General features: G+C 43.5%; 8 protein-coding genes and 2 long non-coding RNA genes across 18 annotated transcripts; 3 read left to right on the top strand and 7 right to left on the bottom strand.

Moving 5' to 3' along the window:
• Positions 1-24,097: 24,097 nt before the first annotated feature.
• Positions 24,098-81,690, bottom strand: LOC100696787 (transmembrane protease serine 9). 3 transcript variants are annotated; one of them, XM_019357584.2, is made up of 10 exons: positions 81,542-81,690; positions 79,440-79,460; positions 79,089-79,251; positions 78,688-78,956; positions 77,119-77,264; positions 76,765-77,035; positions 75,424-75,595; positions 26,348-26,601; positions 26,112-26,209; positions 24,098-25,781 (listed from the first exon to the last, which is right to left on the bottom strand). In XM_019357584.2, the coding sequence occupies exons 1-10, from the start codon at positions 81,669-81,671 to the stop codon at positions 25,404-25,406; spliced, it is 1,902 nt and encodes a 633-aa protein (XP_019213129.1). In that variant the 5' UTR covers positions 81,672-81,690; the 3' UTR covers positions 24,098-25,403. The 3 variants fall into 3 exon arrangements, with proteins under 3 accessions (XP_019213129.1, XP_019213130.1, XP_019213131.1); XM_019357585.2 differs by having other exon boundaries at positions 78,688-78,953; positions 81,542-81,689; XM_019357586.2 differs by lacking the exons at positions 24,098-25,781; positions 26,112-26,209; positions 26,348-26,601 and adding exons at positions 67,921-69,228; positions 71,331-71,428; positions 71,567-71,820 and having other exon boundaries at positions 81,542-81,688.
• On the bottom strand, positions 29,391-33,715 carry LOC109201869 (serine protease 27). Of its 2 annotated transcripts, none has more exons than XM_019357589.2 (6): positions 33,583-33,715; positions 31,976-31,996; positions 31,622-31,784; positions 31,033-31,301; positions 30,272-30,417; positions 29,391-30,186 (listed from the first exon to the last, which is right to left on the bottom strand). In XM_019357589.2, exons 1-6 carry the CDS (start codon positions 33,650-33,652, stop codon positions 29,443-29,445), a joined length of 1,413 nt encoding a protein of 470 aa, XP_019213134.1. In that variant the 5' UTR covers positions 33,653-33,715; the 3' UTR covers positions 29,391-29,442. The 2 variants fall into 2 exon arrangements, with proteins under 2 accessions (XP_019213134.1, XP_019213135.1); XM_019357590.2 differs by having other exon boundaries at positions 29,392-30,186; positions 31,033-31,298.
• Positions 81,691-92,640: 10,950 nt separating the features above from the next.
• LOC109201867 (transmembrane protease serine 9) lies at positions 92,641-115,677 on the bottom strand. The gene is made up of 10 exons (XM_019357587.2): positions 115,558-115,677; positions 107,602-107,622; positions 102,512-102,674; positions 102,056-102,324; positions 101,523-101,668; positions 101,141-101,438; positions 100,010-100,181; positions 97,731-97,984; positions 97,503-97,600; positions 92,641-93,727 (listed from the first exon to the last, which is right to left on the bottom strand). Exons 1-10 carry the CDS (start codon positions 115,610-115,612, stop codon positions 93,410-93,412), a joined length of 1,794 nt encoding a protein of 597 aa, XP_019213132.1. The 5' UTR covers positions 115,613-115,677; the 3' UTR covers positions 92,641-93,409.
• A 14,058-nt stretch (positions 115,678-129,735) lies between these two features.
• LOC112846634 (uncharacterized) lies at positions 129,736-138,128 on the top strand. Its single transcript, XR_003219727.1, has 4 exons — positions 129,736-129,833; positions 137,147-137,257; positions 137,529-137,570; positions 137,721-138,128. It is a non-coding gene; the product is annotated as an uncharacterized LOC112846634 (long non-coding RNA).
• LOC109201873 (transmembrane protease serine 9-like) lies at positions 131,226-154,695 on the bottom strand. The gene is made up of 11 exons (XM_019357595.2): positions 154,580-154,695; positions 151,367-151,387; positions 150,555-150,714; positions 150,099-150,367; positions 149,374-149,513; positions 148,987-149,287; positions 147,146-147,317; positions 138,457-138,710; positions 138,229-138,326; positions 131,621-132,022; positions 131,226-131,543 (listed from the first exon to the last, which is right to left on the bottom strand). The coding sequence occupies exons 1-10, from the start codon at positions 154,632-154,634 to the stop codon at positions 131,672-131,674; spliced, it is 1,821 nt and encodes a 606-aa protein (XP_019213140.1). The 5' UTR covers positions 154,635-154,695; the 3' UTR covers positions 131,226-131,543; positions 131,621-131,671.
• A 10,818-nt stretch (positions 154,696-165,513) lies between these two features.
• LOC109201875 (uncharacterized) lies at positions 165,514-169,315 on the top strand. Its single transcript, XR_002061794.2, has 6 exons — positions 165,514-165,555; positions 166,641-166,697; positions 167,475-167,712; positions 167,842-168,008; positions 168,233-168,328; positions 168,777-169,315. It is a non-coding gene; the product is annotated as an uncharacterized LOC109201875 (long non-coding RNA).
• Positions 169,316-172,566: 3,251 nt separating this feature from the next.
• On the bottom strand, positions 172,567-215,314 carry LOC100697589 (transmembrane protease serine 9). 3 transcript variants are annotated; one of them, XM_019357581.2, is made up of 10 exons: positions 215,182-215,314; positions 212,015-212,035; positions 211,663-211,825; positions 211,262-211,530; positions 210,523-210,668; positions 209,907-210,438; positions 209,568-209,739; positions 204,674-204,927; positions 204,438-204,535; positions 202,797-204,035 (listed from the first exon to the last, which is right to left on the bottom strand). In XM_019357581.2, the coding sequence occupies exons 1-10, from the start codon at positions 215,249-215,251 to the stop codon at positions 203,679-203,681; spliced, it is 2,082 nt and encodes a 693-aa protein (XP_019213126.1). In that variant the 5' UTR covers positions 215,252-215,314; the 3' UTR covers positions 202,797-203,678. The 3 variants fall into 3 exon arrangements, with proteins under 3 accessions (XP_019213128.1, XP_019213126.1, XP_019213127.1); XM_019357582.2 differs by having other exon boundaries at positions 211,262-211,527; XM_019357583.2 differs by lacking the exons at positions 202,797-204,035; positions 204,438-204,535; positions 204,674-204,927; positions 209,568-209,739 and adding exons at positions 172,567-172,952; positions 184,377-184,548.
• Positions 215,315-221,996: 6,682 nt separating this feature from the next.
• On the bottom strand, positions 221,997-242,623 carry fus (FUS RNA binding protein). The gene is made up of 15 exons (XM_025906662.1): positions 242,611-242,623; positions 240,523-240,547; positions 240,155-240,318; positions 239,893-240,076; positions 238,579-238,706; positions 238,301-238,499; positions 233,240-233,274; positions 229,211-229,237; positions 228,566-228,675; positions 228,086-228,215; positions 227,733-227,831; positions 227,373-227,511; positions 227,076-227,173; positions 223,491-223,635; positions 221,997-222,736 (listed from the first exon to the last, which is right to left on the bottom strand). The coding sequence occupies exons 1-15, from the start codon at positions 242,621-242,623 to the stop codon at positions 222,697-222,699; spliced, it is 1,536 nt and encodes a 511-aa protein (XP_025762447.1). The 3' UTR covers positions 221,997-222,696.
• A 3,607-nt stretch (positions 242,624-246,230) lies between these two features.
• Positions 246,231-250,659, top strand: LOC100698127 (uncharacterized). 4 transcript variants are annotated; one of them, XM_003442469.4, is made up of 6 exons: positions 246,231-246,310; positions 246,389-246,526; positions 247,461-247,610; positions 247,863-248,033; positions 248,116-248,314; positions 248,959-250,659. In XM_003442469.4, exons 2-6 carry the CDS (start codon positions 246,494-246,496, stop codon positions 249,069-249,071), a joined length of 666 nt encoding a protein of 221 aa, XP_003442517.2. In that variant the 5' UTR covers positions 246,231-246,310; positions 246,389-246,493; the 3' UTR covers positions 249,072-250,659. The 4 variants fall into 4 exon arrangements, with proteins under 4 accessions (XP_003442517.2, XP_013125292.1, XP_013125293.1 ...); XM_013269838.3 differs by lacking the exons at positions 246,231-246,310; positions 246,389-246,526 and adding an exon at positions 246,537-246,627 and having other exon boundaries at positions 247,391-247,610; XM_013269839.3 differs by lacking the exons at positions 246,231-246,310; positions 246,389-246,526 and adding an exon at positions 246,538-246,627.
• arl6ip1 (ARL6 interacting reticulophagy regulator 1) lies at positions 249,987-260,560 on the bottom strand. Its single transcript, XM_003442571.5, has 6 exons — positions 260,395-260,560; positions 259,485-259,618; positions 257,688-257,807; positions 254,247-254,364; positions 253,466-253,550; positions 249,987-250,902 (listed from the first exon to the last, which is right to left on the bottom strand). The coding sequence occupies exons 1-6, from the start codon at positions 260,428-260,430 to the stop codon at positions 250,784-250,786; spliced, it is 612 nt and encodes a 203-aa protein (XP_003442619.1). The 5' UTR covers positions 260,431-260,560; the 3' UTR covers positions 249,987-250,783.
• Positions 260,561-261,147: the final 587 nt, after the last annotated feature.

The following is a 261,147-nucleotide window of genomic DNA, read 5'->3' as shown; positions in this document are numbered from 1 at the left end:
GTCATTCTCTAGTCAAAAAGCCAATTAGTCAATTATAATTAAAAAGGATCTTTTGCATTGTAAATGGGTGTGTGTTATATTGTTTTACCCTGAATGATTAACTCCTCGCTAACTTCACTTTAAAGGTGCAGCGATGTGGTCCCTTGAGAAATAAACGCTATCTTTCGGATTATTTTCTCCCCAAATTCCCAAATTAGTCTTCAAAATGATTTTTCCCTCATTTTTTCATTTCATTTTACCCACATCAGACTCCTTCCTTTTTTATTCAAACCATCCATTTAACCCTGCTTACAGACACTGAGGGGTGTTATCACAGTAAAACAGCTTTTTATTTCCTGGCTGGAAAAAAAATCTGCCCTGGCATATTTGGTCCAGGCGCCCTCCATGATCACTCCAAAAACTAAAACAAATTAATATATAGATAAACAGAGAGACAGAGGCCTGGTCACCAGTTGTTGCTGCAACCACTGTTCAAAGTACCGGCAACTAACATTTATTGTTTTCTCTCAGAGTTTCAGCTCCACCTTCTCCATGCTAAACGTTTTCTACAGGCTGCGTGAGCGCAAAGCGAGGGGAGGGGCCAGTTGCATTAAGAGGTTTTATTGGGCAATCCAGTGTCAGTAATGAAAATTATCCAATGGGCTGCTCTCAGCGCTTGTAGGGATCTTCAGTCCGGTCCATCGAGCCAGAAGTGCGTCGGGACAGCGGGAAAAAGCCCGCTATGTGAGATTACCCTTCCAGCCTGGTTAGCCACAACACACAAACAATCTGTCACATTTGTCCAACTCTCCAATCATAACAAAAGAAAAGTTTTTAAATAAAGCTGTGAACACACGAGTTCGAGCTGCCCTGTAAGCTGACGGTTTGTTTTCATGCTCGCCCGTTTGTCCCTGATGGGCTCCCCTGTGTCTCCATGGTAACATAGCTGCCGCCATAGCGTGACCGTCATCTTGTTTTTGAGCAACAGCAGCTGTCAATTATTTTCTCCCCTCCTCTCCCCATGAAAACCAACCAAGTGTAAGTCAGCTTATGCTGGTTGTGGCTGTGGTTTCCCTACTGTGTTGTTTTCTTTTCGCTTGTTTATTTTCCTTTCCCTCTCCTTCTGTTAAGTCTCTTTCCAACTTCTCTTTTCTTCTTCTTTCTCTTTCCCGTCCCCTGGTCCTGTCCGTTCTGATTGTAATAGAGCATCTGTGTGTTCACCTGAGAAGCTGTGTTGGTCTTTCTCGTATCACACTAAGCCGACTGAAAGGGCAGGTTGTTACTTCCTGCCTAATCAGAGTCGTAAACTTTGGTGGATTGTCATAATGTCGACTGTAGGTCTCTAAAACAGGGCCATTATCTCTGAGCAGCTGATCTTGGATCAAAGGCATCAAGGCCAAAAGAGACTTTGTGCCAAACGGCCTTATGAAACGGCCCGAGGTCACGCTGAGTTGCTGTTCATGTTGTTGATGTTTGCTGCTTTTGATGAATTTTTATTATTATAACCTTTATTTAACCAGGAAAAATAATCCCATTGAGATTAAGAACCTCTTTTTCAAGGGAGTCCTGGCCAAGAGGCGACAACACGTTAAAAATTACAAAGTTACATAGATATTGTAAAATAGCAATTACATTTTAAACAACAATTTTCTTTGGCTCTCTCAATCTAGACTTAAAAGTATTCAATGAAATAAGATCTGCTATCTTCCAATCTTTTTGCATCTTGTTGAATGGTTCGTTAAGAAGAAGAATGCTTCTTTTTGTTCCTCCTCACACTAAAACCTCCCTTCTCAGGACATAGTTACAAACCTGCAGCTGGTTTGTGTCACTTGAATCCAGATACAGACTCTTTAGCACATCAGAGCATCATCAGTGAAAACACAATGGAGGAAGAAACTGAGATATAACACTGATAAAAACAGCAACACGATTTAAGATGAGCAAACAGCCTTCAGTCAGCTAGTGTTTCTGTTTTGGGCCCTTTGTTGAATTTATTCCTGAGTAAAGTTACAGTTGAATTTGCACACACCCATGTGTCTGTGAATAGCTGTGAGGAGGGATGTTAGACCCCTTATGTCAAATGAGTGATTTATGGTCCCAATAAAATTATTTATGACCTAGAAAGTAATAAAGTTTATGCTAGTCATAAAATATGATATTGATAAAATAATGTTTTTTCATAACTCAGTAATTTTCAATTATGCCCAAAAAATATGATCAGGGAAAATTTGTGATTTGTTATCATCAATAGGATTTTTCTTTTTCTTACTTGTTATGGCCAAAACTGCAATCTTTTTTATGGGCCTGTGTGTGTGTGTGTGTGTGTGTGTGTGTGTGTGTGTGTGTGTGTGTGAAAGTAAAGTGCTTAATTAAACTTGTACTTGTGTAACAGTCAACATGGCGAGACATCAAGGCTGCATGCCCCGATGGAAAAGTTTATTACATTTTATTTGCATTGTTTTTAATCCAGGGGTGTCCAAATTTTTTGCAAAGAGAGCCAGATTTGGGAAGGTGAGAATGTGTGGGGGCCGACCATTCAGCCTGAAATATTTTGAACCATTAATATTAAATACAAATCAACGAATTTACAATTGTTTTCCTTTTTTCACACACAAATTTTATTATGAATTTTTTATTATGAATTATTTATTATTAAAGTTTTTATCAAAATCGTCTATTTGAAGAACACATAAAATGAAGAAAAATTAAACATTGTAAGGAGTAGGAGGATATTTTGCTGCTATTTGTCACGTCCGGTGTGGCAGACGTGTGGAGTGTGTAGAAAGGACCCAAAAGGCGGCAGCTCTGGTGCAGGTGAGTATTTATTTACAGGAGTGGGCACAAACAGCGATGGTGGGTGAACATGAAACTGGAAAACCTAAACTGGGTAAAACTAACAAAACAAACCAGAAACGAAGATGCAGGGAGGTCCGGGGAAATACACATGGAGATACGCAGGGAGACCGAGGGGAAACAACACAGAATGACGGAGGGGACTAACGCAGACGAACCAGCAACCACTAAGACAGAAGACACAACTTAAAAACACTCAGAGAACACATGGAGATTACACACAGGTGGGGGACACAGCTGGGAGTGATTAACGTGACGAGACTAGGGAGGCAAACTGAAAACACTCACATAAGACGCAGACCTTCACAATAAAACAGGAACTACATACACATAATGACACAGACTCAAAAACGCAGACTAAACACAGGGATAGATGGGCAGAACAGAATGAACACTAACCGAGGAGGAACAGAATCAATATTACAATAATAGAAAACACAAAACGCTGGGTCAAAAGGACCCAGGATCATGACACTATTATTTGCTGCTATTTTTATAATCATCATTCACCTGACCTCTCGGCGAAGAGGGTTAGTCCAGTTTGGCGATCTGTGGGGTACGGGGCATCCCAGAATAGCTAGTGGTTGGACCACTTGACCGTTTGGAACGGTATTTGCGCTTTTTTGGGTAGCAAAGGTTGGACCTTGGATGTTGGACACTTTTAAATTGAGTTAGGGATTTTAGGAATCAGGCCAGAGACAGGTTGGACCTGATACTGGTTAACATCTCCCACGCTGCGTGTGTTTCATTAAAATCATCGTTTGACTCCACCTAACAGGATAAGTGTGTTGTTTTTAATTTCCTTGTGCTCCCTCCTTAATAAAATGAACCTTAACAACATCTAAATTCATAACACGTGAACAGGAATATAACATTAAGAGTTAACTTATTCAAAAGTACAAAACATTGTGGGCCATATAAATCGGTACATCACTCTTTCAGTAGTTTTTCAATTGACCATAAAAAAACACCCTACAATATGTTATTTGATTTTGAATCAGAAATAAAAAAAAAAAAACATGGATGTGTTTTCAATTTTAAAATCAGATCAAAAATACGGAATTGAAAAACTGGTTACCGGACTGAATTTGTTTTTATTATTTAATTTGTAGAGTTTAGGAGACCCGGTTTCATTATGAATTGGAAAAAAGAAAACACAAAAAAAAAACAACAAGAAGGTAAAAACAGTTAAAAACTAAACAAATAACTTGCCTGCACTAAAGTAAAAGGTGATACTGAGACCTTGACTGAAGTAAATGGCCCAGGTCTGGCTCAGAAACAATGGTTCTGATGCTCGTCCTCACACAGTTCTTGGTCATGTTCTTGACCGAGAATGTCTTGGTCAAGCCAAACAAGCTTGGCATTTTGTTAGCAAATGTTCAAATGTCTTGGAACCGGACTTTATCCAGCTGGCAGTAACAGTCAACAAAAGGGAGCTGACTATGATACTCGGTGTCATACTGCAGCTCAGTGAGTTCCAGCTGCAGATGGTCAGGAGCGTGTTGTGGAAATTTTAATTACCAAAGCCTGCAGATGGGATGACTTGTAACAACACCTTTATTTCAGCTATTTCATGCATAAGGAGGGACGTCAGTCAGGGGGCACTGAAAGTCGTCTCTGACAATGAACAATTCAGGTCCCTTTTATACACAGTCACAGAACAAAAGGCTTTTACAGTTGCAGTTCGCACCTTGGCTCTAAACAGGCAGACTCTCTATCACCTGTGTGAATCTCCCCCACTGTGGGGTCAAGTCTTCCTGTGTGAGCTTCCGTCTCCTGGGAGACATTTACCAGTTTCTCACCGTCTGTTTCCCGGCGTGAATGAGGTGTGAGCAAAACATACTAAACTAAATAACATGAAAGCATTTCATCAAGACAATGCATTAAAGAGAAATACACTAAAGAGAAATCCCACATCAGTTCCCACCCTCTTGATTGCATCTCAATCACTAGTACCAAGGATTTCTCTTCCTAACATTCTGTTAATTACATCAGCAATATTGCACACTCAAAAAGGTTTCACAATATGCATCATTCTTACAGTGTCAGGAAAATAATTTCACTCATCGCAATCATCCTCGTTCTCGCTATCGTCAATGTAATCCCCAGCCTGCAATAGGGGAAGCTGCAATTTGGGAGACTCGCTTTCTTTTGTCAGTGCTACTGTGATTAATCTACTCAATAGGGTACGGAGGCATGGGATCAGACAGCAACCGCAGCATGTGAGAATAGCAATAAAAGTGGCTATGGACATTAGCAACGACATCACTATGGCCTTATACTTCCCAAACTGTCTGTTGAACCACCCGTCTAAGGGGTTAGTAATGCTGGAGTCCTCTGTCATTTGGGATGACAGTGTTCGCAAACCTTCCAAGGCTCTGGTTACAGTGCCATCCGGGGCTGTGTTGTTTGGAATGAAAGTACAGCACAGAGGACTTACCATAGTGCAGACCCCCCCTTTTTCAGCCAAGAGCATGTCCAGAGCCATTCGATTCTGCCAGGCCATCAAGGATGCGGCAGCCAGCTGTTCGGATAGGCCCGCCACTGCATCCCGTGTCAGATTGGCCAGTCGTTGGACATTGTAATGTACATGATTGATTCTGTCCACATTCTTATTTGGAGTTACCCATAAGAAGATGGACTCAAACCCCCCTGCAACCTGGTTGGCCAATTTAAACTCATCAAGGATACCTCTGGGGACACCTATAGCATCTATATAAGTTGGGGAGTTTTTAGTCAAATCAAAATCTTCCGTTGTGGTCCTACGGGCCCTTCCTACATGGGCCTCTGCAGAGGCGTGGGACCCTGCTAACACTATAGGGAGTGCCAACCTCACAATGGTGCAGGTTCCTGACGAGCTGCTGGGCAGAGTGTCTCTTAACACCTTGTCACCGCACCACCAGAACAGATCGGCTCGAGCCACATTAATGCTGCTCATATTCTCCCATTTTGTGACATTTATTATTTTAGCACACCATGAATCTTCAGGAGCTCCTACGGGGGTGGCATTTACCCTAGTTAGGCACGTATAATTCCCGGCCTTTGGGGAGAACATAGGGGGGGTGACACTTTTCCTTACCACTGGGAAAGGAGTACTCAATACAGCGCAATCATGGTCCACCCTCTCCCTCATGTGGAGTTGAAGCATGCAATCAAAGCCTGGCCTGTCCTCCCAAAACAATAAAGGGGCAGGCACAGTGAACAGTGTGGGGCGGGCTGCAGAGCAGGCCACACAGTCTGTCATGTTGTTTACCCCGGCTGTGTATTTTATCCAGTCAAGCCAAGTATTTTTGTCTATGTAACCCGTCTCTACTTGCACGACATTCTCTGGGGAGGTGATATTCAGATAATTTACAAAGGGGTCCGCAAATGGTCTGAACATTTGCTTGGCTATGGTGGCGGTGACCTCTGTTGCATTAGCAGGGGTCATACTGTGGTTTGGGCTTAATGCATGATGTAGTCTTACCTTTATTATGCCCATTGTGTCTGCACCGGCCTGGTCCACTCCTATGATTAAATAAAAGGAGTCTTCTTTGGAGTCGTGACATTGTCCTGGGAAGTTTGGTCTCCTGGAAAATGGGTTCCAATTCAGGTTCTTAATTGTTAGCAGTAATGGGTTCAGGCCGGTACCAGTCGCCAATTGGGCTCTAAAAAAGGAAAAACTGTTCTTACTTTTCATCTTACCCTCTGTTGATTTTGCCTGTTCTCCCCAGTACCCCGGCCTGGAATGCCACCACACAAAACTCCAATTTGGACACCACTTCTGGTATCCCGGAACGCCATGTCCAAATATGCACAAATAAACATCATAACCTCTCCAGCTCTCATTATAGCCTTTACAGTCTATCACATTGCACAGATCAAAGCTGAAGGTCTGGGCAGTCGCATAGTGTAGCTCAATGTATCCGCCATACTCAGTAAGGCATTTGTCTCTCATCTCGTGGGTTGCTCCTTCTGTTGCATGAACCTCCTTGGATGTTGGCATGGTGCTCAGCTGCTGATCTCTCCAGAGGCTCCACCAGAGGGCAACCATCAGCCCACTGAAGAGCATCAGAGCTACCCCAGTGATGAGGTGCTTTCTGGCTTGTTGCATTGTTGCAGGTAGGGGTAGACTGCCTACTACCTGAACAAGGTGCGGGGATTATTCTGCCCCGTTTGTCTTTTCTAGTTGCTCCTCCGTTCTGGGTGGTTCTCCTCCAAACAGCTTACAGTGGCTAGCGTGGATCCAAGTAACTCGTTCTCCAACCTTTACCGCTGTTTGTGTGGTCAGTAGGACTTGGAACGGGCCCAGCCACCGCTTCGCCTTCCAGTGTCTCCTCCTGAAATCCTTCACTAGCACCAAGTTCCCTGGTTTGAACGGGTGCAGGGGTCCTTCTGCTGGCCTGGGCAGGGCTGCTTTTACTGCTCGGTGTACCTGCGAGAGAGTCCTGGAGAGATTTTGACAGTACACAATCATTTCGCTGTTGCACAACTCTGTGGACATGCCAGTCCATTTGGGGGGATTCTGCTCCCACTTTGGCAGGTCGTCCATACAACACCTCATAAGGGCTGAGGTGTGCTGGAGGTCTGGTTTGCGTGCGCACATACATCAGCACGAAGGGAAGTGCTTTTGGCCACGTGAGGCCAATTTCTTCACAGCACTTTACCAGCTTGGACTTTAAGGAGCCGTTCATTCTCTCCACAGCACCTCCAGATTGTGGGTGATATGCACAGTGTGTTTGCAATTTGAAACCTAGTTGCTTGCTGATCTCCTTCAATGCCTGGTTCACAAAGTGAGTACCATTATCACTTGTGATTTTCCCCGGGATACCCCACCTGGGAATGATTTCTGACAGGAGGGCTTTTGCCACTGCACTGCTGTCTACACTTTTAGTGGGGAATGCTTCTACCCACTTAGAGAACATGTCCACTACTACAAGACAATACTTCTTTCCGTCGGCTGGTGTCAATTCAATGAAATCCATCATTAGATGGTCAAAAGGCATGTCTGGTGGGGGGGTGCTGCAGTGTTTACCTGTACTGGGCGTCCCACATTGTTGGTCACACAAATGAGACACCTTTTACAATACCTCTCAGCTGCTGTGGAAAACCCTTTGGTGAACCATAGCGATGTTACTGCTTGTAGCATCCCCCCTTTGGACACATGGTCTAACCCATGTGTCCATTTTAGAAACCAGGGGAAGAAGTGTTTAGGTAGACATGGGCGGTCGTCAGGAGATCGCCAGACAGATTCGACCAGTGTGCAGCCATGTTTGCGCCAGAGAGTTTTCTCTGGCTGGGAGTCAAATGACTGTACAGCAGGAAGATCAGCGAGGTTAGGTGTGGACAGTGGTACCAAGACAAGTTGGAAGGGTAGGCCTCCTTCGGTGGCTGCTTTGGCTGCTGCATCGGCGGCTGCATTTCCTTGGGAGACAGAATCAGTTTTACCTGTGTGCTGCACACTTTACTACAGCAATGCGAGCAGGCAGGAGGATGGCATCCAGCAGCGCTGCTACCTGGTTAGCATTGAGGATGGGCTTCCCATCAGATTTCAGGAACTTTCTGTGCAGAAAGGTGTGAAGTTTTCTGCTCCAGCAAAATGAGAGAAACTGCATGGGGTACCTGCACTGTCAGAGGAGAGTACCCTACAATGTCACGTGAGGTGAGCACGGCCTTCTCACACGCAGCTACTGCTCGTAGGCATCCAGGCAGTCCTGCAGCTACTGGGTCAAACTTGGAAGAGTAATAACCCACCAGGCAAAGTGAATCACCATGCTGCTGTAAAAGAACAGAAGACATGAAACCATTCTTTTCATCCACCATTTGTGTATATGGTTTGGATGGGTCTGGAAGCGCTAAAACGGGCGCTGTTTGCAGCAGCTTTTCAAGGAAATGAAGGCAGCTTCAGTCTCTGGTGCCCAAGAAATGCGATCATTAGCTGACAGGCTTGTACCAGGTATGAGTGCAGTAAGTGGAGCTTCCACAGAGGAGTAGTGTGGAATGAAATTGCGGCAGTATGATGTGGTTCCTAGGAATGACATCGTCTGTTTTTTCGTGAAAGGTTTTGGAATGGTCATCACAGCTTCCACCCTCTTGGAGGAAATCTGGTGAGAGTTGTAAAAAATCACATGCCCTAAGAATGTGACTTGCTCTTTACAAAACTGTAGTTTTGACTTACTAGCTTTGTGGTCCTTGTGATACAAATGTGTCAGTAAAGTGAGAGAATCTGCCAGACACTGCTCTTGTGTGGGTGCACACAGTAGCAGATCATCGACATATTGAAGTAACACTGTGCCTTGGGAGAGGATCAAGTCTGACAGAGAGTCTGTTAAGGCGGCATTGTAAATCGTGGGGGACTCACAGTAGCCTTGACACAACCGAGTGAATGTGTAAGCCTTTCCCTGGAACTCAAAAGCAAACCAGAACTGGCTATCTGGGTGAACTGGAACAGAGAAGAATGCATTAGTCAGGTCAGCAACAGTAAACCACATAGCGTCAGATGGTATTTGGGACAAAATGGTGTGGGGGGCTCTGGGGATTACAGCTTTGTTCACAGCTTGTAAGTCCTGCACAAACCGCCATTCAACAGGTTCATTTGGTCCTCTGATTTTCTTCACAGGGAATAGTGGAGTGCGAACCGGAGAGGTGGGGCATGGGATAATTACTCCGGCCTTTAACAGGGATTCAAACACAGGAGTAATTCCCTCTATGGCTTCCTGTTTCAGAGGATATTGTCTTTGGCATGGTCTAAAAGAGGACTTTGGAGTGATTACCACTGGCTCACAATCTTTAATTAGGCCTACATCATACCTAGATGAGGCCCACAGGCCGTCAGGCACCTCTGTCAGCAGGGGGTGTGAGGAGTTTAGAGGAGGTGTTGTTTGAAGCAGACAGTGTGAGACAGCTATGTTCACTAGCTCAACTGAGCGGACACAATGGACTGTATACGTCACGGTTTTTCTGTAGGCTTTCATTTCACGAGAAAACAACACTGTGGGATCCTCTGTAGGCTCCCAATCGCAAGCGCGGTAGCACCGGTGCATGAATTCTCCCATGTCTTCCCACTGGCAGCTGTGTGCTTTTGCCAGGGGAACATGTGGGACGGATGCATCCATAGTTAACATGTTTCTTTGCTCCTTAGAGAGAGAAATCGCAAGTGCAGCAAATGTGGAGCTCCAAAACATACATGTCACAGTTAGTAAATCATTCTCGGTTCTGCACCATTCTTCCTCATAACTGTCATCAGGGCCATGCAGGGAAAAGTGAGACGTGCAACTCAACTCTCCAGGAGCCATAAAACAGACATCTGGAGACATACAGTTGCGAGTCGCTTGTATGAATTCTGTAACAAGCGGCCCCTCCTCCAGCTTCCACCCGTAAGCGAAAGCTGGAGTCACGGGGTTATATTTCACCATCATATAATCATAGTCAGATTGCGTGATTGTGATGCCATTATAGCAGGAGATTAAACTTATTTTCAGTTTGCACATCAAATCTCTGGCAAGCAAATTGACCGGGCACAGGTCTGACCACAGAAACTGGTGTGTGAATTTTCTACCCTGTCCGTCTACACAACACAGGGGTATGGTGAAAGTTTCTCTCTGTATGGTTCCTGATGCGGACACAGAATGAGTGAACCTCTCACCCAGCACGGGCTGGGGTGAGAGAGAATCTGAGCGTAGTACAGAGTGGGTGGCCCCGGAATCTACAAGAAATTCTACTTCCTGGTTACAAACTAACATTTTATACAAGGGCAGTGATTTATAAGGCGCGCTATTTAAATGTACATATGTACCAGCTGGTGACAAAGAAACCTGTTCTACATGCTCAAAAGTGTGATGTATTAAAGTGTGTGTGTATGTGTGTGTGATTTTCACTTCCCTGTTCTGATGAGGTGGGCAAACCACAGCCTGAAGCGTACTCTGGCGTCCTTTCCCTCCGGTCTCAGTCCGCTTGCTCCCACCGTGGGCTCAGCCTTTGGTAATTCTGGCATAGTTGCTGTCTATTTCCCCGACGGCCACGGTTAGGCGGTTAGGACAGGTTCCTCGTCAATGTCCATAGTCCCCACAGACAAAACAGGCGTCCCGATCTCGCCTTGACTGCTGTTGTTGTTGATAATGTCCTCGGTCTCGTCTGTTCTCCCCACTTCGGCCACGACAACTGTCTCTGTTGTGGAAACCTCCGTGCGGGTTTGCCACGGCTTTATACAGTGTTAGGGCTGCATTATGGAGGTCGGCATTCTGTTTTTCCTCTCTTTTGCTTTTCTTCTCATCCAGGTGGCTCTGAGCGTGGCGGGCATGGCGTTGTAGCTCCGTTAGCCGCAGTTTGTCTTCTCCCCCCACGTACAAATGCTTTACCTCGGCTGCCACATCTGATCTCAGTCCCCGGAAAATATGGCCGCAGAGATGGTGCTCATATGTGGAGGCGGAGGCGCCCGTCATGTCATCTTTGGGTATTCCACCATTAGCTTCAAACACAGCTGTCATGCGATGTATGAAATCGTCCACAGATTCATCCTTTCTTTGCTTGCAAGCCTGAATCTTTGACATGTCCACCTTATCTGGGAAAACCTCCTTTAGCTTATCCATCAGGTGGGTGACTGCAGTACAATATTCAAGGTTTTCTCCATGCTCATAGGTGAGGTGTCGTATCCTCAGCATAGGATCAGGCAAGTGAGGTGATATTCTCCTCAGGTTGCATGGTTTCAGTTTGCCTGCCACTGCGCGTCTAATTTCTTGACCCGTGGGGTGATATTCTTGGCAGAAAATTAGGAGCTGCTCACCGAACTTTGCACCCAACACGAGGGGGTCAGGTAGATGGCTTGTGGCGTCAGCGATGTCTGACTGTGTCCACGGTCTGTGAACTAAAATAGGTCCCTCGGGTCCCGCCACTTCCACCATCGGGAGCTGCAGGCTTTCTCCTTTTGCCTGTCGCTGTCTCCGCGTTCTCTGCCCGGTCTGGAACTTTTCGACCTCCTCGCTGCTGTCTGCGTTGTCTGTGTCGTCCCGCTCGTCATCAGTGAGAGAATATTCAGGCTGATCCGTGGCAAAAGGCAGGGCGTAATTTTCATGAAAGGAAAAAAGCTTTTACTGAAGGGAATATCTTGAAAGTTAGAGAAATTAGGAAGGAGATCAGATCAGAAATTAAAAAAGCCAAAATAAAATACAAGGATAAGGTAGAGGCGGAGATGGGTAGCAATAACCTAAGGGTGGCCTGGGCAGGCATGAAACACATGACTGGTCACTGTTACAGTGACTGTAATAAGATCACTCTGCCTGGTTTTAGTTCAGACTCTCAGTTAGCCAATGAGCTGAATAGATTTTATTTGAGATTTAATGCTAATCATAATCCAAGGAATACACTTGATTTCTTAATAGAGAGCACCAGGGGCCCGCCAGCTTTGTTCTTTGATGAAAGAAGGGTGGGAAATCTTTTTAAAATGAGTAAGATTAATAAAAGTCCAGGTCCTGATAATATATGTGGCCAGGTGCTTAGAACATGCGCTGAGCAATTATGCAGTATTTTTTATTATATCTTTCTTTTATCTCTTCAGCAACAGAAGGTTCCAGAGGTATGGAAAAAATCAATTATTTCTCCAGTTGCTAAGACCACAAAACCTACGTCATTAAATGATTTTAGGCCTGTCGCTTTAACATCCTTAGTGATGAAATCCTTTGAAAAACTTGTCAGGAAGGAGATCCTGCAGCAAGTAGAGAAGCTTATAGATCCACTACAATTTGCATACAGGCCTTGTAGAGGTGTGGATGATGCAGTGGTCACTCTGTTGAACTACCTTTATCACCATCTTGATGGCGCCAAAGCTCATGCTCGGCTCTTATTTATTGATTTTTCTTCAGCTTTTAATACTATCCAGCCACATCTTTTAGTTGATAAGCTTCTTAACCAGTTTAAACTTGATTTTAATCTCGTTGGTTGGATTTTAGACTTTTTAACTGACAGATCTCAGTGTGTGAGAGTAAACGGCTGTTTTTCCAAACAGCTGAACTCTTCTACTGGCTCACCACAAGGTTGTTGTCTCTCTCCTCTACTGTATATTTTGTACACTAATGACTGTCGCAGTACACAGGCCAACAGGCATTTCATTAAATATGCAGATGACACAGTCATTGTAAGCCTCCTTCATGGTGAAGAGGATTCCCATGGGCCTGTTGTGGATGAGTTTGTTTCGTGGTGTGATCAGTCATTCTTAATGATTAACACCTTAAAAACCAAGGACATGGTTATTGACTTCAGGAAGACATCGCCCCATCCTGCGCTAACAGTGGTAAATGGTGCAGCCATTGAACTGGTGGACAGTTATAAGTATTTGGGGGTTGTTCTTGACAAGGCTCTGTCCTTTGATTCACATCTTGCTGCTACAGTGAAAAAGGTCCAACAAAGATTGTACTTTTTAAGGAGGTTGAGAGGTTTTAATGTTTCATCTGAAATGATGACTCTTTTTTATAAAAGTTTTATTGAATCTGTTTTAACTTTCTGTATCATTGCCTGGTACGGTAATATGTCCCTGAATAATAAGACCAGACTTAACAACCTGGTTAAAGTGGCTGGCAAGATTTCAGGGAGGCCTCAGGTCCAGCTTGTGGACTTTTATAACAGGCAGGTGCTGAGGAAGGCAAACTCTGTCCTGTTGTGTTCAGATCATCCTCTCTTTAATGATTTTCAACTGCTTCCATCAGGTCGTCGTTATAAAGTGCCTGCAGTGAAGACAAAGAGACATAGACTGTCTTTTGTACCTAGTGCTATTATCACAGTTAATAACACTAAACCATGAGTGTTGTTGCCATTGCACATTGCACTTTTTTTGATGAAAAATCTAGGTTGTTTTATCAGGCTTATATTATATTATTTTGGTGAGTGTATGTGATGTGTTGGTTGTCTGTTTGTTTGTTTGTATGGACATACTGCAAATCAATTTCCCGTTAGGGACAATAAAGTTACCATTGACCATTGACCATTGACCATTGTAATATCCATGGCGGCTGTCCTTACTTCAGTTCTTTCCTCTCACAGCTCTCCGTTGCTGTGTTTTTGTCGCTTCAGCTCGCGGCACGTTTTCAGCTCACGACGCACTCCGTGTGTGGCTGAGCGCTATGTCGGATCTGAGTGTCATTCTTTCCGCTTCATCCTGACGGGGCTGTCGCTCCTCAGTTCCGGATTTGGCGCTTGCATCCTCTAGCGGTGAGGCGTGTGGTGCAGAGCGGGATGGGGAGGGAAAGGAGTCCAGGTCCGCATCGGCTTTCAGGCCCTGCAAAACAGCCTGTACTGGGGAAGCACAAACAGTGCATGAACAGGGAAATGATGTTTTGTTCTCCGTGTTATAAGGAAGTGGAAGAGGCGCTGAGGCAGATTCTGCGTCAGCCTCCCTTCCACGCACTTCTCTAGGTAATTCTTTCAGAGATGCTTTGTTTTCTCTTCTTTCTGCTTCCCTCATCCACATTTTCAAACATTCCTTTTCATCGCTTACCCTACGCAGATCTACGGTCCTAACTTTCCCTTTTTCCAAGAATTTTGCTTCTTCCTCCCGCAACTGTTCCTCTATTTTCTTTAACTGGTTAACACTCAGCGATCCCTTTTCAGGAAACCCGTTTACTTTTTGCCACTTGACAACATATTTCATACACCCAATTCCCCATTTCTTAACCATACAGTCAAATATTGAGTTTTGTCCCTGGCCACCTCGTGGAGCGCTTGCCGCAGCCGCCTCTCGAGCCGCTAATCCGGCTCCGCTGGCTGCCTTACTGGATCTAGATCCCATTTTACTACACGAGGCGTCCCTCGTGAGGTTCCTTGCCTTGTACGGACCAAGGAACGAACACCACCACCCCCAGTCTCCTTTGAAGACGTTAGGATCTTTTAGAAGATGCTAGGGATGTCACTCCGCGATTCTACACGAAGACTCCTTCGGAGCTCTTGCCCTGGAAGGTCGTAACACACCTTCTTGGGCTTCCCGAAGGCTGCAACACGCTCACTTCTTCGGCCAGACACAAAACTCTCGTGACTTGTTAAAAAGGTGGATACAGCTCACCGTTCTGCAGGAGTTTCCCCTCAATTCGTCAAGGTGATCTCGGTGGTCGCTGAAACACAGGCTCCGCGACTCTGCCTTTCTCTTCGCTTTAAACAGCTGGCAGGACCGAAGCGTTTTGCTACCTCGGGGTGATCAACCGTCCCGGAGCCGTCCTTCAGCGAGAACACTGGATCACCCTGCTCACAGCGCCAACTGTTGTGGAAATTTTAATTACCAAAGCCTGCAGATGGGATGACTTGTAACAACACCTTTATTTCAGCTATCTCATGCATGAGGAGGGACGTCAGTCAGGGGGCACTGAAAGTCGTCTCTGACAATGAACAATTCAGGTCCCTTTTATACACAGTCACAGAACAAAAGGCTTTTACAGTTGCAGTTCACACCTTGGCTCTAAACAGGCAGACTCTCTATCACCTGTGTGAATCTCCCCCACTGTGGGGTCAAGTCTTCCTGTGTGAGCTTCCGTCTCCTGGGAGACATTTACCAGTTTCTCACCGTCTGTTTCCCGGCGTGAATGAGGTGTGAGCAAAACATACTAAACTAAATAACATGAAAGCATTTCATCAAGACAATGCATTAAAGAGAAATCCCACAACCCACACTAAACTAAGTTACATGAAAGCATTTCATCAAGACAATGCATTAAAGAGAAATCCCACAACAAGCGTCATCAGGGTCCACGGACAAAGGAGAGGAAAAAAGCGTGATCTCCTTTTCAATAGCTGCAAAATCCCAAAAGCGCTGTTGAACCTGCTGAGCCAGAGAAGAGATGTCTGCTGCATACCTCCTCATTTGCGTACTGTGGAAAACTGGTCATTATTTCATGTAGCGATGGGAAATGTGTGGTATTGAGCTGCGTTTGTGACAGGTGTCTTTGGAAAAGCAGCAGTTTAGTCCCAAATGCTTTCATGTGTGAATACAGTTGGCTTACCAAAATCAGCCAGCCAAACATGATCTGATAGTTTTGACATTGGTTGTCCCTTTTCTGCCAAGAAATGTTCGATTGTCTCCCTAAGAGAGTAAGCGCTGCAGTGCAGACCCCCAACTGAGCCATCTCACGTCATTGTGATACACAACATCTTCGTATTCAGCCTGGATGAAATGTTGAAACTGGCGGTGGCACAGGGCTTTGGAGTGAATTCAATTAATAGCCTTCTCACCGGTTTCATAACATGGTCATATTTCAAATGTTTAGCATTGAGTACTTGTTGGTGAATAATACAGAGGAGTTTTATAGCTTTGCCTCCTTCTTTGCTGACTTTTTTACAGACTGGGTTGTTAATCCATGGCAGGTGTGCCATGTGTAATAATGCCACTGACTTTATTCTATGGTAGTTTCATGTCATCTTCGCATACATGCCAACCCTATTGATTTTTCTGCGAGAATCCCGAATGTCAGTGCCCCTCCCGAAAATCTCCCAGAGCCACAGTTCTCCCGAATTTCTCCCGATTTAAACTTAAATTCTTTGCACCACAGTGTTACGAGCCAGGCAAACATTAGCAAACTCTTGCTTCTTCTCAGGACAAATGTTCTCCACCATTTTCATTGCGCAGTCTTTAATGAATTCACCCTCAGAAAAAGGTTTGCAGTGCCTGGCAATCAGCGTTGCCACCTCGTAGCTTGCCTTTTTGGCATTTTCATTTGACTCACGGCCTCTTGTGAAAAAGTGCTGCCATGCCGTTAAACAGCTTCGAGTTTTTCACCACGCTCTTTCCCAGTTAGCTTGCCGTAGTTAGCATGTTTCGTCTGGTAGTGCCTCTTAAAATACAACAATTTCCCCTTATCCTGGAAGTGGCGGCCCTCGCTGTCAACTTTCCTTCTTTTAGTTACACTTGCCATTTTAGAGTTTAAAAAGGATAAGCACAAGGGTCACACCTCCATAGTGCGGCAATAAGTCTACTGCCATCTTCATGTGTAACATAAAATAGTGTTATTGTACGTGTGTATTTTATACTGTGGTCAACAGTGCTGACTGGCCGGGTAATATTAATTTTATGACAGAGGCTGTAGGCCAGTGGAAATTTGAACATGGGCCGCATTTGGCCGCGGGACATGCCTGGTTTAATCCGATCTAGGAATTCAGAATCAAAGTCTGAATCACAAACTCTCAAACCCAAATGATCCGCTCTCAGGACCCCAAAACCCCGCTAGTTTTCAGTCACAGCATATCCAAAAAGCCCCCTAGAATAAGTTCACAGCATATCCAAAAACCCCGATAAGATCCGTTCACAGCCCCCCCCAAAAAAACCCTTAATCTTAGTTTCACAACAGCCAGGATTCAAGATCCCTCTACTAACATCGACCGCTCTGGGTAAAATGACAATCTGTCTTACTCACGGTGTCAGCCCCAACCTGGACCCCACCCCTATACCGGCAATAAGCTGGCCCTAGATTTTACCAATGAGAGAAAATCACTGATAAATGAAGCAGTTTCTGAAAGGCAGGCTTTCTCTGTGACCAATCAGAACACTCAGCAGGCTGGCTTTAACCTGATACCTGTTTTCTCCGTGAGTCACCAGTGTCACTACCTGATCCGTACCGGAAACCCGATCGGTACCACGCATGTGCGAACGGTGTCTACTTCCGGTCGAAGCATTTTACGATAGTTACAGGTCAGAGTATCTGTTAAGATGTTAAGAATAATAAGTATCTCTTAAAATGTTTGCAATAATGAAACATTTCAATATAATGTAGACAAAAACAAAAAATAAAAAGATCGTTACGGATCAGGACTCCCCGATCCATACTGCGCATGTGCAGATTTTTTCTTCTTCTTCTGTTACGTTTAATGGCAGTTTACTCCCCAGTGTACGCGGATACCGCCACCTGCTGACTGACCGAATGAACCGTATTGTAAACTGAATTAGCGTCATTACAAACGTGTGTTAAATTTGATTTAGTGATAGTCGAGTGTGTTTATGCTTGTCTGTGTGGAGAGGATTGTTGGAATAGTGATGATGGTGTCCGCTATCACTGTCAATTGTCAGTAAACACTTCATCTGGCTGATGAATCTTCACGTGACACATTACTAAGTCAGTATTATTAAGTCTGTAATTAGGTGCCATTCTTCTTATTTTACGGCGCTGTTGTTCAATCGGGGGACGCACTCTGTTGAGGAGAAAAGCATGAATTTGTTTGTAAACGGATTATCTGTTGTTTAAATGTCCCCGGCAGTCGAAAAGGAGGCAGAGCTGTTGAGAAATGCTAGGAGCTAACTGGGCGCTAACCGTGTCACTCAAATACATCAACTGTCACATTGTTGGCAAAGAGAGGAAGTGACTTAAGATTTGCGCATGCGAGGTACCGATCGGGTTTCTGGTACGGATCGGGTAGTGACAACCGGATATTGCTTTCGGCCTTAGTTTCCCCGAAATGCTGCGCAGACACAAGCTCCACCTCCAAGGCATGCCTGCCTTAATCCACTACCAATGAGATATCAGGGGCGGGCTCCACACAGCCAATCAGGAACGGCTACGATTTCACTGTCTCTGGCCAGAGTTTCAGAGGAGGGGTCAGACTCAGGATAAATAATCAAAGAATTAAAAATCAAAATTAAAAATCAAAGAATTGAATCAAACTGAGAAATTACTTAACTAACCCAACTGTTTTTACATGCTACTTTTTTCAACTTCAAAAGACTTTCTTTCTTTCTTTCTTCAATAAGATGGATCCGAGAGCTCACCTCAACCTCACCTTGCTCGCCCAGACCCCGGTAACAAGCTACAGGCGTTCAGCGAGCCCATCAGAAGTCACACGCCTGCATGTTTGCAGGGTTCAGCCAGCACCGGCTAATCCGCTGTAGGAGAGATTCTGTTTGAGCTTAGGAGGTTTTTGGGGCTATGCCTTCAACTTCAGAGAGAACGAGCTCTATTTCTACCAACTCAAAGCTGGTGAAAATTTTGGCCCGTTAAGATCAAGCATTACCTTAACATCTGTTTACCTGGCTGTTTTGAGCCTGATTGCGGCACCTGAAGCACAGAGGGAAATGCGGGAGTGCGGGAAATGCACTCGTAACAGTAGTGAGAAATAGCTTTTTTCAGCTGAGGCAGCTCTCTAAAGTCAAATCTTTATTTCTTTCTGTGACTCGGAGAGAGTTTTACATGCATTTGTGACCACTCGCCTTGATTGTTGTAATGCCTTAGATTGGTATTGATCAGGCCTCACTATCGCGCTTGTAAATGGTCCAGAATGCTGCTGCTGGCCTGCTGACAGTGACACGCAACCGTGAGCACATTACCCTTGTTCTTGCCTCTTTACACTGGTTTCCTGTCCATTTTAGAATTCATTTTAAAATTTTATTGTTTGCTTTTAGTTTTAAATGGCCTGGCTCCTACTTATCAGACCTTCTACACCTATAGTCAGTTTTAGTCAGCTTTCGGTCATTTGTAATCTTTTCGTTTTGTAAATTTTATTCATTGTACAGGGTGGGCCATTTATATGGATACACCGTGATAACATGGGAATGGTTGGTGATATTAAAGTCCTGTTTGTGGCACATTAGTATATGTGAGGGGGCAAACTCCTCAAGATGGGTGGTGACCATGGTGGCCAATTAGAAGTCGGCCATCTTGGATACAACTTTTGTTTTTTCAATAGGAAGAGGGCCATGTGACACATCAAACTTATTGGTAATGTCACAAGAAAAACAATGGTGTGCTTGGTTTCAACGTAACGTTATTCTTTCATGAGTTATTTACAAGTTTCTCTTTGTTCACAGCCATTGACATGTCGAAGAGGTTAACACGTGAGGAACGGATCGAAATTGTGTTGATATCTGGTGAACGCAGTAACCGGGTCATTGCAGCAGATTTCAATGCAAGACACCCTACGAGACCACCCATCTCCCATGCTACAGTTAGCAAACTGCTTGCTAAGTTTCGTGAAACTGGTTCAGTGTTGGATTTGCCAAAATGTGGACGCAAGAAAACTGTCACTAATGAAGAAACATCAGTGGCTGTCCTAGCTTCATTCAGCAAGAGCCCACAGTGTAGCACTCACCGCATGTCACTGGAGAGTGGCATTAGTCGAACATCCCTTCGGCGGATATTAGCTACTCACAAATGGCACCCTTACAAACTCCAGCTACTGCAGCATCTCAACGAGGATGACCCAGATCGACGCACAGAATTTGCAGAATGGGCAACACAAATTGGAACAGGACCCTCAGTTCACGCAGAAGATTTTGTTCAGTGATGAGGCAAACTTTTATGTGAATGGTGAAGTTAACAAACAAAACCATCGCTATTGGTCTGACACTAACCCACATTGGATAGATCCCTCCAAGACTGTTGGAACAACAAAAGTGATGGTTTGGTGTGGTATATGGGGTACAACGATAGTGGGTCCATTCTTCATCAATGGAAACCTCAAGGCCACTGGATATTTGAAATTGCTACATGATGATGTGTTTCCCTCTTTATGCACTGAAGCTGGCACGTTCCCTGAGTTTTTCCAGCAAGATGGTGCACCACCACATTATGGGAGCCAGGTCCAAACATTCCTAGATGAACAGTTTCCTGGAAAGTGGATTGGTCGTCGTGGGCCAGTTGAATGGCCCCCAAGGTCTCCCGCTCTGACCCCCTTAGACTTTTATCTTTGGGGTCATTTGAAGGCAGTTGTCTATGGTGTGAAGATACGAGATGTGCAGCACCTGAAACTACGGATACTGGATGCCTGTGCTGGCATTTCTCCTGCGGTGTTGTTATCAGTGTGTGAAGAGTGGGAGAAGAGGGTTGCATTGACAATCCAACACAATGGGCAGCACATTGAACACATTTTATAAGTGGTCAGAAACTTGTAAATAACTCATGAAAGAATAAAGTTAGGTTGAAACCAAGCACACCATTGTTTTTCGTGTGACATTACCAATAAGTTTGATGTGTCACATGGCCCTCTTCCTATTGAAAAAACAAAAGTTGTATCCAAGATGGCCGACTTCTAAATGGCCACCATGGTCACCACCCATCTTGAGGAGTTTTCCCCCTCACATATACTAATGTGCCACAAACAGGACTTTAATATCACCAACCATTCCCATTTTATTACGGTGTATCCATATAAATGGCCCACCCTGTATATTTTATTGTCTATTTTACTCATGTTTTAATATTTAATATATACTGATTATTTTTTATCTTCTTTTTTCATTTATGTATTTATTTTACTGTCATATATATATATTTTTCTTTGTCTGTTTAATGTATGGTTTTTAACAGTCATCTCTGTTTTTTATTACTGGAAAGCACTTTGATCAACTATGTTCATTTTAAAGTGCTCTATAAATAAAGCTGGATTGGATTGGAACAACAAGCATGACCAAGGGATCAGCACACCCAGACTTATCCCTCCTTGAAACAAGAAGAGCAACAGCGGCCTTTAAATCTCATGAAAACCACAAACCACAGGGCAAACCACAGGCACGTTACATTAAGCACCGCCCCCTCATCCGGCCCCTTACCCCCATCCTCTGCAACTCCTTTTAAAAACCATCTCACCAACATGTTTACTCAGGACAGCTTCAGAGCCCTTGCTGCTCATGCCTGATTAGAGCCTTGCACTGAAACTACCCCGAGCCCGCCGGCAAATGTGGCCATGCCGCCTCCAGCGACCCCGCCACCGTCATCCTCTCAAGGATGGAACTCATACCCGGGCCTCGCGAGTCTCCCCGGGGAATCTCCAAACCAGACACCCGGTGAGTCTTCAGGCTCCACCGCCTCACTTAAGCCCATTGAGCATATACATCACGGCTGTAAATACTTGGAGATATGTGGATGTCTTACAAGATTTATTACACAGCTATAACACCAGTAATCATCGTTCGATTAAAAATGTCCCCCAGTCAAGTACATTGAGAGAACACACCGCCAGTATTTAAAAACTTGTATGGCACTTTTCCTATTTGTTCCAGAAATAAGCTCATGAAATTTAAAAAGGGAGATCATGTGAGATTGTCTCAAGTTAGAGGTGTGTTTGATAAACGCTATGAACAGACCTTCACAGATGAAATATTCACTATAGACCAATGCATACCTAGGGATCCTCCAGTTTATAAAATCAAAGATTACGGTGGGGAACCAATTATTGGTAGTTTTTACGAGCATGAACTACAGAAAATCAATGTGGTTGTGGGTAAGCTGTATCATATAGAGAACATTCTGTCAAAACATAAACAGAGGGGGCAAATGTGTTTCCTGTCAAATGGGGAAACTGGCCCGAAAAGTTTAATAGCTGGATTAAAGCCAGTGACCTTAAAAACCTAAAATAAAAAACTTCCACCTCATTTCATGCTGGTAACAGCATGACTCTCAGGTCTCAAGGCTTTTACGTAACACTACCTTCAAACGCTAGCCTAAATGTATTTAAAAGTAACACGAGTAGCCGTTTCCGTGAGGATCTCGCTCAGTATCTCCATCTCGATGGGGACTGGGAGGTGGCTGTCACTAAAATTTCCTATCCCTATACATGGTTCAATCTTCTGAATGATAAGGCATACTTTGAATGGAGGAAAAAGAGTGATGCAGAGCAGAGGCCCGCTGATGTTGATAAGCAAAAAATATTTTTTTTATGGTTTTTATGAGGATCCTAACATGTTGAGATCACAGATTGATGATGCCTGCCTTAGATGTATTGAATTCGATATTTTTCTCAAATATAACCCAATTCAGAAAAAGTCTGAATTCACATCTGGTGGAATATATCATCTCAGAGCTTATCCCCCCCCCCTTGCATGTGTGCTTGGTGTCACACCAGGGGTCTGGTTAAGTTTGCCCCGTATCTCGCGGATATAAAGGCTGGCTGTTACCATTTCTTTTGCTATTCCGACATTGTGATGCCATAGCTTGTTGGTGACATCTATTTGCTTCTGCTGCATGCTGTCAAAATACAGGGTACTTACGGAGATGTCGTTACACTGAGATTTACAAACCAGATTACATACCAGTGTCGGAACCATATCGAAAATATTCATATTAAAATCAAAACGGATGAGAACGAAACTGTGAACTTTACCTACAATAAAACAATAGTTAAGCTACATTTCCGGCATATCAAGGATCTGTCGTAATTCATAAACCAAATGGATAATAATAGATTCATAAAATATTATGAATTTCAGGCTGGTAATGGCATGCCCGGGTTTTCAGGTGCTCCGGTTATTTCTGGGCGTGGGTTAGCATCTATTTTTTCAAAATTCTTCAGATTTGTCACTCCTTTCGTACAGTGGGGTCTCAGTGTCGCAAAACCGCATTTGAAGACCGCTGTCAAGAACATACAGTGGCTTGCAAAAGTATTCGGCCCCCTTGAACTTTCCCACATTTTGTCACATTACAGCCACAAACATGAATCAATTTTATTGGAATTCCACGTGAAAGACCAATACAAAGTGGTGTACACGTGAGAAGTGGAACGAAAATCATACATGATTCCAAACATTTTTTACAAATTCATAACTGCAAAGTTTGGTCTGAGTGCAGTCAGTTGCCCATAGACATTGCCTGATGAGTGCTAATGACTAAATAGAGTGCACCTGTGTGTAATCTAATGTCAGTACAAATACAGCTGCCCTGTGACGGCCTCAGAGGTTGTCTAAGAGAATACTGGGAGCAACAACACCATGAAGTCCAAAGAACACACCAGACAGGTCAGGGATAAAGTCATTGAGAAATTTAAAGCAGGCTTAGGCTACAAAAAGATTTCCCAAGCCTTGAACATCCATGATGGAGTGCCCAGGTTAGCATGTACATGGTCCGTAATTCTGGCTTTGAGAAATGCCCTGAGACGGACTTGACAGCCACTCCTTCTTCCCCACTTCCTGTAGCATTTCTTGTGGAGATTAGGGAGCGGTAGGTAGGAGAAGCCGAAGGACGAATCCAGTTGTGGTAGATTAGCGCTGCCCACACTCCAGCAGGGGTCGGCCCAAAATGAATGGAAAGGATGAAGATTTAAGTGTTTGCCTGTCATATGTAATCAGTGCACAACCACAGGATGAACATACGACTAGAAAAATAAAAATAGAAAACACAGTGCCAAGGTCCATAAGTGAAGGTAAAGGGAGGGTAAAAAAACGGCGAGGCAGACACGACCAAGGACCGCAAGCTAAGCACACCAGTGCCATCTAAGTCCAGTCTGCACAGTGTGAGCCTGGATTCATCACAATGAATGGGTCATAGTGCACACAAAACATTTGCATACTTGAAAAAAATATTTTCATTGTAATCAATAGAAAAAAAAAACAAAAAAGAAAAATATCACCATCGGCTCTTTTATTGGATGTTAGCACTTGTGAAGAGTAGAAAGATATTTTACTGCTATTATTTGTTGCTATTTTTATAATCAGTATTACCATTACATTAATTATTCATAGTGATATTGCATTCAAATGTTCAAATATACTGGTATCATATCAGTCTTTATTACAGGTGCAGTTATAACCACTTTAAACTGTTGAGTTGAATTTATAATCTTAAATGTTGGTATGCAGACGGCATGGTGAAAGAAAAGGCCCCACGCAGAGTAACTCTGTGCCAAAATAAGACAGGAAGTTACATGTTTTTGAAGTTACATGCTTTGCAGGAAATGAAACCAAAACTAGAGTCTGAGTGAAAGTTAGTCTGAGGGGCAGTTTCGATGATGCTATTATTTTTTATACTTTTATATCTTTTGATTAAGCTTTCAGTAGAGGTTCTTGATTAAAACATTTATTCAGTAGAGTACACATACATAGTTTCGGTTCGGTTATTACATACACGAGAGCGGCTTCTGTCTCTCGGTCTGGGGGAGGTCAGGAGATAGTCGGCAGGTGAAATGGGGTGTGATTGTGGTTAGCACATAGACATACATGTAACCACACACACACACACACTTAGTTAGAGGTTCACTTGTAGGTGAAAGTTTAAATTGTTTGGCTAGGGTGCAGTTTCTGTGTGTACGTGACTGTTTGATGGAGAAGCAGGTGCACGAGGCGAGAGCTGAGCGGCCTTGCGGGAAACCACCGGGGAGAAGATGGAAGCCAGTGTCCTTTTAATTGTGTCTCAAGTTGTCAAATAGAACATTTGTGGTTTTGAAGCTGATGTATGTGATGACGCAATGAGGGGGCGTCACTAAATATACTCTGATGCATATAAAACTGTAGTTTGATGTTAGGAGGATGAGATTGTGGGGCTCTCTGCTTACGGAGTCAGCCCACTCTCCCACGCGTGTTTTTTCATTAAAATCATTTTACCCTTTGGACCAGTGTGGTTACTTGCATTCCTCCTGTGTTTCCTTCCCTATATTTTTGAACCTTAACACACTCCAGTGCGCTCTGGGATTTGTAGTCGACCTCTCAATCCTCCTCCTCCTCCAGGTGGTTCAGATGTTTGTGATGATAATTCATCAAGTAGAATTTCACGTCCAATTTGATCCTCCACAGCTTCACCACTTGGATAACCAGTTAAGAATGAAGTCAAAGATTAGCAGGCAAAGCTTTAAGCCTGTAAAGTCTCAAAGTCAAAGCTTGTTCACATTCATCTGTGTCCATCACATCATGTGAATCAAGTTTGAGTTCTCTAAAGGCAGAGTTGGAGACAAAAGGCGAGGCTGAGGAGATGGAAGAAGACAAAGATGAAGGAGTGAGCAGGACAACCCTCGCTGCTGTCGAACACACTATTCGAGCGAGTTGTGGTGGTGACCATGGTGGTGGTGTAGGTACTGCTGGCAGTGGTGGTGACGGAGACATTGGTTGGGTTAGTGATGGTGGTGTTGGAGGCTGGAGACAAGAGTGTCTCCAGCGTCTCCATCAGGAAGGAGTCAAAGGAGCTCACTCTGGTGAAGGTCATAACTGGAGTTTGTCGTCTTCTCCTGGCAGAGGGGCTTGGAGCTGTTAGCACGACCGCCTGGAACCAAGAGCCGTCCTGCTTACACATCAGCGGGCCGCCAGAATCACCCTGAACAAACAGATGGGAATTCAATTTAAAATCGGAAAATCACATCTAATATTATTTGGTTGCCATGTTTTTCCCTCTAACAATTTTTTTAAAGGTTTAAAACAAAGATACAGAGACACTCTTAAATTAAATGTAATTGGCCCAAAATGAAAACTGAAACTTCAAAGCTGGAACTTCTTACATGTTTCTAAAGATTTTAAACCCTCTGGAAACTCAAGATGATGAACTATCCAAATTCAACATGTGACTGTGATAAGCAGCCAAATCCAAGGTCCAGAATAAACATGTCAGCAGACAGTGTGTTATAAGAAGAAGAATCCAGTCATTTACCTGCTGCAGTGCAAACACGTCTGTACAGATGCTCTCACTGGATGATGAGTTCCCACAGTTTACCACCGAGGTGTTAAACTGCTGCATAACTTCCTCAGCTAACATTATGAAAGATAAGAAAATCCTGATGTTTGACTAAAGAAACTGTAAGTGCAGTGGTCCACATGTGTAATCTGAGAGATGGACTGGTGCAGAGTCTGGGCAGAACTCTGTCAGCCTTCATGTTGCTGACTCACCTCCTCCTCTTCCAGGACTCCAACCGGCCGCCCAGCACGCCAAGCCCTCGGCGAAGGTTCTCCCGTTGTCCAAGCAGATGGGCTGGATGTAGTCGGTCAGGGTGGGCTGGGCAGATAGACGGAGGATGGCTATGTTGGTCCCGGTCGTGTTGCTCAGAGTGATATTTGTCACATTCAGCGTCACCTCAAAGGGGTTGGATCCATTTAGCTTCAGACGCCCCAACACGACAGTCCACTCGGACGCTACAGGAGAGCTGTGGGAGGAACGATGCACACAAACATAATCTTCATCAGCTTCAAACAAGATCTACACCTTTACACTCAACTTCATGGGACCCAAGTTTTACGGACTTGAACCTGGTGATATGCAGGCCTGGGTCATATTAAAGAGTTAAATATTTAACTAGACAAACTCCATGGAGAGCAGAGCAGCATCCATGACCACAGGCATGACATTACCTCAGGAACAGGGCTGGGAGGTGTTACAGTGTGGCTTGCCGATCCACCGTAACCACTGGCAAAACACCAGTTAGCTGTAAAGTTTCTCTCCTTTTGTTTGTTTGAGTTTGTTTGAGAAAGAAGTCTCGAGAAAATGCTGCCATGAAATGGACCACAACACGCTGAATCAGTTGTAAGAGTGGGGACATGTTCAGTCTGAAAAAGATTTACGCCATGTCTTACAGTTTCTACGTCAGCAACTGCATGCAGCTCTTTAGTCCTTATACAGTAGCTTGCAAAAGTATTCGGCCCCCTTGAACTTTTCCACATTTTGTCACATTACAGCCACAAACATGAATCAATTTTATTGGAATTCCACATGACAGACCAATACAAAGTGGTGTACACTTGAGAAGTGGAACGGAAATCATACATGATTCCAAACATTTTTTACAAATAAATAACTGCAAAGTGGGGTGTGCGTAATTATTCAGCCCCCTGAGTCAATACTTTGTAGAACCACCTTTTGCTGCAATTACAGCTGCCAGTCTTTTAGGGTATGTCTCTACCAGCTTTGCACATCTACAGACTGAAATCCTTGCCCATTCTTCTTTGCAAAACAGCTCCAGCTCAGTCAGATTAGATGGACAGAGTTTGTGAACAGCAGTTTTCAGATCTTGCCACAGATTCTCGATTGGATTTAGATCTGGACTTTGACTGGGCCATTCTAACACATGGATATGTTTTGTTTTAAACCGTTCCATTGTTGCCCTGGCTTTATGTTTAGGGTCGTTGTCCTGCTGGAAGGTGAACCTCCGCCCCAGTCTAGTCTTTTGCAGACTCCAAGAGGTGTACTTCCTGTATTTGGCTCCATCCATCTTCCCATCAACTCTGACCAGCTTCCCTGTCCCTGCTGAGGAGAAGCACCCCCAGAGCATGATGCTGCCACCACCATATTTGACAGTGGGGATGGTGTGTTCAGAGTGATGTGCAGTGTTAGTTTTCCGCCACACATAGCGTTTTGCATTTTGGCCAAAAAGTTCCATTTTGGTCTCATCTGACCAGAGCACCTTCTTCCACATGTTTGCTGTGTCCCCCACATGGCTTGTGCCAAACTGCAAATGGGACTTCTTATGGTTTTCTGTTAACAATGGCTTTCTTCTTGCCACTCTTCCATAAAGGCCAACTTTGTGCAGTGCACGACTAATAGTTGTCCTATGGACAGATTCGCCCACCTGAGCTGTAGATCTCTGCAGCTCGTCCAGAGTCACCATGGGCCTCTTGGCTGCATTTCTGATCAGCGCTCTCCTTGTTCGGCCTGTGAGTTTAGGTGGACGGCCTTGTCTTGGTAGGTTTACAGTTGTGCCATACTCCTTCCATTTCTGAATGATGGCTTGAACAGTGCTCCGTGGGATGTTCAAGGCTTGGGAAATCTTTTTGTAGCCTAAGCCTGCTTTAAATTTCTCAATAACTTTATCCCTGACCTGTCTGCTGTGTTCTTTGGACTTCATGGTGTTGTTGCTCCCAATATTCTCTTAGACAACCTCTGAGGCCGTCACAGAGCAGCTGTATTTGTACTGACATTAGATTACACACAGGTGCACTTTATTTAGTCATTAGCACTCATCAGGCAATGTCTATGGGCAACTGACTGCACTCAGACCAAAGGGGGCTGAATAATTACGCACACCCCACTTTTCAGTTATTTATTTGTAAAAAATATTTAGAATCATGTATGATTTTCGTTCCAGTCAGTAAAGCCTTAAAACTGCATTTTTTTTTTTTATCAGCAGGGGGCGACTCTTCTGGGTTTAAAATAAAATCTGTTGAAGATTTTGAATTAGTAAATGAGTCTACTGCTCACTATGAGCTCTATCAATCAATAGCATCATGAAAAATGTCTAATCCCCAGCAGATCTTTGAAAAAAATTTTTAACCAACATCCCTGCAAAGTGTGTAATAGACACACGTGCAGAAGCTGCAGTACTACCAGGGGGAGCACTGCGAAAAAGAGAAAAGTTACGAGCAACCAAGGAAGGTATGTAGGTAGGTGGCTAATATGCATTTACATGTGAATGTGTCTGTTTAAATCCTTTCCTGTAATTATTTTCATGCTGGCTTGAAACAGCTTAGTGCAACTTCTGAATGTGTGTCCTATTACACGCTTCACCAAGATACTGGGGTCATCTTTTATAAATGTAGACTATGGTACCTCCAACCTAAACCCTAAACCATCTATGCAGTTTAAAGAATTAAATTAACAGGAAATGAAGTACACCACAGAAAAACTGTGGCCTATTAGGGCCAGAGTGACATCATGACTGAAAAATCTAAACAGCCTTCGGATTTACTGAATACTTCCTAGACTGAATCCACAGAAGATGAACTGTATGATCCTCTAGCCAAACTACACCTCCAACTCACCTTGAGAAACAGCTGGCGTCACTCAGCACAGAGTCCAAGGCTACCAGCGTCCCACCACACACGTGATTTCCATTTTTCTGCAGGCTTGCCATCCACGGCCACGAGCCCACTGACGCAAGCAAGGTTCCCCCGAAAATGTGAGAATTCCTCGGAGCTTGTCCACAGACTACAGCTGAGGAAAAAACCAGAGGCAAACACAAAGAAATCTTAAAAACTTTAACCACATGAACCCATCAGTTCAAGTTCATGTAATGTATAATAGACTCAAGGTTAGAATGTTTTAAAGTAAATAAAGTATTGTCACGATGGGTCCTCACGTTGGGCAGTGGTTGGATGCAGCGTGGTGTTTGTTGGTCTGGTTGGGGTTGTTGGACGGGTGGTGTTAATTGTGTGGTTGGTGTTTGTTGGATGGGTTGTGTTTGTAGGTCTGGTGGGGGTTGTTGGACGGTGGTGTTAATTGTGTGGTTGGTGTTTGTTGGACGGGTTGTGTTTGTAGGTCTGGTGGGGGTTGTTGGAAGGGTGGTGTTAATTGTGTGGTTGGTGTTTGTTGGACGGGTTGTGTTTGTAGGTCTGGTGGGGGTTGTTGGAAGGGTGGTGTTAATTGTGTGGTTGGTGTTTGTTGGACCGTTGGTGGTTGTTGGAAGTGTTGTGTTTGTCGTTCTGGTGAGGATTGCTGGAAGTGTGGTGTTAATTGGATGGTTGGTGGTTGTTGGAAGTGTGGTGGTTGTAGTGGTTGTAGGCACTGGTGGCAGTCCTGTGCAGTTGACACTGAGGTCACTGTTGGTCCCAGTGGACGTGAACGTCATGAAGCCCGGCTGGTTGGAGGAGATCTGGCTGTTGATCCAGGTCTGGTACTGGGATACTCTGGCATAGACTCCTGGAAGATTCGGCTCAGCACAACCTTCCCCAAAACTGACGACTCCCGCCTGAATCCAGCGACCGTTCTGCTTGCTCACCATTGGACCTCCTGAATCCCCCTTTGAGAGCAGAAACATTTACTGTTAGCTGAGGAGAAGAAACTGTAGAAGGTAAAATGTGCCAAACACAGGTAACAACAACCACCTGACAGGAGTCCTTTCCTCCTGCACTTAACCCGGCACAGATCATGTTGTCAGTGATTCTTCCCACTCCATAGTTACAGTTACACTGCCTGTTTCCCACAACAGGAACCTCCACCTCCATCAGGTTTTGTGGAGAAGGAAGCGACACTGAAGGGGTAGCAAAAAATATCTGTTTAATAAACAGCGTGTGACAGATTAAAGGTACAAACCAGAACAGTAAACAAAGGATCGTTCCACTTCGTGGCATTTATTCTGGTAGTGAATAGGTTTTATCTCAAAAGATTTCCCACTTTCAGTGGTCACAAGACAGAAAGCTGTATATATTGAACCACCAGACAAATCTGATTAAAAGTTTAAAAAAATGCTCAAACAGTTCTTTAAAGTGTTTTTGATGTTCTGTTTGTATCTCTGTATTTGATGCTGAAGACATTTCCCAAATATTTCAATCCATGTTTTAGTGTTTATAAAGTCTGTTTCCCCTCCACGTGCACAGGTTTATCATCAAAAACAAAACTAAATGAGGCCAGTTTCTTTTTTACAAACATTTCCTTTGAGGTTGGCTCAGAAATTTGGTGTCTTTTCTATAAATTCATAAATCATAGTTTCTGAAACTTATTTAGGCTTCTCTTCAGCAACAGAATCATGAAATAAGCAGACAAAGGCCTCCTTTATGGATACTTTGGAGAAGCTGTTTGTTTGCTGTCATCCTCAGAGAGAAAGGGATCCTCAGACAATACTAATCTGTTCAAACCAGTGACCCACCTCCACTTCCTATGTTGCCCCAGCCGGTGACCCAGCTGTTAACACCGCTGTAGAAGGTGCTGTCTGAAGCTGCCAGGCAGACGGGAGAAATGTAGCTGGTGAAAGTCACTGGTGAGGAGAGCTGCAGGAGGCAGATGTCGTTGTCATTGGTACCAGAGTTGTAGTTTGGATGGTTGATGATCTGTGTTACTGTCCGAGACACTGCATTGGGATTAGATCCCTGTAGACTCTGAAGGCCCAGATTCACAGTCAGACCGGTTGGAGTACTGCTGAGATCATCAGGAGAGACACAAACAGTGCACAGTTATTGTGATTGTTAGAAACATGAAAACATATATAAAGTTTGACTTCCTGTCCTGTCAAATATTTGAGAATGATAATTTTAGTTTTATACCACATTTCATTACATTAAAACTAAATGTGTTTAACACAGAAAATGAGGACACATTTAAAGAATATGTATATATAAATGTAAATATTTATCCTTTACCCCCCCCCCCCCCCCCCCCCCCCCCCGAGCCCCCCAGAGAAGCACCTTTAGCAGTGTCTTTAGATCATGTTAATGTGCAGCTTCACCCTCATTACTCACGTTTGAAAGCAGTGAGCAGCAGTCAGCACCCACTGACTGTTAATGAGGGATCCTCCACAGAAGTGGAACCCAGATCTTTGCAGACTGACCTGCCAGGGCCAGCTGCCAACAGGGGCCACCTGTCCTCCTACAATCCTGGTGTTGAGCTTTGGCTGACCACAAACTGAAGACAGACATTAAAACACAGAGTGAGCATTACTGTTTGAGCTGTAAACTCTCAGCATTACAAACTGCTGAGTGAGGACACAGTGATCCTGGGAGTCTACAGTTCACTCACAAACTAATATTCATATGAAACTTTAAAGATTTGTTACACATAAAACTAAATCATTACACCAAGAAACTTCATCTTACCATCCAGCTGTGACTCAGACTCTGAAACACAGAAAACAAGCAACGTTTAAACAAAAAATCTCCATTCATTTGTCTGTGATAAGTTCACTGTCTTTAATAATAGTGGGAAAGTTGATGGTCTATGGTTAGCTACAAGTATCCAGCAGAGGCTCCAGCAGTGAGTCAGTCCCCATGTTGGAGAATTTTAATGACATCATCTGATCAATGACGCGGCTGCTGTGAGGTGACTTTACTAACAGACCCTTTAAAATCTTGATTATGTGACCAGCTTTGTTTATACTGCCACCTGTTAATTAATTGAATGTATTTTGGAAACTTTTCAACTTGTATATATATTCATATATATTTATATGTACTGTATGTGTTGTTTATTCATTTAGTTTTACATTGGTGGTATTTCTTCATTAACAGACGGATGACGCCACCCACTGGACTCCATTCCAATAATTCCAGCTAATCATGACCGAGCAAAGCAGCCAATGACGCCAGTGGGCAGCTTCATCCATCTGTTAAACACAATCTTTGTAGGAAGTTTGTGTGTGTGTCTGTGTGTGTATGTGCGCAAGGTTACCTTTTACACTGTTATTGTTTTCATTCCATAGACTGGTTTTATCTCCATTTCTGAGAGGATTGCTATCGTGCTGTTTTTCTCGAAAGAGTTTCCTGATCTGTGTGTGTGTGTGTGTGTGTGTTGGTCTGGGCTGCACACTGTATTTTCATTTTCCACCCTCCATCATTTGATAGAAAAGGTCTTTCCTCATATTTCTGATTTACCCTCTGAATCAGTTTGGGCACAAACGACGCGGCACCTTCTCAGAATCTAACACACTTCCTGCACGGAGCTGTGACGGATGAAACTTATTATCACATCTTCAAATGGCACAACAAACTGATGCGCATCGCCGTCACACTTTTCATTTAAAAAACTTCTCCAAAGCTCAAGAGATCAAACATCTTTTAGAAACATCTCAGCTGGTTAAGGTGCAGCTAATAATGACTGAATTAAAGAAAGACAGCCAGCTTTCCCCTTAAATATATTTCCAATTAAATATTAAGTGACACACATTTTTTAAATTTTAACTAAAGTGATACAACATTCCAGTCCACACTGTGCAGACTGAGATATGATTACGAAAGCAGATCAAAAATATTTACTAAATCTGAAACTCGACACTTAATGTCACTAAATAATAATATGACGTTTATATTATTATATCATGTGATCATGAGCTCTGAAACACGATATATGTACATGTACTGCACCTCAGTTATTGATCTGAAATGTTTAAGCTTTAATAATAAACTTAGATCAGGTTTTGGTGAATATCCTACTTTGTCCTTTGTCACACGTTTAGATCCTCATGAATAAATCTCTGTGAGTCACTCAAAGCTGATTGAATAAACCAACAAAATTTAAGTTGAAATAAAGAAGTTAAAACCTCTCAGCTGCTTCCAAACCAAACAGATCATCACATTTATCTGTGAACCTAAAACACAACATCAGTCCTCCTTTTCCTGCCGTGTTATTTTAAAGTGAAGCCATGTGCTCCTGAGTGTTTTCACCCTCTGAGTCGTACCTGATGCAGGTGTGTGCAGACAGCTCTTACCTTGGGTCAGGAGCATCAGCCCAGCAGCCAAACACATCACTTTGTAGAAAGCCATCGCTGTAAGATCCATACCTCCAGACCTGCTGAGGCATAAATAACCTTCCTCTCTCCTCCTCCTCTCTGTCTGCGGTGCAGCCCACACCAACACCTGTCTGACGACACGCCCAACATTGCAGCTCACTTGATTTTTCTCACATCAGACACAGTGACAAAGCAAAAAAGCCAATATGCGCAACGTGACAGTGGTGACCCGGAATAAGAAGAATCATGATTCCACTTCAACAACAAAACACACAATCTTTTCCATTCCCAGTAACCTGATGAACCTCCTGCGTAGAGTCACACACAGATTTTGTTTTGGGTCAGAAACTATGGTCAGCACCTGAGTTTCTCCAGTGTCTACGTGGCAGCCTTAATGCATTTTATCTGCATCCCCTGATTTCCTGAAGTCATTTTGCTTCAGCTGATCTCAGTAATATTCAGCAGCACAATCAGAAATATGATGTAAGCTAACTGTTCATCAATGTACCAAAATTATTGCTCATTAAATCAGGCTTTTGGCACAACTGAGGCTCTTTCAGGATTTTAAGATAACGCATCAATCTTTGGAAAAGGAGTATTAAAAGTTGTGTTAACTGGACTCTCAACACTGATGCTGTTTTAGACTGACATGTGAATAAAAGCTCTAAGTGGTAACTCTACATTGCCCATAGATGTGAGTGTGAATGGTTGTCTGTCTCTATGTGTTAGTCCTGCAACAGCCTGGCGACCTGTCCAGGTGTACCATGGAGCCCTGGGATAGGCTCCTGTCATCCTGAAAAAGATAACATGGATGGAACATAAGCGCGTCCTATACTTCTAAGAGGGAAAAAAAGAGGTGGCCCAAGATTGGACTCTTGAGGGACCCCGCATGTGAGCAAAGTCACTGGTCATAAACTCATAAACTATAAAACTTGTCGTCTGCTTCCACCTGCTCCCTTTAGAGGTCACCACAGCAGATAATCTGCCTCCACCTCCTCCTGTCCTCCTATCCCAGCATCCTCCTCTGTCACTCCAACTCTCTGCATGTCCTCCTTCACTACATCCAAGATTCTTCGCTCACGTCTATCTCTTCTCCTCCTGCCTGGCAGCTCCATCTTCATCATCCTCTGTCCGGTATATCCCCCCTCCCTCCTCCTCTCAGACCATCTCAGCCTCTCTGACTCTGACTCCCCCCTCCATGAGACATTTCATTTTGGGTCATTTACAGTCCCAGATCACTGTACAGGAAGAACAATGGCAGGACATCATCAGGTGAATCTCACCTGTCAACATTCCTGTGTAATGACATTAGTCTGATACTAATCTGTCACTCAGTGAACACCAACCTCGCAGACATCTTTCACACTCTGTGGAGCGTACAGGGTTTTTTTCCTCATGCTTCAGATAATAAAGGTTCAGATTTCTTTCCAAATTTGCACAGCGGAGGAATTTCAATGACACTCTGTGTGATCTAAAATCAGGTCTGAACACATCCACCCCCACAGTCTTTAACTACGTCACTCACAGAGAGAGTCCAAAAGTCAAAAACATTTCATGGCTGCAACACACACACCTACACACGTAAGCACACACATTCCCCCACACAAACACACACACTACACAAGATTGTTGATTTGTGTGTGTTTTTCATACGTTTGTGTTCCAGGTGCAGTTTTTTTGTGCTCAGCAGTTTGAGACCCACTGTGCTTTTTTTGTGTGTGTTTTATTTTCAGTAGGGACAGTGAAGACTCACAGGTAAGAGAGAGGAAGACACTCTCAGCTGTGTGGCATCCGCACACCTGCTCATTCCAGGGCGCTAAACCGGCACCCACCCACTGTGGTTTTCCACATGAGCTCTTTCCTCTTATCATCTTTTCTTTTTTCCTGCCTCTGGTGGTGTTGGAGAGAAAAGGTAAGGAAGCACTTGAACTCATCCTTTTACCTCATGGAGAAGATTTTGCCCATAGAGCTTTTTCTCAGCAGCTTCTTAGGTTTGTTCTGGATGGAGACAGATCATGTGATAGGTGTAATTGATAACACTGATGCAGGTGAGCTGATCTAGGGTGATGGTGATTTCACAGTTTCTACTGAAGATATGCTACTCAACATGTCAGGGATGAAGAGAGAGAGATGGTTACTTGTGAAGAGGAGTCGGCTTTTGAAGCTGAGCTCTGAGATAGTGATGCAACAGCAGCTATTTTGCCTACAGCTGATGCAGTTCCTCTTTCCTGTGGCAGGTTGTCGAATGTTGAGACAGAACCTGTCAGGGGCTGAGTCTGTGACCCAGCGCTTTCATTTGGTTTTTGATCTCTTTTGTTATATTTTGAACATAATGTTAAGTTCTAGGTTCATTATTTAGTTTAATCTAGTTATGTTTCTCTTATGTCTTCTGGTTAGTCTCATGTATTTCTTGTCTGTCATTTCAGGTTGTCAAGTTTGTATTGTCATGTCTGCGTGTCATGTTTCCTGTTTTATTTTGAAGGTTTGTGTCCTATGTCAGTCTAGTCAGCTTTGCTTCCTTTGTCTTGTTATATCAGATTAGTGTCAGCTGTTTCCCCGTGTGTTTCTACTTCCCCTAATCACCCTTGTGTGTATTTACTCTGTGTGTTTCTGTTCGTTCGTTGTCACGTTGCCCGTTGTTCCACGTCATGTTTCATTCCAGGATTTTCCATGTTTAGGTTTTTTGCCTTTTGTGTTTAACGTTTAGTTTTCCCAGTTTAGTTCTAGCTAGTTTCTTTCCTGTGTGCCGCCGCAAGCTAATGCTAAGTCAGCCATGGAGCTACTCCAGTGCTCCATTAATAAACAGCTAGCAACGCACCCGGACTGCGCTGTGATCGTGGCAGGAGATTTTAACCACGCAAACCTGAAATCTGTCCTGCCTGGATTCTTTAAAAACGTGAGCTTTCCGACGAGGGAAAACAACACACTAGACCAGGTCTACACCAACATCCCAGATGCTCACAAGGCCACCCCCCTGCCTCATCTCGGACTCTCTGATCATCTCTCTCTGTCCCCGATCCCTGCTTATAAACCTCTAATTCAAAGACAAAAACCATCTGAAAAATCAGTAAGAGTGTGGACCGCGGAAGCCACCACGGCCCTACAAGACTGTTTTGATAACACGAATTGGAGTGTATTTGCAGAAGGATCAGACTTGGAGGGCCACACATCTGCCGTACTCTCATACATCAGCTTCTGTACTGAGAGCGTAACAACAACAAAGACTGTTAAAGTGTTCCCGAACCAGAAGCCATGGCTCAACAGTGAGGTGAGAGCCCTACTAAGAGCACGTGACAGCGCCTTCAAATCAGGAGACCAACAAGTCTACAAAGAGGCACGCCAATCTCTGGTTAAAGGTATAAAAGAAGTCAAGCGCAAATACAAACAGCGCATCGAGGAACACTTTAACACAAAGAATTCCAGAAACATGTGGCAGGGGATCAAGACACTCACTGGCTACAAAGACAGTCGCACACAAACCAACTCCCCAGACATCACCTTACCTGACACCCTAAACCATTTCTTCGCCCGCTTTGACCAAGAAAACAGGGACACCATCACCCATCCTGCCATTACAAAGAGGGACGACGCTCCCATCCAGCTGGAGCAGCACCAGGTCAGAGCCACACTGCGCAGAGTCAACGCGAGGAAAGCAGCTGGTCCTGATGGTGTAGCCGGTAGAGTGCTTAAAGCATGTGCAGACCAACTAGCAGAGGTTTTCACCACCATCTTCAACCTCTCACTGCTACAGTCTGTAGTACCATCCTGCCTTAAGTCAGCCACCATCGTTCCAGTGCCCAAGAAGAACACAGTGAGCTGCTTGAATGACTATCGTCCAGTTGCTTTAACACCCATAATTGCCAAATGTTTCGAACAGCTCATCATGTCACACATTAAAGCTGCCATCCCTGCAAACCTCGATCCATACCAGTTTGCATACAGGGCAAACAGGTCGACAGAGGATGCCATAATAACAGCTCTTCACACAGCCCTCACACACCTGGACTGTAGTAACACCTATGTGTAGCCGGAGGGGCTACTCGCTTTTTTCCTTTCTCTCTCGCCCCCATTTGCGCTACTGCTTTCTCTCTCTCCCTCCTGTGCTTGCTCCCGCTGCGCGCTTACGTCAACTAGAAGCACACCTGTATATTGATTACAGGGCGGCGTTCACCTGTATAAAGAGAAGCCAGGTTCTTTCGTTGGATTATTTCCTCCCGAGCTTCTGGTACGCTACAGCGGTAGACGCTGGCTGTTGGTTAAATTACTAAGGCGATCAGGTCGTGCGATTGCTACAGGTAGGTCTCCCCTTCGATTTTTGATTTCTCCCTAATGTCGGTAATTAGTAGTTATATTTCTGCGGCCCGCTACAGTGCGGCTGTTTTTCTGTCCTTTGCTCTAGCCGTGGTGAGGAGATGCGTGAGTGCATCCGCCGTGCAGTACAGCGCCTCCAAGTTCTGCGGTAAGCCGCTTATTTTTATAGCTGCTCGTTTTGTAAATTAAAGAAGACTAAGGTTAGTTTTGCCTTTTTCTTATTTGTAGGGTTTGATTGCTGCCGTGCCCTCTCGGGGACCAACCGCCTGCTTTGGTTACGCAGAGAGTCGGGCACCTGCCCTGCTGCTGTCTTGTCTTGTTGACTTTGTTATATTACAGTTAACCTGTGGCGGCCCAGTTTTCCCTTGTAGCTTGCTTTCCCACGCCCTTTTGGATTATTGTTCGCTCCAGCTTTCGTGGCTGGCCGGGGCGATTCTCGGCCGTATATTGCGCCGGTTATACGAACTGGTACTGCCTTTCCCCTTTCTCCCAGCTGTGGGAAGTTGTGTGAGACCGAGCAGACCAAGGACAATCTGACCCAGCACCAGCTGTGGGCTGGTTCGCCGAGTGAAAGTATTTTTAACCAGTGCTCTGTGGTGTATAACTGGGTGTGTTGTACCACCGACTTTTGTTTTCCTTTAATTGTTTCTTTCTTTTGTTTTCTAGGTTGAGAGCTTGTTTATGTCCCATGTTTTTATCCTTTTTAATGTGTTTATCTTGTGCTTTTATTTCAGCTGAGGATTTACCAGCGGCCGTGGGACCTCAGGTGGTGGGTCGTTTTCCACACTTCTTTTGTTGTACAGCACCAGGTGAATAGACTGTAGTAGGTTTTTTGTGTGGTTCTTTTGGTCCACCGCTGCTGGTAAGTCCCAGTTGTATTTATTTTTATTGTAATTTGGGACACTGTTTTAGCTATTCAGTGCGCTGTTGTTTTGTTTTCCATTTTACATTAATAAATAAAATTGTGTTTATATTTGAGTTGGCCTCAGTGTGCATCCCTGAACCTGTGCGAGCGTTGTTTTAATTACATTTTATTTTTTTCATATTTCCTGGGGGCTAGAATTTCCCCCCAGGTGGCGTTGTCATTTTTATTATTTCTTTTAGAACCCCGCCGACCACTTAGTCACATACTTGGCGTTGTCGACAGGATGCACATTTGAGGTAGATTTTTGGTTTGGTAAAGTGTTTTTTTAGAAAATAGGTTACCTGTTTAAGGGCTCTTTTTTTGTTGTTGTTGTTTAGTTGTGATTGCAGACAAGACAGCAGCATTCAGGTTGAGGAGCAAGGGTAATTAGCCCCCTTACCGATCTAATTTTCCCTGTTTGGTCTTAAAATTAGTATGGAGGAGGAACTGCAGCAACTTAGAGATGTGGTAGCGCAGTTAAGAGCAGACAATGAGCGATTGCGCCGGGATGGAGGCGCTGCACTGGAGTCTGGTGGGGGCGCCGCGGCGGCCTCTTTTGCACCGGCTGGCTGCATACCGAATGCTGGTAGCCAGGCCGCCGTTGTCGAGCGTTTGGTGGTGGTGCCTAGGGACCGTAGATGTCCCATGTTTAATGGCAGAACGGGCATCAATATATCTGAATGGGTCGAAGAGGTTCAAGCGTGCATGCGTGCCCGGCACCTGTCTGTTGCTGATCAAGCATTCTTTATTTTTGACCATTTAGAGGGAGAAGCAAGGGAGGAGATCAAATTTCGCCCTAATTCAGAGCGAGGAGATCCTGCTCGCGTGTTGACCATTCTAAAGGAACTGTATGGTAATGCGCAGTCCTATGTCACTCTGCAGCAGGCTTTCTTTTCGAGGAGACAGCGGGAGGGAGAGACTTTGCAGGAGTTTTCCTTAGCGCTAATGGCTCTGATGGAGCAAGTGAAACAAAGTGCACCTGATGGTATGCGTAATGCAGAGGTGTTGCTCCGAGACCAGTTCGTAGAACATGTTGCTGACAGTGCTCTCCGCAGAGAGCTTAAACAATATGTTCGCCGTGTGCCTACTGCCACCTTGTTAGAGGTGCGCGGGGAAGCGATTAGATGGGAAAGAGAAGGGTTTTCAGGCGGTGTTCACGATTGTGACTATTCTCATCCATCAGCGTACGGTTTCCAGTGTGGGGTGCACACTAGCCCTAGGTTCACTCCTGTTGGTACGCCTGAGTCCGAGTGGCGTGAGTTAAAGGAACTCCTAAAGCGCCAACAAGAGCAGCTAAATCAGCTCACTGAGACAGTGGTTTCTTTACAGAACCCCCGAAGAGGTGTTCGGCCTTCACGGGCTGGCTCGGTGATTTGTCGCCGGTGTCAGCAGCCAGGACACTTTGCTAGGGAGTGCACTGGGGAGCGGGCTTCACGCCGCACCAGAGCAGGTTCTGATTCAGGCCCTTCTTATACCGCAGTTGGCAATCATTTTCCTGCTACCCAGTTGGAAAACTAAAACCCTCTGAGCTGCAGAGCCACAGTTCAGGTGGGGAGTTCACTGGCTCACAGAAAGATAGGATTGGCAGGCTAATTTCATCATGTCCAAAGATGGATGTGCTGATTGGTGGGGTGACTGTCCCTTGTTTGGTGGATACTGGTTCCATGGTTTCCACCATCACGGAGAGCTTCTTTTTGACGCATTTTGCCCCTTGGGGACAAGAACGCCTTCAGTCATGCCATTGGTTACAGCTTCGGGCTGCCAATGGGCTTGCCATTCCTTACATTGGCTATTTGGAGCTCAGTGTACTCCTGTGTGGCAAGGAAATGCCCTCTTGTGGGATCCTTATAGTGAAGGATCCTCCTGGTGCCACGCCCTCTGTTCCTGGTATTTTAGGAATGAATGTCATCCGTCGCTGTTATCAAGAGCTGTTTGGGGCTTTCGGTGGCTCCTTGTTTAATTCTCCTTCTGTGTCACAGGCACCGAGACCAGTTTTGGAGGCCTTACATCAGTGTCACCAGTCTGCAGCCCAAGCCCCAGAGGACCGTGTTGGTACCGTCAAGGTACAGGGCCCGCGGGCCGTGCGGATACCTGGTGGTGTCATGCAGCTGGTGGCCACCACCTGTTCACAGCAGTTGTCAGGCCAATCTGTGCTTTTTGAGCCTCCTGAGTCCGGGCTACCATTTGGGTTGCTGGCCTCACCATGTTTGGTCCAGGTGGATAAGGGCGTTGCCTATATCCCAGTCACTAATGTGGGAACAGCTGAAGCTGTCCTCCACCCACGGACCCATTTAGGAGTGATAAGCCAAGCTACTGTTGTTAGCCTCCCTGCTGGTGTCAGCGAGGAACACTCTTTTTCCATTACAGTTTCCTCCCATACAACCAGCAGCCCTGCTCGAGACATGGTGGATGCAATTGACCTGTCTGCTCTCGCTGAGTCAGAGCAACATGAGGTACGGTTACTTTTGCAGAAGTACCGCTCTGTTCTCTCCACTCATGAGGGAGACTTGGGCTGCACGAACCTTATCTCGCACGATATACCTCTGCTTGATGACGTACCCGTCCGGCAGAGGTATAGGCGGATTCCTCCTTCTGATTATGAGGCCGTCAGGGTCCATATCAACCAGTTATTGGAGGCTCAGGTAATTAGGGAGAGCAGCAGTCCGTATGCCTCCCCCATCGTGTTGGTCCGCAAGAAGGATGGAAGTCTCTGTTTGTGTGTTGACTATCGTTTGCTGAATAGCAAAACGAGGAAGGACGCCTTCCCGCTACCTCGTATTGAGGAGAGTCTGGATGCCCTTGCTGGCGCACGCTGGTTTTCTACCATCGATCTGGCCAGTGGGTATAACCAGGTGCCAGTCTCTGAGCAGGATAAGCCTAAGACCGCTTTTTGCACGCCGTTTGGCTTGTTCGAATGGAATCGAATGCCATTCGGGCTGTGCAATGCTCCTGGTACCTTTCAGCGCCTAATGCAGCGGATGTTCGGGGATCAGCAGTGTCAGTCGCTACTGCTGTACCTGGACGACATCATTGTGTTTTCCTCGTCCGTTTCTCAGCATCTGCAACGGCTAGAGATGGTGATGAAAAGGCTGCAGCAAGAGGGGCTTAAGGCTAAGTTAGAAAAGTGTACCTTTTTCCAGCCAAAGGTCAACTACTTGGGTCATGTCATCTCGTGTGAGGGCGTCTCCACCGATCCAGCTAAGGTTGATGCAGTAGCCAAGTGGCAGTGTCCTCGTTCTGTGTCGGAGCTGCGATCCTTCTTGGGTTTCGCTAGCTATTACCGGCGTTTTGTGGAGGGGTTTGCCACGCTGGCGGCCCCCCTGCATCAAGTGGTGGCTAAATTGGCTGGCACTAAGACAAAGAAGGGCTCGGGGCAGAATTTGAGTGCTATCTGGACACCTCAGTGTGAGGAGAGTTTTGAGGCCCTGAAAGCCAAACTTGTGTCTGCCCCTGTGCTGGCGTATGCTGATTTCACACGTCCATTCATCTTGGAGATTGACGCCAGTCACAGTGGTTTGGGTGCAGTCCTCTCCCAAGAAGTAGAGGGTGTTGTCCGGCCAGTAGCTTATGCCAGTCGAGGTCTCCGGCCCCATGAGCACAATATGGACAATTACAGCTCTATGAAGCTGGAGTTTCTTGCGCTCAAGTGGGCCATGGCCGAGAAGTTCCGGGAGTACTTGTTGGGGCATAAGTGTGTGGTTTACACCGACAACAATCCACTCAGTTATCTCTCTTCAGCTAAGCTGGGTGCCACCGAGCAGAGGTGGGCCTCCCAGCTGGCGGCATTCGATTTTGAGATTAAGTATCGCTCAGGCCGCAGTAATAGGAATGCTGATGCGCTCTCCCGACAGTATGAGACGAGCTCTAGCCTGGTCGAGGGCGTGTCGCTTGGGACTCCCATCCCGGCCTCGCTTCAGCAGGCTCATTGTCCAGAGGTACGGCCAGCCGTTACTCAGTTAAAGATTGGGGCTTTCCCGTCTCATTCTCCGGGGGATATCCGTGCTTTGCAGGAGGCTGACCCCCTCCTGAAAGGGTTCCTGGTATACTGGAGGAGGCAGTCCCCGCCCTCTTCAGAGGAAAGGAGTCAGGTCCCCAAACCAGTCATGGCTCTGGTGCGTCAGTGGGATCGTCTGGTGGAGAAGGATGGCATCTTCTATCGCCGCATTTTGCGTCCGGGTGGAGGTGAGGAGGCCATCCAACTTGTGCTTCCAGAGGCTCTGAAGCCGGAGACCTTGAGGCAGCTGCACCAGGACCATGGGCACCAAGGTATTGAGTGTACCACTGAACTAGTCCGGCAGCGTTGTTATTGGCCCGGGATGTCCTCTGACATCAAACAATGGGTTCAGCGTTGTGAACGCTGTCAGGTCGCAAAGGACTCAGAGTTGGGGTCTCATAGTTATATGGGCCACCTGTTGGCATCCAGGCCGAATGAAATTCTGGCCATAGATTTCACACTGTTGGAACCTTCTCGTAGTGGAGTCGAAAACGTCTTGGTCATGACTGACGTTTTCAGCAAATACACTGTCGCAGTCCCTACCCGGGACCAGCGGGCCTCTACTGTGGCCCAGGTCCTATTGACGGAGTGGTTTTTTAAGTTTGGCGTTCCTAGCCGCCTCCACTCTGACCAGGGTAGAAATTTTGAGAGTCTGGTGATGCAACAATTATGTGAGTTGTATCGGGTAGCTAAGTCCCGTACAACCCCTTACCACCCAGCAGGTAATGGGCAGTGTGAACGATTTAATCGGACCCTCCACAACCTCCTGCGGACCCTGCCGTCATCTCGGAAACGCGACTGGGCTGCATGCTTACCACACTTGCTCTTTTGCTATAATAGCACGCCCCATCAGGGCACGGGAGAGTCGCCCTTTTTCCTGATGTTTGGCAGGGATCCTAGGCTGCCCATTGATTTTCTTCTAGGTCGTGTTCAGGACCCAGTGCCTGGAGAGGTCCACGACTGGGTGGTTGAGCATCAAGCCAGGTTAATGGTGGCTTTTGAGGGAGCTCGGGCACGGTTGCTGCTGGCCGCTGACCGCCGCAAGGCGCGGCATGACCAAAGGGTCCACCCTGTTCCTTTCAAAGTCGGTGAGTTGGTGTATCTTCGTGATCACAGTGCCCGGGGCCGGCACAAGATTCAGGACCTATGGAGCTCAGTCGTCTATCAGGTGTTGAGGGCACCCCAAGAGAACGGGGCTGTTTATACCGTTGCCCCCGTGGGAGACTTGGAGAAGGTTCGCCATGTCCATCGTGACATGTTGAAGGCACAGGTCAGCCTAGGGCCTCCTACACCTGGTCCACAGGTTCCACCTCCACCTGCGCCTGCTGACTCAGAGCTGACCTCTCTGAGTGATGACGAGTTGTGGCTCCTTGTCCCTGAGGTACCCTCACACCCTGTAGTACCTGTGGCGTTACGCTCCAACGCCTCCAGAGTTCCGTCAGTGGAACTTAGGTCTGCCCCTAGTGTGGTTGTAGCACCCTCGACCTCAGCTCCCCCATGTTCTTCCTCGGGCTCTGGTGAACAGTCTGAGGTGGGTAGGCCACCCTTGCGGAGAACAGCACGTTCTACAGCTGGTCAGCATTCGAATGTACATCATTTGCCACGTTCTGTTGAGCCTGTACCGGTTGCCAATGCTCAGCTTGCCATATTCAGGCCATGGTGTTAGCTCCCTCGGGTTATTGTCGGGGCGCCAATACAAAAAGGGGGGGTAGATGTAGCCGGAGGGGCTACTCGCTTTTTTCCTTTCTCTCTCGCCCCCATTTGCGCTACTGCTTTCTCTCTCTCCCTCCTGTGCTTGCTCCCGCTGCGCGCTTACGTCAACTAGGAGCACACCTGTATATTGATTACAGGGCGGCGTTCACCTGTATAAAGAGAAGCCGGGTTCTTTCGTTGGATTATTTCCTCCCGAGCTTCTGGTACGCTACAGCGGTAGACGCTGGCTGTTGGTTAAATTACTAAGGCGATCAGGTCGTGCGATTGCTACAGGTAGGTCTCCCCTTCGATTTTTGATTTCTCCCTAATGTCGGTAATTAGTAGTTATATTTCTGCGGCCCGCTACAGCGCGGCTGTTTTTCTGTCCTTTGCTCTAGCCGTGGTGAGGAGATGCGTGAGTGCATCCGCCGTGCAGTACAGCGCCTCCAAGTTCTGCGGTAAGCCGCTTATTTTTTTTTTTTTTTTTTTTTTTTTTTTTATTAACCTGTCCCGTTTGGTTCTTTTGCCATCAGAATTATTGTCTAAAGGCGAAGAAAGATGCCCAACGGATTTACTTTACCAAATTGACCATCCCAGCCTTGCCGTAATGGTCCATTTGATTCACCTTTTGTTGTTTATTTTATTTTCACTTGCTGAATACGGGACAGACTTAACTGGGGGAAAGAAAGGGGAGAAAGAAAGAGGGAAAGAAAAACAGCGGGGAAGAGGGACGGGGAAAAAGGGCAAAAAACCAAAAACCAACAGAATAAGCAGACAAAAAAATACATATATCGATCATCTGGATCACCTGTTGAGAAAAAGAGAAAGCAAGCAGAAGAAAACGAGAGTAATAAACAACATCACAATGATCTATGGGAATATGACAGTAAATACTAAATATTAAACATTATTGTGCAGCACGTAAGATCGACAGCGCACAGTGTGCTTTGAGGTAAGAGCCAAAAAGGGTGTAGTTTGTGTGTGATCACCTGTGTGTACACCTGTGAGCATGAACGCGCTTGTTTTTAAAAGGTTCCTTCATGTAATGATCTGCTAGAGGGTGTGGGGGGCCACTGCCCCGTCCTCCAGGGCATGAAGCGGGTATGGAGGAGATCAAAACTCCAGACATCCAGAGGCCCCCAGAACACAAGAGACCAAGGAAGACCAACAGAGGGGCAGCCGCGCCACTATCCCCGAAAGAGCTGAGGAGAGTCCCAGATGAGGGGTCACTCAGCAGCCGCGGAGCAGAAGCCAGGGGGGGTTGCAGTGACGTGCCCGTGAGCTCCGCCGGCAGCCAGCTGTGCCTGAGTGACCGAGCCCCGGGCCGAGAGGCCGAGGGCACCCCGCCTCCGAAGTGGCCCGAGCGAGCCCCAGGCTCCAGGCCCTGATAAGCAGCCGCCAAGGAGTGAGCCGGTGTGTACCTGGGCGCCCACCCCCGGACACAGAGAACCACCAACGCACCGATGTCTGAGGGCGTCCACCACCGGCAGGGGAAGTGGTGGGGGAGATAGGCCTCCAAACCTTGGAGGGCCTGAGATGTCCCCAGAGAGGTGGCGTCTGATACCCAACCTGACATATAGACACAGACATACAGGCACACACAGATACAAACATCCATTCCCACCCTCATGCTCTCATAGGCAATTATTCCACACTCAACCAACGCGGAGACAGACATAAAGAGACGCTGTACACACAATCACTCTCCCCAAGCGTACTCTAAGCCCCGGGTCTAGGTACCCTTGCCCCTGGAGGGGGAAACTGCACCCAGACCCAGGTGGTGTTACCCTTTTCCCTGCGGTGGGGAGAAGCAGACCGCCCCGACTCCGCAGCAGCAGGGAGGCCCCACATTCCAGACCCCAGTCGGACGGCCAACTCCTCCTCCTAGCCCCCCCGCTCCAGCAGGCCGCAGAGAACGGGGGTGTGTGAAGACTCCAAACCTCCCTCCACCCGCTCATATGTAGTGTTGATGTAGCTGGAGATGGGGAGGAAAGGAAGGGAGGGGCAAGTGACCCCTCCCTGGGGCCAGCTCCCCCGCTGACCCCAGTAGGCACCCCCATACTCTGCAACCCGCCAGGGAAAGGGGGGCCCAGGCCCATCCGGACCGGGGCCCAGTGCAGCAGCGCCGCCCAGCCCCACAGAGCCCGGGACAGAGCCGCTTATTTTTATAGCTGCTCGTTTTGTAAATTAAAGAAGACTAAGGTTAGTTTTGCCTTTTTCTTATTTGTAGGGTTTGATTGCTGCCGTGCCCTCTCGGGGACCAACCGCCTGCTTTGGTTACGCAGAGAGTCGGGCACCTGCCCTGCTGCTGTCTTGTCTTGTTGACTTTGTTATATTACAGTTAACCTGTGGCGGCCCAGTTTTCCCTTGTAGCTTGCTTTCCCACGCCCTTTTGGATTATTGTTCGCTCCAGCTTTCGTGGCTGGCCGGGGCGATTCTCGGCCGTATATTGCGCCGGTTATACGAACTGGTACTGCCTTTCCCCTTTCTCCCAGCTGTGGGAAGTTGTGTGAGACCGAGCAGACCAAGGACAATCTGACCCAGCACCAGCTGTGGGCTGGTTCGCCGAGTGAAAGTATTTTTAACCAGTGCTCTGTGGTGTATAACTGGGTGTGTTGTACCACCGACTTTTGTTTTCCTTTAATTGTTTCTTTCTTTTGTTTTCTAGGTTGAGAGCTTGTTTATGTCCCATGTTTTTATCCTTTTTAATGTGTTTATCTTGTGCTTTTATTTCAGCTGAGGATTTACCAGCGGCCGTGGGACCTCAGGTGGTGGGTCGTTTTCCACACTTCTTTTGTTGTACAGCACCAGGTGAATAGACTGTAGTAGGTTTTTTGTGTGGTTCTTTTGGTCCACCGCTGCTGGTAAGTCCCAGTTGTATTTATTTTTATTGTAATTTGGGACACTGTTTTAGCTATTCAGTGCGCTGTTGTTTTGTTTTCCATTTTACATTAATAAATAAAATTGTGTTTATATTTGAGTTGGCCTCAGTGTGCATCCCTGAACCTGTGCGAGCGTTGTTTTAATTACATTTTATTTTTTTCATATTTCCTGGGGGCTAGAATTTCCCCCCAGGTGGCGTTGTCATTTTTATTATTTCTTTTAGAACCCCGCCGACCACTTGGTCACATATGTGAGAATGCTGTTTGTGGACTTCAGCTCTGCCTTCAATACAGTTCAACCCCACAAACTGGTTAATAAACTAAGCAACTTAGGACTCAGCAGCTCAGCAGCTGGATACTGGACTTCCTGATGTGGCAAGATCCGAAAACTGCTGTTCAAACGCTGTCCATCTAATCTGACTGAACTGGAGCTGTTTTGCAAAGAAGAATGGGCAAGGATTTCAGTCGGTAGATGTGCAAAGCTGGTAGAGACATACCCTAAAAGACTGGCAGCTGTAACTGCAGCAAAAGGTGGTTCTACAAAGTATTGACTCAGGGGGCTGAATAATTACGCACACCCCACTTTCAGTTATTTATTTGTAAAAACTGTTTGAAATCATGTATGATTTTCGTTCCACTTCTCACGTGTACACCACTTTGTATTGGTCTTTCACCTGGAATTCCAATAACATTGATTCATGTTTGTGGCTGTAATGTGACAAAATGTGGAAAAGTTCAAGGGGGCCGAATACTTTTGCAAGCCACTGTGTCTTTCTTGTGTAAATGTAAATTTGTCTGTTATTGTGTAAATACTTACGCTACTGTGTACTCCACACACATGGAGAGATGTCAAACTGCCTTTCACTGTTCTTGTAACAGTGACAATAAAAAGCTATTCTATTCTATCTGCCTTTTGTTGTTGTACCTCTTTCTTCAGCCTTATTAAACAGTTTGCCTTTTGTTAATATCAAGTTTTGTTCCTGCATTTTGGGTCCACTCATCACAATATATAGTCTGACTCAGCCAGACTATGACACAGTAATGTTGTCGGGACAGAACTGGTCTCCCTTTGGGTGGTGTTGGAGAGGGAGATGTTGTCTAAGATAAGCACAATGCTAGATAGTACCTCCCAACTACTCCATGGCGTGCTGGCCAGTTACAGGAGCATGCTCAGTGAGAGATTTCGATTACCCATAATGCAGCACTTTACAACTCCTCCATCTAATGCACAGTAAAGACTGCATTAGCTACACAACCTGCACATCTACAGTAAAAATAACATAGTACACTATGATAAGAGGAACACCTGAACATCACCATATATGTTCAAATATGTGTGATATACTGGCATATTTATGTATGAGTATCTATTATAGCTACTTTATTATGTTTTGTAACTTTGTGATATATTGTATCATTTATTTAGTTTAACGGTTCTTTTTTTCTTTCTTTCTTTTTTGCATGTCCCATTTGGATCTTTAGCCATCTGTTACGGCTGTGGCCATAAGAAATCTGTGTGGGCTGTTTTGTTCTGTGTCACTTTACTGTGCTTAAGACTCTTTGCAGGTCCCTCCCCTAATGAAGAGTAGTCAGCTCCTGATTGGACCGTGGAACACGTGACCGCGTTCAAAAAGCCGCTCTGACAGCTGCCGCCGGAGGGAGAGAGAGAGAGAAGCGAGCGAGCAGTTTGACAGCCGACGCGGTCCTGGCCCTGGTTTCCAACCTATACTTTTCTGTGTATTTGTGTGAGCGCGCTCTGTGAGAGCCACCACTGTTGTGTTAACTTCGTGCTTAGGCACGCATAGGCTGAAGTGGAAGGGGTGAGCCGCCTTTTTCTTTTGAACAGTTTTCTCCTGTTTTCTGGGTTAGGGAGCGAGGGTTAGTATTGTCATTTGTTTGTTCTGTTTCTTTCTTAGGGTTTAGTTAGTTTTCTCTGGTGGGACTTAGTTGGTTTTGTTTATTATTTTGGCCTGGGTTCACCCTGGAGCTATGCTTCATTACCTTCAATAAAATCACCTTTGTTTTACTCACAACTGGTTCCGGATGTTTGGCTTGGGAATCAGGGCGGGTACTTGTCTCTCTCTCCTCTCAACCTTATGTGCGTCTCTACACGCCTAGACTAAGGGGCGTAACACCATCAGAATTATTGTCTGAAGCCAAGAAAGATGCCAAGCGGATTACTTATCAATTGGATCATCATGGCCTTGCCATATTGGTCCATTTGATTGACCTTTATTATAATTATGTATTTATTTGATTTGATTTTCAGTTGTTACAGACGGGACAGACATGACTGGGGGATAGGACAGGGAGAAAGAATGAAAGAAAGAGAGGGAGAGAAAGAAAGAAAAATAAAGGGGGGAAGAGACGGTGAGAAAGGGGGGAAGAAAAAAAGAAAAACAAACAAAACACCTGGATCACCTGTATGGAGATAAGAAAAATACAAAAAAAACCCTAAATATTGCAGAAATAAGACAGCCAGCTTTCCCCTTAAATATATTTCCAATTAAATATTAAGTGACACACATTTTTTTAAGCTGTAACTAAAGTGATACCACATTCCAGTCCACATTGTGCAGACCTTACAGATCATGAAAGCAGATGTGCTCCTCTGAGTCGTACCTGATGCAGGTGTGTGCAGAGAGCTCTTACCTTGGGTCAGGAGCATCAGCCCAGCAGCCAAACACATCACTTTGTAGAAAGCCATCGCTGTAAGATCCATACCTCCAGACCTGCTGAGGCATAAATAACCTTCCTCTCTCCTCCTCCTCTCTGTCTGCATTAAATACGCCTCTCTCCGACACGCCCACCACTTCACTGCAGCTCACCTGATCCTCCTCACATCAGACACTCCAGATTAAACAAGAATTTCAGCTTTCAGACAGCAATGTTGAAGTTTTTCACCGATGAGTAACTTATTTTTTTTGTTATAATGCATTATTAATTTTACATCAGGAAACCAAAATCCATGCATGCTCCTTCACTATATCCATGAATTTTCTCTGAGGTCTTCCTCTTCTCCTCCTGCCTGGCTCCTCCATCTTTATCTTCCTTTGTCCAGTATATCCGCCTTACCTCCTCTGCACATGTGCAAACCATCTCAGCCTCTCTGAGTCTCTGCTGTCTCTATGATGGACTCATTTCTGATCCCGTTCCTGCTGCTCACTCCCAGTGAACATCTTCATCCTCCTCCTTTCTGTCTCCAAACCATTCATCACAGCAGGTCTCACTACCATCCTGTGAACCTTCCCTTTCAATGTTGCTGCTTTCTTTCTGTCAAAGATCACCTCTGACACTCTTCTCCACCCACTCCACCCTGCCTGCCGTCTCTTCTAGACCTCTCCATCCTCCCGCGTGTCTGTCATCTGCACCAACTTCCTTTCCATTCCTCCTTCACTCTCTTCGTCTGCACTTCCTCTTTCCCTTTTTATTTTTTTCACGCAGACTCAAAGTTCTCCTTCCGTCCTCTCAACAGAAGAAACCACATAAACTGAACTGTGCAGGTCTGCACAGCCCAGAAACATATACACAGTACTTTAACATGTACCAGCGACACACAGGTGAGCAAGTTCATTATGAAAAAAAAAAATCAAGAAGTATGTCAGTCTTACATCTATGAGGTTTCTTATGATACAGAGCAAAACTAATCCAACGATGGATAATATTTGATTCTGCCCACGAGATAAAGTTACACAGATAGTTGGAAACATTTCTGTAACAAAGGAAGGACTGAAATAACTGAATAACGGTTAATGTTAAACTGCAGATCATATTAAGATATTTACATTTAGCATTTAGGTATTGGCTGAAAAATCACCACTTCTATTGGCATCTACTATGTACTAGACCAGCAGTCGGGAACCTGCGACTCCACAGCCACATGCGGCTCTTTAGTCCTAATACTGCGGCTCTGCGTGATTTGGGAAAATAAATGATGAGTATTTAACTGACGTGTATTTTATTTGGGTTAGTTCTTTTTTAACTTGTAGTTCTAAATTGAAGATTATTGTGATCTTTAAATATAAAAATTATTATTTTTCGTTGCTCAAAATAAGCGTCACACTCGCAGAAGCCGGTATACCGGCTGAAACGCCATGCATTTATTGAGACTTTCAACCCCAGGTAGGCCAAGTATGAAGAAATGTAAGAAAAGAAAAAAATCTGAAGAAAATAGAACATTTAATGATACCTGAGCAGATTCATTTGCATTTACTTCTGACGAGAGTGGCCTACCAGTATGGCTAATTTGTTAATTGCCGATCCTCGGATCCACATACATATGTGAGGAGCTATTTTCCACCATGAACTATGTTAAAAACAAACACCGCTCACGCCTCACAGATGACAGCTTACACTCCTGTGCAACGATGAAAGTGACTTCATACAGCCCCGATTTGCTGACGCTGTGCGCAGAGGTTCAGGAGCAGAATTCCCATTGTAAATGTTTTGTAGGAAGTAGAGACGTACAAAGCAGCCGGTATTTGTATCTGTATTTGGATTTGTTGAGGGGGGGGGGGGGAGTACTTGTATTTGTATTCGAGTAAAATTCAAAATAGGCCTAAAAATCAATTTTTTTTTGCATTACACTTTAACGTTAATTAGAAGTGTAAGTATTCTTTATATCCATTATAATAATTATGGACATGCAATATTAGTTGTTGTTTTTCCATAAATCCAGCAATGAACATAACAGCCATTACCTCATCCATGGTTAAACCAACAACTGATAAAATACCATTGTGAACATCATCAACCCCACCACCACCCGTCCTTGTTGGACGACGCTGAACAGACAGTGAAACTGATTTGCAGGGGCAGAACAAGGCTGTGATGATCTATTGGTGCTTGAGGGGGGGGGGGGGGGGGGGGGGGATGCTTTAAGTGCAGGTGATCATGCATAGCAGATGTTGACAGATGTTTGCTATAACTGCCTCTGCTGATTGGACTTTTGCATACATTACATATCACATTGGTTTCATCTGCAGCACTGACTGTAAAATGCTTCCACACAGCAACACTCTTTTCTGTGTGGTTGCCCAAATCCATGTGGGGAGTTTCAGCTCAGTTAATGAATGACGGGAAGCTATGCTAAAGTTAATTAGTCTATAGCCTACATCTTGCTGTCTGCAAAACTAACTTAAACTAACATAAACATACTATATACCTCCCACAAGTGCATAAAATTCGACACAACTACACAAGCATTGTCTTAACCTTTTAAACCGAATGTTAATGTTACTCTGCCAACAGCCTATTTGTAAATTACCGAGTTAACAGAGCTACATAAACAGAGCGAACATGAGAGCACCTGAATGCAGACGTCAATAATGCAGTACATTGGAATAATCTCCCGATCTTCGTGAAAGTTCTAAACAAAAAATCTATTCAACAAAAATAGTGATGCACTTAAGTCTTTTTTGGCTCAGCCGAGCCTCTCTGTTGCTGTGTGCAGCAGCCTGTCAGTCACCTCTTTCACACGTCACTCACTCATCCAGTCATGTATAGATTAGGTCTCATGAGGAAACTCAGCTTTCTGATATAAAGTTTTTCTTGTTCCCAAACACAAATATTTTTTGAAGTATTTGTTCAAAATAAGTATTCGTAAAAAACACGTTATTTGTGCCTTTCCGAATACCGTATTCAGGATCGGCTCCACCCCTAGTAGGAAGGCTCATAGGAGGTTGGAGATAGTTACCATCATGGGCTCATCCGGTCAGGATGACAATGAACAATCACTTACAGGTTTCTTGCTTTATTTGAATAATCTGTAAATAACGGTGATGTTATCTTTGTCCATACTGCCTGGCGTTGCTGCTGTTATGGAGAGTTCCAGAAGGTGTCGCTGTGGTTTTCTCTCGGTTATGTGTACCTCCTGTTATGAGTGTAGGAACGTTCATGTTGGCTGCTAATAGACACCTGGCATACAGTTACAGCAGACTGATTTTTATAAGCAAACCTACATGGTGTCAGAAGTGGGATGTATTACAAAGCCTGCACAGTCCAAGAAGAAAAGGGGAGCCGGTAAGGACGACGGAAAAAGCAATCTCCGCACAACATGGTGGACGGATTCCGGCGCCCAGATCCTCTCATCTTTGACGGCAACGTCGCTGAAAACTGGCGTAAGTTCGAGCGCAAATATGAAATCTTTATCGCCGCTGCCCACAGTGACAAAAATACTAAGACTAAGGCCTATATACTCCTCAATCTGGCAGTACCAGAGGCCATTGAAAGAGTGCGATCATTCACGCATGCCCCCGCAGTCATATCAGCTGAAGGTGTAGTAGAAGTCGTTGCGGAATCGAGGGAAGACCCCGCATGTCTAAAGAGAAAGTTCAGGGAGATCTGCAACCCAGAGACCAATGTCATAATGGAGAGGCATAACTTTAACAAAAGACAACAGAAACCCGGTGAAACCATTGAAGCATATGTGAGCACGTTAAAGAACATGGCCAGAACCTGCAGCTTTGGTGCACTACAAGACGATTTAATCAGAGACAGATTAGTATGTGGTATAACCAGTGACAGCGTCAGACGTTCCCTGCTTAAAGAGACGGAACTCACTCTTGCCAAGGCGGTGTGTATATGCCAAATAAGCGAGCTCACAGATCAACATAGCAAAGCCCTCTCTACACCAAAACATATTACATCTGTGTGGACACTGTACAGATTAAACATGGCAGGTTCAAAAGGAAAACAAATAAACCCCTAACGAACATTCAAAATTGCAGAAACTGTGGCGGTTCGCATCCAGCCAAATGGGAGCAATGTCCTGCTTTCGGACAACAGTGTCACGTCTGCAAAAAATACAATCATTACAAAAAACAATGCAGATCAGCAAAACCACGTCAAAGAGGCAAACAAGTGAACCAAATTTCAGAGGATACTGACCCAGACAGCGATGAGACATTTTGCATTGAGCACCTAACAATGGAGGGCGAGGACAATCACAAAAGAGAAGGATACTGCACAGTCAAAGTTTTTGATAAGGCCCTCAAACTAAAAGTAGACACTGGGGCAAAGTGCAACGTAATCTCACTAGACACTTACAGAAACATCGGTAACAACGAAACCCTACCCAAGTCACAAAAACAGTTAAATCTCGTTGCTTTCGGAGGCACGAAGATCAAGTTGACACAGATCAGGATGAGACACTGGCACAGAAAGTGTTTCACGAGTACGCAGACCTGTTTAAAGATGAAGTCGGTGACTTACCTGTAACCTACTCAATGAAACTCACTCCAAACGTGTCACCTGTCGTCAACCCTCCAAGGCACATTCCTGTTCCCATGCAGAAAAAAGTGAAAGAGGAACTCCAAAGAATGCAGGTCTTGGGAGTAATTGAACCAGCGGAAGAGCCCACAGAATGGGTATCCAACATGGTCACAACACACCAACAGAATACCGATGATGTTCGTATCTGCATTGATCCAAGGGATCTGAACAAGGCACTAATGCGACCTCACCATCCCATGCGAACTGTGGAGGAAGTAGCTGCTCAGATGTCTGGAGCAACCATCTTCTCAGTTCTGGATGCAAAGAGCTCCTTCTGGCAAATCAAACTAGATCCTGCCTCATCTCTTCTTACCCCATTTGCAACACCTTTCGGCGGATTCAAATTCCTGAGGATGCCCTTTGGGCATCAACACCGCTTCTGAAGTCTTCCAGAGAGCCATGGAACAGATATTCATGGGATATGGTAAATGGTAAATGGCCTGTATTTGTATAGCGCTTTTACTACCCCCGCCTAAGGACCCCAGTCATCCACCCATTCACACACACGTGGAGGCAAGCTACAGTTGTAGCCACAGCTGCCCTGGGGCAGACTGACAGAAGCGAGGCTGCCATATCGCGCCATCGGCCCTTCTGGCCAACACCAGTAGGCGGTAGGTGAAGTGTCTTGCCCAAGGACACAACGACCGAGACTGTCCGAGCCGGGGCTCGAACCAGCAACCTTCCGATTACAAGGCGGACTCCAAACTCTTGAGCCACGATCGCCCGATATCCATCTGCAGTGATTGTGGACGACATCCTAGTGGGAGGCAAAGGAATAGAGGAGCATGACAAAAATTTGAATAAAGTTCTGGAGCGGGCCAGACAAGTAAAACTCAAACTAAATCCAAAAAAGTGCAAGTTCAGACTTAAAGAAGTGAGCTACGTGGGACACATATTCACTGACGAAGGACTAAAAGCAGATCCAACTAAAATCTCCGCGATCAATGAAATGCCACCACCAGAGGACAAGACGTCTCTTCAACGTTTCCTGGGAATGATCAATTACCTGGGCAAGTTCATCCCAAACTTAAGTGAACTGTCAGCACCTCTTTGTCAGTTGCTTCACAAGGATGTGGTGTGGAGCTGGACTCAACATCAGCAGGATGCTTTCAACAAACTTAAAGCATGCCTCACCAGCCCACCAGTACTTCAATACTATGACATGCACAAGCCAGTGACTCTCACATGTGATGCTTCCGAGAATGGTCTAGGGGCTGCATGCCTTCAGGACGACAAACCTGTGGCGTATGCATCAAGAACTTTAACTCCAACAGAGAGAAGGTACGCTCAGATAGAGAAGGAGTTACTAGCTGTAGTGTTCGCATGTTACAGGTTTTATGACTACATCTACGGAAAGCCAGTGGTGATTGAAACTGACCACCAGCCTTTGGTCACAATCCAAAACAAACCTTTTCACACAGTTCCAGCACGGCTACAGCGCATGATGCTACGATTACAAAAGTTCAACTTGACTCTTGTATACAAGAAAGGCAAACACCTTTACATCGCAGACACACTCTCTCGCACACCAACGCTGGATGAGCAACCTCTAAAGGAAGAGGGGCGCGACTTTGAGGTAATGTCACTTCAGCTCATCTCGCCAAGACGCCTACAAGAGCTTGCCGAACACACCTCGAAGGACGCTACTCTACAGACACTTGCTTGTTACGTCCAGCAGGGGTGGCCAAAACAAGTGAGTAGTGTACCTATAGAAATCAAACCATTCTTCAGCTACCACGATGAACTAATCATCGACAACAACGTCATTATGAAAGGCAACAGAGCCATCGTTCCAGTCTCACTACATGAAACCTATCTACAGGAACTACACAAGGGACATCCAGGCATGGAGTCTACAAAAAGGAGACCAAGGGACAGCGTGTTCTGGTTGACAATAAACTCTGACATTGAGAACAAAGTCAAATCATGCAGCATTTGCAACAGTCTAAAGCCTCACCAACAAAAACAACCCCTGAAACTACACCAAATTCCTGATCTTCCCTGGTCCATCACAGCCACAGACATATTCGAATGGGACAACCGCCACTACCTTGTGCCCGTGGAATCGTATTCTGGATGGTTTTAAATAGATAAACTTGAAAACCTAACATCTGCCTCAGTCATTAACAAACTCAAATGCCACTTCTCAGTACATGGGATACCACAGAAACTGTACTCGGGCAATGGCACCCAGTTTACCAGCCAGACCTTTAGTGAGTTTGCTACACACTGGGAGTTTGTACATGTCACAAGCAGCTCTGAGTTTCCTCAGTCAAATGGACTCAGTGAAAGAGCTATCCGGAGTGCTAAAAGACTCCTTGAAACATCAAAAAGAGATGGAACTGATTTCTATTTGAACCTGATAAGTTCTTCCATTACAGTGGTGTTGTTGGATTTGTGTTTGCCCAGAGGTTCCCAAAGTGTGGGGTCCGCCCCCTAGGGGGGCGCAGAGCCATTGCAGGGGGGCGCGGTATGAAAGAAAAAAAAAAAAGAATGCTTGGACACTGCTAGCATAATGGACAGGTTTTTGACGGGGCTCCCACACAAACGCAAAGCAGGAGATGAAGCATCGCCAAATATCTTTCCAAACCAACTTCCTTCCAAGTCAAAGACTAGAAAATATGGTGAAACATATCTTCCCTTTGGCTTCACCTGCACAAGTGCCAAGGTAGGTCAAATAGTTTTCCCTGCGTCGGGAGCACGCGCTGGGCTCTCCAAATCACGGCCAAACACTATCCAACAATGTTGATTTTTAGTTCACAAACACTTCTTGTAATAACTACTCCTGAAATTTTGGACATGTTAGCTCTTTATGCAGTAAAGTTACAGTGGGATACAAATAATATCAGGCTGATCCTGCCACGATTTGTTCCCCCGGTTCAAATCACGGACAAACAGTATCCCACAGCTGTTTTTGTGTTTAAACCCATTTTGCAGAGAGAGGCATTTTTTGAAAAATGTACTGACAGCAATGTTGAATATTATTACACAGGAAAAAACTACATGTAAAATAATTACACCATGACGCCTCTGCCTTTCTAAATGGAGGGACAGTAACTGCGTGTGTATATGTAAGCGTGTAAAAACTACAGCTGCGTTTTCAGGTGTGGACGTAGCATAAAAGAGTTAGTAGTATATTTTATTACTACCTGTAATTTATTGCCGTTTACTTGTATTTGCTCAATTGTTTACTAAATGTTTGAGGTGTGAAATAAACCGCAATGGAGTTTGTAAACAAAATATGGGTGTGTGTGGGTGCGAACATTTTTCTGAGAAGTGCAAAACTAAAAGAAAAAAAAACGGAAAAAGGGGGATGTAGATAACAGTAATGTTATCTTTCTCCATACTGCCTGCCGTTGCTGCTGTTACGGAGGGTTCCAGCAGGTGTCACTGTGGTTCTCTCTCGGTTATGTGTACTTCCTGTTATGAGTGTACGAACGTTCATGTTTGCTGCTAATAAACGCCTGGCATACAGTTACAGCGGACTGATTATTACAGGGAGTGCAGAATTATTAGGCAAGTTGTATTTTTGAGGAATAATTTTATTATTGAACAACAACCATGTTCTCAATGAACCCAAAAAACTCATTAATATCAAAGCTGAATGTTTTTGGAAGTAGTTTTTAGTTCATTTTCAGTTTTAGCTATTTTAGGGGGATATCTGTGTGTGCAGGTGACTATTACTGTGCATAATTATTAGGCAACTTAACAAAAAACAAATATATACCCATTTCAATTATTTATTTTTCCCAGTGAAACCAATATAACATCTCCACATTCACAAATATACATTTCTGACATTCAAAAACAAAACAAAAACAAATCAGCGACCAATATAGCCACCTTTCTTTGCAAGGACACTCAAAAGCCTGCCATCCATGGATTCTGTCAGTGTTTTGATCTGTTCACCATCAACATTGCGTGCAGCAGCAACCACAGCCTCCCAGACACTGTTCAGAGAGGTGTACTGTTTTCCCTCCTTGTAAATCTCACATTTGATGATGGACCACAGGTTCTCAATGGGGTTCAGATCAGGTGAACAAGGAGGCCATGTCATTAGTTTTTCTTCTTTTATACCCTTTCTTGCCAGCCACGCTGTGGAGTACTTGGACGCATGTGATGGAGCATTGTCCTGCATGAAAATCATGTTTTTCTTGAAGGATGCAGACTTCTTCCTGTACCACTGCTTGAAGAAGGTGTCTTCCAGAAACTGGCAGTAGGACTGGGAGTTGAGCTTGACTCCATCCTCAACCCGAAAAGGCCCCACAAGCTCATCTTTGATGATACCAGCCCAAACCAGTACTCCACCTCCACCTTGCTGGCGTCTGAGTGGGACTGGAGCTCTCTGCCCTTTACCAATCCAGCCACGGGCCCATCCATCTGGCCCATCAAGACTCACTCTCATTTCATCAGTCCATAAAACCTTAGAAAAATCAGTCTTGAGATATTTCTTGGCCCAGTCTTGACGTTTCAGCTTGTGTGTCTTGTTCAGTGGTGGTCGTCTTTCAGCCTTTCTTACCTTGGCCATGTCTCTGAGTATTGCACACCTTGTGCTTTTGGGCACTCCAGTGATGTTGCAGCTCTGAAATATGGCCAAACTGGTGGCAAGTGGCATCTTGGCAGCTGCACGCTTGACTTTTCTCAGTTCATGGGCAGTTATTTTGCGCCTTGGTTTTTCCACACGCTTCTTGCGACCCTGTTGACTATTTTAAATGAAACGCTTGATTGTTCGATGATCACGCTTCAGAAGCTTTGCAATTTTAAGACTGCTGCATCCCTCTGCAAGATATCTCACTATTTTTGACTTTTCTGAGCCTGTCAAGTCCTTCTTTTGACCCATTTTGCCAAAGGAAAGGAAGTTGCCTAATAATTATGCACACCTGATATAGGGTGTTGATGTCATTAGACCACACCCCTTCTCATTACAGAGATGCACATCACCTAATATGCTTAATCGGTAGTAGGCTTTCGAGCCTATACAGCTTGGAGTAAGACAACATGCATGAAGAGGATGATGTGGACAAAATACTCATTTGCCTAATAATTCTGCACTCCCTGTATAAGCAAACCTACAAATCAGTATTAAAGGAAAGCCACACTCCAGTTAAACAACTCCTTGGTGGCAGAGCCCCTGGTGTTGATGAGGTCCGCCCCGAGTTCCTGAAGGCTCTGGACGTTGTAGGGCTGTCCTGGCTGACACGCCTCTACAATGTTGCGTGGAGATCAGGGGCAGCACCCCTGGACTGGCAGACCAGGGTGGTGGTCCCCATCTTTAAGAAGGGAGACCGGAGGGTGTGTTCCAGCTACAGGGAGATCACACTCCTCAGCCTCCCTGGGAAAGTCTATGCCGGGTGATGGAAAGGAGAGCCTGTCGGCTGGTCAAACCTCAGATACAGGAGGAACAATGAGGTTTTCGTCCTGGTCGTAGAACACTGGACCAGCTCTTTATCCTCTCAAGGATACTTGAGGGTGCAGGGGAGTTTGCCCAACCAGTCTACATGTGTTCTTTGGACTTGGAGAAGGCATTCGATCGTGTCCCTCGGGGTGTCCTGTGGGAGGTGTTGCGGGAGTATGGGGTGTCTGGCCCATTGCTACGGGCCACTCGATCCCTATACAACCGTTGCAAGAGTTTGGTTCGCATTGCCGGCAATAAGTCGGACTCGTTCCCGGTGGGTGATGGGCTCCGCCAGGGCTGCCCTTTGTCACCGGTTCTGTTCATAATTTTTATGGACAGGATTTATAGGTGCAGCCAAGTGGCGGAGGGCTTTCACTTCGGTGGCCTCAGAATCTCATCTCTGCTTTTTGCGGATGATGTGGTTCTGTTGGCTTCATCAGGTGAAGGCCTCCAGCTCGCACTGGAACGGTTCGCAGCCGAGTGTGAAGCAGTGGGAATGAGGATCAGCACCTCCAAATCTGAGGCCATGGTTCTCAGCCAGAAAAGGGTGGGTGCCCACTGCGGGTCGGGGATGAGTTCCTGCCCCAAGTGGAGGAGTTCAAGTATCTCGGGATCTTGTTCACGAGTGATGGGAGAAGGGAGCCGGAGATCGACAGACGGATTGGTGCTGTGGCTGCAGTGATGCAGACGCTGCACCGGTCCGTCGTGGTGAAGAGGGAGCTGAAGCTCAATTTACCGGTCGATCTACGTCCCTACCCTCACCTATGGCCATGAGCTGTGGGTACTGACCGAAAGAACGAGATCGTGAATACAAGTGGCAGAAATTAACTTCCTCCAAAGGGTGGCTGGCCTCTCCCTTAGAGATAGGGTGAGAAGTTCGGCCATCCGGGAGGGGCTCCGAGTAGAGCCGCTGCTCCTCCACATCGAAAGGAGCCAGTTGAGGTGGTTCGGGCATCTGACAAGGATGCCTCCTGGGCGCCTCCTCGGTGAGGTGTTCCGGGCATGTCCCACCGGGAGGAGGCCCTGGGGCAGACCCAGGACACGCTGGAGAGATTATATCTCTCGGCTGGCCTGGGAACGCCTTGGTGTTCCCCCGGATAAGCTGGAGGAGGTGGCTGGGGAGAGGGAGGTCTGGGCTTCTCTGCTTAGGCTGCTGCCCCCGCGACCCGGCCTCGGATAAAGCAGATGAAGATGGATGGATGGATGGATGGATGGATGGATGAAGGAAAGCCACACATGGATAGCTAACTCTGAAAGGAAATAAAGTGTGATTAAAGTCACTCAGTAACTCAAAATAATGGATGAACTCAGGAGACTTGAACAGAAACTCACCTCAGCTGCCTCCCAATGTGGGAGTGAAGAAAGCGTACGCTGTAGGTCAGTGTAGTCCTTATGTAACGGGTAACAGGTGAGTGCAACTTAGGGCAAACACCACAACCAATCAAAGGTGAGGAAACAAGGTGCATCTGGTGAAGTGAGTGTGCTGAAAGGTGAGTCTTTACAACAGTAAACATACCATAAACATGCAGACCCAACGATGTTTGCATGAACACGCTTTTCAGCATCTCTTTATTGACCACTTTTCACACACGGTTGCAGTACACATACAGCCGACTGTAGCTTTTCAGCTCACAGCCCAACACATTGATTGCGGATGCCGCTTAGGTGCATCCGCCTCCCGTGCTCTTGCAGACCATGCCCCGCCACACACGTTATCCAGGTAAAATAAATATTTTGCAAATATTTATTTTCCATTTTTGTAGCATAGTGCTTTTTTAACATTATTTTTTAAATTCAGGTCAAGGCTCACATATAAGCTCACATATATCATCCTTATATCACAATATAAGGATGATGGCTCACAACAGTTTTTGTGTGCTACATGGATAAAAACAATATATATAGAGTTATCTTCATTTTAGATGTCAAAAACGTATTTGCAAATCCCAGTGTTTTCTTTTCCGTGGAAACTGGGTCCAAATGGCTCTTTGGGTGTTCAAGGTTGCTGACCGATGTAATACATACTTTATTTCTCTACTTCCCACTCTGCTGTACATGGAGGAAAGACTGCAGCCTACTGGTGCACTCCAGGGGACAAGTCCAGTAAACACAGCTGAAAGATCGATGTTGAAGTGCATTTTTCTGATGTCACTTAATGTGGTTCAGTTTCATTGTTGTTATTCTATTATTTGCTTATTCACTCAGATGTCAGATCAGCACTAATATCGTACATTTTTACAGTTAGTCCAAACAAACAATAGAGGCGGACAGAACAATTAATTTTGCATCATTTACAGTCCCAGATCATTATGAGACCTTCAGCTGACTTGTACAGGAAGAACAATGGCAGAACATCATCAGGTGAAGCTCACCTGTCAACATTCCTGTGTAAAGAAGTCCAGACGCTTTTCTTTCCAAGCTCCTTAGACTACAATGACCTGGATGACTGAGAGCCTTCACAGACATTCCTGTGTAATGACATTAGTCTGATACTAATCTGTCACTCGGTGAACACCAACCTCGCAGACATCTTTTACACTCTGTGGAGCGTACAGGGGGTTTTCTGATGCTTCAAATAATAAAGGTTCAGATTTCTTTCCAAATTTTCACAGCGGAGGAATTTTAATGACACTCAACACACTTTACTTTACTTTACTCTGTTTTAACTAAAGTCAGGTTGGGTTATGTCCGAAAATCTGAGCACATCCACCTCTACAGTGAGGTATCATCACTCTTTAACTACGTAACTCATGGAGAGAGTTGTTGCTTTCATTGGTCCCTGAAAAATGCCCCATCGCTCAGGTTAATACCGGCTCGCTGTGTGCCTTTCACTCCTGGAGGGCGTCACAATTAGTGTGAGAAACACAGTCAGTGCAGTTTTTTTCTTACAGTGGGGACCCATTGTGCTTTTCTACATGTGTTCTGTTTCTTATTAACTTTTCTTTTTTCCATCTATTCATGGGCTGGAGCCTTTCCCAGCTATCTTAGGGTGAGAGGCTGGGTGCACCCTGGAGAGGTCACCAGCCTGCTGCAGGGCTAATACATGGAGACAGTTGACCATTCACACTCACATTCACACCTATGGGCAATTTAGAGTTACCAATTAACCCATCCCAATCCCATCTTTTCATTTTTCTTTTCTTTTTTTCCCACCTGTCAGCTTTGGGATTGTCAGGCTTTCTGGGTCGTTGACCCAGTATTTTTAGTTCATGTTCACTATTTATCTTCTGCCTGTTTCACTTCCTGTTTTATTGTGTTAGCCTTGGTCTGTGTACATTATGTTCAGTCCTCTTCCCATGTACCATTAGTTCATTATGTTCAGCTGTGTACTCATCGGTTTCTAATCACTCATCACCCAGCCTGTGTATTTATGTTCCTCAGTTCAACCAGTCCAGTGTCGTGTCATTGATGTTAATGTTGATGTTGCCACTGCTGTCCATTCCTTGCGTTTGCCTTTCAGTTCAGATCAGTTATTCATTCAGTCAGTCAGCCAGCCATCTCCTGTTCTTGCCATTTGTCCCTCACAATAAACACCCTGAACCTCCACTCAGCAAACCTGACAGAATGACACGACCCGTGCCACGACGACACGCTGTGGACTCAGTGGACTCAGACCTGTTCGAGCGGCAGGACGCAGTGCTCTCCATTTGGGCGGAGAAGCTCAGGGGGAAACAGCGGCTCTTCTCAGAGAGGGAGCACGTCTTTGAGGGGACCCGTCTGGCTCTGGGCGGGCCTCGGAGACGCCGCAGTCCTCCACCTGCTGCCTCACCTGCATTGGAGCATTCGCCGCGGAGAGTGGGCATCACGGGCCGAGCTTCGGCCGCTCGCTCTCCCGCCGCTCCGCTCCTCGCTCGCCCGCCAGCCGTTTTACTCACCGGCTCTTCCACTTCGCCCCTGCACAGCGGCTACGCCTCCCACCTCGGCTCAACGGAGGCTCCCGTGCCAGACGCTCGGCTGTGTACCCCGCCCGCTTCCTCTTCCCGGAGAAAGCGGCACACACGCCGCCATAACATGGACTATTTTCAGCAACTCCCGGAGGTGAGTCCTAGTGACTGTTTTCCACCCTCATTTGATTCTTCACTTAAAACCACTAATAAACCCATCTCTGATTCATGGGATGTTTCCCTCCTGGAGGATTCTGTGGACTGGGAAGATTTGTTCTGCTCTGCTCCCCCAAAGACTGTAAATGGTGATGGCAGAAAGGCCAGAGCAACCTCTGATAAATCCGTTACCGTCCCTGTGTATGCAAACCCTAGGCCTGGTCACTCTAGCACTGTTTTATCTGAGTCTGCTCCTTCGTCCACCTGTCAGCCTGTTCCGGTTTCATCAGCTCAGGCCACTGTTAAAAATACTCAGTCACCTAAACCTGTCAGTATCACTCTCCCAGTCAGTATTTCCACTCCCATTAGTCAGCCTATACCCACACCTGTGCCAGCTCCCAGGACGAGGGCAGCGGTGACCCAGTATACCTCCACACCCGCTCCTGTTTCTCGGGTGGGGGTGACTGGTGTCCAGCCACCCCCCGTGCCTGTCCCAGCGCCTAGGCTGAGGGCAGCCAGAATCCAACCTGACCATCCCAGAGGCCCAGCCGAGGCTCTTCAGCCAGTGCCCTCATGCTCTGGAGGCTCGGAAGAGCTAGCCTGCTTACCCATCAGTCCACCACTTCATCCACCTCCTGATCCAGCCTTTCACGCCCTCGCACTATCTCTGGTTAGGCTAGCTGAGGTGTCCCCTGCTCAGGCACCAGCTTTACTGGCCCAGGCTGTAGCTTTATCCCCTTCAGTAATTCAGTCTTTAGCTCAGCCATTAGCCACACCAACCCCAGCACAGCAGTTAGCCTCACCAACCTCTGTTCATCCAGTAGCCTCTCCAGCCCAGTCAGTTCCCTCACCTGCTGTTCAGCCTCCAGTCCAGTCAGTTCACTCGCCTGCTGTTCAGCTTCCACTCCAGTCTGCTCCAGCCCAGTCTCCTGTAGCTCAGTCTCCTCCTGTCCTCCAGTCGCCTCCTGTAGCTCAGTCTCCTCCTGCCCTCCAGTCGCCTCCTGTAGCTCAGTCTCCTCCTGCCCTCCAGTCGCCTCCTGTAGCTCAGTCTCCTCCTGCCCTCCAGTCGCCTCCTGTAGCTCAGTCTCCTCCTGTCCTCCAGTCGCCTCCTGTAGCTCAGTCTCCTCCTGTCCTCCAGTCTCCCCCTGTAGCTCAGTCTCCTCCTGTTCTCCAGTCGCCTCCTGCCCAGTCAGCCCAGTCGCCTCCCGTCCGACCGTCTGTAGTCCAGTCTTCTGTAGTTCAGTCACTCATTCACCATCCTGTTCAGTTCCCGGAGCTGCAGCCACAGCATCCAGAGCCAGCTGTGAGCTCTCCCGCTCCTCAGCCAGGGGCTTCCGCGCCCGCTGGCCCTGCAGCTGTTGCTCCGTCACCGCCGGCTCCCATGCCGTCGCCTGGTCCAGCCTTGGCTTCAGCTTCTGCTTTGCCGGCTTCTGCTTTGCCTGGCCCAGCTTCTGCTTTGCACAGTCCAGCTTCTGCCTCTGCGTTAGCCTCACCTGGTCCTGCGGCTGCCACGCCGTCGCCCAGGCCATGTTCTGGACGTCGTCGCCGGCGCGGCCGCCCACCGGACCTTCTCAGTGGCCGCCGCCGTCTGCCTCGCGGCCGCCCACCAGACCTTCTCCAGCGTCACAGTCAGCCACGTGGCCGTCCGCCCGAACTGTCTCGTCTCGGCCACATAGCCGTCCACCTGAACTGTCTTTGTTTTGGACTCCAAGTTCAAGTCTGAACATCTGCAGACATATGTTTGTAATTAATGCAGCTTTGATTTAATTGTCACCGCTGAGTTAACTGAAAATACAAAATCAAATTTGAACACGATAATAAAATACGAGGTACTCCTCTGAGACTGGATTGACACTCATAAAACACCATCATGTAGTGTAAAGGGAATTTTTAGAGATGTTGTTGTAAGATGGGGTATTTTTGTGGAACAACGCTTTCACATAAAGTGACAAACTGGATCTGCCAGTAACAGAGTAAAAGCACAATAGAGTTCAAGAGTTGAATGGGTGTATGCAAAACTGCAAATTCATGTTGGCAGCACTGAAAGTAAGAAAAACATCCTCTGGAGATGATTTGAAAAAATCATGCTAAATGAACCTAGCACGGCAGCTGGCAGGTTATTAAAGCCTCTGCACACGCTCAGTTTGACACAGCTGAAACAAGAAAAAAGTTCTCGTTAAACTTGGTGCATTTTTCTGTTTAATAATTATTTTGGGGGGTTGGTACAAGCTGTGTCTCAGTTTCTGAGGAGAAATGTGAACACAGGTGTCGAGTACATTGAGTACTTCACCGACACATTTGCTTTGTAGCCATGAAAATGCGACACACCTTTGTTATCACAGTACTGTACTTTACAGGCTCCAGCAGATCAGGATAACAGTGTTTATGACACTTTTAGGTACACCTGCTCAGCTGCCTGTTACGACAGACAGTCGCATGGTTGCACTTCAATGCATTTAGGTATGCAGATATATGAAGATGACCTTCTGAGGTTGAAACTGAGCATCAGAATGACGAAGAAAGGTGACTTAAATTTGAAAGTGGCATTGTTGTTGGCGCCAGATGGACTGAGAAACAAGAGTCATCAGACTGGTTCAAGCTGTTGGGAAGGCAGCAGTAACACAAACGAGCACTCGTCAGAACCAAGGCGTGAGGATTGCACAGTACAGCAAACCTTGATGGGTGTCTCATCACCTCCATTGACATCTGACCTCAGCCAAGCCATCACCTTCACTGTTGCAAGTTTCTGGCCTGCCAGTCGTCTGTTTTGCCCTGTGACCTGGCGAGCTCTCTGAACTGACTTGTTTGCTGTTATGCCAATAGCCATCATTTTATCTTTGGAGTCTCTGCTCTGGTCCCTTCTCTCACCCCAACCAATCACAGCAGATGGCCCCGCCCCTCCCTGAGCCTGGTTCTGCTGGAGGTTTCTTCCTGTTAAAAGGGAGTTTTTCCTTCCCACTGTCGCCAAAGTGCTTGCTCATAGGGGGTCATATGATTGGTGGGCTTTTCCCTGTATTTATTATTGTGCGATCTGCTGTACAATATAAAGCACCTTGAGGCGACTTTTGTTGTGATTTGGCGCTATATAAATAAAATTGAATTGAATTGAATTGAATCTCGTTTAGTGTTTTTGGTTTCCTTCTCTGCCTGCCACACAGCCATTCCCTGAAGCTTTTTTTTTTTTTTGTACCTACGGGTCATCGACTCATATTTTGTGTTTTTGGTTCTTTGATTTTGTTTATTTCATTATATTATATCTTTGTGTTATGGGTTATAGGATTATTCTTAGTTTAGGTTCTCTTTGTGGGTTTTGTTAGAGTTTTAGTGTTCTGGTTCTCTGTCTGTGATCCATAGTTGCTGTTTCCCCTGTCCTCTATAGTCCTGTGTCAAGTCCACGTCTCTGTGTTATGTTTCCTGTTTTACTTTGAACGTCTGTGTCTCATGTTAATGTTTCTAAATTTGTGATTTAGAAATAATCTTAGTTTTGAGTCTGTACTTTTGGGTCCTCCTTGCCATCACTACTCCCTACACACAGCCTCTACATCACACTGTCAGGGTTTGTGGTTGATTAATAAGTCGGAGTGGAGTAAAGGCATGTAAGGCTGCAACTGTGCTTCCTGGTCCCAACTCTGGACAATCATGTTTTTGACGGTTTAACAGGTCTGACCAGATTTCTAGAAAGGAGAGCTGCGCCATCCAAAGTGGGATGGATTCCATCTCTGCTAACAGGTTGTCCCCAGAAAAATTCCTCACTGATCAAAAAACAAAAAAAAAGGCCCACAATGAATATATATCTATATATATATATATATATAGATATATATATATTTGCATTTACTGGATATTTATTGATTTTTCCTTCAAATTACACATTTGTTTTCCAGTGCAGTTCAATAGTTTGAGTACTTAGTGTTGTGGCACAGACACGAGGTAGACGAGGAACAGCCTGATCATCATCCTGCTCCTGAGAGCTCCAAAATATGTTTCTTTAAATCAGATTGATTAAGACTGCAGGATATACCATTGGCAGTATTTGTGTTACAATTTTGTTAGAATTACACAATACTCCTGAAAATGAATGAAAGATTTAGAAATTATAAAATAAAGATTGTACACCATTATTACCTCAAATATAGATATGTACGTAACAAGTGCAGATAATGAACTGCTGGGATACATTTTAATGTTCAGTGCAAGTTTAAAGGAATTCTTCATTTTTATACCAAAGTTTAGCTCCGACGCCTGGTGCCACCATCACATTAGAGAAAGAGTAAAGTGCACATAAATAATAAAGACGTGGAGCTGATAATCAGAAGAAAGATCTTTACAGAATAAAAAATTATTAATCAGATTTATTCATCACTCGAGCACATGGGCATTAGTTTGTATAAAAGACGACTTAAATGTGGCGGGAAAGTAAAACTGTTTGCAAAAAAGCAGCTACCTGTGCACGGGTGCGTAGTTATTCATGTTATTCATCTGCAAGTCGTCTGGCAAAAATCTTGTCAAGTCTGGGGTACGTATATAATCATAAACAAGTGTACAGTACACACTATGAGTCAGAATTCATGATAAAAATGCTGCCCCTCAACGATCAAAACGATATGGCACACATTACACAACTAGCTTAGTTTTCTTGGCAGTGGTACACTAAAGTCACCCTTAGTTGGCAGTAAACCCGCCCAAACGTCACCACTGAGCTCTAGATAACCGATTGAGGCAGAATCAAGTCAAAGATTAGCAGGCACAGCTTTAAGCTTCTAAAGTCGGAAGGTTGAGGCTTGTTCACATTCATTTGTGTCCATCACATCATGTCGATCAAGTCAAACTCTCTACAGGAAGAGTTGGAGACAAAAGGCGAGGCTGAGGAGATGGAAGAAGACAAAGATGAAGGAGTGAGCAGGACGACCCCCGCTGCTTTGTGATACGGGGCTTGAGGTAGTTGTGGTGGTGTTGGAGGCTGGAGACAAGAGTGTCCCCAGCGTCTTCGTCAGAAAGGCATCAAAGGTGCTCAGTCTGGTGAAGGTCATGACTGAGCTTCGTCTCCTCCTGGCAGAGGAGCTCGGAGCTGTTAGCACGACCGCCTGGAACCAAGAGCCGCTCTGCTTACACATCAGCGGGCCGCCAGAATCACCCTGAACAGACGGAATGGGTCAGTTATTATATATTTTATATATAGTTATTAATCTTATATTTCATATTAGATTATTATTATTATATTATATTATTCTATGTATGATGGTTAAAATGCCCCAATCGTAACCATTGAGTATAGGTTGCAATGGAAATATTAAGCCGTCTGCACATAATTCACTGTGAGTTTTTGTTTCTCCCACACGCTGTGAATGTATCATTAATATTATCAATTGGTGGTTGTAGCTGAGATTCAGAGGTTTCTGTGGATAAACACATGCCAATATTTATATAAATAAACTTGACTGCACAGAGGTTTAAACTGCAGCTAAGCCCCTTTGCTCACGACACTGGGGAGCTTGGCCTCAAGACATATCACAATATTTATGGTGTATCACAATATAGCCAAAAAATATCACAATATTATATTTCCCTCGTATCGCCCTAGTCGGAGCATTTCAGGATTCATTTTGTTTTGAAGGTGCTCTTCAAATCTGACCACTCAGCTTTCATATTGAAATGGGCACCTAATTTACATATTTTCTAAACTTTAGATCATCAGGACAAAAAATCTGCATGTACACAGTCATCAGTCAGAGCTGCTAAAAACACTTTAAAATCTTCCAGCTAAAGGTTTAAAACATCTTAAAGACACACCCCTGTTCTCTACTAGCCATCGGGGCGGGGGGTTGGGAGGAGGTGTTGGCTGTCCGATTGGCCTCCCTGCTGCTGCGGAGCCTGGGGCAGTCTGCTTGCCTCCACCCCAGGGGAAAGGGTCACATCTCTTGGGTCTGGGTGCCGTTTCCCCCTCTGGGGCCAGGGTACCTGGACCCGGGGCATAGAGTATGTTTGGGGAGTATGATTGTGTGTACATGTCTATGTATGTCTATCCCTACATTGGGTGAGTGCTGAGTATTTGTATATGTGTGCATGAGGGTGGGAAAACATGTTTATGTCTGTGTGTGCCTGTTTGTCTGTGTCTATATGTCAGGTCGGGTCTTAGACTCCACCTCCCTGGGTACTCCCAGGCCCTCCAAGTGTGGAGGCCTATCTCCCCTCACCACACTCCCTGCTGGTAACTGATGCCCTCAGGGGTTGGTGCATTGGTGGTTCTTGGTGTCCGGGGCTGGGCGCTCAGGTATGTACCAGCTCACTCCCGGTGGCTACTTGGCGGGGCCTGGTGCCTGTCGCTCAGTCAGGCCTCTTCCGGGGCAAAGCGGGCCCTCGGGCCTCTGGCCTCGGGGCCTGCAACTCGGTTCACTCTGGCACAGCTGGCTGCCGGCAGATCCGGCGGGCACGCCAGTGCAGCCCCTCTGGCTTCTGCTCCGTGGCTACTGGGTGACCCCCTCGTCTGGGGATCTCCTCAGCCCTTCCCAGGAAGGTGGCACGGATGCCCCTCCGGTGGTACTCCTTGGGCTCTTGCACTCTGGGACCTCTGGATGTCTGGAGCCTGGATCTCCTCCATGCCTGCTTCATGCCCTGGGGGACGGGGCTATGGCCCTCCACACCCTCTAGCAGACCGTTACATGGGGAAACCTTTTGTATACAAGCGTGTTGATCCACACAGGTGTGCACACGGGTGTTCACTGTTCGTAGACATAAACTACACCTTTCTTAGCTGCTACTTCAAAGCACATTGTGCGCTGTCTGTCCCGCTTGTCTTTGTCTTTGTAAGTGCCCTTTCTCACTGTCCCTTTTCCCTTCTGTTTTTCTTTTCCTTCCTCTCTTTCTTTCTCCCTTTCCTATCCCCCGTCATGTCTGTCCCATCTGTAACAACTGAAAATAAAATAAATAATAACAACAAAGTTTGATCAAATGGACCAATACGGCAATGCCATGATGATCCATTTGGCAAAATAAATCCATTTGGTATCCTTGTTGGTCTTCAGACAACAATTCTGACGGCTAAAGAACCAAATGGGACAGACAAAAAAAAGAAAAAAAAAAAGAAAAAAAAACATCTTAAAGACTTTAATTCAGTTTCTGAACATTTGGAGAAATCAGAGAACTTAGTTTAAACCTTCTGAAAAGCATCTAAATCCAAGGTCCAGAATAAACATGTTAGCAGACAGTGTGTTATAAGAAGAAGAATCCAGTCATTTACCTGCTGCAGTGCAAACACGTCTGTACAGATGCTCTCACTCGATGATGAGTTCCCACAGTTTACCACCGAGGTGTTAAACTGCTGCATAACTTCCTCAGCTAACATTATGAAAGATAAGAAAATCCTGATGTTTGACTAAAGAAACTGTAAGTGCAGTGGTCCACATGTGTAATCTGAGAGATGGACTGGTGCAGAGTCTGGGCAGAACTCTGTCAGCCTTCATGTTGCTGACTCACCTCCTCCTCTTCCAGGACTCCAACCGGCCGCCCAGCACGCCAAGCCCTCGGCGAAGGTTCTCCCGTTGTCCAAGCAGATGGGCTGGATGTAGTCGGTCAGGGTGGGCTGGGCCGATAGACGGAGGATGGCTATGTTGGTCCCGGTCGTGTTGCTCAGAGTGATATTTGTCACATTCAGCGTCACCTCAAAGGGGTTGGATCCATTTAGCTTCAGACGCCCCAACACGACAGTCCACTCGGACGCTACAGGGGAGCTGTGGGAGGAACGAAGCACACAAACATAATCTTCATCAGCTTCAAACAAGATCTACACCTTTACACTCAACTTCATGGGACCCAAGTTTTACAGATTTGAACTTGTTACGTCCACCTGTAATGGCTCTGTTGGACCTCCCCACCTTTCTTGAAGCATAATTGACAAACACAAGCTGGGGAGAACATGAGCCCATATAGAAGGGAGCATTCCTGACATCAGTGTCATCCATGCAGAACTGACGTTAAGTCAGCATGAAATACTGACTTAAAGAAAGTGGGGCTGGAGGTGCTTGCTGATTCGTAGCAACTGTGTATAGACTAGTGCTTAATGTATACTTTTGCTCTATTTTGGGCCTAAAATGTAGCCTATGCATGTGGCCCGCATCATTGCTATCATTCATACTCATGTATGGAGGGTCTGAGTGGTTTGGTAATGTTGCTGCTGAAATACTAGCTTTTAATGGAGTTTGTTGATTCTCTTCCACTGGGAAGAAAAAGTAACCGGAAATGCATAGGAGAAAACAAAGGTAGCAAACGAGCCAATCACAGTCATTCCAGTCTGAGTGAAAGCATAATCATATTTCTATGGAAGTGTACATCAGGTTATGCTGTAAAATATGATATACCTACCGACTACATTTAACACAGAAGTATAAGTGGTCCTTAGAGCAGGACATCATAAAACACTACCTGTATAAACGCTAATTTTTCAGGAGACAGACGCTATCTCTACTTTTAAGATTAGGCTTAAAACTTTCATATGATGTCATATGATTGTTGGGTTTTTCTCTATGTCTACTGTACAATATAAAGCGCCTTGAGGCGACTTTTGTTGTGATTTGGCGCTATATAAATAAAATTGAATTGAATTGAATTAATTTATACCATGGATTAATTCAGTGTTTTTTTTGCTAGGCCCCCCACGTGTTTTACAAGAAAAATGTAAAATGTAAAAATGCAAATTCTCATGAACATTGAACAATGGTCGCATTGCATAATTATGACTAAGGAACTGACCTCCCAGCCCAGGGGTCAGCAACCTGCGGCTCTTTAGTCCTTATTAATAAGAAACATTGGTTCTCTCCCCCAGTTTAAATCCCAACTCAAAACTTATCTGTTCAAATCTGCATATTCACTGTGAATCCACTGTTTGTTAATTTTATCTCGTGCTTTCGTTTTATTGTTCTTATTTTGCCATTGTTTTACTATGTGTTTTATCCTATTGTAAAGTGTCCTTGGGTGACTTGAAAAGGCGCTCATAAATAAAATGTATCATTATTATTATTATTATTATTATTATTATTATTATACTGCGGCTCCGTGTGGTTTGTGAAAGTAAATTAGTATTTAGCTGAAGTGTATTTTATTTATGTTAGTTCTTTTTTAACTTGTGGTTCTAAATTGGAAGATTATTGTGATATTGAACTATAAAAATTTAATTATATTTTAATATTTTTTCATCGCTCAGAATAAGCGTACCCGCTGAAAAGCCGTGCACTTATCGAGACTTTCAACCCCAGGTAGGCCAATTATGGATCTTCAGATCTACATTATGTCAGCAGCTGTTCTCCACCGTGAACTTGTCACGGACCCGGCTCTGGAGGACTCAGGGTCCGTGCAGTGTGGACTATTGTAGTATTATTATTATTGTTGTTATTATTATTATTATCATTCTTATTATTATTACTTGGTGTATATGTGTGCACTGTTCCGCTGTCTGGGGTTTTGTTCCATGTGCCTATGTATAGGGAGGTGTGTATATGTGTGTGGGTGTGTGCAGTAGCGGTTTTTGATACGGGCGACACGGGCGGTTGTCCGGGGCGGCATCGTGGTTGGGGGGCGGCATCACGGGCATCGGCAAAAACAAACAAACAAAGTTGCTCGTACCCATGCTGCCCACGTCATGCCAGCGAATATTGGGAATGTCACAGGCACCGATCGGTTTTCTATCGCCCATTTGCTGGGAGTAAGGGCGCCCTCCGTTTGCGAGGTGCGCCTGCTGCTTGCAGTACAGGGAGGAGAGGGCGGGGCGGCGGGGGATTCTCTGGCTGGCTGGAGCAGCATCTAATAACCAACTCGCAAATAAAAACAAACCAACAAACACGAAAAAACCAGACATTATGATACAGACTTATAATTTGCACCGATGTTTTTTCGAAATTCTATACGCGAAAAATGAGCGCGAGAGCCCTCGGTGCGCCTGCGCGCTGCTGAAGTCAAAGTAAACTTTATTGTCATCTCCGCTACATACAGTCCAGTATATAGAGAGACGAGACGACGAGGCTCCAGTTACAGCAGTGCAAGTAAACAAACAATAAATATAAGAAGAGTAAGAAAATAAATATAAACTTTAGGACGAGGGGTAAAGGGATCAATAACAATTTAAAATTTATAATTTACAGTTTGATGATTTAAAGTCTCACACACAACACTTCGAAAGGGGAGGGGCCGGCAGCTTCCAAGTAGAGCACATTTCATCCATAATGTTGTAAATCCAGGCTCATTATGTATTCATGATTTGAATCCTGGGTTGTGCGAAATCCCAGAAATACACCCTAGACAAAGTGAATCTGTGAACTAAGCTAAGGTGGAGGTCTGTTAGGTTAAGTTGTGGTGATCCAAGAGTTGAGGGATGGGTGTTCATACTGGAGTGCAAAATTAAAACCAATGCAAGGTGGACAAGAAAAGTTCAAAGCCATCAGGTGCTCAGTTTAGAAAAAAGAGAAAAGAAGAGGAGGAGAAACGAGCAAAAGATCCAGGTAAGCAGATGTGTCATTGGATAATGGCAGGTCATCCTGAAACAATCAGAGTCAGAATACTTTATTAAATTATGTGGGTTACAGTTGCTCCAAGAAGAAATGGTAAAAATAGTAACAGTAACAGACTAAACTGCAAACAATATATTATGTTACAGATTTTAATATTAATTAGTCATTGTCAATTGTTTGATTCGTTATGATGGCTGTTTGGCAGCCGTTTGCATACTATGCATACTCTCTCTCTTCATATGTGTGTTTCTCTGGTGAAATTCAGTGTGGTTCCAACAACAGTTTTATGTTAATGTGCAATCCTTAATATGTTTTATGTGTGTGTGTGTGTGTGGGGGGGGGGGGGGGGGGGGTGTGCGCCAAAGGGAGTGTTTTCCCAGGGCGCCGAACAGGCTAGGACCACCACTGGGTGTGTGCATGGTTGTGGCTGTAACCAGGAGGCCTGTGGATGACTGGCCACGCCCAAGGAGGATGGTTCCTCTGTCTGATCCACCCTTTTCTCTTCATGTGATTCAAAATGCTTAAAAAGTCTGAAATTGCTCAGTTTGAGACTTCATAACAAGACTCAACTTATTAATGAGTTGTATCATCATCTAACCCATTGGTTCCCAAACATTTTGTGCTGGGCCCCCCTTTGTTTTACAAGAAAAATGTTCGTGGTCTCCCACCATCTAAACATTATTATTTGTATCCCACTGTAACTTTACTGTCTAAAGAGCTAACATGTCAGGAGTAGTCAGGAGTAGTAGTCTTGAACCTGAATCTGTGTCTGGAAACAGAGTCAGGTTCTAGACTCTGGTTAGATAAGAGTCTTCAACCCCAACGGCAACTCACCTTGAGAAACAGTTGGCGTTGCTCAGCACTGAGTCCAAGGCCACCAGAGTCCCACCGCACACATGACTTCCGTTCTTCTGCAGGCTCGCCATCCACGGCCACGAGCCGGCTGTCGCCATTGAGGTTCCTCCCAAAATGCCAGAATTCTTCGGAGCTTGTCCACAGAACACCGCTGAGGAGAAAAACCAGAGGAAGATACAAAGAAATGTTAAAATCTTTAACTATCATTTCAGGTCAGCAAGTTTAGACTTTATCAAAGCACACAAGTTCATCCTAGGATGGTTTTAGAGCTAAAGAAGCCACTTGGGTGTGAGGTGAAACACTTTTAAAAAACAAACCATTTTTATTTAATGTTAAAAAATTGCATTTATCACTTGAAAAAATGTGATTTTTGCCTGTGTATGCTATCAGTTAAAATTCTTTCTTTTTTCTTTTCTTTTTTTTTGCCTGTCCCATTTGGTTCTTTAGCCGTCAGAATTGTTGTCTGAAAACCAACAAGGATACCCAATGGATTTACTTTGCCAAATGGACCATCACGGCCTTGCCGTATTGGTCCATTTGATCAACCTTTGTTGTTATTATTTATTTTATTTTATTTTCAGTTGTTACAGACGGGACAGAGATGACTGAGGGATAGGAAAGGGAGAAAGAAAGATGAAGGAAAAGAAAAACAGAAGGGAAGAGGGACAGTGAGAAAGGGCACTTAAAAAGAGAAAGAAAAATCTCCTGAATCACCTGTTGAGAGAAAAAGAAGGGAATTTTAAAAGTAACCTTCCCAACACTGGAGACTGACTTTATAATGAGCTACAAAGAGAGGTGCTTGGGTGATGTCACAGTGCGTGACTCAGAAGTTGTGAATGATATCAGAGGTCAGGAAAAGGCTGTGAATTAGGGAAGCTGCCTTCTGATCATTAAGCAAAGCAACCCTCTGGTTGGCAAGTACTGAACTCTCCTGTGCTATCGAGAAAGCTAAGCTTCAAGGACCAATGCAAAAAGAAGGGCTTCTCCACTGTGAAGGCCCCCTCGCTTCCTTCCTTCATCTGGTTCTTAAATCGAAAATGCCTTAGGACTGTGCCTTCTCTTTATATTTTGTGATTTTCATTTATTACATTGACTGTGCAAATTTTTATTTCATTCCAGTGTCTCATAATATGACTGTTAAGTAAACTTGTAAACTGAAGTAAACACAACTCGGTATCAGCTGGTTGGAATCAAATAAAATAATGATCAGTACATTTCTGATTTTAGGCGTGGTGGTTGTTGTAAGATTTGTGGTTTTTGTATTGGTATCCGTGGTGGTAGCTACAGAGGTGATGGTTTTAGGGTTGGTGCTTAACATACGTTTGCTGGTGGTGGTAGTAGGGGTGGTGGTTGGCACTGGTGGCAGTCCTGTGCAGGTGACACTGAGGTCACTGTTGGTCCCAGTGGACGTGAACATCATGAAGCCCGGCTGGTTGGAGGAGATCTGGCTGTTGATCCAGGTCTGGTACTGGGATACTCTGGCGTAGACTCCTGGAAAATTCGGCCTGGCACAACCATTCCCAAAACTGACGACTCCCGCCTGAATCCAGCGACCGCTCTGCTTGATCACCATTGGACCTCCTGAATCCCCCTTTGAGAGCAGAAACATTTACTGTTAGCTGAGGAGAAGAAACTGTAGAAGGTGAAATGTGCCAAACAGGTAACAACAATCACCTGACAGGAGTCCTTTCCTCCTGCACTTAACCCGGCACAGATCATGTTGTCAGTGATTTCTCCCACTCCATAGTTACAGTTACACTTCCTGTTTCCTACAACAGGAACCTCCACCTCCATCAGGTTTTTTGGAGAAGGAAGCGACACTGAAGGGACCCCAAAAAAGTCAGGTTAATGAGACGTGATTGATTAAATGCATTCAAAGGAGGGCTCTACCAAACTTGAAAACAAAGTGCAGTCATGTGTGCAAACAAAGACGGGGGAGACATGTTTATCTCCTGTGCTGTTCCACTGGCTGACAGTTGGTGGCATTAAAAAAACAAAGAAATGTGAAAATGTGTCAACAAAGGCTAACATGCAAACTGTATTAAAAAGTGTCACAGTCCCAAGGTTCTTTACCGTAAAGGTGTATTATTAAAGTTTTTTATTGTTTACTGTATTTCTGTTTGTTAATATTATTTTTTTAGTTTGGAGTGTTTCTCTCTGTGTGTTGTGTGTAAATCTGACTATTTGTTAGCTTCATCCTGAAATGGAAAAAGCACTACCAAAATAGTTTCTTTTCTTTTTTTCTTTTTTTCTTTTTTTTTACCTTTTATTGTTTATTTTATTTTTTATTTTCACTTGCTAGATATGGGACAGACTTGAATGAGGAAAAGAAAGGGGAGAAAGAAAGAGTGAGGAAAAACAGCGGGGAAGAGGGACGGGGATAAAGGGCAAAAAACAAAAACCAACAAAATAAGCAGACAAAAAATACATCTATCAATCACCTGGATCACCTGTTGATAAAGAAAAAAGAAAACAAGCAGAAAAAAACGAGAGCAATAGAATAAACAACATCACGATGATCTATGTGAATATAACAGTAAATACTAAATATTAAACATTATTGTGCAGCACGTGAGATCGACAGCGCACAGTGTGCTTTGAGGTAGGAGCCAAAAAGGGTGTAGTTTGTGTGTGTGAGCACCCGTGTGTACACCTGTGAGCATGAACGCACTTGTATTTAAAAGGTTCCTTCATGTAATGATCTGCTTGAGGGTGTGGGGGGGCCACAGCCCTGTCCTCCAGGGCATGAAGCAGGTATGGAGGAGATCAAGACTCCAGACATCCAGAGGCCCCCAGAACACAAGAGACCAAGGAAGACCAACAGAGGGGCAGCCGCGCCACTATCCCAGAAAGAGCTGAGGAGAGTCCCAGATGAGGCGTCACTCAGCAGCCGCGGAGCAGAAGCCGGGGGGGGTTGCAGTTATGTGCTCGGGAGCTCCGCCGGCAGCCAGCTGTGCCAGAGTGACCGAGCCCAAGGACGAGAGGCCGAGGGCACCCCACCCCCGAAGGGGCCCGAGCGAGCCCCAGGCCCCAGGCCCCGACAAGCAGCCACCAAGGAGTGAGCTGGTGTGTACCTGGACGCCCATCCCCAGACACAAAGAACCACCAACGCACCGATGTCTTTTTGATGCATTTCCACAGACCTTGAACTTACATAAGAATTTTATTGCTCGATTTATTTCTAAAATGGTACATTATAGTCATCATTACTTAAAAAAACATTCAGGTGTCTTTATGACCCACCTCCACTTCCTATATTGCCCCAGCCGGTGACCCAGCTGTTAACACCGCTGTAGAAGGTGCTGTCTGAAGCTGCCAGGCAGACGGGAGAAATGTAGCTGGTGAAAGTCACCGGAGAGGAGAGCTGCAGGAGGCAGATGTCGTTGTTGTTGGTAACAGAGTTGTAGTTTGGATGGTTGATGATCTGTGTTACTGTCCGAGACTCTGCATTGGGATTAGATCCCTCTAGACTCTGAAGGCCCAGATTCACAGTCAGACCATTTACAGTACTGCTGAGATCATCAAGAGAGACACAAACAGTGCACAGTTATTGTGATTGTTATAGGCGAGAAAACATAAATAAAGTTTTACTTTGCAGTGTCTTTAAATCTTGTTTAGTGTGCAGCTTCACTCTCATTACTCACGTTTGAAAGCAGTGAGCAGCAGTCAGCACCCACTGACTGTTAATGAGGGATCCTCCACAGAAGTGGAACCCAGATGTTTGCAGACTGACCTGCCAGGGCCAGCTGCCAACAGGGGCCACCTGTCCTCCTACAATCCTGGTGTTGAGCTTTGGCTGACCACAAACTGAAGACAGACATTAAAACACAGAGTGAGCATTACTGTATGAGCTGTAAACTCTCAGCATTACAAACTGCTGAGTGAGGACACAGTGATCCTGGGAGTCTACAGTTCACTCACAAACTAATATTCATATGAAACTAAAGATTATTACATATAACAGTAAATCATTACACAAAGAAACTTTATCTTACCATCCAGCTGTGACTCAGACTCTGAAACACAGAAAAGGAACAATTTTAAAACTAAAAATCTTCATTCATCTGTCTGTGATCAGTTCACTGTCTGTAATAATAGTGGGAAAGTCTGGTTTGCTAGAAGCACATTGTGTTAAAAATTAAGCCAAGACTTGCAGTTCCTAAACATCCACCAGAGTGTGTAATAATGAGTCATGAGAACCAAACCGACCACCATTAATGTTGCTATTGTTGTGTACATCTTTTATATACATACATTTTATATACATGAAGGGGGTTTTATTTGCCTCCAGGGGCGCTAGAGGGATACAGGTTTTTGACTCAGCAAGATGAAAACACTGATGAGCTGCCAATGATGGTCCACACAGAGAAATACTGGACACACACTCTGTGTTGTACGACTAATGCTTCATGCTTGACCCCAACACAGTCCTCGCCCTCCATAGTTACTCCATCGTTCATTAGAAAATGGTTTTCTAAGATATTTACTGAGACAGCCTGTTCTGCTTCTGGAGATTCACCTTCCTCATCAATGTTTTGCAATCATAGTGATATGTGGCGCTATCTCAGGACGTGACCAACTTCCTGCTTGCCGTCACGAAGGAAACCTGTCATCACACCTCAGATTATTTGCATTTATCTACAAAAATTCAGAGTTCAAACATCTTTTCAAAACATCTCCTCAGCCTTAATTAATCTCACAAATAGATAATCAGTAACAATCAGCCACAAGAACCTTTACTCCACCACTTCACTAAAAAATGTCAGATTTATGCTGAAAGCTCTACAAACCCCTCAGCTGTGTTTACACAGCACTGCAGCATGCCGTTCCATTGTTGCACTCTCTCACCTTTAGTCTGTTTGTCCTCTGTCATTCTGCTTTTTTTCCATCTCCTTCCCCGCCCTGCCAAACCACTGCGGTAGGTGACTGCCGCACCCTGACCCTGGTTCTCCTGGAGAGTTTGTCCTCTTAGTTTTTAACTTTAGCAGCGTTTTAAAGACCCTACAGTGATCGTTAGTCTTTTCTTTGCAGTTTAAAGTGCCGTAAGGTGACTGTTGTTATTTGGTGTTCTATCAAGACACCAAATCAATTTCTAAGTGTGAGTTTAATCTCTTCAACACTTCAATCTGTTAAAATCTTACTACAAATTTATACCTAATATAATGACTTCTTCCATTCATGTGTAATAAAAGCATCTTAAGATGATGTCAAGGTGTGAAACTGACAAATTTACTTCCTTCAGTCTGTCTCATGTCTTTGCCTGCAGTTCACATTGAATCTACTTTATTATTGTTGGATCATCTCCAGAAACATGGAGTTTAATTTGTGAGAGTATCTTCCAAACCACAAAGCAGAGAATACTTTCGAAGAAAAATCTTTACTCCAATAAGAAGAAAAGACGTCATGTGACCGCAAGCTGTCTTCTAACTCCATTATCACATCCCGAAACACCCAGTATGTACATGTGCTGGAATCAGATCATTAATGTGAATAATAAGCTGTACAGATAACAAATCTCATGTTATGAGAGGTGATTTATATCCTCAGGCTGTACAGCACAAAGGCATCACAGTTCACTAGAACCACAACTAAAGGTGAAAAAAAAATTATTTCACAGAATGAACAATAAAACTGAAAAATCTTTGAGCCCAAATACTTGGTTGACATCTACAGATGACTCTGAGCAAAGTGTTTGTGCTGGAATACCTGCTCTGAACTTCTTAAATATTACAGCTGATTAATATCACCCATGTCACTGGAATTTTAAACACTAACTGTGATATGAAACAAAGAAAAACCATTAAAATAAAATAAAGGTTAAAAAGTGATTAAAAGTTAAAATAAAATAAAGCAGCTCTAATAACTGTGATACAGACGCTGATTGGTGGAGAGCAGTTCAGCCTCTAAGCTGCTTCCCAAACCAAACTGATCGTCACATTAATCTGTTTCAGCTTTCATAATCAAGATAAAGATGAACCTAAAACACAACACCGGTCCTCCTTTTCCTGCAGTGTCACTTTAAAGTGAAGCGATGTGCTCCTGAGTGTTTTCACCCTCTGAGTCGTACCTGATGCAGGTGTGTGCAGACAGCTCTTACCTTGGGTCAGGAGCATCAGCCCAGCAGCCAAACACATCACTTTGTAGAAAGCCATCGCTGTAAGATCCATACCTCCAGACCTGCTGAGGCATAAATAACCTTCCTCTCTCCTCCTCCTCTCTGTCTGCATTAAGCACACCTCTCTCTGACACGCCCAACACTTCCCTCCAGCTCACCTGATCCACCTCACATCAGACACGCTGTATTAAACAGGAATTTCAGGTTTCAGGCATCAATCTTGAACTTGTTTATTAATGATTCACTTTTTTTGGATTAATTATCCATTTCACATGAGGAAACCAATGTCCTGCTACAGACTGAAGCATTTTCCCTTTACCTGAGGACCTGTTCTCAGATATCATTCGTTTGCAGTTTCATCAGAGAAAAATATCCCCTCAGCAGGATTTCATTTACAAATGTCTGCAGGGAAAGTAGGTCCAATTATAGGAAATCTTGCTTTTGAAAATAGCCTGCACTGAAGGCGCCTTTAGTCAACATCATGGACGTCACAAAAGAGTATTTTACTACATGACATATAATCTCTTTCATTGGCTGCTCTTTACCTCATTGGAAATTGTCTTAGTGGAAAGTTGGCTACCAAGAACCAATCTTACAAGGAAACAAGAAGTAAAGGCTGCGGTATGCCAAACACAATAAGTGGCAACAGATCTGGTGATGACTCATCACTCATCATGTATGTACAGAGGTCAGGAGAAAGGTACAGCAGTGAGTGTTTAAATCCAGAATTCAAACTCCTGCTCCTCACATACAAGGTCTTAAATAATCAGGCCCCATCTCATCTTAATGACCTTGTAGTACCATATCACCCTATTAGAGCACTTCACACTCACACTGCAGGCCTACTTGTTGTTCCTAGAGTATTTAAAAGTAGAATGGGAGGCAGAGCCTTCAGTTTTCAAACTGACCGGTGTCATGGCAGGGTGTATGTCAACCAGATGTGGGCCAGGTCTGGCAATGATGGCACTGTTTATGTTCCTATTTTCCTATTTTAGTTAGAAGACCCAAATGCCATGTTGCAATACTATACTGCTATGGTAGCCAATGTTTCAGATGCAGGTTTGACAGGTTTGTGATTTTGCACTTTATCCAAAACCTAGTGACGGTTTACTCATCTTTGCAATCAGGTGGCTGTAGCTCAGGAGGTAGAGCAGCTCACCAACTGGTCAGACGGTTAGTGGTTCGATCCCTGGCTCCTTCAGTCTACATGTCAAGAGTGTGAATGTGTATGAATGTAGTTAGGAAGCACTCAGTGTGATTGGGTGAATGTGGCATGTTGTATAGAGCACATCGAGTAATCCCGGAGACTAGAAAAGAGAGAAAACTAGAAACCTATATAAGAGTCAGTCCATTCAATGTCTAAACAGAGTTTTGTCATGTTCCAGCATATGTTTTTATTACATCGCTTGATTAAGGTTCACATTTGGCTGACATCTGGGGCCAGAGCCAAAACTGTTCTGGACCAGCAGTGTATCTCCAACTGGCCCGTAGCTGCACACAACTTACACATGGCCCACATACCGCAAAGAATGACGGCCCTTTGGTGGCCCAGACCAGGTTTGCCAGAGGTAATCCACATATGGGCCAGCACAGGACCACCAGTGTGTCTGCAACTGAGCTTGTGCTGGCCCTTTGGTGGTCATTCTTTGCGATATGTGGGCCATGTGTGAGCACATTGTGTGGGCCAGATCTGGACCATACCAATTTTGCTGTGTGGGTAGGCTTTCCTTTTTGCTCTTGCGTATAGTTACGGCTGGATCAGGTGACCCTGAATCCTCCCTTGGTTATTCAATTCAATTCAATTCAGTTTTATTTATATAGCGCCAAATCACAACAAAAGTCGCCTCAAGGCGCTTTATATTGTACAGTAGATAGCACAATAATAAATACAGAGAAAAATCCAACAATCATATGACCCCCTATGAGCAAGCACTTTGGCGACAGTGGGAAGGAAAAACCCCCTTTTAACAGGAAGAAACCTCCGGCAGAACCAGGCTCAGGGAGGGGCGGGGCCATCTGCTGCGACCGGTTGGGGTGAAAGAAGGAAAACAGGATAAAGACATGCTGTGGAAGAGAGACAGAGATTAATAACAGATATGATTCACTGCAGAGAGGTCTGTTAACACATAGTGAGTGAGAAAGGTGACTGGAAAGGAAAAACTCAATGCATCATGGGAATCCCCGGCAGCCTACGTCTATTGCAGCATAACTAAGGGAGGATTCAGGGTCACCTGGTCCAGCCCTAACTATATGCTTTAGCAAAAAGGAAAGTTTGAAGCCTAATCTTGAAAGTAGAGATAGTGTCTGTCTCCCGAATCCAAACTGGAAGCTGGTTCCACAGAAGAGGGGCCTGAAAACTGAAGGCTCTGCCTCCCATTCTACTTTTAAACACTCTAGGAACAACAAGTAAGCCTGCAGTGTGAGAGCGAAGTGCTCTAATAGGGTGATATGGTACTACAAGGTCATTAAGATAAGATGGGGCCTGATTATTTAAGACCTTGTATGTGAGGAGCAGGATTTTGAATTCAATTCTGGATTTAACAGGAAGCCAATGAAGGGAAGCCAAAACAGGAGAAATATGCTCTCTCTTTCTAGTCCCTGTCAGGACTCTTGCTGCAGCATTTTGGATTAACTGAAGGCTTTTCAGCGAGTTTTTAGGACATCCTGCAATAGGTGTAGACTGCTAGGGGATTCCCATGATGCATTGTGTTTATACACTTCTGTGCATTGAAACATTACTTATTATTAATCTCTGGTTCTTCCACCTCATGTCTTTATCCTGTCTTCCAAATTAAATACTATCGGTCATAGATCGGCCTCTCCAGAGTCCGGACCTCAAATTTGCTGAAGCAGTGTGGCATCATCCTGACAGAGAACAGAACAAAAGGCAGAAACATCCAAAGAGCACTGACTGTCCTTCAAGACACCTGGAGAACGGATCCTGAGGGTCCTCACAGAGCTGACAGGGAGCTCAGAAACAACTTGGTCACACCAAATATTCACATTCACATCACAACTGTACAAACTCTGCATATAGTCTATCATTAAATCATCTATAGCATGTATTTGACATTTTCCTCCATTATAAGAATTAAAAGGAGGTGGCTCAGAACTTTTGCACAGTACTGTACCCTTCAGTTTTTCCACAACCAGCTTTGCAAAGCCAGCATACATGTCTGAGGGATCAGTGTGGTAATTGTATTTTTTTGATGACACATTTCAAATACTCAACGCTGCTTCACTTAATGTGGTTTAAGATAAGATGACCTTTATTAGTCCCACAGGTGGGAAATTTGTTTTGTTACAGCAAAAGTGCAAAGTTATGTAGCAGAAATTAGAAAACTCCGGAATGCAATAAAATACAATAAAATAGAATAGAATAATATATACAATAGAATAAAATAGAAATACAAATGCTATATACAACTGAGTAGGAAAATACAAAATACAACTTCGTCAGAAGAAGAATTCCACATATAGCAGTCTTATTGCACATTAGTGGATGTGTGTGTTTGATCAGCTGCAAAAGTCTTTGTTGTGGAGTCTGACAGCAGTGGGGAGGAAAGACCTGTGAAATCTCTCCGTCCCACACCGTGGGTGCCGCAGTCTCCCACTGAAGGAGCTGCTCAGTGCTGTCAGTCTCCTGCATGGGGTGGGAGATGTTGTCCAACAGGGATGACAGCTTAGCCGCCATTCTCCTGTCACTCACCACCTCCACTGGGTCCAGAGGGCATCCTAGAACAGAGCTGGCCCTTCGGATCAGCCTGTTCAGTCTCTTCCTGTCCCCAGCAGAGATGCTGCCGCCCCAGCAGACCACACCACAGAAGATGGCTGAGGCCACCACAGAGTCATAGAAGGTCTTCAGGAGTGGGCCCTCCACTCCAAACGACCTGAGTCTCCGCAGCAGGTACAGCCTGCTCTGCCCTTTCCTGTAGAGGGCGTCTGAGTTATGAGTCCAGTCCAGTTTGTTGTTCAGATGAACACCAAGGTACCTGTAGCTGTCCACAGCCTCGATGTCCATACCTTGGATGTTCAGTGGTTGCAGTGGAGGATGTTTGTGCCTGTGGAAGTCTACCACCAGCTCCTTGGTTTTACTGGCGTTGATCTGGAGGTAGTTCAGCTGGCACCAGTCCACAAAGTCTTGAGTCAGTCCTCTGTACTCCTTGTCGTCCCCATCAGTGATGAGGCCGACTATTGCAGAGTCATCAGAGAACTTCTGCAGGAAGCACTGGGTGGAGTTGTGGGAGAAGTCTGCAGTGTAGATGGTGAAGAGGAACGGAGCCAGAACCGTTCCCTGTGGGGCCCCCGTACTGCAGACGACCCTGTCCGACACACAGCCCTGAGTCCTCACATACTGTGGTCGGTCGGTGAGGTAGTCCAGAATCCAGGTGGTGAGGTGATGGTCCACTCCAGAGTTCTCCAGCTTGTCCTTCAGGACCGTGGGAAGAATGGTGTTGAAGGCACTGGAGAAATCAAAGAACATGATTCTCACAGTGCTCCCAGCGGTCTCCAGGTGCACGAGGGAACGATGTAGGAGGTGAATGATGGCATCATCCACTCCAATGCCAGGCTGGTAGGCAAACTGAAGTGGGTCCAGTGATGAGCTCACCAGGTGCCGAAGCTGAGCCAGGACCAGCCGCTCCAGGGTCTTCATCAGGTGGGATGTCAGAGCCACCGGCCTGTAGCTGTTGAGGTCCTTGGGGCGTGAAGTCTTTGGCACTGGAACAACACAGGAGGTTTTCCAGAGCTGTGGGACTCTTCCCAGCCTCAGGCTCAGGTTGAAGAGGTGCTCCATCACCCCACACAGTTGGTCTGCGCAGGACCTGACGACCCTTGAGCTGATGCCATCTGGGCCCGCTGCCTTCTTGCCATTAATCCTCCTCAGTTCCCTCCTAACCTGTGTGGTTGAGAGAGACAGGCTGGAGCCTTGTGATGAGTGTGTATTGGATGCTGTTGTTGGGGGTGGGGAGGAGTGAGCAGGGTGAATAGAGGAGGTGTGAAGTGTCTGAGGTGTCAGAGGTGCAACAGCAGCAGTGGGGGGTGGGTGAGTCTGCAGCCGATGTTGGAGACTGCCTCATGGATAAATCAAATCTGTTGAAGAAATGATTCAGTTCATTTGCCCACCTCACATCCCTCCCAGGCAGAGAGTTCTGATGTTTGTAGCCTGAGATGGTTCTGAGGCCTCTCCAGACTTCACCAACGTTGTTTTGCTGAAGCTGGTTCTCCATCTTCTGCCTGTAGCTGTCCTTCCCATTCCTTATCAGTCCCCTCAACTCTCTCTGCACCCTTTTCAACTCCTCTTTGTCTTTGGATTTGAAGGCCCTCCTCTTCTGTTTGAGGACGGCTTTAATTTCTCGGGTAATCCAGGGTTTGTTGTTGGAGAAACACCGTACAGTCCTGGTAGGTACGGTGTTATCCACACAGAAATTAACATAGTCAGTAATGCATGTAGTAAGGCTGTCGATGTCCTCTCCGTGGTCGTCACAGATCACCTCCCACACAGTCGACTCAAAACAATCCTTAAGAGCCTCCTCGCTCTCCTCCGACCATCTCTGCACTGTGCGGGTGGCTGGTGGCTCCCTGTGCACTAAGGGCTCATACACAGGGACAAGGTGCACCAGGTTGTGATCAGATCTGCCCAGGGGAGGGAGAGGTGATGAACTGTATGCCTCTTCTGCATTGGCATACAGTAAGTCCAGTGTTTTATTGTCTCTGGTTGGGCAGGTCACATACTGGGTGAAGGTGGGCAGAGAGTCACAGGATGCATCCGCGTTGGCTGACATGAGGACATTTCCAGTTTTAGGTTGAAACCAGCTGAGTTGATTCTTCATCCATTTTTTGTGTATTCACTCAGTGAAACAGTAAATAAACAGTGACGGCTGGCAGAACATTTAAAAATGTCCCAAATACTTCCCGGGCCTTCAGGTGATCTGCACAAAAACAACAACCATTGCTGTGTCACCGGGTGAATCTCACCTGTCCACATTCCTGGAGACTTACATTAGTCTGTCCAGTGTTTGTGATGTCATGATCTCACAGAGCACACAGAGGTGTGGCGTGGATAAATAAAGACGAGGAGGTGAGTACATGACACAAATCGGTGGTGCAGATTGAAAACCTACTTTACCTCAAACATTAAAAAGTGCAAACTGTTGTGAGGTCGTTGTTGTAATTTATACCAGTGCAGGCCAGATCGTTGGAGATTATTTTACCTGATGCTCCCTTTATTTGCACAATAAAGGGAGCTTTTGTATAAAACATTTTAATATAAAACTGTGTTACCAGTTTGTTTGTGCAGGTGTGTGTAGTGCCACTGCCATTTATCTGCTACAAATAGTTGATCAGTGTTGGGTAAGTTACTTTAAAAAAGTAATTAATTACTAATTACTAATTACTTAGTCGATATTGTATTTAAAATACTTATCTAATTACTGTGTCAGAAAAGTAACTTAATTACTAAATAAGTAATTTAACTAAATACTTCTTAAAATCCCTATAAACCTTGAGTGGGCAAACAATAGAAATTAAACTCTTTATACAATTTTTTTTTAAAGACAGAGACTCTACAGTACGCAGCGGTAGCATCACTTCCACAGTGTAGCCTGCAATCATTTTTTAAGCTTACCTTCAGACGCTTTCTGTGCTGCTGAAGTAAAATCAAGTTTTGCCTGCTTAGCAGGAGTTGCCGCAGTGTTATCCATGGATGATGAACAAGGATCACTCAGAAGTGTTTGTCTATGCTCTCGTGTCAGGCGCTTCAGTAGATTACTCGTGCTATTAACAGCAGCCAATAGCTTTGTCTCCCCAGCACATAGCTTACATATTACTGTGATATTCTTGTCTGCTTGTTTCAGAAAAGTGAAGAGACGGGAATATGTCCACTTCATAAAACAGCCACTCGCTTCAGCCGAGTCCGACATCTTCTGCTGTAGGATACGACTATGCAGCAAACTGGCGCGAAATGACGTGCAGCTGCACTACAGCGATGTTAAAGCGGCAGAGTTTACTTCTACGTTTAGAAGATAAATTATTGAAATTAAATAATGATATTCAGCGAGTTTAATTATTTTACAATGTAACGCAAGTACATTGTAAGTAACTGTAATTAAAATACCTAAAAATGAACAGTAATTAGTTACTCTACTTTCAGTGGAAAAGAAATTTAATTACACTAACGTGTTACTTAGTAACGCATTACACCCAACACTGTAGTTGATTAACTTATTTTGGAAAAATATGATATGAAACTTTACCTCATGTTTGATCAGGGTCGACGCTAAAGCTGATGTATTTGAAAAACTGTGGCTAATCATCCTGAATCACTCTGAGACGCTACAATAGGTCATCCAACTGTCTTTGAAGGAAACATTTTAATTTTGAATTTCAGTCAAGCTGCATTTTTCAAAAAAAAGAAGTGTCAAAGGACTGAACTATTTTGCTTGTAGCATAGTAATATTAAATGTAAGGCACTCTATGCATAACATGGGAATTGGGGCCTGAACCCCCCCAAAAGGTTTACTCATAGTGTTCCCGTGGACAGCATTCAGGTTTTCCTGATGCTTCAGAAAATTTGAGAACAGTTATTTATGCAATGGAGGATTGTTTTTTAATTAATAATGTCAAAATTTTAAGTAAGTAACCAAAGGTGTTAATATTCATCTACATTACAAGAACGTCCAAACTGCACAGCTCATACATGTAAAAACTGTTCTACAAACTCAGTGGTTGAAAGTCTGTTGACGCGCTCTTTAAAGCTGACTGACATTTTTACACACATTTTTAATGTGTTTCTCCTTCAGTCGTCTGTGCCTCCATCCTTCCAGTCCACCGCCACCGTGCCCCTCCCTAACCAAAACAACATAACCTGCTGATCACTCTGCTCTTTACTCTTGTTGGCAGGACTGGAAATCAGAGAAGTTTCCCCGTCATACCCTTTTAACAGATGATGTAAATCATTAAGGAAGCAGCTTCTGTTTGTGCTGTATGACTCACCCAGAGATTATAAAGGACAGATATACCACACATCTGCTCTGTGACTGAAGCCAATGCATTTGCATTGTAAATTTATCTGCGCTGGCAGTGGGACGGACACTGTGGGGAGTGTCAACAATAAGCCTGCTGGTTGCTCAGGAATAAACTGGTCAAACTGCATCAGGTTGCTCTGAATGAACTTTTGTCAGAGTCTCAGTACACAGAAGTTTCATAACGAGTGAAACCGGAAAACACTGAAATTTCCACTAAGCACATCTCGAACCACCATCATGTCGAAACTATGTTTCTTTAATTTTCAACCCTGAAGGCAATCCGCTAACAATCTGAAAACAATAGAAACCACAATAGAAAATATTTCAGGGTGAGTCAGCAGAAAAAACAATTAGCTGTTTGCTAAGGGGTTTTCATGTTTAACTAGGCGCTACCATAGCTCAGATGGATTGAAATGGATATTGTTAGCCAAAAACAGATGAAGGAAAGACTTTCTGATCAGAGTCAGTTAACCTTCAGGGATCTCAGTCTTTCCACAAACCATTGAATCCATTTCAGCTCCTTTTACCAGAGTGACAACAAGGAAATAGTTTAGCAGCCTGTTCGGGCTGCTCAGGTAGTCCATCTGCAGAATGAGCCTTCACAATAGTGATGTGTCAGTCGCGAACGAAACGGCTCGTAGAGACGGATCTTTGAAGTGAACAACGTGAGCCGGCTGGGTTTTTTTTTCTTTCTCTCACCCTCTCTCTTGCACTTTTTTCCGTTTCACTGTGCTTTGCGCTGGGCAGAGGGGGGAGGGGCGGTAGTTACACTCGCAGTAGCACAGGAACAGAGCGGGAGGGAGAGAGAGAGAAAGAGAGCGAGGGACAACAGCATCACATTAGAAAGGTATAGTAATCATCCACAACTATTTTCAGTTGCAGATGATAAAGGATTCAGAAAGTTTATTCGTGCAGGCCCATATGACAGAGGATATGCATCTTCTTTTTGTTTTCATATTTTAATTTATATTTAATTGTGTTGTGGTTTGCAGTGTTTTGTGTTGTTTCACTTTAAATTTGTTTAAAAGGAAAAAGCTGAACATTTAAATAGTTAAAAGTTGAAATGTAAATAGTTGGTTTTTGTATTGTATGATTTATTTATTACATTTTATGTGGAGTGAATAAATAAAAGTATATTTACGGTACAAAGCACGTACAAACTCTAAAACGCGCAGTGTTGAGCTTTTGTTACCTAGTGGCTACACAAGCCAGGAAGTACCAACAACCAGATTTGGTGCGTGGTAGTAACAGGTAAATTAACATTTATTTGAATTATTTCAATATATATGAGAGCTTGGTTATAAATACACAAACAATACATGCATGCTTTCAGTTGTGTAATTTAAGTGATCTAGGTAGCTCTGCTTTGGAAGTTCAGTTAACGCTAGAAATGTGTTTTGGAGTTTGTACATGCTTTGTCTCTAGGGGCCACTAAATATATTTATATATAAACATATATAAATAAAACCACTGGGTGTTTTTTACACTAGTAGTTCCTTTTGTGCATAATTTGTTGTTGTTAATAATACATTAATTAAAGCAACAAAACGAGCTGAAGAGCCGGTTGGGAGCCGAAAGAGCCGGTTCTCTAAAAAGAGACGGAAATCCCATCACTGCTTCACAAGCTAAAAATGTCTGGAATAAAAATTAAATCAAGCCATGGGAAACAAGAGCACTACCTAACTTCACTTTGACTTTTATTAGCTCTATGATGATAACCTTTTCCTGGTAGCATCTGGCTTTATACACGCAGTTTTATATTGAATGTGGACCATGAACTCTTTTTGACGTCAAAAATAAATAATCCTCATTGCTTTTGTTTGCACTTTATCTTAACAAACATAAGGCTTTTAAACTGCTACTACAAAGTGAAGTCAACCATGTATTAAGCGATTAGTATGTGGTTAAACCGATGACTCATCCAAGCGTGCCATCAAACGATTTGCTAAAAAGTTCTAGAATAATAAATAGAAAGAGGTAAAACTGTAAGTAACAATAATTTTACTAATGATTTTCACTATTTATCCAAAGCATAAACAACAAAACTACCTGACTGTACTTTGACCATTATTATCCTAACAAACGTTTCTTGAAGTATGCACTACATAAGTGGTTAAAATGTGTAATTACAGCATCAACAGGACTGAATAAACTGATGATGATGGAGGGGAAAGGTGAGGGAGCATTCACTTGGACTCATCCTTTGTCCTCATGGAGTAGATTTTGCTGATAAAGCTTTTCTCAGCAGGTTCTTTGGTTTGTTCTGGCTGGAAACTGATCATGTGATCAATGTAATTGATAACGTTTACAGAGGTGAGCTGCTCCAGGTGGTGCTGCTAGTTTTTTGGCTTCTTTGTTTTCATGATTAAAGTCTGAACATCTGCTTATATTTGTCATTAATACAGCTCAGTTTGGGTTTGATTAGCTTTGATTTGATTTTCAAAGCTGCACTGAAAAAAAAAATCTAATTTAAACATGACAAGAAAATATCCTCTGAGACTGGATTCATTTCATAAAACACCATCATGGTAATGTAGTGTACAGGGAATTTTTACAGATGTTGTTGTAAGATGAGTTTGTTGTGGAACAGTGATTTCACATGCAGTGACAAACTGGATCTGCCAGTAACAGAGTAAAAGCACAAGAGTTCAAGAGTTGAATGGGTGTATGCAAAACTGCAAATTCATGTTGGCAGCACTGAAAGTAAGGAAAACATGCACTGGTTAAATAAGATGATAGATGATTTTTTTTTTAAATGAGGCTAAAAGATCGTAGCATGGCAGCTGGCAGGTTATTTAAGTCTCTGCACACGCTCAGTTTGACACAGCTGGTACTTATATACCACTTTTTACTACATACCTCCTTCACACAGTGCAATGTCTAACATTCACACACAGATGTGTTGTGGCAGCTCTGGGTTCAGTGTCGTGGGCAAAATTGTAACCTTGCAGTTGGTACATCCCCGACATACTCTTGTTCCTCAGCTGCAGTCGCTCCACGCAGGCAGCTGACAAGAAAACAAATAGAAAGCTAATAAGGAAATACAGACGCTCCACCCTACCTGCTTAGCTGTCACCTTTATTTTGAGTAGTTGCGCATTTCACAATGCAATGTTATTCAGTTTTTAACATTTTGTAATATAATGAGTAATGCAATAGCATATAAAGTAATTTATCACACCTTTATCTCATTTCAGTTATTTTTTTGTTGCAAAATGAGATTGTTAAGAAGACCAACACTGTCACTAAAACCTGCCATAAGTGTTGCCATTAGACAAAGTCGGTCTGCGAATAAATGGGCTCATTTTCATGACCACATCACATCAGTCACAGTAAATAGAAGGCAGACATCTCTACAGCTGATATCTCCAAAACTGGGAAAATAATAAAAAATAAAAAACTATTGAGATAAGAAGAAGAAAAACTTTCACATTTTATTTTGCTTCTTGAGGTAAATGCTTGGCAAAAGATTATAACAGTATAACAGTAACACGTACAAGTCTTCTGGCAGAAACTGTCCAATCTAAGCATAATCATAAACAACTAAGAATACACAGCATATGAGTCAGAATTCATAGTAAAAACACTGAAGTCATAGGACACATTGCACAACTAGTTTCATTTTCTTGGCAGAGGTACAATAAAGTCTTCATTGGTTGACAGTAAACCCGCCCAAACGTCACCACTGAGCTCTTTGTAGATAACCGATTAAGGCAGAATCAAGTCAAAGATTAGCAGGCAGAGCTTTAAGCGTGTAAAGTCTGTAAAGTCGAAGCTTGTTCACATTCATTTATGTCCATCACATCATGTCAATCAAGTCAGACTCTCTACAGGAAGAGTTGGAGACAAAAGGTGAGGCTGAGGAGATGGAAGAGGACAAAGATGAAGGAGTGAGCAGGACGACCCCCGCTGCTTTGTGATACGGGGCTTGAGGTAGTTGTGGTGGTGTTGGTGGTTGTGTTGGTGGTGGTGTTGGAGGCTGGAGACAAGAATGTCCCCAGCGTCTTCATCAGAAAGGCATCAAAAGTGCTCAGTCTGGTGAAGGTCATGACTGAGCTTCGTCTCCTCCTGTCAGGAGCTGTTAAAACGACCGCCTGGAACCAAGAGCCGCCCTGCTTACACATCAGCGGGCCGCCAGAATCACCCTGAACAGACGGGAAGCATCAGTTATTATTTTCATGTGACTCAAAGGAAGAGTTTGATGCACCTTTGTTACCAGAAAACTTTGGACTATGATTACTATATTTACCTAAAACTAAACGACCACATTTTAGAGAGTTATAATAAAAAACTGTTTGAGTCGAAGTGTTTCAGGATTCGTTTTGTGCTCTTCAGTTCTTGGAATCAGACCACTCAGCTAATCATCTTTTTTTAAGGGTTTACTAAACTTTAGCTTATCGGGACATCAAATCTGCATGTACAGATTTTATGATAAAACACTTAAAAATTTTCCCCCAAAAGATTTTAGCCTTCTGTTACGTCCCTCTGCAGCCTCTAATCTGCTCAGGGTGTTCAGCTGGTGCTAATTGGATGCAGGGGCATCCATGCTTAAAGATGCCAACTACAATGTGAACACTGTGCTTCTGTTAGCTTTTACTTTTATTTCAGGTTTGTAGGTCAAGGACCTGAAGGCTTCAGAGGGGCTTTTAATAAATTTAGGGGTCCTAGAGGAACCCTTTTAAGGGAGGAGGTGTTACGTCCCTCTGCAGCCTCTAATCTGCTCAGTGTGTTCAGCTGGTGCTAATTGGCCACACCTAGTCAGGTGTGGATAAAAGCATACCTGAGGCAAGCTTCCAGGGAGCTCACTTGCTTTTGCCTTGGTGGCACCAGCCATTTTAGCCAACCTCCTATGCCATTTTAAGATAAAACCTCTTCCTACCTACATTCTGCTATTCGTCTCCTTTTTTTTATGTTGCTGCCTCGAGCCGGGTCGTAACATAAGTGCTCCTGCATGAGGGTTTTGAAGTTGCCACACTGAACACACACAAAAAGTAACATGTGACCAACACAAAGGAGCACAACAGTCACCAACCCAAAACGATTACCTGACCTACAACACAAAACCAAAAGTAGGAACAAATAATCACGTGATCTGTTGTCTCCACCACACAAACAGCCACATACAAGTGGCCCTATACCACAACAAGTTACTTTAATCCAAAAAGTTCAGTAAAGCAAACACTCTAGTGACCAACCACAAATGGAGAGCTATGGCCACACAATGATCACATCAAGGGGGACTCAGCACCCCTCAGTGTTATTGCCATCACTTGGCCAACAACACTCACAAGTGATCTAACAAAAGTAGTCATATTTCCCACAACACTAAAGGTCACAGCACAAAACACTCACCTCATGAGGATCTCATTAGCATCCATCAACACTGACATATTCGATGCGCACACACACTACACATTATGCCAACTTAAAAACAGCCTACCTGCCTCAGCTACAGATCATAATTAATGACTGGTCTCAAACCTCCTGCCAAGTTTAGTGCCACTGGTTCACTTTGAGCAACTCCCATCCTAAAACGCTAAAAAAAACCAATAAAACTTTACCTGTCTAGTCTTCAGTGGTGTACCGGGCTCAAGGCACCTTTAAATGCAAACTCAAGGGTAGGCAGCAGACCAGGGGTACAGTCTCCCACCAAACCCTGAAGCGTACCCCCACCCAGGATAACCACCAAACACAATAAACTAAAACAAAGCAAAACAACAAACAAGTGCTCCGATGGAAGGGCAGCACAGCCACCCAGCTGAAACACACTTACTAAAGGGATGTTACTCAATCACAGTGAACACCTTCGCTCACCCACTTAAAAGTCAAACAAACTGATATTCAGACTCCACTAAAATGTCCAAATAAGAAAAAATCTCTTCTCACTAACACTCTGGTATTCATCTCCTTTTTTATGTTGCGGCCTCGAGCCGGGTCGTAACACCTTCTAAGACACAAACTCTTTCATAGCATGCAGTTTTTATTTCTCTTTCCTATTTGGGCTGATTGGGACCTGATGAGTTTAAACACAAAGAATTACATTATTTTTTTTACCTGATTTTTGTTTCTGAGAAAAATGAGATCCACATATGAGGGCATTTAACGATAGAACAGTGGCAGTATACAGGGAGTGCAGAATTATTAGGCAAGTTGTATTTTTGAGGAATAATTTTATTATTGAACAACAACCATGTTCTCAATGAACCCAAAAAACACATTAATATCAAAGCTGAATGTTTTTGGAAGTAGTTTTTAGTTTGTTTTTACTTTTAGCTATTTTAGGGGGATATCTGTGTGTGCAGGTGACTATTACTGTGCATAATTATTAGGCAACTTAACAAAAAACAAATATATACCCATTTCAATTATTTATTTTTACCAGTGAAACCAATATAACATCTCCGACATTCAAAAACAAAACAAAAACAAATCAGCGACCAATATAGCCACCTTTCTTTGCAAGGACACTCAAAAGCCTGCCATCCATGGATTCTGTCAGTGTTTTGATCTGTTCACCATCAACATTGCGTGCAGCAGCAACCACAGCCTCCCAGACACTGTTCAGAGAGGTGTACTGTTTTCCCTCCTTGTAAATCTCACATTTGATGATGGACCACAGGTTCTCAATGGGGTTCAGATCAGGTGAACAAGGAGGCCATGTCATTAGTTTTTCTTCTTTTATACCCTTTCTTGCCAGCCACGCTGTGGAGTACTTGGACGCGTGTGATGGAGCATTGTCCTGCATGAAAATCATGTTTTTCTTGAAGGATGCAGACTTCTTCCTGTACCACTGCTTGAAGAAGGTGTCTTCCAGAAACTGGCAGTAGGACTGGGAGTTGAGCTTGACTCCATCCTCAACCCGAAAAGGCCCCACAAGCTCATCTTTGATGATACCAGCCCAAACCAGTACTCCACCTCCACCTTGCTGGCGTCTGAGTGGGACTGGAGCTCTCTGTCCTTTACCAATCCAGCCACGGGCCCATCCATCTGGCCCATCAAGACTCACTCTCATTTCATCAGTCCATAAAACCTTAGAAAAATCAGTCTTGAGATATTTCTTGGCCCAGTCTTGACGTTTCAGCTTGTGTGTCTTGTTCAGTGGTGGTCGTCTTTCAGCCTTTCTTACCTTGGCCATGTCTCTGAGTATTGCACACCTTGTGCTTTTGGGCACTCCAGTGATGTTGCAGCTCTGAAATATGGCCAAACTGGTGGCAAGTGGCATCTTGGCAGCTGCACGCTTGACTTTTCTCAGTTCATGGGCAGTTATTTTGCGCCTTGGTTTTTCCACACGCCTCTTGCGACCCTGTTGACTATTTTGAATGAAACGCTTGATTGTTCGATGATCACGCTTCAGAAGCTTTGCAATTTTAAGACTACTGCATCCCTCTGCAAGATATCTCACTACTTTTGACTTTTCTGAGCCTGTCAAGTCCTTCTTTTGACCCATTTTGCCAAAGGAAAGGAAGTTGCCTAATAATTATGCACACCTGATATAGGGTGTTGATGTCATTAGACCACACCCCTTCTCATTACAGAGATGCACATCACCTAATATGCTTAATTGGTAGTGGGCTTTCGAGCCTATACAGCTTGGAGTAAGACAACATGCATGAAGAGGATGATGTGGACAAAATACTCATTTGCCTAATAATTCTGCACTCCCTGTAATTTTCTCGTAAGTGGACATCAAGCCCATGTAGATCAAAATTTAGTGTTTTGCTCTATACAACCCAAAATGTGATGTCACATATATGGACACCAGGTCCTAGGAGGTTAAACCATTTGAAAGAGTTTTATTCAGTTTCTGAACATTTTGAGCAATCAGGAAACTTAAAGCTTCTGATAAGCAGCTTAATCCAAGGTCCAGAATAAACATGTCAGCAGACAGTGTGTTATAAGAAGAAGAATCCAGTCATTTACCTGCTGCAGTGCAAACACGTCTGTACAGATGCTCTCACTCGATGATGAGTTCCCACAGTTTACCACCGAGGTGTTAAACTGCTGCATAACTTCCTCAGCTAACATTATGAAAGATGAGAGAATTTGACTAAAGAAACTGTAAGTGCAGTGGTCCACATGTGTAATCTGAGAGATGGACTGGTGCAGAGTCTGGGCAGAACTCTGTCAGCCTTCATGTTGCTGACTCACCTCCTCCTCTTCCAGGACTCCAACCGGCCGCCCAGCACGCCAAGCCCTCGGCAAAGGTTCTCCCGTTGTCCAAGCAGATGGGCTGGATGTAGTCGGTCAGGGTGGGCTGGGCAGATAGACGGAGGATGGCTATGTTGGTCCCGGTCGTGTTGCTCAGAGTGATATTAGTCACATTCAGCGTCACCTCAAAGGGGTTGGATCCATTTAGCTTCAGACGCCCCAACACGACAGTCCACTCGGACGCTACAGGAGAGCTGTGGGAGGAACAAAGCACACAAACATAATCTTCATCAGCTTCAAACAAGATCTACACCTTTACACTCAACTTCATGGGACCCAAGCCAACAATACTATGAAAATGAGTGGGACTGGAGGTGGGTTTCAAATTGGCTTGCAGAAGCACAACTCTCACTAAAATAGCACTTAATTTATACTTCTGCCCTGAATCTATTTAGAGCAGGGGTGTCCAAACTCTGGCCCGCGGGCCAACTGCAGCCCGTCCATTTTAATTGGCCCGCAAGTAATTTTATGAATAGAATATAAAAGTGCCCGCACTTCAACTTTTGCTTGAGTGTATTGCACTTCTTAGTTTTAACACCAGGGGGAGCTACTGTTGATCAAGGCAGTTGCTCCACCAAAAAGGACAATCACAGAAGAAATTTACCCACAAGTTACCAAACATGGCAGAACCAAAGAAGCGAAAGGTAGAAAGTGAGTGCAGAAAATTTCAGACACGGTGGGAGAGTGAATATTTCTTCAAAGAATTCAAGGGAACATGTGTCTGTTTGATCTGCACTGAAACTGTGGCAGTTATGAAAGAGTATAATGTACAACGTCATTATGAAACCAAACATCAGGCCAATGCATCCTACACTGGTGCTGAGCGAGAGCAGGAATTAAAGCAAATGCTAGCTCTCCTGCGGGGTCAGCAACAGTATTTATTTTCGTGCTCAAATTGTCCAGGAAAAGGCTCCAATAGCAGCTATGAGGTCACCCAACTCATCACAAGACATGGCAAGCCTGTTTCAGATCGAGACCTAATAAAACACGGCCTCGTTAAAGTCACCGAAATAATGTGCCCGAAAAAAGTGCAGGACTTCAATAACGTCAGCATGTCCAGAAATACAGTTGTGCGACACATTGAAGACTCGTCAGCCAACATTAAACTGCAACTGTCTGATAAAGCTGTGCTTTTGATTTTTACTCCATCGCATGCGATGAGAGCACTGATGCCACAGACGCCACACAGCTGCTATTTTTTGCGGGGAGTGGACGAGAGCACGAGCACTTTAGGTGAGTAAAAATATATTCCACAGTACCCGTGTGTTAATATGCATGCATGTGCAGGTACACATGCTTCAAATATCAATAATGCGCATCAATTCTGTCACTACCCTGCATTTGCGCACCACTTTCTTATGTGTTTTTCTTGTTAACACACAGCGTACACACCGCTGTGCACAGCACGTGTGTGCAGATCAACAATGGATAATATATCAGTACGGGAGAGAGTATGAGCGTGCAGCATTTAAAGCGTGGAAGTACTGACCTTACTTTGAGTTTGATTCCATAAAAAGTGACAAAAACATTAGTGTCCGCAGTTCACTCTGCATGGGAAGAAAGCTTCTTTTTACAGCAAAAAATCCCTTAACTTCCAAGCAAGCACTGAGTGTGCTACGACGTAATGGGAAATTACACGGATTCTTCCACTGACCGCTGCAGCATACCTGCACCAGGGTAAACCTCCGCCTACCCCACTCCTGCTTTACAGGTGAAAATAGAGCAACAGGACCGCTAGTCTTTGATTTTATATATTTTCTGCTCTGTTTCACTTGCATCTATTTGAAAGATTGAGTGTAAACACAAAAAAATATTTCATTTTATGTGTGTTTAAATGTTAAACAAATTTCTTCCAGTCAGAGAATGTTGCATATAATTTACAGTTTGCTTGATGCATAAAGTTAAAAGTTAAAAAACTAATAAAACAAGTTTTAAAAAGAGACTTTTCCATTTGATTACATTTTGTATGATGGATTATGCAGAAAAGTAGAATTGGGCTGAAAAATCTGTCGCTTTATCACCTATTCAGGTTGTAAATCATCTTTTTAAAAAGTAACTAAGTTACTAAGTAATTAATTACTTTTGAAAATAAGTAATCAGTAAAGTAACACGATTACTTTTTCTTTTCACTTCTGGATTCAATACATGACCTGAACAGACGTCACTAATCGTTTAACTATGTCATCGTCTGGCCAAACTTCAACCTTGCTCCAACTCACCTTGAGAAACAGTCGGCGTTGCTCAGCACTGAGTCCAAGGCCACCAGAGTCCCACCGCACACATGACTTCCATTCTTCTGCAGACTCGCCATCCACGGCCACGAGCCGGCTGTCGCCATCGAGGTTCCTCCCAAAATGCCAGAATTCTTCGGAGCTTGTCCACAGAACACCGCTGAGGAGAAAAACCAGAGGCAGACGCAAAGAAATGTTAAACCTTTTAACCATCAGTTCAGTTCAGGTGGTTCATCTTAAAGAATCATAACATCACAGATCAGAAAAGTTTAAACAGAAAGGAATTAAAAAGAGAAGCGCACGGGTGATGTCACAATCATCAAAACCATTACGACTTGGCCAATACAGAAGCTGTGAATGATCTCCGAGGTCCGGAGACGACAGAGACCTGAGGAGCTGCCTTCTGTTTGTGGGAGAAAGTGGCCCTCAGGCTGGCCTGTCCTGAGCTATGAAGAAACCTAAGATGGACAGTATTCTGCACTATCAAACTGCATTCAAACTGCTCTTTACTCTGAGACATGACTAAACTGCAAATGTCAGCTTAAAGCAGCTCATCAGGTTTATGATGATACAACATTGTTGGGGTTCATTAACAACAGAGCTGAGACATCTTGCAGAGCAGAAGTGCAACTTTTAGTGAGCTGGTGTAGAGACAACAGCCTGTCCCTTAACATCAACAGGAGGAAAGAGTTGGCTGTGGATTTGAAAAAGGCTGAAACCAAACATCAGTAGAGACGGTCAGCAGCACAAGATTCCCACAAAACTCTACATCACTGAGGAGCTCTCCTGGACTCCTGGAACCTCACACACCTGGCAGAGAAGGCAAAACATAAAGCTTTCAACCTTAGGAGGTTGAAGTGAGTGTGGAACTCTTCCTCATCCTCACCACCTTTTACTGAAGCACTATTCAGAGCATCCTGACAAGCTTGACAAGCCTCACTTCACACCTTATTTTTCACTACAGCTGTAATTACAAAGAAATTGAACTTGAAAATAGAAATGGGCAAAACTCAGTAAGAGTAGATCACACTTAGAAAAAAAGGAAAACAGAATCAACGAAAATGGCAATTAGTCCATTTCTAACTTTTTAGGTGTTTTTTGGGTTGGTGCTTGACTTACGTTTGCTGGTGGTGGTTGTAGGGGTGGTGGTGGTGGTGGTGGTAGTAGGGGTGGTGGTTGGCACTGGTGGCAGTCCTTTGCAGGTAACACTGAGGTCACTGTTGGTCCCAGTGGACGTGAACGTCATGAAGCCCGGCTGGTTGGAGGAGATCTGGCTGTTGATCCAGGTCTGGTACTGGGATACTCTGGCGTAGACTCCTGGAAAATTGGGCCTGGCACAACCTTCCCCAAAACTGACGACTCCCGCCTGAATCCAGCGACCGCTCTGCTTGCTCACCATTGGACCTCCTGAATCCCCCTTTGAGACCAGGAACATTTACTGTTAGCTGAGGAGAAGAAACTGTAGAAGGTGAAAATGTGCCAAACAGGTAACAACAATCACCTGACAGGAGTCCTTTCCTCCTGCACTTAACCCGGCACAGATCATGTTGTCAGTGATTGTTCCCACTCCATTGTCACAGTTACACTGCCTGTTTCCCACAACAGGAACCTCCACCTCCATCAGGTTTTGTGGAAAAGGAAGCGACACTGAAGGGGTAAAAAAATATATATGTATCCGTTTGTAATAAATGACATGTGACTGATTAAATGTACCTTCAAACAAAAGGATGGGTCCACCAAACTTACAAACAAAGTCATGATTAACTTGTGTAGTGTATTGACCTCACTCTGTCATCCTATCCTATGTTTTATGTTATCTGATTATTTTAGATGAAGAGCACTTCATCTAAGGTATCAGCAATATCAGCTGCTGTTTTTAAATGTGCTATAGAAATAAACTTAAACTTCACACATAGAAAGTAGATGGACGTCTTTGTAATAGCTGTCTGATTCTACTTGGGGGGGGGGAGTGTCTTGTTTCCTACATTATAGTCATCATCTCTCTAAAACCAATCAGGTGTCTTTATGACCCACCTCCTTCTCCAGTGTTGCCCCAGCCGCTGACCCAGCTGTTAACACCGCTGTAGAAGGTGCTGTTTGAAGCTGCCAGGCAGACGGGAGAAATGTAGCTGGTGAAAGTCACCGGTGATTCGAGCCGCAGGAGGCAGATGTCGTTGTCGTTGGTTTTAGAGTTGTAGTTTGGATGTATGATGATCTGTGTTACTGTCTGAGACACTGCATTGGGATTAGATCCCTGTAGAGTCTGACGGCCCAGATTCACACTCAGTCCACTCTGGTCGGTGCTGAGCTCATCAAGGAACACAAAACAGCATGCAGTTATTACGATGGCTAAAAAGAAATGATATTATTGACTTCCTGCCCTGTTAGATATTTATCCTGTTACACCCTCAGCCCCCTGATTAAGACCGTTCATAATCTCTTTATGATAATACATCATGTTCAGTGTGCAGCTTCAGCCTCATTACTCACGTTTTAAAGCAGTGAGCAGCAGTCAGCACCCACTGACTGTTAATGAGGGATCCTCCACAGAAGTGGGACCCAGATGTTTGCAGACTGACCTGCCAGGGCCAGCTGCCATCGGGGGCCACCTGTCCTCCTACAATCCTGGTGTTCAGAGCCGCTTGACCACAAACTGAAGACAGACATTAAAACACAGAGTGAGCATTACTGTATGAGCTGTATACTCTCAGCATTACAAACTGCTGAGTGAGGACACCGCCTCCGCGAATCACTGCCTTATCGTGGTGGAGGGGTTTGTGTGTCCTGAGGTCCCAGGGGCTATGTTGTCCGGGGGCTTTTGCCCCCCGATAGGGTCTCCCATGGAAAATTGGTCCTGGGTAAGGGACCAGACAACGAGCGATTCAGAAGACCCTTATGAGGAAAACATCAAGAAAACAGTTTACCCTGTCTGTGGAGCCAGGCCCAGGGAGGGTACCCCAGGGCGAGCGTTTGGTGGCTGGGCCTTAGTCCATGGGCCCCGGCTGGGCACAGACCGAAAAGGGGACATAGGCCCATCCTCCTGCAGGTCCACCACCCGCAGGAGATGCCTTAGTGGTCAGGTGCATTGTGTGCCGGGTGCCAGCCAAGGGCGGAGGCCCTGGCGGACTGATCCCCGGCTACCAAGCCTGGCAATTGGGACATGGAATGTCACCTCTCTGGTGGGGAAGGAGCCTGAGCTAGTGCGTGAGGTTGAGAGGTACCGGCTAGATATAGTCGGGCTCACCTCAACGCATGGCCTGGGCTCTGGAACCAGTCTCCTAGAAAGGGGCTGGACTCTCTCTCAGTTCGGAGTTGCCCCTGTTGAGAGGCTGCGGGCTGGGGTGGGTATTCTAATATCCCCTCGACTCGTTGCCTGTACGTTGGGGTTCTCTCTGGTGAATGAGAGGGTTTGTTCCCTGCACCTTCGGGTCAGGGAATGGGTCCTGTCTGTCATCTGCGCTTATGCGCCGAGCGGCAGCTCAGAGTACCCAGCCTTCTTGGAGTCCATGGATTGGGTGCTGGAAGGTGCTTCGCCTGGAGACTCTGTTGTCCTACTGGGAGACTTCAATGCTCACGTGGGTAATGACAGAGAGACCTGGAGGGGTGTGATTGGGAGGAACGGCCTCCCAGATCTGAACCCGAGTGGTGTTTTTTTATTGGACTTCTGTGCAAATCACAGTTTGGCCATAAAAAACACCATGTTAGAACATTAGAGTGTCCATAAATGCACATGGCACCAGGACGCTGTAGGCCACAGGTCGATGATCGATTTTGTACTCGTATCACCAGACCTGCGACCATATGTTCTGGACACTCGGGTAAAGAGAGGGGCTGAGCTGTCAACTGATCACCAACTGGTGGTGAGTTGGATAAGGTGGTGGGGGAGGTAGCTGTACAGACCCAGTGCACCTAAACGTGTAGTGAGGGTGTGCTTTGAACACCTAGCAGAGGCCTTGGCCCACGAGATCTTCAACAATAACCTCCGGGAGAACTTCAACAGCATTATGAGGGAGACTGGGGACACTGAGTCCGAAAGGACCATGTTCAGCACCTCCATTGCCGAAGCAATGCAATGAGCTGGGGCTGCAAGGTGGTTGGTGCCTGTCATGGTGGTAACCCTCGAACCAAATATTACACACCAGAGGTGAATGGTAAAATGGTAAATGGCCTGTATTTATATAGCACTTTAATAGTCCCTAAGGACCCCAAAGCGTTTTACATATCCAGTCATTCACACACTGGTGATGGCAAGCTACATTGTAGCCACAGCCACCCTGGGGCGCACTGACAGAGGCGAGGCTGCCGGACACTGGCGCCACCGGGCCCTCTGACCAACACCAGTAGGCAACGGGTAAAGTGTCTTGCCCAAGGACACAACGACCGAGACTGTCCAAGCTGGGGCTCAAACCGGCAACCTTCCGATTACAAGGAGAACTCCCAACTCTTGAGCCACGATCGCCCTGAATCGGGAGAAGGGATTCAGGGTGAAGGGAGCCGCCAGGCTGAAGGAGTCCTATTGAACTTGGCTAGCCTATGGGAGCTGACAGGTAGTGACAGGCCAAGCGGGATGCGGCTCAGGTGGTGGTGGAAGCAAAAACTCAGGTGTGGGAGGAGTTCGGAGAGGCCATGGAAAAAGACTTTTGGACTGCCTCGAAGAGATTCTGGCAAACCATCAGGTGACTCAGGAGGGGAAAGCGGTGCTCTAACTGCTAGACGTCAGTGCTGCGTTTGATACTGTTGATCATAATATCCTATTAGAGCGATTAGAACATGCTGTAGGTATTACAGGTACTGTGCTGCAGTGGTTTGTATCATATCTATCTAATAGACTCCAATTTGTTCAAGTAAATGGAGAGTCCTCTTCACCCACTAAGGTCAATTATGGTGTTCCACAGGGTTCAGTGCTAGGACCAATTCTATTTACATTATACATGCTTCCCCTAGGCAGCATCATTAGAAGACATAGCATAAATTTTCACTGCTATGCAGATGACACGCAGCTCTATCTATCCATGAAGCCAGGTAACACACACCAATTAGTTAAACTGCAGGAATGTCTTAAAGACATAAAGACCTGGATGGCCGCTAACTTTCTGCTTCTTAATTCAGATAAAACTGAGGTTATTGTACTCGGCCCTGAAAATCTTGGAAATATGGTATCTAAGCAGATTCTTACTCTGGATGGCATTACCTTGGCCTCCAGTAACACTGTGAGGAACCTTGCAGTCATTTTTGACCAGGACATGTCCTTCAATGCACATATTACACAAATATGTAAGACTGCTTTCTTCCATTTGTGCAACATCTCTAAAGTTAGAAATATCCTGTCTCAGAGTGATGCTGAAAAACTAGTTCATGCATTTATTACTTCCAGGCTGGACTACTGTAATTCACTATTATCAGGATGTCCTAAAAACTCCCTGAAAAGCCTTCAGCTGATCCAAAATGCTGCAGCAAGAGTGCTGACAGGGACTAGAAAGAGAGAGCAGATTTCTTCTGTATTGGCTTCCCTTCATTGGCTTCCTGTTAAATCCAGAATTGAATTCAAAATCCTGCTCCTCACATACAAGGTCTTAAATAATCAGGCCCCATCTTATCTTAATGACCTTGTAGTACCATATCACCCTATTAGAGCACTTCGCTCTCACACTGCAGGCTTACTTGTTGTTCCTAGAGTATTTAAAAGTAGAATGGGAGGCAGAGCCTTCAGTTTTCAGGCCCCTCTTCTGTGGAACCAGCTTCCAGTTTGGATTCGGAGACAGACACTATCTCTACTTTCAAGATTAGGCTTCAAACTTTCCTTTTTGCTAAAGCATATAGTTAGGGCTGGACCAGGTGACCCTGAATCCTCCCTTAGTTATGCTGCAATAGACGTAGGCTGCCGGGGATTCCCATGATGCATTGAGTTTTTCCTTTCCAGTCACCTTTCTCACTCACTATGTGTTAACAGACCTCTCTGCATCGAATCATATCTGTTATTAATCTCTGTCTCTCTTCCACAGCATGTCTTTATCCTGTTTTCCTTCTTTCACCCCAACCAATCACAGCAGATGGCCCCGCCCCTCCCTGAGCCTGGTTCTGCTGGAGGTTTCTTCCTGTTAAAAGGGAGTTTTTCCTTCCCACTGTCGCCAAAGTGCTTGCTCATAGGGGGTCATATGATTGTTGGGTTTTTCTCTGTATTTATTATTGTGCGATCTACTGTACAATATAAAGCGCCTTGAGGCGACTTTTGTTGTGATTTGGCGCTATATAAATAAAATTGAATTGAATTGAATTAACTGTACTGTGTATAGGGCTGGTGGAGCTGCTGACTTTGGCGAGGTCACTGAGCTCCTTGGTGGCAGAGCCCCTGGTGTGGGTGAGGTCTGCCCCGAGTTCCTGAAGGCACTGGATGTTATAGGGCTGTCTTAGCTGACACGTCTTTGCAATGTTGCGTGGAGATCAGGGGCAGTACCCCTGGACTGGCAGACAGGTATGGTGGTCCTCATCTTTAAGAAGGGAGACCGGAGGGTGTGTTCCAGCTACAGGGGGATCACACTCCTCAGCCTCCCTGGGAAAGTCTATGCCGGGTGATGGAAAGGAAAGGAGAGTCTGTCCGCTAGTCAAACCTCAGATACAGGAGGAACAATGAGGTTTTCGTCCTGGTTGCGGAACACTGGACCAGCTCTTTATCCTCTCAAGGATACTTGAGGGTGCATGGGAGTTTGCCCAACCAGTTGTTTTGTGGACTTGTTCCTGGTGGGTGATGGGCTCCGCCAGGACTGCCCTTTGTCACCGATTCTCTTCACAACTTTTATGGACAGGATTTATAGGTGCAGCCAAGTGGTGGACGGCTTTCACTTAGGTGGCCTCAGAATCTTATCTCTACTTCTTGCGGATGATGTGGTCCTGTTGGCTTCATCGGGTGATGGCCTCCAGCTCGCACGCCAACATTTCACAGCCGAGTGTGAAGCAGCACGAATGAGGATCAGCACCTCCAAATCTGAGGCCATGGTTCTCAGCCTGAGAAGAATGCTCACTCCAGGTCGGGGATGAGTTCCTGCCCCAAGTGGAAGAGTTCAAGTATCTCTGGGTCTTGTTCATGAGTGATGGGAGAAGGGAGCCGGAGATCGATAGATGGATTGATGCTGCAGCTGCAGTGATGCGGATGCTGCACCGGTCCATCGTGGTGAAGAGAGAGCTGAGCGTAAAAGCAAAGCTCTCAATTTACCGGTCGATCTACGTCCCTACCCTCGCCTGTGGTCATGAGCTGTGGGTGGTGACCGAAAGAACGAGATAGCGGATTAAAGCGGTGGCCCTGCGGTGGCAGACCCAAGACACGCTGGAGAGATTATATCTCTCGGCTGGCCTGGTATTCCCCCAGACAAGTTAGAGGAGGTGGCTGGGGAGAGGGAGGTCTGGGCTTCTCTGCTTAGGCTGCTGCCCCCGCGACCCGGCCCCGGATAAAGCGGAAGAAAATGGATGGATGGATGAGTGAGGATACAGTGATCCTGGGAGTCTACAGTTCACTCACAAACATATGAAACAAAAGATTTATTACATATAAAAGTAAATCATTACACAAAGAAACTTTATCTTACCATCCAGCTGTGACTCAGACTCTGAAACACAGAAAACAAACTATTTTAAAATGAATAATCTTCATTCATCTGTCTGTGATTAGTTCACTGTCTATAATTACTGTGTGAAGTTACAGTTAATTTAACCTATTTGAGAAAATGTGAGATAAGAAATTCAGAGGTTCCAATCACTACGTCTCCTCATCAGAGGCTCCTGTGTTGTTGGTCCGTCACACACCAGCAGACATGCAGGTGAGCATGCTTCAATGAGACACAGTCTGATGCATGTAACCTGTTATGTTATTGTTTGTATGTGTTTGGGAAAAGAGACGATTTCATCCTGTAGACATCTGCTCTGTGAGCTGATCTGTAGATTCAACCCTTTGAGGAAAACATCAAGCACAAAGGGAACAGTCTCTGACTGCAGCTCATCACTCCAGTGAACCATCCGACTCAAACAGGCTCTGCTGCACATGGTCCTCATTTATAAAGTCCTCTACAAACTTGAACATTACAGCTGGAGGATTTTCATGTTTTAGTACAGCTAGTGTGAGAAAGTATTAGAGCAGGTTGCATGTCTCAGTTCCCCTCTGACGAGCACTGATAAGCAGTAGGTTGTAAAAGAATAGGAAAGCAGGAAACTACAGAGGAACAGTTGGGGTCTGTACCTTTCTATGTGAATGTTAGGGGGTGTGCCCTCAAATGTGCTTGATAAGGAAAAAGCATGTATTCTTTTTATTAATTGTTTTGCTGACTGTAGTTAGCACGAGGGTGGTGCTCACCTGTAGCCCCCTGACTAAGCATGTAATCTTACTGTTGCAGTATGTTTGTGTGACTACTGGGTAACTATAGGGGCAGTCTATGGGCAGAAATCTGTGCCATCAGAAACTGAATTTGAATAAGTTAAATTTGAATTTGAATTGCTCAGATTGAATCTGAATTGTAACTTGAATAAATGCTTTTGAAAACTGAATTTGAATTAGTCTAATTTGAAATTGAATTTATGGTTTGAAAATGATCATCACTAAATTGAAATTGAATTTTATATATTGAAAATGAATTGATTTGCTTTGAAACTGCATTTTATCAGCTCTCGAATAATTTCAGTTTCACTCTCACAATTCAATTTCAGTTCCAAAATTCAGTTTTTTGGAACTTACATCCGGTTCCGGTTCAAGAGTAAACGAGTGCAGATTAATAGAACTAGGTTTTACTAGCGGACCGAAAGTGTTACTGACGGGAATCTACAGCGTCTTGAGCTGAATTAAGACTTCAGAAGTCATTCGTCATGTCGAATGACCAGCGGATAAACTCTCAGGTTGGTAATAAATGTATTACATGTATAAGAACAAGCGTCATGCTAACAATTGATAGCCGTACAGTGACTTTTATGCTTATTGTAGCTGTTAGCTAAAAACGCTAATTTAGCCTAGTTTGCCCTGGATTCAGCTTTGACAAACAAATATGATCGACTGTTTCTAGTAGGATTCCAAAGTTGTCATCTTGTACCCTGTCAGAGCCCTGTATGCTTGCAGAGACCCCTACAGTAAGGAAACATGCAAAACAGTGTCCAAACCTTTGTATTTGAGCTTTATTTATGTCTTACACAGCATCCCAACTCTTTAGCTAACTTAATAACTTTAGCTAAAGTGAATAGTTAGTCTAATTCATTAGACTGTCTGCGAGACAACAGTCGTCCGCTGGCCAAAAAAGTTTTCCAAATACCTCCACGTGATCAAGTCTGGATTTAGGAAAGAATAGCAAAAAAATCTGCACCTCCTGGTTCACATGCAATTTCTGTTTTTGTGTTCAGAGGCGGCAGCGAGAAGGGAGCCCTCGGCTCATCCAGCTGGACAGCCTGACCAGGAGGAGTCTACATTAACTCGGCTCTTCCAGGGCACCCTGCAGACTCGGCTGCTGGTAACACTGGGATGACATGAACGGCAAACTGGAGTCCATCACAGGTCGACTGCAGGTATGCGAGTCAGACCTTCTGAGGAGGGTTTCACTTTTCTCTCTTCTTTATAATTGACCCTTGTTTTCTCTCTCTCAGCTCCTTGTCTCAGAGTGGGAGGGATTTGAAGCACAAAGGGAGGAGCTTGTCGTTGGTTGGCTGATATGGATGTCCACCTGAGTGAGGTTGACCAGCTGACAGGAAACACCTGTGAAAAACTGAAACACCTGCAGGTGTGGGGTTGTTTTGATATGACATATATTTGATATGACACATACGTCAGAGACATTATCCTAAACTGGACTAACAAAGAACCATGAGTCCAACTAGGGCTGCTCAATTAATCGAATTTTAATCTCGATTACGATCTGGGCTTTCAACGATCATTAAAAATGACTGAGCCGATTATTAGCACCTCCCTCGTGCTCTACTCTCGCGCTGCTCCGTGTGGCAAATCGAGCGCACCTCTCTGCGATTCGAACACACGTCATAACAATTAAGAGGACCCGAGGGAAGCTAAGCAGAAGTTATTTGGAGAGGAGAGGATAATGGCTGCTGAAGAAAGAATGCCGCTGGTTGAAAAGAGAGATAAAACGACTTCAGTGGTGTGGAAACATTACGGGTTCGCGGAGTCAGACGTGGATCAAGTAGACATAGTGTGTAAACTTTGCTACGGTGTCATAGCTGCACCACAGAGCAACACTACAAATTTATTCAAATATTTGAAGACCGCTCACAAAGTGACATACGTTTGATGCAATTGTGCATTGTGTGGCTACACAGCTTTCCTTGATGTTTGGTTATTTGTATGCATAAATATTGTGCAGTATTTTGAAGTTAGCGACCTCCCTGAACAGGGTCCAGTAACCATCACAGTGGCAGACATCCAAGAAAGGGTCTCCAGTATGAAGAGTTGGACAGCACCAGGGCCCGACATGGTTCACGCCTACTGGCTGAAGAAGCTGACTGCACTCCACGAGCGTCTGGCAGCACAAATGAACCAGCTGCTAGTTAACGAGAGACACCCGGAATGGCTAACCGAAGGTCGGACGGTCCTGATCCCCAAGGACCCCAAGAAGGGACCGGTCCCATCCAACTACCGACCAATAACCTGCCTCAGTACTACATGGAAGCTCCTGTCAGGCATCATATCGGCTAAGATGAACAGGCACATGGGTCAATACATGAGCGGGGCACAGAAAGGGATTGGCAAGAATACCAGAGGCGCAAAACACCAGCTACTGGTAGACAGAACAGTCAGCCGAGACTGCAAGACCAGAAAACACCAGCTACTGGTAGACAGAACAGTCAGCCGAGACTGCAAGACCAGACTGACCAACCTGTGCACAGCCTGGATTGATTACAAGAAGGCCTATGACTCAATGCCCCACAGCTGGATACTGGAATGCCTAGAATTGTACAAGATCAACAGGACCCTAAGAGCCTTCATCAGGAACTCAATGGGAATGTGGCACACAACACTAGAGGCCAACTCCAAGCCCATAGCACAAGTCACCATCAAGTGCGGGATCTACCAAGGAGATGCTCTGTCCCCACTGCTGTTCTGCATAGGCCTGAACCCCCTCAGTGAGATCATCAACAAGACTGGCTACGGATACCGACTACGGAACGGAGCGGTTGTCAGCCACCTCCTGTACATGGATGACATCAAGCTGTATGCCAAGAGTGAACGAGACATCGATTCACTGATACACACTACCAGGCTATACAGCAATGACATTGGAATGTCATTCGGGCTGGAGAAGTGTAGTCGGATGGTAACAAAGAGAGGGAAGGTAGTCAGAACTGAGGGGATTGAACTACCAGAAGGCAACATTGCAGACATAGAGGACAGTTACAAGTACCTGGGGATCCCACAGGCGAATGGGAACGATGAAGAGGCCGCTAGGAAAGCTGCAACCACCAAGTACCTGCAGAGGGTCAGGCAAGTCCTGAGGAGTCAGCTGAACGGTAAGAACAAGATCCGGGCCATCAACACCTACGCCCTGCCCGTGATCAGGTACCCTGCTGGGGTAATAGGCTGGCCAAAGGAGGAGATAGAAGCCACTGACATCAAGACAAGAAAGCTCCTTACCATGAATGGAGGGTTTCACCCCAAGTCCAGCACCCTGAGGTTGTACGCTAAGCGGAAGGAAGGGGGCCGGGGACTGGTGAGTGTCAGCACCACAGTCCAGGATGAGACAAGAAACATCCACGAATACATCACGAAGATGGCCCCAACTGACAGCGTGCTCAGTGAATACCTCAGGCAGCAGAAACCCAAGAAAGAGGAGGAAGGCGAGGAACCATCATGGAAGGACAGGCCCCTGCACGGTATGTACCACCGGCAGATAGAGGAGGTGGCTGATATACAGAAATCCTACCAGTGGCTGGACAAAGCTGGACTGAAAGACAGCACAGAGGCACTAATCATGGCAGCACAAGAACAAGCTCTGAGTACAAGATCCATAGAGGCTGGGGTCTATCACACCAGGCAAGACCCCAGGTGCAGGCTGTGTAAAGATGCCCCAGAGACAATCCAGCACATAACAGCAGGGTGCAAAATGCTAGCAGGCAAGGCATACATGGAGCGCCATAACCAAGTGGCCGGCATAGTGTACAGGAACATCTGTGCCGAGTATAACCTGGAAGTCCCGAGGTCAAAATGGGAGATGCCCCCAAGGGTGGTGGAGAATGACCGAGCTAAGATCCTGTGGGACTTCCAGATGCAGACGGACAAAATGGTGGTGGCTAACCAACCGGACATAGTGGTGGTAGACAAACAGAAGAAGACGGCTGTAGTGATCGATGTAGCAGTTCCAAATGACAGCAATATCAGGAAGAAGGAACACGAGAAGCTGGAGAAATACCAAGGGCTCAGAGAAGAGCTCGAGAGGATGTGGAGGGTGAAGGTGACGGTGGTCCCCGTGGTAATCGGAGCACTAGGTGCGGTGACTCCCAAGCTAGGCGAGTGGCTCCAGCAGATCCCGGGAACAACATCGGAGATCTCTGTCCAGAAGAGCGCAGTCCTGGGAACAGCTAAGATACTGCGCAGGACCCTCAAGCTCCCAGGCCTCTGGTAGAGGACCCGAGCTTGAAGGATAAACCGCCCGCAGGGGCGCGCTGGGTGTTTTATACTTTAGTAAAAATGTTATTACTGTTTAAGTGACTAATATGTGACATGTATTAGTAGTGATGTGGTGCCTTTTTGTCTTTTGGTATACTGCTAAATGGCAATAAACCATTAATATATGTCTATGCTGTGCTTGTATTTATTTTACCCTACTTAAAATCAATTTATGATACATTTTATTTTGAAAGATTTAAAATGGTTCTTTAAAGAACCATTTCAAAAAAGGTTCTTTAAAATGGTTTTATAAAGAACCATTTTTTAAAAGGTTCTTTGAAAAACCATTAAAGGTGCCCCAAAGAACCATCAAGAAATGGTTCTTTGGGGCACCTTTAAAGGTTCTTCAATGAACCACTGAAAGAAATGGTTCTTCAAAGAACCATTGTTTGAAAGGTTCTTTGTGGCACCAAAAAAGGTTATTCTATGGCATCAGTCTAAAGAACCACTTTTGGTTCCAGTTGGTACCTTTGTTTTTCTGAGTGTGCTATTGGCTGAACCATTTGTTAATGGTGGAGGGGGGGAACACTATGCAATATATTCAGTTTTAGCATTTATGTTCACTGTTGACTGTGGACTACAGCTCAGCCTTTAATACAATCATCCCGGACATCCTCATCACCAAACTGGTCACTCTTGGCCTCCCTCCTCTCACATGTGCCTGGATAAAGGACTTTCTCACAAACCGGCCCCAGACTGTGAGACTCGGCCCTCATCTCTCCTCCACTCGGACATTAAGCACCGCCTCCCCACAGGGCTGTGTGCTGAGCCCCCTCCTGTATTCTCTCTACACCCACGACTGCAGTTCGACCCACAACAACACTCTCATCATCAAGTTTGCTGATGACACCACGGTAGTCGGACTCATCTCGAAGGGAGACGAGGCAGAGTACAGAGAGGAAGTCCTGAAGCTGACAGCATGGTGTTCAGAGAACAGCCTGGCACTGAACACTAAGAAAACCAAAGAGCTCATTGTTGACTTCAGGAGACACAGCACTGACTTGGCCCCCCTTTACATCAACGGGGAGTGTGTGGAGAGGGTCCACACCTTCCAGTTCCTTGGTGTCCTCATCTCTGCTGACATCTCCTGGACAGAAAACATCTCAGCGGTCGTCAAGAAGGCCCAACAGCAGCTGCACTTCCTGAGAGTCCTCAGGAAGTACAAGCTGAACTCCAACCTGCTGCTGACCTTCTACCGCTCGTCCATTGAGAGCCTGCTAACCTACCTACTGCATCATGGTATGGTACGGCAGCTGCACCAAGGCGGATAGAGTGAGGTTTCAGAGTCTGGTCAAGACAGCACAAAAGATCATCGGCTGCCCTCTCCCCTCCCTGACGGACATTTATTCCTCCCGCTGCCTCAGCAGAGCAGCAAACATCACCAAGGACAGCTCCCACCCTGGTTTCAACATGTTCAGCCTGCTTCCCTCAGGGAAGCGCTGCAGGTGCATCAGCATAAAACCCACAGACTCAAAAACAGTTTCTTCCCCAAAGCGATAACCACCCTGAACTCACACATGCACCGATAACACAGGCCCCCACTTCCCACTTCCTCTATGGACCACCACTGTGAAATACCAATTCTATGTGCAATACCTCAACTGTATATACATAACACTATTTATTACATATTACTTTCTTTTTTTTCTTCTTTCTTAAAAATACGGCTTGTATATTGTACATTTTATATATATATATATATATCTTTTCCCCTATGTTATACTGTCCATATGTACATAGCACTGGAGAACTGTACATTTCCTGACAATAAAGACATTCTATTCTATTCTATTCTATTCTATTCTATTCTATTCTATTCTAACTATGCTCAAACTGTTAATGCCATCTTATTTTAATAAACAACACTGTCATATGCAAAACGGCACTTGGGGTGGCACAGGATCATTTTAGGGTGGCACTTGCCACCCTTCTAAATCCACCCCTGGCTAATGCCAAGACTTTAAAATCTGAAGTCCAGTAATCTATGAGTAACCGTGCAGTCTGTGTGGCCATCTTTTATATACAGCCTATGGTTTTAGTAAGCCTCCAGGGGGCGCTAGAGGAACTCCAGATTGTTGGCTTTGTTCCATTTTTCCGGTCTGGTTGTTTATGTGGTCGTTCATCTGTTGTTTTAGCTCTGACATCAGACTGGTTTTACCACCTTTCCAGAAGATCATTTACATACCAAGTTTCTGTAAGAGTTTGTGTGTGTGTGTGTGTGTGTGTGTGTGTGTGTGTGTGTGTGTGTGTACACGTTTATCTCACAAACAGAAACCACACAGAGAAATACAGTACACACACTGCATGTCGTACTAATACTACGCCTGTATTACTGCAGTACCTGACAGGATGTTATAAGAATGCAGTAAGTGTGAGAGCTCACCATCAGACGTGCATTCAGTGCATTTGTGCTCAAACATTCAGCTCAGCACAAGAAAAAACACTAAAGTTCTGGGTTCAGTCTCCGACCCACTTCCTGCTCTGAGCCGTGATGAAGGAAAACCGTCGTCACACCTTCAACCATCAGTTTATTACCGGAGAGACATCAAATTATACTAAAAAATTATTTAGTTCAAACATCTTTTCCTAACATCTCATGAATGAATAACTAATAATAATAATAATAATAATAATAATAATAATAATAATAATCGGCCACGAGAACCTTTGTTTCTCCTCGTCTGTCATCAAAACTTCTTCTTCAAAATATATATTAAAGTTATGTTTACTGAACATTGTGGATTTTAACTGAACACACCAAATTCGTATTAAAATAACGTTTTTTAAAGGTAAAGGTTATTTTCCTGCAGTGTCACTTTAAAGTGAAGCGATGTGCTCCTGAGTGTTTTCGCCCTCTGAGTCGTACCTGATGCAGGTGTGTGCAGACAGCTCTTACCTTGGGTCAGGAGCATCAGCCCAGCAGCCAAACACATCACTTTGTAGAAAGCCATCGCTGTAAAATACCTCCAGACCTGCTCAGGCTTAAATAACCTTCCTCTCTCTCCCTTCCAGTTTGCAGTAAAACACACCTTTCTCAAACACCTGTCTGACAACACGCCCAACACCTCACTGCAGGTTCCCTGACCTGCTTCACATCACAATCATCAGATTAAACACAAAGTTTTTATTAACTTTTCTAGGATTAATCATTAATTTAACAGGAAACAAAAGTCTGCTCTGCTGTGTCAAATAAAAGTTATTTAAAGGTTTCACAGTACTGACTGATGTGTACAGGTGTAAGAATGGGTGAGCTGAGCAGCAGCGTTTGTATTGAAGTGAAATGCATTAACTCGACCAAAAACTACATAAATAAATCCTGTTGCTGACGATCATTGAGATATTTAAAAAGTGGTTTTGTTTTTTTGTTGGAAACATTTAGAGATGTTTGAATCTGTCACAGCAGGCGCCACAGAGTGATGATCTAAACTGGAGGCTTTCACAAACACACTGCCAGTGCAGTGAAAACATACCTGGACTGAAACAACACAGTAGAGCACTATCAGGCATGGATGGGCCTCCCCAGAGCCAGAACCTCAACATCACTGAAGCAGTGTGGGATCATCCTGACAGAGACCAGAACGAAAAGAAGAAACATCCAAAGAAGAGACCTGAATGTCCTTCAAGAAGAAGAAGAAAGTAGAGAAAGCTCAGACTGTGCTGAGAATGAAGGTGCTCACACCAAACAAGCTCGTTAGAGTCATACAAACTCTGTTTGACCCATCAATAAATCGCTGCACATGGTTCACATTTTACTAGAAAAGCAGAAAAAAATGAGGCTCAAAACTTTTGCACATTTCTATACAGTTTTTAAACATTAACGTCATTGTTGCATTTTCATGATGACTTTCTGCAAAATAAAAACTGCTTCTCTTTAATGTGGTGTAATTACATGATGATGTTTCTGTTTTACTATTTCCTCAACTAGATGAAAACGAGTCAGTTCTTCAGTCTGATGAGCGTTTGTTCACTCAGACGTTAGATCAGCAGGAATATCGAGCATTGTCCTCCAATTAGTCCAAATAAACAATGAAGGGTGAACAGAAAGTTTAAATCAGTGTCATTAGTGTCAAGTCCCAAACTGTCGTCAGGCCCTCAGGTGATCTATACACAAAGGACAATGGCAGTCTGTCATCAGGTGAATCTCACCTGTCAACATTCCTGCGTAATTACACGAGTCTGACGCTTGATGAGCGCCAACCAGCCTGCTGTCCCGCCTCTTTGATTTTCTGCAGAGTGTACAGGTTTATTCTGATGATTTAGATAGTTCAGGTACACATTTCCTTCTAAGTCAGCTCAGACTTCACATTTTATACATTTACTCACAAATTTACACAGCAGAGAATTTTTTTAAAATATCATAATGTATAAAACTCTGCAAACCAAAGTCAGGTTAGGTCATGTTACAGTAGCAGAATGTGATTATATCCAAGTTACATAAACACCTAAACTGTATTGTAGTATTTGACCTTTTCAGTATCACGTACGCTTATATTTAGGTTTTGGGGTAGGGTATTACTGTCATGGTACTCGTGTCTGCCTGTCCGGCTCCACAAGGCCACATGTGTTTCTGTTTACTTTCTCCTCTCACCTCCCCCCCGGGGCGGAGCTCATTACGGGCTCCCACCCTTGGCTCACACACCTGCTCTTCATCAGGCTGCAATTATGTGTTGGACATTTAAGGCCGGGATGCAGAAAGTCTCATCACTGGACGATTGTGCGAGACACGTTAGTAAATGTCTAGCTTTGTGAACCTCCTGTGTGTTTTTGCCTCAAAGTAACCGACCTTTCCATGTGTATAATTTTCCTGGACCCATGAGCTACCCACTGTGAGAACATGAGTGAAGAGGAGAGCTAGTGTGAATGAGATTCCCTTCCCGGACTGTTCCCTTGGAACCCCTCAATTCGCCCACTGTATATATCTGCAGTTGGTGATTCTGTAAATCAACGTCATTCCTTGTATTGAACTCTGCTCTGCGCTTGAGTCCCTCCATTCAATTCAATTCAATTCAGTTTTATTTATACAGCACCAAATCACAACAAAAGTCGCCTCAAGGCGCTTTATATTGTACAGTAGATCGCACAATAATAAATACAGAGAAAAACCCAACAATCATATGACCCCCTATGAGCAAGCACTTTGGCGACAGTGGGAAGGAAAAACTCCCTTTTAACAGGAAGAAACCTCCGGCAGAACCAGGCTCAGGAAGGGGCGGGGCCATCTGCTGTGAGAGAAGGAAAACAGGATAAAGACATGCTGTGGAAGAGAGACAGAGATTAATAACAGATATGATTCGATGCAGAGAGGTCTATTAACACATAGTGAGTGAGAAAGGTGACTGGAAAGGAAAAACTCATCATGGGAATCCCCAGCAGCCTACGTCTATTGCAGCATAACTAAGGGAGGATTCAGGGTCACCTGGTCCAGCCCTAACTATATGCTTTAGTAAAAAGGAAAGTTTTAAGCCTAATCTTAAAAGTAGAGATAGTGTCTGTCTCCCGAATCCAAACTGGAAGCTGGTTCCACAGAAGAGGGGCCTGAAAACTGAAGGCTCTGCCTCCCATTCTACTTTTAAATACTCTAGGAACAACAAGTAAGCCTGCAGAGCGAGAGCGAAGTGCTCTAATGTGACAATTACTTCGAAGCTCATGTAATTATTGAATTTCTTGTGAAACAATCAGAAAATTCAGTTTCTGACGTTTCAGCCGGGAACATCGAGTTTCTGAGTTTGACAAGTTTCTGTTTTGTTGACGTCAATAGAATACAGGACTGCTGAAGATCTGCATAAGGACGTCTTTTGGACTGAAGTTTTATTTGAGGATGCAGCTTCACCAAGAGATCATGAAGCACAGATACACCACACATCTGCCCTGTGAATGAAAACAGTACATTTCCATCCTTCATTAATCTGCAATGACAGTGGGACCTGGCACAGTGGGGGCTGTCAACAATGACCTGCTGCCCACTCAGGATGAATTGACATCTGCCATGTCAAAAGTATTTCTTTCAATTCTGGTGTAAAGGAGAGTGACAACAAGAGGCAATAACAAGTCAACCCTCAGAGGGTCCAGCAGACCATCGCCCTCTCACCAGGAATCACAAAAAATAATCTGGGCAAGTATCAAAAAACATTAAATTTAATGGCAATAAAACATGAGGTTATTTTTAGAAACTTATAAGACATAGTTTTAGAAACACTTCTACATTTTTTTCCCCGTGTCTTGGTCCTGATGACAAACTGGATCTGCCAGTAAGAGAATAATAGCTCATCGGGGAAGTGTAATGCACAGTCAGTTTACAGGCACGCAAAAGTGTCAAGTCGTAGTTGGCAGTGTTGCCAGTGCCAGGAAAGGATCTGAAGATAAGATACAAAAATTTCCCTGGTTAAATGAGTTAATAGATGACAAACAAGTGAGAATAAATGATGTGAGATTTCATGGAAGCACGGCCTTATTAAAGGCTCTGCGTTTGACACACCTGAAGCTTACAGAAGTTTTATTCAGATGAAGAAAAACAAACAGTATAAAGACAATAAATCAGGAAATATTCAACCCTATCTGCTTTATTTTTGTTATTCTTACAGTTATTTTCAGTAAGTTCTGGATAAACTTAGTGAGGTGGGGTAAACTTCGTCCCCACCGTTGGCACCTTTGTCGATTCTTTGTCCGGCGGCTCCCCGTGTCTCCGTGTCTCTGAGCAGAGGTGGTGACACATCACTGCTTTGGAGCCATGAAACTGACACAGCTGCAGCATCTGTCCAGCATTCTGTACAGTACTGTACTCTACAGTCTCCAGCAGATCAGGACAATAGTGTTTATGACAACAACAGCCAGTTTGTTAGGTACACCTGTTCAACTGCTTGTTAATACAAATATCTAGTCAGCCAATCACATGGTAATAACAGGTCAAGACCACCTGCTGAAGTTCAATCTGAGCATCAGAATAAGGAAGAAGGCCATTTAAGGGAGTGTAACATGTAACACTGTAACACTGGTGCCAGACAGGCTGGTCAGACTGGTTCAAACTGATAGGAAGGAAGAAAAACTGTGGTCATATGAAGAACTGAGGTGTGCTAGTTTCAATTCAATTTTTAAAAGACACGCTGTGGAAGAGAGCCAAAGATTAACAATAACTAATGATTCAGTGCAGAGCGGTGTATTAACACACAGTGAGTGAAGAAGAAACTATCAGTGCATCATGGGAATCCCCGGCAGCCTACGTCTATTGCAGCATAACTAAGGGAGGATTCAGGGTCACCTGGTCCAGCCCTAACTATATGCTTTAGCAAAAAGGAAAGTTTGAAGCCTAATCTTGAAAGTAGAGATAGTGTCTGTCTCCTGAATCCAAACTGGAAGCTGGTTCCACAGAAGAGGGGCCTGAAAACTGAAGGCTCTGCCTCCCATTCTACTTTTAAATACTCTAGGAACAACAAGTAGGCCTGCAGTGTGAGAGCGAAGTGCTCTAATAGGGTGATATGGTACTACAAGGTCATTAAGATAAGATGGGGCCTGATTATTTAAGACCTTGTATGTGAGGAGCAGGATTTTGAATTCTGGATTTAACAGGGAGCCAATACAGGAGAAATCTGCTCTCTCTTTCTAGTCCCTGTCAGGACTCTTGCTGAAGCATTTTGGATTAACTGAAGACTTTCTGATAATAATGAATCACAGTAGTCCAGCTAGAAGTAATAAATACATGAACTAGTTGGTCACTGTCACTTAGAGATATTGTACAAATGGAAGAAAGCAGTCCGACATATTTTGAAATATCTTTATTGTAATGAGCTCTGAAACCTGACTGAAACTCTTCAAATAAGCCATTCCTCTGCAGATAATCTGTTAGCTGTTTGACAACTACTCTTTCAAGATTTTTTGAGACAAAGGAAGGTTGGAGATTATAATTAGCTAAGACAGCTGGGTCAGGTGATGGCTTTTTAGGTAACGGTTTAACTACTACCAGCTTGAAGGCCTGTGGTACATAGAGTTAGGCTACGAATAAGCTAGGCTTCAGATTGATGGCAGGTCCTGCCATCCAGGAAGTCAGGACGTTTACTGCCACCAACTGTCAGCCAGTGGAACAGCACAGGATGAGCCACAGCAGACAGACATTTCCCATCTTTCTTTACACACATGACTGCACAGAGAAACTTGTCTTTGGATTTAGTCTTCATCCACGTTTCACCTGACCTATGAGTAGCAACATTATTTTGATACTTAGTTTTTAAAGTTGGTCTAACGTCATTTGAGGGTGTATTTAATCAGTCCCACGTCCACTGTCGCTGTTGCCCTGACTCCTGCCATCAGCTGCTGACGCCGCTTTTCAGCCTCCTTTTTAGCTGCTCCAACTCCTCCTCCTTCTCTGGGCTCAAGCTGCTAATGAAACAGGAGCGGCGTCATCAGAATGATCTGTCTCTGCCCCCTGAACTCACTGCACCACCCTCCCCTGCACCACCCTTCCCTCCCCCACCCTGCCCTGCAACCGAGCCACAGAGACACTTGTTGATAGAGTCGTCATTAGGAAGTTCATCACTGACATTAATGAAAGGGGTGGACGCATGCAAGTGATCTTGGACAAGTCAGAGGAATAAGTCTAACAGAGTGGGTTGAATACTGAGGTGCACTGGAAGAAAAAGCTCGAGCTTTTTCCAACTCAGCAGCGAAGGTCTTTGACGACGGCAGGGCTGTTTCCAAGGGGTCTGGTGGAGCAGGTGGAGGAGTCTGAGAAGAGCTGGATTGGCACCAAGGCAACGTAGTACCTTTTCTTGCTCTCCCAGCTGCTCTCCTTGGTTTCCTGAAGACAGCCTGCGTCAGAATCCATGTTTGGCCATTTTCAGCAGAGGACAGAGGAATACTGGCAGAGCTTAGACTGAGCAATCACAGGCAGCACTGTCGTGAAGTCGAGAGGTGTTCTGAATTTTAACATGAGGGCAACGAGACCAGCAGGGAAGCACCTCTGAAACCAGAGCATTGTAATTCCCAATGCATAACACACCAACGATTTGTCACGCCCCAGGGCGTATCATAGTAACATTAAAGACACCCTTCCACATCCTTATGAAATGCTCTGGGTTCTCAGTTCAATCCAATATAAAGCCGCTCGTGGCGATAAGACATGCTTAGAGCAGAGGCGCCAGGTCTCCATTCAAGCCCTAACCCTAACTTTTACATTCACCTAAAAAGGTCCAGGGGATGAGGAAAAGTAACAAAAGGTGTCCATGTTTAAAAATGGAGACAGGGGGAAAAAATGGTGAAGTTAAAGGGTTTTATTAATTTTTATATTCATAACTAAACTAAAGAGACAAAAAAGAGACTAACCGCTCTCACCTTTTAAAGAAAGAAAACAACAAAACTCAGGTGTTGGTCAATAAACTGAAAAGTTAATCAAAAAGGGTTAGTCACCAAAACACACTACTCACCACAGAGCAGGAGCTATCAACCATCATACACACAGCTCACTAACTGCAACCCAACAAGGCTCTCTGGTAGTAGGCTTCTTCTTCTTCTTCTTCAGTCAAGTTTAACGGCAGCTTGCATCCAAAACTGTTGCATTACTGCCATCTCCTGGCTGTTAATCGTCCATCACTCCTGAATCCTTAGATCCTCTTGATGAGACCAGTATTTCTCAAAAAACGAAAAACCACCCCTTTCCCTTCACCATGACTTAACTTATTAACCACTTGTTCAAACGTAAGTTCCCTTCCACCACTCATTTCACCCCACATCACCCTCCTGTGACTTGCATACTTCCTACAACTAAAGAGCACATGCTCAACTGTCTCCATATCAGTGTACACATCACACAACCCAGTCGGATGTTTTCCTATCCTAAAAAGAGTACCATTTAAAAAGCAGTGGCCCGTTCGTATTCTACTGATAACAACCTCCTCTTGTCTCTTTAATCTGCTACTCCTCTTAGCTTCTATTGTTTTTTGCACCCTATATAAATGTCTCCCGTTTGTTTCATTATCCCATGCCATTTGCCAGAAGTTCTTACTTTCTGTCCAAACTACACTTTTCCCTTCAGATTTTGACAATGGTATCTGTACATCTATGTCGAGTCTTTTAACAGCTGCTTTGGCCAGCCTATCTGCGCTTTCATTACCCAAAATACCCACATGAGCCGGAGTCCACATTATTACCACGTTTATTTTGGTCAGACAGTCTATGATGAGCAAAAAGAATGTCATACAGAATTTGCTGATGGATAGTTGTGTATCCTTGTTCAATACTTAATAATGCGGACAATGACTCACTGCATATCAGGACTTTGGAGACTTTGCTGTCTTCCAGCCATTCTAGAGCCAGCAGTATGGCATACAATTCAACTGCATATACACCCAGACGAGTTGATGTTCTTTTCGCAATCTTGATATTTAACTCCGGAATTACCACAGCTACACTAGTTGCTTCAGTCTTAGGATCTTTTGACCCATCTGTATACACCTGTAAAAAGTCACTGTATTTGCTCTCCAATCTGTTATAGAATTTTTGACAAATATCTGTGGTCACTTTCCTCTTTTTAGTGTCCGTTAACGATCTGTCTACGTCAATATATTTCAATGTCCATATGGGTCGTAAAGGCCACAACACTGTCTGATTGAAGTCTTTGTCATACACTTTAAAAGTTCTTGCTCTATCATCCCCAACCCACCCAAAACTATTTTTAAAAACCTTTCCTCTTTCCCAAAAAGTCCCTAACACTTTCTTAACAGGATGGTTTTCGTCATGACCTTTGAAATTTATCCAATAATTAACCAACAGCTGTTGCCTTCTAATATACAGCAGCATTTCTCCCGATTCCACTTGTAGAGCACATATTGGTGTTGTTTTTACTGCCCCTAAGCAAAGTCTCAGTGCTCGAGCTTGAATTACATCCAGCTTCTTCAAGGAAGTCTTAGCCGCTGATCCATATACCACACACCCATAATCCAATCTTGATCGAATCATCGTGAGATAAATACTCTTAAGTGCAGCAAAATTAGCACCCCATGTCAGTCCCGCTAAACACCTCAAAATATTAAGAACCTTTTTACTTTTCCCCACAACGTGCTCTATGTGATGTTTCCAAGTTAATCTCTTGTCAAAAACCACACCCAAAAAATGAAAACAATCCACCCTTTCTAACTCTTTCCCATACAAGTATAACAGTTTATTTCCCCCAATTTTCTTATTTGTGAAAAACATTACTTTAGTTTTCTCAACAGAAAATTTAAAACCCCATTCTACACCCCACTTTTCTACTTTACCAATCCCCTCTTGAAGTTTCCGGACGAGATGGTCAACATTCTTCCCCCTCACCCATAATGCTCCATCGTCAGCAAAAAGTGATTTACCATAACTACCAGACACATCTTTAAAAATATCATTGATCATAAGTGAGAAAACCGTTGGACTAACTACACTTCCCTGAGGAGTTCCATTTTCTGTTACACACGGCTCAGAAACATGCGACCCTATTTTAACTTGAATTGTTCTGTCACATAAAAAGTCTAACATCTAATTAAACATACTTCCTCCTACCCCTGCTTCATGTAGCTTAATCAGTAGACCGTCTCTCCAAAGCATATCATATGCCTTTTCTACATCAAAGAAGACAGCAACCACCACCTCTTTATTAACTTGCGCCTTCCTGATATCATCTTCCAAACATAAGACAGGATCCATCGTCCCTCTTCCTCTACGAAAACCACTCTGATAGGGCGCTAAGACATGTCTTGACTCTAAAAAGTGAACCAATCTCTCATTCACCATCCGTTCCATTAGTTTACACATATTGGAAGTCAGAGCAATGGGCCTATAATTTCCAGGATCGCTATGGTCTTTCCCTGGTTTCTTTATCGGTACAATCAGCGCTTCTTTCCACCGACGTGGGAGACGCCCTACTGTCCATACCTTATTAAACAACATTAGCAATTTATTTAATGCTTCATCACTTAGATGTTTCAGCATAACATAACATATCTCATCCTTCCCTGGAGCACTGTTCCTAGTTCTGCCCAGAGCTCTTTTCAGTTCTCCAATAGAAAAGGGACAACCCATTACATCTGCAGTACTTTCCTTCCTCCCTAAAGCGTCAAGATGTCTTTCTTTAGTTCTCTCTCTTCCTCGTTTACTTTCCTCTGATAAATTTCTCCCACTATGTACATCAACAAAAGTACTTGCCAACAAATCAACTTTTTCCCATCAGTAACAGCTACTCGATTATTCTTTTCAAGAATTGGATAACTCCAGTCTCTTCTGTCTCCCCCCATTTTCCTGATCATCCCCCACACTTCCCCCAATTGAGTATTACTACCAAGTGTACTACAGAAATCTCTCCAGTACGTTCTCTTAGTTCTTCTTATTGTACTTCTGACTCTTGCTTGTGCTTTTTTGCAGTCAATTAAGTGTTGAAAATTATGAGACCGTTTGACCAACTTAAATGCTCTATTTCGTTCTCTAACTACTAACTGACATTCATCAGTCCACCATGGGACTGCTCTCCTTCTAACTCTCCCTGTTGTCTTTGGAATAGCCTCCTCAGCAGCGCTTAGAATACATTGACTGATTTTGTGAGTCATATCTTCGACACTCAAATGATTTTGAACTTGTAAAAGCTTCCTCTCACAAACCCTACTAAACTTCCCCCAATTCGCCTTCCCAAACACCCACTTCCCCCCTAACGTTTCAGGTACCTGCATGTGACCAAACCTTATTTTACTCACAACCAGATAATGATCACTACCAAACGACTTATTGTTTACTCGCCATTCACATAATGGCGCCAAAGAACTACTGTAGAAGCAAAAGTCAAGTCTAATACGGATTCCTTACCAGAGCTAACATCAATTCGTGTCTTCCTCCCATCATTCAAACATACAAGATTTTTACTGTCCAGAAATTCCTCTAACACTCCCCCATTGTAGTCTGTTTTGTCACTCCCCCATAACAAATGGTGTGCATTAAAATCCCCACACCATATAATATTTCCTTTCACATCCATTTCCTCCAGCTTATTTAACTCTAACTTTTTACAAGGATTATAAAAATTAACAACCATAATCACCTTCCCTCCCATCCAAACCTGAATCACTACATAATCCAAATCCCCGTCCCTGTCACCTATCTTGTACTGAATACCTTCCTTAATCAACGTAAGACACCCACCACCAGTCCCTTCTTCCCTATCACATCTAACAGCAATATACCCATACACTCTAAAATCCAAAAAAGGCTTCAACCATGTTTCCTGAATACAAATTACGTCAGGTTTTTCTGTCTGTTCGTATATAAACTGTTTAAATTCTTGACCATTTGACAAGAGACTCCTGGCATTCCACTGTAAGAGTAATATGGTTATAAGAACTAACCACCACATTATCCCTCTTGACTTGCCTGACTAATTAGTTTACCTCTTATATCCTCCCACCTGATATTCTTCATGTCCAAACTATGACATGCTGCCTTCACAATAATCTGGATCCTCTCCGTCTTGGACTTCACATCTGAAGTTGCATTTATTACCCCCGCAACGAATGTCACCATCTTCTTCTTCTCTTCTTCTATTTTCCTTTCAACCATTGCCATAACCTTCTCCATTACTTGTTTCTCCTCTACCCTGTGTTTCCCAATCTGTCTCTCTTGCTCCACCATTTTACATGCCTCTGCATATGTCACTCTCTGCAGTACCCTGGTTTTTTGAATGACTGTCTGCTGCCTCAACACTTCACATCCCCAAAAAGCAACACTGTGCTCCCCTCCAAAATTACAGCATTTAGGTTTTACTCCCACACCACACTTCCCATATTCATGATCACCAGAACATCGAGCACATCTCCTCTTCCCTTTACACACTTTGGCAATATGTCCAAATTCTTGGCAATTGAAACACCTCATTGGTTTAGGCACAAACTCCCTCACACTGAATCTTATTAATCCAAAGAAGACCTCTTTTGGTATCTCTTTCGTGTCAAATTCCACCACCACAGTTTCCGTTTCTACTTTCTCCGGACCTCTCGTCATTCTCCTTGCTCCTTTAACTTCCCCATTTCTCAGTTTCAAATTCTCCATCAGGTCTTTCATATTTACATTCAACGGCACACCCACAATAACTCCTTTATTTCCACTAGTGCTCCTTTCCCCTACTCTTGCAATAGTCTTCACTTAGACTTTGCACACCCCCACAAGTTTCCTAGCTCTTTCCACCTGCACTTCTGTGTTACAACCCACCAGTAAATTTCCATCTCTGAGGATCTTAGCATACTTGATTTCCCCAACTTGTGCCTTAAGTGCTCTTGTCAACTTAAGTGGATCTATTTTCTTCACACCCTCTTCCTCAAACCTGACAATGACATTCATACTCGGATTCGTTCCTTCTTCATTACCTTCACTGTCAGTCCCTTCCATACTACCCTCACTTCTCTTTTTCCTCTTCCTTTCACTAGCTCTGCGCCTCTTCCCCCCCTTTCCCACTTTTTCCCACTCATTCTCGTCATCCTGACCGCCAATCTCTTCCTCTTCACTACCATCCATACTATTCCACTCACTCCTCCCGCTCTCCATCGGGCGCCAACCCTGGTCTATGAGAAGAAGTCTGCAGGAGACCGTTACCGGACCTGTACAGGCCTTCAGCCGACTCTCCTACTTACCTCACTCACACACCAAACCACCAAAAGACAAATCACAAAACACGCCAGTTAACTCAGTGAGGAGCAGACCCTGTACGCCAGTCCAGCCACCCCTGCTCCCTGGTAGTAGACTTCACCTTTCTCTGCCTAAAGTATTCTTAATTGCTAATGGGAGTCAGCTGTACAAAAAGGTGGCACCTAAGGCAGGAGAGATGGCAGGACACACCCACACAAGGTCAATTTCAAAGGAGGCTAGGGCCATAACACTAAACTTAACCCTATGACATAGTGTTTTCCAAAGTGATTCAGGATCAGAAAGTAAACAGTAGGTGGATTTTCATGTCACACAAAAAACACATTTATAGATTCATTCCAACCCCCTCTCATCCCTCCGAACACGTAACATACCGACAGTTTGTCACAGTTGTCAGTATATTACATGTTGGGATGAGAACGTGTCGCTGAAACAGGTAATCAGAGTGACACAGCCACAAACACACAGACAGGTTAGAGAAGGGAGGTATTCTTCAGTCGCACCGAATGTAATGCCAACCCAAACTTTGGAAACGAATACTAGGGCGTCTCCCAGAGGTGACACGCGTCGTGCCCAAAGAAGCTAGTCCAATCACTATGCCTCAGTACCCTGAACATTGTTACACTAACAGGATGAACTGGCAAACTAGCCGACACGCTCAAGAACGTGGATGGACCTACTACTCAACCTTGGCCAGCAACGATGACCACCGATCACTTCCGTAGAGAAGATAAAATGGTGGCGCCTTCACGTGTGCAAAAGCCAGCTAGTGGATGCACTTGGGCACTTCAGAGTCTCCTGGCCGCAATGGACCACTAGACACCATCTGAGATAATATCGCCAGTCAGATACATGACGCAGCAGGCAGCACCCTTGGGAAGATGAAGCCAGGGAGGCACTTCATCAACAAGCAAGTGTGGTGGTGAAACCACAGCGTACAGCAAACAATCACAGAAAAGAAGACAGCATTCAAGATTTGGCTTCAGTTTCACAACGATGGCGACTATCAACACTACAGGGCACTTTGAGCAAAGAAGGCAGTAGGAGCAGAAAAGGCATCACACTATGACCAACTCTACAAAGAACTGGACATGCCCAGGGGGGCAAACAAAGTCTACCGCCTTGCCAAAAATCGCCATCTAGCAACACAGGACATCAGCCAGGTCAAACATATCAAGGATGCCAATCATCAGATCCTCCACGATTCGCCCACCATCCTCAAACGTTGAACCAAGTACTTTTCAGATATCTGCAATGTGGAGTTCCCCCACCAGCCAATCCACAGCACCGACCCGTCCCAGGACCCCCAGTTGCCATCAAGGAAGTAAAAGCCGCTGCCAAGAAAATGAAGAATGGCAAAGCAACTGGACCAGACGACATCCCAGCTGAAGTTTGGAAGCTACTCGGCCACCAGGGCATCTCAATCCTCACCGACCTGTTCAACAACATCGTCAGAGATGGGGCTGTCCCAGCAGCCTGGTCAACCAGCACCACAGTGCCCATCTGGAAAGGCAAAGCCGACGTGGCCAATTGCTGCAATTACGGCCCGATCCGACTCCTGTACCACACCATGAAGGTATTCGAGCGGATCATTGATGCCAGGCTGCGAGAAATTGTCACAATAACACCCAACCAGTGTGGCTTCGTCAAAGGATGTGGCACAACAGATGCCATCCATGCCGCCCGCCTGCTGTTGGAGAAGCACCGAGAGAAGACCAAGACCATCCATATGGCCTTCCTTGACCTAGAAAAGGCTTTCAACCGAGTCCCTCATGACCTGATCTGGTACTCTCTGCGATCACACGGGGTCCCCAAGGCCTACGTTGATTGGATCAAGCCCTTGTACAGAAACGTGGCCAGCACAGTCAGAAGCCCGATTGGGAACATCACCACCTTTCAACATTACCGTGGGTGTGCACCAAGACTCCACGCTGTCCCCGCTTCTCTTCGTCCTCTGCATGGACACCATGACCTCTTACCTCCAAGCAGCCCACCCTTGGACACTCCTCTATGCTGACGATGTCTTCCTCGCAGACTAATCCCAAATGGAGCTGCAACGCCAAATGCGGCAATGGAAGATGTTAGATTTATATTGTTGGATTGTCATTTATGCTTAGAAATATCTACTCATATATGCTTAGAGTTTTATAATCAATATCATGTTGGTAGAGGTTTGATCCTTAGGGGTCTCCAAAGACTTTTGTGTGCATTCCAGAGTGTTCTGGCATTCACACCCACATCCTGGGAGCATAGGAGAGGTCGTACCTTCTCTTATTGTTCTGTGGTAAGATAAACATATCTATATCTGTTTTAGTCTAAGTGCCTTTTGTTTAGATGAACTGCTGGACTTCCAGACTAGCAGGTTTAGGGAAGTCGTTTATGGGGTCACATTCTAATAGGTTTATGCTACAAACCTATCAGAAGAAACACCTGAGTGAGTACGGACTGAGGTTGAACACAACGAAGACTGAGTACTCAGAAGCCAGCCCCCAAACCGATGGCACCATCAGCGTCGATGGAGAAGACCTGGCAAAGGTATCTCACTTCAAGTACCTCGGACTGATGATCAGCAATGATGCAGCAGACCCTGCAGAGCAGGAATAAGGGTAGGAGGAAGAAGTGTGTGCAGAGAATTAAAAAGCGCTTTTTATTGTTGTTTTTATACTTTTACATTTACAAGAAGTTTTTTTATTCATTTACTATTCAATTTAAATAACTGTCACAGTCTGGCTGAGGCAGACTGTATGTGTTTACAAAAGAGGACTCAAACGCAGACCAAAAACTGAACGTGACGTGGATTTAACAAAAAAACAAGCCGTTTATTGAGGCTAGGAAACAAGGTACAAACAAAGGGCATAGGTGAAACTAAACAATAACCAAAACTGGGTGAACTAAAACTAAACATGAAAAAACCTTAAACACGGTGAACTGACATGGATACCTGAAGTTGTGACGTGGATGAGCAGACGACCTGACAAGGAATGACTGAAGACACGGACTAAATACACACAGGAGGATAATGAAGGAAAACGGAAACACATGGGGGAACAGCTGACACACATGAACATAACGACGTTACAAGAGGAGAGTAAAACTAAAAACATTGAACATAGGAACACAGGACCCCTTCAAGATAAAACAGGAAATATGAGACGCAGACATGACAACCTGAACTTGACAACATAAGACACAGACATGAAACACATGAAGGGCAAGGGAGACTTAACAGGGGTTGGAAGACACAAGGGGAATCTAATAACAAATGAATAAGAAAACTTAATGAGCTTAACCATATACTATAAACATCAAAATAAACTAAAACTCAAAACACTGGGTCATAAGACCCAGGATCGTGACAATAACTTTCTTTTTCAGTGCAATTTAACAGTGTTCAAAGCAAATATTGTTTAAGTGCTTAAGTGTTTGTGGCCCAGATGTGAGGTAGGAGAGAGACAGTCTGATCGATGTCCCCTTGTTTCCAGGATCTCTAAATTATGCTTCTTTAAATCTGATAAAGACTGCAAGAATAACTTTGGTCCTGTCTTTAATCAGCAATATGTTTGTGACTGTAAGGTTACAATTAATCTACTCTGTCCTGAAAACGCACAAAAACTGTAAAAATTTAAAAACATGCAGATTTCACATCTTTCATTGTTGCATTGATTAAAATATATAGATATATATGAAACAGTAACAATGATGCAGACACACCAATGATCTGTTTAGCTTAAGAAAACATGAACTTCTAAACATTTGAGCTACAGTTTAATGTTCAGTGCAAGTTTCTTCATTTTTACACCCTTAACCTCCTAAGACCCGAACTCTTCCATGGCATGCATTATTAATTTCTCTTTGATATTTGGTCTGATTGGGACCTGATGAATGCAAAAACAAAGAATTACCAGATTTTTTTTAACCTAATTTTTGTTTCTAAGAAAAATCAGAGCCACATATGAGGATAATCATTTAAAAAGTCGATAGAAGAGTAGCAGTATAGTGTCCTTGTAAGTGGATATCAGGCCCTTGTAGAGCAAGATTTAGTATTTTGGCCTAAATAACCCAAAATGTGATGTCCACATATGTGGACGCCAGGTCCTAGGAGGTTAAACCAGAGTCCAGCTCAAAGCCCCTGTGAGTCAGAGCTCAAGCCACACATTGCACAACCAGCTTCCTTTTCTTGGAACTGGTGCACCTAAGTCGCCGTTAGCCGACAGTAAACTCGCCCAAACGTCACCACTGAGCTCTCTGCAGATAACCAGTTAAGAATCAAGTCAAAGATTAGCATACACAGCTTTAAGCCTGTAAATTCTTAGAGTCGAAGCTTGTTCACATTCATTTGTGTCCATCACATCATGTCGATCAAGTCAAACTCTCTACAGGAAGAGTTGGAGACAGAAGGTGAGGCTGAGGAGATGGAAGAGGACAAAGATGAAGGAGTGAGCAGGACGACCCCCGCTGCTTTGTGATATGGGGTTTGAGGTAGTTGTGGTGGTGTTGGTGGTGGTGTTAGAGGCGTTGGTGGGGTTGGTGGTGGTGGTCGTGGAGGGAGGAGACAAGAGTGTCCCCAGCGTCTTCGTCAGGAAGGTACCAAAGGAGCTCACTCTGGTGAAGTTCATAACTGGAGTCTCTCGTCTTCTCCTGGCAGAGGGGCTTGGAGCTGTTAACACGACCGCCTGGAACCAAGAGCCGCCCTGCTTACACATCAGAGGGCCGCCAGAATCACCCTGAACAGACGGAAAGGGTCAGTTATTATTTTAATCTTATATCTTATATTTTTCTGTGACTCAAAGGAAGAGTTTGATGCACCTTTGTTAAGAGAAAATTTGGACAATGATTATTATATTTTTCTAAAATTAAACGACCAAAGTTTAGACCACATTTTAGAGGGCTGTAATAAAAGACAAAAACAGTTTGAGTCGGAGTGTTTCAGGATTCATTTTGTTTTGAAGGTGCTCTTCAGTTCTTCAAATCAGACCACTCAGCATCCATGTTGAAATGGGCACTTAATTTATCTCGCACTAAACTTTAGCTCAGGTGTCTGCAACCTTTAACACCCAAAGAGCCATTTGGACCCGGTTTCCACGGAAAAGAAAACACTGGGAGCTGCAAATACTTTTTGACATCTGAAATGAAGATAAAATTGTATATATTGGGTTTTTTACCTTTACGCTTTGTATAAACATCTATAGTGTGTTGCTTATGAAATCCATTAAGTGTGACAGAGAAAATTACATTTTATTTATGTAATGAACACATTTTGAACATTTTGAACTCTTAAAATAATAATAACAAAAAGAAACAGCCGAGTTGATGGTCTCTTTCAAATGAATTAAAACTCTGCACACATATTATCCATGTAGCAAACAAGAAATGTTGTGAGCTGTCATCCTTATATTGCCTTTGGGCTTTCAGAGCATGTGGCAGAAGTGAGCAGCAGCACAAGATTTTTAAGGTGGCAGTTGGTACAGTATTGCACGGAATAAGGGTTTCTATTTTTATTTAAATACTAATAAAAATGAAGTGATCAGTGCAGAGTTTAGTATGTACTTGCGAAACTGTAGGACAGCTTCTATGTGCATCTTGTGAAGGTGTGTTGTGTGTGTTCAAGTGTTGTAGTTGAGGTGTCGAATGGCTTGATGATAAAAAACTGCTTTTGAGTCTTGTAGTCCGAGCAGACAGACTCCTGTATCGTCTACCAGATGGTAACAAGGAGAACAGCTGACATGCTGGGTGGCTGTGGTCCTTGATGATGCTGTGTGCTTTACGGAGGTACCGTTGAAGATAGATGTCTTATATGGAAGCCTCATGCCAGCGATGTGCTCTGCTGCCTTCACCACCCTCTGTAGTGATTTCCAGCTGCTTCCAGAGCAGCTTCCGTACCAAACTGTAATGCAGCTTGTCAGCAAGCTCTCGATCACGCACTTGTAGAAATTTGAGGTGATGTTGGCGTTCATGCCAAACCTTCTCAGCCTCCTCAGAAAGCAAGCTGGCGAGCTTTCCTGATTGCAGTGTCTGTGTGAAGGGTCCAGGAGAGATCCTCTGTGATGTTGGCTCCAAGGAATTTGAAGCTGCTGACCCTTTCGACCTTGACACTGTTGATGTGGATGAGCTGGTCTTCCCCAACTGGTCGTTTCTGGTAATCCACTATCATTTCTCTTGTTTTGCTGACGTTGAGAGGTCATTTTCCAGACACCACTTGTACAGCGCCATAACCTCCTCTCTATAGGCCGTCTCATTGTTTTCTGTGATGAGGCCGATGATGATTGTGTCATCCGCAAACTTAATAATGGTGTTGGACCTATGCTTAGTGGTACAGTCGTGTGTGAACAGGGAATATAGTAGGGGGCTAAGGACACATCCCTGTGGTGTTCCTGTTTTTAAGATGAGTGATGAGGAGATGTGCTCACCAATTCTCACCACCTGGGGCCTGTTTGTGAGGAAGTTCAGAATCCATCTGCAGATGGGTGTTCCCAGCCCAAGGTTGATGAGCTTCGAGGCAAGTTATGAGGCGATGATGATGGTGTTAAATGCCGAGCTGTTGTCGATGAAGAGCATTCTTGCATATGTATTCCCTTTTTCCAGGTGAGTGAGGGCAGTGTGCATTGTCAGGGCAATGACATCCTCTGTGGCTCTGTTTGTTTGATAGGCGAACTGAAGAGGGTCCAGCGTGTCAGGGAGGGAGGAGCAGATGTGATCTTTGACCAGCCACTCGAGGCTCTTCATTATGGCGGATGACAGTGCAACTGGACGATAGTCATTCAGACCACAGATTTCTCTGGGACAGGAATGATGATGGATTTTTTGAGGGATGTGGGGACCACTGAATGCCAAAACACTGCCTGTGTTTTCCCTCCTGTAGTCAATGATGCAGCGCAGTCCATTCCATAGCATCAAAGCTGTGGTAATTGGACTCCACTTTGTCCCTGTAGTTCTTTTTGGCCTTTTTATGGACTTTCAGAGGTCGTACCTGGCTGCTTTATAAGGGCGATCGTAAGTTCGGCTTTTAATCGGAAGGTTGCCGGTTCGAGCCCCGGCTTGGACAGTCTCGGTCGTTGTGTCCTTGGGCAAGACACTTCACCCGTTGCCTACTGGTGGTGGTCAGAGGGCCCGGTGGCGCCAGTGTCCGGCAGCCTCACCTCTGTCAGTGCGCCCCAGGGTGGCTGTGGCTACAATGTAGCTGCCATCACCAGTGTGTGAATGTGTGGATGACTGGTTGTGTAAAGCGCTTTGCGGTCCTTAGGGACTAGTAAAGCGCTATACAAATACAGACCAGCGTCCCCTGAGTTAAAGGCAGAGGCCTTCCAAATCAGAAATCCTGGTGGGGATTTCTGAATCTTGCAAATCAGTGGTTTTGGTGATGATATTGTCTATGCATTTTCCAAATATCCAATGACAGTCTGTGAGTTCATTGATGTTGCCATCAGCTGCATCCTCACATATATGCCAGTCAGTTGTTTTAAAGCAGTCCTGTAAGACCCCCTCAGCCTCACTGTCCCATTTGTACATGTCCCTGGAAACGTTTTTTGTTTGTTTGTTTGTTTGTTTGTTTGTTTTTTCCAGTTTAAGCCTTTGTCTGTATGCAGGCAGCAGCAGAATGGAACAATGGTCTGCCTTACAAACGGCTGCACACGGGAGGGGTTTGTAGCAGTCCTTGAATGAAGCAATGATCCAGTGTTTGATCACATCTTGTAGGGAAGGAGATGTGTTGGTAGTATCTGGGAAGAAGTTTCTTCATGTTGGCTATGTTGACGTCTCCCAGCACAATAAAGGCAGATCGGGATTTTTGTTCTCAAGTTCAGTTATGACGTCATACAGTTCGTTCAAAGCCGTAGATTTATCAGCATGTGGGGGGATGTAAACAGCTGAAAGGAGAACTGAACTGAACTCCCTTGGGAGGTAAAACAGTCCAACTTTGATGGTCAGCAGCTTGAGGATCTGAGAGCAGTACATTTTTAATATACACACATCCCTAGCCCACAAAGAGTTAACCATAAAGCACACACCTCCTCCCCTTTTCTTGCCTGAGTCCTTCATTCTGCCTCCCCGGTAAACAGTGAACCCGTCCGGCATGACGGCACAGTTGGGGACGCTGGGCTCCAGCCATGTCTCTGTCAATGCCAAAATACAGCAATTCCTGATGTCTTTTTGATGTTTAATCCATGCACGCAGCTCATCTAGTTTGTTGTCTAGAGACTGAACTTTCCTGAGGAGGATGCTGGGCAGAGGTGGTTTGTTGATTCTCTGTCGGGTTCAGCTCAAAACTCCAGCTTGTTTTGCCCTCGCCCTTGTTTTCCCTTGGCGTTGCGCGAGTACACAAACGATCCCAGGCAACAGTGCATCCATGGTTTTGAAACCTGCTGTATAGTCCGAACTGGCTGACGAACATAACTCCAAAAGTGTTTGTCTGTCATACCGAGTGTATGATTGTGTTGTGGGCACAGAAACAGCAAATAAGACAAAATAAATAATAAAATATTTGCCTAGATGACTCGGAGCTCTTATCGGTGCAGCCATCTCACGGCGCAACCGGAACCTGTAAGTGTCACGATCCTGGGTCTTTTGACCCAGCGTTTTAAGTTTTAGTTTATGTTTGATGTTTATGGTTTATTTTTAAGTTCATTAGATTATCTAAGCTCATTTGTCTATTTCGATTCCCCTTGTGTCTTCTACCCCGGTGTTTTAGTCTCACTTGCCCTTTATGTGTTCAAGCTGCATGTCTTATGTTGTCAAGTTTATATTATCAAGTTTATGTCTGCATCTCATGTTTCCTGTTTTATTGTGAAAGTCTGTGTCCTAGTTCAGTGTAGTCAGCTTTGCTTCCTTTGTCTCGTTATGTCAGATTAGTGTCAGCTGTTTCCCCATGTGTTTCCACTTCCCCTAATCACCCTTGTGTGTATTTAGTCTGTGTGTTTCTGTTCATTCCTTGTCAGGTCGTCTGTTGTTCACACCACGGTTTCCATGCCATGTTTCTAAATTTCATGCCAAGGTTTTTCTTGTTGTTTATTTAGTTCTCCTATTTGAGGTTGATGTTGTTAGGTTTTGTAATGTTGATTTGTCATTTATGCTTAGAAATATTTATGCCATATGCTTAGACGTGTATAATCGATTGTGTAGTGATAGGATGTGTGATCTTCAGTAGGCTGTAAAAGGCTTTGTGTGCATGTTCTAGTCTAAGTGCCTTTTATTTAGATGGACCGCTAGACTCCTGGCACCAGCTCTGGGGAGTCTTCACAGGTTCACATTCTGACACACACACACACACACACACACACACACACACACACACACACACACACACTTACTTACAAAACCACAGGCAAGGTACTCTTTGTGTGTATGTATATGTCATATGTTAATGAACCTATGCATATTCATGTAACCACAATAAAAGAGCAGGAGAGCGGACGAGAGCAACTGGGGTCAAGCGAAGGAACGGCGTTTGTCCAGTTCTCTCCCGTGCACGTGAAACATAAAGAACGTTGCCTACTCGTGTCTTGCTTGCTGTGTAATTACATTGTCTTCAACGTTCCAGCGAATAGGTTCAAGCTACAAACCTATCAGATGTTAGTTTACTTCAGTTTGCCTTGCCCTTTCTTTGTACCTTTTTTACCAGCCTTATTAAACTGCTCGCTTTTTGTTAATATTCAAGTTTTCTTCCACGTTCTTTGTGTCTGCATTTTGGGTCCTCCAAGTCAAATTCCTACAGTCTGCTCCCACAGACTGTGACAGTAAGAACCTGTATGATGTAAAGCTTTTGCCATTATTTTATTGATCATCTGAATGACAACATTCATAACCTCTGTGCGTTCTGAAGGGAAAGTTTGCGTGCACAATGCCTCTTGCTGCAGGTTGCAGTGAAACGTCAGCAGCTTTCTAGCCAGTGACGTCTGCAGCAAGGTCACAAAGCCCCTGTGCGCTCCAGTCATACTTGGTGCCCCATCAGTAGCCACTGACTCTAGGTGGGTTCTTTTTATTTCTTTGGCTCTTAAACAATCAAGCACAGCCTCACAAATGCTGTAAATCTTCAGAACTGACTAGGTTACTTTTAAAAATATAACACTGTCAAAAGTGTTCATTTAACACTCAGAGGAGTGGACACTGTCTAGTGTCAATTTAACACTGGAGATTTTGCTGTGTAGGTGGTCAAAAGTGAATGCAAATGAATCTGCCCAGGTATCATTAAATGTTGTATTTTCTTTTCTTACATTTCTCCATACTTGGGGTTGAAAGTCTCAATAAATGCCTGGTGTTTCGCCCGGTACACCGGCTTCTGTGAGTGTGACACTTGTTTTGAGCACCGAAAAATAATAAAATGTAATTTTATTTTAATATTTCAAGATGACAATAATGTTCCAAGGCAAGTTATGAGGTTTTTCATGCTCTTGCTACTTTTGACGCTTACTTTGATTTCCGGTGCTACAGTTTTCCTGGACCTTCTTTGCCCTTGCCTTCAACCTCAGCTCTCCTCAGATGATCTTTGCATTCTGGAACAATACAAAGAACCTCACCTGCCTGCCCTCCAGCCACCACTCACCACCTCGGACACAGCGGAACTCCGGTCAGCCAACCTTTGCCCCTACTCACCTGGATTCTCACCACCTCTCTCTCGAAGCCAAGTTCACCTTGACTATCAGTAACCATTATCAGTCATAACCACCTCCACTAAATAGCCTGTGCCTGCCGCCTTCTTAACCGTGTTCTCTTTTCTTCCCTGACAAATCCGCTCCATCCCCCTCAATACCTACCAATTCCCTGTTCACCCCACTGATCCAAGGCCACATCATTAGCAACACTTTTTACAGTTTTACAGTTCTCTGCGTTTGAGTCCAGTTTAGCTATCGGCCTGTGGCCATTGTGACACTAAATCCAAGGTCCAGAATAAACATGTCAGCAGACAGTGTGTTATAAGAAGAAGAATCCAGTCATTTACCTGCTGCAGTGTAAACACGTCTGTACAGATGCTCTCACTGGATGATGAGCTCCCACAGTTTACCACCGAGGTGTTGAACTGCTGCATAACTTCCTCAGCTAACATTATGAAAGATAAGAAAAATTAACCAAAGAAACTGTAAGTGCAGTGGTCCACATGTGTAATCTGAGAGATGGACTGGTGCAGAGTCTGGGCAGAACTCTGTCAGCCTTCATGTTGCTGACTCACCTCCTCCTCTTCCAGGACTCCAACCGGCCGCCCAGCACGCCAAGCCCTTGGCGAAGGTTCTCCCGCTGTCCAAGCAGATGGGCTGGATGTAGTCGGTCAGGGTGGGCTGGGCCGATAGACGGAGGATGGCTATGTTGGTCCCGGTCGTGTTGCTCAGAGTGATATTTGTCACATTCAGCGTCACCTCAAAGGGGTTGGATCCATTTAGCTTCAGACGCCCCAACACGACAGTCCACTCGGACGCTACAGGGGAGCTGTGGGAGGAACGACGCACCCAAACATAATCTTCATCAGCTTCAAACAAGATCTATACCTTTACGCCCTAAAGTGTAATTAAACAATGAATAGTAAAAGTCTGGCTGAAAGGATGATCCCAATACATACACTGCTTAGTATGTCTGTGCACTATAGGTTCTTGGTCATGATCATCTAAGGAGAAAAAAAAACAGTTGGACCTCTCTTAAGGGATAACTTCCACTAGGGCTTAAAATTTGGGACTCCATCATTTGGTCAAGAAACTTATCGGATGAGAGGTGAAACATCTTCAAGAAACTTAAAGAAGTCCAGTCGCTTTTCTTTCTGAGCTCCTTAGAATTGCTTATTAATTCAGATCAAACTGAGGTTATTGTACTCGGCCCTGAAAATCTTAGGAATATGGTATCTAAGCAGACTCTTACTCTGGATGGCATTACCTTGGCCTCCAGTAACACTGTGAGGAACCTTGGAGTCATTTTTGACCAGGACATGTCCTTCAACGCACATATTAAACAAATATGTAAGACTGCTTTCTTCCATTTGCGCAACATCTCTAAAATTAGAAATATCCTGTCTCAGAGTGATGCTGAAAAACTAGTTCATGCATTTATTACTTCCAGGCTGGACTACTGTAATTCATTATTATCAGGATGTCCTAAAAACTCCCTGAAAAGCCTTCAGCTAATCCAAAATGCTGCAGCAAGAGTCCTGACAGGGACTAGAAAGAGAGAGCAGATTTCTCCTGTATTGGCTTCCCTTCATTGGCTTCCTATTAAATCCTTCAAAATCCTGCTCCTCACATACAAGGTCTTAAATAATCAGGCCCCATCTTATCTTAATGACCTTGTAGTACCATATCACCCTATTAGAGCACTTCGCTCTCGCTCTGCAGGCTTACTTGTTGTTCCTAGAGTATTTAAAAGTAGAATGGGAGGCAGAGCCTTCAGTTTTCAGGGCCCTCTTCTGTGGAACCAGCTTCCAGGCTTCTTCCTGTTAAAAGGGAGTTTTTCCTTCCCTTGTCGCCAAATTGCTTGCTCATTGGGGGTCATATGATTGTTGGGTTTTTCTCTGTATCTACTGTACAATATAAAGCGCCTTGAGGCGACTTTTGTTGTGATTTGGCGCTATATAAATAAAATTGAATTGAAAAGAATTGCTCAGAAATTACTGCTCAGAAAGATTAAAGATTAGAGTAAAGCATCAACTCAATTAAACTTGGAATATTGATCTTCTCATTTAAGCAGAGAGGGTTGTTAATCAGTTTCAGCCTCTTTGGTGTGAATGAAAGTAACAAGACATTTTCTAGAAGGGCAACACTGGTCACGACGAGCTACGCTGATGTGTTTGCTAAACGTAGTCACTGCAGGAGACAGAACTCAACTTGAACCAAAAACGAGCCTTTATTTAGGCTGATGGCAGAAGCAAACATGAGAACTAAGGCGACAAAAGGTACAATAACTAAGCTGAGAAACTGGCTATGAAAACTGGGATAACTATGGTGTGGCAAAACAGACGACCTGACAATGAGTGAACGGAAACACACTCCTGAACTAGGAAACACTGAGAAAATACAATAATCAAAGAGTAAAACTAAAATATACAAAACACTGGGTGGCAGACCCAGTAGTGTGACACAATGAAAGAATGGTTTTACAGCTGGAGGCCACGGACATATTTTCTCTTGTCCTGACCTGGACCTGAAAAATATTTGGCAGTAGAACAAAAATAGAATAAAAACATGAATCAACATAAACAGTACCTGATGCTGCTGAAGTGAAGCAGAGCAAAGTTGCAGAGGTTTAATTAGAGACACAGCTAAGCATTTTGCAACTTCGCATAATTTTAAAAAGTTTAAATTTCTTCAGTATTGAACAGCAGAAATTAGGCTTTCTTGTCAGTAGGCAGTTAAATAAAAAATTTATAAAAACACAGAAGCCAGAAATAATGCAGAAAACAGAGATTTTTAGATGCGAAACTGTTCAGAGAGAGAGGGAGCTGTGCATGAAGAGTCATTTTACGGCAGTGGAAGCAAAACAGCAGTAAGGTCCCAAGGGTCGTCAGGTCCTGCGCTGACCAACTGTGTGGGGTGATGGAGCACCTCTTCAACCTGAGCCTGAGGCTGGGGAGAGTCCCACAGCTCTGGAAAACCTCCTGTGTTGTACCAGTGCCAAAGACTTCACGCCCCAAGGACCTCAACAGCTACAGGCCGGTGGCTCTGACATCCCACCTGATGAAGACCCTGGAGCGGTTGGTCCTGGCTCAGCTTCGGCACCTGGTGAGCTCATCATTGGACCCACTTCACTTTGCCTACCAGCCTGGCATTGGAGCGGATGATGCCGTCATTCATCTCCTACATCGTTCCCTCGCGCACCTGGAGACCGCTGGGAGCACTGTGAGAATCATGTTCTTTGATTTCTCCAGTGCCTTCAACACCATTCTTCCCTCGGTCCTGAAGGACAAGCTGGAGAACTCTGGAGTGGACCATCACCTCACCACCTGGATTCTGGACTACCTCACCGACCGACCACAGTATGTGAGGACTCAGGGCTGTGTGTCGGACAGGGTCGTCTGCAGTACGGGGGCCCCACAGGGAACGGTTCTGGCTCCGTTCCTCTTCACCATCTACACTGCAGACTTCTCCCACAACTCCACCCAGTGCTTCCTGCAGAAGTTCTCTGATGACTCTGCAATAGTCGGCCTCATCACTGATGGGGATGACAAGGAGTACAGAGGACTGACTCAGGACTTTGTGGACTGGTGCCAGCTGAACTACCTCCAGATCAATGCCAGTAAAACCAAGGAGCTGGTGGTAGACTTCCGCAGGCACAAACATCCTCCACTGCAACCACTGAACATCCAAGGTATGGACATCGAGGCTGTGGACAGCTACAGGTACCTTGGTGTTCATCTGAACAACAAACTGGACTGGACTCATAACTCAGACGCCCTCTACAGGAAAGGGCAGAGCAGGCTGTACCTGCTGCGGAGACTCAGGTCGTTTGGAGTGGAGGGCCCACTCCTGAAGACCTTCTATGACTCTGTGGTGGCCTCAGCCATCTTTTACGGTGTGGTCTGCTGGGGCGGCAACATCTCTGCTGGGGACAGGAAGAGCCTGAACAGGCTGATCCGCAGGGCCAGCTCTGTTCTAGGATGCCCTCTGGACCCAGTGGAGGTGGTGAGTGACAGGAGAATGGTGGCTAAGCTGTCATCCCTGTTGGACAACATCTCCCACCCCATGCAGGAGACTCTGACAGCACTGAGCAGCTCCTTCAGTGGCTGCGGCACCCACGGTGTGGGACGGAGAGATTTCGCAGGTCTTTCCTCCCCACTGCTGTCAGACTCCACAACAAAGACTTCAACTGATCAAACACACACATCCACACATGTGCAATAACACTAATGTGCAATAATCTTTTTCTGAAAAAGTTGTATTTTTTACTCAGTTGTATATAGTATTTGCATTCTATTTTTATCCTATTGTATATTTTATTCTATTTATTCTACTGTATATAGTATTTTATTTTATTTTATTTTATTTTATTCTTTACAGGTGTGTACAGTATTCTTATTTCTATTCTATTCTATTCTTATTGTATTCTAATTTTGCTATATAACTTTTGCACTGTCCACTTCCTGCTGTGTCAAAACAAATTTCCCACGTGTGGGACTAATAAAGGTTATCTTATCTTATCTTAGATGTTTGTGTGAGGCGTAGTTTGGATCTTCTTTTGCTGCTGGTTGAGTCAAATTTGGTTGGAGAGACACAAAATCTGCAACTTCTGAATCTAGCATAAAAAAGGACATTAAGACAAAACGCGGAGCATCAGAATCTGTGAGCTGTCGGCTTTCAGCCCTGATGGCGTGTCTGTGTCGGGTGAGAAAACTCACTGATTCTAATATGTTGGGTCCACGGTTTGTGTTTATGCCTTTGTGCAGAATCCGTGTACCAGCTCCATTTTCACTTTTAGCTGTTCGGTGGGGGTCAAATTTTGTGAGGTTTTAACGGAGATTCTTATTTAAAAATCGATTCAGTAATATAATGAATCAATATTGCGTTATTCAAGCTAGAATTGATTTTAATCAGAAAATCGAATCAAAACCCACCCTTAGTACCCTACCTCATCTGGTAAAAGCATGCAGGCAGTTCACGGAGGATGAAGGATAGATTAGAATTGGATTAGATTAGATTTTCAGGCTGTCTGTGTCACGGTCCTGGGTCGTGTGACCGAGCATTCTGGGTTTTCCTTGTATTTCGATATTCATTTTATTTCATTCTTTTCGTTCGTACATTCTTTACCTTCTAGGTTTCTTTAGTCCCATAGATTAGTCACCCCTGTGTTAAGTGTTCCCTGTTGGTTTGTGTCCCCATGTTTCCTGTTTTATTTTGAAAGGTCTTGTGTTTAGTATTACTCTCCCCCCTTGTTGTCGATATGTTTCATTCTATTCAGCTGTTTTCCTCATGTGTCTCCACGTCACCTGATCACCTCATGTGTGTATTTAAGTCCTCCGTCTTCCCGTGTTCAGCGTCGGGTTGTCTGTGTATCTCCTCTCATGTTACCTCAGGTTTCAGGACTCCGTGCTGCTCATGTTCATGTTGCTTATTGTTAGGAGTTGGGTTCTGGTTATGTGGTGTTTTTGTCTGTATGCGTTTTTTGGTGCCTCCCTTTTTGTATAGGTAGGCGGGGCAGTGAGTCACTGAACCTGGCACACCTGTTACTCATCAGATGCTTTCTTCAGAAGTGTTCTTTAGGAGCTACCTGACAGAAGACTAGTGTCGGAGTACTGGCGTTTTTGGAGAGTTTGAAATTGTGCCCCTGCCTGTTGGAGCCCTTGGATTATTTCTGGTGACTGTAAGGAGTTTTGTTTCCTCCCTAGGATTTTACCTCGACTGGTTTGTTTTCCGTCTGGAGGTTTGGGGCATTAAACAGTACCAAGTAAGCTCTCCAACTCTCTCTAAAGTTTACTTTAAGCTTTTCTCGGTTATCGGGCAAGACCCTCCTAATTCTCGTCCCTCTCCTTTTTTTAGATCGAGTGCACTACCTGTGTGTGTTTTCGTCACCTGCACGTCCTGGCTCCGCGTCCCCATTCATACACTGTTGTATATATTTATATCTAGAGTATTTAAAAGTAGAATGGGAGGCAGAGCCTTCAGTTTTCAGGCCCCTCTTCTGTGGAACCAGCTTCCAGTTTGGATTCGGGAGACAGACACTATCTCTACTTTCAAGATTAGGCTTCAAACTTTCCTTTTTGCTAAAGCATATAGTTAGGGCTGGACCAGGTGACCCTGAATCCTCCCTTAGTTATGCTGCAATAGACGTAGGCTGCCGGGGATTCCCATGATGCATGGAGTTTTTCCTTTCCAGTCACCTTTCTCACTCACTATGTGTTAATAGACCTCTCTGCATCGAATCATATCTGTTATTAATCTCTGTCTCTCTTCCCCAGCATGTCTTTATCCTGTCTTCCTTCTCTCACCCCAACCGGTCACAGCAGATGGCCCCGCCCCTCCCTGAGCCTGGTTCTGCTGGAGGTTTCTTCCTGTTAAAAGGGAGTTTTTCCTTCCCACTGTCGCCAAAGTGCTTGCTCATAGGGGGTCATATGATTGTTGGGTTTTTCTCTGTATTTATTATTGTGCTATCTACTGTACAATATAAAGCACCTTGAGGCGACTTTTGTTGTGATTTGGCGCTGTATAAATTGAATTGAATTGAATATTTTGTCCTTGTAAATACCTCCCCCCTCACTGTAAATAAACTGTCTTCACCGCAACTCTGCCTCCGTGCTTTCTGCTCCCTGGGTCCGTCCTGCTCATAGTCGTCACCAGTGATGGGAATAACGGCGTTACAAGTAATGGCGTTACTAACAGCGTTACTATTTTCAGTAACGAGTAATCTAACTAATTACTATTCTTATCGTTACAACGCCGTTACCGTTACTAACAAGAAAACGCGGTCCGTTACTATTTTTCATCAAACAGACGGTTAAAGCTGTGTTCAGCTTACTGCATCTTATATCAGCTGCAGGAAGTAGCTGTAAGTAATCTGGACGCTACAGCTTTAAGCAGCTGCGCGCTCCCGCGGACGGTAATCACGATCACTGTCTAGCACAACACCTGGAGCTCAGGGGGCAAAACAATCGCATGAGTGCTGCTGGTTGACTGAGGAAGAATAAAGTAGTCGTGGTAAGTCAATCACATGACCACTTAACCCTTTAAGACCTACCATAGAACCAAGTCCGCCAGAGCTTATATTATATTTTTACATGCTGTAGTGCCAATTTTGGGAGTATTTCAAGTTGATATACATCAATACAACCATTATAGCCCAAATTTTAATAATATGTATGCATTAAGTGCATAGTAATTACATAAATTGCAAAAAAGTGCAATAAACTACAAAAAAATTGAAAATCGTTTTTGTTTTTTTAACATATATTTCTAGTTAGAGAAATTTAAGAGGCTTATCCCTCAAAACTGTAAATACAAAAAAGTTGCACAAACTAGTTTCCCACCACAGGAAATTTATTTGAAGTGTCTTCATAGTTTTACTTTTGAAATACACCAATTTTTATATACTGCAGGAAAAACGAAAATAAATATTATAGTGCAAATTTGCAAAAAAGCAGCATATGCATCAAAATAAACTATTTCCAGCAGTGCAATTCGAGTTCTAAGCATCCCAGAAACGACACAGAAAGTCATAAAGTCAAAGATAACTTTTAAAAACACCAGTATAGGCTCATGAGGCCCTGATAGTAAAAAAAAAAACTACATTTCCGCGAAAATGACGTCACTTCCGGTTTCGGGCAGGTAATGGCGGACATGCGAAAGTTCGTGCTGACATCTATTCCAACGTAGGAAGTGTTATGAACAGCTGATCAGATCGGCAAAACGTGTTTCTGGAATATTATGTTTTTGTTGCTGCAAGCGCTTTTTATGCAGTTTTTGCAAAGCTATATGTGGAAGGAAACTGTGACCTAGGACAAGCTGATGGCATAAGATGTAAGTACAACTTCTCCGGTTTCATATGTAAAAAAAATTATTGCTCTAGCTTACGTGGTTGCAGAGCTACCGGGATTTAAAAATAGTTACGCAAAACGGAGCGTGTCCGCTCCGACCGGTTTTAAAGGGTTAAAGACAAAGCAACAAGGTGATATATACCAGTTTTAAATTGTGTCGATAGGCCACGTAAAACCAGAGTCACGATAAACAATATATACGCGGTGTTTTTTCCTCAATAGTTTCATCACGTTTACTGTCTAAGGACAGCGCAGCGAGACCTCTCTGCTTATGAGCAAAAAAAAAAAACAGGGGAGGTTTTAGGAGTGACGGTGAGAGAGAGAGAGAGAGAGAGCGAGTTTTGAGATGTGAGATTTGTGACGTTTAGCGTGTTTGGAGTGTGTAGTTAATGTGTTGTCTTGTGTAGTTAGTGTGTAGTGTTGTGGATAGTTTTGTGTTGTGTGTCAGAACAATGAGGCGACTGCTGTCTCCAGGTAGAAACAGCAGTGATACACCTGCTGCTGTCAGACCTGCAGGTATCAGGCTGTGATGTTCTCCTTTATAGTGGACAGAAATTGTGTTTTTGGAGTGGCACAAATAATTTGTGTGGCATCTTATTGAAGAACAGCTGATTGTTCTGTAAATAGTTTGAAATGGTTATTTTAAAAAAGGGTAAAAGGTAAATGGATGCAAATAACTTTGTTTGCAAAACTTTTGCATAGGATTTTAAAAATGACAATTAATATTTGCATTTAAAGTTATGAAATATGATTCATTAAACATGTTTATGGTTGTTACAGTAAAAAATATCACTTTTTCTACTCTGATTTTATGTTTTTTGTGTGATTTTAGATCAGTTGTGTTAATACAGTATCTCAAAATGAAAACATGACTGTAGATTCAGACACGTGAGGTTGTGCTATAAAGAATGATACCAAACAAGGCAAAGTAAATAATTTTTAAAGGTAAAATGTGGAGGGAAAATGAAAAGTAGTTAAAAATGGCCAATTATACCCTGGACCCCACAGGGTTAAACTTTTTTATAAAGTAACGCAATAGTTACTCTTCAAGTAACTAATTACTTTTAGAATATTGTAACTCAGTTACTAACTCAGTTACTTTTTTGAAGAAGTAACTAGTAATTATAATTAATTACTTTTTCAAAGTAACTTGCCCAACACTGGTCGTCACAGTCACCTTGTAATTTCCTTCCTAGTCTGCTTTAGAATCAGAATCAGAATACTTTACTGATCCCTAGGGGAAATTTAGACTGTAGCTACATTGTGAATGTCAATCCACAACCAATGAGTATGTTGGTGCTTCTGTCAGATCCACCCTTTTCTTTTCACTTCTGGATTCAAACAGGATCTGAAAAGACGTCACTAATCGTTTAACTATGTCATCATCTGGCCAAACTTCAACCTTGCTCCAACTCACCTTGAGAAACAATCGGCATTGCTCAGCACTGAGTCCAAGGCCACCAGAGTCCCACCGCACACATGACTTCCATTCTTCTGCAGACTCGCCATCCACGGCCACGAGCCGGCTGTCGCCATCGAGGTTCCTCCCAAAATGCCAGAATTCTTCGGAGCTTGTCCACAGAACACCGCTGAGGAGAAAAACCAGAGGCAGATGCAAAGAAATGTTAAAATCTTTAACCATCAGTTCTGTTCAGGTGGTTCATCTTAAAGAATCATAAAATCACAGATCAGAAAAGTTTAAACAGAAAGGAATAAAAAAGAGAAGCGCACGGGTGATGTCACAATCATCAAAACCGTTACGACTTGGCCAATACAGAAGCTGTGAATGATCTCCGAGGTCCGGAGACGACAGAGACCTGAGGAGCTGCCTTCTGTTTGTGGCCCTCAGGTTGGCCTGTCCTGAGCTATGAAGAAACCTAAGATGGCTACACGGGACAAAGTGAAAGCAAATTCTGTGATTCCAGGGACACAGCATGTGTAGAAAAAACACTCTGCTCTTAGACTTCAGCCTTTAACACAGTCATCTCACTGTAGCTGATGGTGAAGCTCTCTACTCAGGCTCAACACTTCACTCTGTAACTGAATTTTGGACTTCTTCTAAGGACAGCGACAGATGGTACATGTTAGCAGTATTCTGCACTATCAAACTGCATTCAAACTGCTCTTTACTCTGAGACATGACTAAACTGCAAATGTCAGCTTAAAGCAGCTCATCAGGTTTATGATGATACAACATTGTTGGGGTTCATTAACAACAGAGCTGAGACATCTTGCAGAGCAGAAGTGCAACTTTTAGTGAGCTGGTGTAGAGACAACAGCCTGTCCCTTAACATCAACAGGAGGAAAGAGTTGGCTGTGGATTTGAAAAAGGCTGAAACCAAACATCAGTAGAGACGGTCAGCAGCACAAGATTCCCACAAAACTCTACATCACTGAGGAGCTCTCCTGGACTCCTGGAACCTCACACACCTGGCAGAGAAGGCAAAACATAAAGCTTTCAACCTTAGGAGGTTGAAGTGAGTGTGGAACTCTTCCTCATTCTCACCACCTTTTACTGAAGCACTATTCAGAGCATCCTGACAAGCTTGACAAGCCTCACTTCACACCTTATTTTTCACTACAGCTGTAATTACAAAGAAATTGAACCTGAAAATAGAAATGAGCAAAACTCAGTAACAGTCCATTTTTAACTTTTTAGGTGGTTTTAGTGGGGGTTTGACATACGTTTGCTGGTGGTGGTTGTAGGGATGGTGGTGGTGGTTGTAGGGGTGGTGGTGGTGGTGGTAGTAGGGGTGGTGGCTTTTGCAGAGGAGGTGGTTGTGGTGGTAGAAGTTGTAGTGGTTGTAGGAGTAGTGGTGGTGGTTGTAGGGGTGGTGGTGGTGGTTGTAGGTGTGGGGGTGGTGGTGGTGGTGGTAGTAGGGGAGGTGGTTGTAGTGGTGGTGGTAGTAGGGGTGGTGGGTTTTACAGGGGAGGTGGTTGTGGTAGAAGTTGTAGTGGTTGTAGGCGTAGTGGTGGTGGTTGTAGGGGTGGTGGTGGTGGTAGTAGGGGTGGTGGTTGTAGTGGTGGTGGTTGTAGTGGTGGTGGTGGTGGTAGTAGTGGAGGTGGTTGTAGGGGTGGTGGTGGTGGTAGTAGGGGTGGTGGGTTTTGCAGAGGAGGTGGTTGTGGTGGCGGAAGTTGTAGTGGTTGTAGGAGTAGTGGTGGTGGTTGTAGGAGTAGTGGTGGTGGTTGTAGGGGTGGTGGTTGTAGTGGTGGTGGTTGTAGTGGTGGTGGTGGTGGTAGTAGTGGAGGTGGTTGTAGGGGTGGTGGTTGTAGGGGTGGTGGTTGTAGTGGTGGTGGCGGTGGTGGTAGGGGTGGTGGTTGGCACTGGTGGCAGTCCTGTGCAGGTAACACTGAGGTCACTGTTGGTCCCAGTGGACGTGAACGTCATGAAGCCCGGCTGGTTGGAGGAGATCTGGTTGTTGATCCAGGTCTGGTACTGGGATACTCTGGCGTAGACTCCTGGAAGATTCGGCCTGGCACAACCGGTCCCAAAACTGACGACTCCCGCCTGAATCCAGCGACCGTTCTGCTTGCTCACCATTGGACCTCCTGAATCCCCCTTTGAGAGCAGAAACATTTACTGTTAGCTGAGGAGAAGAAACTGTAGAAGGTAAAAATGTGCCAAACACAGGTAACAACAATCACCTGACAGGAGTCCTTTCCTCCTGCACTTAACCCGGCACAGATCATGTTGTCAGTGATTCTTCCCACTCCATAGTTACAGTTACACTGCCTGTTTCCCACAACAGGAACCTCCACCTCCATCAGGTTTTCTGAAACAGTGCCTGTTGAAGGGGTAAAATAAATATATCAGTTTGCAATAAATGACATGTGACTGATTAACCTTCAAACAAAAGGGCAGCTCCACCAAACTTAAAAACAAAGTGCAGTCATGTGTGCAAACAAAGATGGGAAACATGTTTGTCCGCTGAGGTTAAAGCTCTCTGCAGAACACAGTCACATGACTTTGATGTCACTCTGTCATCTTGTCCTGTTTTATGTTATTTGAGTATTTTAGATGAAGCACAACAGCTGCTGTTTTAAAACGTGATACAGAAATAAACTTGACACACAGACAGTAGATGGTCGTCAATATGTAGTAACTGTCTAATACCACCTGGGGGCAGTGTCAGATACACAGAAAGTATACTTTCTTTTAACCAAGGATCTTTTTGAGCTGACATCATCGTGCAGACTCAGCATGCTTGCTGCACTTCCAGACTGTTTAATTCACATAATCATTCTTTCTTGTTTTGAACTCTGCACAGATTTAACCTCATGTTGCTCTAAATATTTCTGAGACAGCAAACTTGTTTCCTGCATTATTGTCATGATTTCTCTAAAATCAATCAGGTGTCTTCATGACCCACCATTTTCTTTAGTACTGCCCCAGCCGGTGACCCAGCTGTTAACACCGCTGTAGAAGGTGCTGTTTGAAGCTGCCAGGCAGACGGGAGAAATGTAGCTGGTGAAAGTCACCGCAGAGGAGAGCTGCAGGAGGCAGATGTCGTTGTTGCTGGTTTTAGAGTTGTAATTTGGATGTGGAATGATCTTTGTTACTGTCAGAAACACTGCATTGGGATTAGATCCCTGTAGAGTCTGACGGCCCAGAGTCACAGTCACCCCACTCGTGTCATTGCTGAGATCATCAAGGAACACAAAACAGCATGCAGTTATTACGATGGCTAAAAAGAAATGATATTATTGACTTCCTGCCCTGTTAGATATTTATCCTGTTACACCCTCAGCCCCCTGATTAAGACCTTTCATAATCTCTTTATGGTAATACATCATGTTCAGTGTGCAGCTTCAGCCTCATTACTCACGTTTTAAAGCAGTGAGCAGCAGTCAGCACCCACTGACTGTTAATGAGGGATCCTCCACAGAAGGACCCAGATATATGCAGACTGACCTGCCAGGGCCAGCTGCCAACAGGGGCCACCTGTCCTCCTACAATCCTGGTGTTCAGAGGCGCCTGACCACAAACTGAAGACAGACATTAAAACACAGAGTGAGCATTACTGTATGAGCTGTAAACTCTCAGCATTACAAACTGCTGAGTGAGGACACAGTGATCCTGGGAGTCTACAGTTCACTCACAAACATATGAAACTAAAGATTATTACACATAAAAATAAAAGAATCAAATATTTATGACAAATCATGTCTAAGTGAGATCCATTTAAAACAGGAGCTGTTTCTACTGAGGAAAAGCCAAAAAAGCCCAAAGAAAATTAACACATCATGTTCCCTTAGCATTTCTTTTTTCCATTTTTCACTTTAAGAAAGAGTAGAAAGTTAGAAATGGGCGATCGTGGCTCAAGAGTTGGGAGTTCGCCTTGTAATCGGAACGATCCCCGGCTTGGACAGTCTCGGTCGTTGTGTCCTTGGGCAAGACACTTCACCCGTTGCCTACTGGTGGTGGTCAGAGGGCCCGGTGGCGCCAGTGTCTGGCAGCCTCGCCTCTGTCAGTGCGCCCCAGGGTGGCTGTGGCTACAATGTAGCTGCCATCACCTGTGTGTGAATGGGTGACTGATATGACTGGATATGTAAAGCGCTTAGGGACTAGTAAAGCGCTATATAAATACAGGCCATTTACCATAAAACTAAATCATTACACAAAGAAACTTTATCTTACCATCCAGCTGTGACTCAGACTCTGAAACACAGAAAACAAACTATTTTAAAATGAATAATCTTCATTCATCTGTCTGTGATTAGTTCACTGTCCTTAATTACTGTGTGAAGTTACAGTTAATTTAACCTATTTGAGAAAATGTGAGATAAGAAATTCAGAGGTTCCAATCACTACGTCTCCTCATCAGAGGCTCCTGTGTTGTTGGTCCGTCACACACCAGCAGACATGCAGGTGAGCATGCTTCAATGGGAAACAGTGTGATGCGTGTAACCTGTTATGTTATTGTTTGTATGTGTTTGGGAAAACAGATGATTTCATGCAATAAAAAGTGCTGATTTCATCCTGTAGACATCTGCACTGTCAGCTGATCTGTAGATCCGACCCTTTGAGGAAAACATCAAGCACAGAGGGAACAGTCTCTGACTGCAGCTCATCACTCCAGTGAACCACGTGATGCACTGATTCACTAAGTTCTGTCACTAGTTAGCTAACATAAACTAGCATCACCCTTTTCAAGTTCCATGACAAAAGCAGCCGTAGCTCCTAACCGTCTGCTAGGCTTCACCTCAGCTAGTTGGACTTTAAGCTTGCTAGCTAGCATTAGCTGAAAATTTAGCACATCGTGGTGTACTCAGCTAACAAAACAGAAACAGAACAAAACATGGAAGCAAGCAAAATGCTAACGCCAAGACTTTAAAATCTGAAGTCCAGTAATCTATGAGCAGTGTTGGGGAGTAACGGAATACATGTACCGCCGTTACGTATTTAGAATACAAAATATGAGTAACTGTATTCCGTTACAGTTACCGTTTAAAAAGGTGGTATTTAGAATACAGTTACTTCCCTCTTCCCTCCTACCCTCTGGTGGTACTCCTTGGGCTCTCGCACTCTGGGGCCTCTGGATGTCTGGAGCCTGGATCTCCTCCATGCCTGCTTCATGCCCTGGGGGACGGGGCTATGGGCCTCCACACCCTCTAGCAGACCGTTACATGGGGAAACCTTTTGTATACAAGCGCGTTGATCCACACAGGTGTGCACACGGGTGTTCACTGTTCGTAGACATAAACTACACCTTTCTTAGCTGCTACTTCAAAGCACATTGTGCGCTGTCTGTCCTGCGTGCTGCACAACAACTTTCAATATTTAGTATTTACTGCTGTTCACACTCAGCTAGATTAACGTGATGGTGTTGTGTTTAGTATGTTGCTTTGTTTTTGTTTGGTTTTTTTTTGCTTGTCTTCTCTTCTTTTTCTCTCAACAGGTGATCCAGGAGATTTTTTTTTTCTCTTTGTCTTTGTAAGTGCCCTTTCTCACTGTCCCTTTTCCCTTCTGTTTTTCTTTTCCTTCCTCTCTTTCTTTCTCCCTTTCCTATCCCCCCGTCATGTCTGTCCCATCTGTAACAACTGAAAATAAAATAAATAATAACAACAAAGTTTGATCAAATGGACCAATACGGCAATGCCATGATGATCCATTTGGCAAAATAAATCCATTTGGTATCCTTGTTGGTCTTCAGACAACAATTCTGACGGCTTAAGAACCAAATGGGACAGACAAAAAAAAAAAAAAAAAATACAGTTACTTTGTTGAAATTAATGGAATACACGGCGGTACTTTCCTGTTTCATATTGTCGCGGGTCAGGACTGTTTGGGTTTGTTTGACAGCTACGTAATGTTGTTCCAGGCGGCAGTGTTACGGTTGCCATGGTCACAGGGTGACGCTCTCTCTCTGCGTGTTTCCTGGGTGAGAGAGCGCTTTTTTGTTGTTGTTGTTGTTGTTGTGCTAAGCTAAAAGGCAGAATGCTACAGGCATGGCCCTAAAGAATGTAGCCTCATGGGCAGTGTAGTCCGTGCTGCAGCGAGAATGGACTGCCATACACGTTATGTGTCTGTGAGCGAGGGAGGGAGAGAAAGGAAAAGTCCGAGCTGTCACGGAGCAAAAACGGGAGCTGGAAGCATGTAAATATAATAATAACCACAGCAGCCAAGAAGAGTGCCTGAGGAGCCCATTTGTAAGTAAGCTATTAAGACTCAACTGTACACTGTGTTCGTGTTTTCCTCCGGAAAAAATAAGTTCCGTTGGAGCAGCCTTTCAACGCCTCTCTCTGTCTCCCGCAAGCAAAGTTGACCCAGACAACAAAGTAAAGCTAGTTTTCGGCTACCAGCCCGACACGAACCCGACGTATTAGCCAGAGGTCCCTTTACTACGGTTCGGAGCCGCGGACCTTCAGTAACAGTAATAAATCACAGCAATAGTACATTCACGTAGTTGTAAACAGCATGATAATATATTAAGTAATCCAAAGTATTCAGAATACGTTACTCTCATTGAGTAACGTAACGGAATACGTTACAGAATACATTTTGGGGCATGTATTCAGTATTCTGTAGTGGAATACATTTTAAAAGTAACCTTCCCAACACTGTCTATGAGTAACCGTGCAGTCTGTGTGGCCATCTTTTATATACAGCCTATGGTTTTAGTAAGCCTCCAGGGGGCGCTAGAGGAACTCCAGATTGTTGTCTTTGTTCAGTTTTTCCACTCTGGTTGTTTATGTGGTCGTTCATCTGTTGTTTTAGCTCTGACATCAGACTGGTTTTACCACCTTTCCAGAAGAAATACAGTACACACACTGCATGTCGTACTACTAATACTACGCCTGTATTACTGCAGTACCTGACAGGATGTTATAAGTATGCAGTAAGTGTGAGAGCTCACTATCAGACGTGCATTCAGTGCATTTGTGCTCAAACATTCAGCTCAGCACAAGAAGAAAAAAACACTAAAGTTCTGGGTTCAGTCTCCGACCCACTTCCTGCTCTGAGCCGTGATGAAGGAAAACCGTCATCACACCTTCAACCATCAGTTTATTACCGGAGAGACATCAAATTATACTAAATACTTATTTAGTTCAAACATCTTTTCCTAACATCTCATGAATGAATAACTAATAATAATAATAATAATCAGCCACGAGAACCTTTGTTTCTCCTCATCTGTCATCAAAACTTCTTCTTCAAAATACATATTAAAGTTATGTTTACTGAACATTGTGGATTTTATCTGAACACACCAAATTCGTATTAAAATAACGATTTTTTTAATGTAAAGGTTATTTTCCTGCAGTGTCACTTTAAAGTGAAGCAATGTGCTCCTGAGTGTTTTCACCCTCTGAGTCGTACCTGATGCAGGTGTGTGCAGACAGCTCTTACCTTGGGTCAGGAGCATCAGCCCAGCAGCCAAACACATCACTTTGTAGAAAGCCATCGCTGTAAAATACCTCCAGACCTGCTCAGGCTTAAATAACCTTCCTCTCTCTCCCTTTCGGTTTGCAGTAAAACACACCTTTCTCAAACACCTGTCTGACGACACGCCCAACACCTCACTGCAGGTTCCCTGACCTGCTTCACATCACAATCATCAGATTAAACAGGAACTTTTTAATAACTTTTCTAGGATTAATCATTAATTTAACAGGAAACAAAAGTCTGCTCTGCTGTGTCAAATAAAAGTTATTTAAAGGTTTCACAGTACTGACTGATGTGTACAGGTGTAAGAATGGGTGAGCTGAGCAGCAGCGTTTGTATTGAAGTGAAATGCATTAACTCAACCAAAAACTACATAAATAAATCCTGTTGCTGACGATCATTGAGATATTTAAAAAGTGGTTTTGTTTGTTTTGTTTGTTTTGTTTGCACTATCAGGCATGGATGGGCCTCCCCAGAGCCAGAACCTCAACATCACTGAAGCAGTGTGGGATCATCCTGACAGAGACCAGAACGAAAAGAAGAAACATCCAAAGAAGAGACCTGAATGTCCTTCAAGAAGAAGAAGAAAGTAGAGAAAGCTCAGACTGTGCTGAGAATGAAGGTCGTACAAACTACTGATTACTGTTCAGTTTTTAAACATTAACGTCATTATAGAATTTTCATGATGACTTTCCGGAAAATAAAAACTGCTTCTCTTTAATGTGGTGTAATTACATGATGATGTTTCTGTTTTACTATTTCCTCAACTAGATGAAAACGAGTCAGTTCTTCAGTCTGATGAGCGTTTGTTCACTCAGACGTTAGATCAGCAGGAATATCGAGCACAGAACTGTAACAGAACTACATCCATGTAAATCTGTGAAACAGGAAGTTTTATTTAAAGAAGCAGCTTCACCGAGAGATCATGAAGGAGAGATACACCACACATCTGCTCTGTGAATGAAACCAGTACATCTCACAATACATCTCTATCCTTCATTAATCTGCAATGACAGTGGGACTGGCACAGTGGGGGCTGTCCACTCAGGAAAAAACTGGTCAAACTACATCAGGTTTCGCTGAATGAACAAATGAACAGAAAGTGTTTCAGAACGAGTGGAACCACATAACACTGAAGTTTCCACTGAGCACATCACAAACATCTGTCATGTCAGAAGTATTTCTTTCCCTTCTGGTGTAAACGAGAGTTACAAAAAGAGGCCATAACAAGTCAACCCCACAGAGGCAGTGGACCAGCAGACCATCGCCCTCTCACTGTCCTCACTGAGACTTCCCTGGTTTTAGTTTTTCTTAGTGTCTTTGACACTGCAGGTAGCACGAGAGGGTAACTGTTACTACTTTAAATTTACGTTGCATGTAGCACCTTGGCTCTGGAGGAACGTTGTTTCGCTTCACTGTGTACAAACTGTATATGGTTGAAGTGACAATAAAGCCAACTTGACTTGACTTGAGCACTTCATAAGTGGGTAAAATGTGAACTCACTGCACCAACTGGACTGAACAAAGAGGGAAAGTCATCAAGTGTCCCTCGTGATGTTCTACTGACGACTGCCTCCTCTTGTCCACTGACAAAGGACAAGGGGAGGCAGCGACTATATATACTATACTATATACTGTATATACGGGAGGAAGTGGCTTTGACTTCCCAAATGTCTCAGCAGCGTTGGACTCTACAGCAACAGGATGCTGTTGTTGCCTATCCCTAGCCTGGCAGAGGAGTTCAATCAGAATCAGAAAGACTGTCTATCTCCAAGGGGCAATTAACATACAACAGAGCAGCATGATGTTGAAGATAACAATAAGAACAACAATAAGAACAGAATATACAGTTTTAAAATTAAAGTGACTGAAAGGTGAATAAATAACTGTAAGTAAAAGTGAATAAAGTGTCAGTCGTATGAAAGAGTGTAGTTTATGTTTCTGGTGGGGGAAATGTTCTTATCTGCTGGAGTTAAAAAGCAGAGTGGCTTTGGGGACAAAGGTGGCGCTCCTCCTCTCAGTCCTGCAGGAAATGCAGCGGAGGCGTCGCCCAGAGGGGAGCCATTGAAATGCGGGGTGAAGAATGTGAGAGGGGTCGTTGATGATTTTGGCTGAAAACCTGTGCCAGAGTTCTGACAGGCCAATGATTTTAGAGCACACTGATGCCGTGTGCTGCAGTCTGTTCCTGTTCTGAAGGCTGAGGGAGTGGAACCAGCAGCTGATGGAGAAGGTCATGATGCTTTCCAGGAAGGCATAGTGTGCAAAAGTGAGGCTTGAGATGTTATTCATGGACTCCGGGACCCTATAGTGAGAGGTGCTGCTCCCACCTTAGCAACGAAGAGGCAATGGACCCCAACCACATCTGTGCTACAGGCCAAATCTGCTCTTCGCCATCATGACGTGGTGGGTAACAGGGCAGAGGAGGATTTGGTCTTGGAACAGTAACACCTCTCTGGCAACAGGGGTCTGTAACCAACGGTCGAAAAATGGTAGGGGTGGAGATGCGTGGACAGCAGGAAAGAGCCAGACATGCCAGAACCGTAGCGCTGGCAGCGTCGCTGGGTGAATTGGGAGAGTGTTGAAAAGAGGAAACTCCCATGGAAATCTGGGGAATGGAGGCTAATAGGCTACGTTTCATCATCAGAGCCACATATGATGTGCTGCCTTCCCTCATAAATTTGCAGCTGTGGTTTGGAAAGGACCCATCCTGTAGATCATTGGTTAAATGATCACCAAGTAATATTTGTTTATGCAGACCTGCTGTAACTGTGGGGGCCGTCCAACCAGAACAGTACGGTGGGGAGAGTTTTGTTCTTCCGATGCTGCCATTATGTTTTGTCGTGTGCTGGAGTACGCATTAAAGTGTTACAGCGGACTAACCTCCAGAGTGACCATCGGCTCATCGCATCACACGAGAGTACTTCACATCCTGCCCCCTGTGTTCAGTCCCAGCAACACTCAAGCACATCTTGGTTGGTTGTAGGACTAGCCTTACTCAGGGCAGATACACATGGAGACACAACCAGGTTCTATTATATTCGTTCTTTTGAATTCTTTTACTGACCGAGAAAGACTTCAGACTCAGAGTGGTCAAGCTCAAAAAATCATCTTTATTGTACATTTCCGGAAACGGAGAACTGTAGACACGAGCACGCATCCAGAGATGTCGAGCCAAGAAAGTTGAGTGCAAGATGAAATCTATCAACTTTTCACGAACCAAGAGGAGCATCGGTTTTCATCAACATTTATCCGTGAGGGAGACAAGCTGAGGACGAGCCCCTAACCCCGGACGTGGGCCCGCTGAAGGTCACCAGGGATTGGCAGATTCAAGTGGACTTGGACCAGAGGCTAATTTTTCCCACAGGGATCGTAACAACTACTCTGTGACCAGACCTCGTCCTTTGGTGTAACTCCCGAAAACTTGTGTACGTCATTGAGCTGACGGTACCATGGGAGGAAGCAATTAAGAAAACATTTGAGCATGAGAAGCTGCGGCAGAGGAAAGAGGCTGGAAGATGAAAGTGCACCGGTGGAAGTGGGGTGCAGGGGCTTTGTTGCCAGTACAACAGCAAAACTGCTGATTAATCACTGAATCACAAGAAGAAAAGCAAAAGTAACACTGACTCTCAAAGTAAAGCAGCAAATGGGAAAACAGACACACAAGGGAACTGGATACAGGAGACTCAAGAGGATGCAACACAGCTCAGAACTGCGAAAAGGGCTAAATAAAGTAAGCGGAAAATACGTAAAAACCACAAACATTAAGCAAACCGGGAATTACAAAAGAAAGTTAAAGTAGAAAGTCCAAAAACAAACCTCACAAATGCTGAGTAAACTGACCCTGGAACATGATGCTGGACGGAGCTGAGCCACCTGCGAGTTTCCTGATCTTTATTAACACAAACCAGCAGAAGTGTCACGGTCCTGGGTCGGTGACCCAGTGTTTTGAGTTTCTTGTGTCTCTGAGTTTTGTATTATGATCTTAGTTCCCTTTGTTCCCCAGTTTATTCTTTAGTCTAGTGTCTTAGTTTGGCTTTCTTGTATTCTCTTTAGTTCTCTGAGTATTTAATAGCTGCCCTCTGTGTCTCTTTGTTGTTGTTCTGTGTTTCTTAGTTGCTCTGTCTCCCCTAGTCTAGTTTGCCTCTGTGCTACTTCCTGTTTTACTTTGAAGGTCCATGTCTCTTGTGAGTGTATTCTACTTTGCTCCCTCGTCTCGTCAGTTCTGATTTCTCCCAGCTGTGCTCCCCTTCTGTGTCTCATTCCCCTCGTTACTTCCCAGTGTATTTTAGCCCTGTGTTTCCCTGTGTCAGTGTCGCGTTCTCCCTCATGCTGTGTGTGATTCTCCCCGTGTCTCCTGGTATGCGTTATGATTAGTTTTCCCAGTTTAGTTTTGTATTGTTTGTGATCTGTTTTCCAGCAATAAAGCTGTGCTTTTGAGTTCAAGTTCTGTCCCTGTGAGTTTGCATTTGGGTCCAATCCCTGCCTGCCACACAGCGAAACATGACAAGAAGCTCTTGGACTAAACTGGAGATTCAACTCATCTTTGTCTTTCTGAGTCATGTCTGAACAGCTGGCCTGTTTATTACCATTAAATTTAATGGTAATAAAACATGAGACAGTCCTGTGAGGGTGGAGTTATTTTTAGATACTCATAAGACATAGTTTTAGAAACACTTCTACATTTTTTTCCCCGTGTCTTGGTCCTGTTGACAAATTGGATCTGCCAGTAAGAGAATAATAGCTCGTCGGGGAAGTGTAATGCACAGTCAGTTAACAGGCACGCAAAAGTGTCAAGTCGTAGTTGGCAGTGTTGCCAGTGCCAGGAAAGGATCTGAAGATAAGACACAAAAATTTCCCTGGTTAAATGAGTTAATAGATGACAAACAAGTGAGAACAAATGATGTGAGATTTCATGGAAGCACGGCCTTATTAAAGGCTCTGAAGCTTAAACACACCTGAAACTTACAGAAGTTTTATTCAGATGAAGAAAAACAAACAGTATAAAGACAATAAATCAGGAAATATTCAACCCTATCTGCTTTATTTTTGTTATTCTTACAGTTATTTTCAGTAAGTTCTGGATAAACTTAGTGAGGTGGGGTAAACTTCGTCCCCACCGTTGGCACCTTTGTCGATTCTTTGTCCGGCGGCTCCCCGTGTCTCCGTTTCTCTGAGCAGAGGTGGTGACACATCACTGCTTTGGAGCCATGAAACTGACACAGCTGCAGCATCTGTCCAGCATTCTGTACAGTACTGTACTCTACAGTCTCCAGCAGATCAGGACAACAGTGTTTATCACAACAACAGCCGTTTTGTTAGGTACACCTGTTCAACTGCTTGTTAATACAAATATCTAGTCAGCCAATCACAAGGTAATAACAGGTCAAGACCACCTGCTGAAGTTCAATCTGAGCATCAGAATAAGGAAGAAGGCCATTTAAGGGAGTGTAACATGTAACACTGTAACACTGGTGCCGGACAGGCTGGTCAGACTGGTTCAAACTGATAGGAAGGAAGAAAAACTGTGGTCATATGAAGAATTAAGGTGTGCTAGTTTTAATTAAATTTTTAAAAGACACGCTGTGGAAGAGAGCCAAAGATTAACAATAACTAATGATTCAGTGCAGAGAGGTGTATTAACACACAGTGAGTGAAGAAGAAACTATCAGTGCATCATGGGAATCCCCGGCAGCCTACGTCTATTGCAGCATAACTAAGGGAGGATTCAGGGTCACCTGGTCCAGCCCTAACTATATGCTTTAGCAAAAAGGAAAGTTTGAAGCCTAATCTTGAAAGTAGAGATAGTGTCTGTCTCCCGAATCCAAACTGGAAGCTGGTTCCACAGAAGAGGGGCCTGAAAACTGAAGGCTCTGCCTCCCATTCTGCTTTTAAATAGGGATGGACCGATCCGATATTACTTATCGGTATTGGTCCAATACTGACCTAAATATCGGAGAGAAATAAAAAAAATATAATCCGATCCATTAAATATCACAAAAGCATTTCATGTCTGAGAAAGCTATCCCAGAGAAGTAAAGCAAGTGTGTAAGCTCGTCTTTGAATATTTGTAAAGCGTTAAGTAACAACTGGTATATGGTTGCGCCAGAAAGAGGAAACCAGCAGATAAACAACAGCAGCACGTTTAACCTTGATAAGCTGTTGTTAGAATTTATTTAATATTACTTTCTACACCAGGATCCTTTTCTGCATAGCTCAGGGCTGGTAACTGTGCAGAGGCGGGTCTACCATATTCGCAGTCTGCAATTCTGTTGAAGAAAGATGTTGGATCTATTTAATTATTGTAGAAAAATAATAGATTTCTGTGCTTTTGTTTTACACGTGCATTAAATTAAATTTGATTACATTGATTAAGCATCATGAGGCAGAGGGTGGGGGTGGTTCCCTATTTTTCTTTTGCTGGGACATGGCAACCCTATTAGTTCCATCCATCCAAACCACCTCAACTGGCTCCTTTCGATGTGGAAGACCAGCGGCTCTAATCTGAGCCCCTCCCGAATGGCATAACTTCTAACCCTATCTCTAAGGGAGATAGGGTTGGACCCTTCGGAGGAAAACCATTTCTGCCGCTTGTATTCGCGATCTCGTTCTTTCATTCACCACCCACAGCTTGTGACCATAGGTGAGGGTAGGGACGTAGATCGACCGGTAAATTGAGAGCTTTGCTTTTACACTCAGCTCTCTCTTCACCACAACAGACTGGTACAGCGTCCGCATCACTGCAGCCACTGCACCAATCCGTCTGTCGATCTCCCGCTCCCTTCTCCCATCACTCGTGAACAAGACCCCGAAATACTTAAACTCCTCCACTCGGGGTCAGGGTCTCGTCCCTGACCACGAGTGGGCACTCCACCCTTTTTCGGCTAACCCTGTTAGTTAGGTTGTTTAATATTTCTGTAGGAATACCAGAATAGGGAGGATGGTGTAGGTTTAAATTTATTAGATTTATCAGTATTGCTGAACTATGGAATATTTTGGATGCAGTATATGCAGGTATAACAGAATAACTTCAGTGTTTTATTTTTTAAAACTTGAGTATGAACTTATACAAAATGCAGCAAGATATTTTTTTAAAAAAACAGGTTTTATGTATTTTAAAATACACTATATCGGATTCATATCGGTATCAGCAGATATCCAGATTGATGATATCAGTATCTGAAGTAAAAAAGTAGTATCTTGCCATCTCTACTTTTAAATACTCTAGGAACAACAAGTAGGCCTGCAGAGTGAGAGCAAAGTGCTCTAATAGGGTGATATGGTACTACAAGGTCATTAAGATAAGATGATTATTTAAGACCTTGTATGTGAGGAGCAGGATTTTGAATTCTGGATTTAACAGGAAGCCAATGAAGGGAAGCCAAAACAGGAGAAATCTGCTCTCTCTTTCTAGTCCCTGTCAGGACTCTTGCTGCAGCATTTTGGATTAACTGAAGACTTTTCGAGTTTTCTCTACAGCGGTGTTAACAACTGGGTCACCGGCTGGGGCGATACAGGAAGTCAAGATGGGTCAAGACACTGTCGTAGAACTTTCTGTAAATAAAGTCTGCAACTTGGTCAGCTGTGGTCAAGCTATTTTAATTAGTGCAAGCAGTAACAAACACATCAAAACATCACAGGTCTATGAGCGCTGAGCCCTTGGGGCATCGCAGTGTCCCTTTTATACCCTGATACACTCTGTGTCATTTAGTTACAACAGGTTTTTGTCCCATAGGCTGTTGCTGGGCAGAGAGCAACTCCTATCTTTTCCCAGGAAGCTCCAGGCACTGGTCATCTCGGGAGTTTTGTTAGCGGATAACACAGTGAAACATCGCAAAACAAAGCTAAGCAGTTTTCACCAGGTCATATTAACACATACACATACTTCTAAGCATGCAAAGGTTATAAAAGTGTCCTAGAATGAGATCCTAAACACCTACATCTAAATGTATGCCAATGTGAAAACTACAGTTTTTCCTCATTACAACACCTAATCGTTTTTAGAGAAATGATGACTATAATGCAGACTGCTTCTTGTGACTCTCTTCCCCCTTATTCAAGCGTCGACCAAAGACTGTTGACTTTTGCTTAACCGGGTGAAGGGACACTTTCTCTGAGCTGAACACGGAACACACACACACACACACACACACACACACACACACACACACACACTGACACATACCTACACTCCCCCACACGCCTTCAGAGCTTGTGTCTTCTATGTTGTGAGATGTGATGATTCATGTGCTGAGGTTTTTTTTGTTTGTTTGTTCTCAAACTGATCTCCCTGTTGGAGCTCAGTTTGGGGGGAGTTCTTTTTTCTCCTCGTCTTTCCTCATGTTGTGCATTTTCTATGGTTTCGGTTTGAGTCGCTGCTTGTGCGGTTGACCAGCCAGTGCTACCTGCCTGACCTGTCTCCCCAATGTGACGTTTGTGTATTGTACAGTCGTGGCCAAAAGTTTTGAGAATGACATAAATACTGGTTTTCACAAAGTTTGCTGCTTCAGTTTTTATGATAGCAATTTCCATATACTCTAGAATGTGATGGAGAGTGATCAGATGAATTGCAAAATCCTTCTTTGGTATGAAAATTCAATTTCCACTGCATTTCATCATTCAGCATTTCATGCCATAAAAGGACCTGCTGAGATCATTTCAATAATGTTCTCATTAACTCAGCGAGAATGTTGACGAGCACAAGGCTGGAGATTATTATGTTATGCTGACTGAGTTAGAATAGCAGACTGGATGCATTAAAAGGAGGGTAATGCTTGAAATCGTTGTTCTCCTTATTAAACATGGTTACCTGCAAGGAAACACATGCAGCCATCGTTGTGTTGCATAAAAAGGGCTTCACAGGCAAGGATGTTGTAGCCTCCTAAAGATGATTCAGCTGAGGGATCGGAGTGCCACCAGTGCAGAGCTTGCTCAGGAATGGCAGCAGGCAGGTGTGAATGCATCTGCACGCACAGTGAGGCGAAGACTTTTGACAGATGGCCTGGTGTCAAGAAGGGAAGCAAAGAAGCCACTTTTCTCCAAAAGAAACTCATCAGGGACAAACTGATATTCTGCAAAAAGTACAGTGAGTGGACTGCTGAGGAGTGCAGTAAAGTCCTTTTCTCTGATGAAGCCTCTTTCCAATTTTTTGGGGCATCTGGAAAAAGGACTGTCCAGAGAAGAAAAGGTGAGAACAATCATCAGTCCTGTGTCATGCCAACAGTAAAGTATCCTGAGACCATTCATGTGTGGGGTTGCTTCTCATCCAAGGGAATGGGCTCACTCACAATTTTGACAAAAAAAAACAGCCATGAATCAAGAATGGTACCAAAACATCCCCTGAAAGCAACTTCTTCCAACCATCCAAGAACAGTTTGATGAAAAACAATGCCTTTTCCAGCACGATCGAGCACCGTGCCATAATGCCAAAGTGATACCGAAGTAGCTCGGGGAACAAATCATTTTGGGTCCATGGCCAGGGAACTGTCCAGATCTCAGTCTAATTGAGAACTTGTGGTCAATCCTCAAGAGGCAGGTGGACAAACAAAAACCCGCGAATTCTGACGGGTTGATATCAGTCAGGATTTGGCCCAGAAGTTGATTGACAACATGCCAAGGTCAACTGCAGAGGTCTTGAAAAAGAAGGGCCAACACTGCAAATATTGACTCTTTGCATAAATGTGATGTAATTCTCAATAAAAGCATTTGAAACTTATGAGGTGCTTGTAATTATACTAACATACATACAATACATCACAGAAACAACTGACACTTTGTGAAAACGAATATTAGACTGTAACTAGTTGGAAACTATATATTAGTGTTTTTCAATCAAAATCAATCCTTTTATACAGTTTGTGTCTCGGACTTTGTTGGCACATTTCTACATTTACTTTGTTTTACTGCCACCAACTGTCAGCCAGTGGAACAGCACAGGATGACCTAGAGCAGACAGATGTTTCCCATCTTTGGCTGCACCAGTGGTTCCCAAACTTTTTTTGCTAGGCCCCCCTTTGTTTTACAAGAAAAATGTTCCCTCTATTTAGAAAGGCGGAGGCGTCACGGTGTGATTATTTTACGTGTAGTTGTTTTTTCCTGTGTAATAATATTCAACATTGCTATCAATACAGTTTTCAAAAAAAGCCTCTCTGTGCAAAATGGGTTTAAAAACAAAACCAGCTGTGGGATACTGTTTGTCCGTGATTTGAACCGAGGAAACAAATCGTGGCAGGATCAGCCTGATATTATTTGTATCCCACTGTAACTTTACTGTACACTGTAAACCCAAATGTTCAAAGCAATTAAATAGATTAAGTAGTGTATACTCAAAGTCTTTAAAAAGTTCTGTTAACTTAAATATGTCGAGTTCGTGTAACATGTTCTTCTTTTTGAGTAAATGAAACTAATAATTTTTGATTGAATTGAACTATTTCTATATTAAGTAAGCATCACTTAAAATTATAACTTAAGCACAACGTAACACAGGACATTTAAGAATGGTAAAGTCCTGTTATTTTTGTTGTTTCAGGATTTAATAATAAACTTAATTTATGTAGCACATGCTAAAATACAATAAAATCTCAAAGTGTTTCACCAAATAAGTAAAATCAAATTGTCTTAAATGCATTAGTGGAAGAAAAAATGTATTTATTTTAATATTCATTGTCTTATCAATGTATCCTATATATTTTTTTAAATTTTTTTCCGTAAGTGTTAAGCAGCTGCAGGAATCAATTTTTATTCCGAGTTAATCTCTGATTCACCCTCCGAAGGGGAAGGTGGCGCTAATAAGCGTTATACACTGATCGTTTACCGCTATTTTGAAAAAAATACGAAACACAGAAGAAGTAAAGGTATATGGGCGGGAAACAGCACCAAAGAGGCAACACGGATGACTGGAGAAGTTGGACCTAACGGCAGCAACTAGCATCACTGGACTTACAGTAAGTTTTCAATGTTGATATTAGTTTATTGTTAAAATACGAATATTTAGTTGTATTTTGGGTGCGTGTCGAAAAGAATAGCAGAAATGTCGGGTCCGTGTTTTTTATGTGCTTTGCTGCTCTCCCCGAAGGAAACTTTGCGCTTGCAGAGCTAGCATTAAGTTGTTGTAATGAGGGTCGCAGGCTGTTTAAAAAGTTAGATACTACTTGTTCTAGAGGTGGCGCCCGGTCACCTAGTCTGAAACAAAGTGTTTTAATCTCTCTAAATTTTTAAAGCCCCCTCTCATGACTCAGAATAGTTGGGTCCAAACAAGCCCGTTGTCCCTGCAGTTACACAGCGGAGATACCTGTCTGCAGTGAGAGTGCTTTCAAGCCGTTTTCTTGTTCAAAACGCTATATTTTAAACTATATGTGCGAATAAGTGGTGCAGGTGTATTAGGCGTTTGAGCGACGGTCTCGATAGGTGTTTTTTTATATATATCAGTCACTTTATGCCGTAGAATGATCGGGAAACTCATCCTTCAAATACACCTGCTCTGAGGAGCCACGTTGTTCACAAGCCAGAGTTAGAGGGCCAATGAAAGAGCATGGCGCACGCATGGTCTCCTCTCACTTTGCCTAATTAGTGGAATCACTTGTCAATCAACTTCTGCCAACCAATTGGCACTCTTGGATCACTAAGGTCCTAAAAAACAAACCTGTCAATCAAAACAACCAGACTCGTTCGGAGAGAGAAGCAGTGATGAGGAGCCTGACATTTTTGACATTAACTGTGTGTGCACATTAAATAATTTCAAATAACATGTTTGGGGGAACCTCTCATCAGTAAGGCTTTAGTTTGTAGAAATGGCGTTGTTGTTTATTTAACCATGCCGTTAAAGTTCAAGTGCTGCTGCTTGTCTTTAGTATTGTAATATTTGCTCGATGGCTTTAGTATCTTGACTAGAGATGCATTCACACTTTGGGGATTAAATGAAAAGATCATTAACAGGGAAAAATTATAAATGGAAGTATTTATAATTTGTCACCGTTTGGATGCTTTTTAATTGTTCATCAGTTTATGCCTTTGGATCTCTCTGTTCCAGCTTCAAGAATTAAGACAGAGTCAAGGAAGAGAACTGGGGATGTGATAAAGATACCAGGTAATTCATTTTGTTTGTGAATTCTTCTACCAATCACCTCTCTCGCTCTCTCTCGAGTTGTCTTAAAAATATGTTAAACTAACTAGTAAACCAACTTTACTTATGCTATTTTCCACCTATAGATTCTTATATAAAACAAATTGTTTTGAGGAAAACAGGTTGCCATTTTAAAGCAGTGTTAGCTGTAGTCCATGACCATGTCTTTGTGAGCTAATAGTAATTCACTTATTGTTATTATTTATAACTTGTTAATATAACTTAACTGTTATATTAAGTTGTAAGTATAAGGAGTTCTGTTTTGTTTCCAACATGATCTGGCAGTGTAAGTTGTGCGCAGCTTCCTTCACCTCCAGAATACAGTTATTTAGACACTACAGGCTGCAGCACAGCCACTATTCCCGAATCAGCCCTCTTCCATGCCTCTACACTGATTGCATTTGTACATTTCAGACACTTAATGCACTGAGTACTCATTTGTCAAGATATTGACAACTTAGCAGTTGTGCAGAGCAGAGTCAAAGGCCTGTGTTATTTAAATGCCCTTTATGCACATTTCAGCAACCCTTTTCTGAAACAGGCCTTTTCAGTCATCTCAGAAAGCATTTGAAAAATCATGAAACAGTGACATGTCCATATAAGGATTGTAGGTATAGCACAAATGATGGGCAATTATAGGACCAAGATGAGATGGGCTGGATGTCAGGAGGTCACTGTTAATGCTGAAAAAAGAAGTAGTAGTAATCCTGATAATGAACCTTCACATTCCAACATTAACAGACCCAAGTGAGCAGAAGTCAACTTCCTACCAAACTTTCCCCAAGGAAAGGATCCTTCAAGCCTTGACCAGTTGAGGCAAGCAATTGTTGAAGAAGTCAAGAAGGCTGAGAAGAACCTGCCCCTCATTAGAAAGTTGATGGAGACCACATTTCCCCTGCGCAGACAAACCATAGTGATGTCCTGCCCACCAGTGAAGGAGCTCTTGGACCTCTGGCCTGCTCTAAAAATGGAGTCTGAGGTAATATGGATCAGCTCTCTTTAAAATGAAAATTGTAATTCTTACTCATGTGGCAGCTTTTTGCTTTTTGCTGCTTTATAAAGGTGTGCGAGATTCTTCAAATTGAACTGTATTGTCCTTCTGCTGTAGTTGTATGCAGAGTTTCAGCGGATTACAAATCAGAACCTGCCCAATACATTCTACGCTGAACTTGACCGCCATCTTCCTCGACTGATGACCTTATTCAGACAGAAGGCATCAAAACTGGGAAGACAGCAGATGCCCTGGCTGAAATTCTAAGAATTCACGATGAACAGGTAATAATAGATTGTTACACATTTCATAGGTTGAACCAGTGGAACATTGGACAGGTTCAATGATTTAAATGAGCTTTTTGAATTTTGCTATTAGTCCACTTTGTGTTTGCTATTTGTCTGACTGTATTAAAGATGTGAACAGGTTATTTGTGGACATATGTTCTGATTTGACTGTTGTTGTTGTTCAGTAAACTCACCAGTATTCTGTTTTTATCTGGCAATAGGAAATCCATGATATCCACACCAAGCACACTACCGTTCTCCACGCCCTTCCTGTCTATCTGCGTGAGGATGTCTCTGGATTTTTCAGAACCTGCACTGTGAGTGTCCTTAAGTTTCTAACAGATACTACTGTGTATATAAACAGTGCATCAAAGTACAAACATGTATTTTGATGCACTGTTTGGACTTACCTTTGTTTAGTCTACCCATACGGTTTCCATGTATGGTCTTTTCTGTCTCCTCACTACGAATGAACTGAATTGGTGTTTTGTTGAAAGTGATAAGATGTTTAGTAAAACATTTTCCTGTGTATTTCCTTTAGCTTAGTTTCAGTCTATCTCACACCACTTGATTCTCTGGTGAATTAGCTGATTTATGTGTGCAGAACATGGATCTTCTGTTTTTCACCTCTTACAGTGAGACCCAGGTCTCCCTTGTAAAAGAGGTATTGGATCTCAACGGGAGTTGGTAAAATGAGAAATTATATGTCGTCTGTTGTATTTCTTGGGTTAGATTGTGATTAGTATCTCTTTTTCATTCATTCAGGACGAATCTGATGAGTTGGAGCTTGATGGTGTTGAAGTGGCCCTCTTCACTGTCATCAGTGACCATGACACGACAAGTCCAGTTCACTACCAACCTGTGAAAACCTCTGTCGTCATTGAAAGTGATGCCGTGGTCAGTCTCCCCAGATTTGGTGAAGCCTTCCTGGTAATGTTTGGACTGATCTATGCACTTCACCTCAGCTACCCCAAAGCCCTGACCAACACTTTAGAATTTACTCAAAAGATTTTACTTGGTCTAGAAAGTGGTAAACTGTCACCCAGGTTACAGACCCTCAAGAATGACTTGGTTATGTAGGAACTCATCTGAAAGAAGGATGCAGGGTAAAGCATTATAAAAGGCTAGTTCAAAGTTCTCTCCTTTTATCTAAATAATGCCTCAAAACGTTATTGCATTACTCGACAGGTGTTCAGCCAATAGGTCCAAACTATACAACGTGCCTTTGTCCTCATTAACATAATGCAAAGCAACACTAATGTTTTGTATGTTTTAATGTTTTTTGTAATACTATTTCTAAAACATTGTGGGCTGTGCAAGATGACCTAAATTTCACTGTTTGATACTGGTTAATGTAAAACAAATAGCATTGTAATTCACTCAAATTGCTGCCCATGTTGCCTTATTCAGATATTAGCCAGAGAGCCAAAGGCACATTTTGATATTATTTATTATTATTTGGCATTATTTTTTATTACTCTGACAGTTTTCCTGACTAAACAATTTTTACTTATTTTATATATTTATATTTATATATATATAATATATTTATATTTACTTACCTACTTATTTTAATTTATAAATGTTTTTGTTAATTATTTTTTATTTATTTAATTTTTTTTTTTTAAATGTATTTAATTTCAACATAATGTGCTAAAAGGGAGCAGACAAGATACTGTTCAATGGCAGATGTTTATGACTTTTGCATATTAAGTTACTGATAATCATTTTAATTGAGGCAATCAATTGCCTCAAAAATTTTAAGTTTTGAGTCACATGTTTTTAAGTATCAAGTAGTCAACATATTTGACTAACGTGTACTTAAAATAATGACAACACAAACTAATAAACATTTGAGTTTTGTTAACATAAAAATGTTGTGGTTGTGTACTTATTTTTTATAAGTTCTGTGAACTTATTCCTTTGAATTTGTAAACTTGAAACTGTAAGTCATATTAACTGCACATATTTGAGTTGACCGTTCTCAAAAGATACAAGTACCATGTAATCCAAACTTTTATGTTCTGGAAAAATTTGACTTTTAAGTTGATCAACTCAAAAAAATTGAGGCAATCGATTGCCTCAATTTTTTTGAGTTCTGGTAACTTATTCGGGTTTACAGTGTATAAAGAGCTAACATCTCCAACATGTCAGGAGTAGTTAGTTATTACAAGAAGTGTTTGTGAACTAAAAATCAAGAATGTGGGATCCTGTTTGTCCGTGATTTGGAGAGCCCAGCACGTGCGCCCAACGAAGTGGAGACCTACCTCGGCACTTGTGCAGGTGAAGTCAAAGGGCAGACATGCTTCACCATAATTTCTAGTCTTTGGCCTAGAATGAAGTTGGTTTGGAAACATATTTGGCGATGCTTCATCTCCTGCATTGCGTTTGTGTGGGAGCCCCGTCAAAAACCTGTCCATTATGCTAGCAGTGTCCAAGCGCTCTTTTTTTTTCCTTTTCATACCGTGCTAGAAAAGCTGGATTGGCACCAAAGTGACGGAGTACCTGCTCTTGCTCTCCCAGCTGCTCTCCTTGGTTTCCTGAAGACAGCCTGTGTCAGAATCCATGTTTGGCCAGATCGTTCCTTAGCAAAACCAGTGTTAACAGGTTTATTTCCATTTTCAACAGACAGCAGAGCTTTGACTGAGCGACTGCAGGCAGCTCCGTGGGCACAAACACTGTTGTGAAGTCGAGAGGTGTTCTGAATACTGGACAGGTCCCTGCTGATGCAGCGATCTGGTGAGTAATGAGGCATCTCTTCAGCCTTAAACAACACGAAGAGCAGGTGAGATGACCAACAAACCTCCTTCATGTGAGAATTTGACATGAGGGCAGCGAGACCAGCAGGGAAGCACCTCTGAAACAGGTAATCAGAGTGACACGCCCACAAACACACAGACAGGGGAGAGAAGGGAGGCCAGCAAAGGAGGACCAAAAACAACAGAGACGGGAAAATGCATCACAAACTGGAAGCAAATTATTCACATTTTATTTTGTCTCTTTAGTTTGTGCGGAGAGTAAAAAAAAACAAAGCTCTTTGTTGTTGTTTTTGTACTTTTACATTTACACATTTACAAGAAGTTTTTTATTCATTTATTCTTCCATTTAAATAACTTTCTTTTTCAGTGCAATTTAACAGCATTCAAAGCAAATATTGTTTAAGTGCTTAAGTGTTTGTGGCCCAGATGTGAGGTAGGAGAGGGACAGTCTGATCGATGTCCCCTTGTTTCCAGGATCTCTTAATGATGCTTCTTTAAATCTGATAAAGACTGCAAGAATAACTTCAGTCCTGTCTTTAATCAGCAATATGTTTGTGACTGTAAGGTTACAATTAATCTACTCTGTCCTGAAAACAGAGTTCACAATGATATCAGTATCTGATAAAAAAAAAAAAAACCCTGAAAAAAATTATAAAATATGCAGATTTCACATCTTCCATCGTTGCATTAATTCATATATATATATATATATATATATATATATATATGTATGTATATATATATATATATATACATATGAACCAGTAACAGTGCAGACACTGATGATTTGTTTAGCTTAAGAAAACATGAACTTCTAAACACTTGAGCTACAGTTTAATGTTCAGTGCAAGTTTAAAGAACTTCTTCATTTTTACACCCTTAAACCAGAGTCCAGCTCAAAGCCCCTGTGAGTCAGAGCTCAAGCCACACATTGCACAACCAGCTTCCTTTTCTTGGAACTGGTGCACCTAAGTCGCCGTTAGCCGACAGTAAACTCGCCCAAACGTCACCACTGAGCTCTCTGCAGATAACCAGTTAGATAACCAAGAGTCAAGTCAAAATTAGCAGGCAGAGCTTTAAGCCTGTAAAGTCTGTAAAGTCGAAGCTTGTTCACATTTATCTGTGTCCATCACATCATGTCAATCAAGTCAGACTTTCTACAGGAAGAGTTGGAGACAAAGGACGAGGCTGACGAGATGGAAGAAGACAACGATGAAGGAGTGAGCAGGACGACCCCCGCTGCTTTGTGATACGGGGTTTGAGGTAGTTGTGGTGGTGTTGGTGGTGGTGTTGGAGGCGTTGGTGGGGTTGGCGGTGGTGGTCGTGGAGGCCGGAGACAAGAGTGTCCCCAGCGTCTCCGTCAGGAAGGAACCAAAGGAGCTCACTCTGGTGAAGGTCATAACTGGAGTTTGTCGTCTTCTCCTGGCAGAGGGGCTCGGAGCTGTTAACACGACCGCCTGGAACCAAGAGCCGCCCTGCTTACACATCAGCGGGCCGCCAGAATCACCCTGAACAGACGGAAAGGGTCAGTTATTATTTTCATGTGACTCAAAGGAAGAGTTTGATGCACCTTTGGTACCAGAAAACTTTGGACTATGATTACTATATTTACTTTTAAGCAGCTAAATCCAAGGTCCAGAACAAACATGTCAGCAGACAGTGTGTTATAAGAAGAAGAATCCAGTCATTTACCTGCTGCAGTGCAAACACGTCTGTACAGATGCTCTCACTGGATGATGAGCTCCCACAGTTTACCACCGAGGTGTTGAACTGCTGCATAACTTCCTCAGCTAACATTATGAAAGATAAGAAAATCCTGATGTTTGACTAAAGAAACTGTAAGTGCAGTGGTCCACATGTGTAATCTGAGAGATGGACTGGTGCAGAGTCTGGGCAGAACTCTGTCAGCCTTCATGTTGCTGACTCACCTCCTCCTCTTCCAGGACTCCAACCGGCCGCCCAGCACGCCAAGCCCTCGGCGAAGGTTCTCCCGCTGTCCAAGCAGATGGGCTGGATGTAGTCGGTCAGGGTGGGCTGGGCAGATAGACGGAGGATGGCTATGTTGGTCCCAGTCGTGTTGCTCAGAGTGATATTTGTCACATTCAGCGTCACCTCAAAGGGGTTGGATCCATTTAGCTTCAGACGCCCCAACACGACAGTCCACTCAGACGCTACAGGGGAGCTGTGGGAGGAACGAAGCACCCAAACATAATCTTCATCAGCTTCAAACAAGATCTACACCTTTACACTCAACTTCATGGGGCCCAAGTTTCACAGACTTGAACCTGGTGACATTCAGACCTGGTTCTTATTAAAGAGGTGAAGCTACAGCAGCCCTGAGAGGTCAAACAGACTGCAACTGAAGAAAGAACCAGCCAATTGAAAAACCTGCTACAGCACGAAATACAACAGAAGTTAAATAATGTCATGAACTTTCTCAAAGTAAGTGACAAGGAAAGAGTCCACACAAGAAGTTCACCTAAATTCGAGACAATTTATTAAACATAACCAATAGACTGATGCCTATGGAAGAGAGAGGCTGAGCACTTCATCTGAGCCAGCTTTAGCTGACAGTCCTCCCATACTAGCTAAGAAATAACAGCAGGTCATGGCTTTCTTGAGTGGGAGCGTCATAACGCCCCCCTTCTTAAAACAAGGTTCCACTTTGACATTGGAAATTATTCTGGAAAATCAAATCAATGGCAAGAGAAAATGTGAAAACATCCCCATTTATTAAAATGCCTGCAAAGAAGCCAACTCACACCCACTTACCAGATCCAACTGTCCTACCTCAGGAACAAATTAAGGAGTGACAAGAAGTAAAAGTGGATGGTTAACAGGCAAAGTAACACATGGTGAAACTGGTTCCTATTACAGGAGATTTCTAGTTATATGTCTAGTAGTATATCTAGTATACAGAAGAGTGCATCTGGCAAATATGTTGAACAGGAAATCTGATAACCTCAGAAAAGGAAGTAAAAATCAAAACACCAGATATTGCCACAAGTGCCCAACGCCACATAGCCTACAGCTACACACACACACACACAAAATTCTGCTTTGCCAAAACTCCAGCAGCAAACAACCCAAACTTGGATTAAAGTATGAGTGTCAGCCAAACTAGCAAACATCCAGGCTAGCCAAAACATTTAACATGCCAACAAAGAGGGAACCAAGCTACAACAAAGCTCACTCCAATTCAAATCACAGTTCATGTCTTCTGCCAGACCAGTTAAATACCTCACAACACTATCCAAGTTCAACTATTCAATTCTGTATACATTTACCAGTTATACCTTGCCACATATTTACACCACATCCACATTCAAAACTTAATTTCAGTCAGCTCAAATAAACTGGCACATAATATCTTTAATTATGCACGTCTGCAAACATTGAGGGTTCTGACTGTAGATTATAGATTACGTATGTGCAGGTCTGTGTATATTTTATATGTATTGTTGCTGCTGTTGGTCTTTTGTTACGTAACGCTTCCAAACAAAAGTCAGCTATGGAAATAAATTAATCTGCATGAATACTTTTTAGTGCTCCTTAATCAGGCACTTATTACATGCACACTATCATGGTCTTAATATGTACATGTGTTAGTCTGTGATTTGTATTGGAATGAAACAAAAATTAATCAATCGCCCTTTTGAGAAGTCCAGCCATGTGTTCAAAGAGGCCACAAACCTACAAGAGAAACACAATGGTGACACACCAGCCCTAGCTATTCAGTACAGATTAATCTCAACCCAGTCTAAAGACAGATACTTTCCACCAGCACCAAAAAGCAACCAGTAAGTAGTAACTTTCTGTAAACCAGGGAAATCCTCAGAGGAGATAAAGACGACAAGAAAAAATATGGTTGGTCTCCTCCTCTATCAACCATTTAAGCCTACTACAGGGGATTCATGGCTCAGAGACTCATGTTCATATACTCACCCAAAAGAACAAGACAAACCCTAAATTCAAGGGTTTGACAGGCAAGCAAAATACTGTTGCTGCTATCGTCCAAATCAACCAGAGAGTAAATTAATGTAATTAATCCAAAATAATGATTGTTACGGCTGTGGCCATAAGATCTCTGTGTGGGCTGTTTTGTTCTGTCTCTTTACTGTGCTTAAGACTCTTTGCAGGTCCCTCCCCTAATGAAGAGTAGTGAGCAGCTGATTGGACCGTGGAACACGTGACCGCGTTCAAAAAGCCGTTCTGACAGCTCCCGCCGGGAAGAGAGAGAGAAGCGAGCGAGCAAGCAGTTTGACAGCCGATGCGGTCCTGGCCCTGGTTTCCAGCCTATACTTTTGCTGTGTGTTTGTGTGAGCGTGTTCTGTGAGAGCCGCTCCTCGTGTATTAACTTTGTGCTTAGGCACCCACAGACTGAAGCGGAAGGGGTGAGCCGCCTTTTTCTTTGGACCAGTTTTCTCCTGTTTTCTGGGTTAGGGAGCGAGGGTTAGTATTGTCATTTGTTTGTTCTGTTTCTTTCTTAGGGTTTAGTTAGTTTTCTCTGGTGGGACTTAGTTGGTTTTGTTTATTATTTTGGCCTGGGTTCACCCTGGAGCTATGCTTCATTACCTTCAATAAAATCACCTTTTTTTTTTACTCACAACTGGTTTTGGATGTTTGGCTTGGGAATCAGGGCGGGTACTTGTCTCTCTCTCCTCCAACCTTATGTGCGTCTCTACACGCCTAGACTAGGGGCGTAACAATGCTATCCTGTGTGGAACCCCCCAAGACATTGGTCACAATGGCAAAAACCATAACTACGTTAGGCTCTGGCCAAAAAGCAGATCAGCTCAGCTAAGGAGATAGCAAACCACAAGCTTGTTATGTTGGCCCTCAACTCTGACTCAGCTTTAATCCTACCAGTGGATAAAGATCCCGGATGAGACCCCATTTATCGCTGGCTAAACTGGCTAAAAGTAGGTCACAAGGGGGGAGTCACAAGAAGTTTAATTAGATTCTAAATAAATGGCCTGTATTTATATAGCGCTTTACTAGTCCCTAAGGACCCCAAAGCGCTTTACATATCCAGTCATCCACCCATTCACACACACATTCACACACTGGTGATGGCAAGCTACGTTGTAGCCACAGCCACCCTGGGGCGCACTGACAGAGGCGAGGCTGCCGGACACTGGCGCCACCGGGCCCTCTGACCACCACCAGTAGGCAGCGGGTGAAGTGTCTTGCCCAAGGACACAACAACCGAGACTGTCCGAGCCGGGGATCGAACCAGCAACCTTCCGATTGCAAGGCAAACTCCCAACTCTTGAGCCACGATCGCGAATAAGTTATTGAACATAACCTAACCAAGAATCAAAAATAACCAATAGGCTAATGAAAGGTGGAGTGGAAGACAGAGGTGGTGTCCGAATTCATGGGCTGCATCCTCCTGAGCCCGCATTTGTAGGTTGATCACAGCGACGCGACGAAAGCTGTCCAAATTCGTAGACTCCTCCGAATGCGGCCGACAAATGCGTCCTCCTTTTCCCCAAATTTGAAGGATGGGTCGGGTGTATCCTTCATGGCCCACTATATCTCAGAATTCATACCGCGGCCCAGCCAATTCCAGTTTCCAACTGGTGGCCGCTACTAAGTTTTAATATTACTCTTATTACTCTTTCTGGGTCACAAAATAAACTTTTAACATATTTTCAGGTGAGAATGTAGCTGTGTAAACTTCAAATATCTGCTCAGTTTATCAAGACATCACATATTTGCAAAAGTGCTCCGACGTTTCCGGAGAAGTCTGTTACCCAACTGCTCGATAGCTGACCGGGAACTCGAGGGTCAGAAAACTGATTAAACAGAAGTGTGAGATGGTCGAGAATTTATGCCAGTGTCCTGTTATATTTTAGATAGCAAGGAGCAAACGGCCGAGTTTATTAAACTCCACCCAGACAGCGGTGACGCAAAACTGAAGGCTAAACCGTCCAATTTCACAGCAGCTCACTTCTGGCCTACCCGACCTTCGGAGGACCTGGTCCAGGTAGACCGCAAAGGCCGGGTCCTCAGCAGGATGCAGCCTATGAATTTGGACACCCCTAGAGAGACTGATCACTTAATCTGGGCCATTTTTCACAGCCCAGAGAACACAGGTGAGCTGCATTAGCTGACGATCTTCCCATGTCGGTCGATCAAATACAGCAGGCCATGGCTCTCTTGAGCTGAAGGGACATAACACACAATAGAAGTAGAAAAAAACTAAATCTCACACAAGATAAGAAAAGTGTTTCTCGGGGCAGAATAACGTGACAGAAATCAAAATATGAAGGACTGCAACAACACTGTTGAGAGACAGAACAAAATGCAGACAATGTGCGTTTTAATCACACAATTCATATTATCACTATGCTGTTAGCCATTTACTGTCAGATTTTCACTTTCACTGATTTTTCTTTGTTTGTTTATGTTTTTTTAGCTTTTGTGTCTTTGTCTTGCTGGTGTTTTCTTAAGGTGCAGTATGTTTGACCTCTCAGAGTCAGATATAAATGTATTTGAGTGACACGGTTAGCGCCCAGTTAGCTCGTAGCATTTCTCAACAGCTCTGCCTCCTTTTTGACTGCCCTGGACGTTTAAACAATGGATAATCCGTATACAAACAAATTCATGCTTTCTCCTCAACAGAGTGCGTCCCCCGATTGAAGAACAGCGCCGTAAAATAAGAAGAATGGCACCTAATTACAGACTTAATAATACTGACTTAGTAATATGTCACGTGAAGATTCATCAGCCAGATTAAGTGTTTACTGACAACTGACAGTGATAGCGGACATCATCATCAATATTCCAACAATCCTCTCCACACAGACAAGCATAAACACACTCGACTATCAATAAATTGAATTTAACACACGTTTGTAATGACGCTAGTTCATTTTACAATAGTGTTCATTCGCTCAGTCAGCAGGTGGCGGTATCCTCGTACACTGGGGAGTAAACTGCCATTAAACGTAACAGAAGAAGAAGAATACATCTGCACATGCGCAGTATGGATCGAGGAGTCCTGATCCATAACTATCTTTTTATTTTTCGTTTTTGTCTACATTATATTGAAATGTTTCATTATTGCAAACATTTTAAGAGATACTTATTATTCTTAACATCTTAACAGATACTCTGACCCGTAACTGTTGTAAAATGCTTCCACCGGAAGTAGACACTGTTCGCACATGCGTGGTACCGATCGGGTTTCTGGTACCAATCGGCTAGTGACAGGTCGTGTCCAAATTCATGGGCTGCATCCTCCTGAGGACCCGGCCTTCGCGGTCTACGTGGGCCGGGTCCTCAGAAGGTCGGGTAGGCCGGAAGTAAACGGCTGTGAAATTGGACAGTCTAGCCCAGTGGTCCCCAACCCCCAGGCCTCGGACCGATACCGGTCCGTGAGTCGTTTGGTACCAGGCTGCGAGAGTTGAGGCTCAGGTGTGAAATGTATGGTTTTCAGGGTTTTTATCGGTTTTCAGCGTTATTTTGTTATCGTTTTTATCGTTAACTCGGTTTTCCTGGATCTTTTCACATGTGTTATGAATAAATCTTCTTTTTTTCGGTACCGGCACTAGTTTTATTTTGTTGTATTTATCCGCGACACCTTATTTCCGGTCCGTGAAAATATTGTCGGGCATAAACCGGTCCGTGGCGCAAAAAAGGTTGGGGACCGCTGGTCTAGCCTTCTGATTAACGTCACCGCTGTCTCAGTGGAGTTTAATAAACTCGGCCGTCTGCTCCTTGCTATCTAAAATATAACAGGACACTGGCGTAAATTCTCGACCATCTCACACTTATGTTTAATCAGTTTCTGTTTGACGTTTATTCAGCTGTGTGAAAACCAAGGAGGAACCCACCCGGGGGATTAATAAAATTTTATTTTATCTAATCTAATCTAATAACTTTAATCTCAGCCAAACCGATTTACTCACGAACAAATAAAACACTGGAAAAAGCCAAACAATATCATTTTTAGGTTGTCTAAGTGACTTATATATTACGTTTAACCTGAGTAGCGAAAGTCCGCGGTGATCTGAAAATGGTGTGCCGGGAGTTGTGCCGTTCTCGGCGGCTTCAGTGACCCTCGAGCTCTCGGCTAGCTATCGAGCGGGTGGGTAACAGACGTCTCCGAAAACGTCGAAGCACTTTTGCAAATATGCAATACCTTGATAAACCGAGCAGATATTTGAAGTTTACACAGCTACATTATCGCCTGAAAATCTGTTAAAAGTTTATTTTGTGACCCAGAAAGATTAATAAAAGTAATTTTAAAACTTAGTAGCGGCCGCCATTGTTGGCAGCTGAAATTTGGCTGGGCCGCGCTATGAATTCTGGGATATGGTGGGCCACGAAGGACACACCCGACCCATCCTTCAAATTCGGGGAAATGAAGGACGCATTTGTCGGCCGCATTTGAAGGAGTCGACGAATTGGGACAGCCTTCGTCGCCTGGCTGTGACGTAATCGGCCTTCAAATGCGGCCTCCGGAGGATGCAGCCGACGTTTTGGGACACAGCTTGTGTCTGGTGTACGCTTCATGGTCCCATATATCCCACAATTCATAGCACGGCGGTGGGAGTGGATAATTTTGCCGAAAAATACGGCAGACGGCGGAGCGGCCGAAGAGTAAACTTCCAAAAGTAAGTACTGAATATTGTGTCACTTATTTATGTGCAAATGTTTAATAATGAAGAACATTAAAACATTACTGTTGGCCACATGTTGGCAAAGTTATGTGACATTAGTGATGTTTGTACTAACTTGGTTTTAAAGCCTTTACTTTAAAATATACGCCGTTCAATAGTTGACCTTAATCTTACAGAGAATGTGATGATTTTATGGATAATTAAAGTCAGTCATATATCCACAAACACAACAAGCTGAAAGTCAGTGATGCTGCTCGGTTTGCAGTCCTGAATATGACGGCACAAGCAGGATTCACTGCACTGTTAATGTTAGCTATGTTATATTGCTGCCTCTGTTCGGTGGTGTCGAGCCAAACGGACTTTAACGTGTGTTTGAACGAGCTGACGGTTCACTCGTTAAGCTGAAAGAAAGATGCTTTAATCACAGGAGTCACACATGTGTCCACTGGACCATCTGAGATTACCACACTGACACTGGTGAACATCCAGGGAGTGGACATTGAGATAGTGGACTCTTATAGGTACCTGGGTGTTCACCTGAATAATAAACTGGACTGAAGCCACAACACTGATGCTCATTACAGGAAGGGTCAGAGCAGACTCTACCTGCTGAGGCGGCTGAGGTCATTTGGAGTCCAGGGAGCGCTTTTTTTTTTTTCTTTCTTTTTTTTTCTTTCTTTCTTTTATTTTTCAATACCAAACTGTCATAAAACACATACGTACATATAGAAGTAATAATCTTTTCCTTTTTCTTTTTTATAACATACAAAAAAAACATAAATGGGATGAGTACCTGAATACCCCCCACTCCCTCCCAATAATGTAATAATGAATATGTTACAGAGAAAATGAATTGACCCATACAAAAAAACCAGAAACAAACAAAAGAAATTCAACAATAAGATAGTAGTACGTATCCTTATAGTTTAATATTAACATTAACATCTGCTAGCCTCAAAAAACAAGGTCTTAACATTAATCAATATTGATATAAATCTTAACCAATATTAACAATAGTAACAATATTAATATTAATATTAATGATTACTTGCTCCTCGGTCGAAACAAACTAATAATGCTGGAATATCTTTAAATAGAGTATTCTTATAAGGTAGAACAGCCACTGCCGGGAATAGCAGAAAAATTTGTACAATGTCATATGGTGGACTACAGAGAGATTTCTCGTGCTGGTAACTTTTCTAAGTATTTAAGTAATGGTTTCCAGTGAGTAAAAAATCTACCCGATGAGCCTCTGATGGAGAATTTTAGCTTCTCCAGTTTTAAGAGTCCTAAGATATCCTGTAGCCAGACTTTAATTAATGGTGGCTGAGATGATTTCCACAATCACAATATTCTTTTTCTAGCGATGAGAGAAGCAAAGGCAATAAGGTTATTTTGAATAGCTGTAGTATGAAGGTTATTTGGTGGTTTGCCAAATATAGCAATATGTGGAGTCAGAGTCAATTTTGTACCCAATATGTCCAAAATTATTTTGAAGAATTGATGGTAAATGGCCTGTATTTGTATAGCGCTTTTACTAGTCCCTAAGGACCCCAAAGCACTTTACACAACCAGTCATCCACCCATTCACACACTGGTGATGGCAAGCTACATTGTAGCCACAGCCACCCTGGGACGCACTGACAGAGGTGAGGCTGCCGGACACTGGCGCCACCGGGCCCTCTGACCACAACCAGTAGGCAACGGGTGAAGTGTCTTGCCCAAGGACACAACAACCGAGACTGTCCAAGCCGGGGCTCGAACCGGCAACCTTCCGATTACAAGGCGAACTCCCAACTCTTGAGCCACGATCGCCCCAATTGATGCCAAAATTCAGACAACCTAGGGCACGCCCAGAACATATGAGTAAGATTGCAAGGCATCTGTGAGCATCTGTTACATTTATCATCAAATTTATCTTGGTATAATTTTGACAGTAATCTGTGGAAAACTTTAAATTGTATTAATGAGAGTCTGGCACAACTACAAGATGAATTAATGGCCCTTACCGCTCCCTCCCAGAACAACTCAGAAAAACTCATATGGAGTTCTGACTCCCACTTCATCTTGGTCCTGTATAAAAGAGATTCACTAGGTGGAGAAGCTAGTTTATAAAGGTAAGAAATATGACCCTTTACCAAGGTTTTGGCTCTGAGAACCAAATCTATTCCACTGGAAGTTGGGATTTGTGGGAATAAAGTTGAAAGTTGCAAAACTTTGCAAAGTTTTGCAACTGGAAGTACAGAAAAAAATCGGATTTATTGAAATTAAAGCAAATAACTAGTTTGTTAAAACTTGCAAAAACCTCATTAACGTATAGATCACCTAGAGTACCAAGTCCTTTATGTTCTAAAACAGAGAATCTTGAGTCCGTCTTTGCTGGAACAAATAAGTGATTGCTGCAGATTGGGGTTGCAAGAGGGAGGGTGAGCTAACCAAAGTGGCGTCTTTTTTGTGACCAAATTTTTAATGTTTCAGTGACAACTGGGTTGGAAGATCGGCTTAATAGGGATGATTGTGAGGTATCACATGCAAAAGCACGTAATGACGAGGAACAGGAGGCCGCTTCACTCTGGCACCAATTAGTATAGGGAGACGTACGCCACAATAATATATTATACATATTAGATGCCCAATAATACCCAATTAAATTAGGCAGTCCTAATCCTCCAGCTGATCTATCCCTATAAAGAAGCAAGCGACTAGCCCTTGGACGTTTACCGGCCCAAATAAATGATGAAATAGCGTCATTTATAGTTCTGAAAAATGATTTAGGCAGATAAATGGGCAAACTTTGAAATACATATAGATATCTAGGTAATACATTCATTTTAATAATTTGAATCCTACCAGATAAAGACAGCGGTAGGTAGTTCCATCTTTGAAGATCAGACTTAACTTTCATTGTAAGTAAAGTAATATTCTGTTCCTGCATTAATCTCAGAGATCGTGAAATTGCAATTCTGAGATATTTAAACCCCGAATTAGCCATTTTAAAGGGTATAGTTGATGTAGGTATGTCTGCAGCCATTTGATTAACTGGAAAGTATTCGCTTTTGGAGATGTTAAGCTTATATCCCGATAAATATCCGAAAGTATTTAATACTGATAAAATGTGTGGGATATTTACTAGAGGATCATTCACATAAAGAAGCAAATCATCTGCATAGAGCGACACCTGATGTTTTATACCCCATCTATCAATCCCTCCTAATCCTTTCACCATTTTTAAAGCTACTGAGAGTGGTTCAATCACTAATGCAAATAATAACTGGGAGAGTGGGCACCCCTGTCTTGTCCCCCGAAAAAGTGAAAATGGAGTGGAGCACTGATTATTTGTACAGACAGAGGCACAAGGAGAGGAGTAGAGTAATTTGACCCATGAAACAAAATTATTGTTAAAACCAAATTGTCTTAAAGAAAAGAAAAGATAGACCCACTCCACTCTTTCTCTTTCTCTGTGTCAAGAGATATTATGGCTTCTGGAACGTTAGAGGATGATGGAGAAAGAATGACAACAAGAAGTCTTCTTATGTTAGAGTATGAACGTCTTCCTTTTATAAATCCCGTCTGGTCCTCTGAGATAATTGAGGGCATATTCGATTCTAATTGCAGGGCTAGGATTTTTGCAAGAATTTTAACGTCAAGGGAGCGCTTTTAAAGACCTTCTATGACTCTGTGGTGGCATCCGTCATTTTTTACAATGTTGTATGTTGGAGCAGCAGTTTATCGGCAGCTGAGAGGAAGAGGTTGGATAAACTCATCAGGAAGGCCAGCTCTGTTCTGGGATGCACCCTGGACCCAGTGCAGGTGGTGGGAGACAGAAGGACTCTGGCCAAAATAACATTTCTGATGGACAGAGTCTCCCACCCCATGCATGGAAATGTTGCTGAACTGCAGAGCTCCTTCAGTCACAGACTGCTGCATCCTCGATGCATGAAGGAGCATTTCCGCAGGTCCTTCCTCCCTGCAGCTGTCAGACTGTACAATCAGAACTGCTCCCAACAAACACAGATGTTTACATCAGCGCTGTAACTTGCACTATTTTATCAACCGATTCACTCTACAACCTGGGTTTGCCTCTTATCTGTATTTAATTTTATTTAATTTAATAACGGTACAGTACTCTGTTTTTGGTAACCATTGTCCTTAATGTAAATATGTAACAACTGTGTATGTTTCTGTTCTGTGTCTTGCATACTGTTTGTTTGTATATGTGTCTTTCTTACTGCTGTTACACCCAAATTTCCCCTTGTGGGACAATTAAAGGATTATTCGATTCTATTCTATTCAATTCTATTATAACAGAGTTCTGGCTGATTGGGGCTGGCTCAGACCTGGCTTATCAAAGAACAAGAAGCGGCTACAGTTGTTCAAAATCCCACAAGGCTGGCTGACATGATAGATGATGGCAGGGCTGTGAGTACTCAGGCCGTGTTTATTGAATGCAATATGGATAAGATCTTGGAGAAGAACAACAGGAATTGAGAGACCTGGTGACCTGGTGACTGTAAAATTGGAAGCAGTTTGTTCGCACTAACCAAAACAACTACCATCTCCATCTCCTCGTCTTTCCTCATGTTGTGCATTTTCTATGGTTTTGGTTCGGGTCACTGCTCGTGTGGTCGACCAGCCAGTGCTACCTGGCCTGACCTGTCTCCCCAATGTGACGTTTGTGTATTGTATGTACAGTCGGCAAGGTATCTATCTTAATTGCCCCTTGGGGATAAATAAAGTCTCTCTGACTCTGACATCTTCTTCCTCAAAACATGATAGAGACAGAACAGACCAGTGTGTTAGTTCTTCTGTCAGATCCACCCTTTTCTCTTTATATCTGAACTCAAAACTCTTAAAAATTGCTCAGTTTAACACATCAGAAAGAGAATTTACTAATCAGTGGGTAACACACTGACTAACTCACCCATTGAACTGTATTATTATCTGTGCAAACTTCAACTTCAGCTCCAACTCACCTTGAGAAACAGTTGGCGTTGCTCAGCACTGAGTCCAAGGCCACCAGAGTCCCACCGCACACATGACTTCCATTCTTCTGTAAGCTCGCCATCCACGGCCACGAGCCGGCTGTCACATCTGAGGTTCCTCCCAGAATGCCAGAATTTCTTGGAGCTTGTCCACAGACCACCGCTGAGGAGAAAAACCAGAGGCAGACACAAAGAAGCAGTAAAAACTTGGACCACACAAACCCATCACTTCAAGTCCAGGTAGTGAAGAACTCAGAAAGTGTCAGAAAGTAGCAGCTGTGTTATCTAAAAGTTTAAAGTGAACAACGTGTTGAGATGATGGAAACTCACGTTGGGGAGTGGTTGGAGGCAATGTGGTTGTAGGTGTGGTGGTTGTAGGTGTGGTGGCTTTTGCAGAGGAGGTGGTTGTAGTGGTGGAAGTTGTAGTGGTTGTAGGAGTTGTGGTGGTGGTGGTCGTTGTAGTGGTGGTGGTGGTAGTAGTGGTGCAGGAGACACTGAGGTCACTGTTGGTCCCAGTGGACGTGAACGTCATGAAGCCCGGCTGGTTGGAGGAGATCTGGCTGTTGATCCAGGTCTGGTACTGGGATACTCTGGCGTAGACTCCTGGAAGATTCGGCCTGGCACAACCGGTCCCAAAACTGACGACTCCCGCCTGAATCCAACGACCGTTCTGCTTGCTCACCATTGGACCTCCTGAATCCCCCTTTGAGAGCAGAAACATTTACTGTTAGCTGAGGAGAAGAAACTGTAGAAGGTAAAATGTGCCAAACAGGTAACAACAATCACCTGACAGGAGTCCTTTCCTCCTGCACTTAACCCGGCACAGATCATGTTGTCAGTGATTGTTCCCACTCCATAGTTACAGTTACACTGCCTGTTTCCCACAACAGGAACCTCCACCTCCATCAGGTTTTGTGAAACAGTGCCTGTTGAAGGGGTAAAATAAATATATCAGTTTGTAATAAATGACATGTGACTGATTAACCTTTAAACGTGATACAGAAATAAACTTGACACACAGACAGTAGATGGTCGTCAACATGTCTAATGTCTAATACCACCAGGGGGCAGTGTCAGATACACAGAAAGTATACTTTCTTTTAACCAAGGATCTTTTTGACCTGACATCATCATGCAGACTCAGCATGCTTGCTGCACTTCCAGACTGTTTTATTGACATAATCATTCTTTCTTGTTTTGAACTCTGCGCAGATTTAACCTCATGGAAACGTTTAATTACTCTAAATATTTGTGAGACAGCAAACTTGTTTCCTGCATTGTTTTCATCCATCCATCTTCTTCCGCTTATCCGGGGCCGGGTCGCGGGGGCAGCAGCCTAAGCAGAGAAGCCCAGACCTCCCTCTCCCCAGCCACCTCCTCCAGCTTATCCGGGAGGCCAGCCGAGAGATATAATCTCTCCAGCGTGTCCTGGGTCTGCCCCGGGGCCTCCTCCTGGTGGGACATGCCCGGAACACCTCACCCAGGAGGCGCCCAGGAGGCATCCTTGTCAGAGCCCAGACCACCTCAGCTGGCTCCTTTCGATGTGGAGGAGCAGCGGCTCTACTCTGAGCCCTTCCCGGATGGCTGAACTTCTCACCCTATCTCTAAGGGAGAGGCCAGCCACCCTTCAGAGGAAGCTCATTTCCGCCGCTTGTATCGGCAATCTTGTTCTTTCGGTCACTACCCACAGCTCGTGGCCATAGGTGAGGGTAGGGAAGTAAATCGACCAGTAAATTGAGAGCTTCGCTTTTACACTCAGCTCCCTCTTCACCACAACAGACCAGTGCAGCGTCCGCATCACTGCAGCTGCAGCACCAATCCGTCTGTCAATCTCCGGCTCCCTTCTCCCATCACTCGTGAACAAGACCCCGAGATACTTAATTTCCTCCACTTGGGGCAGGAACTCATCCCCGACCCGGAGTGGGCACTCCACCCTTTTCTGGCTGAGAACCATGGCCTCAGATTTGGAGGTGCTGATCCTCATTCCCTCTGCTTCAGATTCGGCTGCGAACCGTTCCAGTGCGAGCTGGAGGCCATCACCCGATGAAGCCAACAGAACCACATCATCCGCGAAAAGCAGAGATGAGATTCTGAGGCCACCGAAGTGAAAGCCCTCCGCCACTTGGCTGCACCTAGAAATCCTGTCCATAAAAACTATGAACAGAATCGGTGACAAAGGGCAGCCCTGGCAGAGCCCATCACCCACCAGGAACGAGTCCAACTTACTGCCGGCAATGCGAACCAAACTCTTGCAACGGTTGTATAGGGATCGAATGGCCCGTAGCAATGGGCCAGACACCCCATACTCCCGCAGCACCTCCCACAGGACACCCCGAGGGACACGGTCGAATGCCTTCTCCAAGTCCACAAAACAACTGGTTGGGCAAACTCCCCTGCACCCTCAAGTATCCTTGAGAGGATAAAGAGCTGATCCAGTGTTCCGCAACCAGGACAAAAACCGCATTGTTCCTCCTGTATGTGAGGACCTTCGACTTTCGGCATTATTTTCATCATTTCTCTAAAAACAATCAGGTGTCTTTATGACCCACCTCCTTCTTCAGTGTTGCCCCAGCCAGTGACCCAGCTGTTAACACCGCTGTAGAAGGTGCTGTTTGAAGCTGCCAGGCAGACGGGAGAAATGTAGTTGTTGAAATTCACAGATGAGGAGAGCTGCAGGAGGCAGATGTCGTTGTCGTTGGTATCAGAGTTGTAGTTTGGATGTGGAATGATCTTTGTTACTGTCTGAGACACTGCATTGGGATTAGATCCCTGTAGAGTCTGACGGCCCAGAGTCACAGTCAGTCCGCTCGGGTCGGTGCTGAGATCATCAAGGAACACAAAACAGCATGCAGTTATTACGATGGCTAAAAAGAAATGATATTATTGACTTCCTGCCCTGTTAGATATTTATCCTGTTACACCCTCAGCTGCCTGATTAAGACCTTTCATAATCTCTTTATGATAATACATCATGTTCAGTGTGCAGCTTCAGCCTCATTACTCACGTTTGAAAGCAGTGAGCAGCAGTCAGCACCCACTGACTGTTAATGAGGGATCCTCCACAGAAGGACCCAGATATTTGCAGACTGACCTGCCAGGGCCAGCTGCCAACAGGGGCCACCTGTCCTCCTACAATCCTGGTGTTCAGAGCCGCCTGACCACAAACTGAAGACAGACATGAAAACACAGAGTGAGCATTACTGTATGAGCTGTAAACTCTCAGCATTGCAAACTGCTGAGTGAGGACACAGTGATCCTGGGAGTCTACAGTTCACTCACAAACTAATATTCATATGAAACAAAAGATTTATTACACATAAAAGTAAATCATTACACAAAGAAACTTTATCTTACCATCCAGCTGTGACTCAGACTCTGAAACACAGAAAACAAACTATTTTAAAATGAATAATCTTCATTCATCGTTCTGTGATTAGTTCACTGTCCTTAATTACTGTGTGAAATTACAGTTAATTTAACCTATTTGAGAAAATGTGAGATAAGAAATTCAGAGGTTCCAATCACTACGTCTCCTCATCAGAGGCTCCTGTGTTGTTGGTCCGTCACACACCAGCAGACATGCAGGTGAGCATGCTTCAATGGGAAACAGTCTGATGCGTGTAACCTGTTATGTTATTGTTTGTATGTGTTTGGGAAAAGAGACTATTTCATGCAATAAAAAGTGCTGATTTCATCCTGTAGACATCTGCTCTGTCAGCTGATCTGTAGATCCGACCCTTTGAGGAAAACATCAAGCACAGAGGGAACAGTCTCTGACTGCAGCTCATCACTCCACTGAACCATCCGACTCAAACAGGCTCTGCTGCACATGGTCCTCATTTATAAAGTCCTCTACAAACTTGAACATTACAGCTGACAGGTGGATTTTCCTGTTTCAGTACAGCTAGCCACCAATGAAGAAGTATTTGCTGCTTGGAGCCAGACAGTGGGAGCGGGCAGCAAAGCCTCAGATTTTAACATAAGCTCATTGTTGCAGCCAGGGGCAGTACAACAGTGACCCCCCTCTAGTTTTAGCTGTTTTCCACTGATTCACTAAGTTCTGTCACTAGTTAGCTAACATAAACTAGCATCGCCCTCTTCAAGTTCCATAACAAAAGCAGCCGTAGCTCCTAACCGTCTGCTAGGTTTCACCTCAGCTAGTTGGACTTTAAGCTTGCTAGCTAGCATTAGCTGATAGCACATCATGGTGTAGTCAGCTAACAAAACAGAAACAGAACAAAACATCTTCGGGAGCAAGGAACATTTTCTGGGACTGGTCTAATCCTGTCTTTGGGACGATATAAATGTTTATTGCAGGAATATTATTTTTCAGTACCCAGATTTTTGTTTTGTCTATATTTTGTTGGTGTTTGAGCAGATCTGAGCATAATCTGTTTTATAAGTTAAACTACAAGGCTGATACTTCTGTTGTCGCTACCACAATACATAATCTAAATAACCTGATCCTGCAATGAGTGATCTAAAGTATGTTTCCCTGAATGTTAAAGGGATAAACAATGTTATTAAACGTAAGAAAATTTTGACCTGGTTTAAAAAGGAGAAAACTAACATTGCACTCCTGCAAGAAACTCACCTCTCAGATGTGGAACACCTAAAACTAAAGAGAGACTGGGTGGGGCAGGGGCACTTTTCTTCCTTTTCATCAAGTAAGAGAGGGGTTGCAATTTTAATTCATAAAAATACCCCATTTGTTCTTACAAAGTGTATTAAAGATGATCAGGGTAGATTTGTTATTATAATAGGACGTTTATATGGGGAATCTGTTCTGATAGGCTGTATTTATGCTCCGAATGTATATCTGGAAAGTTTTTACTCAGAACTTATAAAAGAAATATCTGTCAATTTGACAACATTTAATGTTCTGGCAGGAGATTTTAATTGTAGCATAGACCCAGAAATGGATCAAAATCCACCACCCAACAATTCAGTATCCAAAAAGCGAGAAGCTATTAAGGGACTGTGTTCTGACCTGCAGCTGATAGACGTTTGGAGAACTCTTCATCCAGGTGAAAAAGATTATACTTTTTATTCTAATCCACATAAGAGTTTTTCCCGTATTGATTATTTCCTTGTCTCGAGGGAGGTCCTTGACAGAGTTAGTATTTGTGATATCGCCACGCGTATACTCTCTGATTATGCAGATGTTCATTTAAATATTTCACCTCCTGAAGCTCATCATCACTTTTAAATAATTCTATGTTTCGGAGTTATATAAAAGAACAAGTTGATCTTTTTTTACGGACAAATGATAATGAAAACACAAATCCTTCTGTCCTTTGGGAGACAATGAAGGCATACTTACGTAGCGCTATAATTTCATACAGTATAGCGAAAAAGAAAGAATCTTTAAAACATCAAATGGACCTGGAAAAAAAATTAGCAGATCTAGAACACTCCCTCAAAATACATTTTTCACCTGACGTACTGAAAAAACAGAAGCCACTAGATCAGCTCTGAACCAATTTCTGACTGAAAAAGCAGAGGCCAGTATATTCTATGCTAAGCACAGGCTGTTTGAGTTGGCAGACAAACCAGGGTGGTTATTGGCACGTTTGGCTGCTGGGAAACTAGAATCCCATGCTATAACATCATTAAAAGATGAAAGAGGACAGAATCAATATGAAAATAATAAACTGGTTAAATTAATGGAAAATTTCTATAAACAATTATATACATCTGAAAATACAGCCACATTAAGTGATACCCAAAATTTTTTACATAAACTCAATTTACCAACTTTGTCTGAAGGCGATCGAGCTCGTCTTGGTGAACAAATAACACAAGAAGAGGTGCTGACAGCAATTAAATCTCTTCAAGGAGGGAAAGCCCCGGGCCCAGATGGTTTTGGTCCAAACTTCTATAAAGTTTTCCAGGATCAAGTAGCTATACCCCTCTTAAATGTGTATCTGATGTATCTGCACTCTATTAAAAGGGGAAGTCTTCCCAATACATTATCCTCTGCGAACATATCGCTATTCCATAAGAAGGACAAACCAGCTGATCAATGTGCTTCCTATTGCCCAGTTAGTTTAATAAATGTTGACAGCAAAGTGTTGTCCAAAATATTGTCTAACAGACTAGAGAATTATATACCTAAGCTTATTAAGGCAGATCAGATGGGCTTGATCAAGAATAGAGAATCAATTACAAACATGAGAAAATTACTGAATATTATAGAACACTGCAATGTAACCAAAACACAAGGACTTGTTGTATCACTTGATGTGGAAAAAGCTTTTGACCGCGTTGAGTGGACTTATATGTTTGCTGTGATGGAGAAATTTGGCTTGGGCAGGGTGTTTATAGACATGATCAGACTGTTATATGTCACCCCAAGAGCATGTGTTTTAGTAAATGGTATTAAATCATCAGAATTCTGTTTACAGAGATCAACAAGACAGGGGGACCCGATTTCCCCATTAATTTTCGCTTTAGTAATTGAACCACTGGCAGAGGCCATTAGAAATAATCAAAGTATATCTGGATACCAAATTCAAGGATTTGAATTTAAAATTCTACTATACGCAGACGATGTTCTGCTGTTTGTCACCAATCCCCAGGATGCTATACCCTCTGTATTATCTATTATAGAAACTTTTGGATATCTGTCCGGGTATAAGGTTAATATGAACAAAACTATTGCTATGCCACTGGGAAATTTGCCTATGACATGTAATATCCCATTTACCTGGTCGGGTTCGGGATTTAAGTACTTGGGGATACACATTTCACCTAATATAAGAAGTATATTGAAACAGAATATAGACATCTTTCTAGATGGATGGATCTCACGGTCTTTTGGATGGGAAGAATAAATTTAATTAAAATGAATGTGTTGCCACGGCTTTTATATCCCTTACAAATGCTCCCGATAACACTGACCAAAAAAACTGTAAAAGAAATTGAAAAAGATCTGTCAAGGTTTATTTGGAGGGGTAAGAAACCCAGATTAAGTATGAAAACGTTACAGCTGCCCAAAGATAAAGGGGGTCTTGCCTTTCCTAACATTTTGCTGTATAACTGGTCATGCCATAGTAGAGTTATACATGAATGGATCCACGCATATCTAAAAGACACAGATGATCCCCTTGAAGCCTGGACATGTTCGCCATTTAATCTCCTAAGCGAACTAGTGAGTAAATATATTAAAAAACATAACAAAGTAATGATTGATACTTACTTAAAAACATGGCGTGATATGAATAAATACACTTAAAGTAATCCTATACTTAGTTATCTAACACCTTATATAAATAATCTGCACTTTACACCGGGAATGAAAAGTGTAATATTTCAGAGATGGTGCAGGAATACGTGTGGTGGGTGATCTGTTTGATGGGAATGTTTGTATGTCTGTTGAGCAGCTCCAAAAGAAATATGGTATACATCAAATGGATTTTTTTTGCATTTTTACAGGCTCGTCACTTAATTACTTCAAGTTTTGATACTTTGCACAATACAATGCAACTAGGACCCATGGAAAATTTCTTTTTACACTTGAATGCAGATAATAGTACTATAAGACAGTTTTACAATACACTACAAGGTTATAACAAACATAATATTGGAAAACTGATTAGAAGTTGGGAGGGTGACCTCCAGTGTCATTGTGATGATCATGCCTGGAGTGAGTGCATACAATCTGTGCATTCTTTATTTCTCAGTAACACATTTAAAGAAATACAATATAAAATTTTACATACACAGCATAGAACACCTATTTTTCTGAATAAAATTGATCCAAGCAGGTCTGCACAATGTATTAAATGTAAATCTGCGGCGGGGTCCTACGTGCACTGTCTTTGGACTTGCTCAAAAATCTCAAAATTCTGGCTCTGTGTAACAAAAGAATTAAAAGGTATATTTAAAAGCAGAATACAAAAAGATCCAGCTCAGTATTTATTGGGGCTGCCAACTCAGAACAAATTTCCAGATAAAAACAAATATAAACTACTATGTAAATTATTGTTTTTGGCAAGAAAATGTATTCTTTTCAATTGGATTAATGAAAAACCACCAACAATCACTCAGTGGTATAAAGAAATCTTTAGAGTTTTACCAATGGAAAGACTGAGTGCAAAATTAAGTGGCAATGATGATATTTATTTGGATATATGGCGCCTGCTATTGGATTACTTACCTGATGATCTGAAGAAAACCATAGTGAGAGGGGCAGCCCCACTCCAGTGGCGGGTTGAGTTTGTCAGGACAAATGTGTAAATGAGTGGTAGACCGAATTATATACAGTTAAGCCCATAATTATTCATACCCCTGCCAAATATTGACTTAAAGTTCTTTTTTGAGCAGAAATGACACAGGTGTCTCCCCAAAGATAATAAGACGATGTACAAGAGGCATCATTGTGGAAAAAAATATTTCTCAGGTTTTATTTATATTTTAGCAAAAAGTATCATGCCCAGAATTATTCATACCCTTCTCAATAATCAATAGAAAAGCCTTTATTGGCTATTACAGCAATCAAACGCTTCCTATAATTGCAGACCAGCTTTTTGCATGTCTCCACAGGCATTTTTGCCCATTCATCTTTAGCAATGAGCTCCAAATCTTTCAGGTTGGAGGGTCTTCTTGCCATCACCCTGATCTTTAGCTCCCTCCACAGATTCTCAATTGGATTCAAGTCAGGACTCTGGCTAGGCCAAAGCAAGACGTTACTGGTGTTGTCTGCTAACCATTTCTTCACCACGTTTGCTGTATGTTTTGGGTTATTGTCGTGCTAAAATGTCCACTGGTTCCCAAGGCCAAGTTTTTCTGCAGACTGCCTGATGTTGTTGTTGAGAATCTTCATGTATTGCTCTTTTTTCATGGTGCTGTTTACTGTGATTAGGTTCCCTGGTCCATTGGCTAAAAAACACCCCCAAAGCATTAGGTTCCCACCACCATGTTTGACAGTGGGGATGGTGTTCTTTGGGTTGAAGGCTTCTCCATTTTTATGCCAAATGATCACAATGATGCCAACATCATTGTGACCAAATAATTCAATTTTTGTTTCATCTGACCATAACACTGAAGACCAGAAACCTTCTTCTTTGTCCAGATGAGCATTTGCAAAGGCCAAATGAGCTTTTGCATGCCTTAGAAGTGCCTGGAGAAGTGGCGTTTTCCTTGGTCTGCATCCGTGGAACCCAACAGTGTCCGTTGGACTGTCTGCCTTGAGACATTGCCACCAGCAGAGCCCAGATTCACCAGAATGGCCTTGGTGGTGATCCTTGGATTCTTTTTCACCTCTCTCACTATTCTCCTGGCCAGCACAGGTGTCACTTTTGGCTTCCGACAACGTCCTCTGAGATTTTCCACAGTGCGGAACATCTTGTATTTTTTAATAATACTTTGCACTGTGGCCACTGGAACTTGAAAACATTTGGATATGGCCTTGTAGCCCTTTCCTCACTTGTGAGCAGCCACAATGCACAGCTGCAGGTCCTCACTGAGTTCCTTTGTCTTAGCCATGACTGTCCACAAACCACCTGCAGAGAGCTGCTGTTTTTCACCTGTTGAGTTGATCAAAACAGCTATTTCCAATTAATCAGGGTAATTGGGATGCTTTAGAACAGCTTTGACTATTTGGAATGGTATGGAACTTTGGATTTTCCCAGAGACTGTGACAGTTTGTAAAGGGTATGAATAATTCTGGACATGATACTTTTTGCTCAAATGTAAATAAAAGCTGAGAAATATTTTTTTTCCACAATGATGCGTCATGTACATCATCTTATTATCTTTTGTGAGACGCCTGTGTCATTTCCAGTCAAAAAATAACTTGCTAGTTGAATAAAAGTAACTTTAAGTCAAAATTTGCCAGGGGTATGAATAATTTTGGGCTTAACTGTATACTGTATTAGTTTTCCGTTTACATGTCTCAGACTGCTTATTGTAATTGTTTGTTTTTGTTTTTTTCTCTCTGTTGTTGTTGTGGTAGTTGTTTTTCTTTTTTGCTTGGTTTTTTTGAGGGGGGGGGGGGGGGGGGGTTGGTTTTTTTCACTTTTTTTGTTCTATTTTGTATAAAGGAAAAAGTAAATAAAAATATGATGATAACAAAAAAAAAGAACAAAACATGGAAGCGAGCAAAATGCTAACGCCAAGACTTTAAAATCTGAAGTCCAGTAATCTATGAGTAACCGTGCAGTCTGTGTGGCCATCTTTTATATACAGCCTATGGTTTTAGTAAGCCTCCAGGGGGCGCTAGAGGAACTCCAGATTGTTGCGTTTGTTCCATTTTTCCGGTCTGGTTGTTTATGTGGTCGTTCATCTGTTGCTTTAGCTCTGACATCAGACTGGTTTTACCACCTTTCCAGAAGATCATTTACATACCAAGTTTCTGTAAGAGTTTGTGTGTGTGTGTGTGTGTGTGTGTGTGTGTGTGTGTGTGTGTGTGTGTGTGTGTGTACACGTTTATCTCACAAACAGAAACCGCACAGAGAAATACAGTACACACACTGCATGTCGTACTACTAATACTACGCCTGTATTACTGCAGTACCTGACAGGATGTTATAAGTATGCAGTAAGTGTGAGAGCTCACTATCAGACGTGCATTCAGTGCATTTGTGCTCAAACATTCAGCTCAGCACAAGAAGAAAAAAACACTAAAGTTCTGAGTTCAGTCTCCGACCCACTTCCTGCTCTGAGCCGTGATGAAGGAAAACCGTCATCACACCTTCAACCATCAGTTTATTACCGGAGAGACATCAAATTATACTAAATACTTATTTAGTTCAAACATCTTTTCATAACATCTCATGAATGAATAACTAATAATAATAATAATCAGCCACGAGAACCTTTGTTTCTCCTCATCTGTCATCAAAACTTCTTCTTCAAAATATATATTAAAGTTATGTTTACTGAACATTGTGGATTTTATCTGAACACACCAAATTTGTAGTAAAATAATGATTTCTTTAATGTAAAGGTTATTTTCCTGCAGTGTCACTTTAAAGTGAAGCGATGTGCTCCTGAGTGTTTTCACCCTCTGAGTCGTACCTGATGCAGGTGTGTGCAGACAGCTCTTACCTTGGGTCAGGAGCATCAGCCCAGCAGCCAAACACATCACTTTGTAGAAAGCCATCGCTGTAAAATACCTCCAGACCTGCTCAGGCTTAAATAACCTTCCTCTCTCTCCCTTCCAGTTTGCAGTAAAACACACCTTTCTCAAACACCTGTCTGACAACACGCCCAACACCTCACTGCAGGTTCCCTGACCTGCTTCACATCACAATCATCAGATTAAACAGGAACTTTTTAATAACTTTTCTAGGATTAATCATTAATTTAACAGGAAACAAAAGTCTGCTCTGCTGTGTCAAATAAAAGTTATTTAAAGGTTTCACAGTACTGACTGATGTGTACAGGTGTAAGAATGGGTGAGCTGAGCAGCAGCGTTTGTATTGAAGTGAAATGCATTAACTCAACCAAAAACTACATAAATAAATCCTGTTGCTGACGATCATTGAGATATTTAAAAAGTGGTTTTGTTTTTTTGTTGGAAACATTTAGAGATGTTTGAATCTGTGACAACAGGCGCGACAGAGTGATGATCTAAACTGGAGGCTTTCACAAACACACTGCCAGTGCAGTGAAAACATACCTGGACTGAAACAACACAGTAGAACACTATCAGGCATGGATGGGCCTCCCCAGAGCCAGAACCTCAACATCACTGAAGCAGTGTGGGATCATCCTGACAGAGACCAGAACGAAAAGAAGAAACATCCAAAGAAGAGACCTGAATGTCCTTCAAGAAGAAGAAAGTAGAGAAAGCTCAGACTGTGCTGAGAATAAAGGTGCTCACACCAAACAAGCTCGTTAGAGTCGTACAAACTCTGTTTGACCCATCAATAAATCGCTGCACATGGTTCACATTTTACTAGAAAAGCTGAAAGAAATGAGGCTCAAAATTTTTGCACATTTCTATACAGTTTTTAAACATTAACGTCATTGTTGCATTTTCATGATGACTTTCTGCAAAATAAAAACTGCTTCTCTTTAATGTGGTGTAATTACATGATGATGTTTCTGTTTTACTATTTCCTCAACTAGATGAAAACGAGTCAGTTCTTCAGTCTGATGAGCGTTTGTTCACTCAGACGTTAGATCAGCAGGAACATCGAGCACAGAACTGTAACAGAACTACATCCATGTAAATCTGTGAAACAGGAAGTTTTATTTAAAGAAGCAGCTTCACCGAGAGATCATGAAGGAGAGATACACCACACATCTGCTCTGTGAATGAAACCAGTACATCTCACAATGCATCTCTATCCTTCATTAATATGCAATGACAGTGGGACTGGCACAGTGGGGGCTGTCCACTCAGGAAAAAACTGGTCAAACTACATCAGGTTTCGCTGAATGAACAAATGAACGGGAAGTGTTTCAGAACGAGTGGAACCACATAACACTGAAGTTTCCACTGAGCACATCACAAACATCTGTCATGTCAGAAGTATTTCTTTCCCTTCTGGTGTAAACGAGAGTTACAAAAAGAGGCCATAACAAGTCAACCCCACAGAGGCAGTGGACCAGCAGACCATCGCCCTCTCACTGTCCTCACTGAGACTTCCCTGGTTTTAGTTTTTCTTAGTGTCTTTGACACTGCAGGTAGCACGAGAGGGTAACTGTTACTACTTAGATAATTACATCAGTGGTTGAAGTGAGCACTTCATAAGTGGGTAAAATGTGGAATCACTGCATCAGCTGGACTGAACAAAGTGGGAAAATCATCATCATAATGTTGTACTGACGACTGCCTCCTCTTGTCCACTGACAAAGGACAAGAGGAGGCAGCAACTATATATACTATATACTGTATATACGGGAGGAAGTGGCTTTGACTTCCCAAATGTCTCAGCAGCGTTGGACTCTACAGCAACGGGATGCTGTTGTTGCCTATCCCTAGCCTGGCAGAGGAGTTCAATCAGAATCAGAAAGACTGTCTATCTCCAAGGGGCAATTAACATACAACAGAGCAGCATGATGTTGAAGATAAGGACAGGGCATAAACAGGCAGTAAGACTGAGATAATAAATTCACAGAATAAACAGTATATACACAGTTTTAAAATTACACAGTTTTAACATTAAAGTGACTGAAAGGTGAATAAATAACTGTAAGTAAAAGTGAATAAAGTGTCAGTCGTATGAAAGAGTGTAGTTTATGTTTCTGGTGGGGGAAATGTTCTTATCTGCTGGAGTTGAAAAGCTGAGTGGCTTTGGGGACAAAGGTGGCGCTCCTCCTCTCAGTCCTGCAGGAAATGCAGCGGAGGCGTCGCCCAGAGGGGAGCCATTGAAATGCGGGGTGAAGAATGTGAGAGGGGTCGTTGATGATTTTGGCTGAAAACCTGTGCCAGAGTTCTGACAGGCCAATGATTTTAGAGCACACTGATGCCGTGTGCTGCAGTCTGTTCCTGTTCTGAAGGCTGAGGGAGTGGAACCAGCAGCTGATGGAGAAGGTCATGATGCTTTCCAGGAAGGCATAGTGTGCAAAAGTGAGGCTTGAGATGTTACTCACGGACTCTGGGACCCCATAGTGAGAGGCGCTGCTCCCACCTTAGCAACGGGGAGGCAATGGACCCCAACCACATCTGTGCTACAGGCCAAATCTGCTCTTCGCCATCATGACGTGGTGGGTAACAGGGCAGAGGAGGATTTGGTCTTGGAACAGTAACACCTCTCTGGCAACAGGGGTCTGTAACTGAAAAATGGTGGTGGAGGTGCGTCGACAGGAGGAAACAGCCAGACATGCCAGAGCTGTAGCGCTGGCAAATAGCGTCGCTGGATGAATTGGGAGAGTGTGGAAAAGAGGAAAATCGCATGGAGTGAGGCTAATACGTTACGTTTCATCATCCGAGCGACATGCGATGTGCTGCCTTCCCTCATAAATCTGCAGCTGTGGTTTGGAAAGGACCCATCCTGCCCCCTGTGTACAGTCCCAGCAACACTCAATAATAATGGATTGGATTTATATAGCGCTTTTCAAGGCGCCCAAAGCACTTTACAATTCCACTATTCATTCACATACTGGTGGAGACAAGCTACAGTTGTAGCCACAGCTGCCCTGGGGCAGACTGACAGAAGCAAGGCTGCTATCGGTCTCTCTGGCCATCACCAGTAGGCGGTAGGGTAAAGTGTCTTGCCCAAGCACACAACTACCAGGACAGAGAGCCCGGGGTTCGAACCCGCAAACCTCTGGTTACAGATGCGCTTCCCAACCCCCTGAGCCACTCAAGCACATCTTGGTTGGTTGTAGGACTAGCCTTACTCAGGGCAGATACACATGGAGACACAACCAGGTCCTCAGGTGTCTGGCTGAGAAAGTTGAGTGCAAGAGGAAATCCATCAACGCTCAACCTTTCACGAACCAAGAGGAGCATCAGTTTTCATCACTATTTGTCCGGGAAGGAGACAAGCCGAGGACAAGTTTTTCAACCCAGTCTACTCTGCAACCAGACCTCATCTTTTGGTCCAACTCCTGAAAACTTGCTTACGTCATAGAGCTGACGGTACCATGGGAGGAAGCAATTGAGGAAGCATTTGAGCGTGAGAAGTTGCAGTATGCCAGCTTGGCAGCTGAGGCAGAGGTCAGAAGCTGGAAGATCAAGGTGCGCCCTGTGGACATGGGTGCAGGGGCTTTGCTGCCAGTACAACGTCAAAACTGCTTAGAGAGATCAGACCACAGACCCAACGGCAGGCTATAAGATAGTTAGCTAACACACTGAGAGGAACAGTCACTGGCTGTGGCTAAAGAGGGCTGACATCACTTGGGCAAAAAATAAAATAAATTGTAGAAAACTAAACAGAAGAAAGTAGAAGAGAAATAAACCAGTGACATGCTCCGGGGCTTGATCAAGCCCGGCAGGGCCCCCTTGGATGAGGATGTCTAGTGATAATGGCCAAAACACCCAGTGAATCCAAGGTCCACTACTGACGATCTATTATCTAAATTAGATTTCTAATCCCCAAACCTGTCCAAGGAAGTTAAAAAAAAATTTTTTTTAAAATGGCAGAATAGCTTGTGATAAAAGACCGAAACAGCCTGTGAAGTTGAGGCGCACAATGATGAGTCCCGCTGGTAAAGTTTCCAGGCTGCCTTCCCTCATAGTAGCCATCCCTCAAGACCTTCTCCATCTGAAGCAATGCATTATCAGGAATAGTAACATCTACTCCTTTTATTGAATCAATACATACAGAAGGGCAACCAGGGAAGTGGAGACAGCTGGGGAGAATGAGACATGGCTGAACAAAATCACCGAATCACAAGAAGAAAAGCAAAACTGAAAGCGAAGCACAAGTAACACTGACTCTCAAAATAAAGCAGCAAATGGGAAAACACAGACACACGAGGGAACTGGAAACAGGAGACTCAAGAGGATGCAACACAGCTCAGAACTGCGAAAAGGGCTAAATAAAGTAAGCAGAAAATACGTAAAAACCACAAACATTAAGCAAACCAGGAATTACAAAAGAAAGTTAAAGTAGAAAGTCCAAAAACAAACCTCACAAACGCTGAGTAAACTGACCCTGGAACATGATGCTGGATGGAGCTGAGCCACCAGCGAGTTTCCTGATCTTTATTAACACAAACCAGCAGAAGCTCTTGGACTAAACTGGAGATTCAACTCATCTTTGTCTTTCTGACTCATGTCTGAACAGCTGGCCTGCAAACATATATTTGTCATTAATGTAGCTCAGTTTACATTGGTCTGATTTCTGAGTGTCAAAAAACTGCACAACATTAAATTTAATGGTAATAAAACACAAGACAGTCCTGTGAGGGTGGAGTTATTTTTAGATACTCATAAGACAGTTTTAGAAACACTTCTGCAGCTTTTTCCCCGTGTCTTACTCAACCTGTCCATGTAATGATAAACTGGATCTGCCAGTAAGAGAATAATAGCTCATCGGGGAAGTGTAATGCACAGTCAGTTTACAGGCACGCAAAAGTGTCAAGTCGTAGTTGGCAGTGTTGCCAGTGCCAGGAAAGGATCTGAAGATAAGATACAAAAATTTCCCTGGTTAAATGAGTTAATAGATGATAAACAAGTGAGAATAAATGATGTGAGATTTCATGGAAGCACGGCCTTATTAAAGGCTCTGAAGCTTAAACACACCTGAAGCTTACAGAAGTTTTATTCAAATGAAGAAAAACAAACAGCATAAAGACAATAAACCAGGAAATATTCAACCCTATCTGCTTTATTTTTGTTATTCTTACAGTTATTTTCAGTAAGTTCTGGATAAACTTAGTGAGGTGGGGTAAACTTCGTCCCCACCGTTGGCACCTTTGTCGATTCTTTGTCCGGCGGCTCCCCGTGTCTCCGTTTCTCTGAGCAGAGGTGGTGACACATCACTGCTTTGGAGCATGAAGCTGACACAGCTGCAGCATCTGTCCAGCATTCTGTACAGTACTGTACTCTACAGTCTCCAGCAGATCAGGACAACAGTGTTTATCACAACAACAGCCGTTTTGTTAGGTACACCTGTTCAACTGCTTGTTAATACAAATATCTAGTCAGCCAATCACATGGTAATAACAGGTCAAGACCACCTGCTGAAGTTCAATCTGAGCATCAGAATAAGGAAGAAGGCCATTTAAGGGAGTGTAACATGTAACACTGTAACACTGGTGCCAGACAGGCTGGTCAGACTGGTTCAAACTGATAGGAAGGAAGAAAAACTGTGGTCATATGAAGAACTGAGGTGTGCTAGTTTCAATTCAATTTTTAAAAGACACGCTGTGGAAGAGAGCCAAAGATTAACAATAACTAATGATTCAGTGCAGAGAGGTGTATTAACACACAGTGAGTGAAGAAGAAACACCCAGTGCATCATGGGAATCCCCGGCAGCCTACGTCTATTGCAGCATAACTAAGGGAGGATTCAGGGTCACCTGGTCCAGCCCTAACTATATGCTTTAGCAAAAAGGAAAGTTTGAAGCCTAATCTTGAAAGTAGAGATAGTGTCTGTCTCCTGAATCCAAACTGGAAGCTGGTTCCACAGAAGAGGGGCCTGAAAACTGAAGGCTCTGCCTCCCATTCTACTTTTAAATAGGGATGGACCGATCCGATATTACGTATCAGTATTGGTCCAATACTGACCTAAATATCAGAGAGAAATTTAAAAAGTGTAATCCGATCCATTAAATATCACAAATGCACCTCACTAAACTTGCGACATGGCTCAACCCAGCACGTCAGAGCAGTATGCATCACATGACAGACTGTGGCATGCGAGACCTGTCGGCGGTCTGGTTGAGCATTTTGAGCCTCGCTACCAAACCGGCATTTCATGTGGATGTAGATGATTCTGTTTATCTACGTCCAGATGAACAGAATCAACTTTTGGAGATTTACTTACCTGTATGATTGAGAATGCATCAAGACGTTTTAACCCACTTTGGCAAGGACTGCCTAAAGCTTGTATGTCAGAATGAGCAAACAGCACGTAAGATGGCGGATTACAGGAACCACCTGAGTGTGTCCACACCGAGGATGTGGACAAGTGGGTGAAAAATTTGTCCGACAGACAGCTCACCCAAACAGAGAAAAACATCCTTGCTAAAGGGTTGAATTTTGCTGTCATGCCGAGACAAATTCTGCAACCGAGCCACAGAGACGCTTGAATTTTTTGATAGATTCGTCATTAGAAAGTTCATCATTTACATTAATGAAAGGGGTGGACCCAGTGCCATGCTCTGCCTCTCAGTGTGTCATGCAGGTGATCTTAGACAAGTCAGAGGAATAAGTCTAACAGAGTGGGTTGAATACTGAGGTGCACTGGAATAAAAAGCCCCGAGCTTTTTCCAACTCAGCAGCGAAGGTCTGTGACGACGGCAGGGCTGTTTCCAAGGGGTCTGGAGGAGCAGGTGGAGGAGTCTGAGAAGAGCTGGATTGGTACCAAAGTGACGGAGTACCTGCTCTTGCTCTCCCAGCTGCTCTCCTTGGTTTCCTGAAGACAGCCTGCGTCAGAATCCATGTTTGGCCAGATCGTTCCTTAACACAACCAGTGTTAACAGGTTTATTTCCATTTTCAACAGACAGCAGAACTTTCACTGAGCGACTGCAGGCAGCTCCGTGGACACAAACACTGTTGTGAAGTCGAGAGGTGTTCTGAATACTGGACAGGTCCCTGCTGATGCAGCGATCTGGTGAGTAATGAGGCATCTCTTCAGCCTTAAACAACACGAAGAGCAGGTGAGACAACCAACAAACCTCCTTCACGTGAGAATTTGACATGAGGGCAGCGAGACCAGCAGGGAAGCACCTCTGAAACAGGTAATCAGAGTGACACGCCCACAAACACACAGACAGGGGAGAGAAGGGAGGCCAGCAAAGGAGGACCAAAAACAACAGAGACGGGAAAATGCATCACAAACTGGAAGCAAATTATTCACATTTTATTTTGTCTCTTTAGTTTGTGCGGACAGTAAAACAACCAAAGCTCGTTGTTGTTGTTTTTGTATTTTTATATTTACACATTTACAAGAAGTTTTTTATTCATTTATTCTTCCATTTAAATAACTTTCTTCCATTTTAAATAACTGTTAAATAAACTTTCCGTTTAATTAACAGTTTTCAAGGCAAATATTGTTTAAGTGCTTAAGTGTTTGTGGCCCAGATGTGAGGTAGGAGAGGGACAGTCTGATCGATGTCCCCTTGTTTCCAGGATCTCTAAATGATGCTTCTTTAAATCTGATAAAGACTGCAAGAATAACTTTGGTCCTGTCTTTAATCAGCAATATGTTTGTGACTGTAAGGTTACAATTAATCTACTCTGTCCTGAAAACGCACAAAAACTGTAAAAATTTAAAAATATGCAGATTTCACATCTTTCATTGTTGCATTGATTAAAATATATAGATATATATGAAACAGTAACAATGATGCAGACACACTAATGATCTGTTTAGCTTAAGAAAACTTCTAAACACTTGAGCTACAGTTTAATGTTCAGTGCAAGTTTAAAGAACTTCTTCATTTTTACACCCTTAAACCAGAGTCCAGCTCAAAGCCCCTGTGAGTCAGAGCTCAAGCCACACATTGCACAACCAGCTTCCTTTTCTTGGAACTGGTGCACCTAAGTCGCCGTTAGTCGACAGTAAACTCGCCCAAACGTCACCACTGAGCTCTCTGCAGATAACCAGTTAAGAGTCAAGTCAAAGACTAGCATACACAGCTTTAAGCCTGTAAAGTCTTAGAGTGGAAGCTTGTTCACATTCATCTGTGTCCATCACATCATGTCGATCAAGTCAGACTCTCTACAGGAAGAGTTGGAGACAAAGGACGAGGCTGATGAGATGGAAGAAGACAACGATGAAGGAGTGAGCAGGACGACCCCCGCTGCTTTGTGATACGGGGTTTGAGGTAGTTGTGGTGGTGTTGGTGGTGGTGTTGGAGGCGTTGGTGGGGTTGGTGGTGGTGGTCGTGGAGGCCGGAGACAAGAGTGTCCCCAGCGTCTCCGTCAGGAAGGTACCAAAGGAGCTCACTCTGGTGAAGGTCATAACTGGAGTTTGTCGTCTCCTCCTGGCAGAGGAGCTGTTAGCACGAGCTGTTAGCACGACCGCCTGGAACCAAGAGCCGCCCTGCTTACACATCAGCGGGCCGCCAGAATCACCCTGAACAGACGGGAAGCATCAGTTATTATTTTCCTGTGACTCAAAGGAAGACTTTGATACACCTTTGGTACCAGAAAACTTTTGAATATGATTATTATATTTACTTAAAAACTAAATGACCAAATTCAACTAAATGTTAAAAACTTTTTTGATGGCTATGATAAAAGATAAAAACTGTCTGAGTCAGGGGGCTTCAGGATGTTAAAATGGGCAGTAAATTTAAAGAGTTTAATGATAAAAACAGTCATAAAATTTCCCCTCAAAAGAGTTTTAGTCAGTTTCTGAACATTTGGAGAAATCAGAGAACTTAGTTTAAAGCTTCTGATAAGCAGTTAAATCCAAGGTCCAGAACAAACATGTCAGCAGACAGTGTGTTATAAGAAGAAGAATCCAGTCATTTACCTGCTGCAGTGGAAACACGTCTGTACAGATGCTCTCACTGGATGATGAGCTCCCACAGTTTACCACCGAGGTCTGAAACTGCTGCATAACTTCCTCAGCTAACATTATGAAAGATAAGAAAATCCTGATGTTTGACTAAAGAAACTGTAAGTGCAGTGGTCCACATGTGTAATCTGAGAGATGGACTGGTGCAGAGTCTGGGCAGAACTCTGTCAGCCTTCATGTTGCTGACTCACCTCCTCCTCTTCCAGGACTCCAACCGGCCGCCCAGCACGCCAAGCCCTCGGCGAAGGTTCTCCCGCTGTCCAAGCAGATGGGCTGGATGTAGTCGGTCAGGGTGGGCTGGGCAGATAGACGGAGGATGGCTATGTTGGTCCCGGTCGTGTTGCTCAGAGTGATATTTGTCACATTCAGCGTCACCTCAAAGGGGTTGGATCCATTTAGCTTCAGACGCCCCAACACGACAGTCCACTCGGACGCTACAGGAGAGCTGTGGGAGGAACGACGCACCCAAACATAATCTTCATCAGCTTCAAACAAGATCTACACCTTTACACTCAACTTCATGGGGCCCAAGTTTTACAGACTTGAACCTGGTGACATTCAGACCTGGTTCTTATTAAAGAGGTGAAGCTACAGCAGCCCTGAGAGGTCAAACAGACTCCAACTGAAGAAAGAACCAGCCAATTGAAAAACCTGCTGCAGCACGAAATACAACAGAAGTTAAATGATGTCATGAACTTTCTCAAAGTAAGTGACAACGAAAGAGTCCACACAAGAAGTTCACCTAAATTCGAGACAATTTATTAAACATAACCAATAGACTGATGCCTATGGAAGAGAGAGGCTGAGCACTTCATCTGAGCCAGCTTTAGCTGACAGTCCTCCACTAGCTAAGAAATAACAGCAGGTCATGGCTTTCTTGAGTGGGAGCGTCATAACGCCCCCCTTCTTAAAACAAGGTTCCACTTTGACATTGGAAATTATTCTGGAAAATCAAATCAATGGCAAAAGAAAATGTGAAAACATCCCCATTTATTAAAATGCCTGCAAAGAAGCCAACTCACACCCACTTACCAGATCCAACTGTCCTACCTCAGGAACAAATTAAGGAGTGACGAGAAGTAAAAGTGGATGGTTAACAGGCAAAGTAACACATGGTGAAACTGGTTCCTATTACAGGAGATTTCTAGTTACTAGTATACAGAAGAGTACATCAGCCTCAATTAGCAAATCTGTTCTAGCAAATATGTTGAACAGGAAATCTGATAACCTCAGATAAGGAAGTAAAAATCAAAACACCAGATATTGCCACAAGTGCCCAAAGCCACATAGCCTACAGCTACAAACACACACACACACACACACACACACACACACACACACACAATTCTGCTTTGCCAAAACTCCAGCAGCAAACAACCCAAACTTGGATTAAAGTATGAGTATCAGCCAAACTAGCAAACATCCAGGCTAGCCAAAACATTTAACATGCCAACAAAGAGGGAACCAAGCTACAACAAAGCTCACTCCAATTCAAATCACAGTCCATGTCTTCTGCCAGACCAGTTAAATACCTCACAACACTATCCAAGTTCAACTATTCAATTCTGTATACATTTACCAGTTATACCTTGCCACATATTTACACCACATCCACATTCAAAACTTAATTTCAGTCAGCTCAAATAAACTGGCACATAATATCTTTAATTATGCACGTCTGCAAACATTGAGGGTTCTGACTGTAGATTATAGATTACGTATGTGCAGGTCTGTGTATATTTTATATGTATTGTTGCTGCTGTTGGTCTTTTGTTACGTAACGCTTCCAAACAAAAGTCAGCTATGGAAATAAATTAATCTGCATGAATACTTTTTAGTGCTCCTTAATCAGGCACTTATTACATGCACACTATCATGGTCTTAATATGTACATGTGTTAGTCTGTGATTTGTATTGGAATGAAACAAAAATTAATCAATCGCCCTTTTGAGAAGTCCAGCCATGTGTTCAATGAGGCCACAAACCTACAAGAGAAACACAATGGTGACACACCAGCCCTAGCTATTCAGTACAGATTAATCTCAACCCAGTCTAAAGACAGATACTTTCCACCAGCACCAAAAAGCAACCAGTAAGTAGTAACTTTCTGTAAACCAGGGAAATCCTCAGAGGAGATAAAGACGACAAGAAAAAATATGGTTGGTCTCCTCCTCTATCAACCATTTAAGCCTACTACAGGGGATTCATGGCTCAGAGACTCATGTTCATATACTCACCCAAAAGAACAAGACAAACCCTAAATTCAAGGGTTTGACAGGCAAGCAAAATACTGTTGCTGCTATCGTCCAAATCAACCAGAGAGTAAGTAAATTAATGTAATTAATCCAAAATAATGCTATCCTGTGTGGAACTCCCCAAGACATTGGTCACAATGGCAAAAACCATAACTACGTTAGGCTCTGGCCAAAAAGCAGATCAGCTCAGCTAAGGAGATAGCAAACCACAAGCTTGTTATGTTGGCCCTCAACTCTGACTCAGCTTTAATCCTACCAGTGTATAAAGATCCCGGATGAGACCCCATTTATCGCTGGCTAAACTGGCTAAAAGTAGGTCACAAGGAGGGAGTCCACACAAGAAGTTTAATTAGATTCTAAATAAGTTATTGAACATAACCTAACCAAGAATCAAAAATAACCAATAGGCTAATGAAAGGTAGAGTGGAAGACAGAGGTGGTGTCCGAATTTGTAGACTCCTCTGAATGCGGCCGACAAATGTGTCCTCCTTTCACCTGAGTTTGAAGGATGGTCGGGTGTATCCTTCGTGGCCCACTATATCCCAGAATTCATAGCGCGGCCCAGCCAATTCCAGTTTCCAAAGATTCCAACAATGGCTGCCGCTACTAAGTTTTAATATTACTCTTTCTGGTTCGGCCCACGTAGACCGCGAAGGCCGGATCCTCAGCAGGATGCAGCCTATGATTTTGGACACCCCTAGAGAGACTGATCACTTCATCTCGGCCATTTTTTACAGCCCAGAGAACACAGGTGAGCTGCATTAACTGACGATCTTCCCATGTCAGTCGATCAAATACAGCAGGCCATGGCTCTCTTGAGCTGAAGGGACATAACACACAATAGAAGTAGAAAAAAACTAAATCTCACACAAGATAAGAAAAGTGTTTCTCGGGGCAGAATAACGTGACAGAAATCAAAACATGAAGGACTGCAACAACACTGTTGAGAGACAGAGAACAAAATGCAGACAATGTGCGTTTTAATCACACAATTCATATTATCACTATGCTATTAGCCATTTACTGTCAGATTGTCACTGCCGCAGTTGTCATGTTATTGTCTCCCTGTAAAACTTCTGTTTTATTTCATTGATTTTTCTTTGTTTGTTTATGTTTTTTTAGCTTTTGTGTCTTTGTCTTGCTGGTGTTTTCTTAAGGTGCAGTATGTTTGACCTCTCAGAGTCAGATATAAATGTTTAATAAGAAGACCCCCATGAAGAGCAGAGCAGCATCTATGACAGCAGGTATGACAGGTAAGTCAGGAGCAGCGTGAAAACGAGGAGCACTGGTGGCTGACGTGGGTTCCTGTGACTTGCAGATGCGTAGAAACTGTGGGGAGACTAAAGCTTAGTTTCATTACGGGTGGCTGTAGCTCAGGTGGCAGAGCAGGTCAGCCACTAATCAGAAGGTCGGTGGTTCGATCCCAGGCTGCCTCCTGGCTGCATGCCAAATATCCTTGGGCAAGATACTAACCCCATGTTTGCCTACTGGTGGTGGTCAGAGGGCCCGGTGGCGCCAGTGTCCGGCTGCCTCGCCTCTGTCAGTACGCCCCAGGGCAGCTGTGGCTACAATGTAGCTTGCCATCACCAGTGTGAATGACTGAATGTAGTGTAAAGCGGTTTGGGGTCCTTAGGGACTGAGTAAAGCGCTATACAAATGCAGTCCATTTAATTTAACCTTCAGTTTTGAATCTAAAGCCTATGACATACCGTATTTTTAGCATTTATACTTTGATTTTTTATTTTGCAGCCAAAAACTTGTTAGTGGTAAAGTTTCTCTCTTTGAGTTGATCCATTTTCTTCCAGTTGATTTGAAAAATGCTGGCAAGAGAAGTAGATGGAAATCCCGGGACTGTCATGGTTCTGGGTTTTGGATCTAGCGTTTTGTGGTTTTGGACTCCTAAGTTTTGTTTATGCTAAATAATGTTTAGTTTTAGTCGAAGTCTGTTTACAGTTGAGTTTTTCTCCTTTGTGTTTTTCTTTGTATTTCTTTGTATTTTTTCTTTGGTGTGGATGGTTTTATAGCTGCTTGCAGTTATTATTGTGATCTTACCTCCAGAGTATTTCGAGTTCTTGGATCCTGGGTGTTATGCCTTTTGGTCAAAAGTCAGTAGAGTATTTAACCAAATGTTTTTTTGTTGCATCAAACAGTTTATTTCCTTCTGTCATCCCGTGAGTTTTTCCCCTCTTTCTATTTGGATTTTGTGTTTTGCCTATTGTTGGATTACACCTTTGCCAATAAAGGACATTAGACCAACTGTAAAACTGGATGCAGTTTGTTCGCACTAACCAAAACAACTACCATCTGCATCTCATGCAGCTGTGGGATGTGATGATTCATGTGTTGAGGTGTTTTTTTCTGTTCTCAAACTGATCTTCCTGTTGGAGCTCAGTCCGGGGGGAGTTATTTTTTCTCCTCGTCTTTCCTCATGTTGTGCATTTTCCATTGTTTCGGTTCGGGTCACTGCTCGTGTGGTCGACCGGCCAGTGCTACCTGGCCTGACCTGTCTCCCCAATGTGACGTTTGTGTATTGTATGTACAGTCGGCAAGATATCTATTTTAATTGCCCTTTGGGGATAAATAAAGTCTCTCTGACTCTGACATCTTCTCCTCAAAACATGATAGAGACTGAACAGACCAGTGTGTTAGTTCTTCTGTCAGATCCACCCTTTTCTCTTTATGTCTGAACTCAAAACTCTTAAAAACTCAAAAATTCCTCAGTTTGACACAACATAAAGAGAATTTACTAATCAGTGGGTAACACACTGACTAACTCACCCATTGAACTGTATTATTATCTGTGCAAACTTCAACTTCAGCTCCAACTCACCTTGAGAAACAGTTGGCGTTGCTCAGCACTGAGTCCAAGGCCACCAGAGTCCCACCGCACACGTGACTTCCATTCTTCTGTAAGCTCGCCATCCACGGCCATGAGCCGGCTGTCACATCTGAGGTTCCTCCCACAATCCCAGAATTTCTTGGAGCTTGTCCACAAACCACCGCTGGGGAGAAAAACCAGAGGCAGACACAAAGAAGCAGTAAAAACTTGGACCACACAAACCCATCACTTCAAGTTCAGGTAGTGAAGAGCTCAGAAAGTGTCAGAAAGTAGCAGCTGTGTTATCTAAAAGTTTAAAGTGAACAAAGTGTTGAGATGATGGAAACTCACGTTGGGGAGTGGTTGGAGGTAATGTGGTTGTAGGTGTGGTGGTTGTAGGGGTAGTGCTGGTGGTAGTAGGTGTGGTGGTTGTAGGGGTAGTGGTGGTGGTAGTAGGTGTGGTGATTGTAGGGGTAGTGCTGGTGGTAGTAGGTGTGGTGGTTGTAGGGGTAGTGGTGGTGGTAGTAGGTGTGGTGGTTGTAGGGGTAGTGGTGGTGGTAGTAGGTGTGGTGGTTGTAGGGGTAGTGGTGGTGGTAGTAGGTGTGGTGGTTGTAGGGGTAGTGATGGTAGTTGTAGTGGTGGTTGGCACTGGTGGCAGTCCTGTGCAGTTGACACTGAGGTCACTGTTGGTCCCAGTGGACGTGAACGTCATGAAGCCCGGCTGGTTGGAGGAGATCTGGCTGTTGATCCAGGTCTGGTACTGGGATACTCTGGCGTAGACTCCTGGAAGATTCGGCTCAGCACAACCTTCCCCAAAACTGACGACTCCCGCCTGAATCCAGCGACCGTTCTGCTTGCTCACCATTGGACCTCCTGAATCCCCCTTTGAGAGCAGAAACATTTACTGTTAGCTGAGGAGAAGAAACTGTAGAAGGTGAAAATGTGCCAAACAGGTAACAACAATCACCTGACAGGAGTCCTTTCCTCCTGCACTTAACCCGGCACAGATCATGTTGTCAGTGATTCTTCCCACTCCATAGTTACAGTTACACTGCCTGTTTCCCACAACAGGAACCTCCACCTCCATCAGGTTTTGTGGAGAAGGAAGCGACACTGAAGGGGTAAAATAAATATATCAGTTTGTAATAAATGACATGTGACTGATTAACCTTCAAACAAAAGGGCAGCTCCACCAAACCTAAAAACAAAGTGCAGTCATGTGTGCAAACAAAGATGGGAAACATGTTTGTCCGCTGGGGTTAAAGCTCTCTGCAGAACACAGTCACATGACTTTGATGTCACTCTGTCATCTTGTCCTGTTTTATGTTATTGGAGTATTTTACATGAAGCACAACAGCTGCTGTTTTAAAACGTGATACAGAAATAAACTTCACACACAGACAGTAGATGGTCGTCAACATGTAGTAACTGTCTAACACCACCTGGGGGCAGTGTCAGATACACAGAAAGTATACTTTCTTTTAACCAAGGATCTTTTTGACCTGACATCATCGTGCAAACCCAGTATACTTGCTGCAGGTCCAGACTGTTTAATTCACATAATCATTCTTTCTTGTTTTGAACTTTGCACAGATTTAACCTCATGGAAACGTTTAATTGCTCTAAATATTTCTGAGACAGCAAACTTGTTTCCTGCATTATTTTCATCATTTCTCTAAAAACATTCAGGTGTCTTTATGACCCACCTCCAGTTCCTATATTGCCCCAGCCGGTGACCCAGCTGTTAACACCGCTGTAGAAGCTGCTGTCTGAAGCTGCCAGGCAGACGGGAGAAATGTAGCTGGTGAAATTCACAGATGAGGAGAGCTGCAGGAGGCAGATGTCGTTGTCGTTGGTACCAGAGTTGTAGTTTGGATGGTTGATGATCTGTGTTACTGTCCGAGACACTGCATTGGGATTAGATCCCTGTAGACTCTGAAGGCCCAGAGTCACAGTCAGACCGGCTGGAGTACTGCTGAGATCATCAGGAGAGACACAAACAGTGCACAGTTATTGTGATTGTTATAGACAAGAAAACATATATAAAATTTGACTTTGCAGTGTCTTTAAAACATGTTCAGTGTGCAGGTTCAGCCTCAATACTCACGTTTGAAAGCAGTGAGCAGCAGTCAGCACCCACTGACTGTTAATGAGGGATCCTCCACAGAAGTGGGACCCAGATCTTTGCAGACTGACCTGCCAGGGCCAGCTGCCAACAGGGGCCACCTGTCCTCCTACAATCCTGGTGTTGAGCTTTGGCTGACCACAAACTGAAGACAGACATTAAAACACAGAGTGAGCATTACTGTATGAGCTGTAAACTCTCAGCATTACAAACTGCTGAGTGAGGACACAGTGATCCTGGGAGTCTACAGTTCACTCACAAACTAATATTCATATGAAACTAAAGATTTATTACACATAAAAGTAAATCATTACACAAAGAAACTTTATCTTACCATCCAGCTGTGACTCAGACTCTGAAACACAGAAAACAAACAATTTTAAAACTAAAAATCTTCATTCATCGTTCTGTGATTAGTTCACTGTCTGTAATAGTAATGGAAAATTGACTGTCTGTGGTTAGCTATAAGCAAGGCTCTGAGAAATGAAGCCAACCCCTGCAGTTCCTCTGATGTCCAGTAGAGGCAGCAGCGTGTCAGTCCCCACGGACTGGATAGTTTGCTCCTTCAAAACACCTGTTTTTATAACTCACCTGTTTAAACTGTAATAATAAGTTTTGCATTATTAGGGGCGTGGCCTCTTTGGGTGAAAGGTGGATGGTGACGCAGGCAGCTGTAGCTACTAGCTCTCTGCTAGGCCTCACCTCAGCTAACTGGAGTCCCTGAGCTGGACCTCTGGACTGTGTTTAATAACATCATCTAAACAAACTGTCCAAGAAGGCTGAGCTCCAGTTTAGGTGAAATTCTAGGATTTTAATTGGGTGTTACTGAGCACTGATTATCAGGTGTCAGTGATGCTCCCGTACAGCTAGCTTGCAGTAGCTGATTATCAAATCAAAATTTATTTATATAGCACATTTAAAATCAACAATGTCAATTAAAGTGCTTCACAAATTAGGAAATAAATAAAATAAGACAAATTTACCAAACAGCAACACAAGACAAGACAAACTTAGAAGCCAGCCAAATGATAGTCAAACTAACTTAAGACAGAGCCAGGGTAAAAAGATTAATTCAAGCAAGACTTAAAAGACTTGATAGACTCAGAAGAGCGAATGACAGTAGGGAGATTGTTCCACAGTCTAGGTGCTGCGATAGCAAAGGCATGATCACCTCTGGTTTTCAGCCTAGACTTAGGTTGCATTAAGAGCATCTGGTTTGAAGATCTCAGCGCTTTTTTAGGATTAAACAAATGGAGAAGTTCTGTTAAATAGCTAGGTGCCGTATTATTTAAGATTTTATGAGTAAAAGAATTTTAAAATCGATGCAAAATTTCCCAGGAAGCCAGTGTAAGTTAGCTAAAACCAAAGTAATATGATCATGCATTCTGGCACCTGATAAAAGGCGTGCAGCAGCGTTCTGTACCAGTTGCAAATGGTAGAGAGAGGAGTGAGGGAGGCCTAAATAAAGAGAGTTACAATTGTCCAGTCTAGACGTAATGAATGCATGAATAAGCTTTTCAAGGTCCTTGGGGGAAAGAAAAGGCTTAGCTTTAGAAATTTGACGTAGTTGATAGAAGCTGGATTTAACCACAGTAGATAATTGTTTCTCTAATTTGACTGGGAGATGTAGCTATCAAGGGGGCCAAGGGTATCAGTTAGTTCAGCGGTCCCCAACCTTTTTTATGACCGGTTTATGCCCGACAATATTTTCACGGACCGGCAATAAGGCGTCGCGGATAAATACAACAAAATAAAACTAGTGCCGGTACCGAAAAAAAGAAGATTTATTCATGGGGCGATCGTGGCTCAAGAGTTGGGAGTTCGCCTTGTAATCGGAAGGTTGCCGGTTCGAGCCCCGGCTTGGATAGTCTCGGTCGTTGTGTCCTTGGGCAAGACACTTCACCCGTTGCCTACTGGTGGTGGTCAGAGGGCCCGGTGGCGCCAGTGTCCAGCAGCCTCGCCTCTGTCAGTGCGCCCCAGGGTGGCTGTGGCTACAATGTAGCTTGCCATCACCTGTGTGTGAATGGGTGGATGACTGGATATGTAAAGTGCTTTGGGGTCCTTAGGGACTATTAAAGCGCTATATAAATACAGGCCATTTACCATAACACACATGAAAAGACCCAGGAAAACCGAGTTAACGATAAAAACGATAACAAAATAACACTGAAAACTGATTAAAACCCTGAAAACCATACATTTCACACCTGAGCCTCAACTCTCGCGGCCCGGTACCAAACGACTCACGGACCGGTACCGGTCCAAGGCCCGGGGGTTGGGGACCGCTGAGTTAGTTGATTCAGAGGGATAAGGCTGTCAAAGACCATAACTTCAGTTTTACTGTCATTCAAAGTAAGAGAGTTTGGAGATAGCCAGGTTCTGACATCATGAAGACAGCTAAACAATGTATGCAATGAATCTGCGACATTCAAACTTAAAGGAAAATAAAATTGAATGTTATCGGCATAGCAATGGAAAGAAATATTATGTTTATTAATATATTACTCACTACTCCGCAGTCTAGTCCAAATATGGTCACATCTGACTTCAAAAGCAAACATGGAGCAGCCAAAATACTAAGACTGGCCCTTTGAGGAGCAATGCTGCAGCAGTTACATCCATCTTTCATATACAGTCTATGCTTTTATCATGGGAGTCTCTGGGGACTGACTTATTATAGCACGTCTCCAGTGGCTACAGGAGGAACACCAGGTTTGTTGTTTGTGTTGGTTTCATTTTGGTTGTTTATGAGGTGGTTCATCTCATGATGTTGTTCCAGATCAGCCCACTTTTACAGCAGACTGGTTTTACCACCTGTTCTGAAGTTCATTAACATAAACGTCTGTGTGTGTGTGGGGGGGGGGAGTTGGTTACTATGTGACTCAGCAGGATGAAAACACTGATGATGATGTTTATCTCTCAGACAGAAACCACACAGAGAAATACTGTACACACGCTGCACGTTGTACTACTAATACTACTGCTGTATTACTGCAGTACCTGACAGGATGTTGAAGGAGGAGTCCACTGATTATAAGCAGGCAGCACCTGTGTGTGAGCTCACTATCACCATCACCATCAGTGTGTTTGTAGTTCAAACATTCAGCTCAGCACAAGCGCCTGATGTTTCTACATTATATGAATATATGTCATGTTTAGCCCTCACCCTCTATAAATACTACATGGTTCGTTAGAAAATGGTTTCCTGGGACAGCCTGCTCTGCTTCTGCGGATTCATTCTCAGTCTGTGTTTAGAAAACACAAAAGTTTTGCACTCATAGCGAGGTGTATTGCCATCGCAGTAAGTCACTTCCTGCCCTGAACCATGATGAAGGACCCTGTCATCACTCCTTCAACCATCACCATAAACTGACACACATTTTTTTCTTCAATAAATGTGATAACTATGCAGCAGTCTCACTTTAAAGTGAAGCGATGTGCTCCTGAGTGTTTTCGCCCTCTGAGTCGTACCTGATGCAGGTGTGTGCAGACAGCTCTTACCTTGGGTCAGGAGCATCAGCCCAGCAGCCAAACACATCACTTTGTAGAAAGCCATCGCTGTAAGATCCATACCTCCAGACCTGCTGAGGCATAAATAACCTTCCTCTCTCCTCCTCCTCTTCTCTGTCTGAATTAAACACACCTCTTCCAGACACCTGTCTAATGACACGCCCAACACTTCCCTGCAGCTCACCTGATCCTCCCCCCATCAGACACACTTTATTAAACAGGAATTTCAGGTTTCAGGCAGCAATGTTGAACTTTTTTACTAATTATTTACTTTTTTAGGATTAATTATTCATTTCACATCAGGAAACCAAAGCCCTGCTACAGACTGAAGCATTTTCTTTAATCTGCTGTGTTTACCTGAGGACCTTTTCTCAGATGTCATTTGTTTTCATCCCCTCAGCAGGATTTACATGAGAGTCTACAGGCTCTTGGCCCTTGATTTCAAAATCTTGTTTTTAAAAATAGACAACATCACAGACATTAATTTAATGCATTTTCTTGTTTTCCATCTGTGGGACTAATAAAGGCTGTATCATCCTTTTTTATTATTATTATTATTGAAAGTCAAATAAAATTTATTTAAAGATACATTTAACCAGTATAAACTAAAATGTAGACTCAAAGAACATATCGAGTTTGAACATCTATAATGTTTACTGAGAAATTTTAGCTTCATATATCAAATACTTTTCAAGTTATATGTTTTTTAAAAAAACAATCAATTTCACTTTCAGTCACTTTCAGACCATTTTTTCACACATTTTAACTCTTCTAGTTATAACTGAGACCATTTTATAAAATATATAAATTTTTTGCCTTTTTGTATCTTTGAACCTGAATTATCAGACTCTTCAGAGCAGTAAGTCTCAACATGATAGGTAATAGAGCAGGTCTATATGGAAGTACTACCTAGTGAGGCTTTTGTTTTTGTGGTACAGCTTGTCATATTTGCTCTGAGAGCAAAGTTGAATGAAAAATTGCATTTTGAACCTGGGAAAAAATGTACAATGAAAAAAACAAGTGGGCCAAGAATGGAGCCCTGAGGGATGCCATGGTGATGACCTCTGACAGATAACAGATAACTCTCATCATTGCACAGTCATACTGAGTACAATAGTAGAACAAAATTGGAAACTGTCCTGCGTCGGCACTACGCACAACACAACACGACACAGTAACCTAACTTAAAGTGGATTTTTTTTTAAGTTCATGAAAGGTATGAGCAAAGGAATGACTTAATAAATAAAAGAATGAGCGTATGTTTATTGCACGTTATTGCCCCCCAAAAAAGTCCAGGGAGGTAGCCAATCAGGTCAGCTGTTTGCATTGATTAGGGCTGTTGGCCTGTTGTAAAAGCTGTCCTTGAGTCTGTTTGTCTGCGACCTCAGCAGAATCTCCTGCCAGACAGCAGCAGCTTAAACACCCGGTGTCCTGTGTGTACAGTCCTGTAGGATGCTGCGTGCCCTCTTGAGACAGCGAGTACTTCAGGGAGGGAAGAGGATGTTCAATTATTTTTTGGACCATATTAATGACCCTCTGAAGTGTCTTTTTGTGTGCTGTGGTGCAGCTAGAGAACCATAAACAGATGCAGGATGTCAGCACACTTTCAATGGAGCAGCGGTAGAAGACGATCAGCAGCTCCTTCTTCAGAAACTGAAGACGCTGTTGGGCCTTTTTTAAAACCGCTAAAGTGTTTGAGCTCCACTGGTGGTCTGTGTCTATGTGCACACCCAGGAACACACCAGGACAGGTTTATAGTGGTGACATCATGGGACAGTGATACCATATTATGTGGTAATATTAGATGAATATGATGATTTTTTTTTTTTTTTTTTTTTTTTTTTTTGCCTGTCCCATTTGGTTCTTTAGCCGTCAGAATTGTTGTCTGAAGACCAACAAGGATACCCAATGGATTTATTCTGCCAAATGGATCATCATGGCATTGCCGTATTGGTCCATTTGATCAAACTTTGTTGTTATTATTTATTTTATTTTCAGTTGTTACAGATGAATATGATGATTTTTGAGAGAAGGCCAGGTTACTTCACTACTGCACATTCAATACATGTCCATCCACAGTACTGTGCAAAAGTCTTAAGCCATCCCACATTTCTTTCTGTTTTGCCTGTAAGGATCCAGACTGTCTTTCAAAGCTTTTCTTTAGACATTGGCTGCTTTTTAAGTCATTTTCAGTCCAGTCATTTTACCTGTTTGTTAAGTCACTTGACACTGAATCAGAAAATAAATGTTACTTCCTTTGTAATGTGGTGTAATTACATGATAGTATTTTTAGATTTACGATAAAACTATTTCCTGCACCAAATTGAAATAAATGAGTCAATGAGTCTTCAGCACTTTTCCTTATTCACTCAGACGTTAGATCAGAAGAAATATTAGTCCAGTTACCTAAAACAAACAGTGAAGGGTAATGGAACATTTTTAAAAGCCCTATTATCAGGAAGAACAACGGCAGGCTGTCATCAGGCGAATCTCACCTGTCAACATTCCTTCAAACTCACAGTAACCTGATACAAATCTGAGACTCACTGAACGCCACACAGACTCCTTTCAGGTGTCGGTCACACTTTGTACGGCGCACAGTTTGATCTGATGCTTCAGATAATTCAGATTTCCTTCCAAATCAACTCAGACGTCAAACTTTACAGTCATTTAAAGTCATTTTAGTCAGGTTAAAGTATTATTAAAATAAGCAGCAGATGGTGGTAACATTCAAGTACATTACACGAACATCGGACTTTCCATGTTTGCAGGTCGGCTTTCACATATATGAGCAATCTGAGAGTCCGTACACGATTATTGTATTATTATGGATTATTGCAGGCTAATTATTACAAGAAATTAATTGAAACCATGAGAAAGAAGGTGATGACTGAAAAATCATCTGAAAACAAGAAGCAACAATGGCAGGAAATTCATCCTGAACTAAGAAACAAGGAAGAAAAAATTATGTTACAGGATTAAAGGAGGACTCATGAAGAAGGACTGAAACTGTCTGAAACAAGCCGCTTTAGTTCCTGTCTCTTTATGAAAGTGGGCTTTCTTCTGATTGGCTGAGTTCTTGAAGGCCACTTACGGGCAGCACACAGAGTATGTGAGCTCTATTGTGTCTCTATTGTGGCTGTTTGCCGTTGGTGACTATAAAATAAAATCAAACAATAGGAGTCAGTTACTGAGGCCTCATTATTTGAAACTCTGACAGCGTAACACTAGAATCGGGAAAAGCAGATAAGCCTTCCCAGCATACGTCTTTAACAGAACAACATTCCTGTAAATCTGTGGAAAACAGGAATGCTGATATAAAGTTCAAATGTGCACGAGGATCCAGGATGTCTTTGGGGGTTTTATTTAAGGAAGCATCTTCTGTGACTCACCCAGAGATTATAAAGGGCCAAACATCTGCTCTGTGAATGAAACCAATTAATTTCCATGCTTCATTTATCTGCAGTGACAGTGGGACTGGCACACTGGGGACTGTGAACAATAAGCCTGCAGCCCAGTCAGGAATAAACTGGTTAAACTGGATGAGGTTTCCCAAAATCAACAAATGAACAGGAAGTGTTTCAGAATGAGTGAAACACTGAAGTTTCCACTGAGCCCATCATGTTGTGTCAAAAGTGTTTCCCTCCGCACATCTTTATCTTAAACCATGGATGAAATTTGGAAACAGAAATATCAGACTGAGTCACCGAGAACATGAACTGAACTGAAACTCACACATACAAAATAATATCAAATTCAAATTTATTTGTCACATGCACAATCATACACAGTATGACATGCAGTGAAATGTTGCTGTGCAATGCCCGACCACAAAACTACAGTAAAAATTCACAGAAAAACGGAATAAAGTTACATAATAGATAAGAGGTGAACATCAAAGGTCTAAACAATGTACAGAATAAATAAAGAATTTAACCTAAGAAGTAAAGTCTGAACTAAAAATAAAAGTTCAAATGTGCAAGGAGAGAAAATGATAACTGTGAAACAAACAAGCTCACCATCCATAACACAGAAACAGAGGCTGAAAAGAGTTCAGACAATGGAACGAATGACAGCAAGCTTGCAACTGAAGATGGATATCTCCTACCAGAGACGGAACTGTGTGACTAGATACTTGGCTGAGTGAACAAGAACAAGAATTTATAAAGCTATAACTCTTCCCCATGACATGTTATTGCATTAATCTGGGTCTGTTTTGTTTTTTATTGTTTGGCTTCTTTGTGTGTGTGTGTGTGTGTGTGTGTGTGTGTGTGTGTGTGTGTGTGTGTGTGTGTGTGTTTTCTAAATGGTCTTATGTCAGAGAATGTTAATGTTGCTTGTTTGGTTGTTTATTAGCACAATAATTACTAAATAAAAAGTTCCAAAAAATAAAATAAAATGTGCAAATAAACAGTTTACAGAATAACGAGTTACATTATTGTAAAGAAAACTGGTGTAGCTGAAATCCAAATAACTGACGGGAGAATTATTTTTCTAAAAGTAAGGGAGGCAGAGGCGTAGCACAGGGATCTGAGCCATTGTGAGTCCCCTTTACTTTATCGGTCCACATCTCTATACAGCAGTCTGTTCATATTAGTGTGCTCCAGGTATTTCTTTGATGAAAATGTTCGAGGTGGTGGGGTAGTCTTCATCACCTGATGTGATCCCTCCTCTTCTTCGATTCCTCTGCCCATGTGCGATCCTCCGAGCAGAGATGTCGTTTCCAGGAACAACCACAGTTCCACAGGGTCGCTCGTCGAGTCCTCGATGAAGAGCGGTGAATGGAGCTAAAGGGTTAAAATAACTGTTCACACCTGTGTTTCCATCCATCCATCTTCTTCTGCTTATCCAACAAAGCGATGTCATCGAGCGAGAGGCAGGACACACCCACGACAGGTCACCAACTTATAATGGCATCATTTCTCCCACCTTTGTCTTCCTAACTCCTTCCGGAGCCTTTTAGCATATAGACAGATAGAACTTCATTCAGAACTTCGGGTAGTTCCTCTGGGAAATATTTATCTGTACAGTTAAAGTGATCTGGAATAAGTCCTAAAATTTTTCCCAAATGTTTTTAGGGATGTTGAAACTCCAGACCCGGGACATGATTACCGAAACTTCCCTCCAAGAAGATGAGAATACGTGCCCGTGATCTGCCAGAACTTCTCCACACTCTCGTTAGTCTAGATTTCTATGTAAGCGTTATAAAGACGAGCAGGCAGCTGTAGATGATGACTGTACTTTCCAGGCAGATTGCCCAACATCCTCAGGTACCGCAATGTCCAGTTTATTTTCCCGTCGTTGTTTTATGGAGTCAGTGTTGACCTCAGTGGTGTACGGTCTGCTTATTAACCCATTTATCTTACCAGAATGGTACGCATCAGTAAATATGTGAGGAATGTGTCTTATACATGTTTATAAGGTTGGAAACCTGCAGTCAACAACTGAAGTCACTTGGACGAGTGACGAAACGTTTCTCCCACTGAAAATGCTACGTCCAGATGAACAGAATCAACCTTTTGTGATACCTCTTTAAGATTTGAATCCTTTTGCAGAAATAAACTCAAGATTGTATCAAGTATCTGAAAAAATCCAGTTTTTACAGTCCAAATGTTTGATTGACAGGCACATTTGGAACAAGTGTGCTTTAAGAAAAAAGGATGTAAAAAGAAGATGCCTGAGGGTGCATGTACAGTACAGCAAGTACATGCTGATAAATAAAGTGTAGGCAGAACAAACAAGTTTACATGTGACTTTCTACCTCAATAATGGTAGAGAGGACAGCTTTTGTACCCCTGAGCTATCGGAAGAGCGTTGGGCTTCATCCAGTTAATGTTGATCATTGTCCTTGCAGTCTTCAACAAAATATGTAAAACACAGCCCTCGCTAAGAGACGTGAAGGGTCATTTATGTTTCACCAAGATGTCTGCAGTTTGGGGCTGTAACAGAATAATGTGGGTTTGATCTCCAACCACACCACAACCTAGCATTTATTATTACTCTGTTGTGTGTAACAAGCCCTCTGTGTGGCTTCTCTTCATCATATACACGTGTAGATTTCTAAGAACAGGTATTAAACTCTTGTGGGTTAAAATCCATCTTTTTGCTTTACTTCACTTATTGTATCGATTTGTTCCCCCAGCTGACTTTAATATTATTACATTTAACATGGCCTTTGTCTGAACTGCTCCTGGGTCCTTTTCAGTTTTTAGTGTCTTTAAGTATCATTTCTGTGTATATATTAAATCAGATTTTATAATTATGTATTGTATAAAACTTGTAAAACACAGCGCCGTCGCCTGTATTTTTTCTAGTCTATCCTCTTTCAGTTTAACTTAGAGCAGAATGACCAGGCTGCGTCTCAGGAGGAGATGATGTGACCCTCCATTTAAGTACAAAAAAAAAAATCTGGAAACTACTTCAACTGAAAATGATTAAAAAGTTCACAAAATCTTCTGAAGATGATGACCGGCATGTTTTCCTTCCTTGAACATTTTGCAGCCGAGAGCGCTGAGTCAGTCGATTCAAAGCTGTGCCAAGTTAAAAGTGGACGAGCAACAGCGACGGGTTGATCCAGGCGTGAAAGGACAGTGAAAAACAAACTGACAGTACCAGGAGTCTTTGAGGTGGAAAAAAAATGTCTGACACTGATCCAACATTTCTGAGAACTGGAATTGCTTCATCTGTTTTCATCGAATCCAAGTTCTCCTGAAATCAGCTGATGCCTCTGAAACTATCAGCCTGGAGCGTTTAGTGATCCAGTTTTCTCAAAGCATCACAGTGAAAAAGAACCACAGAAGAACAAGTTACTTGGTCAACACTTTCATTTGGAAAAGCAGCACGAGCACGATACAAAAACACCAATAATAAATAGTAAAAAGTTCTTAAACACAGCTGTAGAGCCGGGGCTTCATTTACATCGCACACTGGCCATGATCAGAATGAGCTGGCATCAGCGGGCAGGTGTGGCATCTGTGCCTCTTGATCCCGAACGCTCTCAGCGGTCGTACGTCGCTCACTGACCCTGGCGAACATCAGGAGGAGGTGCGCGTTCATCAGCAGGGATCAAAACACCGGTAACGGCTCTGAATCTGCTCGCTTTGAGCACACGTTTCTCTGAAAATCCCGCAAATTTGTGAAATTCTGGACAGATAGTGACGCCAGCTGATGATCTTTATTCAAATCTGAGACATAAATATTTTGAGCTGGGAATCATGCAAAGCTACTCTGACAGGGTGAAAGCGTGGCGCTGGAACAGAGCGGTGTCCGGTGATGATCCCGGAGAGTCGGGCAGATATAAAATCGGATCGATTAAAATGTCGATTTGAAGCTTGTTTTGGTAAACGACGCCCCGCTGAGCAGACAGTGTGGATGAATCACGACAGCTAACACTAACACAGGGAGAGTCACATGTCAAACAAGGAGTGATATAAAAGGTGAGGGGGTGGGCTGTGTCCGGTACGGACACCTGTGCACACATTGGTCGTCATGGCGAGCAGCCGTGGTCTAATAGGGACGGCCCCGCCGCTCCTGCCTGCGGTCGCCCCTGGAAACCAAACACAAAGACATAAAACATCAGAGCAGTTTCCAGCCAACGGTCGAGTTTCTCCAAGTCAACACAAACCACAGCAGCACTGCTGAACTTGGACTTCAACGGGTCAATACTCAGACTAAGAAATAAATAAATGATTTCAAAATCAACAAAACAGATTTTTAAATGAAATTAATTTTAAAAAATCTGATCAGTGGGACCAAATCTTACCCTCTGAAACCTGTTTCTCGTGTATTTACAGTCAAAACACTCCAAATCAGGCTAAAAGTGCCCGTGGGACTGACAGCTGGCACATCTGGAAAGGCTCCATCAGTGCTGAACGGTACAAACAGGCTTCAGAGCAGCATGTGCTCCATGCAAAAGAAGAGAGGAACCTGCAGACTGGGAAACAGGAGCCTGTCCCAACTGTTCAAATGCAAAATGAGCTCAGATTTTATTTAAATGGTTCATTTCACTTTGAACATCTGCTGTGTTTTCAATGTTCTGCTGTGAGTAAAATGAGAGTTTATGATAGATGACGTCTGTTTTCCCACGTGTGTGTGTCTATATATATTTAAAGCAGTTCTCCAGCTGTCTGTCCTACGTGCAGGTGTTTGCAGGTGTTGTTGACTCCACTGATACTGGAAACATCTGTGAGGCCGGGAGTTAACTGTCATGATTACTCATCGATTTCCAAATGAATAACCATAAAACACTTGACGTACGCAGCACGCCGCTTCACAGAGTGGCCGTCCATCTTGTTGCTCACCTCACGTCCATCTTGCCGGGGCCGAATCCTCCCCGCTCGCCTCCACGGCCTCCTCTGAAGCCTCCGCCGCCACGGTCGCTGCCACGGCCCCTGAAGCCACCCCGATCAAACCCCCCTCTGCGGTCTCCGCCTCCTCCATAACCTCCTGCCAGGAAACAAATGAGGTGAGCGGGAATGCATGACTCACATAACTGAAATGTTTCTCTGCTGTACAAATACAGGTGATTACAGGAAACCAGAGTAAACCACTACAGAGCGGAAAGATTCCTTCATAAACCGCACTCCGTTTGTTAAGATTTAATTCAATAATTAATTAAATTTCCATAATTACTAATTCAATATCTGCAATCTTTTACTCTAATGTAAACCTACAGAAAAGTAAAATATGCTGAAATATTAACCTCACAGCTACAAGTTTATCCTCCGGAGAGGTCTTAAACATTCACAGGTCACCCTGTTCTTCTTCTTCCCTTCTTCATCTTAGATAAACTATGAATTATGAAATTCCCCTTTTTCAAATATCACTAGTTACATTTAGAACTCAGATCAGAAGGTCAGAGCGTGGCCAGGCTGCTCAGATCCTACCATCAGAGTTTTAACGGTTCCTCGTTCTTTGTTGAATCAAGAAGCTCCTAAACTTTGGAGCAGCTTCCCTCGGCTGAATCTGCAGCTTGTTTTAAACGACTGCTAAAAACTCTTTTTTTTAAAAATAGGTTAGCTTTTCTCTAACCATTCGTGCATCACAGAATACATTTGTATGCGTCAACCGGCAGCTGCAGGTTGTTTCAGTTGCTCCTGCTTTTTTCTCCTTACTCAGTATTTTTACATAATTTCTTTAAGGATTAATAAAGTACTCTGATTCTTGCTGTGTGTGTGTTTGAGCACATAAGTCTGACTGTGTGTCTGCGTGTTACAAAGTTATCATAACTACGCAATCGCACAGTACAAGTCGATCATCCTGATGCAGATGATGAAACGTAGTCGCCAGAGTCTGCCAGGATGTGCTCATCATTAAAATCATGACGAGAAAACTTTAAAATTACCAAATGTAAACTTGTTTTCAAGTCACAAACACACCACTTCCAAATGTAACAACTACTGGAATTAGAAGACATTTTTGTCCTGCAGCCGCCTCGTGTGGAGATCAGTTATCTCAGGGAGGAGTTTACGTCATCTGAATCCTCATTCTTTGTGCTTTTGTAATCTGACTAACTTTTCTTTCCAGAAATGACGATAAGCAGCTACGCGCCACTGCAAGCATGTGTTCTTCAGCCACATTTATGAAATAGTTCAAGATTATCTCACCAACATGACCTACGTGAGATAAATACTGATGCTCACGCATGTTCACTTGTTCAGGCCTCCGTCATCGCTCATTTCAACCATCAGTAGAGCTCAGAGAGTAGACTCAGTAGATTTTATATCATCAAACAATGACATGAAATAAAAGGTGATTTAATCTACAGCCTGCCCATCTATCACATATCTAACTGCAGAAAGAAATACATAAAAAATAAAAATGAGCAGACACATGTCTGTGTGCTCTTCTCTTTGATCAGGTAAACTACAGGTGTGCTGTTGATTTCAACAAATCAGTTTCAGGTTGAACCTGAATGTTGTGGCTAAACCACAGAAAGCTCCCACAGCTAAACACACAAGCATTAGAAGTGTACACAGAGCACATCCTGAAAGCAGCCGAGACAAAGGCTTTAGGACGAACTCCAGAAAAACAAACCAGCCGGCCGGGCGAACGTCGGGGTCAGAGGGCACGCTGTCAGCTTCTGTTTCAGTCAGACTGAAAACAAACACTTAGAACGACTGAACAACACAAAAGATAACAACATGTTCAGCTTTCTCACTCCATAATAAAAGTCTGCACGTGCTCTTTTTGTTCGTGATCTGATCGATGTGATCACATTTCTGTTGTTCATCCTCTGAGTGTAAAACAACTGAGGCACGAACTGAAACTGTGATATTACAGGAAACATCAGTCTGAGACTCGCAGACAGTGATACCCAAACAGCGCCTCACTTAAAAACCAGCTGATCGAACAGCGTTTGGTCGGCAGGAAGTAAAGTTACCTCCACGTGACTGTTGGCGTTTTCTCTTAATTCTCTTCTTCTGTACTATCTTCCTCCCCTCCCCACAACCGGCCGCCCCTCCCTGAGCCTTCTCTCTTGAGGTTTCTTCCTGTTAAAAGGGAGTTTCTCCTTCCCACTGTCACCAAAGCGCTTGTTCACAGGTGGTCATATGACTGTTGGCGTTTTCTCGGTTTCTTTGTATTATTGTAGGGTCTACCTCAAACAATAAAGCGCCTTGAGAGAACCATTATTGTGATTCATATAAATAACAGTGAATGGAATTTAACTGAAGTGAACTTTTAGGGTATCGTGAAAGTTATTTCAAAACTGTGATCTGTGACAGGAAGTCAGGTCAGTTCACTTGGAAAATTCTGCTTCCGCTGTTTGGCGTTCGTGACAGCGTGGATGAAGCAGAAACAGTAACAACTACACACTTTAATAATAACTACATGTATTTTTATTTATTTAATGCATGTTTTGACCTTAACCCTTTAAGACCTACCATAGAACAAAGTCCGCCAGAGCTTATCTTTACATTTTACATGCTGTAGTGCCATTTGTGGGAGCATTTCAAGTTGCTATACATCAATACAACCGTTACAGCCCAAATTTTAATAATATATATGCATTAAGTCCATAATAACTACATAAATTGCAAAAAAGTGCAATAAACTACAAAAATTGAAAATGTTTTTTGTTTTGTTTTTTACATATATTTCTACTTAGAGAAATTTTAGAGGCTTATCCCTCAAAACTGTAAATACAAAAAAGTTGCACAAAATAGTTTCTAACAACAGGAAACTTATTTTGAGTGTCTTCATAGTTTTATTTTGTTTTATTTTTGAGATACACTAATTTTTATATACTGCAGGAAAAACAAAAAAAATATATTATAATGCAAATTTGCAAAGAAAACAGCATGTGCATCAAAATAAATGTCCAGCAGTGCAATTTGACTTCTAAGCATCCCAGAAACTATTCAGAAAACCATAAAGTCAAACATGACTTTTAAAAACACCAGTACAGGCTTATAAGGCCCCAAAGGTAAAAAACTAAATTTTCCATGAAAATGACATCACTTCCGGTTTCAGGCAAGTAATGGTGGACATGCGATAGCTCGCACTGACGTCTATTCCAACATAGGAAGTGTTATGAACAGCTGATCGGATCGGCAAAGCGCGTTTCTGGAATATAATGTTTTTGTTGCTGCAAGCGCTTTTTATGCTATTTTTGCAAAGCTATGTGTGAAAGGAAACCGTGAGTTAGGACAAGCTGATGGCATAAGATGTAAGTACAACTCCTCCGGTTTCATATGCAAAATAAATTATTGTGCTAGCTTACGTGGTTGCAGTTCTGCAGGGATTTAGAAATAGTTACGCAAAACAGAGCGTGCCCGCTCCGACCGGTTAAACACGTAAAGCCTTTTTTTAAGTAAACTCTGTGAGTCAACAAATGTTCACCTATTTATTTATTTTTTTCTAATATTTATCCACGTGTATCTAACCTCGCTCCATGGGGGGCATCCCACCAGCATCTTCAGCTTTCGGAGCTTTGCACTGGTTACACTCGTTACGCCAGGAGAAGTTCAAGTTCCCACAGTTACTGAAGAGAAGAAAGGATGACTTTAGAAAAAATGTTATATGTTGTTAACAGATCCGTAAAAAGATTACTACATTAAAAAAAGGTAAGACTGAGCAAAACTAAAAAATCTGGCATCATGTTTTAAGCAATCATTGTACAAGATGTTTTTGTTGTGTTTTTAATTCCAATTTATTGTCATAGAGGAGTCATCAAAACTCACGGGTTTGAACACTTCCAATCTCCGGCTCGCTGCTGCCCTCCTCCACCACTGGCACCACCTCCTCCCCCTCCATTGCCACCGTTGCCTCCTGGGAAACCTCCACCTCGACCGCCTCCAAACCCTCCACGGCCCATCGGACCTGCACAGAAGAAAACGCCACAGCATCTGTCAGCGGGACACGCGACTGATGGTTCAGTGCGAGGCTGAAGCTTTTTAATTCGCTGCAAACAGTAAACGAGCATTTTTGTTACAGCACGAGACTCAAAGTTCACCTGTGAAGCGCACCGTGTGGTACGACTGCTGTTTACAAGGTTATAATTTTTCACTTTATAAAAATAAAGTAAAAAGAAAGTGACTCGCCTCCTCGCCCTCGACCTCCCCTCATGCCTCCTCGGCCTCCAAAGTCAGCTCTGCGTGTGGCAAAGGACACCTTGATTGGGTTTCCATTGAAGTCTTTACCTGGAGTGAAGCGATGAATACCAAAGGATCAGATATGAGGTATGAAATCAATGCTCATTTCTAGCTCCATATTCTTGGACTTTCCAACAGTAGCGTTGCATGAGTTACACTTCAACATAATCCTTATTTGTCTTATACTTTAGCAGTCAGTTCCATCAAAGCCTAGTTTCCAGATACAAACTGAATAAAACCACTTAAACCACCAATAGAAACTCAAACAGTGGGGAAGCCAAAGCTCAGAGTTAATAACTCACCATCGAACCACTCGATGGCAGCTTTAGCTGAGGGGGGGTCATCGAAGGAGACCGTGGCCTCCCCCTTCAGCTTCCCCGTCTCTCTGTCTGTGTACAGGTTGATCATGGGCAGGCCTGTCTTCTTGTTTACCTAAGAGGACAGAAGAAAAAGGATGAAAGTCCATGGACCAGAACTGTGAAACAGCACAACAGTTCAGGTGCTGTGTGTTACCATGGAAATCAGACTAAAGGATAGAAATTAATTTAGATTCCAAATGATGAAATTCTTCGTCTTTTTCTGAAGTGCAACATAAGATTTTATGATGAGCCAACACGATCAGGGAACCAAGAAAGAAAACATTCCAGGTTTTGTTAAACTTCATAATCACGGTCAAGCCGAAGCTACTTTACCTTTTTAACCAGTCATTAAAGCCATCTATACATGACATATCCAGATAAATGCTTTATTTATTACTGACCAAACACAAATCAATATGTTACCTTAATGATCCCAATCTGCTTAAAAAAGTCAGCCACTGATTCAACAGTGTAGTCGTCTCCCAGGCCTTGCACAAAGATGGTGTTGTTATCAGAATTATCCTGGTCCTGCACTGTTAGAAAATCATATAAAGTGATGTAATTCAAGCAGTAACAATGGTGTAAAGCAGGGGTGTTCTTGAGAGCTACTGTCCTGGAGCTTTTACATGCATCTCTACTCCAACACAGGCGAATAAAATTGTTGAATTACCTCTGCAGCATGCCATCAAATTTGGCAAAGGCCTGGCAACAAGCCTTTAATTTGATTCAGGGGTTTCGGAACAAGGACGCATCTAAAAGCTGCAGGACTGCAGCTCTCGAGGACGGGGAACTACCAAAAGGGTTAATTCTCTAGAAGTGTCTCTAAAAGTACTCAGTAAATGTTTATCGGAAGAAAACAAAAACAAAGTGAAAAATGTCTGCCAATTATAAAGCCAAGAGAACCATGTCTTGGTAAATTCTTGGCATAGGAGGAAATATTTGTAGTCGTTGCTTCTGAATTTATTGGCTTTAGTACATCTCTCAGACTGACATCACACCAACGACTGAAAAATGTCCTGAGTTTTGGCTTTTGTTGGTAGCTGAACAAAGAAAACAGGAAACACTTACTGAAGCCGGGTCCTGGTTCTCTTGGTCCTTAAGGACAAAAACAAACAGATGTTAGGTGTGGAAAAGGTCAGCTGTTACATCACACACAAACAATGGTCTAACTAATAGTTAATTCATTTCATGCACACCTCATCCCCACAGGTATATCCAGCACTACTATCAAACTCTCTTTAGGTTTATCTGTCTAAATGTTTTTCCTGTCTCGGCTCATTCGCTTCACCGTTATCATTATCTCACTCCACTGAGGTCAGCGAGTGGCTCCAAGTCCCAGGAACAAGTGTAAAAAAACATAACTCCCCACATTATTGAGATACTGCCTTGTAGCTATTGCTGTGCATTGGCTTTGGTCCTTTTCTTCTCCAACGAGAACACGCAGACTCTTTGGAAAGAGCCTTATAGGTGGTTTGTTTACATGTTGGTTTTTTTAAGAATTGCTGCAGTCATGTTGAAGCGTTTTCTTTAACACCAACATTACAGAATCATTGAACCAGTCAAACACACTGAAACACAATTGTTTTAATTTCTATGGAACAGCCCTACATGTAATTAATTGATCCCATTGGATACTTCAGTTTTCCCACAGCTCAACAAAGGATTCTTGCAAACTGCTCAAACATGTCCTGGGAACACGAACGCCACGTTTGCCATTCTGACAATTGAACCCGCTCAGAAAACCATCTTCACCTGTGCAGGTTTTCAGACATTACCTCAAACACCTTACGAAGCGCTTCAGTGCATCAGGTCCCGTCACTTTTCTGAAAGGAAATTGGGCTCAATGCTCCCTCTTTAAAGAAACAGGACTGGTTATCGGACACCGAAGGCAAACCGCCTGCAGGAGCAGATCTGCTCGTGTCCATATGGGCTTTTTTTAATATATTGTTCTAGTCTGTGACTGTGCAAACAAGGAGAACCAGTCTTTGGACACAACTCACTGAGGAAACCAAAATAGAAAATCAATTTTTAAACAACATCTGATCCGTAACTAACATGAGCAGGCATCAGTGTCCCAAGCTAAAAATCAAGATTTCAGTTTCCAGTTTATTTTTCACTGAGCTCATTTTCAACTATCTTTGACGTTAAACAACTATAGGTTAGGGTGGAGCATCTGGCATTGACTCCCTGAGAATTTATAATCAGGAAACTAGACACCACCCTCTCCACAATTATATCAGTAGTCGCAGATAGCTGAACTTTTATTGGCTGGATGGAAAACCTTAAGTTAATGCCCAACCCTAACAGGGCTCAATGACTTTATGCCCTTTTATTTCTTTCAATAATTCAAATACAAACATTTTTTTCTATTACATCTGTTCCACATAAGCACAATAAAAACTTTATATTGCAGCTAAACTGAAGATTTTTCATTAGAAACCATGCGCCCTTGTTGGTTTTTGTGATGTTTGTGTTGTTGTGGAGACGTCCCACTCCAGCAATGAGAAAACTGGAAGAATCAGAACGGACCAAAACCAGAAACCTGAATATGAGCATCTATTCTCAGATGCAATGGTGAGAATTGAGATATGGACTTTCCTACGCTAAACACATAACCAGTAATTATTTTAATTATACTAAAGCACGCCCACCTTTCTATATGATCAACCCACATCTGAGGGTGAGACTAAGCATTCGTGCCTCTTGTTCTATTGTTCCAAATGGATTCCAAAGTTTTCTGCAGAAAGGCCGGCAGACGTTGGTATTCGATCCCATCCACACTGAGGACGGTGCAGAATCAGAGCCTGGGAGATTAAACCCTACGATAAACTACTCAACAATCTTTAAAGAAAGTTCGGGTTAAGTAATTATGTATTAGATTACTACAGCCCTTCTACAACAGGGTCTCACCATTTGCAGGAATCCCGGTCACATCTCCAAGTAGTTTGGGCAAACAAGGCCAAGCCCTACTGAAACAATCAAAAAAGGTGCTGTAACGTCAATCTAATGGTCAGGATTTAAAACAAACAAACAAACTCACTCATCCTAGAAGCAAGTCTTGCCAAAATTATTTTGAAGTTCCTATCTGAATAAATAAGAGCCCTAACTTTTCCAAAAAAAATAGTATTACCAATTGAATTATTCAAAAGGTTTTATAAGTCTGACCACAGATTGATGTTTGAAAAGCTTCTTGATTGGCTCAGTCCAGAGTAGTGATACAGTCAACACTCTGATTGGCTCTATGGTGGGAGGGGTGGCCCACCGCCATATCTGACCATCCAGAAGGCTCCCACAGATTTCTGTTCAGAATTATTTGAACCTCCTCCTGCAATGTTTTTGTAATAGCCCCCGAATCACAGAATCACCAGTAAAACCAGTAACGAATGACTAGAAATGTGAAAACTTTTCATACTTTCAGGTTCAGCTGATTTAAAGCAGATAATTGATGGGCAGAACGTCCGGCATCTTTGCAGTTACCCAGAGATTTTTGCAAGGGATTCTTTGAACGCAGTTTTGCTCTCACAATGTCTCTAATGAAAACTTCACAATTTTCAATCAGCGTACTTTTGCTTTTTCTGCAGCTGTTATGCTGCCTCCCAATCCTGCTGGCCTTGGAGTGGTAATCTTTGAATGACACCAATACAGACACAGTGGCTATGCGGGGTAAACACCATTTATTGCTAGAACCTTGTTGTGCGTGCTGCCTGTAAATTTTAACTAAAATAATTTGGGAATTTAAATAAAGCCCACATTTATATAAACTCTCCAATCCGTATCATTTTGTGCTTCTTATGAGCAGGATTGTAAACAACTGAAAACATTTCCTTCAAGAAATATTGTCCAAACAGTTTGGAAAGCTTGAAAAAAAGATGATGACTGGACTTCTTTGGGTTTGTGAAGACGTTTCACCTCTCATCCAAAAGGCTTCTTCAGTTCCCACTACTGACCATTGCAGTGCTCACAGTGGGCATAGATGGCCTCTTTCAAACCAACGTTCATCTTGGTCTAAAATGTAAAATTTGACATTCTCAAAAGGTACCCCACTGTGGGTTAAGTACCTGGGACTCTCCAGCTCTTGTTTCTAGAACTGAAGGGAGTTTCACCTCCTGGATGGGAGGTGAAACGTCTTTGCAAACCCAAAGAAGTCCAGTCACCTTCTTTTCGAGTTCTCAAAACTACCGTGACTGGATGACTGAGAATATACTCAGACATGTAGAAGAACTACAGTGGAATGCATCAAGTTACCGCCATTACTACTTAATCTCTTTACGATCACAAAAGAACAAAAGCAAAACCCTCTTCAGCCTGAATGAGCATATTCTCGGATGCAGTGGTAAGAATTTAGATATGGACTTTCCTACTGTAAACAAATAACTTGCAATTACTTTAACAAAGCAAAAGCATGCCCGCCTTTCTATATGATCAACCCAGATCTGAGGGTGTGACTAAGCATTCATGCCTCTTGTTCTATTGTTCCAAATGGATTCCAAAGTTGCAACTGAACCAAGAATTTTCAGTTTTCATCACCGTGAGTTCCAGAGTCAGTGTCATGTGAAAAAAATTCCCAGTGTGTGCAACCCAACCAGTTTTTACCTTTCAACCGTGTTTGGTGGAAAGTACAACAGAATCAAAACATCCATCAACAGGTCTTCAAGCCAAGCCTTAAAAACCATTAATGTCATTTCATGCATTTAACGCGCTTTGTCACATTTGCACAACACGATAAATTAAGCAACACTTATCTCACTTCAGTCACTGAGTTTGTCACCATCCACACTTCAAATTCAAACACCAAGTGCCAGAGGAGCAGTGGAAGGGCTAATGATGCAGTTTTAACTCCCTCCGATGGACATTTCAAGTCAAACACACAAAACACGATGGGTGTTATTATCTGTACAGTCATGCTAGAGACAGTATACATTAAAACTCTTAACATTAGCCTGACCTTCACTGTTAAATAGTTGATTTTTCTTCAGTTTTTCAGACAGAATCAAGTTTTATTCCCCAAGCCACATTTGAAGTACCAGAGTTTGAGCTTACTCCCTTTTAGCTTTGACACACCTTTTCACTCAAGTGTTGAAGTTTTTTGTCACTTACCACCAAACTTATTGAATCCTCCACGATCGCCCATTCTGATGAAGAGGAAGAGAAAACGACACGCATTGAAGGCTGGAGCTGACAGCGATTTCTCTCAATGGGCTGAGGTTAACCTTCACTCTCACAGCGTCTTTGCTAAACCCACCCCTCTTCGCTGGCATTGTCCAAATGTACTCCTTACTGCATGTTGATATAACCCATGGACAAGAGGCCAGTGTACAAACCCTGTTAGCTGAAATTTGCATTTCTGACCCAGAAGGTGTAAAAACTTTCAAGTTCCATTTATTTCATCATAAGAGAATTAACAAACCCAAACATCAGAGCTCTGATCCCTTAGTGGGTGCTGTTTGTTTGTTTTTTTAAAGGTCTCGGAAAAATTTTATTCACTCAACACAGGGTGTCTACAGGTATGAACGAGTTGAATTTAGGACCTTCAGACCTTAAAGATTCCACTTTGAGTAACACAAAAGTGAAAACACACTGACACCAGGTCAAAGCGAACAGTCAGGTCAAATTTTCATTTGTTTTTATTCCCGAGTCTGAACAACACGGCACAGACTGCTCTATCAGCATTTTCAGCCACAGGCTTTAACAGCCAAAAGTATTTTTATTCTTGTTCACGTGTGCTTGACCTTCTTTTCTTTTCGATTATTGAGCAGGTTGGACAGCAGGGCCTTCTGCATCTCTACCGTGCTCAGGCCTGAGGCTGGGTCTCACTGGGCTTTAACTTAAACTACTTATGTATTTTTATCCTGAGATAAAACAGTTACTGTCTGCAATGCTTTTTACACAAAATAAAGCTAAAAATTATACTTTGAAACAATTTAAAAGGGTAAAATTATCCATGAGATGCATGCCATTCTAAACTGCATTATATAAATAAAACCGAACTGAATGAGGCACAATTTTTTCACCCAGCGTGTGAAAGTACTTTGATATTTATACCTTTCTATAAAACTAAGCCGGTTAGAACACTCCAGTGGAAAAGCGTGTAGCAAACCCAACCCCACCCGTTTTCTCTTCAGCTGATATCTTTCCACTTATCTTCACTGATTCAAGCAGACCAAACCATCAGCTGCTATTCACCAAGTAGATTACACATCATTTGATGCTCTCTCGCAGGTACAGCGTCGGCTTCTAAAAATTGATGCGGTCACATTGTTGTTACCTAATTATGCAGAGGAGGCCAAAATAGCAGCTTTGTGTCTTGGAAACTGTCTCAGTGACATGATTTTAAAATGTTTGAGACCCACTTAACTGAATTCAAGAAAATGTCATTCTTCTTTAGGGGTTTTTAGAGTTTCAAGTCTTTTTAAGGACCCGTAGACACCCTGTCTTTACACAAATTGCAGCAATTCCCAAGTGTTTGAGACTTTTCTCCAAAATGACTGATTAGTATTTAAGTAATATATCCTTGAGTTATTAGAAGACTATTAAATCTGTAGACTTCCCCATAATGTGATTTTCCAAATGACAGCTTAAGAGCAGAAAGCCAGCCTGGAGAGAAGGTAAAGCCTAGGAGAAGATTCAAAGAGTGATTAAAGCAGAGTATGGTACAGTAAACCTGCAAGGGCTGGTGGGGAAGGTGGTGGTAACAGGTGAAAAAGGCAGGTGATGGTGATATACTGAGGTGTGTTAGTTTGTAGGCAGAGTGAAGGTCACACTTTATTCTATAGAAACATTTCAGACACAAGCAAAGACGAAAAACTCGCCGTACAGAGTTTAAGTCTGCGTACAGAAGTTTACGAGCAAGGCTCGCTGGGTTCCTTACATACATTTAATGCACAGTAGTGTCATTTTAAAGCCAATCTGTCTTTCCTGGAGATTACATTTCCACCTTTCTTTGTCTACTTGGGTAATTATTTTATACCTTTTATAAACGGCACATAGAGTCGCTTCAGAAAGTTTCAGCAGGGATGTTACTGGTTTAAACATCTAACTAGCCGTGCACATTCTGAGTATTCAGATTGGCACATTTTTGTGTTGAAGTTGAACCCATGGTGAAGGGAAACCATGGTCTTGGAGATTTGCTGGACAGGCAGTACCAGTCTTTGCAGTAAAGACAGAGCTGAGTGCGAAGGTAAAACTGTCGATTTTCTGATACCGATCTACGTTTCTGCTTTCGCCTGAGGGTCCTGACCAAACCAATAAGATTAAGGATACGTGGTGGAAATGAACCTACTCTGACAGCTGTCTGGGCTCTCAGGCTCTCCTTGAGAGATGGGCTCAGAGTAGAACCAACGGCCCTCCAATTTAAAAGGAGTCAGGTGATCCCGACACCTCCTGTGTGAGCTGAGGAGGCCCAGTCACAAATCCAGGACATGCTAGAGAGATTATATCTCTTAGCTGGCTTCAGAAAACCTTAGTGTTCCCCCATGACAACAAGGTGGTGACGGGGGGGGGCATCTTTGGTTAGATGGCCGGTCAATGACTTGGACCAAGTAAGTAGCAGAAAATAGATGGATGGACAAAGTATTAATTACAAATAAAAAATGTATTTTAAAACAAAAAGAGTGCAAAGGGTCTGAATACTTTCTGAAGCAACTGTATACTTTATTATTTATAACTGAATGGCATTTTTGAACTACAGATGTGGCACAACACACATACCATTATCTTTCTTTGACATGTTCATCCATCGTAAAACTGATAATACCCCAAAGTCATTTGTAAACCCGCACATGGATTTATCAGCTGATTAGTTCTCACTGTGGCGAATATCAAGATGACCCAGTGTGGAAGGAGATGTACAGGAAGTACACGATGGATGAGAAAATACACAATGGAATGGGAAACTAGTTTATCTGAGTCCAGCTATAACATCATGAGGTCACAAAGAAGAAAACGAGAGACTACGTAACCTCGTAAGAAGAACAAAAACATCAACTTACTGGTTTATGCTTCACAGCTTCAAGCATTCAGTGCTGATGTTCTTTGTTCTGTACATTTAATTCATTGGCTTTACAAAGCTTTGCTCCAACCCATTATCCATTTCTGCTGTTTTAATCCAGCTTCACCCAAAACCACTGAGGCCTCTGCAAGTATTCAGACCTCTGGGTAATAACACCAATTACCCGTGGCCGTGCACTTTTCTTTTGTGCATTAGCCTTATTACAGCCTTTATCAGCATCCTGCTAGTGCACCTGTAACTTTTACTAACACGTAGTTTTCCCAGTGTCAGTGCTGGATCAGAGCTGAGAGAATAACCAACAACAATTCACAGTGATGTGTAATGAATGAATGATATTGAATTCAGTTTTTCCTGAGCTGTTTGGAATTTTTATGGTTGTGGTTTCTGATTTGTATCATAGCTGAGCCTTCGTTTTTACATTTGCATCTTTTCTTTTCCAAGGTTTGAACAGATGAATCGAGTCAGTGGTATTAAGACAATCATTCTATTGAAAATGAACAATCTAAATCACATCCCAGCATCTTCAGTGTGTCCCATACTTTAGGGTTATCCTAACCCTAAAAAAACCCTAACACATCCATGCAAGACTACAGCCTCATCGGCATTCATAGACAATTCCTTTGCTTTTATTTTGAAAGTGCTGGCACTGTAAACATAGCCATGCTCGCGTTTTCACAGTTGATAGTTCGATGGCCGCATCACTACTGTGTGTCACCATCATTCTGGAGTTAGAGCTGGACAGACTTGAACAAGCTTGGAGTACATTTGACTCCACCTCCGCCTGACTCCACCCTCTTGGACTGCAGCTGGTGAGAGTTCTTGTTTTGTTTTGTTTTTTTAAACGGAGGTCCACACTAACCAGATTCTGCCACGACGCCGAGCTCACTGAGGCATCAGAGCCGGAGACGAGACGAAGTTCAGCCACATGATGAGGATCTTATTGAAGAGGCAGCTGATAATAGCTTCCTTATTTATTGTCTCAAGCTGTATCTTTATTATTTATGAATTTGTTTTGGAATGCACAGGTGTGCCACCTGTTGTGCATAATGGCACAAAACACTGAATGAACCCTGTCAGACGTTATAGCTCCATAGAAATAATATCAATACTTTTATAATGAACAAATATTACATATATTGGCAGTATGTGAGATTTATTTCATCCTCTCTGATCAGATAGCACCGATCATTCTGTTGTGTTTGCACTGACTAAGCAGAACAGGAAACAGTACTTTCAACCCATGTTGGATGCCACAGGTTTCCCTTTTTTGTAGTTAACAAAACCTCTGAGTGAAGCGCAGATTTTCAAAATAAATTAAACCGAGTTTGGCTGCAGTGTTGTTTTTGTGTTCTGGCTGTGAACCTCTCATCATTTTTGGCTTACTGATCCATTCTTGACCAAATTTTTTTTGTTTGTTTTTAACTTCATCACACTGTCAGGCAGGTCTGCACAGAGTCAACCGGACCACAACGCAAACCACCATGAACCAAGAAAACCCAGCTGAGTGGACGTCCTCTGTTTTAAAGGACGAGCTGATATCACAGCACAGATGTTTGCTTTTAAAACTTTTGCCTTTGTGCTCTTAATGTGTAAAAAACACCTGCAGGCAGATGAAATAAGCCTGTTTAAGGTCCCACTTTCTCCTCGCTGCCTCCACCTTCTGTCTTCAAAGATGAGTTTAATTCACCTGTTCTTATGAGTACTGTAATGTTTCAGAACACACTGCTTTTTTGTGGCTATTTCATGTTTTTTTTTTTTATTTGGTGGTAAGGTGGTCCAGCAGCCTCAGAGCAGCAGGGTCTGGGTTTGAATCCGTTTTATCGTCTGAGGAGTCTGCAGAGGTGATTCACAGCTTTGGCTCTTTCACTTTTCAACCACAAGTCAACTCACTGGACCTTTAGCAATGTGGTCTTCAGCATTTTTTGGGCTGGGTGGAGAGGTGCTCCACGGGATCTCTCACAGCACTGAGGATTACATACTCTTACAAGCAGGTGAGGTCAGAGGTGTAAATATGGATCACTACTTCTTTTTTTTCACAGGAAAAAAAAGAAGTAGTGCGGCTCCATGTAAACCCAGATGGGTGGAGACATTAAGATGTAGCACAGCCCTGAGCTTCTGTGACTCATAAGTCAATGATTGATAGCACCTACCCCATGCCCCCTCTTCCTCTTGGACCACCTCGGCCGCCTCGGTCAAAGCCACGATCGTATCCGCCACCACCGCGGCCTCCAAATCCACCTCCACCGCGGCCCCTGCCCCCACGGCCTTCCTGACCTCCGTAACCTCCATCAGGACCACCGTACCCTCCGCCTCCTCCTCCACTTATCGGCGGGCTATCGCCTCCATATCCTGAGAGAAAGTTCCAACCTCAGCAGACCAAACACTGATGTGCTTTCAATCAGTAATCAACAACTAAACAACCCCTCACCGCCACTCTGCCCGTACTGGCTCTGCTGGCTGTAGCTCGGCGGAGGAGGGGTGTTGTAGCTCGGCGGCTGGTTGTAGTGACCTCCTCCGTGCTGAGACGGTTGTGGGTGGCTCCCGCTGCCCCATAGTTACCACTAGGCTGCCCTCCACTGCTGCCGTAACCGCCTCCGCTCGCTCCGCTGCTCGGTGGCTGGTAGGCGGGAGCTGGCGAGTTGCCTTCATAGCTGTTAGAAAACAGGAAGTTTTAAAGAGTACAAAGCAACATGGCAGCTCACATATCAGAGACTCAAACTGCAGCTGCTCAATTATGGTGAAAACCTTAATCCTGATTATTTTGTTCAATGCTGTAATCTCAATCATTCACTTGGCGGCTACTCATTAGCCTTTTACATCTAAGGGCCAAAAATGATTTGACTGTAAATGAACAAACATTTACTAAACTTGAACATGTCTGAATGTCCTCAAAATGAACATAATGAAAATGAAAACATGTTTGGCCTCTGCAGTAACAGAGGGGTAAAGAGAAGTTCAGGTGGCAGCGGACACGTGCACGTCAACACACCTGAGCTAATTAAAAAGAGGCTTTGTATGATGAAATTAGCTAAAAGGGTCACCGTCTTCAAGTCCACGCTGGCTTCAAAGGACGTGTACCTGACAATCAGCAGAGAGCTGAGTTCGCCACAGAGGAAGTTTGCACCTATAACTGGAGCGCCCCCTGCTGTACTCACATGAAACTGCAGTACAGGCTGTTGAGCATCAAGCATGGTCGCCTTTTTTAAAGTTTTATTTTCTGAATGTTTGAGGCTGGATTTAAACTAGTTCAGCCTCTAGGCTGACCTATAATATAATGAAAAACAGAGCACCTGCTTTATTAGGATTAGTATCATAGAGATAAGTACTGAATTACTGAGACTGAGCTCGGCTTATGTTGTACTTTATACTGGGGACCAGTATGAACATTTGATTTTTATTACAGGAGCTGTGTTCTGACCACCATCAAACAACAAAAACTAACTGCACTCCAAAATTATTTAAAACTAAAGACAAATGCGGCCTTTAAATTATTTTTTTTTTGACTGCTTCTATGAAGGTTCGCTAAAGTAGTCGACCTGCCTCCATCTCCTGCTATCCCAGCATCCTCCTCTCTCACACATGCTGTCTGCATGTCCTCATGGAACAAAATATAAATGAAAATGAAGTCCAGTCCAAACTTCCGCAGGTAACGTCAGTGAGGTTTGTGGTTGCTCCTAAACACTACCCCTGTGGAGACGGGGCTGAAATCAGTGAATTAAAGGCGAGGTGAACGTGAGCGTACCCTGCAGAGGATGGAGGAGGAGGCTGCTGCTGCTGGCTGTACCCGGAGAATGACGACTGCTGGCTGTAGTTCATGCTGGACGGCTGGTTGCTGCTGTTATAGCCTCCGGAGCTGTAGGACTGACTTGAGTGACCATACCCACCACCGCCACCGCCCTGGTTGGAGGATGGAGACCCGTATCCACCTGGGAAAAGGAAACTGATTCAGAGGTGACTGGAAAACAGTGACTGTGGATTTGGGCGGACGCTGGGGCTTCCTCTACCTGACTGAGGATGGCCGTAGCCGCTATAGCCTCCCTGATTGTAGGAGCTGGAGCTGCTGTCCGCGCTCTGGTTGTAGCCTCCGTAGCCCTGCTGGCCGTAACCCGGGCCAGACGACTGACCGTAGCCCTGGCTAGCACCGCCACCTCCACCATAGGATGGATAGCTGCACACACCAACCAAGAATACACCATTTCAAATCTACTTTTTATCATTCACTTACAAAACAAAATTATTTCCACGGTTAAATGCAAGGACTTACTTTTCTTGTTTTAACCCAAATTCAGAATCTAAATGTATTTTTCTGGACGAGTATTAATAATGACAGAAACCTTCATGAATGAATAAAGACATGATTTACATAACTCACCCCTGGCTAGGTGTTTGGGAATAATCTGAGGAGAAAAAGCAGAGAGGGTTAATATTGAAGATAATTTTAATGATAGCAATCAAACATCCAAACAGTGTCAGACATAATCTATAAAACTCAAACTCAACAGTAACTATATAAGACAGATTTTAATGGTAATTATTAAATTAATAAACTATATTCTATCTGTAAAAGCCCTTTTTAAGAAGGCCAGCTTTTTATCATCCAGAAATGAAAAACAGCAATACTTAGGCTCAGTTTTCATGACATGCACTAAAACTTATTCTCTTTCAGTCTGGGAGTAGATTTAATCCATGTCCGGGAGATCTGTCCAAACCGAACATAATTAACAAAAACAGACGGATTTAAAGTGTTTCAGATTTCCAACACTGTGAAACTATTTATGAATACATTAAACACCACATCAGACACCAAATCCACTGAATTCAAATTTGTCAGATCTGTCTGAAATCTTACTTTTAAGATTATGCTTAAAACTTTTGTTTTTTGACGTAGTTAGGACTGGATCGGGGGACCCTGAACCGACAGGCTTCCCATGACGCATTTCTTCTTCATTCACACCACTCTGCATTTTATCATTTGTTATTATTCATCTCTGCTCTCTTACCCCCAGCTCGGTGTTATGGACGAGCCTTGAGGGTCCTGAGCCGCCCAGTCAAGTCACTGTGCAGCTGTATCCTAATGACACACGTCAGCCGTAAGTTACACTAAATCACATGATAATGGTAAATGGCCTGTATTTGTATAGCGCTTTACACATCCAGTCATCCACCCATTCACGCACATCACACACTGGTGATGGCAAGCTACGTTGTAGCCACAGCCACCCTGGGGCGCACTGACAGAGGCGAGGCTGCCGAACACTGGCGCCACCGGGCCCTCTGGCCACCACCAGTAACGGCAACGGGTGAAGTGTCTTGCCCAAGGACACAACAACCGAGACTGTCAGAACCGGGGCTCGAACCAGCAACCTTCCGATTACAAGGCGAACTCCCAACTTTTGAGCCACGATCGCCCCGTGAAAAACATAAACACCCTTATCACTGATAAGCTACTGCAGTGCAGCTCAGTTTAATGATTCGGTTTACAGCAGTTTAGAGCTTCCTGTGCAGGTCAGAAGTATCTCTGTGTCTCATCTGTGTGTGCAGTGAGCTTTAAAACATGACCCTGCATGAAAATGGCAACACAAATGGAAAAGTGACGAGGATATTGTACCCTAGTGTGTGTGTTGTGAGTTCAGTGATCCAATCAAACACAGATACAGTCGCACTTTTATAACTCTAAACTTTGAGTGTCCTGTGCCTATATGTTTGGAAATATGTACACCTGTTTATTTATTCTGTTTTGTGTTTTTCTGGAATAGCAAAGTCCTCCCTGTTAAAGTCGGTTACCCTCCAGTTCAAACACCCAGCCTGCTGCTCCCTGCCCTCAGCCCCATCAGGCAGATGGCTGCCCCTCCCTGATCCTGGTTGTAACGCAGGGTTCTTCTTGTTAACAGGACCTTTCCTCACAGGGAGCCATGTGACTGTTCTGTGTTGTCGCAGGCTCTTTACCTCACAGTATTAATAATCCAGCCCACAGATGCCAAAAAATGAATAAGGAAATGTCTTTCATTATTTTGTGTTGAGTTGGATGTCCGGTGTAGGTAGGTGAGCTGGTTTTTGCTCGGTCTCCGCTCTGATGTGCTTTTAATAAACCGAGGCCAGAGGTTAAAGCAGCGGATCGGCAAAGGGGAGCGGTTTCCCTGCTCGAGACCGCAGTGAGCCACCAGAAACTGGGTCAGCAGCAAAACCGGGCTAACGGCGAGCTAACCGGACCGGACCGGAGCAGGCACCGGTATTACTCAGTTAACCTAAGCTAGGCGGTGAGGCGTCCTGCAGCCGGACAAACGGTGGCGTAAGGCCTGCATGAATTAAATGTGAGGATGGACGCCACGCCCCCAGAGAGCCATTTAAACTTCAGCTAGCCGCTAGCTGTCCTCTGTTCACCGGCAGGTGAAGGTGATGCTATCTTTAGCTAACCGCTTCCGACGCCCAGACACCGGACAGATTTACCAGTTTCTCTTACCGTTAGACGCCATTTACACGGAGACAGCGCCGCTTCAGCCTTTCTCTCGGTCAAACAGCGGGTCGTTGGATGATTAAACCGAAGAAGAGGACGAATCGACACGAAGCTCGACCCACTAGCGCTGCCGTCTTCAGCTGCTGTTCCTCCGCCGGCCGCCAGGGGGAGCGCAGCAGTATCGATGCTGTTTAGTTTTATATCGGGTGGGAAATGGTGCATCAGCTTTTTTTTTCTTTTTTTTTTAAATGAACTTTATTTAGAACAATAACAATGACAAGCTCAAAGAGACAAGCGACATATTGAATCATTCAGAACAGAATCGCACCTCCGTTTTCTTTTCTCCCAATCAGAGGAATACACATCATTGCCACAGTGCAGTTGGTACACCACAATGAAATCAATGAAATCGACAATGACTGAAAGTAAACATACATACATACATATGCAAACACACACATTTATACACACACGTCTACATAATAATAATAATAATAATAATATAATAAAAATGAATAACCAATACAAAAATTAAATAAATAAATAAATAACAATAAAAAAGAATAAAAAAAAATGAAAAACAAGGAACAGAAATAAAGGAGACAAGGGGGATCATAAAATCTCTAAAAGTGAGGTTCCATAAACAAGACACATAACTTAAATAAGGGGCTAAGAAAAATCAAACTCTTCTAAAAATCTATGCAATTTGATTGCTTGGGGCTTATTTATTAGCTTCAGAGATTTACGGAACAGGGAGAGTTCGTTTTTAAGAGCAGCCCATGAAGGGGGGGATTTAGCATATCAGCATTTATGAATGTAATACTTTGTTATAATAATGAGATTGTTAACTAAAAACTCACTATTTTTGTCCTTAAGGATTACTCCAATTTGAATATTTTGAAAAGACCAAAAATCAATATTTCCATACTGGGACAATATCAGGACATGGAGGGATTTCCATAAGTTCTGGATTGTCACACACCCATAAAACATGTGCTCTGTTGTTTCCGAAGTTGTTTTACAAATATAACAGTTGTCTAACACAAATTTAAATCTGTCTCTCATAAATTCATTGGAGGGGTAAATAGTTTTTTGTAGTTCTAAAATGGACTTCTTTAAATTTGGGGGGAATTGGAAATTTTAAATATTTGGTTCTGATCAACGAGATCTCAGATTTGTTATAATCTTTAAAATGGTAAATGGCCTGTATTTATATAGCGCCTTCTAGTCCCTAAGGACCCCAAAGCGCTTTACATATCCAGTCATTCACCCATTCACACACACATTCACACACTGGTGATAGCAAGCTACGTTAAAGATGAGTGTATGTTTTGTCCTACCTGGATATAAGATGTTAACCAAATACCTCCTCAGAAACTGATTATTGCATTTTTCATTAACCAAGTCAAGACCATCTAATTTAATTTTATGTAAATTTGGAGTCGGTATATTTGAAAAATTGTTCTTTATCGTATTGACTAGGACTATTGGGATATTCTGTGAAACCTTTTTGTACAGCTCGAACGAGCAACTCATGTCATATTTCTCATTAAACCTGTTTAATTCAAGTGTATCTCCATTTTCATCCATTATATATGTCACAGACCAAATTTGTTTTGTCATTCTTCCACAAACATAGATTTCCCCCGATTCAATATCACCCTATTATTCCACAATGGAACGTTGTGGGGACTAAAGTTATGTTTAAACATTAATTTCCAATTTAACAAAACTTGTTGATGAAATTTGGAGAGTTTTATGGGCAGTTTAGAAATTTCAAAATCACATACTAAAAGGAATTGGATCCCCTCAGCTTTGTTGAAAATATGAGATGGTATCAAAAACCAGATCTCATTATCATTTTTTAAAAAAGATCGGAGCCAATTAATCTTTAAGATGCCATTCATTATTTCAAAATCGATTGCTTTTAAACCCCCCTCTTCATAGTCTTTTATCAAGTCCCTGTTACTGATATAATGATGTTTATTTTTCCATATGAAATTAAAATTCAGCTTATTGATGTCTTTTATAATCCTTGGTGGGATGGCTAGGGAATAAACTGGATAGATTAATCTGGACAAAGATTCAACCTTGGTCAACATTATCCTGCCGACCAAAGTTAAATCTCTCTGTAGCCAATGGTTTAGGGGTTTTTTTGCATTTGTCAGTTGTATTCTGAATATTCTTTTCTTCGCTATCAGCCATGCATTTAGTTAGCCAAATTCCAAGATATTTGATTTCATTTTTGACACGTATATTGTACAAAGAAGAGTGAGAACAATTGTGGATACTCATGAGTTCACATTTGTCCAGGTTCAGGCGTAGTCCAGAAGCATCAGAAAAGATCTTTATTGTATCTAAGGCCAATGGAATTTGTTCTTTATTTTTTAGAAAGATTGTTGTATCATCGGCAAGCTGACTTATTATTAATTTGTGGTTATTTATGTCTAATCCTTCAATGTTTGAATTTATGACAGTAATAGCAAAAATGATGCATCATCTCAACGTGTTTCTGAAATGTGATTTCTTATAACACAAAATAGTAGTATATTAATCAAGCCATGCAATAACAACATGTGCCGGAACATGCAAAACAGTGCAAAAGTAACATGCCGAAACTGTTCAGACAGTGAATGGACTGATTTTTATATAGCGCTTTTCTACTCTCCCAGATTACTCAAAGTGCCAACTTGATACCAGATCCTGGCCAGACCTGCTTGCTATGTGGGCACTAACACACACACAGACACAGTTACTTTACCAACTGACCCCTGACCCCTGAGCTCCTAAGTGTCCCTCAAACCTCATACTCCTCTACTTCACTGTCACTCCCTGAAAGCTCTCTGTCCTCACTTTCTGAGGACAGAAAGTGCACATTCCCTTGGTTTCCTTGCATAAAAGGTATTTACATCCATGTCCTGTAATTATGGGTAGATTGTAAAGTAAAAAGCATTGACTATGATCATATAAATGCACACAAACACATCTCTACACACATATGCAAATGCACTATATTGCCTGAAAAAAATTGGGCTAACTGCGCAGTGTTGCCTTGAGGCAACGAATGAAAATTAACAGTTTTACTATATAAATAAATTTTAAAAAGTAGAAAAAACAATCAAATATGCTTCTTAACATATTCATGCACATACAAGTATTTTTTTAATATACATTTATTTCACTATAAACATGTAAAATAGTGATCTTTATCTTGTCTCCGAATGGAGATGTCTCTCATGTACTGCAGCTTGCAGAAAGGGGTCCTGCCCCCCCCCCCCAAATATAAGTCACACCACCTTCAACTCATCATTTTATTGGAAAGAGATGTGCCTGGTAGCATTATTTGAAAAAAAAAAGTTGGTTTTTTTTGAAGGGCCAGTGTAAGGCATGAAAATGTGGTTTGTTGCCTCAGGGCAACGCTATGCAGTAGAGGGTTAATAGTAATAGTAGTAAAACAGTATCATTTTAATAACAACAATAATAAAAATAATTTTTAATCACTTTTTTCATTTTCTTCAGAAGGAAAGTCAGTGAATTTATGATGACGGCAAAAACAGTAATGACAAACCTAGTTTGAGAATTGTTTGGGGTGTTTCTCTGTCCTTTAGATCTCACTGCGAAAGAAGAATCCATAAAAGCGGCCATCACTGCATTGAACATGCATGGGTAAAGGACCAAGTGCCTTTATTTGGATAGTGGCAGACCTGTGAGAGCAAATAAACTACATTCAGTTTCATCAGTGAAATTTTTTATTATGAAAATACAGTAAATATATTTTATTTAGTTTCCATCTAACAGTCCAGGAGTAAAAGGCAGGCCTGCACTTGAGGATCACTTTCCTGAGAGAAACTGTAAAAGTAAACCCGTCTGTTTTCATCACCGTGGCAACATGTTTCCACAGAAACAAGCTTCATCATCACTGGTAAGTAACTACAGAGCAGGTGTGATTCCTGCTGTAATGATCGAGCACATCTCCTTCAGTTTTCTGTATCAGAGAGCGTCCTGTGTGGTGACTGTGCTGAGGTGACCACACTTGTGATGTTGCTGCATGTTTACTGTCAACAGGAAGAAACAGGCAGTTTGTTTCCTGTTTGTTTGTCGGGGTTGCCGTGGTCGTGTCTCGGTCAGCGGTCTGGGAACTTGGACTTGAGTCATTCTGTTGTTCCGAGTTTTTATTCTTGTTTCTTACTTCTTTATCGTCCTGTTTCTTAGTTCTTGTGACGCCATCTTTGCTTCCTGTTTTTACTGTGTGATCTTTCCAGAGATGCGTTTCAGGTTTAGGGTTACGTTTCGGTTTATTCTTTATCGTTTCCTTGTGTATTCCTCCCTTCTTTCCCGTCTGTTTTCACTGTTCCCTCTCCCCAAGACTTTTATTGTTTTAGTCTTTTACTGTTTTACTTTTGGATATTTGACCTTTTGTTTCCTGGTTCTGGATGAAGCATCTTTCTGTTTTGTTGGGCCTGTTGAGTTTGACTTTTTAAGAAAACAGGAAGTTAAATGTGCACTTAAAAGAAAAAGAGACACACATACACACACACACACACACAAACTGATGCCCTTTGTTTGACTGATTAGATATTTGTCACTGAGCAGTTGAACAGCTGTGTGTGTAACAGAGTGGCAGGGTGTGTGAATTGATGCGATTGTGATTAGATGATTGGTTCATACCTGTGATTATGTTTACCTTTTGTCATTCTAAGTGTAGATGAATGAATTTTTACGTGTTATCAGTGAAGTATTGTTGATGCTCAAAGAAGCAGGTCTGTTGATTTCTGTACAAACACAGTGAAAAGCTGTCGTTACACCTGAGCCTGACAGAGCTGCAGAGGTCTGACTGCACTGTGACCGATTCACAGGACGAGATGATGGACAGCTTCAGCCCGGCTTCAGCCCGCTGCGGTCCTCGCTGCCAACATAAACCTCAGCGCTTCAGACTGAGACCCATGCATCAGAGCACCCTGAGCCTGGGCGACACGCCGCCCTGCTACACCACCACCCACACCCAGGTCAGCCCCCAGTGTGGGGTCTCCTCCATACAGTCGCTGTTCATGTGGCTCATCACACATCCACAGTCTCTAAAGTTCACATCTGATTAGTCAAGCATCTCTACCTTCTTAGATTTTATGTTTTCACTAAAAATAGAATACAAGTTCTAATGGTTTTCATTTTACACGTCAGTAATGTGTAAGTGTAAACCACCTACAAATCCAGCTCTCAGGTACGATTCCAGCCCTTCCCTCTCCTCTTCTCCTGGGCAGAGTTATTCCGGCAGGTCGGCCGATGGACGTCCTCTCGTCTTCCGCCTCAGAGACCCCGGCTTCCCCTCGCAGCACTGGAGCCAGCTGGATCTCCGTGACAACACCATGCCGCCGCAAAGTGTGTTGCAGTCACACAGCAAAGAGGTGCACGTGCTCCAGCACGTGACTCGGGTGAGGCGGAAACACGTCTATTAGAGTCATGAAATATTATGACTATATATTAAGGACAGAACCAGCTTCTGCTTCTCTCCAGAGAGTTGACCCAAAGTTGGAAAACTGGGCTCGGTATGACAGCAGCAGAGCCATCAGAGAGCTCATCAACCATCATCAGCATCATCCATCCGAGCGCCGGAGCACCTACAGGACGGAGCACACGAGCCCGGAGTTCGACGGCTCGTCACTGCAGGCCAGCGGCCGACAGACGCAGTGGCACCAACACGACATCCTGACAGGTAACACTCACAGATCGTGTCCTTGTGGTCACAGTAATAACAGACTGCGCAGCAAAGGTCACTGTGGTCACCGTCTCTGTGAGGACTGCACTCAGCCACAGTAATACCATAAAAATTATATCGGTTTCTTAACAGGCAATGCAAATTGTTTTAGCAATTTTGCTTTGTACAGAAAATTGATCATGACTTTTAACTATATAAAATTTAATAATAATACCGTTATACTTAAATCATCTGCAGATGTTGGGAAGTCATTAACATACAACACTAAGGTAAAGACTATTTATTTTTAAATATACAACTTTACCTCATTTCATTATTATTATTATTTGTTATTATTTTTGTATAAACTCTGCTTCGACTCAATATTAAGATCGCAGACAGATTACTTTTATTTTGAAAGAGTTGTTCCTGGTCATTCACTGCCCTCTTGTGGCCACAATGTCAAACTGCAGCAAAAACAGAATATCAGGATAATTAACCTCTGCTGTGTACAACATAATAAAAACTACCAACAGTAATAACTGTGCATACCATATGACGACTTACCCACAGTAATAATACTTTTAAAGTATTCCACAGAGGAATAAACAGATTTTTACAGTTACAGTTTTGCTGTTTGGACATCTATTTCCTGTCTGCAGGTGAACCAAAGCAGGTGATTGGGCCAGGGAAGTCCAGCAGACGGTCCAGAGATCAGCAGCTGTGGGCGACCAGACGCTGGGAGACGGACTGTACTGCATTCAGACTCTACTGACAGGAAGTAACGCCACAGGAAACCTCCATTAAATGTACAAACCCTGTCAGGACTCTTCTGTGGTCTGCCGATGCTTCTCAGAGCATTCCTATATGATGCAGGAACGATGTTTCTCCTCCAGGACTCAGTGAATATAAACAAGTAAACTTTAACTGAAGGGGCTCAGATGGGCAGGAAAACACAGAAATACTAAAATCCAAAGTCCACGGGAGGCTCCAGCAGGGAGTCGGCCGCCAACTTTACAGCATAAATAAACACCTTTACAGCCGGACAGGTGAGACACAGGTGGCTGTAGCTGCTAGCATTTTTATATCATCATCTGACCAATAATATGGCTGCTGTAAGGTACTAACAGATGGTCCAAGAAATGTTGGTGAAATTCTGGATGTTACGTGTCTGTGTGATGCAGCCGTACAGTGTGTGGCGATTGCTAAGTTATCAGCTAATGCTATCACCCTCTCATCCAAATATCACTACTGGAACCCAAACTTCTAGGGGCCACAGCAAGTCCTAACCCACGAATGAAAGCCCCCCGCCCAGTTTAACTAACAGTGTAAATAAAAGCTTAGAATCAGAGAGAAAACGTCCCGGAGGTCCAGAAATAATCAATCCTGTACTCCCACTGTGGTCCAATAACATGCCATCCAGCTCCAGACATGATCTGTGGGTCGGATCACTGTGGAGCTGTGAGGTGTTTGGGCTCTTCGTCCTGCTGCAGCACGAATCTCATTTCCTTTATCCAGACATAAAGCAGAGAATACAACGCATTTTCACTCACACACCTAGAGCGTCCTCAGCTGTTGCCCGTACAGCCCGACTGTGATGGGTAGTCACATGACTGGGGCTGCACAGGTAAGGACAGTGCAGGTCTGGAAGGACGGCAGGGGTCACACACATGAAGGCCAAGAAACAATCTCATTTAAATCACTTTATTCGTGTGTAAAGATCTCCAATAAACACAAATAATGAAATGAGTTGAAATATCAGAAATAAGGAGACTGAGGAGGAACGAACACATAAATAACAAGAAAAGGACAGACGGGGACAGAGAAGAGAGGGCGGGGCCTATTTACAGAGACGCCCCACGTCACAGACAGACTGTGGGGTGTCATCCAAGCACTAACAGAGTCCAGCTAGCAGCGGTACAGCAGTAGGCCTGTCTCTACAAACAGTTTCAGCTCCGCTTCAAATCCAGTTTTGTTTTCAGCACTAAATTCAAACACAAGTGAAGCAGATGAAGCACAAAAAAGGTAAAAAGACCTGCTCGCATGTTTAAATGCCCCCCCCCCCAAAAAAAAAAATCATTGCTGTCTGAGAGGTTAAAATGAGGCAGCAATGCTACACAAACTGCTCAGTAGTCTAAGTAGAGGGAATGGCTTTAAAAGCATCGACGCCTTCAAACGAAGCACAGCTGATCTAAGAAACAGAAGGATGATGTTTGACTGGGACATTTCCACATGTGATCACCTTCATTTGGTGGCTGCATGCATGGCAGGTTAATTCAAAAGCAAAATAAAACCTTGTGTGTGATGAGGTTTAAATGTGTGTGTGAGAAATGAAACTGTGTGAAAATCAAAAAGTGCAGAGACCCGGGCAGCAGGAGGACTTTTTAAACTCCCCTGCTCCTTTTTCTTCACTTTCCTCCACTTTTCCATCGTCCTGTTGCGTCTTCTCGTCTCGCAGAGATTCCCCTCTTCACCGCGAACGCTCGTCTACTCGTTCTTCTTCTCCTTTTGCTTCATCAGTTTGTTGATCTCCCTCTTGGCCATTCCGGCGTACTTCGTGATGATGCCGTGCTGGTTCAGGCCGGGCAGCAGCAGCAGGAAGCTCACTGCAACGAGAAGAACACAAAAGTGTGCAAAGATTTTAAATCGGACGCTTTGAGCGCTGAAATGTTTACAGACAGTACCTGAAGCTGCTTCAGACATCAGCATGTGTTTGACCTGCTGCTGCCCGTGTGTGTCTGAAACCACCGTTTCCCGGTGTGAGATGAGTGAAATACATCCAAGCCTGACTGTCCCTAAACTGTCTGAAGGTCAAAGGTGAGAGTGGCTTCAGTCTCGTTTTCTTACTCGCCAATAATCCGTAAAACAAATTCACATCACTGACTCCATCCACGTCCTTCCTCTAGGAGCTCGCCACTTAGCAGTCATAGTAAAACACCTGCAGGCTCTTATTTACAAACATCGTTTAAACTAACAAATAAAAAGCTGCGCTCTTAAACTGCCACCAGGGGGCAGCGCCTGTGATCGAGGAGGGAAGAAAAGCTCATGGTTGTGAGGTCAAATTAATGAAATGGTTAATTTTGCACGCGCTCGGTCTAACGACCAGAGAGGATTATCTGGGATGATCAGGCGGCACACGCGTCTGGTTTCAATCCACCAGGATCGCTCGCATGGACAGACTGATGGACGACTTCAGCGTGGCTGCGTCGAGCTTTCCAACCACCAATCACAGCAGTGATAAACTGACTGCTTGTCGATGGTTTTAGGTTCTGCTGCATTCTGCAGTGAAGACTGACGGATATCAAAAATACTTTCACTCTGTCAGATCAGCCTTTCCCTTCACAGCCGGCGTCGGGTGAACCTGCTTCAGTTTTCACGGCTCACTTGGCATCACTCCCCATGTTCATGTCAGAACAATCAGTGACTCGTTCACAGCTTTCACTCAGCTCTCTGAGCAGTGACTCACTGACGCCACACAGCCCGAGGAACATCAGCCACTAATTTAAGAAAAAAAGCAAGGAGCCACCGCTTTACTCCACCCACTCCTGACAGATGAGGTCTTCACATGAAAGCAGCTGCTTAACCAGGCGAGCCTGAAGAGCAACCAGATTAAAACCCAGAGTCACATGACCTCTGACCGCCTTTCTGCTCGGTTTCTATCAGAGGAACACTCGACATGTCTCAGCTTATGTAAGTGGGGATTAGCCCACTCACAGCTCACCAGACCTGCTGATCTAACCCCCCCCCCCCCCCTCTCCCCCCTCGCCTGCCGCTCGGCAGCTGTAAGACGTGTTCGTCCTCTGCAGCGTTGAGACATGGTTTCAGGTTTTACTGTACGTTTCTGTAAAGACTTCCACAATCAGCCCCATTAATGATAAATCCCCCTGATCGGCTGCTGCTGTAATGCTGACTCAGTGCCTGCTAACCACATGCACAGCTTCAAACACGCAAAAACCTGCCACAGATCAAAGATAAAAATCAGTCTGAAGCACGATTTGGTGGGAAACACCATCAGCCATTAAATTAACTTAAACACAGAAGCATTTAAAACTGCTGATGAACACGAGCGGCTCTTTCTCTTCAGTCACGTATGAGTTTCTGTCTGCAGAAAATGCATGAAAGGCTGAACTTCCACATTCAGCAAAAGCAGTTTTAAAGATAAACCCGAGAGCAGAGACGAGCATTTAAGATTTCTCATTTTAATCCCAACACTCTGCGAGCCTCAGGCCTTTGATTCAAACTCCATTTTAAGTTAAACTTAAAACCCAAATCTGTCTTAAAACAGAATGAAGGTGGGCGGGGTCTGCAGTCACGCCTTTAGCAAGGACTCAAAGACTCGGTCACTTCAGCCTGTGTGTGTGAAGAATTACACTGAGACGTTTTAGGACATAAATCATTGTGTTCTGGAGCGACAGAGCAGAGGAAGCCAAACCAAGAGGTGAACACAAGTCTCCCAGTGTGAACTGTCGGGGTTTCCACCCAAATACTACAGAAGTGAAAAAATTAAAAAAGGCCAAAAAAAACAAAAACAGACAGTCCTCAGGCTCCAACACAGGAAAAATAAAACAAAACATAACTGTGTTGAACATGACATTTTATTTTGAAAAGGAGAAGAGTGCAACGCCTTCAAAGGTGGCCTGCATCATCCAAACAAGTTTCCAGCTGAGCCCGGCTCACCCTCAGCTTGCTCTCCTACATCGTCTCTATCAGAAACCCCTGAAGCCACGTCGGAGTTTGTTTTTCACCTTATGTGGAGTTTGTGCAAACTTGTGTTCAGATGTTGGGAGTAAAAAGCATCTAATGCACAACAACAAGCTGTGAAGAGCACAGAGTGGTATTGAAGTATGTTTACAGTGAGACCCAATTACTGATACAAAGCCCAAACCTGACGGCACATGAGGAACGAGTGCTTTACCTTTACCCGGTGTGACTCACAGGTAGTCACACCGGGCCTGCACCGCTCACCCAGACTCAAAACGTTTGTCTAACCATATTATTAACAGTGAGTTCACAGCTCAACAATTTAAGACATGAAGGAGCGTGTGATTGGACAGCAGCCAGCAGGAGAGAGTGCAGGAAGGAAACCCACAAAGATATGAGTGAAACATGGCTGATAACAGTGGCGACAAACAAAACAGTCTTTTTGTAGTCAAGTGAAAGTATACTCACCGATCAGGTACGTCAGGAACAGGTTGTGCACCTGCTGTCCGATCCAGGCCACAGCCAGCAGGCTGCTGATCACTGAGGCAAAGTACTGTGGAGATCAGGAGGTCAGGTTACATTCAGCTCAATTTCATTAGCAGGTCATTATTCAGAAGGAAGAGACAGAATGGCCACTGAATGAAAATGAGTCAAACAGGCTGTGAAAAACTGTTATGGCCGCCTGTAACCCAGTTTGAGGTCTGCTAAGTGGAGCAGCAAAGTCAGATCAGCTGATATTTTTATCTGGAGCACAGAGAGAGCTCCCTGTTGTAATAAAACTTCCATTTACTGCAGCTCTGCAGCTTTTTCAGTTCATTCAGGTTCCCTGTAGCTCAGGGCAAGTTAGACTTTAACTCTGCTCAAACCAAAAGCAAAGGTCACGGACTGTTTTTGGACTAAACGCTTGCCTTCAGCAGCCAATCAGATACAGCCCCTTCACTGTGCACGCTAACCTAGCCTACAAAGATCAGCTTATCAGAACTTTGTGCAAATGTGATTCATTTTGGCGTCTGGGAACATCGTGGGAAGTTTTGTGCCTCTTCTTCACTGACTGCAACACAGTCAAACACTTCCAACTACAAACACACAGCATGGCTCAGACCAGCAAGAGGCAACTGACTGTAACTCTGCACTAAAACTATTATAGTGAGATGTTTAGTTGCAACATCAGATGCAGGATTAGGATTTTATGTCTTAAAAATGCTGCTTTTTCGAGGGGTTGGGATCAAAGTGAAAGCTCTGAGCGTACCATTTTGGGTTTTTCCTCCTTGAGGGTGCAGAGGCGCTTCCACCACCCCACGATGCGGCGCTGAGTCTTCACCAGGTTCCCGCAGATCTCGTGGAAACGCTGCTGCTGCTCGGTGGTCCTGCGGGAGCAGAATTCAGGGCGTTATGGACAATGAGAAAACCACTCAAGGGTCCTGGCTGCAGAGTTTCTGCTGAGTTAAAGCTCAGGTCTGAAGAATGGTTTTCACCAACATTTCCTAATCTCACCATCAAGAGGAAGCCAGTGAGTCACACACAGCTGCCCCCAACACTTAGCTCTATTTAAACCAGTGAGAGTGAGGAAAAACAGTGTTGTTGCATTAATGTTTTTAATGTGACCTAATAAATGTCCCATCTTTCAACATCTAAGCTCCATTAGAGCTGAAACGATCAGCTGACTCACAGATGATCAGCTGTGGCAGGCATAAATATTTCAGATCAAAAAAATTCAATATCAGCTTCTCAGCATATTTTAACTTCTGCAGTCAAAAGAAAGCCTCCTCCCTTCCTGCTTTAGAAAATCCAAACTACAACAGGAGGAGGTCCACCTAACCTTCACCTGTCACCAGGTAACAGCACTGAGTTGCGGTTGCTTAGTGACCCAGCTGACTGTAACTTGTTCTGCTCTGAGCTTAAGCAGAACCAGAACCAAGAACCTGATCAGGGGAAGAACTGGGTCTATTAAACACAAGCTACCAGCTGGATAAGAGGCAGGAGAATAGAATCCTCCATTTATAAAAGTGTACCCACAAAAACATTTACAGAGGAGAGGTGCTGCCCATCGACATCACTACAGGTACAATGTAAACTCTGCACGGGGCTTCTCGCAGCACAAACCAGCTCTGCTTTAAGTTCAGTTTCAAACTTTCTGGAGTTCAGTAGGACAAATAAACAAAATCACCCTCGGGTGGAGGTTTCACTGTTTGGGAATCACCCAACAACAAACTCTCTGCCCATAATTTGCCTCACAACCAATAAACTGGAACACCCCATCCCACGCTGCACTGCTGTGAAGGCTAAAGAGATCAAACAGTGAAGGACAAGAGGGGACAGCTGGGAAGAGTGACCTCCATTTTCTGCTTCGCCATCGCTCCCTATTTCAGTCCTTGTTGTCGAGGAGCCAAACGGGGACCGTGACCGGCTTCGTGTTACAGACTCGCACAGATACGCCAGCTTTCTGCAGTCTCAGTGAGATCAAAGGACATTTGTCAGGCTCTGCAGACGAATAGCTGCTCATCCCGAGGCTGTAACTAAAAATGTAAACAGGCTTTTTAATCTCCGTACATAAACCAAGCGCCCAGCACAAGATTAAAAACAAGTGAAAAGCTCATAAAAACTGTACATCATCACCCAGAGGCTGCGTTGAGTGTGCAGCAGTGCAGGTCACGCTCTGCTGATGCAGGCTTTTATATCAGCTGGAGGATGATGTCCAGCACACCGTGCCAACTGAAGGCTGTTATCCTATCCTGTCCTGGGTGTCTGGTTGTCACCATCCAGCACAAACAGCTGAATCAACGGGCTGCTCGCCGAGTACTGGCTAATGTCGTAGCTTTGTGAAGCCGTGGGACAGTCTGTCATTAAGAGTCGCCGCCACATTTACCTCAAACTGAAAATGAAACGCCTCTGTGGCTGCAGGTCTCTAATAATCTAGTTTGTTATATTTTACTAACAAACAAAGAGGATGAGAGGACCTCAGGTCCAGCTCAGCCAACAGGCTTTACAACTCGTCTTAACCAACTAACTCTCCAGGTGCATCATCCAGGTGCGCCGCCCTCTCATTATGAAGGCGTGACAATTTTACACTGAGTCAGTTCTGTAGAGGCTTTCAAAACCATCGGTTTCCCTACACGTGCGCTTTTTGTTGGGCAGGTTGAGTGGACTTACTGATGACCATCCTGCGAAAACGTACTAGGATGATCAAAACTTCAGCTTGGACCCATTTTCATGTAAATAATCGTAAATAAAAACAAAACCCGTGTGAGGCATGAACTGTTTCTGGCTTCTAAAGCAGGGCAGGCCAGACCACCACTTCTCCAGTTTGGTTTTTTAAACCACACACCTTCCTTTTCCTCGCTCCGCTCACCTTTCCCCTTCAGCTTCACGTTGCCTGAGAATTTATTAGCTTCCTCCTCAGTGGACTGTTTAACTGGGTATCATCCAGTTAGACCATGACATGTTTTGTGCTCACTCACACAGCTGTTCTCGTGACAGCATCTGAGGTCACCCTCTCTGCTGCTTCCTCACTTCTGACTTGCAGAAAAAAGGATCAAAGACACAGAAACAAACTCATATGAAGCTGCATCGCTCATAGTTAAGGAGGTGGAACGATCCCCCAGCATGCACAGTTCTATCCTCCTGCTGAAGTCTGTTGAACGTTGCAATAGGGCTGCTCGATTATGGCAAAAATGATAATCACGATTATTTTCACTGAAACTGAGATCTCGATTATTTGACGATATTTATTTAACAATAACAATGTATTGAATAATGGCTTTAAAGATTGTCAAAAAATAATATAAAATAGTGTGCAAATACTGATTACAGTGGAAATGTTTGCAATATAAAAAATAAATGAAAAATGTAAACATCTATGTTTAGTGAACTTCAAAATACTGCACAATATTTGATCCACGTCTGACTCCGCGAACCCGTAATGTTTCCACACCACTGAAGTCGTTTCACCTCTTTTCAACCAACGGCATTCTTTCTTCAGCAGCCATTATCCTCTCCTCTCCAAATAACTTCTGCTTAGCTTTCCGAGCTTCCCTGGGGTCCTCTTAATTGTTGTGACGCGTGTTCGAAACGCAGAGAGGTGCGCTCGATTTGCCACAGGGAGCAGCTCGAGAGTAAAGCAGGAGGGAGGTGCTAATAATCGGCTCAGTCATTTTTAATGATCGTTGAAAGCCCAGATCGTAATTTACATTAAAATTTGATTAATTGAGCAGCCCTACGTTGCAATATTTAAAAGACTGAAATAAAAATATAAACTAGACCATTTTGATTTATTTATGATCAAGTAATGAGACCTAAGAAAAAAACAAACATTTTTTTAAATCTTTCCTCCTCTGAAGAGAAACTCGAGGATGGACTGAACTGTGGCTTTGGATGAACTAAGATTAAGTTTTGTTTGTGCAATCAACCTAAAGTCCAGGTTAAGACCAGGCTTAGTAAAGACCAGCTGGTTCAACCGGCTCAGTGAATTTCAAAATGTTGCCTTAAACTTCCAACTCTGGAAAGTTTCACAATTCAGTTTTCGTCAAAGACCAAAGCTGGAGGTCATCTCTGAAACTCGGACACCATTTCAAGATGAATGCATGACTCATCCTGCTGTTCAGCTTCCCATAAAGAGTGTGTGATGTGACCGACTGACAAAACAGGAAAACCTGTCTTCATTGGGCCAAAGCAAATATGACCGAGCTCTCACCACTTATTGGAGCCAAACACTCGGGGGGCGAGGGTCGGCACCAAATAGTCAGCCAGGCAGAGCAGCATGACGGTGCAGGACAGGCCGGTCAGCACTGATGGGTCCAAGTAGTAGATGAGCCTGGAGGACGAACACAAAACAGGCAGAACGGGTTTGAACATTTCATCGTTTAAAATCACGCCTTTATTTTTATTTTGTTACAATTTGGGGATATCTGCTCATGAACGCTGGAGCTGCAGTTTTACAAAGCACCTGCAGCTGAAAGACATGAACACTGAGGGTGTGTGAAACAAGCAGGAAGGCATCAGAAACAGTGCAGCAGTGTTCTAGTCTGGATTCACCTTCAGTAGATTTCAGGAATCGCTAATAACGGCCCAACCTAAGCTCATTTAGCAGAATCTGCATTGTTTTGCTTTGTGTTTCAACAGTGTGGAAAAGATTAACATTAATCTGAGTGTTCTGACAACCAGCTGGAAAACTGTAATTAGGACACTGGTTTTACATCACTGTAGGCTTATATTACTTGTCACAGGCCTGCTGATCATCTTAATTAGTAATAAGTCAAAACTCAATGCCAGAATCAGCCTGCCAAAGCCTCCATTTCACCCCGAGGGACGGTTACACTGCTGTTCTTTCTGTGGTGACGCCTGCTTTACTAACCAAGAGCACAAGTGTCTGAAAGAGAGTTGTGCGACTTGTCAAGTTTAACAGACAAAATTATTGTCATTTTGGATTTCTTCGGTTCATCGATCTAAAAACAACTGAGGCTGTTGGTTAGCAGTTTTGTAATTGCAGTGCCGGGTGGCGCTCCTCTGACAACATCATGGTCTGAGCTTGAACACTACAATAAACAGTTAAAATGTCTACCGTGGTTTTTCTAGTGGTTTTAATAAGAGCCAGAGTGTGCGTGTGTGTGTGCGCGTGTGTTGACCACAAGCAGCACACTGAAAGTGGACCTGTATTAGCTCTGCACCCTGCTCACTCATGGTTGTAATTATACGACTCATTTACGTTTACAAAAGCAGACAAAACTCCAAAGCTAACTCAGTTCAACAGAGCAAACATAGAAATGGCTGCTGTGCACCACTAACACGTTACACATCCTAAATTACACCATTTAGAGCTGCTGCGCAATTCTAGCAGTATGTTAGCAGACAGGAAGGCCTCTGTGCAGTACAGACAGATGAAGGATGAAAAACGAGGGGAGATACTCCAAGAGAGGAGATTTCACCTGGAGACAGAATCACCTGTACACAACAGTTGTAAGAAAAAGTGACATTACAACCAACCCAAAAACAGAAAAGACTTACAGTTATGATGTGATTATAGCCCTATGTCAAATACTTAAAGTAGTTTTTGAATAATTTATACTCCTGACAGAAGAAGGTAAAACTACATAAAGACCCACTTAAACAAAATATACTACAAAAAAAATAAATCCATGGAATCCACCAGAATCGTAAAATACTGTGATGCAAATCTTTGGTCAACCAACCATCAGACTGCTGATTAAATCAGGAAGATAGCTGACCAAAGACATAACACTGTGTGCTGTTAGCTTTACTGGGGGTTTCAGAATAAACCTCTCTATACTGGAAGAAACAAATATGAGAAATGCTACAGTGGTTTACTTTGCTCAGCCCATCTGAGTTCAAACCAGGCTGCTTTTAGTCGCTGGCAGATGTAAAATATAAAAATTTAATATAAGCCTCTCCCTGCTCTCAGATAGCCATCACTGCTGAGAGGAAGGAAACGTGTGGTGCCAGCTGTGTAGCGCACACTCTGTAGCAGACTCACAGGAAGAGCACGGTGGTCGCACCCATCAGCGCTCCGGGGAACCAGGGCTTCTCCCAGCGCAGGACCTGATCCCCAGCCAGGATCACCTCTCGCCAGCACTGCAGCTGCTCCTCCAGCTGGGCCGTCTCCTGGGCCTGAACACACAAACATTTACACATTACCTAACTGACCATCAAACTGTGTGATATCAGTGTGATCTGAGAGGAGCGTGTACTCAGGAGGGCAGTCTCTCCAGGAGTTAGTATAAAGGTGACAGTACTGTGCTGCCTCTGGAAGAGCGGCTAGCACCTTTGAAGTCATATGATGTGGGTTTATCCTGCTGTGTTTCATACACAGAGCAACTGAATGTAACGATACTCGTTTATATGGCTCTCAGTTTGTGTGTTTTGTGGCCTAGAAGTCTATTTGAGAAGCAAATTAATAAACAGGGTGTGTGTCTTTGGTGATAAGACGGCGCAGTGACAGAGCACTACACGTAGAAATAACCGGGGACAAACACAGGCTGTCAAACCACGTCGAATGAGCGTGTGATGACTCGATCTCAGTTTTTTTTTAAAAGCTTTAAAATGATTTCTGCGTTAGGGCGAGGCAGCAGCTCCACAAAAAGGAAGCGTCCCCGCTACTGAAGCTAAAATAAGCATGCTAACTAGTCAGCTAGCTAAGGTTAGCTGCGGTCAGCGGCAGCACGGACGGATAAGCGATCGGGGTTAAATCGCTTAGCTTAGACTTCTCAGCTGCCCGCATGTGTAAAGTTCACACTATTTACACAAATCTCTAAACAGCGCAGTAGTGTTAGCGCCGTCAGATTAGCAGCGACGGGTAAGGCTAACGCTCCTGCTGCAAACACGCCTACATCGAACACGAGCCTTTAAATTCGCCATTGTGGGTTTTAAAAATGCTTCATACTTACCATCAAGTTCATGCTTTTGTTGTCTCCTTCCGCCATTATCGCTAAACTGAGCGGTCTACTTTCTAATGTGGAGTTCTTTTAAGAGTTTTCGGAGAAACGACCCACAGAAGGACAGCACCCTCCGCTCCCGTTAGCTTCAGCGCCACTAACGGTCGAGCCGAGGCAGGATGTTTTTAACTGAAAAACATACGTCACACCTGTCCATAGAGGCACTCTGGGTAATGGAGTTCCAATATTGATCCTTGCCTGTCGAAAACATCTTTTTTTTTTTTTTTTTACATAATCTTTTATTCACAATCATAAATTTTATCAAGATAAAATAAAAAATGACAATGAATATATTCAAAAATTATTTATTATTCTTTAAACTTCCCATATTCATAAGAACAAATTAATATAACTACAAAGAAGTGTTAGCTAATTAGCTAAAGCGAAAGATTAATACATTAATAATAATTTAATAAGATACAATCTGATATGAAATCCAAGAGAGTTAAAGCATACTTTTAAATTAAAAATATTAAGTTACTGCATAATAGAGCATATACGTAACAGAGTACACCATTTCAAATTTAACAACAAAAAATAGAATTTAAAATGTAACGCAGCATTTTAAATTCATTTTAAATGAACAACAGCTAAACACATTAAGAAAAAGGAAGCATTACAGGAGCTTATTTTAATTTGGCATTTTAAGAATAAAGTTAAATCCCATTTTTAAAGAGGAAAAAAGAAAGAAAACTTTGAGAAAAT

Source organism: Oreochromis niloticus, linkage group LG4, assembly GCF_001858045.2.
Source record: "Oreochromis niloticus isolate F11D_XX linkage group LG4, O_niloticus_UMD_NMBU, whole genome shotgun sequence".
Classification (NCBI taxonomy): Eukaryota; Metazoa; Chordata; class Actinopteri; order Cichliformes; family Cichlidae; genus Oreochromis; species Oreochromis niloticus.
Note: the sequence above shows the minus strand (reverse complement) of the source record. Positions and strands in the feature narration are given on the sequence as shown.

Excerpts from the sequence above, each read along its gene's own strand:
- LOC109201869 (XM_019357589.2), bottom strand. The coding sequence starts at position 33,652 with ATGGATCTTACAGCGATGGCTTTCTACAAAGTGATGTGTTTGGCTGCT. Across the intron at positions 31,997-33,582 it reads GCTGATGCTCCTGACCCAAG|AGTCTGAGTCACAGCTGGAT; the intron begins GTAAGAGCTGTC and ends TCTGTGTTTCAG. Across the intron at positions 30,187-30,271 it reads GAGGAAAGGACTCCTGTCAG|GGGGATTCAGGAGGTCCAAT; the intron begins GTGGTTGTTGTT and ends CTGCTCTCAAAG.
- LOC100696787 (XM_019357584.2), bottom strand. The coding sequence starts at position 81,671 with ATGCAGACAGAGAGGAGGAGGAGAGAGGAAGGTTATTTATGCCTCAGC. Across the intron at positions 26,602-75,423 it reads AACGCCAACTGTTTCTCAAG|CTCTCCTGTAGCGTCCGAGT; the intron begins GTGAGTTGCCGT and ends TTCCTCCCACAG. Across the intron at positions 26,210-26,347 it reads GAGTCCTGGAAGAGGAGGAG|CTGAGGAAGTTATGCAGCAG; the intron begins GTGAGTCAGCAA and ends TCATAATGTTAG.
- LOC109201867 (XM_019357587.2), bottom strand. The coding sequence starts at position 115,612 with ATGGCTTTCTACAAAGTGATGTGTTTGGCTGCTGGGCTGATGCTCCTG. Across the intron at positions 97,985-100,009 it reads AACGCCGACTGTTTCTCAAG|CTCTCCTGTAGCGTCCGAGT; the intron begins GTGAGTTGGAGC and ends TTCCTCCCACAG. Across the intron at positions 97,601-97,730 it reads GAGTCCTGGAAGAGGAGGAG|CTGAGGAAGTTATGCAGCAG; the intron begins GTGAGTCAGCAA and ends TCATAATGTTAG.
- LOC109201873 (XM_019357595.2), bottom strand. The coding sequence starts at position 154,634 with ATGGCTTTCTACAAAGTGATGTGTTTGGCTGCTGGGCTGATGCTCCTG. Across the intron at positions 149,514-150,098 it reads GGGCAGTACTAAAGAAAATG|GCACTGTTTCAGAAAACCTG; the intron begins GTGGGTCATGAA and ends CCCCTTCAACAG. Across the intron at positions 147,318-148,986 it reads CACCCCTACAACCACCACCC|CGGTGTTCTGTGGACAAGCT; the intron begins CTACAACCACCT and ends TTTTCTCCTCAG.
- LOC100697589 (XM_019357581.2), bottom strand. The coding sequence starts at position 215,251 with ATGGATCTTACAGCGATGGCTTTCTACAAAGTGATGTGTTTGGCTGCT. Across the intron at positions 212,036-215,181 it reads GCTGATGCTCCTGACCCAAG|AGTCTGAGTCACAGCTGGAT; the intron begins GTAAGAGCTGTC and ends TCTGTGTTTCAG. Across the intron at positions 204,928-209,567 it reads AACGCCAACTGTTTCTCAAG|CTCTCCTGTAGCGTCCGAGT; the intron begins GTGAGTTGGAGC and ends TTCCTCCCACAG.
- fus (XM_025906662.1), bottom strand. Across the intron at positions 228,216-228,565 it reads AGCAGATTGGGATCATTAAG|GTAAACAAGAAGACAGGCCT; the intron begins GTAACATATTGA and ends CTGTCCTCTTAG. Across the intron at positions 222,737-223,490 it reads CCCGGCAAGATGGACGTGAG|GGGCGACCGCAGGCAGGAGC; the intron begins GTGAGCAACAAG and ends TTTGGTTTCCAG.
- LOC100698127 (XM_013269838.3), top strand. The coding sequence starts at position 246,563 with ATGATCGAGCACATCTCCTTCAGTTTTCTGTATCAGAGAGCGTCCTGT. Across the intron at positions 247,611-247,862 it reads ACACCACCACCCACACCCAG|AGTTATTCCGGCAGGTCGGC; the intron begins GTCAGCCCCCAG and ends TCTCCTGGGCAG. Across the intron at positions 248,034-248,115 it reads TGCTCCAGCACGTGACTCGG|AGAGTTGACCCAAAGTTGGA; the intron begins GTGAGGCGGAAA and ends GCTTCTCTCCAG.
- arl6ip1 (XM_003442571.5), bottom strand. The coding sequence starts at position 260,430 with ATGGCGGAAGGAGACAACAAAAGCATGAACTTGATG. Across the intron at positions 259,619-260,394 it reads ACAAAAGCATGAACTTGATG|GCCCAGGAGACGGCCCAGCT; the intron begins GTAAGTATGAAG and ends TTGTGTGTTCAG. Across the intron at positions 253,551-254,246 it reads AGGAGGAAAAACCCAAAATG|TACTTTGCCTCAGTGATCAG; the intron begins GTACGCTCAGAG and ends TGATCTCCACAG.